The sequence below is a fragment of the Glycine soja genome, chromosome 10 (genome assembly GCF_004193775.1).
Source record: "Glycine soja cultivar W05 chromosome 10, ASM419377v2, whole genome shotgun sequence".
NCBI classification, from domain to species: Eukaryota; Viridiplantae; Streptophyta; class Magnoliopsida; order Fabales; family Fabaceae; genus Glycine; species Glycine soja.
This window is the reverse complement of record NC_041011.1, coordinates 2,069,340-2,334,355: the sequence shown is the minus strand read 5'-3', so window position 1 is coordinate 2,334,355 and position 265,016 is coordinate 2,069,340. Positions and strand designations below refer to the sequence as shown.

The 265,016-nt window shown below is 31.9% G+C and overlaps 26 protein-coding genes, 1 non-coding gene and 1 pseudogene across 35 annotated transcripts; 16 read left to right on the top strand and 12 right to left on the bottom strand.

Moving 5' to 3' along the window:
• Positions 1–18,452: 18,452 nt before the first annotated feature.
• On the top strand, positions 18,453–20,841 carry LOC114370175 (aluminum-activated malate transporter 13-like). Its single transcript, XM_028327464.1, has 4 exons — positions 18,453–18,777; positions 18,898–19,023; positions 19,868–20,146; positions 20,816–20,841. The coding sequence occupies exons 1-4, from the start codon at positions 18,453–18,455 to the stop codon at positions 20,839–20,841; spliced, it is 756 nt and encodes a 251-aa protein (XP_028183265.1).
• A 395-nt stretch (positions 20,842–21,236) lies between these two features.
• On the top strand, positions 21,237–22,830 carry LOC114369622 (aluminum-activated malate transporter 7-like). Its single transcript, XM_028326849.1, has 3 exons — positions 21,237–21,377; positions 21,592–21,735; positions 22,227–22,830. Exons 1-3 carry the CDS (start codon positions 21,372–21,374, stop codon positions 22,575–22,577), a joined length of 501 nt encoding a protein of 166 aa, XP_028182650.1. The 5' UTR covers positions 21,237–21,371; the 3' UTR covers positions 22,578–22,830.
• Positions 22,831–23,869: 1,039 nt separating this feature from the next.
• Positions 23,870–24,274, top strand: LOC114370174 (antifungal protein ginkbilobin-like protein). Its single transcript, XM_028327463.1, has one exon. The coding sequence runs from the start codon at positions 23,870–23,872 to the stop codon at positions 24,272–24,274; it is 405 nt and encodes a 134-aa protein (XP_028183264.1).
• A 1,664-nt stretch (positions 24,275–25,938) lies between these two features.
• Positions 25,939–28,200, bottom strand: LOC114370510 (F-box protein At2g27310-like). The gene is made up of 2 exons (XM_028327870.1): positions 27,859–28,200; positions 25,939–27,193 (listed from the first exon to the last, which is right to left on the bottom strand). Exon 2 carries the CDS (start codon positions 27,175–27,177, stop codon positions 26,056–26,058), a length of 1,122 nt encoding a protein of 373 aa, XP_028183671.1. The 5' UTR covers positions 27,178–27,193; positions 27,859–28,200; the 3' UTR covers positions 25,939–26,055.
• Positions 28,201–36,210: 8,010 nt separating this feature from the next.
• Positions 36,211–48,672, bottom strand: LOC114372056 (uncharacterized isomerase BH0283-like). Of its 2 annotated transcripts, XM_028329445.1 has the most exons (11): positions 48,439–48,672; positions 48,201–48,268; positions 47,342–47,450; positions 46,877–46,959; positions 46,213–46,371; positions 45,996–46,097; positions 38,251–38,457; positions 37,675–37,968; positions 37,301–37,462; positions 36,579–36,662; positions 36,211–36,499 (listed from the first exon to the last, which is right to left on the bottom strand). In XM_028329445.1, the coding sequence occupies exons 1-11, from the start codon at positions 48,497–48,499 to the stop codon at positions 36,392–36,394; spliced, it is 1,437 nt and encodes a 478-aa protein (XP_028185246.1). In that variant the 5' UTR covers positions 48,500–48,672; the 3' UTR covers positions 36,211–36,391. The 2 variants fall into 2 exon arrangements, with proteins under 2 accessions (XP_028185246.1, XP_028185245.1); XM_028329444.1 differs by lacking the exons at positions 36,211–36,499; positions 36,579–36,662; positions 37,301–37,462; positions 37,675–37,968; positions 38,251–38,457 and adding an exon at positions 45,083–45,481 and having other exon boundaries at positions 48,439–48,667.
• Positions 48,673–56,638: 7,966 nt separating this feature from the next.
• LOC114370753 (adenylate isopentenyltransferase 3, chloroplastic-like) lies at positions 56,639–58,019 on the top strand. Its single transcript, XM_028328148.1, has one exon. It carries the CDS (start codon positions 56,841–56,843, stop codon positions 57,831–57,833), a length of 993 nt encoding a protein of 330 aa, XP_028183949.1. The 5' UTR covers positions 56,639–56,840; the 3' UTR covers positions 57,834–58,019.
• A 5,545-nt stretch (positions 58,020–63,564) lies between these two features.
• Positions 63,565–66,358, bottom strand: LOC114369163 (protein WHAT'S THIS FACTOR 1 homolog, chloroplastic). Its single transcript, XM_028326350.1, has one exon. It carries the CDS (start codon positions 65,948–65,950, stop codon positions 64,799–64,801), a length of 1,152 nt encoding a protein of 383 aa, XP_028182151.1. The 5' UTR covers positions 65,951–66,358; the 3' UTR covers positions 63,565–64,798.
• Positions 66,359–67,329: 971 nt separating this feature from the next.
• LOC114371113 (stress response protein NST1) lies at positions 67,330–72,310 on the top strand. 3 transcript variants are annotated; one of them, XR_003658011.1, is made up of 10 exons: positions 67,330–67,409; positions 67,837–67,900; positions 69,032–69,194; positions 69,295–69,875; positions 70,089–70,262; positions 70,372–70,488; positions 70,738–70,917; positions 71,174–71,220; positions 71,642–72,032; positions 72,146–72,310. XR_003658011.1 is itself a non-coding variant. In XM_028328531.1 (9 exons), the coding sequence occupies exons 2-9, from the start codon at positions 67,853–67,855 to the stop codon at positions 71,970–71,972; spliced, it is 1,641 nt and encodes a 546-aa protein (XP_028184332.1). In that variant the 5' UTR covers positions 67,330–67,409; positions 67,837–67,852; the 3' UTR covers positions 71,973–72,308. The 3 variants fall into 3 exon arrangements, 2 of the variants coding, with proteins under 2 accessions (XP_028184332.1, XP_028184333.1); XM_028328531.1 differs by having other exon boundaries at positions 71,642–72,308; XM_028328532.1 differs by having other exon boundaries at positions 67,395–67,511; positions 71,642–72,302.
• A 6,747-nt stretch (positions 72,311–79,057) lies between these two features.
• On the bottom strand, positions 79,058–96,836 carry LOC114370172 (protein HUA2-LIKE 2-like). Its single transcript, XM_028327461.1, has 16 exons — positions 96,399–96,836; positions 95,511–95,587; positions 89,138–91,162; positions 88,368–88,824; positions 87,453–87,561; positions 87,229–87,341; positions 86,954–87,135; positions 86,405–86,867; positions 85,864–86,308; positions 85,582–85,749; positions 81,992–82,065; positions 81,713–81,789; positions 81,510–81,571; positions 81,297–81,415; positions 79,730–79,897; positions 79,058–79,261 (listed from the first exon to the last, which is right to left on the bottom strand). The coding sequence occupies exons 1-16, from the start codon at positions 96,519–96,521 to the stop codon at positions 79,229–79,231; spliced, it is 4,695 nt and encodes a 1,564-aa protein (XP_028183262.1). The 5' UTR covers positions 96,522–96,836; the 3' UTR covers positions 79,058–79,228.
• Positions 96,837–97,686: 850 nt separating this feature from the next.
• On the top strand, positions 97,687–99,942 carry LOC114370169 (annotated as a pseudogene).
• Positions 99,943–100,691: 749 nt separating this feature from the next.
• LOC114369462 (protein PALE CRESS, chloroplastic-like) lies at positions 100,692–105,964 on the bottom strand. The gene is made up of 7 exons (XM_028326693.1): positions 105,666–105,964; positions 105,481–105,557; positions 104,486–104,680; positions 103,662–103,748; positions 102,479–102,529; positions 101,733–101,921; positions 100,692–101,267 (listed from the first exon to the last, which is right to left on the bottom strand). The coding sequence occupies exons 1-7, from the start codon at positions 105,769–105,771 to the stop codon at positions 101,034–101,036; spliced, it is 939 nt and encodes a 312-aa protein (XP_028182494.1). The 5' UTR covers positions 105,772–105,964; the 3' UTR covers positions 100,692–101,033.
• A 987-nt stretch (positions 105,965–106,951) lies between these two features.
• LOC114370791 (BTB/POZ and MATH domain-containing protein 2-like) lies at positions 106,952–111,128 on the bottom strand. Its single transcript, XM_028328176.1, has 4 exons — positions 110,434–111,128; positions 109,343–109,691; positions 108,393–108,669; positions 106,952–107,394 (listed from the first exon to the last, which is right to left on the bottom strand). The coding sequence occupies exons 1-4, from the start codon at positions 110,868–110,870 to the stop codon at positions 107,216–107,218; spliced, it is 1,242 nt and encodes a 413-aa protein (XP_028183977.1). The 5' UTR covers positions 110,871–111,128; the 3' UTR covers positions 106,952–107,215.
• A 3,364-nt stretch (positions 111,129–114,492) lies between these two features.
• Positions 114,493–119,758, top strand: LOC114369819. Its single transcript, XM_028327074.1, has 5 exons — positions 114,493–114,930; positions 115,442–115,613; positions 116,715–117,117; positions 118,250–118,330; positions 118,814–119,758. Exons 1-5 carry the CDS (start codon positions 114,835–114,837, stop codon positions 119,310–119,312), a joined length of 1,251 nt encoding a protein of 416 aa, XP_028182875.1. The 5' UTR covers positions 114,493–114,834; the 3' UTR covers positions 119,313–119,758.
• A 1,476-nt stretch (positions 119,759–121,234) lies between these two features.
• Positions 121,235–127,418, top strand: LOC114372379 (E3 ubiquitin-protein ligase SP1). Its single transcript, XM_028329895.1, has 11 exons — positions 121,235–121,589; positions 121,688–121,740; positions 122,760–122,878; positions 122,983–123,078; positions 123,629–123,766; positions 123,887–123,952; positions 125,617–125,729; positions 125,807–125,917; positions 126,083–126,126; positions 126,207–126,309; positions 126,909–127,418. Exons 1-11 carry the CDS (start codon positions 121,516–121,518, stop codon positions 127,009–127,011), a joined length of 1,020 nt encoding a protein of 339 aa, XP_028185696.1. The 5' UTR covers positions 121,235–121,515; the 3' UTR covers positions 127,012–127,418.
• A 3,025-nt stretch (positions 127,419–130,443) lies between these two features.
• Positions 130,444–131,348, top strand: LOC114370401. The gene has a single exon (XM_028327746.1). The coding sequence runs from the start codon at positions 130,539–130,541 to the stop codon at positions 131,118–131,120; it is 582 nt and encodes a 193-aa protein (XP_028183547.1). The 5' UTR covers positions 130,444–130,538; the 3' UTR covers positions 131,121–131,348.
• An 18,603-nt stretch (positions 131,349–149,951) lies between these two features.
• Positions 149,952–155,492, top strand: LOC114372206 (RNA demethylase ALKBH10B-like). The gene is made up of 7 exons (XM_028329662.1): positions 149,952–150,583; positions 152,475–152,605; positions 152,741–152,858; positions 153,056–153,157; positions 153,301–153,416; positions 153,554–153,708; positions 154,632–155,492. Exons 1-7 carry the CDS (start codon positions 150,136–150,138, stop codon positions 155,095–155,097), a joined length of 1,536 nt encoding a protein of 511 aa, XP_028185463.1. The 5' UTR covers positions 149,952–150,135; the 3' UTR covers positions 155,098–155,492.
• A 537-nt stretch (positions 155,493–156,029) lies between these two features.
• Positions 156,030–157,680, bottom strand: LOC114372207 (spore wall protein 2-like). Its single transcript, XM_028329663.1, has one exon. The coding sequence runs from the start codon at positions 157,599–157,601 to the stop codon at positions 156,207–156,209; it is 1,395 nt and encodes a 464-aa protein (XP_028185464.1). The 5' UTR covers positions 157,602–157,680; the 3' UTR covers positions 156,030–156,206.
• Positions 157,681–159,357: 1,677 nt separating this feature from the next.
• On the top strand, positions 159,358–185,271 carry LOC114372410 (piezo-type mechanosensitive ion channel homolog). The gene is made up of 21 exons (XM_028329944.1): positions 159,358–159,764; positions 160,251–160,331; positions 161,031–161,190; positions 161,277–161,434; positions 162,338–162,494; positions 162,600–162,786; positions 165,946–166,061; positions 166,347–166,431; positions 168,688–168,903; positions 168,984–169,161; positions 173,795–173,923; positions 174,361–174,534; positions 174,660–174,893; positions 175,282–176,826; positions 177,291–179,782; positions 180,712–181,107; positions 182,217–182,375; positions 183,132–183,638; positions 184,139–184,286; positions 184,384–184,528; positions 184,712–185,271. The coding sequence occupies exons 1-21, from the start codon at positions 159,716–159,718 to the stop codon at positions 184,845–184,847; spliced, it is 7,452 nt and encodes a 2,483-aa protein (XP_028185745.1). The 5' UTR covers positions 159,358–159,715; the 3' UTR covers positions 184,848–185,271.
• Positions 185,272–186,114: 843 nt separating this feature from the next.
• On the bottom strand, positions 186,115–188,710 carry LOC114369575 (methyl-CpG-binding domain-containing protein 4-like). 3 transcript variants are annotated; one of them, XM_028326812.1, is made up of 3 exons: positions 188,610–188,661; positions 188,411–188,459; positions 186,115–186,877 (listed from the first exon to the last, which is right to left on the bottom strand). In XM_028326812.1, exons 2-3 carry the CDS (start codon positions 188,429–188,431, stop codon positions 186,389–186,391), a joined length of 510 nt encoding a protein of 169 aa, XP_028182613.1. In that variant the 5' UTR covers positions 188,432–188,459; positions 188,610–188,661; the 3' UTR covers positions 186,115–186,388. The 3 variants fall into 3 exon arrangements, with proteins under 3 accessions (XP_028182613.1, XP_028182611.1, XP_028182612.1); XM_028326810.1 differs by lacking the exon at positions 188,411–188,459 and having other exon boundaries at positions 188,610–188,710; XM_028326811.1 differs by lacking the exons at positions 188,411–188,459; positions 188,610–188,661 and adding an exon at positions 187,466–188,382.
• A 1,753-nt stretch (positions 188,711–190,463) lies between these two features.
• TRNAS-UGA lies at positions 190,464–190,545 on the top strand. Its single transcript has one exon. It is a non-coding gene; the product is annotated as a tRNA-Ser (tRNA).
• Positions 190,546–199,127: 8,582 nt separating this feature from the next.
• LOC114369245 lies at positions 199,128–203,453 on the top strand. Its single transcript, XM_028326435.1, has 4 exons — positions 199,128–200,161; positions 202,435–202,642; positions 202,755–202,884; positions 202,967–203,453. Exons 1-4 carry the CDS (start codon positions 199,344–199,346, stop codon positions 203,230–203,232), a joined length of 1,422 nt encoding a protein of 473 aa, XP_028182236.1. The 5' UTR covers positions 199,128–199,343; the 3' UTR covers positions 203,233–203,453.
• A 3,928-nt stretch (positions 203,454–207,381) lies between these two features.
• LOC114369175 (probable LRR receptor-like serine/threonine-protein kinase RKF3) lies at positions 207,382–210,167 on the bottom strand. The gene is made up of 2 exons (XM_028326367.1): positions 209,221–210,167; positions 207,382–208,907 (listed from the first exon to the last, which is right to left on the bottom strand). The coding sequence occupies exons 1-2, from the start codon at positions 209,860–209,862 to the stop codon at positions 207,660–207,662; spliced, it is 1,890 nt and encodes a 629-aa protein (XP_028182168.1). The 5' UTR covers positions 209,863–210,167; the 3' UTR covers positions 207,382–207,659.
• A 6,780-nt stretch (positions 210,168–216,947) lies between these two features.
• Positions 216,948–220,702, top strand: LOC114372523 (receptor-like cytosolic serine/threonine-protein kinase RBK2). Of its 2 annotated transcripts, none has more exons than XR_003658219.1 (7): positions 216,948–218,087; positions 218,491–218,742; positions 218,844–218,998; positions 219,266–219,345; positions 219,435–219,566; positions 219,676–219,825; positions 220,354–220,702. XR_003658219.1 is itself a non-coding variant. In XM_028330121.1 (7 exons), the coding sequence occupies exons 1-7, from the start codon at positions 217,733–217,735 to the stop codon at positions 220,459–220,461; spliced, it is 1,236 nt and encodes a 411-aa protein (XP_028185922.1). In that variant the 5' UTR covers positions 216,948–217,732; the 3' UTR covers positions 220,462–220,702. The 2 variants fall into 2 exon arrangements, 1 of the variants encoding a protein (XP_028185922.1); XM_028330121.1 differs by having other exon boundaries at positions 219,435–219,570.
• A 3,469-nt stretch (positions 220,703–224,171) lies between these two features.
• Positions 224,172–227,697, top strand: LOC114370146 (histidine-containing phosphotransfer protein 1-like). The gene is made up of 6 exons (XM_028327431.1): positions 224,172–224,437; positions 224,800–224,930; positions 225,035–225,103; positions 225,380–225,451; positions 227,151–227,223; positions 227,343–227,697. Exons 1-6 carry the CDS (start codon positions 224,372–224,374, stop codon positions 227,388–227,390), a joined length of 459 nt encoding a protein of 152 aa, XP_028183232.1. The 5' UTR covers positions 224,172–224,371; the 3' UTR covers positions 227,391–227,697.
• Positions 227,698–233,142: 5,445 nt separating this feature from the next.
• LOC114369979 (LRR receptor-like serine/threonine-protein kinase GSO2) lies at positions 233,143–234,748 on the top strand. Its single transcript, XM_028327259.1, has one exon. The coding sequence runs from the start codon at positions 233,207–233,209 to the stop codon at positions 234,410–234,412; it is 1,206 nt and encodes a 401-aa protein (XP_028183060.1). The 5' UTR covers positions 233,143–233,206; the 3' UTR covers positions 234,413–234,748.
• Positions 234,749–236,958: 2,210 nt separating this feature from the next.
• LOC114371984 (LEC14B protein-like) lies at positions 236,959–243,027 on the bottom strand. Its single transcript, XM_028329342.1, has 10 exons — positions 242,893–243,027; positions 241,381–241,897; positions 241,193–241,312; positions 240,990–241,067; positions 240,603–240,779; positions 239,668–239,745; positions 239,176–239,351; positions 238,108–238,266; positions 237,823–237,883; positions 236,959–237,374 (listed from the first exon to the last, which is right to left on the bottom strand). Exons 2-10 carry the CDS (start codon positions 241,807–241,809, stop codon positions 237,171–237,173), a joined length of 1,482 nt encoding a protein of 493 aa, XP_028185143.1. The 5' UTR covers positions 241,810–241,897; positions 242,893–243,027; the 3' UTR covers positions 236,959–237,170.
• A 3,347-nt stretch (positions 243,028–246,374) lies between these two features.
• LOC114371206 (gibberellin receptor GID1B-like) lies at positions 246,375–249,140 on the bottom strand. Its single transcript, XM_028328652.1, has 2 exons — positions 248,645–249,140; positions 246,375–247,964 (listed from the first exon to the last, which is right to left on the bottom strand). The coding sequence occupies exons 1-2, from the start codon at positions 248,684–248,686 to the stop codon at positions 246,975–246,977; spliced, it is 1,032 nt and encodes a 343-aa protein (XP_028184453.1). The 5' UTR covers positions 248,687–249,140; the 3' UTR covers positions 246,375–246,974.
• Positions 249,141–258,970: 9,830 nt separating this feature from the next.
• LOC114372686 lies at positions 258,971–261,807 on the bottom strand. Of its 3 annotated transcripts, none has more exons than XM_028330373.1 (2): positions 260,524–261,807; positions 258,971–260,385 (listed from the first exon to the last, which is right to left on the bottom strand). In XM_028330373.1, the coding sequence occupies exon 1, from the start codon at positions 261,592–261,594 to the stop codon at positions 261,001–261,003; it is 594 nt and encodes a 197-aa protein (XP_028186174.1). In that variant the 5' UTR covers positions 261,595–261,807; the 3' UTR covers positions 258,971–260,385; positions 260,524–261,000. The 3 variants fall into 3 exon arrangements, with proteins under 3 accessions (XP_028186174.1, XP_028186175.1, XP_028186176.1); XM_028330374.1 differs by having other exon boundaries at positions 258,971–259,612; XM_028330375.1 differs by having other exon boundaries at positions 258,971–259,601.
• Positions 261,808–265,016: the final 3,209 nt, after the last annotated feature.

Here is a 265,016-nt window from a genome sequence, read left to right as displayed (position 1 = left end):
GTATTTTTATGTAGTTCCTAATTTGTCTCAAGAGCAAATCTTGCTTGTATTAGTTTTCTTAGAGACTTCTAGCTTTTGTAAAATTTTAATTCAACAAACAAAAAATCCATTTTTAAGGGTGGATCAACTGTTTTTATAAATTTTCTTATACCGTCTTTGATTTCTATAAATAAAAATAAAATAAAAATAGGTCAACTCGTGAGTCTCATTTTAGAGATTGGTGATAGGTTTCCATTTTATTATTTTTTTTTTCAATCACACGTGTATTAGATTTACACATATATTATAAATAAGAAACTTCATCTTTGAATGTAATTCCTCTCAAACAAAAAATCTTTGAATTGAAGTTATTTTAAATTATTCTTAAATGAAAGCATTTTTAAGGGGTTTTCTTGAATGAATGTATTTTTAGGAGTTATAATCACACTCTTTTAAATGCGAGTCTTATTGTAATTCTAGCTTTTAATTTTTTTGATTTTTAATAAAAAAAAATATGTAAACCACATGTATTTTTTATTAAAGACAATTTTATTTGAACCAAATAGAACCATTACGTGCAAGTATATTTAGTTCAAAGAATACATTTTCTTGAACATATATCTTCTTTATTATTGATTTAAATTTATTTAGAATCACATAATTTTATAGATCACATTACATATTTAATATTATTCATAATTTTATAACTTTCAATAAAATTTAATAATATATATATATATATATATAAATGTGTTACTATTACTCTTCCAAATTAAACGATATCTATAGTCACAATAGAGTTTCCATGGTTAGGAAATCACCGGGGACTAATTTTATGTGACTAAAAATAAAATCGTATTTGTAATCCCTGAGAAAATTAAGAGAAAAAAAAGTTATGCACTGACACGTTTTTCTTCATTTTAAATATATATATCATAATGTATGAAAAATATATTAATTTTTATAATAATTATCTTAAAATTTATATTAATAATAATTTATGAATAAAAGATAATATACAAATATTTTATATTATAAGTGTAGGACGATTAAATTCTTAATGTAATCTTAATAAAAAGCATTTTTAACTTTTTACCGTTATCTCTCAAATACTTCATAATAGTATTACCTTATTATTATATATGCACTTTTATATGTCGGTTACTATTAGGATGAGAAAATGGATCATATTTAAAAATATTTGTCAGTAGAAAGGATAATTATCCATTTTTTTAACTTAAAATGGATGCAGATATAAGTAATATAATATCAATCCCGCCCCGCACATGATATGGGTGTCATTGAGATAAATAATTTATATTATACATATTTTTTTATAAAAAAAAATAAATATATTTTTCTAATTTTACGACTAACCGTAACAATCTAATAAAAAAAAATATATTTTTCTAATTTTACGACTAACCGTAACAATCTAATAAAGAGTAGTGAACTCCAATTCAACATAACTTATATTAAATTTGTTTCAAATTTTATTTAAGAATACTAAATTATTATTTTTTTTATATAAATTTATGAATTTCTTGACAAATCTTTTTAAATATTAATTTTTAATTATGAACTAATATTTCATGTTGTTTACTATTTTAAATTAGTAATGTAAATTGATAGCTTATATTTATAATATTAGATGATCATATTTAGAATGTTGTTTATTTATGACTTAAGTTTAAATAAATCAATGTTATATTTACTGATTTTAATGTTATGGGTAAATATCTTTAGTGTTATGTTTAAATTTTTTAAGAGTAAATTTTTAATTTATTTGTAATACTTTTTTATTAATTTACTAACTTTATATATATATATATAAAGTACAGGTTGTGTGGCATGGGTAGGAATTGATATTTAGATATCAAAGATAGAGATTAAAATTGTTATGCACAAATATGACCGATATCTTTATTAGACACAAATATCAATACTAATATATAAAAAGGATATAATTTTTTGTAACTATCTTTGGTCTCCACAATTTTTAGACCATTTTATTTGTATTCTTAATAATATTAAATTAGTAACAATAATTAATTATTTTTAATTATGCAGATTAAAATTAATCCACTAATCAAAATAAGGTAACCATCCACTAACTACTATGCACTTTCATTAATTGGATAATTTTACCTTTAAATTATTTTTTAAATCTTAAATTTTTCTTTTAACCCACTTTAACTTTCCCCTATTTTTATATTATTAGTTTTTTTTATTCTATCATTTTTTATTAATTATATTTAACTTTTATTTTTTTATTATTTAAAAAATTTAAAGTACCTCTCTTCCCCTCATAAAAATAAATACAATAACACCTTACCCAAACCCTAACCAAGTATCCCTAGTTACAATCTAAAACATCTATATACTATTTATAAAAGAGAATCCTCTGGAAATTTTTAAAATATTTCTACCTAAAATTGTGACAGTTGTTCATTTCCTTGGTTTTTTGGTCATTTTATAGCCCTTCAGCTTTGGCTTAGTTTAGTTTTGTGTCACGTGTTCCTTTGTATTTTTTGTTTTTGCTTCTCTTCTCATCTTCATTCTATTTTTTGTTTTTACGATTTTGGTTTGGCTTTGAGTGTCATCATTTTCCTCTGCAGGAAAGAGATTCGTGAAGCCATCAAAGGTTACAAAGGATATACATACTGATCGTGTAAGCCCCTTTTGCTTATCACTAATCTTCAATCGTTAATCTATCACTGTTTTTTGTCTGATTTTTTGTGTTTTTTTTTATGCTTCGTTGTTGTTTTTCCCTAAAACTCATATTTTTTATTTTGTTCAGACTTTTACGAGAAAGTCTATGAGTTTTTATGCATTTTCCTCAGTCGTTAATTATCTGGATTTGCATGCAAGCTCTGCACCTCACAGTATCTGTTTGTGTTTTTTGCGATTTTTATTTGGATCAGGATGTCTGTGGCTCAATGGTATTTCACGTTCAATCGCTTACAATTGGTCTCGACCCAACATGAAAATCGGTGTTAGGATCATTCACGCAACTTCCTCTTACCGAAACCTTCCTATTTCTCGCAAAGGTTTTTTCTTTTCCACTTTTTTTCCCTTCCTTCTATCTTTTTCAATAATCTGTCATCGTTTTCCTCTTTTTGTTCCTTTTAATTTTCTCGGGCTATCAATGAAGAAGCATCCAACATGAAAGTTTTTTCCCTTTTTACTGTTATGCATGTTTGTTTCATTGATATTTGCTTCTATTTGGAAGGTTTTAATTTTATTTGTTGTTATGCATGTTTTCTTACTGATTTTTCAATTTTGTTTTTGGTTCCTTTTTATTTTGCAAGGCTATCGACGAAGGCATGTTTTGTCCTCTTTTGCTGTTATGCATGTTTGTTTCATTATTATTTGTTTTTATTTGCAAGGTTCTAATTTTGTTTGTTGTTATGCATGTTTGCTTCTTAATAATAGTTATTTTTTCTTATTGATTTTTCAACTCTGTTTTTAGTTTCTTTTTTATTTTCTCGGGCTAATTTTTTCGTCATCTTCCCCATATGGTGATATGAAATGTCCTCATCATATGGGTTGTAAGTTATGTGTTTGATGAAATGCCTAAATGAAGTTTTAGTTTTTAATCTTAAAAATTCATGTGCATCAGTGCGCATCCTACAAATTCCACGCTAGGTGTCTAGTGAATGATACATGCAAGATTTTGATGATAATCATTGTAACAATTGGTTGGTATTGATATCATTTATATTCTTTAATTATTTTAATCTATTGTTCAACAGGAAGAAGTTCAGGTTTTTTGTTCAATAGGAAGAAGCGCAGGTTTTTTTCTTGCTCTCTCTTAGTTTGTGTTATTTTTTTATTTTCTTTAATTATTATTATTATTATTATTATGTAGTTGGGTGTCCTTTTTTATGTTATAATGACCGAGTGAACTTTGAAATTTTTCTTTGAGGTTCCTGGTGTAGGTAGATGGTGATAACAAAGAAAACCAAAAAAGGTCTTAAAGATTAAAAAGGTACTCCCTTGACTTGGTTCCATTGTTTGTGCTTAAAGTCTTTATAACTATTGTTAGTCAAAAGCTTTAAAAAAAGTGATTTTAAGATTATGGAAAATGTGAGTTTTTGTAGAGAGTGTTTTAGAAGCTATTATTATTATTATTATTATTATTATTATTATTATTATGTGTTGTTGATTTAACTTTAGCAAGTGTGTTTATTTTTTTATTTTATTAACTTTTCAACTTATTATATATCCTTTTTTATCTTGCTGATTGCTTCCTTTAGGATATATCTTAGCTTCCACCGCCACATTTATCTCTTCTTCTTTAGGATTCGCATTTCTCTTTCTCCGCCGCAACACATTCACCTTCAGGTATTTCCTTCTTCCTTTTTGCATTTCTCTGTCTCCACTGCAACACACTCACCTTCAGGTATTTTCTTCTTCCTTTTTGTTTTTCTTTTTCGTTCGCTGCTTTGTCAGTTAATAGAACATGAACATGGATTTGAAATTGTAAATTTTTTTCTATTATTGCAGGTAATTAGAGTAAATAGTGTGGTCACTGTTGAGGTGCTTCAAATTCAAATATTTAAGTGTAAATTAACAATTGTTAAGTGACCCGACGAATGTAAATATGGAGTAATTTATATTATAATTGACATGCTGTCATATATTTATAAAAAAACTATTTTACTTATTTGAAATTTCAATTCTTAATTTAATTACATTTTTTTTATACTTTTTAACCCTTTTAGTTTTAAACATTTATTTTGTTTATTATGTTTAAGCCTTATGAGATTCATCTTAATATAGTTTGTTAATTTTGTGATCTGAAACAATGCGTATACACAGGTTTTAAATTCGCATAAACATCAACCTTTGAAGTATGCACGGGTTTCAAATTCACATGAAAATCAACCTTTGAAGTTTGGTTAATCAAGTGACTCAAACAATTTGACAATTGATCAACTCTACTATTTAAAACTATTTAATATGAATGTTAGTTTTTTTTATCTTTTTACAATCTCTTTCTTTTTATTCTTCAATCGAAAATCATGCATAGGCATCGGTTACCTACTCGTTCTAATTAAATTCGACCCCACCACTTCCATAGTTTTGGGTTGTCCCCTAACCCATTTACAATTTTGAAAGCCCTCCGGCCATACCAATTAATCTCTTTATAATTTATATTACTCTCTTTGTACAATTGTACCCGCCACCATGTCAATCTTTGATTTGAGGTGATCTTTTTAACTGCTGTGATTGTGAAGTTTGTTACTTGTTAGAGGCGGTTGATTTGGGGTATATGTTTGGATTAAAAGTTTAAAATTTAAGTTTGAAAATTTTCATTTTGTAAACTGAATTTGTAAAAATATTTTTTTATTTAAAATTGAGTTTCAGGATAAAATTGAAGCGAAGCTTAATTTACAATTAGTTCCAATTGAAAATCAAACAAAAGACTTTTCCGGTCTTACTTTTTGAATGTATGTTGCTAGACCTCCCAATTGAAAATTAAATACACCCTTATTTTTCTATTGTTTTTACTCCATGTTATTTTAATAGTTTTTTTTTTCATTTGGGATCGATAAACACTGATATTATAAGTTTTTTTATCACAAAATATCACATCTGATACAGAAAATGGACTTACTATATATTAATTAATTTTAGTTACAACGACTGAGGTAGAAAATGAGCTTTCCACCAATTCTATCTATAATCGATATAAAAAGACATTTTTATATTCTAAAACCGATTTAGAAGGAATAAAGAAATTAACTGATTTTAAAAATACCGACTTTCTGTATTGACTAATTTTACATCCACTTACATAACGAATCTAACATATTAAGAACAAGTAATATAAGTCTTTTTGTACTAGTATTTTCTGTTATTTCTTTTAAAACCAATATTTTAAAAACAAATTTCAGGGACAATTTTTTTATGAACTAGGATAAAATTTAAAACCAGTTTTGGGGTTCAAAATCAATTTTGAAATCGATTACTAAGCTATTTTTTTTATTTGATTTACTTAAAAAAAATCATGCTCAGCTTTATAGGAGATACTAAAACATGCCAATGAGATTAAATCCAATCACAATATAATGTTGGGAGATACTAAGAGATGCTAATAATTAGAACTATAAGTAGCCAAAGAACATGTGCCATATGCAGAAGTAAAAAAAAAAAAAAAAAGATATGCAGAAGTAAAAAACACTCATCTATTTGTCTCTGATGAATATTCAAAGTCATCAATAAAAAAAACCTGCAATCACCATATTTGTTGTAGACGAGTTAGAGGAATATATTAGTGTCCAAATAGTTAAAAAAAAAGTGCATATGCACAGATTTTGCAAGGCTGCCACTGCCAACATATTTTTTTTTTGCTGATTTTTTTTTTCTGAATTTCAACAGCCAACAGATGAACTAAGGGTAGGTTTGATTGCATGAAACATAAAAAATAATAAAAAATATTTAAATTAAAATTGAAAAAAAGATGTGACATCACACTATTTAAAAAAAAAAATCCCCTTAAATAATAACTTCTCTCCCACAACCAAACCACCCTGAGGGCTAGCTGCATGAGACGAAGGTATAAATCTCATGAGCAAACTAGAATACAAACTACATATTGGCTTGAATTTCCCATTTGATTAATAAAAAAATTAATTACATCGAATAAAGTGCAAAAGTAATGCTTAATTGCATCTTTCGTCTTCATACTTTAGTTTATGTGCAAGTTTATCCTCGTTTAACTGTTTGCATTTTGTTCTCCTAATTTCTCAATTAAATTAAATATCTTACTTCAAAATTTCATCCAATAATTAACAAAAAAATATAAGAGGTATGGTATATCATTCATTTGTATAAATTAGACAGTAAAGAAAAATATGTAAATTCTTAAATAAAATTTAAAATACTTCTCATACACGTATTTTTTTTATACTCTATCCGGTCCTTAATATTATAATGCACCATCCCAAAGGAATTAGCAATCATTTTTATAAGACATTTTACAAGTCTTATGATATCTTTATTTATTATATATTTAATTACAAAATTTACCATTTAATTTTCATGATTTCTTAAATTTTACCAACCAATTTTTCTTTTCACAAATTTTTTCACCTATTTTTCTATTTTTTTGCACACATCACTGCTCACTTATTTAAAAAAAATATTAAAGAAAAAAATAAAACGACTTAGTTTTGTTACAAGTGTAATGGTAAAATTACAACAACCAAAAAGTTGAATGATAAATTTTGTAGATGGTAAAAGTTGGATTGAAAATTAGCGATAAGAAAAATTGAGTGATAAAATTTATAAAATAATAAAAGTTAAATATAAAATTTATGAAAAGAAAAGTTGAATGATAAAATTTATGAAATCATTTTCCTTTAAAAAAAGATATTTATGTTTTTTTATTGACACTGGTGCATAAAGTTCTAAAACTTTAATGTTTTAATCACTCATTGAGCTACGTTTTTGGTTTCAAACTAAGTGTTGTTGTATATTATTTTACATAAATCAAGAATAACTCAAAAATAGATGAAATGAAATATTAATTTTATAAAATTAACCTTATTATTAATATTATAATAAAAATTAAAGAGACATTTATTAGATATATTAGTGAAGAAAAATAATTAATATATATTGAAAAATTAACATGATATTTATTTTGAAACAAATTTTATTTTTTAAAAAAAATAATTTTGAGATGCAGAAAATAATGATTATATAACGGGTAAAATTGATATAATAGTAATGTTTTTTTAGGAAACAAATAAAATCAATTAACTTATATAATTTTTTTTGGTTTGTGTAATCCTGTTATAAGTGTCTTATATTAAGGACAATAGAGAGTAATTTTTAGAAACAAAAGTGAATTAAAAAATAAAGAATTAATGATAGAATAAATAACGTGGTAAAAAATAAAAGAAAGGGTAGTTATAAAAAGTGGTCTAAAAACATTAGCTAAAATTGTATAATTCAAGAGAAAAAAAAAAGGCACTATCTGAGTAGTCTTCCCTAATAGCTCGTGTGTGTGTGTCCATGAAATTCAATTCACCACCCTGCATTTTAGACTTTAGAGAGATATTTGATAATTAGTTCAAAATTCAAAATGATAATGAAAATTGCTAATCAATGAAAATAATATATTAATAACTATTTAATATAATAATGAAAATATGCATTACTAACCAATCATTTGGTCTCCTCATCAACTGACATGACAAATGATGTCAATAATTGCTACCCTACCATTAATGATATTTATAATCAATAAGTAAAAATAATTATTCAAGATTTTATAGTTTATTTGATAATAATTAAATAACGAGTTTGATAATTTATACCCACTTATTTTTTTTAAAAAAATAAGCTAACAAATTATAAATATTTTTTTTCTTAAAATACACTTGGTATTTCTTCTAAAAAAATAAGTAAATGTAAATTAACCGATCTCATTAAATAATAATTGAGTTTTTAATATAATATGTGAAGCAATATGTTAATTTCCTAATGTAGTTATTACATTACAATAGTTTCATAAACTGTTGAGCAATATTTAATTTTTTAATTAATATTCTAAACACATGGCATTATTTTTCTTACATCACTTTTTTGCATAAATATTAATTCTTGGCTTCTTGCACATGACCCACACCACACATGCGAAGTTCGTGTATAGAAACTAGAAAGAATGAAAGATAGACCAAATCCTATGTAGGACGTACACCGTGCTTGACTTATTTTTTAAAAGATTTTTTTCTCAGAAAAAAAATTAACTTATTCAATTCTTTGCACAGATCACAATCCTCTACAGTTGTTTAACAACTACACAAAATCTGGACCATAAAAATTGTTTCTCGTATAACTATAATATAAAAATACATTTAAATGCAGGAGACAGCGCAGTTACTGCAGCTGATCCTAATCCGTCATTAACTCATTATACATCCTTGGAAGAAAAAAAATATAACTATATATAGTGTTGGATATCTTTATGCCCCCTCTAATTTTATAATTTGAACTTATTGATTTCAATTTTTTAAGTGTTGATATTTTTTTTTTCTTTTATTGGTTAGTTTTTCGTTTACATTTTGTTATCTTTTCAGTTCATTAGATGCTTTTACGCTTTATTCAACTAGATATTTTATTTTTATCTCATGTTTTATTTTCATATCATTGATAATAATTATTATAAAAAAAAATGCTTGCACTGATTAAACGTTGGAGCTCGATCGCCAGAAAGTAGCTAAGGTTAGAAAAATTGCACTTGAAAGGCATAACAAGTAGGGATGAAATTAAGTTGGCTGCTGCACAGAAATTGGGCCGCTTCGCAGGGGTTTATATCATGTTTAGATTAGGTTAGATTTTTTAGAATATAGTATAGTATAAGCATGGTTGTGAAAATCAAATGGAATTGATCCCTTTTATTTCTCGGAGTGTCATCACAGAAATAAAAAAGGACCATGATTTTTTTTATCCCCTATTAGTATTGAATTTGATTCTTCTCTCTCTCTCTCTCTCTCTCTCTATATATATATATATATATGTATGTATATATATATCATTGTCAAATATAATTTCATAATTGCTAAGCAATGATTTAAATTGTATATTAATTAATACTAATCTAATCCTTGTAATTAAATTCAACATTTAATTTTTTATTGAGTAGTGTGAGGAATTATTGTAAATCCTCTCTCGATTCTTTAGTTCCGTTAACTGGCCAAAAGGCAAACAAGCAAAGGGGTGTGTTTGATTTCTACTTTCACAACACAGTTTTTAGTTTTCAAATTGTAACTAATGTTATTCAGACAATTCTTAGAGGATGGTGCAGAGTGAAGAATTGAGAGAAGTTGGACAAAATGAAAACAAAGGAAAAGATAAAAAATATTTCTCAGTTATTTCTCTTTTTTCATATATAAAATACTTAATTATTTTATAAATGATTTTCTAAATTGCATAAATAAAATTTGGATGAAAAAAATATTGGTAATTAATAAGAATTCTTTCATAAAACAATAAAAAAGTAAGAAGGAAAAAATATAGGACTTTAATCTTTTTTTTTTCTAAATCATCAGAATATCAATATTAGGATTTGAACCCAAAACTACTTTTATAAGATGAAACAATACGGTTCCAATTGATCCACACCTGGTTGAAGCCCTTAATCTTTGTTTTCAATATATCAAACCGCACTTAAAATTGCTCCTTATTAAAGTTTGCAATATAGAGTATTCTCAAAGAATCAATGAAGCATATATCAGATTTGAGTTTTGAATTGGATCCCTCTCCCTCTACTTATCAATGAAGCATTTCTACCTACATTGTTGGAAAATAATTTCTTATAATTTAAAATTTAAAGTAAATATATTTTCTTTTTCTCAATTAGTTTTTTTAAAGATAAAAACTATTTCTTATTTATTTATTTTTATCTCTTAGAAATCGTGTTTGATTAAGTCTTTAGTCTTTTTATTGGTTGGAAGCCTTTAAGATTTGTTGTTATGTTTTTTAGTTGTGATACTTGGTCTGCATATTTGGTAGTTTTTTTTATTTTTTTTGCTTATGTATAACTTTCTCCTACAGAAAAATATAAGGAAAACTTAGAGGCACACACCTACATCAAAATAACATTTGTCTATTTCTTCTTTTTATAAAATTATTTTTTATTATTACAACTATATGTATTGAAGCATGATCCTCCAGGATCTTTTAGCTGAACTCGATTAGATTAACGAGTTATGTATTTTGATTAAGGATCGCAGTGGAAGCATTTCTCTCTAAAGATAAGATATAGTGCGCTTCAACCTCAACCTTTTTCTAAACTTTCATTTGTTATTATATTTATTTATTTTTATTAAGTGTTGTAAAAATTATTTGTGTATTAATTATATGTGAAATTCACTGCTATGTTTATAATTTTGGTTTCCTAATTACTTTTTCTAACCTAGTCAATTAGTAATACACAGCAACAGCACTGATTTGAACTGTTCAAGGGAGGCGAACCCATCCTATATTTTTCATCGTTGTCACAGAAGCGAAAGCCAAAACCGAACAGGGTAGCTAGTTTTGAAGAGACAGAGGAAAAAGAGATTAAAAAAAAAACATAAGACTTGTCACCGGCATTGGTGTTGGCCCCATGCTCTCTCTTTCACTTACCTCGCTGGGAGTTTGCAGGGACCAAGCTGTTACATGTTACATGGTCTACCTGGTCCCCCCCTCCCCATTAAAACTCTGGAAAACGAGCTTCTTCTCTTTAATCAAGTCATGTTGGTCAACTCTTTAAATGAATTTCAATATTTTAGATGATTAGTTTTTAACTTTTGAGCGAGAGAATACTCTTGATTAAAAAAAAGAAGACCTATTGATCAATGGTTCTTTCAAGAGAGAAGAAGATGGATGATCATTGATCATATTCATCGATCATAGAACTCAGCTTCCATGTTGCCCACTAGAAATTGTCTTTTGTGGCTAGTTCCTGCTGGCCAATTAATTCGACATGGCTGCATGCATGCATGGAAGCAGGAGAAAATGGTTCACTCAATGCCTAGTGGGGGCCACCACTCTCTACTAGTATCGTATCCATCTGCCACCACTCTTTTGCACCATGCCTCTTCTGCATAGGACGTTTTACCCTGCCTTTGATTGAGACTGCAATGGTAAATAGAAATTAGAAAAATAAACAGTGCCATGACAATTGCGTTGCAATTTGTCCTAACTCATTTATGACAAGCACATTGTGCATTAATTAAGAAATGTGCCAAACTCATATGATGCAATCCTGTCTGGTCTTTCTCCAGCACCAGTACCCGCAACAATCTTTTTTGCTCGTAATTATTGGATTGACTTCAATTTCAGTCTTCAACTTTAACCGTGGATCTATAACTCCAGTGTAAAACCTTTCAGTATTACTACTTCTTTAGTAGTAATATTGAATATTAGCTCTAATATTAAAATGTGCAGAGCTTCTATTTGCTTTAAACTTCTTTTTTTTTCTTCTACAATCAAAATCATAAATGTAGAGATTGCAAAATGGGTCAACCCAATGTTTATAAGCATGTTATATTGGGCTCAAACTGTATGAGTGGGTTGGAAACCCAGCCCAACTTAATCTTAATCTTAAGTTATGGATTCAATTGAATTGATTGCATAATTTTAAAAAAATGTTATAAATATTTTTTTATTAGAGTTTGATGTTGAACCGAATGTTAATTTTATATTTGATTTATCACTTTTCTTCTAAATATCGAATCAAACCGCATTGTAGACACCTTACTTACAAGTAACGAAAACCTTTTCTTCCTTAGAGATCACGGTTGAATTTTTAACTTTGTATTCCTTATGGTCTCTGAAGACATTATTTGCTATTAAAACCTTTTTGAATTGGCCTTCACGAGGATGCTGCCCATATTTATTTATTATAGCATACCTCAATAATATGCTTATTTTTCCAATATATATGCGTACAAACTCTTTGAATAAAGATACCACTGCCTAGGATTGTTCATGTTTGAGTTATTTCATATTGTTGGACACATATGGTTGTTTTGAAAATGAATGCTCTCTTTATAGGTCTTGCCCAAGCATGGTGATTGTTGCTTTGAGAGGTGGATTCACAGATTGACGTAGGACTCTTTTCTCGGATGAACATAATATGGACTGAGTGGATTCTAAGAAGTATTAACTTGAATATGTGAGTTATCATTTGATGCCCTACAAAACTAGGGTTTGAGTGAGCATTGTGGGCACAAACCATGAGAAAAAGTTGTGCAATAGGGCTCCAATATGGTGCTCTTGTACGTTCAAATAAAAAGGAATATACTAAATTTTAATTTTGGTTCCTCTTTAATGTTTTATATGTGATTTTAATACTTTTATTTTTTTCGATTTTGATCCCTTTAATTTATAAAATGTAATTACATTTTATTTTGGTCCAATAACCTAAACCTAACTTAAGGTATTGTAAAAAATAATTTAATAAATTAAAATATAAAATAAAATATGTGTCGCACAAAGTCCTTGCTACTAAAAATCACTCTTGACGGTGCCACAGGATGGAGAGAGGTTGTGGAGGGAGTTGGAAAGCCACCTAATATATGTAAGATATAGGATAAACTTATACACGTTATATCAATCCAAAGAGTATAAATGATGATGCATGGTGGACCATCCTAAAATCCACAAATTAATTAATTATTTTATCATTAATTTGTAAATCATGTCTAAATTTCAATAATGAAATTAAATCTATTTAACTTCATAATCATAAAAAAAATATTACTTATTGTTATTCTTTATTTATTTTTATTATTTATCTTAAATACTAAAATTTGTGACTTTTATAGTAAATACAATAATGAGCATTGAGCACCATCAACGTTTGTGGCATTAGATGTCCAATGGATGCAAAAGTAGGTGACCTATAATAGAAACATAAAACAAAAGTGATCTCTAATTAATTTAATGGTCAAATCAAAAAGCATATTTATTTTTTAAAATAGTATTCCTCTTGTAACATTTAAAAATGAACGAGCGTAAGTTAAGAATATATTTAGAACTCATTCTCTTTCAAGCATCAGATCAATTTTATAATTTCTAAAGTTTTTTTCCCTTTAATTCGTATAATTTTTTATTATATGCAAATAAGTAATAAAATTAAATAATAACATGATAATATTTTTAATTCATTAATTTATTACATCATTAAAGAGTCTAAATCACTTATCACATGTATGTTTTTTTTATTAACTATATCTTTAAATTTCTCCTAAACTAATTTGATCAAATAAAGATTTGAAAGCATATTTTACTTTAAAAAATGATTACACGTGATTTGTCGATCTATTTTACAACCTAATAAATTAATAAGCAATGGATGTGATTGGTTCAATTTGGTATCAATTAACGCCTTTACTTGATAATAAGAATTAAAATAATTTTCTATAAAAATTAAAATCAAAACATTTTTTCAAAGACTATAATAATAAAAAACCTTCTATTTTAAAGGAACTAAATTATATTTAAGTTTTTCATTTATTAATAAAAATATATTTAAAGGAATTCATTAATGATTAAAGTCTTGTTTTTTACTATGTGTTTATACCACTTTCCGGAAAAGAAATCATGCAAGTCAGCGGAGGTACGAAGTTCCGTGGCACGGACTCCAAATAGATCACCAAAAGCGTGAAAGTTTAAACTTAACAATTCCAGGAAATCTTCTAAAAAAAAAAACAATTCCAAGAAATCTCACCTAATAAAGAAAGAATCCCATCAATGGGTCCAGTCAAATGGGAAAAAAATATAGTAGTAAAAAAATAATAAAATTCCATCTATCTCAAATAATACTTCCCAACTTTAATTGGGTACGTTCAGGAGAATGGAAAGAGAAATGTTAATTATATATTAATTTTGTATAGTGTTCTATATAAAAATTGATAAAGAAATAAAGAAAAAAGTTTAATAACCATACCATAGTAGTATAAAACAATTTTATGTTCTCATTTAATTATAAATAATTATTAGGATAAATATGTTTTAAGTCCCTTGTAATTTTGTCTTTTATGTTTCTAATTTTTGAAGTTTTATATCTTTTAATTCAGTTTATGTATTTTATTGAAAATGTATTTTTAGTTTCTTCATACATATTATTTATTTAGGATTTGATGTGTTTGGAAAGACATTTTAAAATTATTTTTTTTTATAAAAAAGTATCATGTCATTGTAATTAATTTTTTAAAAAAACCCTCACACTCAATTCTAAGAGACAAAATTAAGGTTCTGAAAAATATGTTTGGAGAGACCAAAGACACATTTTTAATAAAATATAAAAATTAAATTGAATGATATGATATTTTGGAAATTAAAAAAAGGGTAAAAGTATAAAAATTAAAAATATATTTTCCCTATAATTATTTATATAACTTTTAAGATAGTTATATAAAAATTATAAAATAAAATAATTAATATAAAAATTAACAAACTTATTTTATATGATAATTATTATTAAATGATTATATAAAATTATTTTATACGGTAAACGCATATTAGAAAAAAAGCTGTATATCTATATATGTTTCTTAGTTTCTCTTGACCAAAAAAAAGTGAAGGATTACTAATTTTTTTTAAATTAAAAAAAATTAAATATATATCATATAAAAAATAATAGTAATTTAAGACTACGTACTAATTTTTCATTCACTAAACACTGCCATTAAACACATAAAACAATAGTTTCATTCTCTCTTTTTCTCCTAAACTAGCCTAAATATTGTATGTGTAGATATTAGATATTAGATTGGGGCGACTTTGTTTTCTTTTTCCTTTTTATGTTTCAATAAACATACTGTATTTTTTTTAGAACGAATTTTGTTGTTTATAAAAAACATTACAAAATAATTTAAGAACTGTTATATTAGGTACCAACAATGACAACACGTGGTACGTACTCATTCGTGTGTCCAGTTATACATGGAGGCACAGAGTTAACACATTTAAAGCTAGTCTACCGTACTATTTTTATCTTGATTATTCCAGCTGTTAATTATCAGTGCCAAGAGGATTTGCAAAAAAGATTATCAAATTCGAAATTTTATATACATATTCATTAGAATTTCATAAATTCAATTTGTAGACTCAATTTATTTATATAAAAGTAATAATAAAATATTTATAAATAATATATTAATTAAATATTTCAATAATATAATAAAGCAAAACAGTAAATAAAGTTTAGAATATTTAAATAATCAAGTCTAATAATAATACATCAATAATAACTTGTATAAGTTATAATATTAATAGACCATTCTTATCGAGGATTTAATGTTATTAGAGAACTAAAGTTTGATATTATTAAAGGTAAAAATTTTGTATTTGAAAATAACACACTAAATAAAGTTATATTGAATGTTAAACAGATAAAAAACAATAAAAAAAATAAATTACATTTTAATTTAATTTTTTTAACTTGCTAACTTGTTGACTTGGTTGGTAAACTCAAGAGTTTATCAAGTTTAATTAGAGTTTATAGAGTTTGTCCAAAGTTTATCAAAAAAGAGTTTAATCAAGAGTCAATCACTAGAAAACAAGTGGACTCGTAATGGTTGCAAGAAAGGAGTACAAAAACTAATGATGTCAAATATGAAGTAACGACTTTATTTTCATACCGGTGAAAAATAAAAAATCACCTTTATATATATTTATAAAATATTTAAGGAAGACAACTCGATTAATCCATTTTCTTTTTAATATATTTGAATTTTTTATAAATTCGTTCAGCCCTACCACCGCCACTCTTCTGTCGCACTCAGGATCATCCCCTTCTAAATCCATCACTTTCAAGATTTACAATCACGATAAAAAAAAAGATTTTTTTCATTTTATTGGAAAAGGACTTTCTCAATGAAGTAGCAAGTGCCATGGCTTGCAATTGAAAATTAAATTCCAATTACTTTCCATAATTGAAGCATATGCTTTGAGAGATGGAATGCTTTTGTAAGATATGACCGGGCTCTAATATGCATAGAGGGATAAACCATTTAGAAAGATACTAGTGTCCATTGAACCGTTCTCGAATGTGATATAAATTTAAGAAGTTTTGATACTGATATTTTCAATTTCATTTCAAATTCCGAATCTCATCTCAAATTCTTAATCCATTTCGAATTACAATATTGAATCCTTTTCGAATTTAAATCCGCAAAACCCCAAATATAAGAATTATGATTAATAACATAAAATCAACAAATCTAGAAACTAAAACAAATAATTTTGTCCATGTGTAAATACTAAGACATAGATATTGTGAAAATTCAGGGCAAATGAATAATTAAATCTAGTATTATTTTATCTAATTATTGACTTATAATTATATTTTAGTTTTTGAATGTTAAGTATTTTTTTAATATTCCTAATAATGAATTATTTTTATTGACAAGAAACAAATATATTATCTTAATTATTTATGTTAAAATTTGTTTAAATTGAAAACTACAAGTATACAATTTAGAAAAATCTTATTTTTCTATGTTTTAAAAACATATATCACGTTAATTTTAATATATAATAATTGAGAATTAAATAATTTTATATTTATATAGATTTGGATATATGATAAAAAAAATTCAATTTAACAGTAGGTTTTGAGATGAAATTATACACTAAAAAGTTATTTGAATAATGTAAGAGTTGATGATAAAAAAAATTAATAACACACATTGTTATAATTATTAAAATTTATTAAAAAAATATAAAATAAAGAGAAAGATTCATTAAGAGCATGCCAGTATTGTGGAAATAGAAGGGAGAGAGAGCAAGGGAAAAAAGTGGAAGTGAGTCATTTAATTGGTAGAACTGAATTTTTTTTTCTTTTCAAAAAATAAGCGGGACCTAAAAAAAAATTTCCACTCTAAAAAAAATAGGACTACCAACGTGCCATAATCACTATATGGCAATTCCAAAATCGATTATGCACTGCAATGCCATCTTTTTTTGTTACACGCATGTTTATTAATAATATTTTTTTTATAAAACCAAGTTATCACAATTTTACTCTATTTCTCTTCAATCAAACAACTTAAATTTCCACATATTTTTCTAATTTTATATTTTTTTTTCACTTATTCACTTTCATTCCTCACAATCAAACAGTATAAATAAAAGGTCAAACTCACAAAATTTTATGAATTTCAATAAATTATTTCATCTAATAATAAAAAATGTCTTAAAAATATGTTTTTAATATTGCTCAACTTATAATTATTTATATTATAAGCTAAGTTAATATCTCTTCCCACTAGACATAGACTTGACCGATAAAAGTTGAACTCCCATTTGTTTTAACCTCAACTTTTACGAGGAAAACACACCTTTTTAATTAAATATAACTTAATTAAAAATTAAAAGTACAATCATAGATGTTCATATATAATAAACTACGTAATCATAAGATCAATTACTATTTTTAATTTCAAAGCTATCCCTCTACTCTCTAAAATAAATGTTCTGATTTTTTGACACTGCACAATGCCAAGACTCTCTTGACCCTCTCTTCATTTCTTATGAACATTTTCCAGAAAAAAAAAAAAAATATTTAGCGAGGGATTAGGAAAGAACATTCCACATGTCTGTGTAATAAGGTACATTCTCCAGTGTGCAAGCCGTGTTCCACTAAGGTTTAGTGCACTATGTTTATTAAAAGAAAAAAGGTTTAGTGCACTAATTAATTAAGGTCTTGGTGGTACTTGCTTCAATTTTTTTCTTAGTCATGTGTATGTGAGAATGCAATTGGGCCAGCACATATATCCATTAATAATTTGGTACTTTACCAACCGTACTTGAATACTTCATACTTGATCCTCCATATTGCTCGTTGCATGCTATAAATATGATAAGTTGTAGACCCTTTTCGACTAGCTATAGCTGAATAATCAAATTCCAACACAAAAACGAAAACAGAACAGAAGGGAGTTGTAATAAAGACGACAACAATGGAATCAACGCATGTAATATCCATTTTGAATGGAGAAGAGAATGTTGTTCCAAGGAAGAATGATAACACATTCCAATTTTCACTTCCACTCGTTTTTTCCCGTCTTAGAGAAAACAAAATAATCCATCAGTTCTCTCTTTGCCCAATCACTTCCTATCTGAGGCAAAAGAAAGACACTAAAAAAATTATCCACAGCATCAAAGTTGGAATCTCCCTTGTATTGATTTCACTTCTGTACTTCGTGGATCCTCTCTATGAGCAAGTTGGAGATAATGCTATATGGGCTATCATGACTGTTGTGGTCACCTTTGAATTTTTCGCAGGTACTTTCATTAATTAGTAACACAAATCTAGATATATAGTTTAATTTACCTCTTACTTCTTATTGTCATGCATGGCTCTGAAGCAATGTATATCGACTATCTAGTTTGATTAACATGCAGGAGCTACGCTAGGAAAAGGTTTAAATCGTGGAATAGGAACTGTATTAGGAGGTGGACTGGGTTGCATAGCCGCAGTTTTGGCGCAAAACGTTGGTAATGGTGGAGTTGCCAACTCGATTATCATTGGTACTTTTGTATTTATCTTTGGTAAGTTTCTAATTAACCTCTTAACCATGTTGGTTTAATTATTACAAATTATAGAGTTACACAGTTTGTGTTTCATCAAAATTGTAAAGAATTTCGGACAAATGCATTGCAATTGCAGTTTTAGAAACCTTTAAAATTGTAATATCGAGAGCATGGCCACGTTAACACTTGTAATATCCAATATTTCATCAATAGTACTAGTTAGTTTTTTATTTTATCATATCATGTATCTATTATACTATTTATATATTTTTTTTGTCTCTAGGTGCCATTTAACTATCAAAGCAACTACATTGGAAGTGCTTATCTGGTTCTAATCTTATTAAGTATAAATTCTTATCAAGAGATGTCTCTTGGAGCAAGTATTTAATAAGGTTACAAGTGATTATTTAAACACCCATGCTTTAAAATTTTTTTAGATCTTGTGTGCATGTATATTTATGGAATACGAATGAATATATATAAGGATGTGATGTTATTCATAAAAGCTATATAGTAAACTTTTTAAATTTATTGAATTGCAAAAGAAAAATTGTTACAAATTACAAAAATTAAAATAAGTAATATGTAGTTATTTAGACTTATTTAAAGTATATAAAAACTAAAAATAAGAAATATTAGGTCAGAGAGGCTCTTAAGTGCATATGGATTATTTTTCCAATGTGAAAACTGTGTTGTTCTACTAATATTCTCTGTGTATGATGATTGAAGTTGATTTGGGCATATATATATATATATATATATATATATATATATATATATTTAATTAAAGTGCTTATTAGCTTTAAGAGCAGTTAGTGACAAGCTTTTAATTTAATTTCAGGAACATTTGCGACATATTGTCGCCTATTCCCTAGTGTGAAGAAGAGGTACGATTACGGAGTGATGATCTTTATCCTCACTTTTAATTTGGTTGTGGTGTCTGGTGTGCGCATTCAAGATCAGAAAGTTTGGGAAATAGCACGTGAACGTCTTTTAACAATTGTCATGGATTTCGTTGTGTGCATTTGTGTTAGCTTGTTGGTTTTCCCCTACTGGGCCAGCGATGAACTTCATGATTCTACTGTCTATAGATTTCAACACCTTGCCAATGCATTACAAGGTATATATATATATATATATCGCTGATATACGTACAGAACTTTAGTTTCTTCCTTTTATACTATTTTTCGTAGTCAACTTGAGTATTTGTCATACTAACTCATAATCAAATATGTGAATGTATTTAGTTCAACTAATTTTTTTTTAAAAGTTGTAATTTATTTTTACTAACTTTCTGATGGATTTTTTTCATAACCGAAAAAAGATTTTTTTTTTTTTTTGCAGTAAGTGTGACATGAATTTTAATGATAAAAAATATTAAAAGAGGATCAATGTACGTATATCAATATAAAATTAGTCACTCTTATACTGTTTATTAATTTATATAAAACTGTAATTTCTATCAACCCATTAGTTAAAAGTTATTAAAGAATATAAAATAATTTTGGTTTATATCGGTTTAAAAGAATCCTTCCTCGTATTAAAAGATGTTAGAAAACTGTATCAAAAGTGGTCTCTTAATGTTATTGCTGATTTTCATTTATATACTCAAGCTCTGACTATGTCCTTTTTAATTATTCTTTTCATATGAGAAGAAGATCTTTGCATTCCACTATAAACAATATACATCCAAAAGGTACTTTCGAGAATATTACTACTCTCGATCCAGATACACATATTCGCTTTCTAATGCATAAAGTCGTGATCAACTTTGCATTCTATATCCTAGTGGATGGCAAGAATGGGTTTTGTTGAAGAGTTTAATTTCAATGTATTAGCATTTGTATTATATTGATATAAAATCATAATTAATTTCTTTAGTATAGGGCCATGAGATACTGTCTTTCTTTCTCTAGCTTTCATAAAAAAAATCATAACTCTTTTATATGTGCATGGGTACGACTTATGGCCCACCCTATCAAAATAATGATCATCTTAATAAATTTACATTTTCTTTAATTTCATTTTTATTATATTTTTTATCTCTCTCATTTTTTTTCATATATATCATTTATTATATTTATATATAATTTTTTCTTTAATTTTTTTTCTTCTTATTTTAATCACTTTCTACCTTCCTTCATATAATTTTGGAGTATAGACGTTTATCATCACCCCTTTAATATTCCCTCATAGTTCTACAAAAGTAATAAAGTTTTTTGTCTTTCGTACTATATATAGGGTGCTTGGAGGAATATGTCAAATGTGCTACTCAAAAAGAAAATAAGCCTGGTTCTAGCTTCACTGTTTGCAAGTCGCTGTTGGACTCTAAATCAAAGAATGAGATGCTGGTACGTATTCGCATGTCTGTGCGCGTGTTTGTTTTGTGTCATTATGTGGTAGAAGTAGAATCATATGTTGTTGAATACTTATGAAAGCTTTTACGTAAAACTGAGACATCTTTAATTTCATGTTTATTTTAACTTAGTGGTTGTAATAGTATAATTTTTATCGAGAGAAAGAAAGGATACAGGTGAATAATAAAAAATATATCCTGTGTTTCAGGAAAATTTCGCAAAATGGGGACCATGGCATGGAAAATTTGGATTTTTCTATCCATGGGAGGAGTACCTAAAGATTGGAGAGGTTCTTCGAGAACTTGCTGCAATTATTCTTGCTCTGGGAGGTTGCCTCCAAGCCTCAACTACGGTATGTAATTAAATAATACATTTAGGACTAGCCAATATCCTTACCTTAGTGTGAATTACTTTTGTTGGCATATTGATGCAAGATGAAAAAAGATATAAGGTTAAATATGTTTTTTATATTTGTAATATATATATTTTTAGTTTGTTATCTAATTTTTTTTATTTTACTATCTGATATTTTTTATTTTTTAATTTTAATACTTATCTATCTGAATATGTTAAATAATGACATAAAATTCTATTAATTTACAATATCATTACTTAATTAATGATGCGATAAGTTTATTATATTATCATTTAATATATCAATCCTAACAACAAGTATAAAAGCAAAAGTTTTAAAATGTTCGATAGAAAAATAAAAAAATAATTAATAAACTAAAAAAAATATATTACAAATATAAAAAAAAAAAACATTTAAGCCGAAGATATATAATAGGCCTTTCTTTTGGTCCATGACTTATTTTGGATTTAAATGGTCATTGTGGTTAGCACATGGAATTGGCATCGGTGAGTCAAACAGTACAATTGGAATCATGTGAAGCAATTGGGTCACGGATTGTGTGGACTCTGCGAGAACTTGGAGACAGCATGAAGCAAATGAGGAAATGTGAGGCTCTGCCTCACACATCAGCAAAGTTGAAGGCAGCGAGAGCAGAGCTAAGTTTGGTGATTTCCACGTCCAAGATAGCAGCAATTGAGAACATTGATGCACTAGCAGTAGCAAGCTTCGTGTTCTTGCTCAAGAAAGTTTTGGATAAAGTAGAAGAACTGGCCAAAGAGGTGGAGCAAGTTGGAGACATTGCCGGTTTTCGTGCTCATTCAACTATTGCCTCTAAGTAGATGCCTATCTCTGAAGTGTTCAGCCGTTTGATCTTTCATCCATTCATTGAACCATTGATTTGTTATTCAAATATGTGTTTGATATTTATGTATATATTAATAATGTACTCCAAAATATCGGTCGCTAAATCAATTAGTGACCGAATTAAAAATGGTTTTATGATTTCATCTGTTGCTAAGCTGCTAATTGTAAGACCGATGTATATAACATGATTATGTATTTGATGGTTAAATAGTATACTTTTTAATCCTATCACTAGCATCATTAACCGTTAAATCAGTAGCTAAAACCTTTTCTGCGATAGTGACACATTCTTCCTATAAATCCATACAAGGATTAAGAAGGTATATTTACTCTTTGGTCTTTAGACCGGATGAAGTGAGATATTTAATTAACTAGCTGCTTAGAGGCATACGTGAAATTTTAAACAATTCGTGAGCAAAATAACCAGTATCCATAATGATCAAAATCAAACAAGAGATAATCACATCATTACTTTTCGAGAGTGGAAGATATACATAATGATGTGATGCATGCATGATTAGTTTCATGATATGAAATAACAAGTTACATATAATTTCATTGCTATGAGTTGATCGATGCTAGTATTTTGTTTCAGTTGCATTTTAGGTGTAAGCATTAGGCGGGATGAAAGAAATGAAGAGGAAAAGTATGAGTTCTTGGTGTGGGGAGAATTACCTGTCAAACATTTTAGTTTTAATTTCATTAACTAATATTTTATAACCACCCCTAAAATTTTAGTTGAATGCCAAATGACTAGACATCCACGTACAATTGAGTTTAAATAAATGGCCGGCAAAAAGCAGAGCGCGGTTCTCTGTTATATTCGGCAAAAGATCAACACTAATATTATTCACACACCATTTGTGTCACTTCTCTTACATTATTTTTACGTTAATTAATGATATAATTCCCTATTAACCGATAGAAAAAAGTATAAGAAAAGGAGGGTAAGAAATCATTTTCCAACAAAGGACAAGTGCTTACTATTGAATATTGGAACGTGGATGAAGACAAAACATGCCAATTGCAACTTGATAAGAAAAAGACAATAAATAAATAAAACTCTGAAGAAGATTCAAACCTGCCCACTATATATATATAAATGAGAATTGTTAATTATTAAATTTTTTTTTGAAAAAATTAAATTCATAATTTTTTTTCCTTTTTTCTCCTTTTACTATCCAACCAACATTATAACTCCCAAACCCACAAAATATAAAAGTGTTCTGTTATAGAAATTGATCAAAGAGACAAAGACCATAAGAAGATGGGTATTCCTTCAGAAATTGCAGCAGTTGGGGTTGTTTTGTTGTGGCTGTGGAGTGTTGCCGTGGACAGTGTTCCCAACACCAACATCACTGCCATTCTGTGCAACGTTGGGGCGTACAGCTCAGGTGATCCTTTTGCTGTGAGTTTATCCTATGTTGTTGGAGAATTGGAGACAGAGACTCCAACCAGGAAAAACTACGATTACTACAACATTTCTCCTTATCCTAATGCATTTGCCTATGGACATGCTGCTTGCAACATTAATCTGACTGCCACTGACTGCAAAACCTGTCTCGGTGTTGCTAAAACATCCGTGTTCAACGGGTGTCCGAAGCGTGTAGGAGCTCGTTCGGTGCTGCATGATTGTACAATCAGGTATGAGCAGTACCCATTTGATGATTGAGATACACAATTATTGGAGCTTTGTTTTTCATGTTTCCACCAAAAGGCTTTGTAAGCAATAAATTAATTTGTTTCTGTCCCTCAAATATATATGGGTTATCACTTATGAAGTCAAAAACACTGGTACTACCTATTCGCTCATCAAGTCTCATTTTGATTTCAAATTGCTTAATATGATTTTCGGTTATGATTCCTTTACATATTGAACAGGATAAACTTACTAGCCTTAATGTAAAGCTTCTCAATAATAAAATTAGTAAATGCGTGATCAAATTAACATATTTTGACATGAAAAAAAAAAATATATGTCCAGGAAAGGTCATACCGGTTTATATGCTTGCTACAGTAAGCTAGAAGATTATACATGTGAATAAGTGTTAAATAACATATTTAAATTAAGGGTGTTGCTAGGTGTACCTAGTATTATTGCTGCTGTATCCAGCACTCTACGTGAAAAGGTAAAAATATCCCCCGGGTATATCTAAAGTAGTTTTTGTGCATCCAGCTCATTCTACTTGATCCGCATATGTTATGATGTGATCCGCATATGATTTTGTTGATCCGTAGTTGACAAAGTTGATTTGCAAGTTTGTTACGGATCAACTTGATCTGCAAGTTTCTTACAGATGAAGTTGATCCGCAAGTTGCTTACGGATCAACTTGATCCACATGATTTGCGGTACCTCGTATGTCACCAACGACCACCGCAACACTGAACACGCTTCACCGAACCTAACCTTTGCCAACGAACCGAACAAAATGCAGCAACGACGAGAGAAATGGGAGAAGAAGACTGCACAAAAAAATATCTGTTGCGGATGTTTAGAATAGAAACAGTTTTTAAAGGGAAAAAGAAGTCAGGGATATTTTTGACATTTACAAAGAAGGCTGGGTGCACTTAACGACACTCTTAAATTAATTAGGAAAGTTAAATAAGAAAGCAACTAACTAGTTAAGACAAGTGATTTATTTCGGAAAAATTTATTTGTAAGTAGTTATAACTTACAAGAAAAGAAAAAAAAAAGAAGTAAAGTGAATCAAATTTTTATGTAATTCAAATTGTGAACAACATAGATGAAAGTTCCAAACATGATAACTACATTGATTTAAACTTATTATAAAAGTTTGGATTTGATAAATTATTTCCTTAACACCCCAAGTATTGATTATAAGTTATATATTGAGATATGAGTTTATCCCAACTCAATTAAAGTGCTATCACTTACTAATAAAATTGCCAACTCGGAAGACTAAAAGGTGACAAACAACAAACATTCACGAATTTTTTAAAGGAGGTAAGATTAATTAAGCATATTACCAACCAAACCAATATTTACAGACATTAAAAGATAGGGTTCATTTTGTGTTTTAATGTCTAAAAAAATTGCATATATACATGAAAAATTGGATGAATGTAGTTTAATTTTTCAGATGCAAGTTTGGATATTCATATGCAGCCGTAAAAGTTAGAATGGAAGGATTTATTTCTATTTTTCAAAAACATATATTCAGCAAATCATTTAGTGAAAACAAGTGCAAAATTAAATGATATTTATAGCTCACAAACTGAGGGATGAAACTATTCGTAATACCAGCTCCTGCTGATACTGTCGATTTGCAAAAGTTTCATATTGATGGAATTTCAAATTTCAAACCAAACGAACCTTTCATCAATTAGTTACTTTATTAGGAATCTTATGTTACAGAAGGGGAGTGCCAAATTTGATCATCTGCTAGATCAACATTAGCTTATTCCAGTAAAACGAACAACGCCATACCATATCAGAAAACATAGTACCAGAATGTCATTACAGCAACAATGCCACTTAATATACAAAGTGTGTCCAACCTACTTTCGTTTTTAATCTTCTCCTCTTTCAACTTATTTTGCACTTTTGAGAAAATAAGACAGGATTCAAGTACTTCACTATAGTTTTTGCTCCTTCGGCAGCTAAGTGCTTCCTTAAGAATAAGCAAACTGTTCCTCCCATTAACATGAGCACCTTCCATGTCTTCCAACTGCATACTCAACTCTGTTGTTTTAAGAGTTGTTTGAACCCCCTCTTCTTCAGTGTGAACCACTCTAAACTTCATAATAAGGATGCACTGCACTACTTGAGAAGGAAAAATGTCCTTGGCAGAGAGAACAGATCCGAAACGAAAGACGAAATCCTTATCTGTTGGCCAATGTCTTTGTCCATCTAAGGAGATCCAACTTGCAAGATTAGCAGATTGCTTTATTTTCTTGTTTACTATGATCCAACTAAGCAAGAGACCATCACGAAGCTCCTGCCATAGTTTCCCATCTTTCTTTTCCCTTTCCATGGATGTTATTGGTGGCAATCCATCAGATACAGAAAGGGTAACCACACCATCATTGTTATCATCTCTATCCGCACAACTCAGAAGATCAATCCGAAAAGGACAGTTGTAGAACCACTCATCATAGCCATTTGCGTTTGGAATTCCGCATAGAACTTTGGAGCAGATTGGTTTCTCCTTAAACCTGATATCCACAATGGAAACAAAATCTGATGGAGAGATGCTTTCAAATTCAATCATGTCCCCATAATATTTGGCCTCAGTCCAATCATCAGGGTACTCAAGATAGCTGCTCCATTGATACTCTCCTACCTCCTTGTTTATAATAAGAGGAAAGCAATCTGCATAGAATTTTCTGAATCCACCGGTAGAAGATATTAAACTTTTGACATCTTCCCTATTGGTTGAAGGCCACACAGAAGAACATACATTTTCCCATAAACTCTCTTCTTTTGAGATGGAAGAAAATGATGCACAAGTGCAAGCTGCACTAGCCAACGTAGGGCCATCAAGGCGTCGTAATATGTCATAGAGGAGATCAATATTCAATGAGGCAATACTCTCAACAGGTACGACTGCCATAGCAATAACCCTATGACTGTCAAAGAATATAATTCAAATCACAAAACAGAACACACAAATGTAATTTTTTTTAACACAAGAAAACAGATTGAATTAGTCTTTTTAATAGATTTATTAGAATTTGGGTTTGAGCCTAACTCGACTTTAAAAGCTAGCTCATAGAATCAGGATTATCCCTCATTTATATACTTTATCTTGGTACTATCTTTGGCCGATATAAAACTTAGATTTTTCCCGAAAACATTAGCCAATAATGGGGTGTACAATACTTTAGTAACATAACACAATTCTGTAAAGACTAGAGCCAGTGCTCTCGAGGACTAACGAGGACCAAGTAGCCTTAACCATTATCGAAACTCGCACTTAATAAATAACCTGCAACCCTTAATTTATATGATTGCAGCAGAATGCCCTTTAACTTCAACTGTTCAACATTACAAATTGATCAACAACAGGTGAACTAGATTCCCTTCTATTAAACTCAAACATAAAACAAAAACAATCAATAGCAGATTAAAAAAAAAAATCAATAAAGGTAAACAAACTTGACAATGCCCCCCTCGTAAATGGGAAATGAATAGAAATGCTGTCAAATTCAGCAGGTCAAAATGAACATAGATGCTGTCTAATTCAGCTTATAAAAAAATACTACGAGGGAAAGACAGGGTTGTCAGTAGTTACCTTAAATATCGGACATGATTAATGATCAACAAGAGAAAGCTGCTTAAAACAGAAGAACCAAACCAAGAAGGACAGAGGAAGAGAAGAAAGAAAAATAAAATAAAATAAAAACTGATTTTGAAGGAAACCCAGATGAAAATACGAAGTTTTCAAACGACCATTATGTAAGAAGATTGGTTTAAAGGTCACAATCCATTCGCTTTTGGAAGAAAGTCATTTCAGTGGGGGGTACTGTGCTTGTGTCGTTCTGGTTCTTGGTTGCTCTCAACCTTGAGAAGACTCGAACTTGACTTGAAGCGGGTTTTGAGATAAACATTTGAGGTGGGCGCCTTGCACTGCCCGCTCCATGCACCACACAGATTTTGCCACGACCGCAAAACCACTTTTAGCAAAAAGAATCTTGAGTAAACGCCACTTGTCAGATAGTTTATTTTAGGTATTCACGAAATCATTAGAAAGAGACCAACTATCTGATTCATTAAATTTGGATTTTAATAAGCCGTTTTTATCAAAATATAATAGTAATTTTGTGTTTAGTAGTACTGCTACAAAGTTATTTAAATACAAAATTTATATGTTAAATATTTTAATTTTTATAATACGTATTTAAAAGTTACTATATATTATTATTTTTAATAATAAGTTAAATTACTTCTTTTATAACACTTTTCTATTCTTAAAATATTTTTATAATTATTTTGAAAAGGAAAAATAAATTTATTAACTATATAAAAACAAATAACTAATATGGATTATTTATTACTAGTATATTCTAACTTATACCTAAACTTTACAGTAATATATATAACATGCGTTGATACAAGTGATCAAGAATCTAATATGAATTATCATCTTCTTCATGAGTGATAATTTGGGATACCTCTACTTTACTACCACATTTGCTTTCCAAAACAAAAGTTACATGTTTAACACACATCGTTTCACATTGATGTGATCATAATATTGCATTAATATAAAATGACAAACTCATGGTATAAGTAAAAATCTTTACTTCCGTAAAAAAAAAAAATCTTGACCAAACTAGTTTATTGAAATAATTAAAATTATAGTAGTAATATGAATAAAAAAATATACTATTGCATGTTTTTGAAAACATTACTCAATTTTATATAAGATTAGCCGTGAGGAGACAAAACCTAAATAAATGCAAAGGGTGACAGCTTCAACTTCAAGGCACCAACTGAATAAGGAAGAACAATTGCTCGTGTGAAATGTCAATGACTGTACCTGTTTCGTATTTATGACCAAACCAAACGCCCAAATTTTTACCATTCTCAAACAAATCTTAAAACTTCATAGAAAAAAAATCTGAAGAAACCTTGTTAGTTTCTGGTGGTCGGATGTGATGTTTAAACAGTTTGTACGAGGAAAGAAATTAAAAAAGAAAAGCAAAAGAGAAAAATTAAATAGAAAAGCTTACACTTCAATTGTCACTGCAAAGGAGTTGATATGCAGCAACTGCTAGAGGCGTTTTATAATGGTTGTAAGGTTGCTAATTTAAGCCAAATTTACAAAAATTAATTTCTAATTATGCCAGACCAGCGATTAATTCTATTAAGATTGGCTCTATTAGAATGTACATAGTGTCCTAAAATTTTATGAAGCATAAAAGGTAGAGTCAACGTTGGGACGAGTTTTATTTGGACAATATATATACAACAAGGAATGATAAGGTTAGAGAGAGCCAGAATTATGAACAGATAATGGGGAGTTTGCACGAAGTGTTAGATTTAAATCTCGTTACCACTTATTGTAAAAACAATAATATAACCAAAGAGGTACTAATTAAAAGGAAGATTTGTTGGATTAATGACTTGAGATGTCATAGGCTTTACCTCCATAGTCGTTATATATCAGTTCAAATAGAGTCATTAAAATGGGTTAATTAAACCTATAGCTTATAACTACTGATAATCAATAAGTTAATAAATTTTAAAGTGTTTTGTAAAATTATAAGCTGAATTAGTTGTAAATGTAAAATGATAAAAAAAAAATTACAGATGACAAATGGATCGAACTTAGTAGGCTAGGCTAAGCTCAAAAAATATAAATCTATTTTTTTTTAAAAAAAATATTCTTTAATTCATACAAATTTAGAAATAAAGAAAAAGTAAAATCGACCAATTTGATCCCACCCACCGGACAGGCCACCACCCGCTGTGCGGCTTGCCTCGACCACAAAAAATTTTAGAATTTGGCTCAGGCAAACCCGTTTTATATATACTTAAAAAGATAAAGATGGTTAGTATAATTTTTTTAATTTACATTAATAATTTATGATAGAGTTGTTTAATCCCAGTATAATTACGTAGAGAATCCAATAAACTCACTATAATTAAGTTAACGTTTAGCTTGCCAAATACTAGAAACTAAATTTAACTCGAAGAGCGTAGGGCCTTGGTCTTAGGTGAACTAGTGAGGTGTTGGAGCTATGGCGATGAAGTCATGCCAAGTTGGGGTTGGGTAAGGTTGAATTGACTCCGATGAAGTCATAAGTGACGTATCTTCCATCGGTGTGGTCAACATTGACCGAAGCGCTGCAATGGGAAAACATATCTTAAGAAAACTATTGCTAGTATTTCAATTACTGAAAAGAGATGGATTCAATTAAAATCCATTTATATACATCCAAATCAATCTTTTGTAAAAGCTAATTATTAACATGCATTATCAAATAGTAAAAAAAATCTATATATATGATGCAACCCGATAAGCAGACAAAGAGCTATAAACTTTGTCTATGATAAAGTATTGCATGAACCAAACTCGAAGATGCCAAGCTCAACACTTAAATTCTACAGTAGAAGTTAGAACACGTAGTTCGGCTTCCATAGAGCAAAGAGCTGAATCCCAATCTGGAAGTAGCCATGCAAAAGATTGTCTTCCAATTACAATCCAAGTCCTCGGCTTCTCACCACCATTCACAAACCCAAGGCACAGCACCTTATCATCACTCACACTCACCATCGACTTTGCTCCAAATATATATCCTCCAAACCGTCTTCTGATTCTGCAGCACAAGCTCAATGGTAGGCACCGCCGCCCCCAAACGCGTGGCGACCACGTTCTCACTGCGGAAGCACACCTCAAATGGCGCCACAGAAGCCACCCTCGTTATGTTCCTAGCAGCAGAAGCTTTTACAAAAGCCTCAATCACCGCTTTGAAGATCGAAGCCTCCAAAACAGTGTAAGGGTTAACGGAACTGATCTTGGTTCCGCCAACGCCGCTGCGGACAACTCACATGTTAACGGAACTTATATATACGGATTGGAGTTGCCACCTTTGAACACTTGGTGTAGATATATGCTGAGGACTACTCACATGTTAACATAATCAAACAAGATTGCCACGTTGTGTCTAACTTTTTGGCAAAACTATGGATGTTGCTTATATTATTTGGACATTATGAGATTAATATTTCTTGAAATATTCTATATTTTCTTTTAATTTTCTCTTCGTACAAGTTTTTCTATTACCTTTTATGGAAAATATTAGATGAAAAGTAAATATGGTTAAATTATAAATATTTATTACAAAGAAGTAATAGAAAATGGAGTGAAACAATATAACATTTCTCTTTTTTTGTTTTTTCGTTAATGAAGGAGTAGCTCAAAGCCTCAAACCACACTACGCACGACATCTTCAAAGCACACTTCTTTATGTGGATCATTGGCCTCTTAACTTCTTTTTCACACTTCAAACCTTTGTCGCTACGTACTTAATTTTTAGGATGAAATTTCTATGTTCGTCTCGCTAATTATGTTAAATTTTTATAAGAACACAATTAATGTTTTTCATATTCTGTAGGAATTTCAAACATATTTTATCTTAATTTTCTCATTTACTTATAATTATACATTAGCTAATAATATTATCTTCATTTAAAATTTTTTTATTTATAAAAAAATCGAGGAAAGAAAAAAAAAATATGAATGATGTGTTGAAAAAATATGTAAAAATATTATACCTTTTTGTCGAGAGATTTATTAAAATTTAACTTTTAATATTAAAAGAATCAGACGACAAAATCCAAATAACGAGACGTTTTTATACCGTGTTATATGAATTAAACACTACAAAATTATAAGCAAGTAAAAATACATGAACAATTTTATATTTATTTATTTTAATTAAATACAGATTTAAAGAGAGATAGTTATGACTTAATTGTAAAATTCATTACTTTATTTTATCTATTTTACCACATCGATCTTTCTATTTTTTTAAATTTATTATATGAGTTTTTTTTATATTTTAAAATATCTGAGTTTCAAAAATTAATTTTAATCGTTGACCGTTAAATTTTAACTGGTAGATAGATTTTGCAATTAAGTTTTTTTATAAAAGATAAAGTTATAATTTATTAACATAGTTATACATATTAAATTGGTTTATTTTTAATCTCTCTTAATACTTTTTTATTTCTCACCTATCTCTAACATGCCTGCAATAAAATTGGAATTAATCCATACTGACAATCCTGCATAAAACTCAATTAGCCAGCTGTTTATACGTTATAGGTCGCAGTTTTAACATTGTATCTAACAAAACTGGATTTGTCTAGAAATGGAATACGCGTACCTTTCAGTTTGATTTGTTGACTTTGTGACGTATCTTTATGGTCTCAAATCTCAATCTTATCTTCTTATCGATAAATGAATCTATACCCTTAAAGTATAATACACGTTAATTATTAACTCCTTGTTCAATAATATATCAAAGGTCGCAATTGCAAGATTTTTTTTTGTTTGAATTTTCAACATTGTTTACACTCATAAATCATTGCCTGAAAGGTTACTTCAGGGTAGCTGAAAAATCAATTTTCTCTGTTTGCATGCACGTCATATTATTCTAAGTGAGATTTAAACACAAATTTCGAGAGAGATTTTTTTACTGCAAATAAAAGAGTTATATATTGCTAATATTTGTGGAACTTTCCTTTATAAAAATCAAAAGCAAATAACTTTTGGTTAGACAAGTTAAATTTTAATAATTTTATTCTTCACACGACTTGAGTGCATGCATTAAGCCTCCTTTTATTATTTTAAAAAAGTAATTTCACAATTATTATAAAAATAAATAACACAGGCAGGTTGAATAGTAAATTTAATTTTTTTTAAGACTGTCAATGTTTTTTTGCTTAAAAGAATCTCTTACATAAAATATTAAATGTTATGTCGGATTTTTTTATATCGTCTAAAAATATAAACTTAGAGATACAGAACATGATCTAATAGCATATGAGAGATAATTTTTATTATTTATATTTATTTGTATCTAATTAAAATAAAATTTAATTATTCATTTAATCTCTATAATTTTTAAAATTATCTTTTTTAGTTCTTATGGTTAATAAGTAAATTTTTTAGTCACAAAGTTTATATTTTAATTTTCAAAAAGGTCTTTGTCATTAAAATTTTTAATTCCGTTAGTTAAAATTTTTTAATGAGAGAGATCTTATGAAAATTAAAATATAAACTTTGAAAACTAAAAAATTCACTTATTAACTATAGAAACTAAAAAAAATAACTTTAATAATTATATAAATAGAACGAGTAATTGAACTTTAAAATAATTAAGAGTTATGATTGATGTTTAACACATAAATATTTTTTACATAACAACTATTTTTTTTGGTAAGTACTATATTAAAAACACATTAGTACTATATATATATATATATATATATATATATATATATATATATATATATATATATTACTAGTAATATTTATTCATTTATTTGGCATGACCATGCAATGATATATAAGCGGAACATAAAACCTCAACATGGTAAACTATGTAAAATAATAACTTCAGTCCGAAGGAAATCACCAACTTAATTATTGTGGTGCATGGGACAATTTATGACCTCACATTATGATGCATTTTGACGAACTACTGACAGGAATGGTCTCTGATGGTGATGGTGATGACGATGAGTGATTATGTCCACCTTGTCTTTGTGATTGTGGAGTAGTACTATCAACGGGATCACCATTTTCAGAACCCTTACCACTATCAATTGGGTCAGGGACTGGGTGTGGTTGTGATGCGTGCTCTGGTGGTGGGGTTCCCTTTTGGGAAGCTTCACCATTATCGTCGTTGAATTTGATTGTTAGATTTTGCACAAGTTCCAGTTGTTTTATCCTATTGTTTTTAGTCATTCCTTGCAGGTTTATGGTTCCTTGATGACCTTTGAATTTGTTCTGACCATATGACACCTCAATATTATTGTTCTCTTCCTGGTTTGCATTTGATGCTTGTGCCTTGTCTTTATGTGAATTTTCCTTCGCGGTTTTTCCAAGTATTGCATCAAGCTGCATATCAGGACTAGTAGTACTCGTGATTTTATGCGAATTTTCTTTCGTAATATTTGCAATTATGGCAGCAAACACATCAGGACTCATTGTACTCGTCACAGTCAGTTTTACCCCAACATCTCCTTCACCTTCAACCTTGACGGAGGTAACACCTACAAAATTGCATTACTTAAATACTTAGCCTGTGTGCAAAGCTCCTGTATATGCAATTAAAATTAGCTTGGTAATGAGGTAGTTTGTTTAAATTTGATTTTTAAAAAGTGTTTCTTTTTATAAAAAAAACAAGTATTTTTATGATTTTCTGATGTATTTGTCTAAATTGTTTATATTTTAAGGAAATCATTTTTTGTTTTTTTAAGAAGTAAATCTTATCTATTCTTTAAATAAGTGTTTATATAAAAAATTATATATTTAAATTTAAATAAACTCGTCCAATATTTTTTTATATTTAGAGAATAATAAAGAAGAGGATTTCACCCAAAAATAAATACATAAAGAAGAGGACAAATATCATCACCGTACTTCCCATCATTGTTGAGAACACGGTCTTCACTATCTTTTTACATTTGGAGCAATTTGGTTTGAATTCGAAATTCTGCAACGGAATAATTAATTTGAGGATAACAGAAACAAAATGTTTGGTAAACACAAAATTAATTAGGAAGATAAAATATTGCCCTTTTAATTTGGAGGTGTACTATACTTAAAAATAAATGTAAATGAGAAAATGAAAGAAAACAATGGAAAAAGATGAGTACATATAATATCACATACAATCTAAACTTTATTTATGTTCAAGTGATAAAACTCCTGAAAATTAGAATCATAATGTTGAAAGAATGTACCCGTGGAAAAGTAATTTTGGATTGCTCCATTGGAGTATATGTTGCAGGAATGTTAGGATGTAAGTAAACAAATAAGTAAGTGAAATAACTGCCCTATACGTATAGATGAATATTCCTTCCTATTTATATATGCGTAATATATTCGATCATATATATATATATATATATATATATATATATATATATATATGTTGCGTAATTTGTAACCAAAAAAATATTCAGGTCATAAATTCTTGATTTTATGTTATTATTGCATATAACAGAGCATGCTTTCTTTTAAATAGACTGGTTATTATGGTCGTGCTTTGCTCGGATTTTATGAATAAAAATAAAGATCATTTAAAATCAAATACCGTGGATATTATTCATTAATTTATTCTTCATCATTTTCATAATACTTTTAATTATTTGGACAATATTTTTTAATAGAATTTTACTAATATTAATGTGTTGTGGGCTCAGCCGCTTCAGTCCTATCCCCAGCTCCAATATTAAGTGTGTACTAACTAGTGACTACTGAGTCAGAAAAAAAAAGGGCTATTATTATGATAGTGAGATGGACTTTTTTATTGAATGGAAGGGGCTTTGCCCCAGAGATGGATTAGCCCATGAGCTTATAGCTAATTTGACAACTCTAAATATTGTTTCATGCTAAAAATCATGTAAAAGTATGAAAATTAATTAATTAAATTTTGAAACAAAGTATGCATACTACCTTCCTAAACACAACATATCTTGTAGTATTTTTTTTAGCATATTGTCCTTATTGTCCTTATATATCATTTGTTCCACTAAAATGTATTTGATGCGCTTAAATGAGCTCCCTTTATTTATAAAAAGAAAATAAAAATAATGAGCTCCTTTTATTGCTGTGAACTTAAAATCTGCCCTATCTTTCTCTTTCAGTTAAATCTGAAGTACGGCCTCCGTTGAGTCAAACTTAATTATCAATTGAGTCACGGTATTTTTTATATTGATTAATAAAGATTATTTTAAAGTTTGTTCGTTAAACGATAATTCACACATTGATTTCAGGTCACAAAATTACATTTTACCACCAAAAATTTATCCTAGAAAAATATAGGATGAAAAAATTAAAATACATTTAGACATACTAAAATTAATTTATCACATTTGCATAAGGCAATGCCACAAACTTAACTTACATGAAAAGCACAAATGTATTGTGACTATATACTTTATTGATATCAAATATGGAAAATAACATAAGTATTGTCAATCACCAACTTGAGATTAGAATTCAGGTATCGAAATCCAATTCCTGGCGATTAATCCAATTTCAGGTTTTGAGTCTATCAATATTTGCAATGTTATACACGAGTTCAAATCATAACACACCCATTCATGACAGTTACAGCCTTTCCACGCATCAATATCCTTTTGCTCTGATCATCAAAATGAACATGGACAACTCCACCTCTAGGTGATGCCTGCTTAAAATTAACCCATAAATTTAGAATGAAAATTAAAAAAAAAAAAAAATCTCATTAAGTGAAGAGAAAAGAGTACCGCATAAACACTGAGATCCCACTTCCCCATCTTTTTGGCCCAGTAAGGTGCCAAGGCACATTGTGCACTTCCAGTGATAGGATCCTGAAGCAAATCAACAAGTGATTCAAATTTTTCCCTAATTCTTTACAATAGAATAATACATTGGAAGAAACCTTTCTTATACACATAAAACAGATATCCTGATGACAGAAAAAGAGAATTAGGCATAGCAGTCCTCAACTATTGGTTTCTCAGTAATATGACTGTAGTAGTCTTACTAGATGTATTTGTGTGTGTTTAGTTTCATGTTGAAGAATTGATTTTAGATTTGAAATTGATTTTAGATCAATTTTCATATGTTTAGTTTCATGTTACCTACGATTTCAAAATTGATTATCAAAATTAATTCTGAATTAGAAGTAATTTTGAGTTGCTTTTCCATTGGATAAAAAAAACTTTATACTCAATTTTACTCCTAACTTAATTTTATAATGAAAACATTTAAACATAAAACACTTCTTTTCAAAATCAATTTTGTCAATGCTCTTCAAACACACACTTGATTTAATGCATTAGAGAATTGTGAAATGCTTATTAATTTGATTTTAAAATGCAATCCATACCTAGTCATATGAGTCTTTTGTCGTGATTTATTACCAAATTAGGGACACGTTAGTGGTTGTTTATTATTTCAGCCACTTGACAACACAAAATAGCTTGTACTAAGCATGCTACATTACCTCATTGATTCCAACTTTTGGAAAGAAGGTTCGACAATAATAATCAAATCCAGACTCTGGAGGAGCAGTTCCAGAAACCAGGATGCCCCCGCCAGGGCATTTTGCTATTGCACCAATATCTGGCTGTAGTTCTACAACATCTTTTCCTGAAGCAAGTTCAACCTAGAAAACATCATTTAGCTTCATCATTCACACAATACACAATTTTCACTATTCGACTCCAACATGCCATTTCCCAATAAACATCATATCTTTCAACAGAATATAGTAGTATTACACTAGAAAAGAGCTTAGCAGACATAAACCAATGAGCGTGTTTGATGGTGCCAGAAAACAAAACCAAAATTAGAAACAGATACAATACAAGTAATTACCAAGAGGTGATCTCCAACGGTTGTCCTTTTTATATCAATAATAGGAGCATCATTCAAAGCCGCCGAAATTTGTGAAATGTCAGCAGAATTGAATTCAGTAACTGTATCAGCAGGGAATTCCAATTCAATGAAAAGCCCATCCTCTGAGGCACCTTCTCCATCATTGATTCCTGAGACCTTTTTGGCAGTTAGAACTCCAGACAGAGTCACAAATTCAATAATATCGGATTTCACCAAACCGGATGAGAAAAGAACGTGTGCAGATGCTAACGTGGCATGGCCACAAAGTTCAACCTACAAAGATACTAAACAATGTTAACAGTATCTCTCAATCAAGCATTTGACAAGGGAGCAGTACACTACACAAAAAACAATGCTTCTTTATTACTAACTGATGGTACTTAGGCATGATATATTTTAACATAATTTACAGAGTCTTTTTTATCCGATACAATCGAAGATAATGTCACGAAATTTACAATAACTCATACTTTATTCAATCCACTGAACTGGACTCCCTTAACAACTTAATTTACACATAAGAAAAGGGCACTGAGTAAGGAATACAAAATTCACCTCTGTAGCAGGAGTGAACCATCTGAGGCGGAAACGGTTGAGCGAAATATCAGATCTCTCCGACTCAGCTATGGGAGTCAAGTAGCATGTCTCAGAGAGATTGAACTCGGTCGCTACCCCTTGCATCCATGAGTCCTCCTTCTCTTCCTCTAGCAAACACACTGCTGCAGGGTTCCCCTTGAACGCTGACTCAGTGAATGCATCTACCTTCATGTCAACTCGAAATTGAATAACACAGTAATAACAAGCAAAATAGAATCAGACAGATCAAGCTCAAACATACCACAAAATATTTCACAGGTTTCTTTGCCATAGTAGAACACACACAGCACAGAACAACTTGACAGATCCCAACGTGTGTCTGTTTGGTTTTATTTATATTTTGCTAAAAAAGTTATTTAAGCTGACTCAGTGGAGTCCAATAGCTGATAAAAAAAACTGTGCTTTACTAGCCTGAGTAATATATATATATAAGGGTACATCATGATTGTCTTGTCTATGATCAATCACAGAACTTGGATTGGGTGCTTGAGAATAGAGATAGAGAATTCAACGTTGGCGGGCTCTGGCCGCTGACAACATGTTCCACATGCTACCAACACAAATAGTAAAAATTCTATAAATTAGCCATAGTAAGTACAAAAGACACACACGACCCAAATTTTTTTGGTGACGAGGCTATGATAATAGTGAGGACAACAATACAAATAAAATAAAATAAAGACTTAAATGATAATTTAATATTATAATAATATTGAACAAATTTGAAATTGAGTAGGGACATATACTCTTATATTGCCCAATTTTTGTCCATGTTAGTGATTATGATGATGTACAATGGGGATGCGTTGGAGTTGGAAAATGGGTCTTACATTGGTTGAAAATAAGAAGTAAATAGGATACGAGTAAGGGCTGTACAAGTTGAAATTGGCTTAGGCATTTTGGACAAAGAAATAACCCCAAGTTCAATCCCATAACAAAAAGACTAATAACTTCAAAACATTGCGGGACTTGGATTGGGCCTATTTACAAAATTCAATATATTAACATGCATATAATGCTGTTTCTTTCTTCTTGTTTTTTCGATACTTATATTGTTGTTTCTTTCTGAAATTTACAACATAGAAATTCATTTCATAAAGATTGTTGCGAAGTTTTTCCTCATCATGTGCTCAATGTGCAACATAGTCCCTAGGCACGGCTAGCTGCAATGAAAAGCGTTTATCAGTAGTTTCTTTTTCTTCATAGGGGACCGGTGGAAGATCCGGTAGCTAAAGCAATGATTGACCAATTTATTGAACCCAGCAAATGTGATTATTATACTGCAGAACCATGTTTTTGTGTATCAAATACAGATTTGCTGAGATAAAGCATAATCACAATTCAGGACTCCAATTCCAGTTCTGGCTACATAATCTGATGCGAGGAACAGAACTAGACCAGAAGAACACACCCTTCCATCACCGTAACAGCTTTCCCACGCAAAAACACTTGTTGAAGATTAGATAAAAAAATAGAGAAGAGCATATATATTTTCGAAAAAATGCATAGCTGTTATTCATTTGCTCTTTAAATAGAGCTAGAGTCAAATATACAAAACAGAAAATCTCTTATTTTTAGATATGATTAAAACAGTTTCTAGTATGATAAAAAAACAGATTCATAACTCCTAAAGATACTAAGCAACAGACAATTTTAAATTTTAAAAATTAGCTAAAATATCTACGTATGCAGTTATTGTAGGTACAGTTTCAACATATCTCCTCCTTGCCTCAATGGTTACATACACCTAGTTTATTTCTTAAAGTTTCAAATCTAGCTTCTGGAAGAGCTTTTGTTAAGACATTTGCACTTTGATTTTCAGTTCTACAATAAATTAGTTTGACTTCACCTTTTCTCTGTGCTTTCCTTAAAAAAAACAACTTGATCTTAAAATGCTTAGTCGTGCCATGAAAAACATGATTATTTGAAATGGAAATAACTGCTTGATTATCAACAAGAATTTGTGTAGGCTCCTTTTGTTCCATATGTAAATCAGCAAGTATACGCCTTAGCCAAATAGCTTGATTCACAACTGCAGTGGCTGTCACATATTCTGCCTCAGCTGTGCTTTGAGCCACTATGTCTTGCTATTTTGAACTCCAAGAAAAAATACTCGAACCAAAGTTGAAACAATAACCTGTTGTACTTTTCATATCATCAATTGAACCACCCCAATCACTGTCAGAATAAACATGAAACTGAAAATTCTGAGAGTGAGTGTACTTGACACCATAGTCTACAGTCCCCTTGACATATCTTACAATCCGTTTGACAGCTTGAAGGTGCACTTCACTAGCACAATGCATAAATCTTGAGAGCATACTTACTGCAAAGATGATGTCGGGTCTGGTTGCAGTAAGATACATTAAACAACAAAAAATTTTCAGATTCTGCAAATCTGGTTTGTAACCAAACCAGCCTTCAAATGAGGTTTTTTTATTCAGCACAGCACTCTGGATGGTAACCTATTAAGCAAAAATACTGCAGTGCTTGCAGCCTCTGCCCACAGATTCTTTGGCAACTCCTTTTCATACAACATACATCTTGTCATCTCCATGATACTTCTATTTTTTTCTCTCACTTACACCGTTCTATTGTAGGGTATACGGTACAGTGAGTTGATGCTCTATGCCAGCTTCTTCACAAAATTTGTGAAAGGTTTCATTTGCATATTCCTTTCCATTATTTGATCTTATTGTGCGTAACCTACAACCACTTTGATTCTCCACCAATGCTTTATGTTTCCCGAATATGTTAGCTACCTCAATCTTGGATTTAAATAAATAAATCCAACAAAATCTGGAATAGTCATTAATAAATGTAATATAATATCTATTACCATTCAAAGATGTTATTCTCTAAGGTCCTCCGACATCTGTATGTACTAACTGCAATTTTTGTGTTGCCCCCCACGTTGTTTGGGAAAATGGTAATCTAATTTGCTTGCCATATTGACAAGCTACACAATCAGACAGTTTGTCTTCAAGCAATGACACACCTTTCACTAAGGCATGTTTCTGCATGTATAGAAGTCTTGCAAGGTGGAAATGTCCAAGCCTTTTGTGCCATAATTCAATGTTGTTGCAGGTGCATGAAAAAGCTATTTGCTCCTCCTCCATTAGATTTAGAGCATAGTTTTTGGCCCTCATTTTCACCTTAAACACATTTTTTCCTTCTGCATCCTTAATCAAGCATCATTTGCCTTCAAATATAACTTTGAAGCCCTTTTCAACTAGTTGCGCCACACTAAGCAAATTCTGGTGAATGTCAGGCACATGTAAGACATCAGAGATATGTTTCAAACCTGTTAAACTTTCTATGGTAACAGTTCCTTTTCCTTTGACTGAGATGAAATCACCATTTCCAATTTTTACTTTGGAAACAATGGTTTTGTCAAGTTTTTTAAAAAGCGTTTGGTCGTTCATCATATGATTTGTACAACCAGTGTCTATTAACCATGGATCACTGGAACTATTGCTTGTAGCAAAACATGTTGCAACAAAGAGTTGTTGTTCTTCTTGTTGCTCCATGGACACCTTTGCCTCCTCCGATGACTTGTAAATTTGCTCTACATGCCTCAGCTTACCATATTTTCTGCACTTGATGTTAGGTCTCTACCAACAGTTTTTTTAGAGTGATTTGTTTTTTTGCAGTGTGGACAAGGCGGAAAAGTATAATTTTGTTGCTTGTTGGAGCTTTCAGCTGGTTTCTTGTTCTTCCATTTGTTGTTCTTCTTATCTTTGTCTCATCTTAAGTTTTGTGCTTTTATATGAAAAACACCTTGTACTACCTCCTCATGTCTCATCATTCTCCTCTGTTCGTGTGCCTGCAAGGCATTTACCAATTCTCCAAGGGTGATATTTGACAAGTCTTTTGACTCCTCTAATATTGATATTTTAGATTCATATTTTTCAGGTACAGTAACAAGTATTTTTTGCACTATCCTTTCGTCAGGAAAATCCTTACCGAGGAGACATACCTTGTTTGCAATGCTCAACAATTTGTCAGCATAACTTTTGATAGTTTTTGTCTCCTTCATGCTCTGCATCTCAAATTCTCTAGCCAAGTTAAGTGCCTTCATACCTTTGGTTCGCTCACTACCTTCCTTGATACTCTAATTTGAGGTAGTCCCAAATGTCCTTCGCAGAATTCAAATTCATAATACTTGTAAATATGACTTTTGAAACTGAAGAGAAAAGACAAGCTTTGGCCTTGGCCTTTCTTGTCTTCTTCTCTTTGTGATTCTTCAACTGAGCCACTGTAGGATTTTTAGGCAGTGGCCAAACTACATAGTCTTCTTCTATCGGTTCCCAAAGATCTAGTGCTTCAAAATGAGTAGACATCCTTGCAGCCCATAGGTCGTACTCCTCACCATCAAAAACTGGTGGTGGTATTATGTGTGTTGTGTTTGCTTCCATTATGGTTTCTCTCAACTCACAGATCCCTCAAGATAATGGCTCTGATACCAATTTGTTGAAGATTAGATAAAAAAATAGAGAAGAGCAGATATATTTTCGAAGGATGCATAATTGTTATTCATTTACTCTTTAAATAGAGTTAGAGTCAAATATACAAAACAAAAAATCCCATATTTTTAGGTATGACTAAAACAATTTCTAGTATGATGAAAAACAGAATCATAACTCCTAAAGAATAGATCCTAAGCAACAGACAATTTTAAATTTTAAAAATTAGCTAAAACATCCACGTATGCAGTTATTGTAGGCACAGTTTCAACAACACTCTATTGCTCTGCTCATCAAGATGTATGTTGAAAACCCCTCCTCTGGCTGATGCTTGCTCAGAGTGTCTGATCTACAGATTAGTCATCATTAGTCTAACAACGAGTGAAAGCCTGAAAGGACAATACATGATAAGCATTCAAATCACATTTCCCCAACTTCTTGCTCCAGTAGGATGCTAAAGCACAATGTGCAGTCCCACAAGCAGGATCCTGGATGGAAATACGAGTAATTTAACATTATCTCATTTATTCTAGTTTGATAAAAGGAAGTTTAATGAAGATTGCATTTGCTTTTGATATCCTTCTCATTCCACTAAATGATTTAACTGTGGACCTTGTAAAAATATTTAGCACAAAAAATATTATGCATCTTGATCCAAAGTTCTTTTGTTTAACTAAGAAGTATGAACTGTTGTTAATCATGAGTTTGAGGATTGTTGTGATTGCGTTCAAAAAAATAAAATTAAAGACAGACAACAACTTTAACAAAGAGATATGCATGAGAGGTGAAGACTTGGATTATCATTTTTCATATACCATTTTTTCCTAATTCCTAATTCAATTCAAACATCTCAGTTATCAAATAATTGTCCAATCTCTTAATTTAATTTTCAGTCTATGGTCAAGATATGAGATTACTTTCCCTTAAATTAATCTCGCATTAATCATTTAGGATTCAATTTTAGGTTAAGGATGAACATCAGAGAAATTTGTATAAAAGAAGTTTATGCTACCAATTTAGTCATGTAAGTTTTATGAGCCAATATAAAATAGAAAGCACTTGAAAGACACAATCATCGAAATAACATAAAAGAACTTTCATTAAAAAAAGGAATTAGAGTTCACAATATAACTACATCACAGTCCTAGGCCTAAAATGTTTAACCAACCATGGTTATAGAAAAGTCAACTAACATATAATAATACATTGAAAGTAAAAGAATACATTGAAAGTAAAAGAGATTGAAATCCTTACAAATTAGGATGCCAATTGTTATGACTGCAATTCTCTGGCTCCAAAGCTCTTGGAATTCGTAAAATAAAACAAAAAGTATATTAACAGTACTTCTCAAAAACTATTTATAATAATAAAGATGCAGCAACGAAATTTATGAATTAAAAAATATTTAATATATAAATATTTTTTTAATTTCATTTTAAATCATGTTATATGCTTATATTTTAAATAGTTTACATATTTTATTTTTTTATTTTACCAATTTATGACTAAATTTTATAAATTAATATCTAAACTATTTATATATTTTTTTTATAAACTGATTTTAATATGCAGATTATTTTTATTATAATTATTTATGTAAAATTTAAAAAATATATTAAATATTTTTAATTTATAAATTGGATAAATTAAAAAAATTAGTAATTCTTTACTAATGATACATAAATAGTATTAATATACTTAACTAAACAAAACAAGTATTTTCTTATATTATCTATGAATAATTTTACTTAAATAATTAAAGTAAAAATAATTTATATATTAAAATCAATTTTAAAAATATAAAAATAATTTCAATATTAATTTATGAAATTTAATTATAAATTGATAAAATAAAAATATGTAAATTATTCAAAATAAAAACATATAAAATGATATCAAATAAAATTAAAAAGATTTATATATTAAATATTTTTAAATTTATAAATTTTAAAAAAATTCAATAACTCTTGACTAATGATATAAAAAATAATATTAATATAATTAATTAAACAAAACTACTATTTTAATAATTTATTATTTTATCTATGAATAAAAAATTATGAGTTCAATTTCTATTAAAATATTTTATTTTTCACTTCATTACTTGGTGTATGATTGATCAATAACACTATCTCTCTTAAGCATATAATTATGGGTCCAATTTCTGACTCAGATTATGAAAAAATATATGTTGAAAATTGAACCAATACACAATGAAAAGATATGACCGACCTATCTATACTAATCTCATCGTGTTGAGAAACTACTCTCAGAATTTGAATTTGGCCCCTGATCCATATGTACTGATTTACTATACCACTTTATCTGTATAGATCTTCTGAAAATTCAACCTTAAGATATAGTATTTGTTAAAATCAGAATAATCAGCTACAACAATGTAAACCAACAATCAACAACTTGCGTAGACCGATGGTATAAACCAATTAAAATACAGGTCATCGAACTAATTTACAGTGATATTCTGAATAAATACGAAATATTGCACATTGTTCACCCTGGGACAACACTAAGGTTCAGTTTTATTGTATGAACAACACTGCCTGAAGAAACTACCAACTTCCTTCCTTGGACATCTTCAGAAAATGGGACAGGGTGATATTTGGGAGCACAGGAGAACCCTTTTTCTTCCTCTTTATCTTTGTAATCTTTGACGACTCCACGCCATTATAACCTGACACTGTATCCGACGCCAGATTGTAGAACTGTTTCACAGAATATTCCACAAAATTAAAATTTGATATACAGGTTAGCATACTAGAGTAAAAGTAGTCTGGATGTTGATTCGTCCAAAGGAAATTAAAAAACCATCTACCTGAAACACAGGTACTAGTTTGTCTGATGGTAAACATTATCTGATTTTTAGTGTGTAAGCATTTTCTATTGTTGGTGTTAATATATATATATATATATATATATATATATATATATATATATATATATATATATATATATATGTATGTATGTATAAAATAAAATAAAAAATCATCTGATGTTTTGGAAAACACTCAAAAGAAGAAGAAAAATTCCAGGTCACAGCACATCAATGAAGGCTTTCCCTGAACAGAGTGTTTCTGTTTTATACAATATCAGGAATAATATCAAGACATAATCTCAGTGTTATTAGTATTTTCAACTCTTACTTTTCTGGGCATTAACAAAGTTAATAGCACATCAAGTTTTCACCATTAACACAGGGAGCAGCATATGTTATATTACCTCACAAACTCCATGCAGTAACAATCTATGAAAAGGATCCTGAATTTGTAGTTCAAGAATATCTCCATCTGTGCTTTCTGTTATGAAAGCTCGTACACATTCCTAAAACAAAATGTTTTGAGTAAATTCCAAATTGCATATCTGTAATTAGTTACAGCAAATGAAAAGCATATAAGCACCAATAGTTTAGCCCCTTTCCGGCACAACAGATGTATACCTCATAACCCTCAATGAGCTCAGAAAGACAACTACGGCGAAGCGCATCTCTTGTTCTACAATCGATTCTATGCCAACCATTCAACACAGCCATCTTGTCAGCATCAATGTGACCTTTCCTCTTTTCTATAGAGTTTTCCAGGGAATGGATTATATTAACCTACCAAACAAACAAAACCTATTATGAGATGCTTGTCATTTGTCACCACACCACATGAAGATATAAATAAAACGCAATTATCATATGTCAACCCAGCAATCGGCAATAAGCCTTGAGGTTATACTTTCGCCTTGACCTTAATTAATCTCAATCCTCAAGCATACACACAATCACAAAGCTTCACATGAACACGACAACCACAGAAACCGCTAAAATATACATGTCACACATACCAATGGTATGATATCATGGTTGCAGTACCAGGCTCTTAAGCCCTATTACACCATAAACACAAATCACAACATGAATGACACAGACCCAATGATAAAGAAAAGTGGGAAAACATTAAGTTATAACTGGTGATCACAGACAAATCAAAAGCCAAAAAGTAATATTATTAATGCATGTTTGATCCAATTGCAGTTGCTGGTTCACCAACTTGCTTTCTTAAACAGTTAAAAATTTCAAAGATAGCGTCTACAAATAAGAGAATTATAAATATAACCTCTTTATCCATGTCAATATTCCTGAATCTGTCCCACTCCTCCATGTTCGTCATGGAAAATGTTGAAGGTGGAACTTCATCACCTGTAAAACGAATCCAATCATTATTAACATACACAAAGGGAAAGATCAGTTACTAGATAGAAAGAAGGAAACAAAGAATAGGTCAGAAAATGACTAAGAAATCATAATAAAATATCACTGGAAGTTCAAAGTCAGTTCACTTTAAAGTGTCCTACAGATTTGATGTAAATTTTGAATGTGACCACTTTGATTTCCATGCACTTGTAATAAATCATTTGCTCAAAAAGAAACCCTATAATTTTAGTAAAATCTCTTACATGGAAGAATTCAATCCTGGTTTGCCTAAATGCAATCATACTCTTAGCCAAAAAGAAACAAGGCAGCCATGAAAATGTCATGAATTCAATGAATAACACATACAGCAGATGACTCAGATAAATACCCCAAGGTGGTGGAGCAAACAAGCCTCTAATTTCCTCTGCATTTAAACGCGGTACTAGTTCCATCAAGAGACGATCATTTAACCACCTCCGAGACCTCCGATTAGTGACCTGAAACAGGTAACATTTGTCTCAAGTTAATTCATAACTTAATAGTTAAATCAGAAAACTCATCATATCTTGTGATTGTTATCACTGAGTGGGTAAAACTATGAACTCACAACAATTAGCAAACATCAGCCTCATAGGAGATCCACATACATTATAAAGAAGAAAAAAAATGAAACTCTGCAGTATATCATTGACCAAGTGCTGTGAAAATTCTCAAAAGGAAGTGGGATTCACATAACAATCATTTCATACAAACTATTACCCACCTGCAGCTGCTAGCCAATGCTTCCTTATCCTCCATTTTAAAATACAAGAATACAAGCGAGTTCATTTGGTAAAAAAAAAAAAATTGAATAGGAAAGTCATTAAACCATTTAAAATTCAAAATATTCAAAGAGACAACATTTGCAATTAGAGTTGTTTAATTTAAACCACCACCCATGCAAAATGAATCACACAAGCATAAAACACCATGCCACTAATGAATCCAGCATTAACTCACTGGTTACATAATGCGTGATTGCCAAAAGTAATAAAATTTTGCAAGTCCATAAACATAGACAGGTATTTAGCCGGAGACCAAAAAAACATCAACCAGATTCTCAAATGCACTCATCAAATTTTCATACCAAATAGCAATGGCAACCCCAACACTCACTAATATTCACAGTTAACAGAGACAGCATCATTAGAAACTAAGACACAACTGCAAATAAGTGTAATTGTAAATGGAATATACCAATTACCAACCTTTCCAGTCAAACTCTCGAGGAACTCAATCTTCTTTTCAATTGACATGCCACTGGATTTCGCATCATCTAATCATTTTCAACAAAATTACAAATAATAAATGTAATAAAACGAGGAACAGGGATCTGGGCACGCAAAATTCAATTATTAAAATTAAATCAACTTAATAACAACTCCAGAAGCACGCAATTTTGAAAATAACAGCTGCATTTTTTCTTCTAAAACATAAAAGAGTTACCTTTGGGAGGGTCAACGAAAGGGGATGAAAAGAGATGATCGAGTTCTCTGTGAAGAACCATGATTAGTTGATGATGGAAGAAACAAGCAGATCAAGGAAATGGGGTCGAAGAGAAGATTGAAAAGAAACGGATTGGGATTAGGTAGACACAAATCAGAAACACAAATGCAAAACCTGCAGATAATAAAAAGTTTTATTTTTTATTTTGAGGAAACAAAAAAGAAAGGAATATTCTTATTATGTTTCTGGGATTCTAAGTTATATGCCTCCCTCATATGATGGCGGTGTTCGTGGAGTGCAAGTAATGGACCGGGCCAGCTACGTCAACCTTCTGACTTTTTTTTCAATAGGCTTGGGCTGAATTTTAGACCGGTAGGTTTTTGTTTTTGTTATGATCTTGTTTCGGCTTCCAAAGTCAAGCTCAAGAACAAATATGACGAATATCAAAGAATTAAAAAAAAAAAGAGTTTTAAGGTATGAAATAAAAAAAAAAAAAAGCCTAGAGAAGTCCACTCGGTCTAGTTTTATTTATTTGCTAGGTTGTTATTAATAAATACTCTTATGACACTGACTTAAAAATTAAAAAATATATATTTATTGTAAAAATTATAGAAGAACACGAAAATGTTATAAAAAAATTATTTTTTAACCAATATTTTAAGGATAGTAGTTAAATTTTGTTTTTTTAGGTAATTTATGAATTTTATAGTCATTTTTATATATTTAAAATCAGTTGTATAATCAATTTTAGCCATGACCGGTTATATAACCGATTTAATTTGTTTATACAACTAGTTTTTTTAAAAATTAAAATATATTTTACCAAACCAAATCTATTATAAATTGATTATAATAATCACTTATCACATGTGGTTATTAATGATTATGATTAAGTTAGTCAAATAATAACCTGATCATAAGCAATCTAGTTGGTTGTAGATTTTTTTTTTAGAGGAGTTGGTTGTAGATAGAAAGAAGAAAAAATGAAACAGACAAAATGTTAACACCCATGAATAAGAGAGGTTAGTGAAAAAGAGAAGTTCCTTAAGCTATAAAAAATTGCTTTAGACATCTTATTCCAAAAGTTTCTTTTTTTTTTTTTCTCTAAAAGTAAGTTAATTGTTTTTTAAGAGCTCCTCAAAACAGAAAGCACGTATCACTGATCGTGTAAGTAAAACTTGTCATTGGCCACACTTATGGCAATTTTGCTTTGAAAATCTTACTTTGTCATTTGGTTCCTTACAATGTGCTTTTCAATTAATATAGCAACGCAGGCAACGTATCGCTGATAACCTCAAAGCCTTGCATGAATTGCTTCCAAATCCAGTAGAGGTAATCTGTTGTTTATGAATAAACATTATTACATTAGTCAACCAAAAAAGAAGGTTCCTTTACTATTTTGTCATTTTATCATTAAATAGTGTGATACTGTGATCACCTACTCAAACAGAATCACCAGAAATGGTAATAAACTTTTTCTGTGTTTAAACTTTGAAAATGACGAGACCGTCTCATTATGATAACTCTTGCATAAGTGTAAGCGTGTGTTTGGATACAAGGCAACGGTGAAGCAAAATCGATTTTTTTTTTTCACAATCACACTGAAGCAACCTTTTGTTGCTTCTGATTTTTCACGGTCACACCACGATTTTGGCTGCCAGAATCGATTCTGAAGAGTATCCCAACACGTACTAAACAAAACATTGTCCAAAAGTTTCACTTTCTGTACAGTTTGGAGTAATACTTGTGAACTGAATTTTACATTTACTTGTGAACTGAATTCACATAGACTGAATCTTACATTTTACTTATGAACTGAATTTGAATTTGTAGGGAAGCTAAGCGTACACACTTGACGCGGCATAATTGACTGTGTCAGATATTTGCAGCTTCAAATAAAGGTACCTTTTAACTCCTAATATTCTTATCAATTGCAACTATACTATGTACATGCTCAGGATTCAGGAATCCTATGCATACAATACTGGGGTATGCTTCTGATTATTATTGTCACTTTGTCATATTCCTTGTGTATTAAATGGCAACATGGGCTAGATAGACGTTCTACAATAAGTTAGGATAAGATGAGGATCTGCCATAACTAAAGAAATTGTTCCTTCCAGGAACAAAGTGGAAGCAGATTATTGCAAGAGGACTCAACTGCTATACCACTATTTTTTCGTTAGGTACACACATTTATACTTAATTTCAGTAGATACACAGAACCACTATGAATTCATGAAGTGCTGCAAGCAAATAGTTCCCCACATTACAGTGTCAAATCATTGAGTGCATGGCCTTATATTGCCGGGTTACGGCCATTATATATATTAACCAAAAGATGCTGAATGAACCCCTTGAGGAGATAATGGGGAAACTACTTGAAGATGATTCAGCAGCATCTGTTCAGCTACAAGAAAGTAAGGATCTTTTCCTGCTGCCTATGGATTTGGTTGATGAGTTGAATGAGGCTGTGCAAATGTTTGGTGGGAGTGCACTTGTCTGACAAAAGCTTTCTTTTATTTATTTGAAATTCTTCGTTATGGATCATTTCTAGACAGTGACAGTAATATGGTTATTATTTATGTTTTTGGCGTTACAGCAATAACATTTATGACTTATTCCAAACTATCAAAATCTCTGCTAATTACTCAATCCCATTAGCTTAGTATAATAGTATGATTATTGATTGAAAAGCCCTACTATGTTTAATGATTGGAGGCAACTGCTTTCATGTCCCGCATAAATCTATTTTAAGTCACCAAGTGTAACAATTTCAAGCAGTAAAGACATTGTTGCTTACCCTTCAATTTAGTGTAATTTGATTGACTAGGTGCTGCCTATGTTCGCGGATTGAACTTATACGTCTGCATACCGAAACAAGTGAATAGAGATGGGTTATGGATGATTTTTAAAATAATTATTACAAAAAGTTAACAATGGTATTATATACAGTAGATGATAGTATAAAAACAAGATATGTAAATAATATACCAATATACTTGTATCATTTGGTCACCTTTTTACAACACACCTCAAATTGGTTCCTAAGTGGCAATGACTGTCAGCAGCTTGGTCCACTAAATGATCAATTCAGTGAAACTTGAAAGATTATAGAATATGTCAAAACCTTGTGAAATGTTGTTTTTGTTTTATTACTATTTTTAATTAATAATAATACTCTTTACTTTTTATGATAATTTGTGAGCAAAATGATTGTCTATAAATAGTACCCGTGGATATTTGTGTTTATAATAATTATGTCTATTGATAAAACTTTAGTGATTGATAGGAAATGATTATTTCTTATACCTATGTGTTTATCTTTTGAAAATTTTCTTAAAAATTGTTAAAAATAAGAGTTTTTTTTTCTCAAAATAAGTTAAAATACTATTAACCGATTATAATTGATGTTCTGGGGTGACTTTTAAGATAATTAAGATAAAGACTAAGATGATAAAATTTATGATGAATTGTTCATTTTTTTTTAAAAGATAAATATTATTAATTAGTATGTTATGTTAATAGACAGATTCTAACAATGACTTCTTTATCGCTAACCCTTATGTCTCTCTCCCGAACCACAAAGTCACTTTTATTGATTCAAGGTGTAAAAAATCTTTACAGAATACCAATTAAACTCATAAATTAAACCAAACATGCATTAGGGCAGCAAATCCCTAAAAAAGAACATGTATTTCATATCATTTTAAAATAACCATCATTTAAGGTTTTACACAGCAACTAAATCGTCAAGTACTTTCAGTTGCACAATGATAGAACATAAGTTCATTAACTATTTTGAAGTGGGAAGTGGTATACTTTTTATTTCCTCAGTCCCTCTATTTTTAAATGATGGTCACTTTAAAAAAAATTATTTTAAATTATTTTTTACTTTGGAAGAAATTTGTTTTTACTCTCACCATTGCATTTTAAATTTCAATTAAGATCATTATAAAAGTTAAAAAAATATAATTAATGTTAATCTTATTATTTATATTAAATTTATTTTTTATCTTTCAATACATTTTTTTATATGTAATTCATATACATTATTTTCAATTTGTATGTCTTGTCACTTGTCAACAATTGTTATTAATGGTGTGTTGAAATATCCAAAGCATGTGAAATTAAACGCTTGAGAATAAATGGAAGAGTGACTTGTATCAAATTTCCTTTTGATTTTGGGTTTTTAACAATTTATCACCTGATTTTATAAATTTGTAACTAATTATTAAGAATTAACTCTACATTTTTTTAAATAAACTTCACATGAAATTAATCTAACAATAAAAGTAGTTTTAGTAATTATTGCCCTTGCGACAATAACAATTAAGTAATCAAAAGTAGAATGTTTTATTTAAAGTTATAGTATTTAATATTTTAAATACACTCTACGTAATATTTAGTAAAAGTTTTGTATTTTATTTTTTAACCGTCAAAAATAAAAAATAAAATTATTGAAAAAATATAATATTTAATACTATTAATACGTCTACAGTAATTTTTATAATTAAATTATTTATATATTTATTTACTATTGAAGACAATGTCAATGAATATATACTTACATTCAATATTGACAATTTGAGGATGGAATATGTACTATTCTAATAATAATGTACCGCACTAATAGGGAAGAACATCAACAACATACATCAAAGGTACGTCCATAAGAAGCTAAACCACACTCAGTGGAAGAACTAACTCATTTCCTGAAATTAGTAGAAATTTTGGAGTTTCATTTGAACCCGTATTCTAGTTTTGTTTGAGAATATCAGTTGCTTTTAAATATTGTTTTTGTTATGAAGTGTTTTCATTATTATATATTGTGAGAATAATATTGGTTCGGAGTATTTAGAATATTATTTTTTATATACCCAAATACTTTCTCCTGATTATTGTTTAATTTTTGTAAATATTAATATTTGAGACAAACTAATAATCTGTACATATAATTTGACCTTAAACCCACTTGGGCGTAAGGGAACAGGAATCCATTATTGGATAGGGGAAAGTACCTTTTTTAACCGAGTCTTATAAATTAGCAAAACGATCTCCTGCACAATTGTTGCCAGAATCTCAAGCTATGTTGTCAAAATTTTGTAGATTCGATTGTGTTGGAGATCACTCTATCATTGTATTTGTATAGGACAAAATAAGTGGATTTATGTGATCATTAATTCGCAAATTATATAGGTCGGTTGGCCTAGCAAAATTGAAGTGCTCATTGAAATGGAAGTTGAATTTTTGGAGAATAAAATAGTGTTTGGCGGGGAAAATGACGCTTCATTGAAATTGAAGGATCCATTCAATTATCGTGTGCGAATCTCAAGCCATATTGCCATGGCCAACTTTCGTTGTCATGCATAAAATTAAGAACATAGTCACTCTCAATCCTTGAAAGTAAGCCAGTACTTTCCTTACAATTTCATCGGAACAAATGCAGTTTGCTTAGGTGGTTCGATTTCACATCGTGATCAATTCTATGCTTATGCATGGAAGATTGCAATATAAATATGGGGCACTAATCAATTTGTTGGTCACTATGAGAAACACGTGCGTATGAATGACGGAGGACATTTTTAGTGTTTGAGTTTCTATATCCAAATTGCCTCAGATAATTTTGAAAAATCTAGCTAACTTTTTTTTGTTTCTTTTTGTTTAAATTATAAATAAATTACCCATTTTAACTTTGATCCTCTCACAAATAATTCCTTTTTTTCACGTGTGAAATATTTATCAATTTTGTTAATAAATAATTGATGTAATGTAACCTGTTATTTATAGTTAATGAAGTTTTATTTTCTAATGATAATTTTTATCCAATCATAAGATTCAAACTTGATTTTTTTTTTTACTTAAAAATTTAAACTCAAACTAACAAATAGATACGTTATGCAATTAATCACTGTTGTTTTTTTATTCTTCAAATTTAAATTTGATTTTCTAGTTCTCAATTTTAATAAACGTTTCTTCTAGTTCCTCGATCGTGATTGATTTTTGAGAATTTGAATGCATAATTTTTTGTATTTTTTATTGAAAGAACTAAAAAGAGTTTTTTTTCTTCAAAATTAAGGACTAAAAAATCAATAAATTTGAGTGACCATAAAAAAACAAAAAATGACCTAATTTGAGGGACAAAATATATTTAAGTCTTATACAAAATTATGAGAATAGTTTGTACATACATACACATATAGAAATATTAAGCAAATTATTTATAAAAAATTACTTAGAGATTATGTTAAATACATTATATTATAGATGAAATTTATTATAAAAACTTATAATTTTGTGAGTTTTATTATTTTTTTTTTAAGGAAGTTTTAGTTAAAAAGTAAAACTCTTAAATTAAAGTAATCAAGAGTTTTACTTTTTATTTAATGAACTCCATCCATAATTTTGTTATTTCCTATTCGTTTTAACAAAAAGAGAGAGTATATTAGAAGAAATATATTATGTTACTAGCACAGTAGCTCTCTACTTATCTAATACTGAAATTTTAAGCAGGCTAATTAGGGGGAGGAGCCAAACAGGAATATTCACAAAGAAAACAAATTAAAGTTGAAGTGAATAATACATTTTTTTTATCATTGAAATTTTTTATACATTTTGAATCTTGTATTCTTTACTTAAATTCTCACGCACAATGGCATTTTAAAATATTGATTCCAACACAAACGTTTGAAAAGGGTGGAAAGGTTGTCCCGTCCAACATGAATGAGTATTAAACTCAGTATTTTTGGGTCGTACTATTTGATTTACAAGTTAAGCGAACATTGGTACTAAGTATAGTTAGCCTAGTTATTTGTATATAGGGCTAGCAAAAAAGGAATATTCACAAAGTAAACAAAGTTGAAGCGAATAAGTATACTTTTTTAATATTGATTTTTATATATATATTTTAAACCTTGTGACCATATCTCTAGTTGAATTCTTACACACCTTAACATTTTTAAAATGCATTTTTTTACACGAATGTTTGAATGCAGAAAAGGTTATCGCATCCAACATGAATGAAACTCGAACCTTTTTTTTATCTTACTCTTTGATTTATTAATTAAGAGCATCTACGGCATAGCTGCTCATGCTAGTTCTTTAAATATAAGATGTGTTGCTTAACAAAAACTATCATGCACGGAAGCATTTGACATGATATTTTTTTTATACAAACATAGTTTCTTATATAATCAATTTGCTTAATTTTTTTTATCAATAAGAAAGGTTTTTAGGCTAAGAGTTAGTAGAAACTTGAAAAGAAAAAATTAAACATTTACTTCAACAACCTTAATGTTGATTTCTTTATAGACTTTTTAAATCTATATATCTAGCGTTGCAAGGCTTATAAATTTAAGATGAAAATCATATATTATAAATGCTCTACATAAAATACATGCTAAGTCAAATTGGCCCAGATATTATTTGTATGAATACATAACATATGTTTTTATTACAAACAAATAGTCCATTTTTAGCTACATATTTTTTTTAAAAAATAATTTTTATAGGATATTATCTTAAAAATCTGATAAAAAAAATTTATTTCATCAAAAGAAACTAATCCAAATTCGCATAATTAAGAATATAGTCAACCTTGCAAAAAAAAAAAAAGATAATCAACCTAGAGTTGTATATAATTAAATTCACTTGTAAAAAGAACTTTATTTTAATCTTATGATGTTTTGTGCCCATGAAAATATGAGACTAATTTAAAGATGTCTAAAACAAAATTTGGGTACAAATTTAAATATTTTTCTCTTTATTGTAAAGTAAGAGAATATTTAACCCTATTATGTGAGACAAGATAAGTGGAAAAGCTGCTCCAACCACTAAACGCTAGCTACCCTCTTAGCAGAAAACACCACAAACACATGTATAGACAAAATCCAAAACAAACAAAAATTAGGGAATAATAAGAAAGACCTTATCATACATATATTCTTTATGCAATTTGCCGCTCCTTGCCATATAACCCACTAAAGATAGAACTACCGTGCCCACTGATTTTCAGAAACAAGATGGCTTTCAAGAGCTTTCGTTGAGCCTTTCAGTGGACCATTAACATTTTTCTATATGGCATAAAGTTTATATAAAAATATTGGCAAAATATTTGACGACACCAAGTTCACAATCAATAGTTTATATTCACGAACAGAGCAGCAAATAAGAGTGACAGTTTTGACCTCTTCCCATTTTGTCTACGCTATATATATATATATACTCCACACTCACACCTCTCTCATTCTCAATTTACTACTCCACTTCTTGTGTGCGAGCTTCATTCAACAAACCCTTCTCAATTGACCTTAGCTAGCTCCACTTTTTGTGTCAAAAAAAAGAAATCCCACCACACCACTTGATTCTAATTTTTCTTAGTCTTGGTGTTTTTTTAGGTCATTATGACCATCTCAATGTTTATGTGCAGACTAACACAATCCATAATAAACGTTCCTTGTAGTGGGAAAAAACTGAACATGAGGCAAATTGAGAAAGAGAAAATAGTGGTTGTAATGGGAGCCACTGGAGCAGGGAAGTCAAGGCTATCCATTGACCTAGCCACATGTTTTCCATCAGAAATCATAAACTCCGACAAAATCCAAGTCTACGAAGGCCTCGACATAGTTACAAACAAAATCTCCAAGGAAGACCAACGCGGTGTTCCGCACCACTTACTAGGAATAATAAACCCCAACATGGATTTCAGCGCCAACGATTTCTGTGACACGTCATCAGAAATTATTGCCTCAATCACGAGAAGCGAACGCCTTCCAATCATCGTTGGAGGCTCCAACTCGTATCTCGAGGCCCTGATCGATGACGATGATTACAAGTGTCGCTCGCGGTTCGATTTTCTGTGTCTCTGGGTTGACGTGGCAATGCCAGATCTGCAATCCTACGTGGCGGAGCGTGTCGACGACATGTTGTATAACGGAATGGTGGATGAGCTGAGACCGTTTTATAGTCCCAACGGGGATTACTCGCGAGGGGTAAGAAGGGCAATTGGGGTGCCAGAGTTCGACGAGTATTTTCGGAGGGAAGAAGAGGTTGTTGACGAGGAAACGAGGACGAGGTTGTTGGAAGAAGCGGTTAAGGAAATGAAACTGAACACGTGCAAGCTAGCCATGAAACAGTTGGGGAAGATTCGTAGGCTGAGGAACGTTAAGAGATGGGAGATTCATCGATTGGATGCCACGCCCGTGTTTCGGAGGCGTGGTGAAGAAGCGAACGAGGCGTGGAAGAAGCTGGTGGCAGAGCCTAGTGCTATGATCGTTGCTCGCTTTCTCTATAATAGTAACTCCAAAAATAATGCTACTAACGTTGTTTCTGGTTCTGGGCTTCGAGTGAAACCAGCTACTTCATCAGAGACTGTTCTGGCTGCGGCAACGTGCTAGCTAGTTTTTTAGGTGTCGTTTTGGTGGGGAAGGACTTGTAATCACTGCGGATGAAAAGTTTTATGAAAGTAAGTTGTCTGCTACTAATTGATACTAGTACAAGTCAAACATCTGGTCTCCTTCAATTTTTATGGGAGTGTGTGTGTAACTCTATTTTTGACATGTTATATAATGAGTTTTTGTTAACCTTTGACTTTGTTCACGTTTAATATTTTAACGATTTAGGTGAGGTTAAAAACCGGGGAAAATAACTCTTACGGATGCAAGGGAAGTGAGAATAGGTCTTTGGTTTCTCCCTCAATTTTCTTATTTTCAAAAGTGTGTATATATATGATCAATATGTTGGTCGATTTGGAGAGGTTTAGATTCCTCTCTTTTTTTTTTTTCTTTTTCATGAAAACAAATTCATATTATTTCATTCAAAATACGATTGACAATACAAGAAGGAGCCTCGTCATAGTAACAAGAACTAACTTGAAATTCAGTCACTCTAACTAGGCAATGGGACAGTCGAATTCACTTGTCTCTTAACAAAATATACTTTAAAGTTTAGTAAGCCAATAAACAATCTCCTACATTAAGATATGATAATTCCGAATTAAGTCGCATAAAGAGCTTACTACAGATGCATTCTCTCTCCCTCACATGTACACTCACGTTAGGTTTTTTTAGTCACAGAAAGCATACATATATACCATCAACTAACTAATTTTTTCCCTTTATATGTTTATCAAAACTAAATGAGGGTTATTAAATGTCCTTTTACCAAACAAATAAGTAATTTTATTCATTGAAAAAGATATAAAATTTTAAAAAAAATAAGTTATACACTAAAAGTGTAAAATAATTTTATACTGATATTATGATAATTTATGATTATATAATTGCTTAAAATTATTTTAGGTTATCAATTTATAATCATTAAACTCTTAAGAATTTGTGTAGTGTTTATTTCAAGGTATAATTTATTTTGCATTTTAAGAATGTCATTCTCAAGAGTACTATAATTAGGAATATTGTTTGTGAGTAAATTGAAAAACACATTTGATTAGTTAGATTTTAATATTTATTCAAATAAAAGTTATAAGGGTGTTAAAACTTAAAAAATACATTATCAATAAAATATCACTTTCTCATTTTCATCATGCATGAGAATAAAAATAAAGTGAAACTCGATATTATCTCTTTCCCAAAAATCAACAATATTAAAAAATATTTTTTCAAAAATTGTAAGAAAATAGAAAGTAGTATATTTTTAAATTTATATTCCCGAAAATACATCTGCAATCAAACGAACACATTCTTAAATCTTCTGATGGAATTATTATTATTTAATTTGTCCTCCCCTATTAGAAAAAAGGTTAGAAAAAAATGATTCGACCGTCCCTGGCTTTGGTAAGCAAGACGCATACGAATTATTCGAGATTTCTAATGCAATTTCATCTATGCACTGTTAAGAACGAAGAATGGTGCACACCCTTGAATAGATTCCATTAAAAAGTGCTTCTTCTCCAATCATATCGCGTCCGTACAGTTGCCTAGCATCTTGGATTTCAGTGTCCTTCAAATCACACGAATCGCCGCTCTTCTCTTTCATTCCGTACCATTTATCACACATGTCATGTGTGCCCCTTCCTGCAAATAACACCATGAATATGGATAAAATTTAAATATTTATTTTTCAATTAAACGGAAGTGTTTGGTTCAAAGTTTGAGATTATCAAACTGTTTTTTCGATTTTTTAAGAGAACATCATGAATTAGTCCAACCTAATATATATAAATGTGCATGTGTGATGAGATATGAGATATGATTTCTGTTAGCTTTAATGGAACAAAAGGACCATGATATGATTTTCTTTTCCAAGCGAAAATGGTCCAGACAGTTCATCTTTTCCAACAATGCATAAACGCCTTTATGTTGTTCCTCTAAGATATTGTCTTTTCTTTCCCCGTTGGGTTGGATTCTCTCATGCGTCTTTAGCTCAGCTTTTGGTCAACGCAGTTGTCCCACTGACTACCATTCCAAAACCATATATTAGTTTTGCAAATGAATATTGAATGAAAATACTGTCCCAAAATATATAATATACAGTATTTAATGATATGTATCTTTAACTATATTACTGCGATCGATGATGCATATTTCAAAGCATTTGATATGCCTCTTGTCAATATTTTGCTCCTTAAATATGCGATCGAGTTCATTTCTCAAACTTGTGTGTGTAAAAGAACATTATTAGTTAAGAGAGATACTTTTTAACAAATTTCAATACTTGAAAATATATTAGTCACTGATTTACTGTCAAGAGATATCTTGAATTAAAAAAAAGCCTATAGACTTAAAAAGCTTATAGACTTTTTTTTTTTTGAGAAAAAAGCTTATAGACTTAAAAAGAAACTAAATTCAAAAACAAATTATATGTATAATTAACCAATTCTCTTATAATTTAAGAGTGAGAATTTTAAACATTTTCGCATACTCTCTCAAATTTATGCATATTCTCTCAAATTATAATTATCATATAAGAGAAAAAAATTATCCTAAAATATAATTATCATTTTAGTTTTCAATATAATATTAATTACTTTTTTCATCTATATTTCTTATAATATTAATGATATATAAAAAAATTTATAAATAAATTAATGATGATATATACAAAATTAATTTTATAAAATTATTATTGTCATTTATCTATTTATTATTTTTCTTGATCGGTGTAAAACAATGATAATTATATTGGGATGAAGGAAGTAATAAAATATAATCATTATTGACAATGAAAAAATCTCTTATTTACTTTTTTTTCTTAAGATACATAATTTTCCCATTATTTAATAAAAATATTTGATCACATTTTCCAAAGATCAATCAAGTTTTTTTTTAATTTTATTAATGTATATAATAATATAATTTTTTTTAAAAATAATAAATAATGACATGGTCACCTCTGCCTATATATAATAATAAGGCTTGATGACATAACAGTGTAACGTCATCATTTAAATAAAAGGAGACTAATCACAAGTATTACATTAAAATTTTTTTTAGGTATTTAATTAAAAAACAAATATTAACCAAAGGAAACTTATTTTTCAAGTATGAAAAATTTAATTAATTTTTTTTTATTATTTATCTCCAGACAGCTACCAAGTAGGTGTCGCACTATTTGGGGTCTTAACAAATTATCACTCCTAAAGTTTAATCATCTTATTAAAAAAATAAAAATATATTCACTTTTTCTTCTCAATTTTACCCTTTTTTTTTGTCTCACAACTTGATACAATTATCATCACTCAAAAAATATGCTTACTCATTCTATCACTATCTCCTTGTTTGTTGGCACGACTACCTCAAAGCCACCAATACCATATCAACAAAACCATCACCATTACTTAATAATTAGTATTGCACTTATCTTATAGTATCAAAACTATACAAGTATACAAGCAATTTGCATTGTTTTTTTCAAATAACTATATGTTCATCACTCGGGCAGAGGATAACTGGATAAGAAAAGAGGTCTCCGGCCATAGTGAAAAACTCCAACACCACGTATGCTATATCTCGATTCCCGAATACCCTTATTGTTAGACCAACAGTCAGAACCTCGAATTATCTTTCATCATATCTTCGGCATTCATGTATCTTACATGCTTATAATAAAGCTTAATATATATTTTGAATTTACACTTCACCTTTGCACCTAGTTTGGCTTTGATTCGACCAAGACCATGTGTGGTGGTACTCATACTTTTTTTTGTTATTAATCCGAGGACTACAAAAGAGGAAAGTGTCCACTCACAATGGATCAAGGTGAACACCGAACTTAGGTTACGAGTATCCGTCTAGCCATGAGCACTGTCATCATAATAGAATAAACACGATATCCTATAAATATAATTTTGAAAGCACTTCGCAATTCGCATTGTCTCAGTCACTCTTCGCCGATTGCCGCTACAAAGCTTTCTAAATAAGGATTTATCCAATAGCCTCAAACTTTAGTTTAAAGCACAACCTAAATTTATCCTCGCCGTTTGGCCTATATAGTATGCCCACTCTTATGAGAGATTGAAAGTAGAGATGGACACGTGGATTTCAAAAGGGTTGTCGATACTTTATTTTGTTATTTCCTTTCCACTATTAGGAAGGGTTATTATTTGCATTATTACTGTCCTTTTACTGATTTGTTTTCACGAAACAATGTAGGTAAATACACCAACCTAGCTCGCTATAAAAGAAAGAGTGAAAGAACAGTTCCTTAAGTTCTTCCACCAGTTGCGTTTGATTTTGTCTTCTCTAATGGATTTACAAGTAGAAAGGGAACTTTTCATAATATTATAATAGTACTTATATATCTAAGTTATTTCAACTTTATAAAGACTGAATCTGATGTATTAGAACTTTTCCATTCACATTAAATATAAATTCAGGTAAATATAATTATATGAATACTTTCTGTTTTCACCGTGCTACAAGCCTACAATTCGCTTTTTTCTTTTTCGACTTTTTTTTTAGAGTGCTACGGCACACTTTGTTTCTAACACCCGATGGCACAACGAATCAGAAACGATAACCATAACTTCAACCTTAAAACCGAACACAAGATTGGATTCTTTTCCACTACCAAACTTTCATGGCATCAAAACGTAAGTTTGTCAATCATATTGGCCCACCGCACGAGTAAGTGACATTACACGATTCTCCAATGCTGATTGAGTACTGATGCAAAGGTCTAGTAAGGAAGGGAGGCAATAGAAGTAGGAATTCACACACACATTGGTTGTCCATTTCCCTAGCCCACCGGCAACAGTTTTCTTCTTGAGAAGTTTGGTGGTGACCCTGGCTTTGGTCATTCCCGTGTCCCTCATCATCACCAGGGGATGAAGGAGAGGGTGGTGGTGTGAGTGGTGAAGGTGGTAGTGTTGTGGTTGGAGGCAACATTGCACAAGCATAGCTTACTAGTGCTAGTTGGGATAAACAAAGTGGATGAAGAGATGGTGGTGGAAAAGGAATAAGTGGTGGCATGATCTGGCTCTCTATCTTTGGCACAAATGCCACAAATGTCAGAGCTAGAGTTATTAAAATGAAAATCTTGACTCTCTTCATTTTGTATCTCTTCTTTCTCTTCAGTTCAGTTAATACATAGGAACCCAAAAGCGTGTTAATTTTCATATGGCCCCTTGGAAGTATAACTGCTTAAATACTTGCAGATTCGTAAGATTGTTCCAAGTAGGTGGTTAATAAGATGAATTGCGATAATATAAAATGAGAATGTGTGGAGGTCCTGCATGATTAGTTGCTATTTCAGTATTTGTCATCCATTTAGTGTGATGACTTAGTAGGTGACAACAAACTATTGTAAATGGGGGTTTAGAATCACCAACCTTGTTCCTGAAAAATGTTTAGAATAACTCATCTCGCAAAGGTGAGAAGTGTGGGCAAGGGGTGTATTTGTTAATGCGCAAATTAATAACATGCAGAACAAACGAGTGAGAGACCAACTGGTGGACTTTTCTAGCAGAAGGTCCTATAAATTAGAAGATATTTAATGTGAGAAACAAACATCTAATGAACATCATTTTCTGCTCCCACCAGCACACTCCTTGTTGATGATCGAAGATCTTCATCCAACAACTTCCAGTGTGTCTGTTAAAGTACAAAGTACTTCAACATAATCTGATAACCATAACTTTCACAAAGATAAAGCAAAAGAAAGACGAGAAGATTTCTAACTGATTCCTTTTGAAAGAAAAATTGTTAATACTTAATACACACAACCTCCTTAACAAAAGAATTGTTATTGTAGAGCCTTCAAATAGAAGTTGACTGTTGGAAACAACCTTTCTTTAAGTAACATATAGTAGGGCAATCCAAAGCCTTATCCCAGCAATCGAAAAAACTATTTCTAGAATTTGAACTTATAACCTCCAAGCTACGAGGAAAAATAACTTTACCATTGCGTAACATACATGATAGAATGACAAATTTAATTTCTTTACACTTTCCTTAATAGGTTTCCAGCTGTTCCTTGAAACATGAAAAGCAAATACTTCATTGCTGCTCAAGGTAATTTGGTAGCAGAATTTGGTCATCATCCAAAAATGGAACTCATTTTTTCCATCCTTAGCAGATATACAATGTGTATTCTTCCTCTTTGAATTATCAGAGGAACATCCTGCGGAAATTCAGCATTTTCCGCATTTTGTGGCCTCCAACAATGTACTGCCGGCTTGATCTGATACCAGAAGCATTATTTGGAGCACTGTAATTCTTAAATTTCAAAGCACAATGAGTTAGATAAGGGTAAACACAGGTTCATTCACAGCCTCCTTCTAGCAAGTCCAACTTAGATATTTTATCATGCATCTCAAAGATGGGTTCGAATCCCTCTCTTTCGGAATCTTTACCAAATTCATCAATATTACTCATCACAATGCATACCATTATTTCAAATTTTTTTGAATAAAGTTGGTTGTCAAATAGCTCAAGCACTATCGGCAAGTTTACAACTAAGTGCATTTTAACAAGATGGATTGAAAAACACTCAGCTTCCAACATTTTCAAGATGAAATAAAAAATATTTCAAAGAATACAATGCAGTACTTTGATTTCTGATTCTGACATTTTGACATTACGTTAATTGTTAACCACTATCACAAGTAAAAGGAAACATTATATGAACAACAATCCCTCCCTACCCTCCATATTTAAAATTGGTTTCAACAATGCAAACATGGGGGGGAAAATGGTCCGTAGACATATTACTAAGCCAAAAACTTGTTACTGAAACATTCTTCAATAACAGAGTCCTAAGAGGAAACCATTCAATTTTTCTGCAGCAATTCATGCATCTTAAGACTAACAATCATACAAAGTGAGAAAGAATGTACTCGCCAGGAATGGTCAAGCTTTTATACCACAAAAATCCTCCAAATCAAAAGCTCTTCATATCCATATTTTCATTCACTAACTTTAGTAGCCAATAACTCCATATCTTCCTTAACCTTCTCTTGCTTCAACCTCAACTGCTCTGCTCTTTGCCGCCACCCATCCTCCAACAACTCAACAAACATATCCTTTATCCGGAGCAGAGGATCGCGGTCAATCAACTCATCGCCTCTGTACGCTTCTCTCAACACCGCCGTCTCAATCCCTCCTTTCAAAGACAGATAGAATATCCCCGAATGCCTAGTAAAAGTGGTGGAAAACGCATTCGAAAACCTATACTCGTCGCAAAACTTTCCGAGAATCGGCACAGGAATCCTCTTGTGCAAGGAAAGTGAGAGCAGTTCATGGAACACTCCAACGGACCTCTTCTCCATCTCTCTAGAAGCCTGATCCAAATGAGACACATCCTCATAAGGGGACACGTAATCAAGCTCCATCCAATCCCTAATCCACTCCCTCATCTCCTTCTTCAACACAAACCCTCGTGGAAGCTGCACATTGAAACTGGGCCTAACCCTAATCCCCAAACGCTCACTCTCCTCTTCAGCCCTTCGCTCAATTACAGATTTTGCAAACTCGGGGTTCCAATTAACCAACTCCAGAAACGATTTCCCCTCCCCAGGAGAACCGGTTAACCTAAAATATTCCGGATACCTAGGAACCAAATCAACCAAGAAATCGTTGGGGAAGCCGAACTCCCTCTTCACGTGAAGTAGCTTGTCAGCACTGACAACCTTGTTCTTCGACATCATTAACAGTTTACACAACTTGGACACGATGAAGGGCTCGTTGTCGAGGAAAACGCGTCGCTCCTGGTGGAGGAATCGGCGGAGGCGGTCGGTGGGGCGGAGGAAGCGGACCGGTTCGGTTTTGGGTTTGATGCGGTCGTAGTAGACGTCGAAGAGGCCGGGGTTTTGGTTGAGAAAGGTTTCGGCTTTGAGCTTGAGGCGCATCCTTTCGCGGCGCTTTTCGAGGTAGCGGAGAGGGATGACCTGGCCTGGTTCGTTGAGGACTTCTTTGACGACGCGGGCGCATTGCTTGTATCGCTTGTCCAACTCTATGGCTCGGTCGAGTTCTGGGTCCTTGCGCCACACTACTTTCAGGCTTGATATGGATCTCGCCTTGAGGTGGGAGAGGGTGTGGCTTTTGCTTCTGGAGAACATACCTTAAAGCTTCAACTTCAACTAGCCGCACAGCCACCAGCACCACCAAGCATACCTTAATCAGAGAGGTTTTCACTTCGAATCATGGATATAACAAAATTGGCTTCTTTAGTAAAAGATAAATGTCATTTGTACGAGAAAAAAAAAAAAAAACTCAAATGGACTTGAATGGGCCTGTTACACTCAAAAGCTTGAGAGTCCAATGTATCTTTTTTTCTTGCTGCCCAATGCATCTAGTAGTCGCTATTTCAGCTGAAAATGGAAAAAGCAACGCCGTACTGGGAAAAATGTATATGTTCGCGAATGAGGACGACGGAGACACTGTCTCGTCCTGTGTTCAGAAACTTCCCTTGCTGTTGGCATCCTCAGAGACTGTCTCCGTCTGTCACACTCGACTCACACCACACCAATTGTGATAAACGCGCTGCTGTAATATAATTAGGGTTGCTTTAATATTTTTTTTATTAATATGATTGAACCAACAACTCACATATACTACCTAACTGAGAGAATTTTGATTTTGAATTTGAATTTCAACACATAATTAGTTGAATTTTAATTAGATAATATATTATTAGATCTGTTTATGTTAGTTCACTATTGATCGGGTAATACCTTATTAGATCTAATTAGATTAAAATAGTTCAAATTTAATGAAAACAATAATTTGATTTGTTATATATCAAAATTTATAATAAAAAAATTGACAAATATCCCTTTTTTCCATTCTCAAACAAATCTTGTAAGAGTGTATTTAAAAAGAATAAAATCAAATGCTCTTGCTAGTAGAATAATATGATCTCAAAGAGTTGACATAAGGATGTAAATTTTGATTGCATTCGTATAGTAGAAACAATTTATTTAATGGAATAATTCATGTTCGATCTCATGCAAAAAATTTCCTTAGTATCACGAACCAAATAAATATTTAACCTAATGGGTTTGAGAACATGAGTAATCCCGCCTTAAACCACAAAGAATAATATGCATAATTCAATAAAAGTGATAATAATTCCTTAAAACATTTTCATTTAAGAAAAACTTCTTAAAAATGATTTCATATAAAGAAAAATGACTTTGTAAACACATTCATTCAATACAAAATCTCAGATTTATTATAATAATAATAATATAAAAATAAATTCAATATCATTATAGCCTATAGGCTTTAAATAAAAAATAAAATATATTTTAAATAAAAGACAAAAGAATCTCTCTCTTTTTGTTTTTTAATCAAAAAGATAAAATATCTCTATATCATATTTTAAATAATCAAAATAAAATAAGCGTGTTTTGATTTGATCCCGTATTTTTTGGCCATGCAAAAATATTTTGGACTGAAATTTCACATTAAATATCCAATACCTTAGCTTGGTAACTTTCCATATTTCCACAGAATAGGAAATAGCGTAATTTACGTGTGCTCCTTTATTCAGTTCCTCTTCTCACACTGGTCAAGGTCACTCGTCTCTTCTCCTTCTCCCCCTCTCTATTTCTGTTTCTCTCCCGATTTTCGCTTCCCAATTTCTTCCCTCTCATATCATCTTAGCTAGAAATTAAGGTATCTGATTCTGAGGGTTTTCATTTTTTCTTTCTTACGTGAGTCACAGGGTTTTTCACTTTAGCATTAGCAAGCGATTTTTGTTTGCCAACGGGTTTAGCTTAACAAAATAAAGGAGAACCGATTTGGGGGAGAGTGAAAAAAGAACTTTTCATTTTGCATATTCGATCAGTTGTCGTTTTTTTAAATGAATTCATCAACCCTAATTTTTCATCACTTTTAGGTTTTATTAATCGTTTTACGTTTTCCTAAACATGAACCCTAATTCTATTCATAAGTCATGAACCCTAATTAAAAAATTCTCTTTATTTTGGGTGCTTTGCAGATAGTCTATCTTGATCATGGGTTTCAATTCTGTCTATAGAAACTTGCAGGAGATATTTCCGCAGGTATAACTCTTTCCTTCTTTTTCCCCCGAAAATGTGATTGCAGATTATTCTATTATTATTTTGTTTGAACTATAATTATTGGTTGCTCTGCCATCTAGTGTTTTTGTGTAATTGTTATGAATTGTGAAGTTGATTGGAATTCAAATATAAATTAGTCAAATAAATTAAAGATTATGAATTGGACTCTCTAGCTGAGCATTATGTGCATGAACAGTTATATTTTGGATGAATGGGTATTGTTTCTATTGTAACTATTACTTCCTCTGTTTTTGGTGTGAAGGACTGGTAATTGGTTGCATCACATAACGTGATCAGCAAAAAAGTATGTTATGAATGAGTTTACTGATGCCAACAATTATCTAAATCATCGAACTTTCTGAAATCTAGAGTATTTATAAAGATGTACTAATCTCATGGTAGTAAAAATCATGTTTCAAGACATAGAGTCGTATGATTTGACTTTCTTGGACTCCCTTTCCATGTGCATCCCTTTGCAAACTTGTCGGAGAGCAGAATTGCTGGACTTACCACGCTGGATCGCAAGATCGTGAAGTTGAGCGCATTTCCAAGTTTGCCAGCATGTTATTTTGGGCCAAACAGGGTGTCTTTTTTGTTTTTTATTCTGTTTTGGGCTTTTAAACCCTAAGTCCAAAATGCCCAATTGCTTTCAGTGTACACAACCTGACTATTACTTTGTTTTCAACTCTAATTATTACCTTGAAGCCTAATAACAGAATGAAGTTACCGCCTCCTCCTCTGCCCACACTTCTCATTGGTGCAAGTCCCATCCTCACGAACCACCTCGAATGCCGCAAACACTGTCTGAATTTAAGCTTATTTAATGTGTGGTATATATAAGTGTTTCTTTATCATAATTTACTATGTACTATGTATGTTAGATATATATATATATATATATAAGAATTTATATGCATATTTATTTTAATTTTACAAGTCTTGTAGAATATATGTTTCGAGTTATGATTTCATGATTTATGATTCTATGACCCCTTTCCGAGTTGGGGTAGAATCTCGAGTTTGACTACCATGACTAATCTGTGAATGTGACTGACTTGATATCAATGCCTCATCCTAAATGATGCATGTGCCTTATCATTTTGCACTGAACAGGTTGATCCCAGGCTACTGAGGGCTGTAGCTATTGAACACCCAAAGGATGCTGATCTAGCAGCTGGAATAGTTCTTGCGGAAGTCATCCCGTTCATGTCCAAAAAATTACCTGCTGCAATTCCTCCACAGCACAATGACCATGGAGCCCCACTAGATGTTGAAGGTGCAGATGCTTATTATGTACATTCATTTCTATGTAACTGTACCTTGTTTGCATTGAACTTGTTTACTAATATATTTCTCATGACTTGTTCAATCTGTAGTTGAAAGTGAGGAAGAAGGCAATAGGTTGAGGCACTGTCAGCGTGTTGATGACGTAAATGTGGGGCCTTCCTCTACTTTGTCAAATGGCTGTAATTCAAAAGATGATACTGAAAAATTTCTTGGAATGGATGATATTAAGGAGCTAGATATTTTTCAGAATGCTGAAGATAACTTCATTGGGGAAACCTTGAACGAGATTGCTCAGGAGATGTCAAATGGCTTTATTCAGGAGGAAGATAATGAAAATTTTGAGAGACAACCTGTGGATTTTGATTGTGAAAATTTGATATCTTCAGCTGATGATTATGATGTCACCCCAAGTCACAGATTGGAAGAATGCGAAACTTACTTGATTGAGTTAGAAAGTTCTGAAGCTCAAGAAGTTTGTCATGTTCAAGGCGATACATTAAATTCTAAAGATAGTCTTCAATCAGAATTGGATGCTGGTTCTTCTACTGCTGGTGGCAATACTAGTGATGTTGAAAATGATAATGGTGCAAAGAGTGCAGGTAGCCAATATAGTCAAGTATCCAGGATTGATCTGCTTGAGGAAATCATTGATGAGGCAAAAACCAACAAGGTATTATTATTTATTAGTCCTACATTCTTATATTTGGATGTTATTTATAATGATATATCATATGTGGGAGAAATTGTGAAAGTGACATTAAAATCATTCCTATATTGAATGATGACTTGACATATTATCGATGATTAGACAATACAGTAGATAGGATATCAATGTGTGTCTTATTAATACTTCTGCCATTAAGATTTTTTGACACTGATGCAGAAAACGTTGTTTTCATCAATGGAATCTCTTATCAACTTAATGAGAGAAGTGGAAGTTCAGGAGAAAGCTGCAGAGCAGGCTAATATGGAAGCTGCTACTGGAGGGTCTAATATTCTGGCCAGGATAGAAGAATACAAAACAATGCTGGTGCAAGCTAAAGAAGCAAATGACATGGTTTGCATATATTAACAAAATTTATAAATCTAAAAGTTACAAAAATCTTTGGTGTTATTATTTTTTATGTGAAGAACAAGAAATATTTATCCTCAACATTTTCTTACAGCATGCAGGAGAAGTTTATGGGGAAAAAGCAATTCTTGCAACTGAACTGAAGGAACTTCAATCACGCTTGCTCGGCTTGTCTGATGAAAGGGACAAGTCTCTTGCAATTCTCGATGAGGTGCTTTACAATTTAGTGTGTCATTAGAAATTTAATCAAATACTTTGCTGCACATATTCCCACATTTCAGAATACCTTGAACACCTTACTCACTATTGTAATAATCGGAATCATCTCTGTTAGAAAGCATGTGATTTTAAAATATTGGTTATGCATTGAAGCCTATTTCGTTGTGCAATTGAATTTCTTAATTTGATGTTAAAGGAATAAAATTACTAGCAACTTATTTGGTTCATCTCCTGATTCCAGATGCGCCACATTCTTGAAGAACGACTAGCTGCAGCAGAAGAATCAAGGAAAGCAGCTGAGCAACAAAAGCTGGAAAAGGAGGAATCTGCACGAAAGGCTCTTGTTGAACAGGAGAGACTGGTGGAGATGGTAGTACATGAATCACAAAGACTACAGCAGGAGGCAGAAGAGAATTCAAAGGTTAGTAGTGTTTCTCTTGTTTCTAAACCTTTTTTTAAAGTAATATTTTGGACAAAGCTCCTTTAATGTGAGCTTGTTTTTTTAAAGTGAAGAAGGGTATATCCATCCACCACTAAATCTTTAGTGGGTTAAGAACTTAAGATCATAATTCACTTTAAAATAAATTTAAGGAATGGTAAACCCTTATTTATTCACTTCAGAGGCAAACTGAATTTAGAGTTGTTTTTTGATTATTGCCTCCTTTTCATCTCCACAGTTACAGGAATTCCTAATTGATCGTGGGCGGGTTGTTGATATGTTGCAGTAAGTTGTTTTCTGTTTAAAATGAAGTTGCATTTTTCTGCCTTTTCTGGTATTAATATTGTCTTAATCCAATTGTGTTTGCTGTTAATTGTTAAATCTTTTGTGAAACTTACTGTTGGTTTCAGATTATTAGGAATGTTTGTCATCCTTTTTTATGTAAGATTAATCTTGATTATGGTGGTGAAGTTCATTTTATATGGTCATTTTGTTGTACTGGAAGGCATTTTGTTGTACTGGAAGGCATTTTGTTTGACATCATTTTCCTGAATTTGTTGTTTCAGCCTAACTAGGACTTAAAGATTCTTTCCTTTCTTCCCTCAACATGCATATTTTTGTAACTATATTATGAAATTTACGGTTTTGTAGTTGTGATATTTTTGTACTTTCCAATCTAATGCTTACTTTTCATTTAACTTTGCAGAGGGGAAATCTCTGTTATTTGTCAGGATATTAAGCTTCTAAAAGAGAAATTTGATGCTAATCTTCCGTTGAGTAAATCCTTCACCTCAAGCCAGACTAGTTGCAAGTTAGCTTCATCAGGTTCTTCCCACAAAACATTGGCATCTGATGCGGGTTCTGACCATAGTGAGTCATCTGGAATACGTAAGACAAGCTGGACAACCTCAATTGAAAGCCTTTCTTCCAAGATTGGGCATGACGAGGAAAAATCCAAAGCTGATCACAATGCTCTTCTTGATGATGGGTGGGATATTTTTGAGAAAGATGCAGAACTGAATTCCGGAGTTTGCTGACTTTTTATTCTGCTGAGAGGGGGAAACATGGGGAGTTAATGCTAATGTTTATACAACAAAATAAACCTTAGAATCCTTCGATGATTTTTCTTTATGTTTCAGTAGCATACTAGCATGCATACAATTTTTATGTAGTCCTCTTGGGGAGTTAATGCTAATGTTTATACAACAAAATAAACCTTAGAATCCTTCGATGATTTTTCTTTATGTTTCAGTAGCATACTAGCATGCATACAATTTTTATGTAGTCCTCTTGAGTTTGGGTTCTCATTGTTTTCCAGATTTTGTATAGAAAACGTCACAGCAAATTACTTGATTTCTTCTTTCTCATCTGTAAATGGTGATTCATTTATCTTTATCTTTATTTAATTACTGAGATGGCTGTACAGGCGAACGACGTGAAGGGATCCTGGTTTTGTGAGCTGCTAAGCACTAGGCAGTAAGATCTATTCAGAAAACTTGGGTGATGTGAATGAACGTTGTGGAATAATTGATGACCCAATTGTACCTACAAAACGTCGTGATAAACCAAATAAGATCTTGATCATGGGTCTGAAACAACCCGAGATTCTGATGGATCCAAACCACCAATTCAAAAAGAAATATTCGGATTGATTTTCAGTTAGAGTCTCCGGTTTAAATTTTAAAGAATCTAATCGATATACTCGATTAAATGATTATATATAAAACAATTTTTCTTCACTTGTTTATCTGATTGAACTTGAAATCTGCTTTCTTCAAACTTGATATGTTGGCATCTCAAATTTCTCTCTTTTATTTTTTACTTGTAAAATTGTACAAATAACATTTTTCCGTGTAACAAAAAGAAAATAGCATTTCTCTTTACGTAGATTGGAGGTCTTGACCATATTTTTTCTTTATTTATATTATTTTTAGACAGTCTTTTAACTATCTTCATTTCATAAGTTCAACTATTTTTTTTCTCACAAATTTGATCCTCTGTGATTTTTGTTCGTGTTTTAACTTGATATCTAATTATTTGATGAAAATGTTGGAGGGCCATATTGAACCCTCGGGTAAGTATAGCAAGACTAATGTGATACTTTACTGTATATCAAGAATAACGTTGCCAAGTTAACAGATAAATTGAAATTGAGAATGATAAGGAGAACAAAATTGTAATCAGGCCAATCTTTGACAAACATGGAGTGGAATTTAGTTGCAAACTCTGACAAAGTAAGTACTCATATCCATTTGATTGTGTTGTGAAATAACATAAGAAAAAGACAGAAGAGAATTACAGATTGTTGCAGGTCAGGTAATTTTGTGTGTGGAATAGGTTGTTCTGTTCCACTACCGGTTTGTGTGTGACCAAATTGCAGGTTTTCTTTTTATAGACATTCGTGTTTTTCATGCCTTCTACTATTCGGCTATTTGCTACTTATGTTTTGGATGCAATCATATTCCATTGCAACACCAAGTAATTTGGTACATATTTCGTTACAAAGCTTTTAAAGTTACATTGGCTGCTCGTGAAAAATGACGGAAAATCCTTATGATCATGCTTTCAACAGTTCTAGATTTTTAACTTCCCCATCCCTCCCTACGCTAGAAAAAGGGATGGTTAGTTTTTAGGTCTTATTTATATAAACATCTTAATAATGATTTATCAGAAACCAAATTAAGAAAATAAAACAAATTAATTTTTTTAATAAGTTAAGTTTAACTTATATAAATTAAAATTAATTTTTAGAAAAGCTAAATAAAACTTTATATATGTTAGTTCTTTTAGTGCACAAACGGTGGCAATAAGATTTAATTTGAATATATGACTTTGTGTAAACTATCCAAATTTTCATCACTGGCCGGCTTTAGTGAATTTCTATAAATTAATTTGTGGTTAAGTTGATTTTAATTTATAAGAAAAAATATTTATTTTATTTTATTCTCTTATAAATATTTATTGAAAAATTTATCCAAACAGATTTAATCGGGTTAAAACTTATGTTTATTAGCTTTCTTCCTTCCTAGTAAGTTCAGTAACACTTTTCACTTTACAAAATAAATTTGAATATCAAAACTGAAGGTAAAATGCAATTGCAAATTAATCCATTATATTTGACTTTTAGGGTCATTGGATTAATGTTGGTGTTCCAAACCTGACCCAGTACACATCCAACTTGACTCAATAAGTTCAAGTCGCCTGAGACCAGAAACCAAGCAACACAAGGTGAACTGCCCTCAAACAACCTAGGAATAACTCAAACCCTTCTACCTTCTCACTTAAGGGTAAATTTTCTAACAGACAGTAACTATTATATTATCAACATAAGGAAAAAGACCAATAAAAGTGACCTAACAACACATACGAGATATTATTTGAACCCTTACTACCTCTTAGACTTTCACTCTCACTTTTTTTTTTAAATCGGAAAATGTTAGCTGTTAGTTTTGTAAATGAGATCCTTTTTTCTTCAACCACCAAATCAACTTTAATTTCACCCTCAGTGACTTGAGCATTGAAATCTTTGTAGGTAACAACTTACTTTTTGCATCCCACTTGAAGACTCATTAGAGAACTTTGAAGTCTTTGAGCATTCGCATTTTGGCCTATATAGTGAATCGTAAGTGGTACGCGATCCCTAGTCATGGGTTGGTAAGGAACTATTGCCAATTCATTGACTTCCAAACAGTTGCACATAATAATAGACAACTGGTTTATGGATTGATTTATTATTTATTTCAGCAAGAAACTTCACTGAATAAGTCCACAAGTTTCAAAGTGACATTAAAGGGATTGTAATTAAGCCTGGGACATATGATGCTTTCGCCCTATCATCTGGCACAAAAGCGATAAAACTAAAAGGCAAATTAAGGTCGTGTTTGTGTGTCATTGTGTGTGTGTGTGATATCAAAAAGAAATTAGACATGAGGCTCAGTTGTATCTTCAACTTGAATTATATATAAAAAAGGCTAGTTTGTGTTAATATACATGTTCAGCAGGAACACCTGCTTCATATAGCCCCTTTAATTACCTACCTACCCTACCCCCTAACATAAACTATGTCACTTTTGACTCTTTTATAGTACAGACACCCCAAAAGTTTCCTGAGGGTACAATACAAAGTCTCACTTCTCTCAGTATGGTTTTCAGCAAAAACGAACCCCAAATTCTGCTTGAACATAGGTCAAGCCATTTCTTCAACTACTGGACCAAGCTCTGATTGATGATACTTTCTTTACTCGTGCCAGCACAAGAGTAACACAGTGCATCTCCAAATTATGTAAAGCCTTGTCCTCTGCTGCCGAACTTGTTTGGAACACCTCTCCCATGACCGAACCTTAGAACCTCTAACTGAGAATACATTAGCTGCCATTTGCTTTTGTTAATTTGTGTGAAGTTATTTTCAGGACTTGTTTTAAACCTGTTGTGCGTATGTGGTATATATATATATAGTGGAAGAATTTGAAGATATGAAGGAAGAAAATTTGTGGTCGATGGCATGGTTTCAGCATTGGGACATGTCCCACTAATCCACCAAAGATGACAAAAGGGACTACTCATCCACTATTACTAACCCTAGGGTCATCCTTTGCCCCCCCCCCCCCCCCCCCCCCCCCCCCCATCGTTAATGCATATCTCTTTTGTGGGATGTGTCTGCATCATCTACTTTGCTACATTGTATGTTATCTTCTTTTTTGTTTTATTTTCTTTTTGCGTATTTAAATAAGACATCAATGGGAACCCCTTGTATGATTGTATCTATAAAATAAGGATGACCAATGAATGGTGATAATGTAAAATAATATGAATACATTGAGTGTGGTAAGTTGGTTGCAATTAAATATAAAGACATTCTTAATGACAGTTATACAATAGGTTATAGGTCTAACCATCATTCTTAATCTGCCCATTTATAGGTCAAATAAAATATTAAACCAGTCGGTGGATGAAGTATTATGGATATCATCAATCATCATGACTAAATAATGACATTATCTAACTACAAAAATGTTCAAAGGCATATGACTCGTATATGCAAAAGAAATATTTTATGATCGTTAAATGGCGCTGCCACTAGTACCATGCATGTGGCACAAGAGGTCCAGGAGTAGGAAATATCTTCCTCTATGAAACATCTAAGCCGTTAATTTTAAGGTTGGAAAAGAAACAATAAGAAAAACTAAAGGTGGAAACTGGAAAATTCTCGCTAGAGTAGGATATAACAATTTTTCCAAGATGATGAATTGATGTGCTACGTACGTACAGTGTATAAGTCCAAGTCATGGTTGACATGATTCTCAATTTCTCGTGACAAACCGCAATTATTCTGCATGAGCAAGCTGACTCATGTACACGATGCTTGTAGAATATAATACGGACGACATTGTCTTTTGTCCCTTGTGCCAATGTTAAAATATTATTCCTTTCCTTCTCTCGGAAGAGTTAAAATTAATGACCTCAAATTCCATATGATATTTAATATATATCATTTTTTTCATATACTAGTAATTAACACTGTCATCATTAAGATTTCATAACCCCAGCAAAAGACTGAAAGACACAACCAAAACACAAAAACACTAGCTTTTATTAGCATAGCACATTACCCCCCGGTCAGAAAAAGAAAAAAAGTAATTAAGGAAAAGAAGAGAACTTGAGAGAGATTTCACATAAAAATTTGGTTGGGGTGAATGGCATTCATACACTTGGATACTACTGGTGGTGACACAATTAATGTATTAGTCCTCAGTCCTCACATTGATGTTGAATACACCTAAAATAGAACATGCTTTTTCCCCCACGAGGCCATAAAACATAATCATGTGTTCTCAAAGAACATTTTTGTTGAAGGCAAATCCTGTGCCCTCTAGTAGTGGCCATGATCACGTGTACTGTGTTGGCTCAAAGCAGAACCAAGTCGTTGTTGTTGTCGACCTGACATGCCTTGCGCTTATCATTGCCGGCACCTATGAACCACGTTAAATTCCTTAATGTTGTTGAAGGAGGAGGAGCTTCTTCGTGGTGAATTTCATTTCGTCTTCTAAAAACGTGCTCTCGCTCTCACTCTCACATTTAAAAAAGATTAGTCCCACATCGCTCTGTGAGTCTGCTATTCCAAAAGTAGACAACGTGAACGTTATTGAGCTATTGGGTTATGTCGTACACGTGTGTCTCTGGCTATGAGCTTTCTGTCACGGGACCCGGCCCACGTGCAACACTCTTTTCTGATTTTTCGCGTGGGGAACAAACTCGAAACTTGAATAGGTTTTCTTGTTCTTGGCCTAAAAGATAAGAAGATTTCATTCAAAATAAAAATAGCTATTAATCATTCATTACTTACATTGTCATGCATTAGTTTTCTTTTTTGCTAATACCTTAAGGGTTAGTACTATTATACATGTATTTTATTTCATGTCTCATTTTCGTCTTATTTTTTTTCTATTTTAATTTTTCATTACATCATTTATTAGATCTATTTTTTTTTCCCTCTTCTTTCCTTCCATTTACTATAAAAATAGTGTACAAATGTACATGCATGCAACATTTTCCATATTTGAATGATTACTTCTAATCTTATATATACAATCATTTTAACTACTTTGGACTGAGAAATTTAGTTAATGAGTTGGTAACATAAAAAATTTCAACAATTTATATTTTTTTTTTCAGAATTATCTTCAAAAAATAAAACTATTGAGATTCCATTATCTTATTTCTTTCCACTTAATTATTGATGCATCTCTACTTAAGAATATTTTTGTAAAAAAAAAAAAAGAAGCCAATTAATGTAGTAGATAATTTGGACAGGTCATATGAAAATAAAAAAACAAGTTTTGAAAAAAATTATAAAATGGACCAAAGTAGTAATGTAAAGAGAGAAAAAAAAATAGTAAGAGAAGTTGTGCAAACAAAGCTTACATGTCCTTGAGTGGATGAGTAAAACAAATTGAAAGGATAAGATATTGGTGGTGCAGCCGTGTGATTGTGTACCCCATTTGCTGGTCTAAAGTTTGAAATATGATCACTCACCTCTCACAAGTCACAATTAGATTGTCTTGATACAGAGACTAAAAGATTCTCTCTAGACTCAAGAAAAGAAAAGAAAATTATTGCAGATACCCATCCCTTCACAGCTTAATTTTTGGCCGTAGCTAGATTTCAAGGGAATTTTCATTTTCGGCTAAGATGCTATCCGTCTCTTGAAAATAAAACAAAATTAAATAAGGGAGAAGGAATATTATCTCGTAAAGATAACGATATGTTGCAGCATGTATGCTTGAATGATTACATGCAATAGTAATTCTACATTGGTTTCATGAGAATTGCTGACAAAGAAATCGTACCTACGCCTCATAAGTATTTCAATCATTACGAGAATCATGTCTTTGACTCCATCTCACTCTCTAAAAATAATTACTCCATTATATGTAAGGGTATAATTGAAAACAAAATATAGAAATTAACTTAAATTTACTCTTCCCATCTCAAATCGACTTTTTAATATAATATTAATTATTTTTTAACAAATACTCATAATAATTAATGTCATTTTAATTTTTAATCTAATATTAATATTATATTTTTTAACTATTTAATAAAGTTTGTTATATAAAATTACTATTTTTTTATATATATTTATTAGTTTTTGTTGATTGTGTAAAATAATGGAAGGATATAAAATATCCTAAGTTTTTTATTAAAAAAAATACTAAAACAAATACATGAATGGATAAACAAGTAAACTAAGCTTGATGTGGGCATACTATACTAGCGGTATAATAGTTCAGAATTCAATAAAAATACCACGCGGTTAAAGTTAAGTAATTTCACACCAAAAAAAGAGAAAGATATATACCCCACAATCTTGATAAAAAAAAATACTGCATTCTTCAGTCAAAATAACTCATATTTCGACTATGATGTGATTAGAATAAAAAATTATTTTTTTAAAAAAAAGTAAAAATGAAGCACTTTTTTTCCAAAGTTTTTGTTGACATGCAACTACTAAGAGATAGCACCTCCCCAACAAAACATGCCCATGGTGACATACGTTTACTTGACAAAAACAAATTGAATAATCAATTTCCTTGGTATCAACTTTAACAGAATAATTGATATCGAGAGGCTGAAAATAAATTTCATACAACATCACAAATAAAACCATGGACATAAATATGCGTTAAATAATCAATAGAATAAACATCAATCACATAATCTTTTCTTTTACTTCTTTTTGGTTTCAGATATCTTCAACACGAACAATGGCTTGAAGTAATTGTACAGTCGATTTTCAAGCCACCTGCAATGCCTTCTTGATGTCACTCTGTCAAAGACGACAACACAACAACTTGTGAATAATTAATTTCAAAGTCTCTAGGGTTTTTTTTTATACATTCAAGTCTCAAGGATATTAAGCACATTTTGTTATGACAAATGTTTTATTGATAATAAAGAACTAGTAAAAAAATAGAGTTTAATTTTTATGTATTTATATGAAAAAATTTACACATCAATCAATTAAAAATCATAATTGATATTACTCTTGAGATAATTATTATAACAATGAACAGATTCTTATTCAACAATCAATATATTTAATATACATAATAATTTATAATTAGATGACAACATAAATTTTTTTTTGTCAGCCAAATTTTTTTACATCATCCGTACATAAATTATTTATCCAAAAAATTATTAAAAGTAATGATAAGGTATATTAATAATTTTGCATATTATATATATTTTTTATTTTCTTAATCAATTTCTCCTAGAGAGGGAGAGAGAGTACTTCAATGGCTAATGGCTTGGTGGTTGGACTATAACGCTGGATGACACGGCCTTCCTCATCGACTAAAAACTTTGTGAAATTCCATTTGATTCTTGACCCCATAACTCCAGATTTCTGCGTTTTCAGGAATTTGAAGACTGGTGCAGTATCTGATCCATTCACACGTATCTACATATAATTAAAAATAAATATAAAGGGTAAGGTATGGTTAATAATTGACCCAATGTTTGATAGATATTAGAAAGTAAGTGATAATTAACAGTATCAAAAAATAGATAGGTGATTAAAAAGTTACGGGTAAAACTGCTGCCCCACGTGCTACTTGTACGTATCATAATGTGATATAAATTATATTCTCTCCCACACTTTTTTAACATGATATTAACATTCCTCATAGTAAAACTATTAAGCTACAAAATGTTTTCATCAATTATTTGATGGTGCAATTGGAATGTTATTGTGTCAATGGTGTTTTATTAGGGAGATATGATTATGATTACCCATAACAAGCATTATAAAAAATCACAAAAAAAAATGCTAAATTCAGTGGAGTACTGTTCACATTGTTTAGTGTTCACAGACAAAAAACTACTATTTGTTTACCCTCTGTTCAGTTTAAACGGGAAAGATAATGAACGATGTTCTTTTTTTCTTTTTTCATAATTGTCATTCGTTACTGTCACACGGACGATATCTTCTAATCTTCCGACAAACATCGAACATTATTGGCTCATGTGTGCGTGTCGGTCGGTTCAATTTCGAATACAATTGCAGGGTTGGATCAAACAGGTGAGCATAAGACATTCAACAGAATGTTTAATGTTATAATCAGATATCCTTAGAATAAGATATTTCTCTAATTGTGTAGTGTACCACTCAATTTGAAGTTGGAACTTGTCACATGTTAATATGTTATTTGAGAAATTATTAGGTAATTTGAAATTATTATAATATCAATTAATTTTATGTGACATATAATCAAATGCCGTCAACTCTCTCTTATAAATTAAAAATTGTGAATACACAATATATAAAAAGATTAGTCAGGACTATAAGTATTTAGAGTACGTTTGCGTAGGAGTTCGACCAAATGCAATTTGATCTATATGGAAAAACTTTTCTCATATTACTTTGGTATTTTGTGTCTGAAAAAGTCAAAATTTTCCGTTAAACAGGTTTCAAACACACTTTTAGTGGTGCAAGAATACCTAAATATCTATTATTTCTTTCTGTTAATTTTGGATAATTAATTGGATATATATCCTAATTATGGTTTGAATAACTTCCCATAATACTTTTTTTTTAAAAAAAATCCTATAATATAGTGTTGTCCAGCAGAGATATCACTAATTTATCCTTTCGCGGTATAACATCCCCATCCTCTTAAATATCTGGATTCTGGACCAAGTTGCATTCAATGAGAAAAATTAAACCAAGAAATCACTGTTATTTCCTTTCATTCATTTTTCTATAAAATACCCACTAATGTAAATCTCACGGAAAAATAGAAGTACTACATATCATAAAGTCAGTCAGGGATCCAACACAAACAAAAAAAGCAACATACCTTCCCAAAAATGGGATACTCAGCCTTATATCTTGTACATGCAAATTCTTGTGCCTCCTGGCTAGTCCCTGGCTCTTTCTTCAAAAATTGGTTGCATGGAAATGCCAATATCTCAAGTCCTAACATCACCAAAAAAAAAAAGATATTTTTTCAACTATGATCAATTTCCTTTTTGGCCCACCAATCTAATTAAGTTCAAAATGAATACCATACCCCTGCTCTTGTATGTGGAGTAAATCTGAGTTAACTGGCTGTAATTGGCATCCGCAAATCCACTGTTTTTTTTCAAGTGCATGAATTCAGTTAGCCTCAGAAGGAGAATGGAAGACATTTTTTTTTCTCTTCCCTTTCTTTTGGTCATTAAGAAAGGAATTAGGAAACTCTAGAAGCAAGTTGAGTTAGAAAATGAAAACTACCATTTTGAAGCGACATTGATCACAAGAAGAACTTTCCCCCTGTAGGCATTCAGGTTCACATCTTTGCCTCTGGCATCCTGTGCCAACCACATTCAATAAGTATGTTAACATATTTTTCAGATAATAATGATAAGAGAAATGCTATCAATATAATTTCTAACACACTTTCTACTTTTTACTATTAAAAACTATACAATTTTGTCAATTTTATTTCTTATTTGATGAGTTTCACTAGTGATTTTAGATTTTTATTCACGTTGAGACTGTAACTATCTGTACCTTGACTGTGAATTCATGGATGGAATTTTCTGAGATTGATTGTGAAGCACCCATTTCCTGTCTGCGTTCAAGATGTCAAGACTCTTCCTACCACTTTTGCTCTTCTCTTTTTTCCTGATCTACACGCAAGTCTGTTTTATGTTTATGCATTGCACATTTAAGAGTTGAAGCATTTATAGTGTTCTCATTCTCGATTCTGATTCAACAACTTGTTGGCACGAAATCTTGTCTCTTTGATAATGAAGTGAACAAAAATTCCATTTCAATATTTTTTATTCAATTGATTAACATAACTCCAGATACTAAATCTACACGTACCAATATTTTAATAGTGCGTCCTTTTCCTAGCACGGTTACAACCAATACGTTCATCTCGTCAATGAATCAATGTTGCGCACTTCAATGTTTTTAAGCCATTGACTGATCAGCTTACACCCTGGAATCATAACATGGCTTGCATGACCTTGTATTATGAACTGGGAAGAAAGAAATTTAGTTCAAAAATACTAAACAAGATAATAGGACTTTATTTACACTACAAAATAAAAAAAAAACTAAAGACCACTATATAAGCTATAATATTACCAACTTATCTAAGTGTTAACTTAAGAGTATATTTAAATTTAGGTAAAATAAAAGTTATTTTAAAAAATTAAGAAAAATATTAAAAATCATAAATAGGATATGCATAATTTAATATAAACTAAAAGTAAGGATTAGAAGAGAAAAAAATATTTGAAATTATGTATATCATCAAAATTTTCTAATTTATGATGGTTTATTAGCTAAATGTTCCAAGCAAAAAAAAATACGATAGAGCTAATTAGTCTCCATTATTAATTTTCCTAAATCTTCTTATAATATATAAAAGTTGTGATATGAACTATGTTGATTTCAACTATCCAATAATTTAATTGTTTGGCCTCATCAATCTTAATAGCTGGCAATTTATATTATTAATCTGGAAAAAAAAATACTCACACCATCTTAACAATATAATTCAATGTATCATTAATAATAAATATAAATTAATAAAAAAATCACATTTTTACATATTTAAATCATATTTTTTATATTCAATTAAGCCAATGCAACATTCTGCATTCCATATAGCTTTTATTACATCCACTCTCACTTTTCATCTCATGTCATTTTTTCTCTGGAAATTTTGTAATTGACTTACAAATAGAACCACAAAACATCTTTCTCTTACATAAATTTGGCACTTTATACCTCAGGCCTTTTATAATTAAGCTATCAATCAAACTACAAATATTCGTCTTCTTCTCTTTATTGTTATCAATAAATAATTAAAATAGTTTTAGTTCTCTAAGAATTCACATTCTCTTTCCTTTGAAAAAAAAATCACATTCTCTAATCAATGTTGATTAGTGTCTTCATTGGTATAGTAAATGTTATTGAGATATATCTGTACGTAGCTCCAAAAAAATCAACGTTTTCTTCCCCTTTTTATTTATTAATTTGGCATTGAAGAGACAATTATCCAAAATACAAAGCAACATCAGTGGTATTACACGTTATAACAGGAAATTCAGAATTAAGACAGCCAGCCATACACCCTTCATGATTCTCAACGCTGGCATCACGGTTGATCACGCCAACTCTCCCTACAAACTCCAACAAACCACTACCATAGGCCAGCACGTTTTTATGCATGGGCCCCCAAGCAACCCAATAGTTAATGGCCACTGAGACCTTGCACTCGGCGTGGAAACAATGCATTTAAACAATGAATCAGAGTTGACAAAGAAAATGCTAGAGGGAAGTTTTTCCATATATCAAGAGAACAATTTCAAGAAACATCCCCTGAAAATTTGTGTATATATATATTCATCTAACTTCTATAAGGGCTTCCATGAAATAAATTATAAAATTTGGAGCAAAAAAATTTAACACATGACAACCTAAATAGGTTACCCCTTTTCAACAACTCTACAATTACAATTCCTGCCCTGCATTCTGCAGAAGAGGCTAAAATACATATGTACAAAACCTAGCAGATCATTCACATGTCCTGTGCAGATTCCGCCGAACCCCCTCCAAAGATTCTTGCATGTACAGAATGAAGGACCATAAATCACATTTTCCTAAACAAGGCCAGAGCCCAGCCCAAAAAGTGGGCTATACCTAGCAATGCACAAGGGAAACATGAGTACCAACTTCAATGCTAATAGTTGAAGGACAACTACTAGAGTCTAGAGGAAAAGCGGAAGTACCAGCCATGGTTTCTGGGTATTTTCTGATCACCTAGGCCGCCAAAAGCTCGGACCTGAAATATAAATATTTGGAGAATTCAATGGGGGCAAAAACAGATTTTTTCCATAAATACACCTCTCCTACTTTTTTTCAATCTATACTCTTTTACAATTTAATTTCCAATATACACTACTTAGGGCTTTCTCTCTCCTTTTTGCTTTTTCTAATTTAAAATATTATAAAATATAAATATTATATTACAATTTTTTTAATTGATTTTAAAATTACTTATTTATTAAATTAAATTTTATAATTTTGTTTTTTTTTAAGAAAATGATTATTAAATAGACAAAAAAAAATTTAGTTAGTAGTATTAAAATAAACTAAAAGACACAGTAAAAAATAATTAATACATCTATCGTATACAATAGACAAAATTTCAAAGAATAGTAAATGCTATATTGAAAATATCTTTAAAAATATTTATTTAACCGTTATTTTTGGCTTAAGTGATAAGAATTGATATTTTATTATTTATGATCTGGAGATATGAAAAAAAAAAAAAAAGATTACAATATCCAAAAGATACGACTAAATATGAACTATTTTTTATAATAAAAATATATTGAAAATATCTTTAAAAATATCTAATTAGCAATTATTTTTTGCTACCACCCAAATCAATGTGACAAGAATATGAACGAGATCAGTAGGATCATGATCCAAGGAGAAAGAGCACGACAAAGAATAAATTTGCCGACAACATGATCATAACAGAAATAATTATCCTAACATATCTCCATCTTAAGTTTTTTCCTTAGCCAAGTGTAATTGTTTGAGTATTTTATTGATAATGCAATATAATATTCTTCTATAAATAAATTGTTAAACAAAAAGTCTTATCATTTTTAATTAAATCTAATGATATAAACAAACTAATTATACTTAATAATATAATTATATTAAAAATAATTATATTTAAAAATTCAGATTTTAAATAAAAATATTCACCTAAAAAATATGTTAAGTAAATTAAATAATAAAACAAAAATAATTATATTTAATAATATCATTTTCTTTAAAAAAATTTAAAAAAATTATAAAATTTAATTTAATAAATAAGTAATTTTAAAACCAATTAAAAAAATTATATAATATAATATTTATATTTTATAATATTTTAAATTAAAAAAAACAAAAAGGAGAGAGAAAGTCCCAAATAGTGTATATTGAAAATTAAATCGTAAAGTAGTGTAAATTGAGAAAAAACAGGAGAGAGAAGGTGTATTTACCAAAAAAAACACGACAAAAACATCATCCAACTAAAAACTTCTCACAATAGAAGAAAAAATGTGGGGTAAGAGGGAAAGCACCTCTGTTTGAAACTGGAATTGCATCTTCAAATGGTGGTCTAAATGGCATTGAGTTCCTCTGATTCATAGACTGAGGAGGAAATCTCCACCCATGATCTGGAATTCTACTTGATTCACATGGATGACAACCATAAGGGGGAGGCACACCTTTTTCCTGATACCAAGGACCTACCAAAGAAAGAAAATTGATTTCACACTACACAACGGCAAACCAGGGCATGGTTGATTAATATGAATACACATGACTAATATCACAAGAATATCCAGCTACGCTAATCCTACCGGGATAAGGTGCAGGACCATTCCATCTCTCTTGGTAATCATAAGGAGGTGGTCTTAATCTCTCATGATTATTATAGAAGTTCTCTCTCTCTATGTTCTGCACAAAGTGTTGTCTACTGGAGTAAGGAAGGGGTGGTGGAACCTCCCTTCGATGTTTCACATGCTGTTCCCCATTAACAAAAGAAAACTGATTGCAAGGCACATGTTGAGGTGGTCGTATAGAGTATCCTTTATTATGTGTAGTAACACCATCAGTATGTCGAAAATTCTCTGGAGGTGGTACATGAAAACTGTTGAAAGAGCAAGTAGATTCTGGCATGTGCATCTGCATTTCTCTGTATTCAGGGACTTGATGGTGCACTGCATCACAGATAGGTTGGCTATGCCTTGGTGCAGCCATGGGCTGAGCCACAGAGTGAAGTGGGTGGTGGTTTTCTTTCAGAGTCTGCAAATGAGCTCGAGTAGAAAGGAAGGACAAAGTAAACCATGAGTTATTTGCTACTTGGTGCTGAAAATCATAAACAAAAGTTGTGAAACATACCTGTGAAACAGTACAACCTTTTGAATTAAATACGGTGTTATATGGATCAGAGGTAGATGGCATGTGGTGTGGAATAGAAGGTGGGGGTGGAGGAGGAGGTGGTGGTGGAGGAGGAAGGAATGATAGTGGGGGTGGGGAAGATGACCGCATATCCTGATGTAGAGGAGCAAAGAACAGAGGCAGATTCTTCTCACACTGCTTAGCATTTTCTCTATCAACATTACAAATTGAATTCATTTCAACTTCATTGGAGGGAGCCACATCTTCCATTTCAAGTTCACCATCAACATCTTCCAAGATATGTCTGTGCTTTTCAATTGCAGAAGTTATTTCATATATTTCAGAAGTATGCTCCGGTGTGACAGCCTCAAAGTTCCCGCCATCAGAATCACTCCCTTCACCATCATCTTCATCTTTAAGCATTTGGGGCATGCAGAATCCAGGCAGCTGAAAAGTTGAGTTGCTACAAAATCAAATAAACAATAAGTAAACACAGACCAGAAGTGCGCAAATAAATAAGTCAAACATTCTGTATGAACGAATTCAAACCTTCCATATTCATCAACAAGCATGCCCTCCATTTCTCTAACAGGGTCATCCAAAGCCCTCTCTGTTCTCATAGATCGCCGCAAGTAGATACCACCTGAACTGCTATATAAATCCAGTTCCCGGATATGTCGCCGAATAATGGATTCTGGTAGGATTCTTCTCTCCAACCACAGCCTTAAAACCTATACAAATTCAAAGCATAAGGTTAACAAAATATTGATGATCCAAAACAGAAATCTAAGAAAAGAGCACTTGGTATAACTTCATTAACTTGCCTTGAGACACTGCCTACGGTTTTCTTGGCCAGTATTTCCAGGAGGAGCAGCAGCAGATAATAGTCGTGGAAGGACAGCTTGGATAGCAAATGAATATACTCCACATACATCGCCTGCAAAATCAGACAATTTTATTTTCAAATTAATTATCAACTGTCCAGCTTGGCATTTTCTTTCTTCTCTCTTAGTAAGATTCAAGTGTAACAAAGCAATAAACATGTCACCTTTTAAACCACGAGAAAACTGTGCAATAGAGTCAACAAGAAAAAACAAATCCACCCTCCGATGCACGCTAGACTCCATTTCAAGACAATGGGCAAGAATTTCCATGACCTGGAACACAGCCCAAGACCCCAAAAATTGCAAATGGCATCAACAATAGATATTTTGTAAGTAAAATTCAACAATTTTGCGTAGGGGATAACTGCAAAGTCAATTAAAGGAATTTAAGTCCCATAAATGTCCAGAAGTATTATAGCACAAAGCATATAAACAATAATTGTTTTTATAGCAGGTTTGAATCTGTATTTTTTCTTCTTGGCAATAATACATGAACTTGACAGATTCATATTGCATTAGCTCAGTGGTCCAAAAAACTTGAAAAATAAAATCCTAAGTTGTTAGGACCCAAAATGAGAATATAGGTTTAAATGGATAGTTAGCACATCAGCTGCCCAAGCCCGTGGCCTGGAGAAAGTGAATGTTTAAAAAAAATAAGAATGGGCAGGGAAACAATGGTTATGCGGCAGAGAGAGAGGATAGAGTCAATTGTGAGATGGGTTTCTGTTATATTGGGATGTAGATGGAGAAGGAAGGTAGGGAAGAGAATCATTAAGTTTGTTATGGTCCTTATGGACAAAGAGCATTAGAACTCAGTATGAGTTTAACTTCATGACGGTAGGAATATTCAATCCACTGTAATCCCTTCATTTCAGAAATAATACACATCTTATTTTCCATTGCTAAGTTGTTTTCTCTATTGATTGATACTGTGTTAGTCCGATTCGTATCATAAATAGATAGGTGCAATTAGCAGGATACAAGTAGAAGTGTAGAACTAATCTAAATCAAAGAGTATTTACAACAAACATTTTCAGAATAGAGGATGCGGGCTTTTTTATTTTAAAAAATCACGTTACCTTATCTGCAATACCAAACTTTGCACAGTCAATAGCTATGCGTGTTGCTCGACCAATACTTTCCTTTGTCCTTGTCAATGTCCCAAGCATCGCTTCAAAGTACAACAAAGCAGCACGTCCTGCTTCAGTTGACTTACCCATACATATTGATTGTTGAATTGCCACATCCCCATCTTTACTACCATCGACAGGACCACATACAATTTGTTTCTGGTGTAAATGTACATCAGGGCTACAACTTCCATTGTGAAGGATATTACTACTGTCTGATGTCGAAACATTGCAAACAGATGTAGTAGGAGGCGAACTTTGTGGAACGCAATCTCCCCCGTCTGACAAGGATGGACTTGACCGAATGTCCAAAATTCCCTTTTCACCCAAACAGTCATCAGATGTTGAGACAGAATTCATATCCTGCTCTGGACCTTTACATTTTACCTCTTTCACAATATCACGCCTGAAATTAAAGAATAGGCATAAACTTTCTTGAGTTGAAAGAAATGAAGAATAACTAACATTTATTTGACAATTGATCTCTTTCATATTCACTATCATTAGTTTACAACAAAAAATAAAAAACTACTTACACAATGTATCATCCTACCAAATTAGCAAATTCAATAACAAGATGTCACAACAAAACAGAAAACAAGCTTTAGTGGTACTAGACTATAAATAGTTTCCTTAATTCTTTTTTCTTTTTTGCTTTAAGGATTTGAATAGGAGAGTCAAAAGGCTAAGAACTATAACATGCTATAACTAAAGCTTACATATCATTTGAGGTGCCAATCTCAACAACTGCTGGCTTCAAGCACTCTGCATCCTCACATACAGCACCCTCATTCTGAAGCACATCGACATTATGAGGTGAAAAGGCATCATTTTTGTCCACACAAATTACAGGGTCAAGGCTTATTCCATTATGTTCTGATGCATCAGATGCTGTATTGGAATCATTCACAGTTCTAATGTTGTCTTCACTATTTGCTGGTAATGATGGATCTGGTGAATCTTGAATGCTTCCAACATAACAACATTTTGAACCAAGATTAGAAGAAATTTGTCCATTTGACTGAATTTTTAAATCTACTTTAGCTGTCTGACAAATCGTATGATCACTAAGCTCTTCACCAACTTGATCTGTAGCACCTGGGAGAACATCCTTGTCACTTTCATGTTGTATCTTGGTCAATTGCTTACCCACTTGGATAGGTGATTTATTCTCTGTAAAAATCATTGGATTTGAACTGATTGAGAAACCATACACTTTGATATGAGAAGAATCATTGTTGTAAGTATCCGACTTTTGCAGTTCTAAGCAATTACCTTGTTGATTAGTAATAGCCATACTCGGACATCTCTTGACATCAGATATACAGCACATGCCACTTGATGAGATCATGGAGGATGATGCTTCCAAATGGGCTTGACCTTCAGCAGCATTAGCTGACATGGCTTCTAAAGCACGATGGAGGCGTTTAGATGGAGGTAAAGCAGCTTCAACATCCACAGAGCTGAAGGTTTGATCTTTCTTAGTATTACAAATCTGAGTGTTGGAACATGGAACTGAAATTTTTGGAGAAACATCATCTAAAGCTCCATTCAGCACAGATGAGTCTCCATCAGCAGGGCTATTATTCTCACAATTTGAGGGTGTGATCATCTGCTGCACGGAGTTAGTATTTTCCTTACAATTTTTTCCTAGACATTGGAGAGTGCTATGAAGTTCTGCCTCAACGGATGATTTACCCATCCTGACTCTTGCTCGTTTCACAAGGGGCAAGTGTTCATCTCCATCTTGTTCAAAGCATCTTTCTTTTGAATTTCCACACATATTTTGTGAGCTTTGACTGGCATTCTGCACACCAGTCTCTTCCTCTGGCCTACTGATTGGCTTAGAAGCATCATTAGCTGCCCTCTTTCTATTGGGTTTTCTTTTTTTCTTATTAACTACAGGTTTTATTTCAAGATTAAGCCCTTTGTTCAACTCAACTTCTGGACATTCAATAGCTTCAGATAGTTCAAGTTTAAAATTTGAATCCATTGTACTACCCTCATTCAAGCTAAATGTATCAGAATCAGTTGTGATAATTTCAGAACTGTTGTCATCAATGCTACCATTCGAGACAAAAGTGGATGACTCAAAATTATCACAGCCAGAAAGATCAGGTGATTTCCTGACATTTCTATTCCTTTGTGCACATACACTCTGAGCTGCAGTGGTTGATGGGTTACCAGCACTCTTTCCACTATCATTACAAGGCAACACACAGTTTTGAGCACGTGATGAATTTCTAGACCTCCGTACTGAGGTATGTCTATGTGTTACACAGCCCTGCAGACACAAGTCACCCATAGATCTTTTTCGAGAAGAGTAAGTAACTGGCTTGGGAGATTTTACCACAGCCATCTTATCAGCAGGCTTCCCTAACAATGCCTCCTTATTATGAGATTCATCTTTAAGTACAGTGGCTGAGTCATCCTCAGCTGCACATACCACCTCATGTTTGTTGATAATAGAATTTAAAGAATTCATTGGTAATGTGTGTGCCAACTCAGGAGCATTCGTCTGATACTTGGCAGATGAGTTAACAGGATTTGAAACATCTGCATTAGCAACATCACCACCAGAGCCAGTTTCATCAAGCTGAGTCTCTTTTTTTAATTTCTCAAAAACTTCAATTATCTCCTTAACAGCACGACCAAATTCAGCACCCTTCCCATGATGTTTTCCAAGAATAGACTGTTTTTTCTCCTCAGTAAATGCTTCCACATCAGCAGGATTGCAGAAAGCTCTACAAAACAAAATGTCATTTCAAAACTAACACAACTGGTAAGCTAAATAGATATAAGATGTCATGTACAAGGGAACCAAAAAAATGCCAAGAGGGAGTACAAAAGCTTCAAAATAAAGCCACAATTCATATTTATCCAAAAAAAAAGTCATATTTCATTAGTGCTCAAACTACCAAACATTCCACATTGCAACACAAGTCTTGCATAGGGCCATCAATTCAAAAAAGTAGGTTAAGCTTAGGAAAAAATTAAATTCAAATCAAGAATGTATGCATCCTTACTCATCCATACCTTCTCACTTAAGAGGAGCTAAATCCAAGGCCAAGAATGAGATCAACAGAAAACAACTAAAAAAATCTAGAGGCCACCTTTTGCAACAGCAGAAAAGCAATTTTAGATAAAAAAGAAGCAATAGACAAACTAGATACCAAAATATTTGGGGCATTTAAAATACTTGCACTCTGGCATAGGATCCAATATGTTAGCAGTTTAGCATTATTTCAGATCACAAGTCACACAAACTAGTATTTATATTTTCTTCAGTCTTCTTGCGGGAAAGTGACAATATACATGCAAAGCTAAATTTTGAGATTTCAGACTTAAAAGTCAAATACTTTATTCAATAATTCATTTTCATATCATTGTTATGTTTGGAACTGTCATCTGCAAACTCATGAGGACCTAAGAGTGAAATAGTACTTAATTGGGTAGTATTAGGAACAAACCATTTTTAGTGTAGTATTCTTTGAAACTAGTAAACATCGTAAGCAGGTGATTGAACAGGTCAAGGGTGTACTGCAGGTTATATATATATATATATATATATATGAGGAGGGATCAAATTACACCAATGTAACTTTGATCAACTATCACACCATTCAATAACTTTCAATTCAATAATATTTTCTTAAAACCCATACTTGGATTGAAAGTTCATTTCACATAGATCATATATACAAAATTTCATATGAATCCAAAATTATGTGCTACCTCACTCATATAGATTAAAATCGACCTAATATAAATTTTTCAAAATATACTAATATATGTACACACACACAACAACAACAGTCTCATCCCGCTAGGATATACACAAACAGACATTCATATTATGGGTTTGATTGCATCATACACTACGGCTCATTTCAAAGATCCCACATTTGGTCCAGGAAAGAATTTAATCCCACTCCAATACCACATCTGTTTACAAGTCCCACATCACAGACTTGGTAAGTTTTGCAAGCATATATCAGGTATAGGAAGCTATGATATGGACCATCAATAAGTTACAAGACACTTGACCTTGAATGGCAACTGTTTGTTGCTGTTATGAGAGAGCGAGAGAGAGAGAGAGAGAGAGAGAGAGAGAGAGAGAGGTGCTTAAATAGGCCATTTTAGACAAAGCATGAAAGATTGGAAGTTACAGATAAAGATAGGATTGTTCTAACTTTTTCATTGGTCAAGGTTGACAAGTTTTCTTGGTTAAATAATGGTTTGCCAATTTTTGACCAATTTCTTACCAAAGCAGAGAGATAGAACTGGTTCAGAATCTAAAGCAAACAAAGAAATTTTATGGATAACCCTAAATCCCAATTGTTATGCCAATGTGGTAGTAGTCTTAGGCTAGGGTAGAAGATACAAAATGAGTGATTTGCCGAGATATTCCAGGACTCTCCCCACTCCCCAAGAGTATCAACTTTTCTCAAATGATGAGACGGTTTCTCCCTCAACCTCCCCTCATATGCTTTATTTCTTCTACAGTCTCAGCCTGCCCAACTAACCTAACTCCCTCAATAAAAGAGACCTAACCAACAACTAATAGATATCAATCAAGAAGTTTAAATAAGGAGAGTGATTTTTGGTTTAACCAGCTAGTATGGTTTTCCGAACTATGATCTAAAACACTACTATCTAAAGTCATAGCTTAAAGAAACAATCATCATTAACTTAAATCATAAATAATAACATGAAGTCAATAACAGTGATGATGACATGGTTATTTTGGGTGGCTGCATTGCATTTCTTTTTGCCATTACCTACCTTGGTCTAACCCCTGCTATTAAGTAATGGCAAATTTACTACTCTTGTATTCTTGGGTTCTTATCTCAGTTGTTCTTCATTGTTAGGTGTTTATTTGTTAGGAAAAAATATGTTTTTAGTCCCTATAATTTCACTTTTTCTTGTTTTTAGTCCTTGAAGTTTCATGTCATCCAATTTAGTCCACGTACTTCATTAAAAAAGTGTTTTTAGTCCCTACACATACTCTATTCTTGTCTTTGTTTCCAACTTCACTCTTCAACAGTACATGTTGCAGATCTATGAATTTGCACGGTTCCTGATCGATACCTGTATGTAGGGGTTGTGGTTCGAAATCCACAGTTTGTTCTTCACAACCAGGACGAAAGGAATGTGCATGTGGGGAAAAATTGTTTCTGAAAGTGAGAACCAACAATAACTCATTCCCCAAGAATTAACGCCGTTTGTGAAGAATATGTGTGAAGGGACTAAAAACATGTTTTTAATAAAGTACAGGGACTAAATTAAACAATATGAAACTTTAGGGACTAAAAACAAGAAAAAGCGAAAGTATAGGGACTAAAATCATATTTATCTCTTTTGTTATTTCCAAAAAGATGGGCATTCACATAAGTTAATGTGGCATGGCAGAAGGCAAAGGCACATCAAAATAGCATACATCATATATAAACTTCATGAATTTGTAACATACATAACTGATACTTAAAACTCAAATTACTCAAAACAATAACACGTTCATCATTAACAAATAACTAGAGGAAATAGAGGGATGAAGCTATGTCAAAATTGCAAACCAAAGGTTGGTTGGCGCTTGTGGTGCAGTGAATGTCCATCTTTTTGGAAATAACAAATAAACACCTAACAATGAAGAACAACTGAGATAAGAACTCCCTTAACCTTCATATTTTATCACTTTAATGCATATAAATACAACGACAATTAATAAAATAAAATGGAGATTGAAGAAATCACACATGTATGTAAATACCATGTCCTAGTAATATTTGCAACTCTAGTCTCACACTGACTCTCGTATAACATCAAGCAAGCTGAAAGTAAACATCTCAACAGTGTTATCCTTATAAGTGGCGTACAATGATTGTAAATCATCTGCTCTTACCTTCCTAAAACAATATTTAAATAGACAATATACTCTCAAATAATCAAATAGTGGATAAAAGAAAGGAAGTTAGAGTTAGATATAAATACCATAATATATAACACCTGCCTAGTTCTAGGGAACAATGTTGGTAATGAAGGGAAACTATTAAATAACAACTATCTGGAAAATATCATTCATTGAGATATGAACCAGAAGACCACAATCAAACCTTAGCATGATATCCATAGGCCATCATGAATATTGTGGATATCTTACATGCAACACAAACAAAGGGCCCATTTGGTGGTTACATAAAGATGATGCGACGGGACAAGCTATCATATCATACTTTAATCAATTATATGGTGAGTTGATCATACGTTAAGTTTGTCCAGTTTGATAATCACATCCTATTCATAGTTCGTAAGTTACAATGACAGGAGCTAGGTTAAGAACAAACAGGACAGGAGAGAGAAAATCTTCCCCTTTCCCTCACCTCATGCTTACACAACTTCTTTATTCCACCACCACCAACACTACCGTAATTGTTGTTGTGGCTGCAACCATCACCATCATTGCCATTTGCCACTACTGCTACAACCATTGCCGCCACTATCACCACTACAATCACCATTGCCACCACATTACCATTGCTACCATTCACCATTGCTAATAGACTAATAGAGCCACCGTCTACACATGCCACAATCACTACCATTACTACCACCACCACCACTGTCACCGCTAGCATCACTACAGTTACCAATATTGTTATTGTCATCACCATTGCTGCAACTATTGTCATTGCCACCAATATTGTTGATAATTGCCACCATCACTGGAACAACCATCATCATTACCATTGCTGCCACCCCCGGCCCACTACTGTCACCACCTCCATTATCACTATCCCCACCGCAACCATCACTTTTCATAAAACTTTTCATTTGCATAAAATTTATATTGCTATCTATTGGATTATTTGGAGTGCAGTGTGTACAAATCATAGCATATTATTCTGTCTTCTTATCTTATCCATCCTTTCCTATCCCAATCAGCAAACGAGAGCTAAGATTCAATTACCTTGATTATGAAATTTGAACGTGTAGTTGATTTCTAAAGTTGTGTTGTGCTATACAAATCAATTGACACAACAAGCAACTACCAGCATTCGAGCAATCAAATGAAACATTACTTTGAATACTTACATTTGTTGGGTTCCAAAGAAGTGAACATGCACTTTCTTGCGATCAGTAGAGTAGCCCCACTTCTCCGGCTCACTTACCTGCCACCAGCAAAGAACTTGAAAAATCATTAAATAACTAGTTCATTACTACAAACAAGAAGGGGAACAAACATAAAGAAACTTAATGTTTCTGTCTCTCAGGAGACTGGGTTGCAGAAAGGAGATCTTCTGTCTCAGGAACAACGACTTCATTCAGATTCTATACATACGTGACAAATGGAGAGGAAAAAAGGAAAAACAAGGTGAAAATGGCATAAAAATCACGTCATTCAAACCCAATGAAAAAAATATTTTTTCCCTTAAATTATTATGCACCAAACAGAGCGACAAACTATTCAACAGTTTTTTTTCCTACGAGGAGGAGGGAGAGGAAAGTCAAAGCTCCAGATGGTTTCAGATATGCCTGTGGTCACTAGTTTCTATCTTCTGCCCCCCACCGACCAGAGAAATAAAAACTCACCTTCTCCATCAGAAGTAATACAGAATTAAGAATTCACAATTAAATTCTGAAAAGCTGTAAAACCCATTCCAGTTATGCACTAAACACATCTACAACAAGCTCATCGGAGCAAGATAAGTCAAGAAGCGTGTAAAATTCATGTATAAAAAAGCAAGTTTAAGACTTTAAGGTCAGAAAGCCAGGCACATCCATCTTCTAGAACCATCACCCAGGAAAAACGTAACAGGCATGAAATTCAAGTACGGATCCACAACAATCCCAGAAAATTGCCACACTAAACCCCACCCAACATGCAACCCAGATACGCATCAAAAGCACAATTTAAACAGCACAATCAAGAGAAAAACACAAACTTCCACAAGAATTTGTAAAATAGAAAAAAGCACATACCGTGGCAGGCCATGCAGGGAACCCCTTTACTTTGGCAAGCACAAGATCGCCGACTTGGAACTGGCGGCAAGCGGCGGCCGCCGCTGCCGCCTTACTGACGCCCCTTCTGCGGCTCGGCGCCATGGGAGGAGCCCTATAGTAAAATAAGGGGAAGAAGTGATATGAACTGAACCGAACGCCGAATTCGCTTGAAAATAGAACGGCTTGGCACTGTTTGGAATTTGGAGACGGATTTGGCAGGCATTGAAACGCGAGAGAGAGAGGAGTGTGTGGGAGAGAGTGTGAAAACGCAAACCCTAATTGAGAGAGAGAAGAAGGGATTTTGGGGACGGCAAGTATTCTTTTGGTTTTGTTTTCGGACAGATAGAAACGTAAAAGAGTTTGGCTAGGTGGAAGCTAGATACAAGGTATGGGGTGAAGTGGGCTAACGTGCGCTCCATGTTAAGTGTTTTTTTTTCATAAACAGAAGTTTTGATCAGTTGGATCTACAGGATTCACCAAAGTTAAAACATATATAAACCAAAGTAAGTTAAAACATATATAAAGGTTTAATGAGTGTTTATAAAGATATTTATATATTATTCACTAATAAATCTTCACGGTGGAAATTAAACTTAATTTTTTTTAAAATATCAGTTCTTTTCTTATCAACTAAACTTGTTGTGGGTTGAAAAATTGGAAATAATGAGATGGCAAGAAGAGATATGCTATGTGATCATTATTTTTTAGATATACTTCCGTGCACGTGACTTCAGCATTCCAAAATATTCCATGCCGCGGCCCGTTCTCCCTCGATTGAAAATTTGCTTTGGGCTTTCTTGGGCTTTGTGAACTTTCAACAAGATTGGACGGATGTGTTTGAAGGCTCTTGCTATTTAAATCTTCCCTTTTTGTTAAGAACTACCCCCTTTCTACCTCCCAACTATTCATTATACCATTTTCTCTTAAAGATGTACATCCTTTTTGCTTTCCAAAAATGTATTTCTGAAATTAAATATACTTATTCTAAAAATATATCTCTAGAACTATAATTTGTAGTTCCAAAGATACATTTCTGGAATGGTATACGTTATTCCAGAAAGACATTTTCGATAATAACAAATCATACCTTAGTCAAAGTACTTAAGAGTCGTTGAGGGTTGAGGCTCGAATCGATGATGTAGACTTGAATTAGAAAATAAATGATTGCACTTAAAGAAAAAAAAAACATCATCAAAAGTTTTGCTTTACAATTAAGGTGTATAATAAATGAAGTTAGTCATGAACAAACCTTGAAACATAGTACCACATGGAGGAAAATACAAAATATTGTATGTTGTTGATGAAGCGCGGTATTATATAATGAACATATGGTGAAGATGGTTTTAAATTAGGGTTTAAAGAATAATAAAGATAAAATGAAAATAATATTTTAGATAGGATTTAAAGAATCCAATGATAGGATAAAAATAAGACTAACAAGCATGTGTGTAAGATAAATGTTTATCTTATTAATGATTTTTTTTTGTTTTTCTCATCAACGATATTAATTTTTAAGTGATATTTTATTAAAAAAAACATATTTATTCCATAAGTATATCTCTGGATCAAACGTGATTTGGTATCACACGCTAGACACGGCCAAATTTGTTATCAAATTAAACGTGTTTTGGTATCACATGCTACACACCATTGGCAAAGGTGTTGCTATTGTCACTACCAGAATAGTAATCAAATTAAAACCTCGTTAATAAGGTTTTTGTTAAGTGTTATAAGAAGGCTTTCGCTAATGCACACTAATAAGAGTCCTACACAATTACATAACTTTTTCCACAAAGAAAATAGTTGGATATGGCTGATAATTCAACTCATCTACTCTTAAACCTTATTTCATCTTATCCAATCGTTCATCATCAAGATTATGATGATCACAACCTTTCATCTCTTAGCTCCACAATAGACAAATGCATAGGAGATAAACTTGATTGGACTTAATTCATATAAGCTCTTCTAATATCGTTTTCATGGTTATTTGATAGTCAACAAACAATCATCACTATCTTCACAAATGCACACCCATCTTGACACTATACCAACAATCCATGCAACTCAACAACCACCAACATGTGCACCCTTCCCAAAGACTCATGGGTTGGGATAGGCCCATGCAAGCCTCCATAATCTCAAAATTCAGGCTAAAGTGTTCGAGCTCCTTCGTCATGGGTCTTCTAGCCTTCATGTTCTTTGCAGGTACTTAATTGGTGGTAAGACTGTCAAAATGGGTTAGTCCGACTCACACGGGTTGATAGATAAACAGGTCGAGCTAGCCCGACTCATCTTTAAGTGAGTCACAAAATATCGACCCGACCCGACCCACCATGGGTTGGTGGGTTGACTCACCAAATTGATAAAAAAAAATAAAAAAATTCAAAAAATATATTTTTTTTAAAAAATAAAAAAACATTTTTTTCATCAAAAACATTCAAACAATTGAAATACAATTATACAAATACAACTATCAGGCAAAATGACAAATGTCTCAAATAAAATAACCATTCAAGCATCTAAATATAATATTATCATTAAAGTAATCATTCAAATGTCTCAAATGCATAAATATCATTCAAAAATCTTAATAAATCGTAGTCTTAAAAAAAAGTAATCATCCAAACATTAGTCATGATTCAACAACATTAAAGTCTTAAAAATAAAAAATAGAAAATTGTCTAGCTAGCATACATAATTGAAATTACTAATTAGTAATTACTAAACAAATAGAACATTTAATACTAAATTCCATCATCCAAATTCCTAAATGACAAAATGAAATTGTAGTTATCTTAATCCTTAAGTAAATAATAATATTTTCCTTAAAAAAGTAAATAATAATATTATATTTTTAGTGGGTTAAGTGAATTAGATGGATCGTCAACTTAGTTCGAACTCGTTTAACACACAAATTAAGTGAGCTAGGTTAAATTTTTGTCATTATTATGAAACTCTTGCTTTTTTTAGTTCAGTCCGACCCGATCGGACCCGTGGTGAGCTGGGTTGGCTCATTAGGTTTGAGCTCAGTTTGACAGGTCTAGTTGGTGGCCTTGTTTTGGTAACTATGGTTGACTCTTCATTCAGTCGCAAAAACATGCTCTTCTTTTCATGCCTCATTGTGTCCATATCTTCCTTCCTTGCCACCTTCTCAGCCAACGTTTGGATTTACTCAGTGCTCAAATTCCTCAATAGATTTGGTCGTGGTAATGTTGGAACTGCTGCACTTGTGTTGGTTGCTGAACTTTTCACTAAAGGGTGGCGAGGCAAGCTTAGTGTTGCGGGTTTCTTCTTTTTCAGTATAGGATTTTTTACCCTCTCACCCTTGGCTTACATAAACCAAGAATTTTCATGGAGAAAACTATACCTATGGACTTCCCTTCCATCTATTATATACTGCAGATTGGTATATTTTTTTGTTCTCGAGTCTCCAAGGTGGCTTCTCATAAGGGGCAACAAAGAAGAAGCACTGAAAATAAATATTGATGGAGGCTTGCGTGGGTCCTTCCCAGGCTCATGAGTCATTGGGAAGGGTGCACAAGTTTGTTTGTTGAGTTGCATGCATCGTCGGTGCAGTGCCAAGATGGTTGTGCGTCTGTGAAGATAGTAATGAATGTTTGTTGACCATTAGAGAACCAAGAAAAGGAGATGAGAAGAGCATGAAGGAATTGGGTCCAGTTGAGTTGATATCCTATGCACTTGTCTATTTTGGGGCTAAGAGATGAAAGGTTGTGTTCATCATAATCTTGATGATGAACGATTGGATTGGATGAGTTAGGACGAGAGAGTAGATGGGTTGAATCGACCGTTTCCAACTCTATGTTTAGTGAAAAAGTTGTGTTGTGTAAGACTCTTATTAGTGTGCATTAACCAAAGCCTTCTTCGTTCTTATAACAATTAGCAAGAAACTTATTAACGGGGGTTAAATTTATTAATTATTAGTTATTACCGTGAAAATGAAAAAACTCTGCCTTCAAATATTGATTCATGGATAGGTGAACGAAAGGGAATTGAATGATACCTTTAATAAAAGAAAAGAGGAAATCATATCATTATCTTAACATTGATCAAGTGGGGTTCAGATTTTATTTCACGCACTTGCCTTTTAAAGCACGATCATCACGTAATTAATGATGTTACTTTTATATCTATATACTTTCTTTCTAAAAATAAATATCCTTGATTTTTCATTATATTCAACATTTACAGTTTTTCATTGTAGTTCAGTTTTCAAAGAAAAAAGAAAGTAAATCCTTGATGTTCTATATATATTTGAAATTTTAACTTCGAAGTCTTTGATTTATGAAGTACGGGATCAGCAAATGTACATTAAGGTTGTGATATGGAAACACAAAAGCTTAATTTCTAACACGCCTGTAGTCCTGTACCTTCACAATAAGATCACCAAAAATTGCCATGCCTACATTGTATGTTCTGGTTTTTCTTGTTTTGGTTGGTACTATAATTTTACGTACTTCAGAAGGTAAAAGGATACCATAAAATGAAGCTAATTTGGATTGCAATTGTAGTGCTTGCCAATTCCTATTCGCAACCATGTACTGTCAGATGACTCAATCAATATGAATCAAAGTGCAAGCTAGGACAAAATAGTTACCATTTCAAACCAATGGCTAAATCCAGCAGAGCTTCTACTTGGCGTATTGTTTGTTGCTTCTCCTGTTGTTTCAATCTATTTGCAACAGATTCAGGATCAAACCCTGGTTCATTCTGTACTTCACTCTCTTCAGAATGAACCTCTTGCAGCAATTCATCCACCTCTCTTACAAAGTCCACCCTCAAAAGAGTATCATCGACTTCAAGTGATGGTCGCAATGGCCCGTGATGCTGATACCTCACAAGATTGTAAACGAAAAATTGTTAGGGGATTCCAACATAGGTGATTTCCAACTTATAAAATATAGTTTAGATGGAATCTGCACCATCTCACTTTTAGTTTTAACCGAACTTATGTATAAGCAAATAAACTTGGATCAATCTTAACCAATTTATATCAATGGTTAATTTCAATTGTTATTGTGAACATAATTTTGTTAATCATTTATAAATCGAATAAACTACCTATTTTTAACATGGTGAAATGGACTAACATCTAGTTATTTAAATACAGATTCAGTTAAGCGCTAAGTGGTATGATGGTATTGATACTTCCAACCGCATAATCACATATTTATATAGGAATTACAGCTTCAGTTATTATCATGAGAGGGAGGGGGGAAACTCAAACTTAAAGGAGCTAGAAGACATCACTTGACTAAGGTCTAAGCCCTGTAATCTATAGGTGTAGCTTACCTTATCTATGTCGAATGACTCAAATCCTGGTGGAACAAGGATACTGAATGGATCCTCCCGAGGAAACGTATCAATCATGACCTTTTTACATTTCTTTAGCCACTCTTCAAAATTATAGCCGTCGTACATAATCAAAAGATCATTGAGCAATCTCATCGCAGGGGTAGCCTCTCGTTTCAAAATCTCAGTCTATAATCAAGAACAGAAAATTAGAAGAAAAGAAAATAAAAAGAAAAAATTCTGAAAAGGAGTAGTAAGGTTAAGTTAAACTGTGCAGAGAGTAATATGCTAGAATTGTTCTAAACAGAAATGCTAGGAACATACTTTCTCTATTGGTTGAAACTTATTGAAAATCACAAAATTTTGTGAGTCCTATATCTTATTTAATACACCTCTCTTGTGATTTTGTAATTTTTAATAAATTTTAACCAATAGAAGTGAGTGTTTTAATTCCTAACGCTCCTCTTGTTCTAAATAGTAGTCAATATGAAAGTTTATGTGAATGTAATATGGAAAGGAAAAGGTCTAAAGTATCCAAGGTATTTTAAAAAAATGGAATACAAACAATAATCATATAGTTATGCATTAAATTCAACAAAGAATTTTAAGAATCACATTAGTTTTTAGAATAACTGATAACCCAGGTCCTAAAAAAAGCAACGAAACCTTTCAAATGGTGGTGCACATGACAGCAGAATGGCCACAGCAAAATAATTAAAGAAAGGAAAAACTGGGCGAGTTTTTACCTCAACCCTTCTGTATAACAGATCCAGACTTCTAATGGCATCCTTTTCTTCCTGTAAAGAGGTGATAAAATAATGTATAAAACTAGATAGTAAGAGTCAGAGGATGAAAAAAAATTTATACCAAGTTCTTTCAGAAAAAGACATTGAATTAACTCTAATATTCACTTATCATAATCTCCTTCAAATTATCATAATGATCCAGCACAGAACAATACAGAGCAGCCAACATAAATAAATTACACTTTGCTTAATATGTCTATCAAGATAATAATTTATTTGGATTAAAAATGTCTTAATCCCAATATTGGTACAGAGCCTCAGCCTCCCAAGCCCCAAATGATAAAGGAAGGCTCTGAGTTTACAACTTAAATGAAACTGCAAATCTAATGAAAAGTAATAGTTGCCTAGTTGGACAGAAATCCACTGGGTCCAAAACACCAATTAGGTTATATATATCCACTCTTTCAAGTTTCACCTACCAAACTAAAGGATTGTGATACTTAAAAAAACCTTTGATTCCTTCGGGTTAACTGACTACTACATTGTTCAGTTATATTTCTAAAACAATAACGAAATTTCCTAAGAAAATTATAATTTTGTCAAGTGTCATTTCATTTCAAAAAATTGAGGCACAATATAAGTTCCTAGTCAAGAACAATGCCGAGCCCATCACTAGTTGGCTAACAACCTTCTGTATCACAAACTTCCAGTTTTTAAAAGAGTACCTCACTCACTGCCTACAATAAATTTTCTTTTGTGACGTGGAAGAAGTAAATATTATTCAAACACAATAAAAAATTTAACTAGTAATTTTTAGTTATAATTTTAACCTTACAAAAATTGGTAGTATTTTCAAAATGTTTGTATATTTAACTATAAAAATGGTGCCCCCCCGTCCCCTCTGAACTTCGTCTGTGTTAATTATGGTTCTAATTCACAAAGACAACACTTTGTATATGCTGTAAAAAATCTGATAATTTGAAACTTAAAATCCTCCACAATGCAAATGATTACCTAAAAGATCCTTGTGATGAAAGATTTGCGATCTAATAGTTAGCTCATGGAAAAAGAGTAGGAAATATATGCTACTTGCCTACTTCTTTTTCATCACAAAATGAAACCCTATGCACAGCTAATTGAAACATATACCTAGAATACTTCAGATGCTAAAATAACAACTTACATCACGCCGAGCAAGATCAAGGCGATTCCATATGACCATTAAAACAAGTTCAGTCAGTTCTCCTTTCTCGGCAGCTTCCTCAATTCTCTATCACAAAAAAGTCAATCAGCATCTTTGAATACACACAATCACGTGTGCAAAAATATACAAACCAGTCAAATGAAGAAAATAAAAGGCTTAAGCCATCTAGAATTAAATTATCTTCTGTATAATATTATTATTTTCTTAGTTATATGCATAAATGATACACAAGCTATCAGTAAATAAACTTAGACACTATACACAGTGAACGAAAGGAAAACTTTATGCAAGAAAAGAACACTATACACAAGCTATCAGTTTCCTTTCATTTTCGTCTTTCTTTTCCTTAGATTTTTTTTAATGTGAACTATATCACAATTTCCTTCAGATAAAACTGCAGATTTTTTATTGTTCTATACATGTCAAATTTCCCAGTCCAGGTATAAAATTTATAATGCTAAGAACAACCATGTGTTCTGTAGTTTTAAGTTTGTATAGTCACTTCTCCCTTGGATTCCAAATTATAGATAGTGACCAAGTATGCTGATTGCAGTACAATTAGTTTCTAGATGCTCACTGGAAGAGAAAGATGATCCCTATATGGTCAAGAAAAAAGCACTCTAAGCTCCAGCTTGGTCACCCAACATATAATCGAGGTGATCCATCGTACAACATGCAGATCACTTATGTGAGAAACTGAGATATAATCAGGTGTAAATTTAGAAATTGAAAATACAAACAAGCTCACGAGGACATATTTTTATTTGAACGACATTTAGTATATTGCTGCACCAAGAAATTACCTCTTCTACTTCTTCAGCAGCTCTGAGAAAGCTCGAAACCAATTTCCTTGCTTTTATGACGTCATCTTCTGGGTATTCCTTCAACCGCATGCCAATTTCACGATACTCTCCAATCTTTCTTTCCTCTTCCTCTTCCTCCTGTATCCGTAGCCGATGCAACTCCTTGGTCTTCTCACGTTGTTGGGCTTGCCATTCCTATCCTAGAGAAGGTTAATAAAAAATGCCCAAATAAAACCTTCCAACAATTTTGGTTTTACAAGATAACATACATACAAGCCAAGATACACACTCATTCCACACCACAACACCTTTTATGGTTCCATATTCATCAACCAAGAAGAAAACTGTGCACTCATCATTTCGGTATTATAGTTATCAAACAAAAAAGGGGTAACGCATCATTTGGGTCCGTGAAAGTATATAACTTTGTCACATTAGTCACTGAAAGTAAGAAAATTCAAAAAAAGACTCTAAAAGTGCAATCTGCCAATCACTTTAGTCCAAAACCTAAAAGGTTGTGTGATTCAAGTGATAATATTAATATATGTTTAAGGACTAAAGTGTCAACAAGGCGTTTAATTTTGGGACTTAATTTACCTCCCAGGACTTATTTATTTTAAATTTCTTTAGTTTTTAGGGACTTAATTTACCTCCTAGGACTTATTTATTTTAAATTTCTTTAGTTTCAAGGATTAATGTGACAACAATTTATATTTTCAGGGAGCAAAATAGTGTTTTACCCAACAAAAAACAAACATGAAAATCAGAATCGCATCAGGCATTAAAAAAGTGAAGGTATATTTTCCATTTTTCCCTAAACATATGCTGCCACTGCCAAGGTTGTTACTATTAGGGAATGAAGCAACAGCATTTATTTATTTATTTATTCCCTTCAAAATCTAATCAATCAGGGGCATGCAAGTAAAATTGAATACGAAATAGTAAGAAATTCACAATAAAAAAAATGAAATTCCCAGATAAAGGTGCATACATACATCGTCATAGTACTCCTTTGGCATCCCTTCTAGAAGCTGCTCCTCTTCCTTTTCCTCTTTGACACATCTCCTTAAAACTGTGAGCAAAAGCCACAAACACGAGAAAGGAAAAAAAAATAAAAATTTGAGAGCTGATAAGGGAGTGAGCAATAGCATGATATGAAATATGTGGTGGCAATGCTAACCTGCGCCGGATGTGCACTTGTATGAAGAGGGAAATGAGGGAAGTCTCGTTAAAGAAAGAGATGAACAAAAAAGGGGAAGTGGCAAGGTTAGAGAGAGAAGGTTCATTCCCAACGAGAGAGAATTGGGATTCTTCTTCCTTTGAAACGAAAGTGGAAGAGTGACTAGCTACCTCCAAGAGAGCGTGAAGTGAAGATGAACGAAGGTATGCTATTGCTATCTGTTGCCTCTCGAAAGCGGGGTTTTGATTGAAAGGATTTAAAGCATACACTTACACACAATCTAGAAAAAGGGGCCTTCGCCTAAGTTATCTATATTGCGAATTTATAACATAATGATTTACTACCGCCAATGAAAAATCGGATTCATAACTTTTACAGTTATATCAATTTTTTAGTTCTAGATTTTTTGTTTTGTTTTTATCTTTATATGAAAAAAAAAATTATATAATTTATTCCCGATATAAAAATATTTATCAATCAATCTACATGGTTTTGAAACTATAACAATGTTGACGTTTTTTTTTTATGTAAAGACGAACAAATTTTTTTTGTCAAGAATAGTGTTTAAAATGCAGAACTTTTCGTACAAGAACCAAAATGAAGTAAATGTTATTAAGTATGTGAATCAAATTTAATAGCATTATAACGTCGAAAAATGTAAGTGTTTCTCGTCAACAAGATTAAAATTGTAAGAATTTTTTAGACATGGATCAAAATGATAAGTGTTGTCACGTATGTTTTAATTGACACTATTTTCTTTTATCATATCAATTTGATATAGGTATTTTTTTATAAATCTTATGGTATAAATAGCTTTTTTTACTGAAAGATATAATATAGTTATTGTTTAGAATATTTTCATTTTAACTTTTTTCCTAATTAATGTCAAATCAGTATGGTGATGAAGAAATTTAACAAGTTTTATAACGATTTCAGTAACAAGTAAAACTGTTTTTATTTTTTATTTGAAGGTGTAATTGGCAGAATTTACTCTATATTTTGAAGGTGAAATTTTTTACTTTAAGTTGATGACATCGATCATATAGAATGTTGAGCTTATCACTCGTTTATCAATGACATCCCTTAATTTTATCAAAAAACTACAATTGAACGCGTTCCTTCATCCATTTTATCACAAGGGTATTCCCAGATAATATTTCATATAGAAACCAATCCAACCAGATACATTGCCATCTGTGTTTCACTTTCACGACCCAAACCTCAGCTTTGTGGGGGTAATCACCTCGTACGGGGAATATGTAGTGTAGTGAGAAAAAAAGAAGACATAGCAGTGGTCAATACTTTCTTTTTTAAGACAAATGTTTTAAGAGCAAAGTTATCACAGAAACCTACGCCAGACAGACCTGCAACAGCATAAAAAACAAACTACATTTACATCTCCTAGACATGAAGCTAAAAAAAATTAGAAATTGCCACTAATCCTATAAATGCTTATCATCTCCCTCTATCTGTGGCTCTCACGGAAATTTTTAAATGCAACAAGGAGTAGAGGGTTGTACAGAGAACTTGTCAGTGTTTGCACTTTAGCACTATAGCCTTTGCTTCACCCGCCTTCCATTTACGTCGCTGCCATCAAGTATCAATTCATTCCTATGCTTGCACAAGAAGTCCGAATGCTCAGTAAATCTAGCCACATACTCCAAAAGCTCAGTCAAAACAGATGGGCAACTTTCCTTCAAGTACTCAAAACCATCAGTTTGCATCACAGCTGAAGAAACAAAGGGAGCAAAATACTTCAGTCGGAGTTTAGGACATCAAAAGTATACATGACTATGAATTATCAATAATGCACTTTTTTTAATAAGAGGTTTGCAGCAATGTATAGTCTTTTATTACTCCGTTACTTAAAGTTTATGTAAATCTCATTTTCAAGGGTTATGGTGACTCAATTGGTTATTAAATATTGCTATATTTTGTTAGTTGTCATATTAAAAACAATATTGAAAGTCATATAAAAATGGATTTTTATTTTAAAATGCCAACCCAACCCAACCAAAGAATATTGCATTCAAAATGAACCAAACCGAACAACAAACACTCCTACGTGTCAGCAATGAATTTAACATTCAATGATAACTACATACTAAATTTAAGAGTGTGTTTGATTAGAAGGAAAAAAAAATAGTTGAGAACAAGGGAAGATGGAAATAGATGAGAAACAGAATGGATTTAGGGGTGCTTGTTTTAGGAGAAATAAGGAATAAAGAAATAGAAAAAAGAATAAAAATTTCTTTGTAGATTGTTTTTTTTATTCATATTCTATCATGATTAGTGAAAATCAATTATGCCTTTTTATACAATTTTTAAACCATGATGTATAAGACTGCCAGTTAATGCTCAATTTGTGGCGGTTTCAAACAGCCAGGAAAATAAAGGCCAGAAATTCAAACCGCCAAGGGAAAAAAAAACAAATTTGTGCAGCATGTGTCTCCACCCCTTGCATTTCCACACACCGCACAATTCAGTGAGGAAATAAAAAGGTGTGAGCCCCACACCTTTTTATTTCAGTCTTCTCCCATTTCTACCCTACCAAACAAGAGAAATTCCCCATTTATTTGCCTATTTCCTCTACATTCTTTCTATTTCTTACCCATTCCTCTTTACCAAACAGAGTGAAAGACCTTTCAATGTCCTAATTACCCCCTAATATTGCACCTTTTCTTTAATGTGTGTTCATGAAAATAGAGTTCAAATAACGAAACACACCTCTGAGATTTTCAGGCCTTGCAACAAATTTCAGACAGACTGCTTTCAGTTGGAAACAATGGTGCTGTTCTGCCAAGGCTAGAGTCGTAGCAACGGTGTTTATTGCAACATCTTCACAGAGACTTGTTTCACACATAAGCCTAAGTCTCTCTAAGCCATACCGATCAGCTGCTGCTAGCAGATGCTGAGCCATCAAGGTAGTAGCCCATTTTGAGCTCAACCCAGTAAGCTCTTGCATGTCAGGTAGTGAGTCCCAATATATAACATGAAGCAATGCCTGCAAAATAGAGAAATATGGTATAACAAAGCAGATAAAGTTGCACATTCTTTTGGTATAATGTTAAGCTTCATTTATCAAGGTAAACAATACCACAATTTCATCACACATAAGAGATGCATGTAAACTGTTATAGTTCTTTACGGTTTAAAGAACTCATGGCAGCTTTAGTGGAGCTCATAGCTGCAGTCAACTTATAAAGACCTAGCTTCATTGTTAACTGTCATAATGCTCGATTTAATGAGTATAGCAGTTTTAGTGGAACTCATAGCTGCAGTCAATTTATAAAGAACTAGTCTCAGTTCTTTTTTCCTACTTTTCTGTGTTCTTTCAAGAAGGTTATATGATTTCTGCCAAATCTCACTTCTCAGTGCAATGGAATGCCATCCAAAAAGGTACCAATGTATGCATCATTTGCAGCATAAATGAAGGCATGAGGCGAGAAAAAAGTTGGCAAAACAAAAGAGGTATAACTTTCCACATCAACATATAGCTCAGTTGCAACATTGTGCTTAACAATGATAATATGGGGAAAAGCAAGGAAAATATCTTCAAAAATCATAAACGACAATGTGCATATCAGGGCATGAACAGAGAGGGTAACCAAAACATTTTCCAACTGCATCACAAGCATAAATCCAAAAATTAAAGCACAAAGAGCACTCATTCAAACCTTAAAAACTGGAGCCTCCATGTCTTCAACTTTTATACAATGGGTATTCTGATTTTTCATCGGACCGAAAAGTTGAGCCCTGAAAACAGGTGAGCGAGCTGCTAGAACCAATTTATGAGCAGCGAAAATTTCTCCATTCACTTCAAAACTGACATCACTGTCTTTCCCACTTTCTAGTAGCTTCCCAAATTGCTGACCCATGTTAGAAGACGGAATAGGGATTTTATATATTTTAGGGCCCTCTGTGTGTGACTTCACAACACCAACACTACAATTAACACTAAGGCAATCATCTTTAAGGTAATCTGATGTCTCTAGTGCTGTTCTCTTAAAAAACCGCTTGTAACCCCTGAAACACCCAATTTTAACAATTAGACTTTTGACCAAACTGTTCAGCTTTCTTACCACAAAATCTCCATGTACTTATCAAGGAGTATTTGGCCAAACCAAAATCATACATTAGCATCACTGTATATTCAAAAATACATCAGTTAATTTCAATGTGCATACACATATACTCCTAGAGCGTATTGAGAGAGTGAAATGAGCTAATATTGACCAATCTAATCTTTACACAAATGATCGAGATTAGGTTTGAGTTTTTTACCATCCATGTATGGTTGTGTGGTCAAGATTAGCTCTTATCACCTCATGCTCTGATTTGATAGGCATGATTCACTTCATGTCGTTTAAGGGAAGGATTCTAAAGCAACCCCCACCCACAAGTAATCTGAAGAATTAATAACTAAGCTTCAGTTTAGCTAGCAAGACATAAAATCTTTGAAAACATACTTATTGAACAACTTGAACCCTCCCCACTGCCAAAAACAACAAAAACCCAACCCCCTTCCCTTAAAAAAAAATATCATGCATTTAATCCTTCCATTCCCCTCTTTTTTCCAACTACATCGAAAACACACATCTAAGTAAATTCCCATCAGCCACTCTCCAATTTCCCTCAGACAAACCCAATACCCAACAAAATATTACAATCAGAACCAAGCCAAGTAAATCAAAAACAAAATTCAAATCAAAGAAAACTAAATAAAAATTATAAAAAAAAAAACACGCAGCATGTCCAATTCGCTCACCACATGCTACCACGGTATTTTAACGTGTAGGGTCCACTCTCGAGGGTCCTCTCAAAATGGCTATGCACCTTGTGTCTCTCCTTCCCACTCTGATCCAAAAGCGTCAACTCAAAAAGCGCCCTAACGTCGGTCCCTTCGCTAGCAAGCGCGATGAAGAGCGAAACGTACGTAGCATTGTCCTCCACGCTCTTCCCGTCGGGGTAAAAATAGATCGCCCAATCGTACCCTCCCACCGAGAATATATCAGAAGCTATGTACTTCCCAATCCCAATCCCCTTCGACAGCGAATACCCCGTGATCTTGAACCGGTGCGACCCCCTCACCGTGTCCGTCAACGACGTCGACGACGTCGTTGCCGGCGGCGCCGACAACGGAGACGCCGACGACGACGAACAATTCGAGAACGGCCTCGCGGTTTCTCTCAGAATCTTACCCATGCGCAACGCGAGCCTCGACAGCAGCAATTGTCTCGAATTTGTGCGGAATTGAACTTTCTTCAGAATCCAAACCCGATCGGGGGATGCGGAAAAAAAATTGAACGGGATCTGCGATCTGGACGCCGAATCCCGAGAATGGGGAAGCTGAGAGAGATTTGTGAGAGGAAATCTAGGGTTTCGTCTGAAGGGGAAATTTCCTAGGGTTTGGATTCTGAGAGAGAGAGAGAAATGAAATGAATGGTGACGACGAGACGATGATGGCTTTTATTTATGTGTTTAATTTCCGACAATTGAAATGGGAAAGTGGTGCGGTGACGCGCCTAGCGCGTGGTTTTCAGCGATGCCTTAGCCGACTCGCTTTGCTTCCGAGACACGTGTGCGCCAACGGTACGCAAAATCTCGGAAGCGAACGAAGTAACGACGACAGCGTGAGTGACACAGTAAAATTTAGTCAGGTATGGCGGCGCCTCAATTTCCCCTCGAGTGGAAAAGCACGCTGCTCTAGGATTTTTTTTTTTAACGGTTCTCTAACAAATTGGTTAAGGGATTTTTTATATATTAATTTTAATTAATAATATTACAAATTTAAATTTTATCCCAAAAATTCTCATAAAATCAAATAATTTAAATAGTGATTGAATTAAATAACACTACCCGTTTTTTTTAAGAAATACTCCTCTGTTCCAAAATAATATTATCTCTGCTTTATATATAAAAGATAATTGCATAATTCATCATCATCAATACAAAAATTAGATTAGTTAGTTTGCCATAAATTTTAATTTTATTTCAAGCTACCAATGACATTAAATTATTTAAGATATGATTATTTTTTAAAATATATTTTTTAATCAATGAGTGTGTTTTGTTTTGTTGATAGCACAATAAATATACCAAATTTTATAAAGAAAAAAATAATCATTAATAGACCCCACAATTGAGTAGAGATTTAAAAAATTAACAATAAAGTATAATAATCCTGTATTTTTTATAATTAGGAAAAAAATATTAATTTTTATTTCTTATATATAAGACCAGAAATAATAATTGTTCTAGATTGTTTTACCCAAATCAAGAATAAGACAATAAATAAATGAAATAGAGTACTAATTTTATAAAACTAATTTTACATCGTTATTAATTTATTTATAAATTTTATTGTTCACCATTAATATTATAAGGGATATAAATAAAATAAAAGTAATTAATGTTATATTGCAAAATTAAAATGACAATTATTTTAAAATATTTTTTCTCTTATATGACAATTATTTTAGAATATTTTTTTTCTTATATGACAATTATAATAAATTTGAGGGAATAATATTTTCAAGAGAAATGCTTGTTGGCTATTCATTGTAAGGCCCTAATTCCCATGAGGAAATACTAAAGGCATCAGTATTTCCATCCCTTGGATAGATAAAGAGGAGGAACAAAATTCTTGGTTTTTTAATGTTATCAAAGAATTTAATACTCAAATAGATAATCAGTATCTAATCAAATTCATCATATCATATAAAAACAAGATTCAAGTTTACCGAGATGATAAAATGTTTCAGTTCCATATATCAATGTACTTTCATTTGACACTTGTCATTAATTGAAACAATTTGTCTCAGTATGATTTTCTCTTAATTTTTAAAAATTATTTTCGTAGGAGAATTCATGGTTGTCTCGGTTGTGCTACTAGGTACTATGGAAAAATCAGAATAGGAGAGCACTCATAATAGTTACAAATAAAATTTCGTAAAATCTGCACCAACCATAATTTCTGCAAATCTCACCTTACATATATTTTAAAATTTTGTAATCAATAAAAGTTGAAAAAAATGCTATCCGTCCATGGTTAGGTTCATGCAATTCGTGTAGGATTTTTTTCGTAACATAGCAATGCTCTTTTTTTCAATCAATGAGTATATAGGAATAGAGAGAGGTAGTATCATCGCATATAACTGAAAATAATTATCATTGGTTGAGAAATTACATATTGTTTCCATGGCGGAAATCAAACTCAAGTGGTGGAGTAGGCGGCAGAACATAGCGTCAATGGTAATCACAAATATATTTTGATGGCATGAATCAACTTCAAGTGGTGGAGTAGGTCGCAACTCGCAACACATAGCGACAGTGATGGTACTTACAGAAATTAATTTCAACAACCAGGTCAATATGGGATTTAGGAAATATGAATTTTGTTTAAATACCTTGAGTTTTGGCGGAAAAATTAATGAGGTGACAATCAAAGGTTGAAAGAACAATATCACAGGGAATAACTAATAAATTCGATTAAGGAGAGGATATCATAGGTTAAGGCCAAGTTATTCAATAACGTTTAAATATTTTTTCTCTTCAATTTATATCACTTTTTCTTTTTCATATTTCAAATTTAAAATTGTTTTTTAGTTAATGACTTTTGAGAAATACTCTTTTTAGCCCCTCTTACAATATTTTTTCCCCCCAACAAATTATTAACTACATAATTAATATCAAGTGTGGTCCCAAATTATTTTATACTAACCAAAAAATTGATAATTTCATAAAACTAATCTTATTATTAATATTACAATTAAAAACTAAAGTGACACACTTATTAAGGATATTAGTAGAAAAAAAAACTAATATTAATTAAAAAGCTAACGTGAAACTTATTTTGAATTTTTTTTTTCAATACAACACTTATTTTTAGACACGATAAGTCCAAGACATGATTTAATTTTAACTTAAAATAAATCAGGTTTCATAATAGACCACTAGTTAAACAATAGTTTGAATATATTAAGTTATATACTATTATAATTACTCTTTGATTTTTTATTATTTTAATAATAAATATGATGATCTTATTATAATTAGATTAGATTGTAAATTTAAACTGGATAAAATTAGATTCAATTAAAACGGATCAAATTAAACATAAAAATATCATAAATCTAATCTAATTTGATCAATAACAATCCTATTATCAGCCCATGAAACAATAATACACTAGACAACTAGGAAAGACTCACTTAAAGGATTCTTACACATACTCAAACCACAAACAAATTTACTAAATTGTAATTATTGAATTAGTATGTAGAAGTTAAAAAAGATGATTGTCTACCAAACAAATAAAAATAAGGATAAAAGAATTTGAACACACATTCACAAAAAGATAAAGGTTTGATCTAAATCCTTAACCAGTTATACTAGCTGACATTGACAAGTAACCTATAGTCTCTTAATATACTTAGAATAAGTCTAACTTAGTTAGTTTAAGAATGCAATCTTGTGACATTAATTGTTTTTAATCAGTACTGACAATTTACTTTTTTTACTTACATCAATACTATTATTTTTAAAACATTTAATATTATAAAATGACTAATAGTATGGAAGTTTTTACATAAAATTAAATTACATAAATTCTCTCAATTAATTAGTATCAAGTTGCAAAAAAGAAGAGGAGGCGTACAAGAACGGGGTCCATGGAGGAGAGATTTTTCAAGGAAACAAATGGTGGACGTGCGCCGTCAGGAGCTGGTAGGGCATGTAAAATCATGACACGTGGACCACGGAACTGGCGTTGGAGATGCTCTTAACGATCCAGATATATAAGCGAAAAATAATGAACGATTGAGATGAGTCAGAAATGAAAGAGTAGGTGAGACTGAGGGCTCACGGGAACAAACCACCCAACAAGTCCAAGTCCGAGGCGAAGAAGACAACCTGGATTTTGTCATCCCCACCGTGCCGTTGATCCCTACAGTTTCGGAAGTTTGTGGGGTTAAACAAATGGATCACATAAAATCACTTTTTATTTTTATATTTTAAATTTTCTGGCACCACTCAAAGATTCAGATAGCGGAAAATCTTTCGGATTTGAGGACCATGTAGGGATAAGTCGATGGGGTTGTAACAGAGCCACGAAAGGAGAGGAGTTTTTGGTTTCCAAAACCTCGTTTCTTCTCAACACACAAAAAAAATGATGCAGAAACTGTGCTTGATTGCTTCCCATGGATGCCCTCCGGGGCTAACTTTGCAGCAAGAGCTGGCCATGGTTGGCTGCACCATTACCAAGGTAAAAAACTGTTTTTATTTTTTATTATTTGGTGGTAGCAACTTGTTTATGGTGTCAAAGGGTTTTTTTGATGCCAACGTGGATTGGCACAGGTGGTTAAGGATTTGGTACCAACTCTCACTTTCTTCATGGGTGTGTATTTGAATCCCGAGGGAGATCCCTTGGCACCTAGGGACTAATTGAATAGTTGTAATTGGTTAGAACTGTTTGGGGCCTATACAGTAATCTTTTAGGTGGGTCTCTGTTCGCACTCTTAACATGTCATTGATGCCCTACCTGATAGTATTGGGGTGCTGCCCTTCTACCCAATTCGGATTTTTTTTTATGTATTATCCATATTTCAACAGCTGAAATTTGGAGTTGACTATCTTTTCTTTCACAATTGATGTTTGTATTGCAATTCTAGAATCAAAATACTTTAGCATGCTTAATTGATTATGGTTTTCTGAGTAATTCATCATTTTATAAATACCTTACTTTGTTTTTGTCCTTGAATTTTTGTTTGAGACAGGGTTGTCAACCATTATTGCCTTCATCTGTACTGAAACCTGAAATTATCAGATACGGATCCCCACTAAATCCATTTGAGGAGTCAAGCAAGTCCCGAAAAGAGTGGTTCAATTCTAATCAGATTGTCAACGTGAACTTGTCGACTCAAAGGCCTATGCTTATTGATGTCCAAGGTGTGCAGGAAGCTCACTAGTTGTATTTGATCCAACCATTTGATTGTTAACTCTTTCTTCAATGTTACATGATTGGTTGCTCGACTCCAATTTGTATAGCTTGTAGCTACATCACTTAAGTTTTATTTGCCAGTGATGTAATAACTAATAAGCATGCAAATACTCTTTCAGTTTTGTTATAAAAGGCTTGTATATAAGTATGGCTGTCTTGGGCATACACTTGAAGCAATCATGCGGTGCAATCAGTCAAGGAATTTTCGAGGCACTCCCTGCAGTATGGACCAGCACATATGTTGTAATTAGTAGTTAGATTAGATCATAGATTGTACTAAACCTTGGCAACTATGAGGATTTGGTTGTATTGGGTGAGGTTTGAGAGCTGAGAGATTACTCCTTGTAATTTTCATTGATCATGGTGAATTATCACTGTTTTATCGGTGGATGTAAACCTATAGTTTGCTGTAGGTTGAACAGTACTAATGTATTATTTTCTTAGTGCTATGGTAGTAAGGACAAGGTATTCCAAGAATGGAAATCAAGTTGCCGGTGACATACTTGATATCTAAGAGTGGCAAGCAGAGAATTTACCTCCAAGGACTTTTTTCACCGTACCTAAAAAGGATGCTATTCAACTAGTCTCTAAGTGACAATGTATCTCCTTGGAAAGAGATGGCTGCCAAGCAAGGCTACAAGTCAAGGGAGGGATTGGAACCCATCCACATGGATCACTGAATGTGAACCCGATTACAATAATTTCTTCATCATGTGTCATTTCTCTCAACTTATGCTGTTATGGACCATTTGTGTGTGTCTCTTTTGTATTGAATATGCCTCTTTATTTCACATGTTAATGTAGTGGTCAAATGTTAAATCCAATGACCAAAAAGACTATGGTAATGCCTAATCAGTGAGGTTGGTTTTGTTTCTCAGATATGATGCATTGCTAGTTTCTAGAATGATGTAAGTAATTGGTGAGCAGATGGTAGATTTGATTATTGAGCCTTTATTTACTTCTCTGATGAATGTTTAATGACTCAATGCTATTAAATTTGTGTAATCTGCTGTGTCTTACTAAGTAATTTCATTTATTTTTTGTGACAGAAACATATCCAAGCCCAGTAGATTTTGGCTTTGGCATCGTTGAACAATGCAGTGAGCATGATAAAATTTTGCAGTGTATCATGTCTGAGAGTGCTGAAGCTGGGATAGGTGGAGTACATATATCTTTGTTGTCTGACTTGATGGATTTGCAATTGTCAAGCATTGATGAACCTCAAAAACCATTGACACCTCTTATCCCAAAAAGCAAATTCTTCATCCCGAAGCTTTTGCTTGATATTTTTCAAGATTCGCCCATTAGTTCAAAGATTACAGTTCATCCAGATGGTCAAGTCACTTTTATGGACACTGCAATTGAGATAAAAGATCTTCTTTCTGTAGTTGCTGACTCATACTTATTACGTAAGGGTGAAAAACAATCTATGCTTGTTCCACACTTCAGCAGGTATAAATTTGTGGATTTGTTTAAGAGTCAATTGATCACATGAAATTGTAAACTGTTTCAGAAGGTCACTTAGAATTACATTTTCAGAGTAGAATAAAATTTAATCAACATTTTTGTGTGTGTAAAGACTGTTGATCTATGAATTAAGTTAGATTTAATTAGATTTTCAATGTCAAATTTAAAAGCTTGGAAAATATATGTTTTCAAATGTGTTTCTTCTCTAATGCATTGGCAGATACTGGAGTCTTTGCGATCTGCATGATTTAGCTTTAGCATTGTCAACTCTGTTATTTTACACTCATGACAACTAGTTGAAGAATTGTATTCACAAATGTGCAAAATTGATAATGGATTACCTTGTGTACCTGGCATAGTTAATTTATGAACTAAACTTATGTGTAGTTCATTAGGTACTTATGATATTGTTCTCTAATTAAAATTGGAGTTTCAAGCTGGTAATCCATGTAATAATGGTTGACATTGGTTACCAAGGTGAAATTTGAATTTGATTGGAAAACAAAACACAAAAGCACTTAAATGAAATATACCATAAGATCAAATAAAAATTAAGTACATATTTCTGTCACTCTGAAGAATTACTTACCTCTTGTTACATTTGTATTGGAGGGACTGCTTTTAGTTTGGGATAATTTCTTTAAGATAGCTTAAAATTTGGTCAATGGGAAAACAAACTTCCGTTTTCACTTGTTCCCTCCACATGTGTGTGAGTGTATATTTTTTACAAAATGGGTTTATTGATACTAATTTCATAAAGGCACATGTGACATCTGTTAATTTTGAGAAATAGTCCTTTTTATTTCAAATTCTCTCTTAGGAAACTAATAAAAGAAAAAAGAATTATTCCTCTAAAATAAGCTCTTCCAAATGCACATATGGAATTGTCTTCTAATTCTGCGATAAATACCAAAAAATAATACAAGTTACACTAGTTAAATCAGTTGCTTTACTAGTTTGTGCATAGTGATTCCTTGTTTCAACTGTTTTTTTCAATAAACTTTGATGTTGCTATTATATACTTCAGTAATAAACTTTTAAATCCATATATTTAACAATCTATTTTTGTTTGTTATACATCAAGCAACTGACTTTTGCTGAAAATCTCTATGGACAGGATGAGTATCAACGAAGTAGAAGTCAGAAGTCTTTCCTCCACATTGGATATTCATTCTACATTGACTGTTCCTTTAAAGAGGTATGCAAAATATGTTCTCCCTGAAAACTGATCTAATTCCTGACTTTGGGGTATGCAAAAGATGCTTGTCTAGGAAGTTACTTATTTTTATGCAAATAATAGTTCATAATGATTCTGTTCTCTATAAAAAAATGCAACTTTGGTCTGAGGGCTTTTCATCTCTGATATGCATTTTGTTTCTCCCATGCCATGGCCTATGTGGATAATCCATCTACTAACTGATTTTTTTAATAGGCGTCTGATGAGGGAGAATTATCTTCTTGTAAAATTTCTTTTAATGCAATATTAAATATATATATTTTTCAACATCATGAAATAGAAGAGTTAGGTTTTATAGTTGGGCTGCATTATTGCTTTCATTTATGCTGACCGTTTCTCTCTCTCTGGTTGTGGATAGTCTCATCTACTAAGCATACAATGACCATATTAATTTCTTGCTCAATAAACATATTATGTTGCTGCTGCTTTTTTTTTGCTTAACAGTCCTGAGAAAGTGAAAGTCAAGCCATCACAAAAGAAGAACAAGAAAGTAGCCAGAGAGAGGGATCTCTTCAAGAAGAACTACTTACATGCATGTGAGAGCCTTCTGTCCCTAATGGTTGACAAGAGGCGACACCGGAAAACAGCAATTCTCTCCCTGAAGAAATCTGGTCCCGAGCTTCCTGAGCTCCTCACACAATTTTCTGCCAGCATTGCCGGTACTGGCCTTGCTGTCCTGCTATCTGTGATCTGTAAGCTAGCTTGTGGAAGGGGGGTTCCCTTTTGTGCTTATAAGCTCCTCAACACTGGGTTTGGATTTGGGCTGGTTTGGCTTTCTTGGGCAGTTAATAAGCTAAGGGATACAATTGTCTGCATGAACAAGAATGCAGGAAAGCTTGGACTGAAAGATGAGGAAATGATTCAAAAGGTCGACAAGAGCCTAAGAGAAGTTTACTTCAGAGCCGCCGCATTGCTAGCAGTGGCAGTGCTAAGGCTTGCTTGAGTACTACCTCTGAAGACATGATCGCTTGAGTTTGAAGAGCGGTAAGCGTTGCAAGGCCACACATTGGAACATCCATTGTACCTGATCAGTTGGATGTCCGTTGCCATGGGTATTGAGGATGTGATAGCAAAGCAATCTTGGTTTCAAACCAAATGAACCTTTGCTTGATCTTGGAAGCACAAGATTGTGGATGATTGGCTTGATCAGCACTTGGGTGGTGTACTTACGGTATGGTTAGTACCTCATTTCAATAATCAAAGCAAAGAACATACTCGTTTGCTTGGTACTAGGGCGGTAAGACAAATTGTAAAGAGTAATGTAAAATTTTGCAATGAAATACTGTTTTGGTGAAATTGTTGTTTGGTGTCATCGCTACCAAATGATGCAATATCTTTGCATGGATTATCTCTGCAAAAATATTAACGCGTGCTGTAATGCTAGTGTCACTAATGTTCATCACATATAGCAGTAATCTTCGATCTAATATATGAAACTAAAACATGAAATTTTTTATTCTTTTTAATAGCTAAAATCTAGAATTTACGAGAGTGACAGAAGTCAGTGGAGGTGAACTTTGGTAATACTGGTTCTGAAAGAATTGATGTTAAAGAGAAATTAATTTCTGTCTGCAAATTACGGAGTATTCTATGAATTTCATTTTGACTGGATAGCAAAGTAGCATCATGTTTTAAGAGAAAATGTTGTATGTTTTGTGAATTTCTTTTAATTGTAGTTCAGTTAATTAATTTTATTTCAGTTGATTGAGCAGAATATATCAATTGTTATAAATCCTTTTGTAGTGTTTTTGATTCCTTGGATATTTTTTTAAGGTGTTTTTGTAAAAAAAAAAAAAAAAAGAAAAAAAAAGAGGTCAGTTGATTGAGCAGAATATATCAATTGTTATAAATCCTTTTGTAGTGTTTTTGATTCCTTGGATATTTTTTTAAGGTGTTTTTGTAAAAAAAAAAAGAAAAAAAAAAAGAGGAAGGTGTATATAGTTGCGTATGTTCATATGTTGATGTGTATGGATAAGCACAGATTTTGTGAAACATTGTACCGACAATACCGTACAACCACATGTATTCTGTAACATTATTCACTCATGCATTTGTGTTTGTGGCACTATATTTCTCCATACATTTCCGACAAGGAAATAAAACAACTATGCATGAAATTTCAGGTACCAGCCAAAAGACGAGGGGAAAATGCTATGTCCCTTTTATTGTGTTGGAAAATGTTCATATCGCATTATTTTTTTGTTAGTACAAAATTATACAATTATACAATTTACTGCAACTAGTTACTTCAAAATTTAATTACTATATTTTATTTTTATCATAAATTGATTATTATCTTTTACTTAAAAAGTCAATAAGTATGTCCCAACATAAAAAATTTACCTTTTATATCATTGCCTTAATTTTTTTTTTATAGAAAACAAATACTTAGTTAATTGATATAAAACAGTTAAATCAATTAATTTTATTAAATAATAAATTTCAATTTCAATTAAGAATATTCAAAATTAAACGTTAGCAATTATATTTAATGATACCATTTATGATTTAATGTATAATTTTTCTCACTAATACATATGACTTATTAGTTGGCTTATAAATATATCAACTTACATGAGAAATAAATAAATAAATATACCTTTTACTTTTCTTCAAAAACAAAATACACTTGTTTATATCTTATTAAAAGCACAAGAGATAATATAACTAATTTATTTATTTTTCTTTCAAAAAGTTGATTGTTTTATCGTATCCAAATGAAATTATTTTAACATCATTTTTTTAATAAACTTATCTAAACAAAAACTAATCTGATTATAATTATAATTAATTATTGAAAAAATCTTTTATATTGATAGCACAAAAGTTAATATACTAATAGAGAACCAAAAGAATTAGAGGGAAGGGAATGTTAATGATTTTGTGAGGTAGGAAAGAAAGGAAAGACCCCATAGCAAGCACGACACACTATCCTGTTCTTTTCTATTGCCCTTTTCCTTCACTTTACTCCTTGCATCCAATTCTCTCGCGAAATTAATAAAGGAACTTTAACTTTCGCGAGCGACACAAACGCAATCAAATCAAATCATAGATTGATTTGGCAACCCCAATTCCCTTTTGATTATTTTTTTTATGAATTAAAGCAATGGGTTTGGTTGCTTAGTGTTTTTTTGGACGCACGAAAGATGATTCCTTGGGGTGGCCTCAGTTGCTGTTTGAGTGCTGCTGCTCTTTACCTTCTCGGCAGAAGCAGTGGCAGGTATTCATCCATCGCTTCCACTTGAAATGATTGAATCACGTTTGTGCCAGTCGAGAACATTATATATGTATTAAAAGTTCCTTTTCTTATGGGTACAGGGATGCGGAAATTCTTAAATCCGTTACAAGGGTCAATCAGCTGAAGGAACTAGGTCTGTGTCTTTTTTCTCGAGCTCAAGCCTCTACTGTTCCCACATTTGGTTTATGCTTCCAGAGTTTTGTATTCTATACTTGTGCAAGTTTGAATTGCATTATTGTTGCTTTGAGTAACATGATTTGAGTCACTGATCTTCAAATGCTGCTTGTGATTTCATATATAACCGGGGGATATAATTGTATCTAGTTTGTTGGAAATCCTACATGGACTAGTGATATGGCTAAAATAGTATATGCATATATGTATATGCTAGCCGGTTGTTATTAAACCTATCAGGCCACCCGCTATTGGACTATTATCGAACCACATGCTTGTTGGGCCTATCCTAGCCAGTCCTTGGCTGTTGGAGATCCCAATTGACTAGTGATATAGTTAAAATACTGTACATAAGTGAGATACAACTCTTACCCCAATGAACTAGCTTTTAAGGGTTTAGTTTGGCTTAAACCGAAATTCTAATAGAGTTGTTTCAGCTGTCTCGTGGGGCTATTTACAAGAAAAATTGGTGGTTGAAGAAAGTTATAGATCACGCATTACAATTTTTAGCTGAATTCCATGCAACCTATTGGTATTGTAGCATTTTATTAATTGTGTTTGATATTTTAATGGTAGCTTCCAGGGGCCAAATGTTGGTGGTATCTGGCTGGAAAGTGTTAGTTGCCCAAGATTGGCCTTATTTGGCTCGCTGATAATCATTTGTCATGATATATTCACCCTTCTTGCTGCCTGTTTGTTGAAAGATACTTTTTAGTTATCATTTTAGTAACAACGAGTTTCACATTTCACATTCATTTTAAGCTTAGACATGATCCATATGATACTGGCCTGATTGATATGTAATTATGTATTTCAATCAGTAGTACTTGCTATTAAAGCAAAATTGATTTACATTTCTGCGATGCTGAATAGACAAATTTAGATGTGCTTTCATTGCATTAGAGTCTACTACTTGATAATTTGTGATACAGTATATGTTATGGTTTCTGATCATGCTTGGGATTCCTCACTTTTCAGCTCAACTGTTAGATGCAGAAATATTACCCTTGATTGTTACAATTTCTGGAAGAGTTAGCTCTGAAACCCCAATTAACTGCGAGTTCAGTGGTTTAAGAGGTGTAATAGTTGAAGAAACAGTACGTAGACATAAAGCACTAATATCTCCATTTTACGAGGATGTTGCTTATGTCATCTTACCGTTGTGATTAATATTGAACCTCATCTATAATTTTCCTTTTAGGCAGAGCAACATTTTCTTAAACACAATGATGCTGGTTCCTGGATACAAGATTCCGCTTTGATGCTATCAATGAGTAAAGAGGTTCCTTGGTATCTGGTGTGCAGTTTGCCTCTGTTCCTCTAATAGATTTTTTTTAAAATTATAATTATTATTGATTACTCCCTTCGTCCCTAATTATAAGATCATTTTCAGAAATTTCTTTTTCCCTTCTTATAAGATTTTTTTCTAATTTCTAGATGCATTATTTTTTTTTCCTACATATCCTTACTAAATTATTCTCTCTCCAAACATTAATGAGAAGCAATTAAATGAATAGAGAGATAAGAAAAGGATAATTTTGGAATGCTAGTACAATTAATTTACAGATTTAATGTGATTAACTAAACTAACTACTTTTCTTAAGGGGCGTGAATTAGTTGAAAGAGTCTTATAATTAGGAACCCAGGGAGTATCTATTATCAGACTGAGGGGATATTTGCTTTTTAGAGTCAATATTTAAGCTTATTAAGTGAACACTCCCCTCCCACTGCCAAATATTATTATTATTATTATTGTTGTTGTTGATAAATACATGTTCTCTGCATGAATACCAAATTCACTTGAAGTAAATATTAGGACCATGGTGCCTTTGTCTTTTATATATTAGGATGATGGGACTGATCGTGTGCATGTGGTTGGAGCTCGAGGTGCTTCTGGTTTTGCATTACCTGTTGGAATTGAGGCATTTGAAGAGTCGGGTCGGTCACTTGTACGTGGAACTTTGGATTATCTGCAAGGTCTCAAGGTGCGAGTGTTCGCATCCATCCAATCCTTTCTACTCTCCTCTCCCTGCAAAAATAAAAGCAAAATAGAAGCATTAAGCTGCTTATTTTGTAAACTGGCATAATTGAGACCATGCTTTCAGATGCTTGGAGTCAAGAGAATTGAACGGGTACTTCCAGTTGGAACTTCCTTGACTGTTGTTGGTGAGGTAATGTAATTAATTTCAAGAATATGCCTAGTTACTTTCTCAATAGTGTCGTATACTACTGAATTTCATTATAATTGGTATTAGCAGGGTTGCAGAGTATATATAGGTAATGTTACAAGATATAACAAGAGTAATACTTCCCCTGCTACTAGCTGGTGTTAGACAAGTGGTCTCAGTATCTTAAGAAGGGGGGGTTGAATTAAGATACAAAACTTTGCCTAATTAAAATTTAATTTTCTTTTTGGATAACAATGCACCCTTAATATGAATTACTCAAAGAACAATTCAAAAATAAACTTCTTTAAGTAAAAGATAAACTGCAATAATTAAAAGAAGTTTAAGGGAAGAGAGAATGCAAACTCAGTTTTTACACTGGTTCGGCCACGTCCTATGCCTACGTTCAGTCCCCAAGCAACCCGTTTGAGATTTTCACTATCTTGTAAAATGTCTTTTACAAAGTCTGAATCACACAGGGACAACCCTTCCCTTGTGTTCAGAAATCCTTACATCTTAAGAGACTCTCGGTCTTTTAAACAACTTTCTTTGAATAAGAAGAGGAAAAATTTTCTCTCTTTAAGAGAAGAATATTACAATTGAAGATCAATCAAGATTCCTTATTGAATATGCAAGTATTTGACCAAGGAATGTTTTCGAGAGGATAAAACATTTTGGTTCAGAAAGACTCTCTTAGGAATTTCGTGTCCCAAGTCACCTATTTATAGGCCTTTGATGGCCATTCAAAAATGTCTTGAACAAATGTTACTCTTGAGAGTTATTTTCTGAAGAGTTGTGACTCTTGGAAGTTATTTTCTGAAGAGTTGTGACTTTTGGGAGTTATTTTCTGAGGAGTTGTGACTCTTAGGAGTTATTTGAAGAGTTGTGACTCTTGGGAGTTATTTTCTGAAGAGTTGTGACTCTTCACATTTGAAAGTAATCGATTACATACACTCTATAGTCGATTAAAGACTTTGAAATTTAAATTCAAATTTCTAAAGACTGTTTTAAAACGTTCAAAACTTCTGATAATCGATTACAAACCTTGTGTAATCGATTACAAGCTTTCAAAAATATTTAAAAACATTTTAAAAACATTTCAGAAAGCATTTTGGTCACTGGTGATCGATTACCAGAGAGTAAATACCACTTTCATGAATTCCTAAAAACTTTTTTAAAAAAAATCCTTTGGCCATAACTTGTGCATCATCAATTTAGAAACTCTTTCTAAGACTCTAGAGATTAGATTCATCATTTATCTTGGATTTCTTGGAGTCTTGTCTTGGATCAAACATGAGAAGCGCGTTTTTTTGACATCATCAAAACTTCATGACATATTTGCTTCTACAGCTGGAACAATCATTTCATTAAACACATGCTTCTGTGATTTTTATCTGATGACTTGAATACTCATGATGTAAATTTTCGATTGGAAAAGCTTCTTGTAGATTTGATTATTTGATACATTTGAAGTGAGATACATTACAGCATATATTAAAAATAAAAAACTATGTTTCAAAGCAAAAACGATTGCAATTTCTATTTTTATTCAAATTGTTCCTTTCTATTTTCAATTATCAACTCTGGTGCCATTTTTGTGTCAATTAAATATTAATCCTTTACTGTTTTCAACTTTTTTTTTTAATTTCATTTTTAAAATGTATCATCAGGCTGCTAAAGATGATGTTGGCGCTATTCGAATTCAGCGACCCCACAAAGGGCCATTTTATGTCTCTCCCAAAACAATTGATCAACTAATTGCAAATCTGGGGAAATGGGCAAGGTTACTTTTCAAATGTTTGGATGACTATTGAGTGTTTGGTGTATCCAATGTTTTTTTTTACTAAATTTTCTTATTAGGTGGTATAAGTATGCTTCTGTGGGCTTGACGGTGTTTGGTGCTTATCTGATAGCCAAGCATGCTATTCGGTACATATTGGAAAGACGGCGCCGCAGCGAACTTCAAAGAAGGTACTGTTGAAAGTTTTTTAGTTAGGAAAAGAGTGATATAACTTTGTTTTAATGAAAAAAGAGTTCACCTCTCAAGTTTAATTGGAAGTATGGCCTATATTAATCCACTCGTCCATATTCGCCTGCACCTGTCTTTTTTTAATCAGTCTGAACAATTTTATTCAGGGTTCTTGCTGCAGCTGCTAAGAAGTCGGGACAAAATAATGATGGTAAATTGTTTATGGCTCAATTATATTTGTTTTTGCAATGCCTGTTTCAATAGTTACCAAAATTTGTGGTTCTTTCTCAGTTGAAAAGGCCGACAGCTTATCAGATGGTGCTAAAAAGGATCGCTTAATGCCAGATTTGTGTGTAATATGCCTTGAGCAGGAATATAATGCTGTTTTTGTTCCGTAAGCTATCAATCCCATCCTCTTTCTTGCTTGACATAAAATATTCTGTTGTCAATGCTTAGTCTGTTATATGTTTCTCTGCATACAACTGGCTGTTATAAAAGCAGTAGCACTGAGAATTATGAGAAAACTTCCACAATTTTGTTATTTTTCCCATCAATATAAATTATCTCAGCCATTTCTTCGTTATGATCTTTATTAACTATATTAAACATGAAGAGAAAATGCTTATTCATCCCAAATGATTCAAAACAATGTTTGGTGGCCAAAATTATTTCTGTTAACTATATTTTGATATTAAATTCAATCTGAGTTTTACAGGCAAATAAAAGCAGGAATCTGGCATTGCAGGAAACATTTCCCTTGAGTTAAACCCCACCCTCCCCGTATTGAGTTAATGTTCTTTGTTATTTGTATTATATGCTATGCTTTACCCCAACCCACCCAAAATTACTCTTTTTATTATATACACACTATCTATATATGCCTGCTAGTGCTACAACCACCCAGACTAAGATGTTCAAGGCCACTAAAGTAGAGTTATCTATTTAATTCCACACTCTATTTAAAAGCCCCTAAGGTCTGTGCTATGTTGTCAGGTGTGGGCATATGTGCTGCTGTACAGCTTGTTCTTCACACTTGACCAATTGTCCTCTCTGCCGGCGACAGATAGAGAAGGTTGTGAAGACTTTCCGTCATTGAGTGTTGAGCATACATGGTAATCCAACAAAAAAAAAGTCACATGCAATGAGGAATTGTGCTTAAGAATCCAGGAGCAACAAATTGGTGAATTAGATATTTTTTGCATGCTTTGTCTGTGAGCAATTCTAAAAACCAACGGCCTTTACAGACATATCAAGACAGCGATGCTTTTAGCATCAAAACCTGTACATATTTATCAGAAGAAGTTATGTTGCTTCTATCTGCTGCGAAATTTTATATTCTTACAGGATGTATTCTACTTTTTATTGACTGTTTCTCTTCTGATATACTCTTACTTACCCTGTGGAATTCTTTTTAAAGTGAAAACACTTTGTTAATCGTACCAGGAGCTACTTATTGTATACTCGAGTCCTTAACGTGCGTATGAACTATTTTATAGATTAGTATATTCCTCAGAAATGGAGTATTTATATTTGTCTTTGTATATTAGTCCTTTAGGCTGCTGCATGTTGAATTGTGTTAAAGTCATTGATTTGCGGTGTGAAAGTTAAAGTAGTTTATAAATTGTACATTTCCATTGTGGTGGTCATGTAAATCTGCCGTGTGTCTAAGTTTGATCACGACGTCACTTTAGTTTGTGTGCTTTGTCTTCTAGCTGGGGAGGGTTAAAAATGGGTTGAAAAAAGGGGCCCTTAAGCGCTGTTCAATGGAACTAAATTGTTCGTAGTACCGTGAACAGTCTTTTTTTTTTTAATTTGATGAAGAGTGATCATTGATAAAATATAATACATCAATGGAGTATTCACTGGTCTTACCGATGACTAATCTTTATTAAGAAATTTGATTAGTCATCTTTAGTGACTTTTTTTCCTTTTAATTATATTTTTTTTATTCATAAGATTTGAATATAAAATTTTATTTAAGGAGATTGAATCTAATATCACTTGAAATAACTACATGTGTAATGTGAACAATTTGAAATATATCTTTGGCTTTCTGAAGGATGGTAAGAAACGTTCACCAATGACATGATGAAAAGAATGAACGGTGAAATAGGGAATCCTTTCTTTTTTGTGAGTGGAAAACTAGGAAGGCTTTGGGTTGAGAATAAAGGAGTAAAACTATATTTTAGATCAATAAGTTGGGGTGCTTTGCTTTAGAATTAGAACTCTAATAGCGAGTGGCTTTTTTCTTTATTGAAGGGCTTGAAAAGTTGAAATTCTCAAATTCCTTTCTGCCTTGGCCCGACCTAACCGAGGGATTATATCCGAGCTATGGGCTATGGCATGTTACACATGTTGGCTAGTGGCTAGAAATGGTGTAATATTAAATGAGCGACATTAAAATTACATAAATTACTGATTAATTTTGTTTATCTATCCATCCTATATGTAAAATTAGAGAATACTTATTTTTTAATATTCTATTTTAAATTTGGTACAAGAAATATTCTGTATTAACTAATTGCATCTTTTTTTAATTTAAATTCTTTAAATCAATTGCATATTATTTTTTCTATAATTTTAAAGAAATTTACCTTTAATTTATATGCTTCACATTTTACCTTATGTGTGTGTATATATATATATATATATTTCTTTAAATGATTTTTATTTGAATTTTACCAAAATTTTAAAATATACATGTAATAAACTGATATATTAAATAACATTTGTCTCTTCGAGCTTGCGCCATTCAGATCAAACTATCCAATTTCTAGAGTTGACATAATTAGCAATTTTAGCATGACTAGAGTAGAGTCTTCCTTAAGTATAACCAATAAAAAAAATTAAATACATTAAACAACATTAAAAAAAGATAATAAAACTTTTGATGAAATTATTCTAATATTAAGCTTTTTTATTCATGTCATAGAGATTCGACAAAGTTTAACGTTGGCTGTCGAAAGCCTAACACAACCCTCTCCTTTTATCCGGGCTTGGGACCGGCTAGGAATAGCAAAGCGGAGATGAGGATGTTGCGGTGGATGTGTGGTAAGACCCGACAGGATAAAATTAGAAACGAAGCTATTAGAGAGAGGGTTGGAGTAGCGCCTATTGTAGAGAAGATGGTGGAAAATAGACTTAGGTGGTTTGGGCATGTAGAGAGAAGACCGGTAGACTCTGTAGTGAGGAGAGTAGACCAGATGGAGAGAAAACAAACAATTCGAGGCAGAGGAAGACCCAAAAAGACTATAAGAGAGGTTATAAAAAAGGATCTCGAAATTAATGGTCTGGATAGAAGTATGGTACTTGATAGAACATTATGGCGAAAGTTGATCCATGTAGCCGACTCCACCTAGTGGGATAAGGCGTTGTTGTTGTTGTTGTTGTTGTATTAAGCTTTTTTATTAATTGTTTTGGATGAACCCCGTGTTCATGCAAAGAATTGATCCATCACAGTATCCATGTAAAGTTGTAGGCGCAGCCTAATCATTAAGCCAGATATTTAGAAAACTTAGATGATGCACAAGCACTTAAGACAAACTATTAAAGAGTTTCCGCGTGCTCTCTTCACATTCTTTTCTTTTCATACAAAAATTACGAATAGGATTCTGGTTGGTTCAAGAAACAATAATAAATATATTATGGATTTCTTTTATTTAGGTTAATATTATGGATCCTCTTTCTTTCTATTTTGGGTGTTGCGGTACGCAAACACACTGGGTGTAATTTGATTATTAGACGTTGTTTTTCACCAAAAAGCCAGTATTATCTTCACATTCACACGGACCAGTAGAATCACGTTTCCTGTGAGGGAAGCTAACGTGATTCTTTCTTTCAACTAGGCTTTGGTTTTTTTGTCCTTTCTACTACCTGGACACAACTGAACCCTATCCAGGTTTGAAAACCCTCATGTCAGTAATCAAATTTCAATTTTCTCCCTTCTTTTTCCCCCTACCCCAAGCTGTCAAATATGCTAAGGACATACAAATGCCTGTGCATTGAGTGCTTTTTTCTTTTTCTACCACAAGTATTTTTCATCCAAAGCCATTATGTTTAAGTCGAATTTTATTATTATTATGAATGACAAAACTTTCCTAAATAGTACCACCTCTAATCCTATATATATAAAAAACAATTAGTAATTTTATACTATAACTTATTTCTTATATATAGAATCACAAATAATAGTAATTACTCACTGATTGACAATCAACAATTGATCCAAACATTCACTGTTCATGGTGGGCTAGTTTTAGTTTACTTGTTTGTTTGATGTCTAGCTAGGTGGATATATAATAATAGGGCGACAAGAAAGTGGGAATTGATTCCTGCCATGGAAATTAAGAAAAAGCAACCTCATTAGTGGTTAGGCTAGCTGTTACGAATCTTATCCGAATGGTTTCTTCAATTACAATTGGTTCATCACACTTCAAAAGGCAGATACATTTGTATATTTATTTTTCAAATTAATATCCTTGCCTTTTCATCTTTTCTTTCCACACTCAAGATAAAAACTCTATAAAAACATTAACATAAATATCTTGCAGTGTTGCACCACCCCACATTAATACTGAGTTCAACCCCATTTGAGCACATATCACACACCCTTGATCAGTTTCCATGGACAAAAACAATAGCAATAATTCAAGCTCTTCTAGTGTGTGCACGAAAATCCGTCAAGCACTTACAAGCAATCCTGCTTTTCGAGCCGTTCAACGCATCACTAGCTTTAACCAACAAGAACCTACTAATAAACCCTTCACCAAAGGTCCAAATTCTCAATCATCCATCACTAATATTATTATCCAAAACAAACCACATCATCCACATCATAAGGCTCACACAGAAGGATCAGGATCAGGATCAATCCCCATAAAGTTTGATAATGGAAACTACTCAGCAGTCTCAAGTACTGTAGCAAATGGTAAACAACATGTTCCCATGCAGCAAGGGAAACAACAAGAAGGTAATAATAAGAAACAAATGGATATCAATGACCATTTCAAAGATTTCATTCAAAATACAAGGGAGAAGATGATGAGAAGCGTCACAAACATTGGTTGGACTCATCAGAGCAACCATGCGGCTGCACCTGAACATGGTGAGGCTCAGAACAAGAACGAAAGCCATTTTTCTGAGTTTATTCAGCGTGCTAGGAAGAAGCTCAGAACTACAACAACTGTTAGAAAGAATAATAATTAGTCCAAGAAAGAGTAAGACTCGCCACAAATTAAGAAAGGTTAATTATTAGTATTGATGTTTGTTGGTTTGGTGTTGGAAAAGTGTTGTGCATCTAATCTAGGTTATTGTTCAGTGGGGATAAAAATAAAGGCCATATCCCTTACCAGGGTATGCAGCCATAATATTTCTTATATTTCTACCTAATATTATATGTTGATGTCTTAATATTGATCTATATTTCGGTTTTCATTCCCCCTTCTCTTTTACTTGAATTATTATCTGTGTTTAAGGCAATCAAGGTGGCTTATGCTTATGTAATTAATTTTGAATTTTCTAGTATATATATATATATATATATATATATATATATATATATATAACTCATCTGAAAAAATTAAAGGAGTGACATGAAGAAATGCAAATACCCTTTCTAATCCACTTTCTACTGTTAATTAGTTAAAATTGATTAAAAATCGAATAAAATACAGAATTTTGTAAACATCCAAAAATTAATTTCTGAAATTTAGTTTTATTATAAAAAACTAAAAACTAAATTTTTAAATGTTATGAAATCGATTGCATTTCAAAATTTATATAGTTCCTAGAATAATTAATATTTTATTATATTGTGAAAATTAATTTCTGAAATATTAAAAATTTAACCATTCTAGAAGTTAAATTTCGAAATTATTTAAGAAAAAAAAAACTGTTGTTGGATGTTATGCAATTAAAACTAATTTTGGGTTATCTATTAAAATAACTTGATAAATAAAAAATAGGACACGTCTCCAACCCTTCCATGGCTAATATAGGAAGTTGTTGGCCATGTCTACGGAATTTACCTATTTTTTACAGATGGATTAGCCTATCATCGCCAGTCAAGTGCATTTTGGAAACTAGTTTCGAGAATGTATAACAAACATTATGGAAACTAGTAATAGTGTAATACAACTTGATGTCTTTCGAAAATTAGTTTCCAAAAGACAATCAAGTGCATTTTTGGAAACTATTTTTCTGAATCTACGAAACACCAGAAAATAACACTTGACTAGCAGCTACACGTCACTCAAATGGGCTCAACGTGCACACTCACCCTATGGCCCAACAACTACTCAAACAAACAAAAAACATGAAATCAGGTGGTGCTCACATATGGATAGAGTACTCTTAGCGCAATGTATATTAAGCATTTGATCCTTTAAACAATTAATTACCATATCATATCATTTTTTTCTTTATATATAAATATAATTCATTCACAGCTGACAGCCACCATAAATCCATAATGGTCTTAGCAATGGCAACAATCTTGTATGTTGTAGGCTTCTTATCTATTAAAAATTGAGACCTATCTAATATTTCATCTCAACTAAGCTCAAGTGACTTGTTCTATAGAGAGAGAGAGGGGAAACAAAAATCAAGTGATATCAATAATTTCAGCTGTTCAAAGTAGGGCTGTAACTATAATAATTTATTGTTGTCTGCATTGTTTTGTATTATTGATCACACGGTCTTGGATCCAATTAGATGATATTTCAATTCATTAGGGAGAAATTATTTTTAAAGTATATCAATAAAAATTTGTCTTTAAAACTAAATTAAAATTTAAAAATGACTTATTTTAAAAATAATCTCACCTTAAAAAGAAATGTTCATTGGAATCCTTTGGATTGGTACATAACCTGACTATGATTGTTCTGATCTAATTGCATATATTCACCAACCCTCTCCTCCCATATCACTACATCTTTTAATTTTTTGTCGATGTATATGTCTTAAGATAATAGAAATAAAAAAGAAATGCTTGAAGCTAGGTGTAGCCGCGAGGATAGCTATTATAAAGTAATATTTGACAATCATAATTAATTCAATTAATAATATCAAACAACAGTGACAAAAAATCATTGTATATTAAAATCCTGTATGATATTTTTTGTTTCTGAGTCTTTATTATATTTCATTGATACTCATTTATAAATATCACTGTAATAGATGGAATCTACAAGGCTTTGAAAATTATGAAAACAATATCATTATATGTTTGCATGCGTATCAACATATAGTCATATTCGTGTATAGAAGTGGACCTAATTGCCAGCGTTTTTTTATTAGATGTTTTTCTACTATACTAATAAACGAGGCCCAAAACTGAATAATTTTGAGGCTGCATTGGGTCAAACTGTATAATAATCCATATGTTTTATTTATTTCATGCTTTAGTTTACTCTTTCCTTTTCAATCTAATCAATAGTTACGGTGTCATACTTCCTCACTTCCTTTTTTAAATCAACTTCTATCCCATAAAGTACTTTTGGAAATAAATATTTTTCTAGTTGAAAAAATAAATAATACTTACTCGACAAACTTGAGAATAATTATTTTTAATTTGAGTAAAATAAATAATAGTACAAGGGCGTGGGATAGAAGTTCATACTTATAATTTAAAGCTTAACTACAACTTATGACAATTCACAAAAAATTAAAATTAGTACACACACAAGACAAGAGAGAGGGATTGAGAGTTGAGACAGACAACTTTTTTTATTTATTCATTTCATTGCTTTATAATTATAATACTAATTTAATGTGGTAGAAAAGAAATAATATTATAAAAATAGTGTCAAAAGTAATATTTAAATAATATAATTATACTTTCAAAGGTGAAAAATGTATGCAAAATTCTGTCAAAATAAATAACTCTAAGATTGATTTGGTGGTAAATAAAAAACATGTCATGAGTTTAAATTTTTTACTAACAAAAATAAATAAACTAATAACTAACATAAAAAAATGTTTTCCTCTTCTATATAATTTTGAATTCAAAATGCGACTCAAGGCATCTGCTTCACTGTCTACCAGACGTAGTACCCCACGCCAGGTGATATTTTAAAATAAAATATTAACATTCAACTAAGGAAAAAAAATAGCAATATGTATGGTCTAGAACTTATTATTAATATTTTGTTACGTTTTATATCATTTCTGTTAATTAAGTCAATGATTAGATTTGAATTTATAGTAAAAAATAATTTTTGAATTAATTAAATGATTTTATTAAAAGTTTAAGTTATAGTATAATAATATCGATTTAAATGATCAGACTATCAGAGTTTGTCGTCTTATTTTTTAATATTAATGGAGTTATATATATTTTTTGGTACAAATAATTGAGTTATATATTTGTTGACATCTCTTAAGTTTTCTTAATTGTAATGTTTGAATAATAATGTAAATAATTTTACAGTATTAAGAAGTTAAAACTAAACTAATGAATAAAGATATTTAGAGATAATACAACCTTTTAAAAAGTTTACAAGAAATGTATTATAAAATTTAACTGTAATATATATATATATATATATATATATATATATATATATAATATTTTTAACCCATAATTATATTAGTCATAAGTAAATTTGAGAGATATTTTATATTGATCTCATGGTAAAAAAAAAATATTACATGTTTTTTATCGGTATGAATTAAATACAGTATTAATATTAGAGGGTTTATAACACTTATCTGCTCAACTAATTAAGTTTTCTCAATAATATATTATGTGTTTGATTTGACTTACTAAAAAAATTAATTGAAATTATCTCTATTAAATTTATAAAAAAATTAATGCAAAATGATTATTAAAAAAATTACAAACGGATACCCTTAAGTCCTAACTTGTTTAGAAATTGAGTAATTATTAAATTCAAGTACATCTTTTTTTAACAGCAAAATAATTAATATTAATAAGGAGCACAAGGTAGATGCATGTCACAAGACATGGCATCCACCGTGCAGATACATTACATGCAGCTTTCCCATGAGAGGAATTCGAATACCCCGTAACAGAATTTGTGAACGAAACAAAGATATCCCACAGAACACATAATTCAAGTACATCCTAATAAGTCTTCATAACGAAAATTGTTTAAAATATATTGCTTTGATGTATCATATATAATTTTTAGTTATTTAAAATTAGGGAGATTTTTTTTTACTGAAGAGAGTTACTATATAAGTAATATTGTTCATAAGTTTGTTTAACTTTATATTAAATATTAAAGAGAAAAAAATAAATATTTATGAGTTAAGCAATTTAAAATTGAGATGATATAAACTCGATTGCTTATAATTGGAGATGTGTGTACGTCCAACCCTTGGTTTATATCAAATCTGAACTTTTAATTAATCTATGAGTAAAAACCTTATTTTAACTAGTTTATTTAACATTTCAAATCATCCCTTAAAAAATAAAAATATCAACATTAGTATCTAATTGGTTATTTTGTATTTAACATTATAAAAAATAATCCACAAAATTAATAATCATTTTAATTTTTGCCACTTAATTAAAACTTGATAATCTTATTTCTTATTTTTTATTATTATGTTATTAATACAAAGTATTTATTGATTTTATTTATGGTTAATCTTTTTTGTTTAATAGTATTTTTTTCATTCATAAGATTCAAACTTAAAAATCTTATTTAAAGTGAAATGAATATCACTCGTAACATTTATTATTCCATCAAAGTATATGCTTTAAGTAAAAAAAACTTAACATAGTCAAAGTGTAATTAGTTATCTTAACTCAAAGGTTAAGTGAAAAGAAAGAGAATCTGACTTGGAATTAAATTTATTTACTTTTAATATGTGGATCAAATTCAGCCGGTGGTATTAATTATTTTTAGAACTAAATTAATGTTTTTAGATAAAATAAAATAAAATAAAATAATGGTGAAACCTTTGTCATACTTATCTTTTCATTAGAAGAGGGTTGCAAGAGTGATATTCACATGTTTCTTTCTCTTTTTTTATTTTTTTATCATAAAATGTTAATTTATTAGTTTTTTAAAAAATATTGATCAGAGGAATTTGAACATGTGACATTTTCTTTCCTATTTTTTCTTCACTATTAAGCTCTCATTTCTTAATTATCAAGTTAATCTTATATTTTAAATTTCATGTTTTCTCTTATGAAGTCTGAATGCTGAAATCAATTGTCTGACTCCATAGCTTTCTCTACTACCCATTTAGTTTCTTAAAAGATACATAACAATATTAATTCTTTTACAAATTATGGTGTTCAGCATTTTCATAAATTTAATTGTGATAGTACTAATATTCCAGAGAATCTAATCTTGCATAACTTAAGTAATTTCTTTAATTTACTTGGGTTGTCTAGAAAAATATAAAGATTTTTACTAATTTAACACTATATCTGGACATCGATATAATTACAACTTTAACTCATTTAATACTATCAAGTCATATAACACATTACTTCTAGATAACAACCTAGTCTTAACATACAACATTTGTAGTAAGTGACCGATGTTTAATATATGGATAAATTTTACGTTAGTTAATGACTTTTTTTTTTTTTACAAAAGTTGTTAATGACTTAATACTCTCCATCTTGGTTCATATATGAGTAAAATTAACTTGTGGTTAAAATATATATTCTTGATCACTCTAAACTTTTTTGTCTGTTCTTATGTCATTCTAAATTTGAAATGTCCATTTTGCATCCTTTAAATATGAAGGTCATCACTTTTGGTCTTTCATAGTGCTTTAGATAGGACTTGAGGGATGAAAAATGATTTAAATAGCTCTTAAAATGAAAAATGGACACTTTAAATTAGATGGACAAAAAATTGACAAATTTTTTTAGAAACTAAAACTTAAATTTGAAAATTTCAAACAGAGCAAAAATATATTTTACCTGAAATAATTTTTTCAATAATTAAAACAGACACTAAATCATCGCTTTTAAAAAAAATTACTACCTCCAATTCTTTATACAAGAAACAAATGAAAAAAATTTATGTCTTTCTTATTTCTTTTATAATTTTAAGGTAAAATTATCATAAAGTCACCTTTCATGTGTTAACTTAACAAATTCAGTAAAAAAATGTTAACTTAACAAAATCACTCATTGAACGAGCTAAAGGGTGCACCCCTTTATACATGTTAAAATGTTGTATTTACTATAATTAATTTTTTTTTACATAAACTTTGAATTACATAGTATTTTTTTTTACATATTGGCCTTTTGAATTACTTGAATAATTAAATAAAATAGGGAAAACACTTTCTTAACCATGGGACATTTTTATCTCGTGTAACAATTGAGACAATTTTTTTAGTTTTTATATTGATTTTTTAAAGTAATCATTTCATACAAGTGACTAAACATTAAGTTGATCTGAATTTATCTGGGATCAGATCCCTTAAACAATATTTTATGTTCAAGTAGATGAAAAAAAAGTTATTAAAAAAAATTCTACTAAAAATCAACTAAATCTTTCAACAAAGATTAATTATTTATAAAATCAATAAATACTTCATATTTATAACTATTATATATATATATATATATATATATATATATATATATATATATATATATATATATATAGTAACAAAATTATATTAGTGAATAATAATATTTAAATATAAAAAAAATTACTCAATTAATTCTTATAATTACATAAATTTTACATTTTAATTTCTACACCTAAAAGTCATCTATTTTAATTTCTGCGCAAACACTTTCATATCCTTTTGGTCTATGCCGTTATGCAAACTTTACACAATCAACTGGGTAGTGTGAGGGGAGATGGAGCACATGGCATAATCAGTTATATAATTAGAAAATACTGTTCATTTCTTTGCTTTTCTTCATAAAAGAAGAAATTAAAATGTGTGCGACCCATGTTTTTCATTATACCAAACATACTTAAATAGTGTTATATTCATATTGCAATAAGTTGTTTGAATATTATATTTCCTTAATTTCCTAAATGTTATATTAAAATATAAATCAAACTAATTAACCATAAAATGTTTGTGAGAATTCACTATATACAATAATTTGATTACTAGCCTTGCTTTACAAATAAAAATTCTTTACGATGGTTCAATAATTTTGTTATTGGATAAAAATATTTTTTATTGAATATCTTTGTGTAAATATTATAATTTAGATTGAAATACAAATTTATTTTTCATTATCATCCAAAAATTAGATTTCCATATAATAATAACCAACATTCAAATTTATCCTTAACAAAAGTATACAGTGGCTTTTATCTCACAACAGTAAGAAGGAATGATCCTCCTCAAAATTAGTTCTTACTTTTCGTTGCACATTGTCTTTTTTTTGTTTGTTTGTTTCTTTCCCTCTGCTTTCTTGGCTACCATGCAGTTAAGGGAAAATTCCCTACAAATAAGTATCTTCCAAAGTTTCCCACTTAATAAATGAATGGTTGTGATTAACCATTAAGTCATCTTCTGATGCATTTGCAATGTTCATCCCTGAAAGTATGAATGGTTGTTTCTATACCTTTTTATTCTTCGGGCTACAAACTACCTATTTTATATGGTCCTCGTAGAATTTTGATCCATGCATTAGTTCTTTATGGGTTGTCTACGTGATTCTCTATCCCATTGCAAAGTTCCCAAAAAAGTTGGCACAAGCATATTAAAAGTGAGTGCATGCGTGGATGTGAGTGATTCGTGCAGGGGAGATATTTAATCTTATAAAATTTGTAAATGCCTTCTTGGTAAAGTTCTCATTTGGGAATTTATGCTTTGGTTGGTGGTATTCATGAAAAAGAAAAGTAAAACACAGTTAGGATTTAGGATGGAAAGAGAGCGGGATTCCTTTTAAATTACTTATTAAATATACAAATAAAATAAAAATATATTATTTTAATTTGAAAATTTGATATTTTGGTTATGAAAAATATAATATGTTTATTACGATGAGATCCATTACACCTTACAATGGTAGTTGCTATTTCACATTTTCACTCCCAGTCTAGAGGATGAGTGGCACAAGTAAAACTACGGTGCTATGCATTTGTGATCAGCATCAACTTTGTTTCATTCTTTTAAGGGTAAATACGATAATTTGGAGAAAAATGAATGAGAGAGATAACTTTATTTTTTTTTTAAAAAAAACAACATTTTTTTAGTAATTGTTTCAGGAAGCCATTTTCCGTGTTTGAAAATGTTTAAGTTAAACAATTATCGTAGAATATGTATTGATATGGGTATTAATTTCTTGTACCCATTTTGTTTAATAAAAATTTTTTTGGCTGATAAAAACAACAATTATCGTAGAATATCTTCGTCACTTCTTATTTATTTATGCCCATTTCTCTTAATTGTTTAAACTTCTCAAAATTTCAAATATACCTTATATGCGAATCAATCAGTGAGTGGATCTGTATTATCCTTAAATATGTTTTTATTTGTTATTAGTATTTTTATTTGTATCCTGAAAATTCATTTTTACAATCGGTAAGTTAACACTTTTCTAATTTAGGTTCTTATAAGTTTTTATGTTTATTTTTAATCCTTGTAAATTTATATTTTTTAATTTTAATCTCTTTAAAATTTTGATTTTATTATTTATAATTCTCATAAATTTATGCTTATATGAATTAAAATTGTAAAAAATATAAACTTACAAGACTAAAAATAAGTAAAATGTCTTACAAATATAAAAATTAAAAAGACACAAATTTACATAAATTTAAATTAGAAAAATAAACTTACAGAAATAAAAAAATAAAAAACATGAACTTATATAAACGAAAAACATATTTAATTCTCTTATAAAAGTCAAGTTCAAGGTTTATCAATTGCTAATTTTAGATGTTGAAAAATAGTTTAACTTCATTATATATTTATTTAATTATCAAGGAGTTTAGTTCAAGTAAGGTAGGTGAGTGTTACGAATTCCAGTATTCAATTTCTATATATATATATATCACTTTACCTAAATCATAAAAGTGGTGTACGTTAATAAATCCATTTAATTGTGGAAACAATTTATAATCACAGTCTATATTTCGTTAAGAAGAGCTTTAAAGTTAGTGAGGGCATTGAGACAATTGTCTTAAAACTCACAACGTAGATTACTCACTAACTATAATTGAATGCAATCAAAAAAATTCAACCAAACTCAATGACCCAAATCCAACCAGCTGAAATGGATTGGGTTAGGCAGCTTCACACGTCAAATATGACCGGCTTATATTCTTACATAAAAAAATTGGTGAGTGTTTATAATATATTTTTTAACACACTTTTTTTTAATACTTACTTTATCATTGGTTTGGTTGAAATTTATTAAAAACTAAAAAATTAGGAAAAAATTCATTAAAGGTTGAAATATTTTTTGGTTTCTTTAAAATTTCAAAAATTCATTTATAGTCCTTCTAAAAATAATTTATTTGTTTTTAGTCCCTCTAATTTTAAAATATTTGTTTTTCATCCTTTTAAAATTAAAATGTATCACTTTTTTTTATTTTTAAAGTGCTTTAAATAATTTTTTCAAATGGTTTAGAAAGTGGTTATAAGATGAAAACAAATATTTCAAAATTAGAAAGACTATAAAAGGACAAAAATAAACTTTTGTAATTTTAGAAGGATTAAAAGTATATTTTATCTTTCAACAAGTTAGACCCACAAAAAATTGTGATTCTCAATAAATTTAAACTAATATAAAAAGTATGTTAAAAAATGTATCAAATATTGCTAACATTAATTTCTCTCACAATTTTTGCCCAAATCACTGTAAAAAAATAATTTATGTTTAGTTCAAAATGGTTAAATGGCATCAAAGTGCACCATAATATAATCTTAAAACTTAAAATTGGATACATTTCCGGTCCAAAGAAAATTGACAATGAAATCAACAGCATCACGGATCCATGAAAGGATACGATTGAGTATGAAATTACGATGAAAACCTATGTCACAATGTTTAGTAATGGTTAACAAAAATGAATTTGCCTTTGGAATTAGCATTGAATCCATAGTTTTAAAAATTGGATCGACCTATCTAGTTGAAATTAATGGTTTAATTAGATTGAATTTCTTACTCGATTAGGTATTTTATCAACCTAGAAAGATCTAATTCAATTCAATTTGGCCTAATATATTGAATTGATAATTCAATCAGATCGATTTAGTAAATCGATTCAGATGAAACAATTAATTCAATATTAATTTTTTTATAATAATATAAAATTAGATAAATCAATGATTTCAAAATTATCGCTTAAGAATTGAATCAATGACTTAAAAATTATTTAATGAATCATCTTACTACTAAATTATCATGATTAATTATTAACTTATAACACAATTAATATAAATTTTATATTTTATATTAATTATACCAATTCATTCATGTAATTCAACTATTGATCCACTGATTTGACGAATAATTTACGAATGCTTCGATCGAGTCCATCATGGATTCGACTTCTAAAACATTGATTGAATCTATAATAATTGCAGCAATTTATGTTATGATATAATTCGTAGGGTTTTGTAATTGTTTGTGGCATCTGTATGGGATAACGAAGAATTAGAGATATGGCGGTGGCCTCTGTCCTATCAATCCTAAGGGGGACACTTTTCTAAAGGGTACTTTTAACATGAACCTCTCGTGTGTGACCCAAACTCTTCACTTTTGACTTCAAGAAGGGTCACCCCTCTCTCATTATGTCTTATTTTTTAATGTCAAGAGCCACAAGAGATCAAGAAGACTATAGTCACGAGGGAGCAATTACTTTTTAATCTTATTCTTTTCTCTAGTTTTATTTTTTTAATACACATTTCACTTCTGTTTATCACCTACGAATAAAGAATCTAGTAAAAAAATGTTCTTCAAATTATCGATAGAAAAAGAATATAACAAAGAGTATAAAGTCAGCGATGGACAAATATAAAGAACTAAAAAGTGAGCAGGTCTACTTCGTGTATTTCAAGAATAAAAATTATTTTCCATTCTTTTTTATATTAAATAAATTGTAATTTCTTATTGCTTATGTTGTCAACATTGAGTTTTCATCCTTGTTAGAAAAATTAAGAGTTTCTTTGGTTCAGGAAAAACTTTATTTATAAAAAAATTATGTTACTTTATTTTTAAAATTGTATAAAAATAATGAAAATAATAATATTTTTGATTGGAATATCTGTCCAGAGGTCTAATTCATTTAGTTGAATAAATAACATGAATTATTATAATTCTCATGACATTGTATTCAATTGGTATAAATAAAAAAATAAGAATCTTTAAAAATAGGCAACAAAATAAATTAATTGGACAACTTTTTTTTATGATCTTGTACCGTACCTGTCAAAGTAGGGGGGAAAGGAAAAATTAAACAAATTGTCTCTTAGTTGAGGTTACTCTATGTATAAATTTTGTAGAAGTTGATTGGGACTAGGACTCTTTTGGTTGGTTCAAATGTGCTATGATCACGAGAATAAAGAAAACGTATCTATTTGTTATTGGTTGGTAGTTTGTCTTTCGTAATTATTTCCCTCCTTTCAATTTAACCTCCTTCAGAATGCAATGTTCCTTTTTGCCTATTGGCAAGCCATGTCAATTTTGAATAGACAAGTGATAAATTTATCCAGATGGTAATTAAAGTGGCATCAAATACATAATGAATAAAATATGTAATAAAGGATAAAGTTACGTATATTTTGTTTTTAAATTATAAAAGTTCCAATAATGTATATTGCACCTACGACGGGAGTTGGCTGCTAAAGTTAATGTCAACTAAATAATTATGCATTTGTGTGACCAAATTTAAAAATGTTAGTGGACCTCAAAAACTTGGCATCGGTATGTACGTTGTATTTCATGCTTACAATAGACATTTTTTAGTTACATATATTTTTATACAATCCTTTTCGTATCAAATAGGATTAAGAAGAACAACACTTCATTTCAAAATTTGAATTCGGAACTATATATTAATTAAATTAAAACAACTTTTTATTATATTAGTGATTCATATAATTTTTGTGATACTTATAATTAATAGACATTTGCATTCACAATATAAAATGATTTTTTAAGAAATTAGAATAAAAGAAGGTTGGAAAAAAATTTCTTTTTTTTAGAGGAATTTTTTTTTCTTATTCGTTTATAGTCACAATTATTTATTTATTACTTATTAGCTAACATTACATAGCAATGCTCGATCAGTATTATTAATGTTTATTACGTCTATATTGTCAAACTCATTTAATTATCATATTACAGAAAAGGGAGGGAATCTTCCATCTTTCCGCAACAAATATTTGTTTGATTTTTGCTGATAAAAAAATTGTTTGATTTTATATTAAACTTCCTTTTAACATGGTCCACGAAGAAAAGCTTCTTGTTGGTTCTGTTTCTATTTCTATACTCGTATTGCAGTGAGATTTCAATTAAAAAATACCATAGTGGGAGAGAACGCTTCCGAGCCCTTGGGTTTCATGAAGCATTTGGGTAACCTATGCCTTTCGGGAAAGCTTGAATCGAAAATTCTCAAACTTTATTTACAAGAAAGAATCCCTTCTTAATTGGGGTAAAATGATATAAAAAAACTAATTTACAAATTTTTAGGATATAGGTTAAAATGTTTTTTTTTTCATTTTTCTTATTAAAATTCATTTTATTTTTTTATCTTTTAAAATATTTATTTTGATCTTTATCTCTAAAATTTGATTTAATGTTATCCTTTCAGAATAGTGATTCTTTAAATTTTATTTTTGAAGCACAATATTAATTTTTTTTTTTACAAATTTATGATATGAAATTTGTTCCATTAAAATAACTTTTATAAAAATTACGAAACCTAATTAATGTTTGAACTAGAAAGGAATCATAAATATGATAAAAAAAAATTATGTGAAATTATTGAGTCTTACTATAAGATTATTTATCAATTGTTCCTTGGACTTTTTTTGCCGCAATTTTTTTTTTTTGAAACATTAGTTGAATTTTGTAATTTTAATTTAGATAAATATAATTGGATCGATTTCACATCTTTTAAAAAAGGATGTAAATCATACAAAAAAATATCACTATAAAAGGACAACATTAACTCAAATTTTAGAGTTAAAGAATTAAATAAATTTTTAAAAAGATAAACTATGAAAACAATAATAAAAAGATGAAGGAGCAAAATTATATTTGAGCTTAAAATCTAGGAAAATTTTTTAGAGATGAAGGAGCAAAATTTTAGAAACAAATTTGAGTTTAGTTTTTTTACTTTTAAATCAATTATTTTGGTTCTTAAACTTTAAAAAACAAGTAGATTTAGTATTTTTTTTTAATATAATGATCGATTTTAAGGACTAAATATGTTTTAACGTGATTTTTTAAAAAAATTTTGAGAACCAAAATAGTTTATTAAAAATATAGGGATTAAAATAAAATTTATCTAAAAATACTGAGATTAAAAATAAATTTTATCTTAAATTTAAATATATATTTTTCCATAGAATTTAGTATTTTTTAATTTTTGTTATTTTGTTTTTTTAGTTTTAATTTTTGTATAATGTTTTTATTTTTCGTCCGAAAAATAAAACAAAAAAAAAAGCAGGTGAGGCTACAACCACCACCATGGCACACCGCAACAACAATACTGTCTGACACTAACATCACATGTAATGCGAGGATGTTGACATGTTCAAATAAAATCCTCAAGTCAAGGTGACTTTACCTTAGTATCTGTGACCCACACACACCTTCCCTTCCTCCTCTGCTAATAAGTTCCATCCAACAATAGAGCCTCTCACTGGCCCCCCCCACCACCTCCTTCATTCCTGCTGGCCCCAATTAATGGTTCTATGCCCTAAGGGCCCCACACTCAGGGGACATGCCTTTCACTTATTCCACCATGTCATTTATTTCCCTCCTCTCAACTTGTTCATCATACTCAATGTTAAATTTTTCATCACACTCTCAAGTCTTAACCCTTTGATCCTTTATTATACTGTTTAATAATTACAAATGGTCCAGCAGGTTGATTCTAAAGTTGAGTATTCAAGTTCAATTTTTTTTTAAAAAAAAAATTAACTCTATTGTGATCTTTAAGTATGCTCTGTGGAATATCAATTTGATGCATAGCATACATGCATTCATACATTTCTTACAAAATTATTAAAGGCAATTATCATAATTGAAAATATATCATGATGTCTTAACAAAGTATTGCGAAGGACATGCATATTTTTTACGTTCAGATTTAACTTCAAGCCATGTCTGTGTCGAGAAGCATAAAACTACAAGCTATGATCACATTTCTCCTTCTTTAATTTGGAATGATGATAATGCACTTCACTGATTATCAAAAACAACATGTTTCTTACCATATGTCGCCATTTTACGTGTCAGCACTGTCGCGTGAGATTTTTATGAAGCCATTCTACAAATGAAAGGGACAAATAAAAAATAAAAAACAGTTATAAGTACGATTTAAAGAATAATCAAAATGGTTAATTGGTTGATAAATGCAATTACTTAATTAATGTTTATTTATGTTACTTAACGAACGATCTAAGATTCGAATATTCTGAGACCCAAGCTAGCCACCGGAAGGGCAATAGTGTGATATGTCATACGTGTACCCCTCTTGCTCAGTCGATTTAAATGGTCATCTGGTCACAATGACCTATGATGGTGTAATGCATCGTTAATTGATTGACTTATGATTACCATTGTTGTAAATTTTGCAGACTGTGTCTTTTATACAATTCCTAATTGGGGATCAGATCTGCTGCAATTATTGTTATTTTAAATAAACAAAACAGAATATATTAATGACCTAGTTGAGTATAAGAGGTACTCAACTGAAAAAAAAAAAAAAAAGAGTTTACAAAAAGAACATAACATATCAAAGGCATGCAGCTCCCACAAAAGGCTCACTAGTTGCAATTATTTTTCTATGCGTGAACACCCGACATTAGTTAAAAATGTATAGTCAGTTTGGCTTATTAAACTTAAACTTTATTTAAAGATTTGGTCTAACCTACGTACACACGTGTTTAAAGATCTCCTTAATACCAAAATGAAAGTAAAAATATATTTGTTGAACTTCATAAAAGTTAAGTGTAACTTGTTTACTTACTAGAAACATTTTTAAGGCCTAATATAATTAACATTCACAGTAAAATTTAAAAACTCTTGGTAATAACAATTAACAAATCTAAATAAGACATAATTTTATCTATAATAAACTTATAAGTTTAAGTTTAACTTTTTATGTAGATTATAGCATGCTTAACATTTTCAAAAATAAATAAATGTTAGATTTTAATACATTAAAACAAACTTAATATAACAACAATAATAATATTAACAACAATACTTATGTTTATTAAAACAAATTGATCTGTTAGGTCTAAAGGAATTTTTGAATGACCTAAAATTCAAATTTTTAACTTAACATGTCTTAATAAAAACCTTAACTTAATTTATTTCTTAAAAGAAGTATATATGACCTAACTCGGACATGATGTAAGTTACATATATTCATGTCAAACAATTTAACCTATTTTCACTCCTTAATCCTTAAAGATTTAAAATTATCCGACGACCTATATTATTTTAAACAAGTTTGTAAAATCTAGTGCACTTTTTCTGAATATATTCAACCCCAAAAAAATATTAAATACATAAGGATATGTCATTCAAACAAAATCATTTTTTTTTCTTTTTTTGCTCATTTGTTGTTTGGGATATACATAGATGATGTATCTGAAATGGATCATTGATATGTTTCAAGGTGGACTGATGATGTGTTCAAGATGGATCAAAATTTAAGTTTCGCTGCTGTGGTGATGTTTGTCCAAGTTGACATATAATTCGGAGCCCAAAACCTCTTAAAAATAATGACATTCTATTTAATGCAACAACACGATAAATTTTGTTCCAAGTTGAAGTATAACTGTATCCCTGAGTGTATCATATATATGCATTTGTCGTCTGAGTATTTACTTTAATCAATATTTATAATTTGGAGCTTAAAACAGCTTAAACCGATAACCGAATTTTCAAGTTGAAATTACAGCCCAATCCGAAACAGTTTGAATTCAGAAATGTTAAGCATAGCAAGGGAGGAGGGGGAAGAAAATAGGACTTGTACTTTTCGTTCCAGAACAAACAAAACGATGATTGAATTTGATTCTTTACGTCACAAAATTACAAAAATTGCACCATTAAAACAAAAAGTTTTGGTTATTTTAATAAATTCCTTTTTCTATTTCTCCTTCGTATCGAATAGTTTATTGCCAGTGCCACATAAGCGTGACATAACATAGCATGATTTAATAAAATAACATTAAAGTTAAAATATCAAAATATCAACACATATAATTAATAAAAATAATTAATAAACTGATGGTTTTCAGTGGTAGTATCGAAATTAATATTACATTCATTTAAATTATTTTAAGATAATTATTTTAAAAATTAATAAACTTATCATAATAAATTATGATTGGATGAGTGTGTAAAGGGTATAATTCTTTTTCTCTAATAATAATAATAATAAATAAAATCAGTTTCACAAGCTGCACTCTCTCTCCCTCGTAAAATATTTATGGTTAGTTAGGTCCAGAACAGATGCAGTGAGATCAGCCAGACGAAAACGATCTTACTCGAGACATTAATGTGTGTGGATTTTTTTATCTTAAAGAGGAAATGCTAAATTTACCAATCTGTTTTTCCGAGGATGACACACAGAAAAAAGAACAACGCAGAAATAGAATTATTTCACTTGTGCTGTGTGAACTGGTAATGGAATTGTGGTTGTGCAAACTAACTAACCTATTTTGTTTTTTTGTTATATAAGGGGCCTGGACCTTGACCAACTAGCAAATTTTATTTCTTAGCCTTTTAGCATGCTTCGTGCAAGCTTTTGCCAAAAAAAAAAAACAAAAGAAGCTTTTAGTAATATATTAATTTAACAATTCCAATCATTCAAACAAAAAGCTTACCTTATATTATAACCAAATTAATCATATATAATAACTAGGTCACAAAAACTACGCAAGTGGTAACAACTCAATCAACTTAGAACATGTTTGAAAATCAAGTGGAAAACAACTTTTGAGACAAAAATATTTTTGCAAAAGAATAAATGCATGTTTGGACCCAAGTTAGAAATGATGTACACATGTTCCAATGCAAATCCAATAGATAAAAACAAAAACAACAATCTTGATCTTTTAGTAAAAAATACTTTTTCTTTAAAAGTATTTTTTCACCTCATTTTCAAACATGTACTTAGAATCTTTGTTTTTTCTTTCATTTTGGTTTTACCTATTTCGATATGCACTAAAGCACACTTGTTGTAACAATTTTAAGTACAAATCAAACACACATTTAGAAGTCTATACGACATGATTTTTTGATCAGGTCATGAACCTCTAAGTTAATTGTGTAGTCAGAAAATAATAAAACCTTAGTCGTGAATATCTCGTTAAATTTGATCACTCATTTATCCAAAAATAAATAAATATTCAATTTCCTAAGTATCTTTGATAAAAAGTATATGAGTTTTGAGTATGAAAAAAAACATAATATAAGCCTTTTCCTCAATCACTCCTCTTGGTATACATTGATGTTTTTAATCACCAAACATGACATTGCTTACAAATATAGCAACAATTCCCTTCTTTAGATATGTTACTCTAATTAATATAAGAGTTTTGTTAACGGGTATTTTTAGGATACTAGTTAAAAAATTATAAGGAAAAAATATTTATTGTAAAAATTATGAGAATAAAAAAATTATGAATATCACAATTTTAATTTTACGCTTCCTAATAAAAATATTTCTAATTTAGTTCCTTCTCAAGAATACTAATTATCATTTATCTTAATATAATTAGTTGTTACTTTGCTCAAAACTTACTTGAGTGTCAAATTTTTTATAGATACCATTACTCCTTTTTCGACAACATTTACGAGGTTTAAGTAGCCATAGAGCGAAACGACAACAAATAACACTTGTGTTCAAAAACAATTTTTTAACTAAAAATACTCGCACGCATTAAGTTTTTCAAAGACAATTGGTTGAACCAAAACTAATATATTCAACATTAATTTTTTTTATATAAATTGGAATGCTATTAAGAAGCATTTAAAACATATTAAGTGCATTTAATTATTTAATAAAATTTATAACAATACATTTTTTTACTTAAATAATGTGTTATAAATGTAGAAAGTAGTTATTTAAATTTAGTTATCATATGTTCTTTTGGCCAGACAATTAAATCATCATATTAAACCATATAGTAAATTATATTAAGAATATGAAAAATATTAATTATATACTTTAAATACAATTAATCTATATTTTAATAAACATTAATTTCTACATGTATAACGCTGGTTAATATTTGCCAAACTATTACTAGCTGCGGTATCTTTTATTGATTCATTTGATTGTATATTCTAGTAGCTAGTAATGGTGAACACTTAAATAAGATCAAATGCATAAAACAACATCTATATAATAACTCTTAATCTCTGTTAAACTGACGCTAATCATAAGATATTTTCAACTTTTACATTAACAAATATATTTTAAAAATAAATTAATGATTAAATTTTATTCATTTTATAAAAACCATGTGTCTTCTTAAATTTGTGAACCTTGGTTAATCTAACAAGAATAATTAATTTTTTGTAAAAATTTGACTGATATTTTTAGATTAATTTTTTTTCTAATCACATTTTCTTTCAAACACAAGATTAATATCAGTTTGTTAACAGTTTGTTGATATTTAAATTTTTATTTTATTTTTTATAATAAATAACTAATTAAGTTAAATATTTAAATAATTTAGTTTTGGTTTAATTTTGTTGTAATATGTTAAGGCAAGCACGTGAAATGGTGTGAGATGGTGCCACGTTAAGTGCAAACGTACGGAACCTGAGGAGTGAGGACTAGGAGTTTTCCTTTGGGAGGTTCATATATATATATATATATATATATATATATATATATATATATAACATAACTACACATACATGCATTGCATATACATAAGAGGATCGAGTATTTAAGCTCACACACTAACACAATAATTCATAAACCCCTTTCTCACAGGCATAGCTATATACCTTGTTCTTCTTCAACCTTTTTCTTTTTTCCTTCGATTTGGGCCCAACACAAACGCACCATTGGCTCCGATCACTGCGTATCATCACAATTCCATGGCGGCTGGCCCTACATCACTCTCCGATCGATCCACGATGGTCCCTCCCCCAATGCTCGTCTCCGACTCCTTCGCCAAGGACGCAATCCTCGCCTGGTTCCGCGGCGAGTTCGCCGCCGCCAACGCCATCATCGACGCCCTCTGCGCCCACCTCTCCTCCGCCGCTGCATCCTCCGCCCACGACTACGACGCCGTCTTCGCCGCCATCCACCGCCGCAGGCTCAACTGGATCCCCGTCCTCCAGATGCAGAAGTACCACTCCATCGCCGACGTCACGCTCGAGCTCGCCAGACTCGCCGATAGAAACCACTACGCTGCCGCCGAAGACGACGACGCCAAACACGAAACCGACGAGAAAACGACGCCGTCGGAGAGTGTCGGAGATGGTGGTGGCGGTGATGAACACGAGGAGTATGAGTCACCCGAGAGCGAGATTACTGATTCAGGTAAATAAAATAATTATACTCTTTTCTTTCTTTTTATTTTTATTTTCTAAATCAATGGAAATGAAAATTTAATTAACATCACAAGGTAAACACTTGGTGTTGGTTTCTCAACTCTTTCACGGGATCCTTTTCTTTCATTCAAAATCGGAACGCGGAATCTTCAGAAACGGTCGGGGGAAAATTGAAGGAGCATTTTGTTTGGATCATTTATTAATCACTGATGAAAATTGAATAGTTTTTCTCCGGGGATCTTTTTGACTGGAATAAAGCATGAGACTTTATGTCTCTCTTGAAAAGAGCGATTATTATTATTATTATTGCTTCAAGTTTTGGAGAAGAAAAATAATTGTATCTTCTGCCAGGCGATCTGTGGCCAACAAATCCGATGTAGCAAAAATTTGTTTTGTGTACTGTTTCATTTTGTTCAAGTCAAAATTCTGTTGCGCAATAGTAGGTTCAACATTTTTTTTTTTGCTATTTAATTTTGATGACGTTAAATTCCATGATTTTGAAGCAAAAGAAAACCAAATGTTAAAATTTTGGCTTGTACTGATTTTTGTTTTTGGGTTACAAAATACAAATATAGATGTATTAAAGTAAAGGAAAGTAGTTACAGACGCAGGGCATGTGGTTGATAATTTTTGTGATTACTTAAATGGGGTTTACAGGTATGAGAACAACGAGGCATAAGAAAAGAAAAGGTTCGGGTGCGTACGGTGTTACGGTTAAATTGGGGTAGTATTAAATAGCACAACTAGGTTAAGGTTGGAATTGGAACTAAGTATAGATCTAGAAGTGTTTGCAATGATTTTTATTACAGGCTACGGGACCACCCAAGGCGAGTGCATGATGGTGTCGTTGACGTCACTCGTGTTCGGATTCGGATTCGGATTCGGGTTTGGGTTTTTGGGTCTTGGCATCTTGGGTCCCTATCACCCCTCTGAGTTAGTGACCTGCCCCAGTTTACGGGTCAACTTTGTCTTGCTTGCTCTTGGCTTAGGGATCCAAATCCAATGAATGATACATGATTTATATATGTTACCAACCACGCTCTAGCCATCGGGTCTAAAATCGTTGCATGGGGTATTAGGATAGTGAGTTAGGCTACATAATCACACTACACCGTACGTACAGTTAATAAAAAAAGTAAATTTTAATTTTTATAAACTAATAATATAAAATAATTTTTTTATATTATCTTTTCATCACAAATCATCATTTTAATTATTTTAAGATAATTATTTTAAAATTTAACAAATTTATCATACATGATAATTTATAATTAAATAATTATAAAATAATTATTTTCAAATTTAATAAATTTATCATACTTGATAATTTTATGATTAAATGATTATATAAATTTTTTTTGATAATTCCACGAAAAGAAATACAAAGTTAAAAAGAGAGAGAATATGCTAAGTAAGCATGATGTATTTTTTGGAAAAGAGACATCTAGTTAATGCTTGCATTGGCCTGCCCCTTTTGGCACTATATATGTAATGTGCTAGTGGACTCACATTGGTGGTGGACGCCAACCAATAACGATTTTTATGGACGACGACAAATGTTTCTTGACAAGTGTTGCATCATGATTTTTATGTTAGACATACTGTACGTGTTTAATTGTTATGTCACAAGACTGTAAACAATGACAACAAGGGTTGACTAAATCATAATTCATAAATGAAAGGATAGTAAAGTAAATGGTGAAGTTGAACATATATGCAGAGACAGTTAGTCGAAGATTGGTGATCATTCATTTAACTTATTTGGGTAAACGCAGCCTATGTATGCAGTGTTGTCAACTGTATTAATGCTTAGGATGGAAATGTTTTTGCCCTATTCTTAGTGTTGAAATATGCATGGAATTTTTTGGGTTCATGTGCAGGATCTCAAGAAATGCAGGCTAGTCCAACGAACGTTAATATATGTTCCAATCATGAAGAGTGTGAAGGGCGTTCTTCACAGTTTAAGTTGACAAAAGGTTTCACAGCAAAAGAGTCAGTGAAGGGACATATGGCAAGTTCTTTTTTTCCAAAAACTAAATTTACATTCTTTTTTTTAAAAAAGAAGAATGGAAACAGAGTTTTCATAATTAACCCCACTAGTTTATGCAAATAAGAAGCTGATTAAACAGCTGATTGATATTGACAGGAGAATGTAGTAAAAGGATTGAAGTTATATGAGGACATTTTCACTGATTCAGAACTGTGCAAGCTGACAGATTTTGTCAATGAGATCCATGCTGCTGGCCAAAATGGGGAACTGTCAGGTAAACCACCCACTACTGATCTTTGTGTGTGTCTATGTATTCTCATTTTTTATTTCTTCCTTGTATTTGTTTTTCTTCTTTTTGTCGTCAATCACATTACATGTTTATATTAAACACAGATAATCACCTAATGCAAGCTGTTTTTGTTGCTGTCTGCATTCTTAAAAATACTAACCAATATTCTTGTATACATGTAGGTGAAACTTTTATATTATTCAACAAGCAGATGAAAGGGAACAAGAGAGAGCTGATTCAACTGGGTGTTCCAATATTTGGACAGATAAAGGAGGATGCAAAAAGTAAGACTATTAAAGAGTTTGTGATAACATATAACTGTTTTACTTTACCACAACTGTTTGGTTCTTCTAATTTTAGATATTGCATAAATGAATCTAGTGATTCTCTTTTAATTCTGTTTTTCATTTTCGACTTTTGCTTAAAGGCAATATAGAACCAATTCCAGCACTTCTCCAAGGTGTCATTGATCATCTTATTCAGTGGCAATTACTTCCCGAGTACAAAAGACCAAATGGTTGTATCATCAACTTCTTTGAAGAGGTCAATATCACATACTTGATACTTTCCCGCTTACTCTTTAACTTCTACCTGGTATTAGTCAAATAGGTACCATAATCATTTACATTGAGCAATGAAATGACCATTTAGCAATGTCTATATAATTTCACTATTTTTAGGGGGAGTTTTCTCAGCCATTTCTGAAACCACCACATTTGGATCAACCTGTGTCGACTCTTCTTCTCTCTGAATCAACTATGGCTTTTGGGCGTATACTTATGAGTGAAAATGATGGGAACTACAAGGGGCCACTCACGCTCTCATTGAAGCAGGGGTACATATTAAAGAACTTATACTCTTTGCAGTCCTAATCTTCCATTTATTAATTAAGATTCTAGTCACAATGCTGGATACAAAGGAAGAAGTACCTTCAACATTTATAGGACAGAATGTAAGTGAATAAGGTGAAGTGCTAGTTTTTTAGAGGATGCAACTATGTCTGCATATAATACACATATCATCGAGTTAGATTGCTTCTCTGCTTTTCTTTTTCTCTTGAATAACAAACAAACTTGCGGACACTCAAGGGAAGGACAAAAATGGATTGTTTGTGTCATAGAGATATCAATTGCTAGCTTGTAGTTAAAGTGACACCTAGTGTACATTTTCAGTGTTGTCATAAGGGTCCAATCAGACCCTGAAAAGCTTACTTTTCCTTACATAATATGTATGTCACTCATGTAGTAATTATATATATTGTGTATTGATGTGGAAACTTGCATTATGCAGCAGGTAGTAACTTTCATTAGCAAAGTCCGATTCTTGTTCTAAGTTTAAGCATCAAGTTCTTAAATTCTAAATGTCTGATTAGCTGCTGAAATATTTTTAAGGAATGCTAATTATGACTATCATTTGACAGTGAGTCCATGGCCTCACGCCATTGTAGTTGTGTTTGCATTTGACTCCAAACTTTCCCTGGTGGGATAAGACTTTTGTTGTTATTGTTGTAGCACTCAGTTCTAACATTCAATTAAGGGCAGCATCCAGAATCCAGATGTGTACTGATAGGATTGGCACATGAGGCATATAACTTCTTTGTTCTATTATGATAATTAATATTGTAAGCATCACTAGAAAAGTTGCAGGATGTGCCTCTTGGGCAAGGAAATTGAACTTATCATACACAATACCACTTGTATTTTTTAAACTGATGAGTAACATGTAAATGACTTGGACAAAACACCTTTGATTTTGCAGGTCTCTTTTAGTGATGAGAGGAAACAGTGCCGACATGGCGAGGCACGTAATGTGTCCATCCCCTAACAGAAGGGTTAGCATCACCTTCTTCAGAGTGAGGCCAGACTCCAACCAATGCCAATCTCCAACTCCTACTACGATGACAAGTGCGATGACTGTGTGGCAACCTGGCATTGCCGCTAGTCCATATGCTTTGCCAAATGGTGCTCTAACTAGCTATGAGGGTATGGACATGAACATGATGCCCAAATGGGGAATGCTTCGCGCCCCAATGGTGATGCTTACTCCTATGCGTCCTGTGGCGCTGAACCCTCACAAACTTTCTGGTGGTGGGACTGGAGTGTTCTTGCCCTGGAATGTGCCATCTAGAAAACCTGCTAAGCATCTTCCCCCACGTGCACAAAAAGGAAGGCTTCTCACATTACCTTCCCCTGTTGAACCTCAAATGGGAGAGTCCACTTCTTAACCAAGCATTTGTATTGAAGGATGATAAGCACATGTTTAGTTCTGAAAGCAGCCTTGGGTTTGAAGAAATGTGAATCAAGAAAGGTGGCTTCCACTACTCAGCTATTTGCTCTACACTGTGGAGCATTTTATTTAGTTGTACAAACACGGCCCCACCCCAGGTGCTGCAAGAGCAGTTTGGTTCATTCTTTTTCTTTTTCCCTTTGGATAGAGTAGAGTCTAGTGGTGTTCACAACGGTTTTCTATGTTTGCCAATCACGGCAAGAGCTTTAGTAGAGTAGTCAAGCTTTCAAATTTGAAGAGTGTGAATTATATCTGACGGTAGCATTTTGTAAGAATGATATTTTAAGTTAATCATCTACTTAACACGCTGCTGTTATTTGTGGATTGTTTTAATTATTCTTTTATCGGTTAAATAAGTAGCTATCTTTGGTCTCAAAAGTACACACTTAACACAATTTCAGTCAAATATTTTCCACGATTTATATTATTCATACAATACTCTTTAAAACATTTATTTTCCTTTTTTTATTATCTTTATTGCATCGCTATCTTCTCATCTCTCTTTTCTTTTATACAGAAATTTTACAAAAACAAACTACGGTTTCTCATTTTCAGCATATCCGTGTTACCGTGGTGCGATGCAACTGCGGCTTACTACCTTTTCCTTTTATATAATTCATACTAATGTGAATTATTGACTTTATCTATAGGAATATCATGAAAAGCATTATAACTGCCTTGAATAGTATCAAGACTTAGCAAGACTTTTTGGTTTAGGAATGTCAGTGATGTACTCTATATCTGACTTTCTCTAATTTGATTTTAGTCATTTCTTGATTTTTAAAAGAACTGCGGGAAACTCGTTCGTTTCCTCTGCTTTGATTTTGATTTGATTACTTATGTTTCCAGATAAAATGAGCATAACCAGAGTTTCTTAAAGGAATATATTACTGGTAATGAAAATAAAAGGCAGAGGCAGACTTTTAGAAACAATAACATAGAAACAGTTTCTGAAAATATAAAAACACTGACAAATTTCTTTGCGTGAAAATGACACTTACACCATACACTTCCATTGAGAAATCAGAACAGAAAGCATCAAACATTTCAAGCCTTAGCAGGCTCATCATCATCATCTTCAATGTCCCAACTCAAGTCTTCCTCTTGTTCCGTAGAGCTAAGCCGCTTCCGCAAATCAACTTTGCTTGCGCCACCACCACTCTGCTGCGTTGTTTTCTTCTCATCAATACTACTAAGATCCTCAATGTCATCCCACCCAAGGTCCTCCTCCTCCTGCTCGTTTGCCGAATGCTGAATTTCAACCACCGAAGACTCGTTTCTTTTACTGGAAGTTTTCTCATCACCACCCTCCCTTTCCTTTACCACCTTCTCATCAGATTCACCCGCCAAATCATTCTTGCTCAAACCATCATCATCCGCTTTTGACTTCGATGCCTCATCGACACCACCCTTGTCACCAACAAATTCAGATTTCTCAACTTGTGATTCTTCAACAAACTTAGTATCCACCTTGTTGCCAACTTCCTCACTTTGCAGTAAATCGTCTTTCTTTTGTTCCTTAGACTCCTCTTCCACATCCAATCTCTTTGTTCCCCCTTCACTGCCACCAACATGTAACCGGGAATTATCCACATTTTCACTACCAACCTCTTTATTCATAACCACAGGTTTAACTTCACCTCTATTTTTACCATCACCATCCTTATCATCATCATCTTCAACATCCCAACTCAAATCCTCATCTTCCCCAGATATTCCACTCACAAACCTAGCCCTAACATCTTCAGCTTTCTTGAGCTTATAGACCTTATAATAATACCTATACCAGAAAGTTTCATTATCAACGGTGTTTGGAACAACCTTTTTGTAAACACTCTCCATAGCATCATTCTCTCTAAAAAGCCCCTCCATTTCCTCACCCTTCCCCTCCAACGAAAACCCTAATTTCCACTCATTGAACTCATTCAAATCTTCGGGCTCCTCGGAGTAAGTGCTAACGTCACCCTGAATGGCACGAACGTGAGCGTTGAACCTACTGTACCGAGCCGAATCAAGGCTCTTCATATTGCTGCTGTTATTATCGGAATCGGAATCGAGATCGACGGCGAGGATTGCGTCCTTACCTTGAGATATGATCTGAGCCGTTCCTTTCACGACGGTGTTTCCGAACTCGTCGATGACGTGGCCCACGGTCCCAAGAGAACCCTGCGCTACCTCGATCTCTTTCTTCAAACCGGTGCCGAATTCCTGCAGATCGCGACGGTAGGTCTCGATTATGGATTCCGATTTCGTTGTCAGGGTCTTGATGAGGCCGCCGAAGTTCCAACCGTCGCCGCCTACTCCGGCGGCGGCGGAATCGATGGCGCTGGATCGGGGCGGGGAATCGGGATCCCGGGATTTGTCTCGCGGTGCATTGTTGGATCCGGATTCGGGTCTTGGAGGGTCCGGGTCATCTGAGAAAACGGATTTGAAGAGATTCATTAGCAGTGGGGAGAATGGTGATGAGAAGAGGGATTGGAATTGGAATGAGTGGTAAGTAAGAAGTCCAAGTATAACTAATTTATGGCATTCAACTATAAAAGAAATATAAAGCAGTTAACTTTCTATAAATTACAAATGTTTTTTTTATGCATTTTTAAACTTTGAAAATATTTTATCATTTTTTTATTATTAATATAATAAAAATATTTTTGTCTATATATAACCAAATATATGTGATAAAGTTATTAATTTAGTTTGTGTGAAATAATGTGTTTTATGCAGGGTGTGTGGTGTGCTTATTTTTTGTGTGTTATTGTAATCAGAATTGAATTATATCATTTGGATTTCAGCATGTAATTTTTATATTAAATGTCTTATATTTTTTGTTTGTGTTTTGGGTTAAAAAAATCGAATGAAGATGATATATAACTTTTATGGGGGAAAATTTATTTTTTATATGCATTAACAAATAAAAAAAAATTGGTGAGAAGGATGAGTGGCCCATGCAGAGAAAAAGGGAAGGAAGAAGATAGTATCATGATCTATATTTAGTATTTCTTTTAACTAAAATTCATGTAAATTTTATTTGAATACAAATTATGCTGGTGTTAAGGTATCTATAATTTATGAATGTTACTCGGTCTTCTTAAATAAGTTTTTAAATTTAAATTTTGTATATGAAAAAAATATAATTTAAAAAAATCCACAAAAGATAATCAATCAATAATAAAAAAACAATCATTAATAAAATTAATATATGTACAAATATCATGTACACAAAAAAATGTACTATTTGGATTGATTTTTGTGTGATAAAGTATATATAAAAATCTGAAGTGAACATCCTATATTTTTGACACAATCTGAAGTGAACATCCTATCTTTTTGACACGTTGCTTGAATACGGATAAAATGAGAAAGAGAAAGAATAATAGGAAAAAAATACATGAGACGGACACATAATGCACGGGTAGCAATATACTTTATAATCTAAGCATAATTTCAAAAGAAAGCAGCACAAGAGATACATGAGATGGACCCATAGCGCCTTCGAGTAGCATTATACTTTTTAATCTTTATGAAATGTTACTCGATCTTCTTAAATAAGTTTTTAAATTTAAATTTTATAGATGAAAAAAATATAATTAAAAAAAATCCACAAAAGATAATCAATTGGTAATAAAAAATAATCATTAATGAAATTAATACTTGTAGTAATATCACGGGAAAAAAAATACTATTTGGATTGATTCTTGACTGATAAAGTATATATAAAAGTTCAAAATTTACGTCCTATATTTTGACATACCGCTTGAACATGAATAAAATGGGAAAGAGAAAGAGTATAGTAGGAGAAATACATGTGAGGAACCTATATTTTGACATTAATAATTGATCATACTTTTATCCATTATTACTCAATCAAACTTTATAATTTGTACTTGGTAGACTGGTAGGTTAGCAATAGAATATTGGGTATTCATGTCATGTGTTGCGTTGAGAACGTTAAGATTTTGTTGAGACTTGAGCGCCACGAGTCTGGTTTTAAAAGGGGAAGGGGATGGCACCAAAATCAAAACGTCTCAAAAGACCATCTTACCCCGCTACTTACCTTGCCATATGAGCCGGCTTCAGGCACAAGCGACGTGATTCCAAAGCCCGAGAATGTAAAAACAACTCAATTTTCATTTTACTTTAAAAAAGAAAATCCCCCATTGGACAAACGCAGCATCGAGAGTCGCATAAATATCTGCTTCTCGTGGTTGCGCGATTTCAGTTAATTTTTTCTCTCAAATAATATCTGAATTTCGATTATCACTTTCCGTAAACGTTTTATTTATTTTAATTTTGCTGGACTTTACAAGATTCTCGATCAGCGGAAATCTCAATACTGTTTTGTTTTATTAGAGCGTCCAACTGAAACTGTAGAGCGAAGAAAAGAAACGCTGCGAAATTAACATTTCCGACTTTCCGGCGAGTTATTTTCTGCGCGCCGGAAAGTGCTTTCTTCGCGATTCGGAAAAAAACTCATTTCACGAAAATAACGATTGAATCTCGTACCGGCTGATTCATTTGAATCTCGATGTGATCGCCGTGAGTTGCGTCCGAATCCAATGGGGAAATTTCTCGCCGGTTTCGTGCTGCCTTCGCTGCTTCTGTCAGGTACCGTACCATCCATGCATTGCAATTTGTTTATTCTCAACTAAGTGAAAGCGGGCTTCTAAGCTGTCATTAATCGTTTAATGTTGCTGCATAAGTTGTTCGTCATTACTGATTGATTCCAACCTACTGAAATTCATGTCGTCATAAAGTCTATACTTATATTGCATTTGAAGATTTGGGACTAACTAGATTAGAATCACTGTAAAATCGTTAATAATCATTATCATTATTTGCTGTTATAGTTGAATAATTTGTGATTGATTTTGAAGTGAGAGTGAGTAGGCACTAGGCAGTAGCTATTATTGAGAATCCACATATATACTGTCTGATTTTATTTCTTAGAGTCTTAACATTTAGAAGGAAGATTATTATTGGACCGAGTAAACAAGTAAAGGAAGAATATTAGACACATATGTATGGGATAATGGGATATGTACTCCACTGTTGAAGTCTGTGCTGATTTTTATATGCTCGTCTTTCTTGCAGCTGCTTTAATCAACTGGAGTTTGATCTCTCTCGTTGATTTGATAGCATTTCTTCTCATTCTGTACAATGTATCACAAATAGGTAAGCTGCTTAGTTCTTTTTTGTTTGGTTTCCAAATTATTGTTGCTTATAGCACAGGACTATAATTTTGATATCTTACCACAATGGCAAATAACCTTACCATGAGAATTCCACATAGAATAGAACTCTTCTCTGCTATTTTATTGCTGGATAGTTGACAGATTCTAGCTGTCATTTGCAGATTAACAGTGAATTTACGTCTTATATAGTAATTTTTTTAATACTTATAATTGTTATTTGTTAGGCTATCCTCTTACCCAGATTATCTTTAGACTGAGTTCCTCCCAACATTTTATGCCTTATATTCAGTTAGGAATGTAGTCCATCTATGATTCCAAGAGTTTTGAATGTGAACCAAAGAAAAGAAAGAATAAGGAACAAATGAACAATCAATGATCTAATTGTGTCAATCTAATGAATCACACCCCTTTAATTTGTATTTAAACATAAAATTCATTCTGCCAGAGTTGGAGTTGCTTCTATTTGAAGAAAGACTTGGTAGATCTCCTTTTGAATGTTTATGTTTATTATGTGCTTGACTGTTAAAACTTGGTCCTTGTGATAACAATTTTACAGAATTATTCAAATGGGTTCTTGATTCTTGATACTGCCTATTGGTATGCTGGATACTATTAACTCATTTGTGTTATCTTTAACAGTTATATTTAATTACCACTATTGCTGTTTTTCTTGTTGTAGGATTTCAAATCCGCAGGAGTTTTTTGTTACTGTGGCCGATTGTTATCTTTTCTGTAGTTGCAATACTTTCTCAAGTAACTTATCTGGTAATATGGGCTGTTAAGCCAATGTCATGGAGTATACCAGATGCTTCGTGGGCAAAGTTGATTGGGTTTATGATGTGAGATTGATTTCCTTTTCATCTATTCCTGATTTGCCCTTTTCTAAAATATACTGATTTGTTGTTTCTGGGGTGTGCTCTTGCAGAGTTCAGTCTTGGAAATCTCCTTATGTAATTTATTTCCTGGTTATACAACTACTAGCTCTTCTTGTTGCTTTGGTTGATATATACGGGAAGAGTCATTTTCTGAAAACATGGCAAGATCCATCTTGGGGTCATTTCTTATCACTTATAGAACATTTAGGTAAGTAGTTTCTTTCACCCTTTTGTTTCTTTTTCTGCAGTCTTTTCATTGCTATGTGTGTTTATTTCCTATGCACCAGTTGTAGACATACAATATGAAACGTCCACTGTTGGCCTATGAATGTCATCTCATGTGTTCTAATGCAACTAACACTGCAATCTTCTTTGAATTGCTATTTGTGAAAGAAAAATATCTTGGTTGATTGACATAAAGGTGGACTTTATTTGAAGTATGCTTTGCATTCTAATGGATGAGATGCTAATCTTGTGGTCAATGCTTTGCATGCTAGGCCATGGAACTTTATATCACAGGACTACACTTCTTTAGTTCTTTTACTTCTCTCATCTCATTGGATTTGGGTAATGGCTCTCATATTAAATTTTGGGTGGATAATATACTAATATCCCTCTTTCTCATGCTTTTTCTAGATTCATCTCTCTTCGTTGTCCAATGCCCCTGTTATTCAGTTTTATTCTTTATCCCGCTCTACTGTTTCCTGTAATTTTTACTTCTTTAGAATTTAAATGACCGGGGATTCTCTGAATTTCAGTTTCTTTTGGTGTTGTTGAACTCTATTTATCTCTTTTAATCCAAATAAGAGGATTTGGTCCCTAGACACTGGGGGTGTATTTTCTTGCAAATCCTGCTTCCAATTTCTCCCATTAATGCTTCCTTTCCTCTGGATAACTGTATTTTATGCTCTTTCCAAAGTCAAATCCTTTGTTGGAGTGCTGTCACTAATAATATTGATAAGGCTTTATGTTGTACCTTTTTCATCCCTCATACTATTTCCTCAGCTATATGTTTATTTATAATTTATTTATAATTGCCATTCTTTTGTTCTGACACCTGTATCTTGATGCAAATAATGCCATTGGATTCTCCTGTTTTTGTATATTGAAGGTTCTCATCTTCGGGTGGCATCTTGCTTGCTATTGCCTGCTATTCAACTAGTTGTTGGAATTAGCCATCCTTCATGGGCATCACTACCTTTTTTCATTGGTAGTTGTGTTGGTCTTGTGGATTGGTCTTTGACAAGCAACTTTCTTGGGCTTTTTAGGTGATTTTTATTGGATGTTTCCTATATGCTCTTTCATAATCTCTTTAGAACTGTTTGACACTTTCCGTGTCCTATGGGCTTATGTCTGTGCATGTGATTCTAAAGGTGGTGGAGGCTTCTTCAGCTGTATGCAGGTTTTAATATATTCCTTCTATACATATATCAACTTCCCATGGAACTTCCAAGTATGATTCGTTGGATGGCTGATTTAATTGGTCTTTACAAAATATCTGCCAATTCTGAGTGGCCTAAAATTTGTTCCAGCATTTCTCTCATGTTTTACTATATAATGGTACGTATCTGTTTTATAATTTTTTTGTTAATACTGAATATGGTAGGAAAAGCCTAGTTAAGCACATTTGGGCTTTTTCACATTTTGATATTTAGGCACTGGTGTACTGCAGGTCCACTCTCACTTAAACCATTTTACTTTTGATATATTTTATTCTTAATGTAGTAGAGCCTGACATGTCGAATGTACCTTGACAAATTGTCTATGTTGTTGAGAATTTTAAATTTCTAATGGACTTTTTTTTCTACTTTGTAGTCCTGTAAATTTCTTTTTGCACATTGATAGGCTTGTTATGGCCCTAAAGGTTTTTAGGTGCCATTTCACCCCTTAATATTTAACCAGTGCAAAATTAAAATGGTGCCGACACTACGAAGTTGTAGTATTTGACATGAGTTTGCCCAATGGACAGGCTACTTGTGCAAATTATATGTCTCCTTTTGAAATTGGTTATAGTTTCACCCCCCTGCTCCCCAATTTGTTTGTTAGAGGTGGCTAGTAAATAACTAAATATCTTAGACTTATATTGTAGGTTTATTGTGGAATGCCTTGAACCAATCCATCCAAATTTTCCTAAAACTTTTCTCATACAAAGTTACAAATGTTTCTGATCGTACTTGTGGGGCATAACTACTAATTACATTGCAGGTCTCCTATTTCAACCTTTAATTTAAAGGCTAAAATTTTGTCCTCACTTGAATCACACTTTCTTTCCAATCCTTGTCCACACTACTCTTTTCTCTAACTTTCCTGTGTACCAAAGTTTAAATTCTATAGTGTCTTGCTTTGGTTTTTCTGGAAACCATTTGGAGCATGTTTGGAAAACTTTTTTCCCCCAATTTCAACTGTTTTTGTCTCATTTCCGCTATTTATAACAAAAAGCTTGATTTTTGGGAATCTTAGCTTGAAAGCCCAGATGTTAGATTATTGTTAAACAGCTTATTTCAATTTTAAAATTGTATTCCCAAAATTATCCTCGACAATTTGTGTTATTTAAATTTGTGCCACCTGCAAATTAGGCAGGTGTGAGCGAGGGGGAGGGTAACAGGATGAAGAACGTGGATGCAAAAACATATTTATTTATTTATTTATTATTATTTTTGTCTCTTTTATTATTCATATTTATTTTATTTATAAAAATACAAAAAATGATGACAAAATATGAAAGAAATAAACATTTAATTAATATTATTATTATTAATACAAATAAATAACTACATCCCTTTTTTTCCCCTTAATTTACTATGTAAAACCTGATTTTTTTTGGGGTATCCCAACGAAATTAATTATCTTATTATAATCAATTATAACAATAACAATAATCGATTATTGAAATAATTTAATTTTTGCAGCTATCACACACACACCCTTGGTTTCTTACAGGCACATAATAATAATCCTTCTTTGAATCATGGTGTTCACCACCTCCATAGACTTACCTATCAAAGTACCAATATCTCAAGTAGCAAACCTAATAATATACTTCTGAACTAGCTTCTTTACCCACATTCATTCAAAAAAATGTGAGGATACTTGCTCATTAACACTTCATTTGGGTTTTGATGCAGTGGCTCACACTGTCCTTGAGCTATATACACTGTGTTACTTCTGAATAATGACCTAACATTAGCACACAAAAACTATGGTGAGTGATTCATATTAGGTATAACAACTGTTGGATAAGTGGTCTCAATAACTTAAGAAGGGGAGGTGAATTAAGTTTCAAAATTTTTCCACTAACAAACTTAAACCCCCTTTTAAATGATAGGCTTAGAATGCAGAAAAAGAAGAAACAATCAATTTAACAATATTCTTTTAAATGCGCAAGACAAAGTAAACTGCAATAAAATAACTGAGATAAGGGAAAAGAGAAATGCAAACTTGATTTATACTGGTTCGGCCACTTCCCGTGCATACGTCCAGTCCTCAAGCAACCCACTTGAGATTTTCACTAACTTTGTAAAAAAACCTTTTTACAACTTCTGAACACCCAAGGAATCCTTTTCCCTTGTGTTCAGGAAACTCACAATTCAAGAGACAATCAGTCTTGATTACAAATTACTTTCTGAGATGAACAGAAAGATTTCTTTCCTTTAGAGTGGATAATACAATTTGATGTTTCTGGATGAACTCTCAATAGATTTGCAGGTGTTTGTCTAAGAGTTGTTGAGAGAGCATTTGACAATGAAGTTCTCTTAGAATATCTCTCTCTATCTTTTCGAAGTCAAATACACATATATATAGGCCCTTCGTGCCTTTTCAAAATGGTTTGAAGAGCTGTGTCTTTTCAAAAAGTTCTTTCTGTAATTCTTCACTCTTGTAATCGATTACATAGTTATATTTTGAAGGTTCATGACTTTTCAAATTGAATTTCAAGAGTTTCGTTGCTGGTAATCGATTACACATTAATGGTAATCGATTATAGCTTTTAAATTCAAATTTCAAAACCCTTCTTAAAAGTTGTTTTTTCAAAATTATCTTCTACTGCCTGGTGATTACCACAGCCTTGGATGTCTTGGAAACACTTTGTTTTGAGGTAAAGCTTGATCTTGAACTAATTTTGAAGCAATGCTTGTTTGTTGAAGTAACCTTGTATTAATCTTGAAGCAATGCTTAACCTTTGAATGTTTGTTGAAGTAATTTTGAACGCAACCTTGTTTTATTATTCTTTGACATCATCAAAATCATGTATTCATACATTCACATAACGAGTTTTACGTTGGCTGCCAAAGGCTCAGCACAACCCTCTTCATTTACTTGGGCTTGGAACCAGCTATGATACCATAAACTTCGTACCCCATTGCTCAGAGGCTCTTCGCTATGCGAAGGTATGGGGGAGGGATATTGTACGCAACCTTACCCTTGCATATGCAAAGAGGCTGTTTCCGGAACCAGCTATGATACCATATGTAGAGTTTTTTTGAAATGAAACAACTGTCAGCCAATAATCCAATAGAAACCATGCTTCTAAAAGATATCCGTTTGAATTATTGCCATTCTTTTTCAACATAGAGAACAACTAACTAATATCTATTGTATACGAAATAAAATGATATATGACTGTGAAGTTGTTTTTCCCTTATTATTTGTGTTCGCTGATGCACTTTACTCTTGCTGACTGATAATGTTTTGACTTATAATTATTCCTTTCTTGTGATGCAGCTGTCTTTTATTAAATCTGATTTGGAGGAGATGAGTTTTATTATTTCTAGGACAGATTGTAGCTTGACTGAGCAACTTCTTCCCTCTAAGCATTCATTTTTCATTCGTGAATCAAGGTAATCAAATGAAAATCTACTTTTCTGATTTGCTTTATGTGATATTGTTCAAGAATATGTTCAAGCACCTATAAATAAAATAATCAGGGTATTTATGATTGAATGGAGGAAAATTTCCACTCCATTGTTTGATTTCTACTAGGAAGTTTTTCTTTGAGAATAACATTATGAGAATTGAGTTTGAAAGAAATATGGTTACTGATAATTAATGTGTCAATTTTGCTTATTTTAATTGGAATGTATTTTTACTTTACATTCTGCTGAGTGCCTTAATTAAATGTGCAGATCTGGTGTGAGGCACACAAATGTTTTACTCAGAGGGGCTGTTTTTCGGACTTTTGGTATCAACTTTTTCACGTATGGTTTCCCGGTATATATTCTTAAAACATGTTATAATCTGCTTTCTGCTATCAATGGTGAACGATCCCAGAGCCCTGACCCTGTTTGTTATATTCTCTCCTTCATTGGTATACATTGATAGCTTGTTTGAACTAAATTAACTTTTAGGATATATATTATATGTACACCTTACTCCCTCCTCGCTTTAGATTTGGTATATAATATTTTTTTATGGGATTGGGGATGACAATTGGTAGGATTTAGGCTTATCGGCATTGGTAACATTTTTTAATCCTCATTCTCATACCTAGATTCCCATACCTGTCTTCATTACTTGCATTTTGGTTAATTGAAATATGATTTCCCTTGATACCTTTTTTCATGAACTAATAAAACATAAGTATCATACTATTCATTATAAAATAAAGAGCATTAACTAAAAATACATCAAACAAGGTATGAAATTACAGAATCATTCATCTAAAGTTAAACACAATACAATGAGGTACCAAATAACATCATATTTATATGTGTGTGTTTGAGGAGGGATCAAATTACACTATTCAACCATTACAAGTTACACCAACTATTACACATCAATATATATAGAATGTGTTTTCTATTTTTTTTGTGAAAAACAATAAATTTTATTGATAGCACTTAGTTTACACAAGTAGTGCCCAACCAAGCTGAGAACACCTTACAATAGAATAAGCAAGAGGAGCAACATTGATCAAAAAAGAAAAAAACACACCAACTCATCTAACATTCTCATGTCTGAGCAAAGCTAATAACTACCCATTACATAAGAAGAATAGAATGTATTTTTTATTGATCCAACCATTGAATTATAATTATATATTACCTTTTTTTTTATCAGCCAAAATAATATATATGTATTAAATGAGTACCAAAGGTACTAATAGGTACAAGTTTCAGATTACATTTCTGCTTCATACAAATCAGCCAATTGTTGATCCATAGCAGAATGTAAACACACAAAAAACTGTACATATATATTACCTTTTTTGTTTGTGTAAAATCCTAATGAAATTGAATAACTATAAGTATATACTCAAAGATTTTGTTTTAATATATTTTAAAAGTATATATCACGTTAATTTTGATGCATATAAATAAAGTATTAAACAATTTTAGATTAGTATATATTAGGAAAAACTCAAGTCCCACATCGGATAAGAATAAAGCCAAGATAGAGTATATAAGTGAGGGACAACCCTCACTCCATGAGCTAGCTTTTGGAGTTGAGTTAGGCCTAAACTCACATTCCAAGAATCTAAGATGGTATCACAGCATATCTGAGATTAGTGCTGGGCGTGTATTAGAAAAAACCTAAGTTCCACATCGGCTAAAAATAAAGCCAAGTTAGAGTATATAAGTGATGGACAACCCTCACCCCTTGAAGCTAGCTTTTGGGGTTGAGTTAGACCTAAACTTATCTTCTAAGATGGTATCAAAGCATATTCAAGATTAATCCAAAGGGTCACCCACCATTGTTATCCACGCACCAAGCGTGATGGGCGTGAGGGGATATGTTGGGAAAAACCCAAGTCCCACATTAACTAAAAATAAAGCCAAGATAGAGTATATAAGTGAGGGACAACCCTCAAAACATATTCAAGATTAATCCAAAGGGCCACCCACCATTGTTATCCACGCACCAAGCCCAAGAAATATGGGGCGCGAGGGGATATGTTGAAAACCCAAGTCCCACATCTGCTAAAAATAAAACCAAGTTAGAATATATAAGTGAGGGGTAACCCTCACCCCTTGAATTAACTTTTGGGGTTGAGTTAGGCCAAAACTCACAGGAGTATAATATTTGGTAAATATGATCTATATGATTAGATTTTTCAATCCAGTCATAGATTTTCCGATAAAATTTGAAGTTGATTGGTGTAATACAACTTATAGCTGTGTCATTTGATCCAATTTCTCTCTATGTGTGTATCAAGTGAGAGGTGAAAGCATGAGAGTAACGAATCTCAACCATATAATTCTAATAGATGGCTACAATTAAAACTAATCAAAACAATCCTGACCATAAAATTTTCAGTTATTTATCCAAACTAAACCCATCCGATAGGTATTTACTCTACTCTACTCATTGCAAGTACCCAATGGGTATAAGACCCATTGTCATCTCTATTTAGGATATATATTGTTGATGCATTTGCAGCTACTTATGTCAAGTGTCATTTGCCTTTAATTCACTTGATACCAAATGATTTGTTTATTGATTTCTCATATTAATTTTATTTTGCAGGTCTCCTTGTTTGCCCTTTCATTTTGGAGCTTCCATTTTGCAAGCTTATGTGCATTTGGGCTACTTGCTTATGTCGGCTACATTGCCTATGCCTTTCCTTCGTTATTTCGTATGCACAGATTGAATGGGCTGCTTCTTGTCTTCATTCTCTTGTGGGCTGTTAGCACCTATATATTTAATGTGGCATTTACATTTCTGAATTGGAAACTTGGACGGGTAATCTTTCAGGGTGACAATCGTTATAACTGATAAGCGTACATTCCACTAATTGTAAATTTTTTCATTCCTCTTTACAGGACATGAAAATCTGGGAGATGGTGGGACTGTGGCACTATCCAATACCTGGATTTTTTTTGCTCGCACAATTTTGTCTTGGAATTTTGGTTGCATTAGGTAATCTTGTGAACAATTCAGTTTTCCTCTGCTTGTCTGATGAGGGTGGGCAATCTTCAAATGACCATTCCTCAGTAAAAGGTATTTATTACAATCTTGTCATACGTGTTACATAAAAACTTAACAAACATCTTTTATTTAGAGTTATATACAGCCACATACAGTCATACCCTTTTTATTTATGACTATATATGGCCATATACAATGGATTATGTGTGTATATATGTATGCATGTTCATTTTATTTTTTCAAATTTAACTCCTCATAACAATTTTGGATGGACCAATTTTTGCTTATAATAAATTTTAAAAAAGTTATTGTAATTAAATCCTTAATGCATTTATAAACCTTCTGTGCTGAGTTCAATTCACTCAAGTAATTCATCTTAAAAACATAATTCTTGTAAGTAGCAGATTGTTATTCATTCCTTAATGCATTTATAAACTTAATGTGATGAGTTCAATTCACTCAAGTAATTCATCTTAAAAACATAATTCTTATACATAGCAGATTGTAGTTATTTCCTTAATGCATTTATAAACCTAATGTGCTGTGTTCAATTCTTGTTTCTAGTATTATTATTGTTGTCGTCATTATTATGTGGTCGTCGTCATTATTATTATTATTATTATTTATTATTATTATTATTTCATACTCTTGAATTTGGGTTTAAGTTTAAATCAACTCTAAAAGCTTGCTTATTAGGTGAGGATTATCCAAGCCTTTTATAAGTTCTACTTTAGCTATATCTATAGTTGATGTGAGATCTCAACACACCATACCTTGAATTTATGTTGGACTTAACTCAACCCAAAAAGTTAACTCATAAGATGAGAATTGCGTAAGCCTTTATAAGCTTTACTTCAGCTATATGTTTAGTAAATGTGGGATCAGAAATGCAAGTGGCCCGGTTTGGCCTGGCTGAGTTTAGTCAAACCTGGTTACTCGGACCGAGTTGGCCCGGTTTAACCCGATTGAAACGTTTTTTTCCCCATATCCTAAAAAATGTTAAGTTGTTAATAGCTAATTATTGAGTAACATATAATATGCTCCTATAATATTATTTTTTATCTTGATAACAATATATAATAACTAATTATTATTATATTGATCATGTAATATACAATAAAATGACCTTAAAAATTCAGGATTTCTAGTTTTCTACTTCCTATTTAAATATATTTTTGAAATGATTTGTTCTAGTGAGTGATTTTATTGAAATCAGTAAATTAATTTCAGCACTGGAACTAGAGAGTAAAGGCAAGCCAAAGGACCTATAAGACTTGAATGAGACTGTGAATCTGTGATGCATAGTTTTGAAGGACTAATTAAGCTAAATGCATATTTCTTTTAGGAACTAAATTCTTTTAGAGACTAATTTGTCAATATAATTAAATATGACTGGCAAAAAGACTAACATGTCCAATGAAGAAAACTCTTAAAAGCTCTTTTGCCTCTAAAAATAATCTTTAGAGACCAAGTGTCCATGCTTATATATTTCGGGGATGAAAATGCGAGTTTACTCAATTAATCATTACTAATTTTGTTTGTGATGTGGTAAATTTTTGCCCTGATGACAATGGATTTAATTTTGGAGTAAATAAATATGGATTGATCACATTTTGTTAGGTATGTTAAAAGTATATCTTTTTAATTTTTTTAATATATATACTAGTTCAATTGGGTTAATAAGTGACTCATTGGCTCAGTACCTTGTCTGGGCTGGTTTTGATAACACTTATCTTAGCATATACTGTCTTTATGAATGCTTAGTCTCACTAGGGTTGACTACATGTTTCTTTGAATGAGCTTGTCATCAAGATTTTGTATAGCTTTTAGGGTCCGTTTGATTCGTTAAAAATTATGATACTGGACAAGACAAGAAGAGCAGCACAGGACAAAGACACAAGTTACATGACAATTTTTTATCATGTACATCATTTGACGAATAATGAAAAATACAAGTAAAATAATATGAAATTTACTAAAATACCTAATATTAATTATCTTAATATAATTTATATCAAATTTAATGTGTTTACCAAAATAAAAAGAGAGAGAGATTAGAATAAAAAAATCCGGAGACCTAAACCCACATTCTAAGATGGTATCAGAGCCTATCCTTTTTTTTTTTTTTGCTCAGCAAAAATAGATATATATTATTATGAAAAAGTACTAGAGGTACTAGAGATACAACTATTGATAGAAAATAAGCATGTGGATCTTGTGAATACAGAGACCCAAGCTATTACCCCTATGACTGTTACATGTATATAAACCACCCCACCCTACCTAGCTATTAAAAGCTTCCTTTAGGTTTGAAGACCACTGATTGAGGTGTACAGCAAAATCCTTCTCCATAGATTTAATCCACGACCAGAGGACAAAAACTGCTTCATCCATTAATCTACTCCCATTAAACGTGTGGTTTTGGAAGACTATCTTATTTCTGTGATTCCAGATTGACCATGTCAAAGCCACCCACCAGCATTTCCACCTTGTATGGTTCCTTACTCCAGCTGCCCCAAGTGTGTGCTGCAGGAAATGATCTCTTGGATTAATTGGCAGTGCTGTTGCTAAATTAGCCCAAGATATAGACTCCCACCACAGGGGTAAGGTACAGCTGCAGCTAAAAAATAAATGCTCTGCCTCCTCATCTTTAAGTCCACAGAATGGACATAACCTATCATTTACCACCACCTGACGCCTTATAAGATTCATTTTTGTTGGTAACCTGTCTTTGATCAATCTCCATGCGAAGATAGCTGATTTGGCTGGGATTTTTAATTTCCATAGGTCCACAAAATCAGAATTCTGGATTGACCCCCTTATCTCTCTCCATATAAGGTCATACCCGCTTTTAGATGAGTAATGTCCACTGTGGTCATGCTTCCATATCCATTTGTCTTCCCTATGAGGCTGAATTTGCTGCTGAGCTAAGTCCCCAATAAAAGAATCTGCCAACAGTAACTCTGATTCAAAAAGGTCCCTTCTCCAATTGAGATTCCATTCCCATCCAGTGCTGTTGCTGGTTCCCATGCACGAAATAGTTGTCTGTTTTTGAGAGGATATGTTGTATAATCTTGGGTATTTCTCCCTTAAAGGCATGCCAGTATCTAACCACGGATCCTCCCAAAATCTGAATTTGTCACCGCCCCCCACTATCCAACCAGTTTCATTTCTTATTGCAGAATTCTGCTGCTGGTGCAGAATTGAAATTATATCCTTCCACCAGATGGAATCTTGATTTGCTGTTGTACCCTCCTCCAAAGCCCTCCAACCACCATACTTGGAATCTAGCAATTTTGCCCATGGCTCCTCGTGCTTGTGAAAAAGATCCCATCGCCACTTTCCCAATAGGGCTGCGTTAAAAGTCCGAAGATCTTTGACTCCAGAGCCTATCCTAGATCCATTAAAAACACATCCTACCATATTATTTACGCACCAAGCCCAAAAGTGCTCTGAGTGTGAGGGGTGTATTGGAAAAAACTGTAGTCCCATATCGGCTAGAGATAATGCCAAGATATAGTATATTAGTAGGGGCAATCCTCACCTTATGCGCTAGCTTTTGGTTTGAGTTAGGCCCAAACCCACATTCTAAGAAAAAGATTATGTTGGTTAGTTACTATTTTTTCGGTTATTAAAGAGATAGAAACATGGATATATGTGCCTTTTTAATACTTTGTACTTGGGAGTTGGGACAAAATGTTGTCCCATGGTTTTCTAAGTAACAAAAATTAGAGATTTTGTCGTGTCATTATCTACTTGATTTGTGTTATCCCCTAATCCTTTTTCAAATCAAACGTTAAACAAAAATATTTGTCCTGTCCAGTACCAAAATTGTTAACGAATCATGGGACTAAAAGGGAATTTTTTTGTAATTATAAAGAAAAAATGAGTAATTAGACCTAAATAAAAAAGAATAAGTAATATCTTATAAATCATACAAGAATACAGTAAAGCTCCCTGAAAACACTTTGGCGTGGGATCACTAGGATCTGGCTGTGCATCAGCCACTCCTGAGTTCAAGCCCAACTGGTTCAACCACCTCACACACAGACATGCATGCACACATGCATGGTTATAAACCCTGAAAATTGTTGACTGAACAGCAAATGGAAGCCAAGTAAACAGCCCTATCCATAAGCTAGTTTAGGGAAAGGAACTTTTTCCTTATCAGTTGTTGTTTATGTATTGATTTAACATTCTTGTTTGTATCAGTGCTAATTTTAGATTTATTTGCCTGGACTTTATTTGACCCTCCCATCGTTCGCTTAGGGTATCATATTTTCTTCTTTTTCACCCAATATTTTGGACATGATATTGGGGGAAGGGGATTGGGTACATAGAATAACCTGACTTCAATATGTTGTGGTTTGTGGAACCCTTAATATGATTTGCTTCCACCTACCAAAATTTGAAAGTTTTATGTTTGTCTGCATAATTTTTTAATTCATGTGTTGCTCTTTGCAGAGCTCTTATGGAACTACGCTGAAATTTGTGTATTTACCTTTTTGGTGCTTATTATGAACGTGGACTTGATTTCTTAATTTATGATTGGAGCTTTTTTGCTTTTTATTATCTAGAAAATTTTTAGATGTTTTCACTCTGGATTGACCATCATAATAGTACTGAGTTACTTGTTCCATATTCTTTTTTTCTGACTTCAGATATTTCCCCCCTCTTTATGTCATCATATTTTTCTTATCTACAGTGGAGGGAGAGACCAAGGTATTGATTGTGGCAACAGTAGCATGGGGACTGCGCAAATGCTCTCGGGCTATCATGCTGACATTGATCTTTTTCATTGCTATTAAACCTGGTTTCATCCATGCTGTATATAGTATGTTTTATCAAATCCTTACATGTTCATGTTGCATTTAATCCATTTAAATGATTCATGGTCTTTTATCTTGTTTCTTGTTAGCCATTAATGTTTGGGTAAGCTTCTTTAGAAACACTAATAAGAGAAGAAAATAAGAAGAAAAAAAAGAAATGAGCTTCTCCATGAGCTAAAATTAGCTCTCAATTAGCTAATTTGTAGAAGCTCTCTCATATAGCTTCTCTAAAAGATGAGAGGGAATCTACAAATTAACTAATGGGAAGCTAATTTTAGCTTATGGAGAAGCTTATTTCATTTTCTTCTTATTTTCATCTCTTAGAAGTGCTTCTGGAGAAGCTTACTCAAACAGGCGTTGATTAAGTTGTAGAATGCAGTTTATTGTGTGATGTATCCTATGCTACTTTATTGATTAGCTTCTATTATGTCTTTTTTTCCAGTGATATTCTTCCTGGTGTACCTTTTGAGTCACAATGTCAGTAGAAAGATGAGACAGGCTTTGATTCTCCTATGCGAGATTCATTTTTCACTATTGTATGTTCTTCAAATTAATTTGATCTCAACTGCACTGGAGAAAAAAGGCTCTTTAAGCATGGAAATTGTAATGCAATTAGGTATTAATGGATTTTAGTTTGTTTAATCTTTTTCAATTTATATCAATTCCATATCCATATGCTTTCCCGCTTATTAAGTGACAAGGAAATGGGAGATTCACCACATGTTTTATGAATTGTTGCAGGTCTCCGTAACGAAGATAGTGCCTGGGATTTCTTGGAAGTAGCTTTACTTGCTTGCTTCTGTGCAATTCATAACCATGGTTTTGAGATGTTATTTTCATTTTCAGCGATCATACAGCATGCCCCTAGCCCTCCTATTGGATTTGGCATCTTGAAAGCTGGTCTTAACAAATCTGTTCTATTGTCTGTATATTCTTCCTCCTCTGTGAGAAACAGTGATGAAAGTTTGTCTTATGGTACGTTTCAAAAACATTTATAGTGCTTCTGAATTACATTTTATAGTGTATAATTATAATATATGTATGTGTAAAGATATTAATTTGGTGTTAGTTCAAGGTGGATGATATACTAATATCTTGAGCATTGTTTCTGGAAATGAATAGCAAATAATTGTTAAGCATAGAAGTGATATCAGTTATTCTCTAGGACTCACATGCAGTATCACAGGCTCTGCTTGGATGATGAAAAATAATAAGTCAACTCTGGTTATGATGCTTTAAACGTAAAACATCTATACTCCTACTATTTGTTGAAAACCAAGTCTTTTGTACTGCAATTATTTTTGCAGCTTCTGTCTTATTGATTGTGATCCATGTGTTCACATTTAATATTTTATTTTTACAGAAAGAAGAATAGCATCATACCTGAGTGCCATTGGGCAGAAATTCCTATCTATATACCGATCATGTGGCTCCCACGTTGCTTTTGTGACTATTCTTCTCACTGTATACATGGTGAGACCTAATTACATATCATTTGGTTACATATTCCTTCTCCTTCTTTGGATTATTGGAAGACAACTTGTTGAGAGAACAAAAAGACAGCTTTGGCTTCCATTGAAAGTGTATGCAATTTTGGTGTTTATCTTCATATATAGCTTGAGCAGCTTCTCAAGCCTAGAGATGTGGTTGTCCAAATTAATAGATCTCTACCTTTATCTGGGGTATGACTCAAAAGCATCTTCTTTTGACAATGTTTGGGAATCTCTGGCAGTCTTAATTGTTATGCAACTTTATAGCTATGAGAGGAGGAAGAACAAGCAGAACAGGCAGGATCACTTGGATCAGTTAGAACCAGGGGCTCTTGGGTTTATCAGGCGATTTATTATCTGGCACAGCCAGAAGATTTTGTTCATTGCTCTGTTTTATGCATCTTTAAACTCAATTAGTGCATTTGGTTTCTTGTATCTTATAGGCCTCATCTTCTGCTCCATTTTACCAAAAACTTCTAGTATCCCATCCAAATCATTCTTAGCATACACAGGTTTTTTGGTGACAGCCGAGTATCTTTTTCAGATGTGGGGTAAGCAGGCTAAAATGTTTCCCGGGCAAAAGTATTCTGATATCTCTCTCTTTTTGGGTTTCCACGTATTCCAGCCTGGCTTTTGGGGTCTAGAATCTGGGTTGAGGGGAAAAGTGCTAGTGATTGTAGCTTGTACTCTTCAATACAATGTCTTCCATTGGCTGGAGAGGATGCCAAATACGGTTCTAAGCAAAGGACAGTGGGAAGAACCTTGTCCTTTGTTTGTTCCCACAGAAGATGCATTCATTGATGATGCTAAGTGTAATGAGGAAAGTAAATCATCATATAATTCACAGCTGCCGTCTGCAATAAAAGAAGGGGTGTCAGGCAATTCACTGCAAATTATTACCTCTGGTCTTTCCCAAGCACCTGATACTCCATCCTCTAAAACAGAAGGTTCTTCTGACAGTAGCAGTAAAAAGTACTCATTCGGGTTTATTTGGGGAAGTTCCAAGGAGAGTCACAAGTGGAACAAAAAGCGGATTGTTGCTTTGAGAAAGGAGCGATTTGAAACGCAGAAAACTGTCTTAAAAGTATATTTGAAATTTTGGATGGAGAATACATTTAATTTATTTGGACTTGAGATAAACATGATATCATTACTACTGGTAAGCTTTGCCTTGTTGAATGCATTATCCATGCTGTATATTGCACTGCTTGCTGCTTGTGTTCTTCTGAATCGGCATATTATACGCAAAGTCTGGCCTATATTTGTCTTTTTGTTTGCTTCCATTCTCATCCTGGAATACTTAGCCATCTGGAAGGATATGTTACCTTTGAATTCTCATGCTTCAAGTGAGATTCGTTGCCGTGACTGCTGGAAAACTTCAACTCTGCATTTCAGTTATTGCAAAAAGTGTTGGCTCGGTAGGACTCTTTTATCCTTCTCTGAATTGCAGTCTATGGAAGAATTCCTTGATCATGCTGTTAATACTTAATATTTGGTTCAAATGCTTTAAGTGTGAGGGCATTAGACAGTTTTCTTTCAGCCTATATATATGGTTTCGTTGATTCTTTTCTTTTAATTAGATACTTGAGATACTTAGTCATTTTCTTCCTATCTGGAGCATCTCCCTCTGGCAAAGATGGAAACTAAGGAGTAATGACAACAGCTCTTTAAATTCTTAGGGGCTTTCCACCACTATTTAATATGCATGTATTATTCTAAGGGAATGCTAAAATTGTTGTTTTAAATAATTTGAAGTGTACAAAATAATGCATTAAATACTCCTTAACCAGAGTCCTTAGGGCACTCATTGAGACTGTAATATATTATTTTTCACATTGAGACCTCTAATAACCTGTTCATTTCATTGTCTTTTCTGCTGTAGGACTTATTGTTGATGATCCCAGGATGTTGATTAGCTACTTTGTGGTATTTATGCTGGCTTGCTTCAAACTTCGTGCAGATCGCCTGCCTAGCTTTTCAGGATCATCGACATATCGTCAGATTATGTCTCAACGTAGGAACACATTTGTTTGGCGAGATCTATCTTTTGAAACTAAAAGCATGTGGACCTTTGTTGACTATTTGAGGCTTTACTGTTATTGCCATCTGCTAGATCTTGTGCTGATATTAATATTGATTACTGGAACACTTGAGTATGATATTTTGCATCTTGGTTATCTAGCCTTTGCTCTGATATTCTTTCGCATGAGACTTGAAATACTGAAGAAGAAGAACAAAATATTCAAGTTCTTGCGCATATACAACTTTGCTGTTATTATTACTTCTCTTGCTTATCAGTCTCCTTTTATTGGGGGACTTAGTGCTGGGAAGTGTGAGACAGTAAATGACATTTATGAAATGATTGGTTTTTATAAATATGATTATGGTTTTCGGATTACAGCAAGATCTGCAATTGTAGAGATCATCATTTTTGTGCTCGTATCACTTCAGTCATATATGTTTTCCTCGCAAGAGTTTGATTATGTATGTCGCTACCTGGAAGCCGAGCAAATTGGTGCTATTGTGCGTGAGCAAGAGAAAAAGGCTGCATGGAAAACTGCACAATTGCAACAAATTCGTGAAAGTGAGGAGAAAAAACAACAGCGTAATATGCAGGTGGAGAAGATGAAATCTGAAATGCTTAACCTGCAAATACAACTCCTTGGCATGAACACATCCACTAATTGTATTGATGGATTTTCCCACAGCAATGAGGGTCTGAGAAGGAGAAGGAGTGTTTCTCTCGCATCAAATAATGACATTGGAATCCCTGATAAAGAAGATCAGGTTCTGGGGAGACTAGATCATACAATAAGAGAGGATTCTGTTTATCCTATTAATCTTCATGAACCATCTGCTTGTACAAATGTGGAAAGTCCACTAACAGAGGATTATATGAAGCATTCAGTGGATTCTCCTTTTTGTGAAATTACTGAAATAGATATTGATACTTCTTCTAGTGATTCAGGAAAAAAGGAAAAATTTAAAGGGCAAGCAAAAGAAAACCCTCTCAAGTCTGCTGTACAATTAATCGGCGATGGTGTTTCCCAGGTACAGTTCATTGGAAATCAGGCAGTCAATAACCTAGTGAGCTTCCTGAATATTTCACAAGAAGATTCTGATTCAAATGAACACACAAACATTGAGGATAGGATATATGACGAGATGGAGAGTCAGAAAACTCGGCATATATATATGGATCGTTCTTCATCTGTGCAGTCAGATAAGAGTTCTGATGCTGCAAGTCTGCAGTTGGGAAGGATCTTTCGTTATATATGGCACCAGATGCGTTCCAATAATGATGTTGTATGTTACTTTTGCTTTGTTCTTGTGTTCTTATGGAATTTCAGTTTGCTATCAATGGTGTATCTTGGGGCTCTCTTCTTGTATGCTTTATGTGTAAATACTGGTCCAAGTTACATCTTCTGGATTATCATGCTGATCTATACAGAACTTTATATTTTACTTCAGTACCTGTACCAAATTGTCATCCAGCACTGTGGGTTGAGTATCAATCCTCACCTATTACGAGAATTAGGTTTTCCAACACACAAAATCACATCTTCATTTGTTGTCAGTTCATTACCTCTCTTTCTTGTCTATTTATTTACCCTCATTCAAAGCTCCATAACACCCAAAGATGGTGAATGGATGTCTTCTACTGACTTCAAGTTTAAGAGGAATGATCTCCATGCAAAAGATGATCACACTAGTTATAACTGGCAAGGTAGAGCACGGGATCTGCTAAATCAGATGATTATCATGGTAAAACTGATAATCATAAGCTTTTTTAGGTATTGGAAATCACTCACACAAGGAGCAGAATCTCCTCCTTATTTTGTTCAGGTGTCTATGGATGTCAACTTCTGGCCAGAGGATGGGATTCAACCTGAGAGAATTGAATCTGGAATTAATCAGGTGCTCAGAATTGTTCATAATGATAAGTGCAAGGCAAAGAACCCAAATCTTTGCTCTTTTGCTAGCAGGGTTAATGTTCAAAGCATTGAAAGAAGTCAAGAGAAACCCAATGTTGCCTTGGTTGTTTTCGAGGTTGTGTATGCTTCACCTGTAATTGACTGCTCTTCCACAGAATGGAATAAGTCTTTAACTCCAGCATCTGATGTGGCCAAGGAAATCCTCAAAGCTCAGCGTGCTGGATTTGTGGAAGAAATGGGATTCCCTTATCGTATTCTTTCTGTAATTGGTGGAGGCAAGAGAGAAATCGATCTGTATGCCTACATATTTTGTGCAGATCTGATTGTATTCTTTCTTGTTGCCATCTTCTACCAGTCTGTCATAAAAAATAAAAGTGAGTTTCTTGAAGTGTATCAGCTTGAAGACCAGTTTCCAAAAGAATATGTCTTTATGTTGATGGTATGTCTGTACTTTTTACTTTTTATTTATCCTTCTGTTATTTTAATAGGGAAGGAAGAGTTTTTGCATAATATATAAATATATAATGATCTTGTTTGAATAAACTTCTCTATAAGAACTTATAAGTGAAGAAAATAAGAAGATAAACTGAATTAAATTCTCCCATAAGTTAAAATCATGTACTTAGAACTTTTATAGAAGCTGTCATATACTCCAAACTGAATAAAATTTTCCCTAAAGTTTATTTCATTTTGCCTTCTTATTTTCTTCTTCCATAAGTGCTTATGGAAACAGGGCCTAAAAAGAATTTAACTCATTCAGACAAATTTGACATTTTATTGGGTAAACAAAGCAGGTCAAGTGTGCCAATTGTTAGAGACGTAGTGTAAAACTATTCATATCTCTTCATCTAACAGCTTAAGCTTATGGAGTTGTTGGTTCCTGATGTGGTATTAGAGGTTCTTTGACCAAGTATGTAGTCTAGAGTTTGATCCTTGTTGTCTGTCATTCTTAAAAAATGTTGAATTTCAGCACATGGTAGGTCAGCATATTCCCTTTTTCAAACCCAAAGGGCCTGTACAGGGGGGATGTTAGAGATCTAATATAAAATTCATGTTGTTTATAATGCCAAGAAATTGTCCAGAACCTTTGAAATGATTTCATTTATGATACATTTTGTTTTCCAAATGGAATGAAACATTAAGATTTTGTTTTCCTTTTCATAATTTGGAGGTTAAAATTTGTAGCACTTCGAAAGAGAATGACTGTAATTCATCATTGACATGTTTAGGAAACATTTCTTATCCACGTTTCTTTGTTGAATACATATGTTAGAGTGACGCAATGATTTATTGCATGTTTCATTTATAAGTGTGGCTAGAGTTGTCATGTCATATACACTCCTAATAAGAGTTACTTCTTCTGTTCAGGCTATCTTCTTCTTGATTGTGCTTGATCGAATACTATACCTCTGCTCATTTGCCACGTGGAAAGTGGTTTTCTATATTTTCAACCTCGTTCTCTTCACATATTCAGTTACAGAGTATGATTGGCAATTGGAGCCATCCCAACAACATACAGCTCAGTTTGCTCTCCGTGCCATATTTCTTGCTAAGGCAGTTTCTCTAGGACTGCAGGCTATACAAATCCAATATGGCATTCCTCACAAGAGCACATTGTATCGGCAATTTTTGACAAGTGAAGTTTCAAGAATCAATTATTTAGGATATAGACTTTATCGTGCTCTGCCATTCCTTTATGAATTAAGATGTGTTCTTGACTGGTCATGTACAACTACATCCCTCACCATGTATGACTGGCTAAAGGTATATGCAAATATTTATTTATAAAATCACAATCTTTAATCAAAAAGTAAAATTTCCCTCATTTGATTCTTTTTTTTGGCTACAACTTTGATAAACTCTCTTTTTTATTAATTTATCTTTAGTACTACCCTATTATTGTGAATACTGTACTCCAATAGTTTTGATTCATTAAATAAAAATTCTCTTTTAATTTGGTTGCTGTTGAATGATGGTGAGTACAACAACCCAAACATCATAAATTTTAGTCTGAAAATCCCGAGAAAAGTTTCACTTTATTATTTGTAGTACCCAAAATTAAGAAAATAGTTTTTAGAGGACCCAAGCAAAAAAATGCATATTTTATAGGGTCTAATAACTTATTTAAGCCTTTTGGTGATGTTTGTTGTGACCTTTCTGCCCTTGAAGAATTTCACATGACCTCATTTGTTTTTCTTGCATGACAACCAGCGGGAAAATAAAAACTGAAACTTTGTAAAATCAATGAAAAGTGTATTGTTTTATGTGCATGTTAATCAAAGTTCTTTTGTCACTGATAACTCGATTTACAAATGGCTACTGCTTGAGAATTTCATGATATGACAATACTCACAATAGATATCACTATATATGTTTAGTAACACCAACCTATTCCAAATGGAAGGACAAAAAGAAAAACTACAAATGGCGGTTAACCAAATTTCCTGTCTTTAGAATAAAAATGGCAATAGTTTGTTGAGTATAATCTGTATTGTTTATTTAGAAAAGTCATATAATTTAAGATGGCTGTCACTGTTCCTAAATTGTTTTTTAAAACAAAAGCGTAAACTTTTATTTTATTATAATTTCATACTCCGTATTGTTTGATGGGAAATCAAGACTTGTTTTCATTATTCTGCATTTGAATGTCTTTTAGGAGATTAGTAACGCATCTGTTAGATCTGATTTTTGGGGTTAACGGCAATTTTCAGTTTTTAGATTAGTTTTTTTTTCTTTCTGTATAAGCACCTGTGAAAATTCAGTTGGAAGAGCTTATGTTTCTAGTTTCATGAGTTTTTTTTTTTGTTGGTGTTGCTTCTAAATTTAGCCTTGTTTAGAAACTAACACCACCATCTTTTCCCCCGTTTTGTTAGCTGGAGGACATAAATGCAAGTTTGTACCTTGTCAAATGTGATTCTGTCTTGAATAGAGGTACACACAAACAGGGGGAGAAGCAAACAAAAATGACCAAATGCTGCAATGGGATATGCCTTTTCTTTGTATTAATCTGTGTTATATGGGCTCCAATGTTGGTAAGTACTACGGTATATGTAAACATCCAAAATCATATCTTAGATTACTCTCTAGGATTAGTTTCTCTATTTAGGATTTGTTACTATATTTTCTTATCATGATTTGTTTCCCTATTTAGTTAGATTATAATTAGTATAGACAAGGGTTTCTTATCATGTATGTGTAAGTGAACATTTCAGTGTGTGATAAACATGATGGTTTCTCTCAGATACTCTGCATGCTTGCAAAGCCTGTGTATTGATGTACTCTTTAGTTTCTTTTTCTTATGTCACCTACTTTTAATAGAAATAGAAATTCTTATACCAGAAGATCCAGAAGTGTAAAAAATGTGCTAGAATAAAACTGAAGGAGTGTGAGAAATTTGTGAAAAAGTGGTTGGTAATCGATTTGTAACTAGAATATCTCTATAGTAATCTCATATGTCCATGATTACAAGCTAATATGCATATTCTGAGGAACCTGCAAACCATCAAGTTTGGTAAAAGCATAATAATAATTTTGAATGATTGTCAAAAAATATTAATGAATGCTTTTATTAATTTTAATTGATGTTTGTTTTTTTCAAATCTAATATAATTTAATAATAATGAAATTTTCAACAACTTTGTCTGGGAATACTGTTGTTGGGTTGTGATATTATTAGGAAACTTGTGTTAATATTAAACTTATGTTCATGTGTTTGACCATTGCAATTTTTCAATCATCTCTAGTAGCATATAACATTATTCATACATCTTTCTATTTTTTCCGTATAGATGTATAGCAGTGGTAACCCAACGAACATTGCAAACCCCATAAAAGATGCTAGCTTTCAGGTTGATATCAAGACAGCAAGTGGAAGGTTGAATTTGTATCAAACTACTCTGTGCGAAAGACTCCAGTGGGATTTACTAAATTCAAATATCAATCCCGATCCCTATGGCTATTTGGGTGCATATAATAAGAATGATATCCAGTTGATATGCTGTCAAGCTGATGCTAGTACATTGTGGCTTGTTCCACTTGTTGTTCGGACCAGATTGATTCAGTCCCTTGAATGGAATATCGACATGGAAATTTTTTCCACCTGGATACTCTCAAGGGACAGGCCAAAAGGGAAAGAAATTGTGAAATATGAAAAAGCTGTTGATCCTCAATATCTTCCAACACGGTCTGATGTTCAGAAGGTTCTTAATGGCTCTATGAACAGCTTTAGTATTTATAATGTTTATCCAAGATATTTCCGTGTCACTGGTTCAGGCGATGTTAGACCTTTGGAAGAGGTAATCTGATTCCGAGTACATATTTTCAGTTCGGAAATGCCAACACACTTTTTATTATTAGTTTAATTTTATTGAAAATCACAATATTTTGTGGATTACACTTCTTATTTAATAAGTTTCATTCATGATTTTGTAGTTTTCAATAAATTTAAACATTAAAAAAATGTGTTAAAGGGTGCTGCTAGCACTGTTTCCATGTGTTTATTCCTTCAATTATTGGTTGCATGAATATTTGAGAAAATAACTGCATATTGGCATTCCATAGGTGACCGCTAGAAACTAACCATCTTTTGCTCCTACTGATGTAGTTTTTCCAGTAAAATTGGAACTTTTCCTTCTGACTATAGTTGGTTATAGATTAGAAACTACGAGATTTCTTAAAATTGGAGTGATAGTCACGAAGAGAGAGGAGAGCTGGTGTTCATTTCTCTGATAATTGTACCATGGTTTGTCTAAAATGCTCCCAAATAACTATTAGAAAATTCAATTCAATCTTTCAGGATAATGCTGTTAGTGCTGATCTCATTATAAATCGTGAGCAACTTGAGTGGTGGGCCTTCCGAGATACTAATCCATCAAATTTGAGTAGACTTTGTGGAGGTTTGACGGGACCTATGGCAATCATAGTATCTGAGGAGACACCACCGCGTAAGTTGATCTTGGCATTATTTATGTGTGTCCGTGGTTCATTTTATTTCCTGATAATAATGCCTTGTACAATATTTTTAATATTGTAACACTACAGAGGGAATTCTTGGCGACACACTCAGCAAGTTCAGCATATGGGGGCTTTACATAACCTTTGTTCTCGCTGTTGGACGTTTTATCAGACTCCAATGTGCTGACTTAAGGATGAGAATTCCCTATGAGAATCTACCTTCCTGTGACAGGTACTGCAGATTTATTTTCTGAAAATGGCAGTACCAATGATATCTTTTTCCCCATTGAGAATGTCTAGCCATTTAAACGTGACCGATGTCACTGAACATGCGATATTCTACTATAAGATTGTTGGTAACCCTATTTATGATACGTCCCGGTTACTTACATCTTGTTTCATGCTTCTCGTGTAGATTGATAGCGATCTGCGAGGATATATATGCTGCTAGAGCTGAGGGTGAGCTTGGAATTGAAGAGGTCCTTTACTGGACTCTAGTGAAGATATACCGGTCCCCGCACATGCTGCTTGAGTACACAAAACCTGATTAAAATTCAGTGTACCATTTTCTGGTCACTAACAGCTAACCAGGTCCAATGCTCACATGGTTTGACTGACATTGAACGATGTCAGAGTCAGGAGCAATACGATGCAGGTTGATGCCTGCATGATAAGATTGATATTGCAAACATGTTTGGTGTAGTATTCATTGTGCGTTATGAAAATTTCTCTGAACAGATTGGGGAGCACGGCATCGTGATTCTTGACTGTTATCATACATAACATTGATGCTAATGATTATTTTGGTGGAAATCATGTATACAATGTACAATAGTCAATGCCAGGATTATAGCAAAGCAAATTTGTATAGTTAACCAAAAAGAATGATGTTTTTTTGTCTACCCCTTCTCTCACCTTAAAATCACTTTCTTTATTGACAAATGTTAGTTTTGTTAGCAGAAAAGATCAAATTCACCACTTTTCTCCTCTGGCTTTCTCCCTTAACCATTTAACTCTACTTATATCAGCCGAAAGTTAAATTATAAATGGGTGCTCAACACAATTTCATGCCTTATATTTTCAATATCATACCGCCTATAAAAAAAAACAACTATCTAGTTTGAATTCGGAAGATTAATTCAGTGGTTCACAATTTTAGTAGTGAACATTTTTTACGTTTTCATTGTTAGCATTAATAGAAGTTGCATATAAGTTAACAATTAACAATAATGATTATAGTTATCTGCCAATTTTATTTATTTTATTTTATTTTTCATCTTCACGGTTGAATTCAAAGTAGGTGAAGACAATATCGTTCTCAAGTAATCAGTCTTGATCATTTGATGGTAAATCATATACCAATTGATACAATTAAACAATAACAGTTTTGTTTGGAAAAGATATTGCAAATAATTTTCTTTAAATTTAATCATTCCTTATTTAGCTTCAATGAATGAGTTAGATTTTTTTGTGATAAGCTCTAGTTATGCCATAGGTTGTAAAACAAGTTTTATCATCCTACAGATTTGTGCTACACGCTAATTGAATCAACCTCCAACAAAATCCATCTCATAATCATTTCCCAGGTCTAAATATTATGTTTGCATATAAAGGAAGGTTTGCTGAAGTGAAAAAAATCTTAACTGCTTCATGAAATAAATGGGAAGATTTTAGAGTATTTAGCTATTCCCCTCACAATGAGAACCCTAGATCACAAGGAAAGGTCACACGAAGAAAACGAAGGTTAATAAATAAAAAAGAACAGGAAAAAAGTAAACAAAAGACAAAGAAGCCTGGTGCGAGACAAGGCAATAAGGGTGCATCGAAAAACAGTGATATCTTTTTGGGTGTTCCGTTTACGTTTGAATTTTGAACCACACAAACCGCAGTAAATATCTGTTTAGGTGCGTGAATTGCGATTACATTTAAACATGGTAATAACATATTTAAATATAATACAAAAACATGAGAACAAAATTTGTTTTGATGCCGCCATGTTTGGTTTTACCGCAAAAACAGTCTCTGAAGTAACATCCAAAAAACCAACCAGAATGACTATCTTTCACAGCATGCAAACTAGAGATGATATTTCTCAAACCTCATCTTTGGCTATCTTAACTTTCTTGTTAGCAGAATCCTTCTGCTCAACAACCTCAGGGATGGTGTCTTGCATTATCTTTGGGGAAGAAAAATCAAAATCTGAAGCAGACACACCTTTGAATTCTGGATTATCTTTTAGAAACGCAGCAATCTCATTGCGGGTTCTCAGTTTTTTGCCTGCAGGTGTGATGTAGTAAGCGTCCAATTTGGAGTAATCTTTTCTAAGCACCAAGCTCCTCTTAAAACCTTGTGGAGTCTTTGGGAGGTTAGGCTTGTCAATCACCCATGTCCGAGAGGAATCATATTTAATATCACCAGGTTCATCACAGGAACTATTAGCCTTTCTGCTGCAAAGAAAAGGTTCCTCAGCAACTTTACTTCTAATCTCTTCAAACTCTTCCTGTGTATCAATCTCTCTCCATTTCAAGCAATTTTTGCACTGAGCAGCATATATATCAACTGAACCCTGACTTAGTGTTCTCTGTCACAATAATTTGGCAGCAGTTTAGAAAGCAGCACACATTTAATTCTTTGATTAAACCCAATAACAATCAACTATTCCAGACTTCAGAAATATGTAAACTTTCATTACAATTTTCAATCTTTTAAGTCTGCCTATGTGTGTGTGTGTGTGTAGTGAATCTATTAGTTTCCTTCCTTTTAACAGATAGCAACCACTTCACATTTAACAGCAGCAAAACAATTTAAACATCAAGCATTCATTGGTAATGCAAATTCTAGTGTATCCAAGTTTATCAAGCAAATATTAATTCCTAACTAAACCCTCCGGTCTGTTGCACAAGCCAACCTCAACAAGCTTCATGCCTTTCAGACTCAATGCTTGAGGGTTGTGAACTGTACGGCCAAACAATTTGATCTCAACAGGCGCTTAGGGAAGCCTCGCCCCATTTGGTCAATACAACTGGCCGATGATCCCCAGGTCAGGTCACCACACGGGGAATAACTTGAGGAACATGAGCAACATAACCACTATCTTATCACCTAAATGGACTGCTAAAATCATGGGCTCAAGAGATTCAAGCCCAATGAAGGAAGTTCTACAACTCACCAGTGCTTTTTGACAAAAGGCATGGATGGGAATGACAATGCCAAGGGACACACCATCTTCTGACATGTCAGATACACGAGAACCACCACAAATAAGCACAACAGCAGAGCAGCAGCACACCACCTTCTAAAATGTCACACAGGACGACTGCCACTACCATATCAGGAATTCACTAGAGAACATTAGTATTGTACCCTCTGGTCATCGTTGGGCTGAGCCCAATGATAAATTGGAGACCCTTCTACTTTTTAGCTTCTACGTGCTATCACACTTGAGGCTGGGGGCTATGTACCCTCTAGTCATTATTGGGCAGAGCCCAATATACCGAACCCAATAACTTGCCTATCAGGTTGGATGTCAACTAACCGACCCGACCCACTATACAAGATACACCGCCTTGCACCATCATCACCCTACTTATACCCAGATATCAAAGGGATTAAGCTTAATCATAGCTTATCTCTGAGATTGACGAAGATAAGATATGATTAGATTCTACATTTTGAAATTAGTATATAATCCATGCTAGGTCTAGGGGGGCAAGGGAGATTACACACTTTGATTCTCTGGGTAGGCAACCTCTAACCCTAGCCGAGGAAGCCCATCTTGGAACAAGTACAAATAGGTGTGGTACCCCTGTCACACCCAGGTTAGCACATTAGAGTGTTAGACTAAAACTCACCGAGGTTTCTAGAGTCCCATCACACCTCTCGCGCATTTGAACACCTAACTATTCTACAATTACCAACAAACCCAATCAACACAGCACATTAACATTTTTTCAATTTCCTTGGGACAAGTCAATTGTGATTTTTTTTTCATAGACACTAATTACAGAATCAAACACAACACTACATGTATAAGGGATCCGAACCTTCCTCGCTCAACCAACACGCACTGGCAAATCAAAAAACAACTTAACCATGGCAAAGTAAAAAAGGATACCCATTGCACGACAGACAACATAATACGATTAACCTGCAATACAATTGACCTAGAAACAAGCAATCATTTTCGGTGAATCCATGAAAACTGAAGAGAAATGAATCAAAAGCAGGGGATCTCGTACACGGAAAACCCTAACTGCAAAATTATTGAAAACAGAAAAGAAAAAGAGGAATTGGGTTCGGAAAAGAGACTATACCTTAGAAGAGGACGGTGTTTTTGAGATTTCTTGACCGCCCTTCATATTATTCACATAAGTTACTTCCCTTTTCTCTCTACCATATTTCACCATCCATACCTTCTGAATATATATATATATATATATATATATATTAAGGGTAAGTATAGTTAGACTAAATTACATTTTTTGTCTTTTATATTTTAATTTTTGTTTAGATGAATCATTTATGTTTTAGAAATTTTAATCTAGTTTTTTCATGTTTTTAAAATAGTCAAAATAATTTTTTAAAAATAATGGTTTATTTATTTATTTTGGGATGTAATTTTGAACTTATTTTTAGATTAATTCGAGACTGGAAAATATTTTATTAGATATATTTACATAAAAATTATAGTACTAATTGATGTTTAAATAAAAATAATAATAAAGATAGTTAAATTGTGTGAAAATTGAATTCATCGAGCAACCGAAAAAAAATTAATGTTAAAGTTTGATTTTTTTTATTAGTACATTAGTTGATTATTTGTACATCTTGTTTAATCATAAAAACTAAAAAAATATTTTTTTTATATAAGTAAATCAAAATGCAACGAGCAAAAGTAAAAAAAAATGTTAAATTGTAATAACTAAAAAAATATTTAAACTTGCAAAAAAAATGTCAGACATAATTCGAAGAATTTGTTTAAAACATAATATGCTTATATTTTTGTTTAAAAATTATTTGCAAACAGGATCAAACATTAGAATAATATAATCATTTACTTTTTAAAATAGTATTTTAGAAAGTTGTATTTTATATATTTAAAAAAGAGAGAAATAATTATATATTGAAAATATAAAAAAATTACACAATGTATTAGTTGGGATGGAGCTATACTATTTCTTTTGAGGTGTCAAATTTGAAAATTAAAATTAAATTATAATCTTAAAATTAATATATTAAATTTAATCAATAAATAAATAATTTATAATAATTAATCACATATTATGAAAATTACATTTATATAAAAGATATTCAATTTTTAAAATCAATATATATATATAACTCTGTATTTTAAGATGTATAATATGTATTATGAATATAATATTTTTCATAAGTATTAATTAATAATTATTTTTTATTATATTATGTATTGTTATAAATTATGAATAAATAATTATTCAATTATAGAATACTAATAAAATAAACTATACGATATTCAAATTCTAAATATTTGATTTTAATTATTGTAATTAAAAATATTTTTTGCTTACTATAACCTCGTGATTGTTTTTATGGTTATCATTATTATTTGAATTATTATAAAAGTGAAACGTAAATCAAGATATGCCCACAATTTCAAAACAGTTATGAATTTTTAACATAAAATTATATTCTTTTAATTTTATTATTTTTCATTAAGTCATTCTCTTTGTATTATTCCCCTCATAAATTTATATTAATATTGACTATCTTTTTTTGACAGGAAGATTAGTATTGACTATCAATTAATTTTAACATTGCAAATAAATTAATATGAACTCAAACATACAGAAATAAATAAACTATAGCCTAAAAAAAAATTAATGGGCTAGACCCAGTTCAAAAAAAACCTAATGCAGATTGAAAGGAAATAAAGGGGTTTTGTTGCTTGTGCTGTGCAATATTATGAAAATCTAATTTACTCACACTTTGGATGGAAAAGTTTGTGGCATGACCAAAAAAAAATCTAGAATTACTTACTTTTAAGATATTAAGATAAGATAATGGAGATAAATGGAGTTATCTAAAAAAAAAAGATAAGATGATGGAGTTGTCGTAAATATGAAAAACCAGGATCATGTATAACAGTTTTTATTAAATATATTAAAGTAACTAGATTGTAACAATCAGTCGATATGTCCGAGTGGTTAAGGAGACAGACTTGAAATCTGTTGGGCTTCGCCCGCGCAGGTTCGAACCCTGCTGTCGACGCAGCTTTTTTGTTGTGTATTGCGTTAATCGTTTGGATTGAGTTTTGAAAATGGTTACATATTCCAAGCAAATGCGCATTCTATATTCAGTATTAATCCTTTGTGTGCTTAAGCATTCAGAAAGTAAACTTCAACACACTGCTTGGAAGGTTCAAAAAGGTCCCTCCCCTCCCTTTTTCCCGTTAATTCCAATAATGGGAGATTAATCCTTTCCATTGGGTGCACTGATCTATATATCTAAATCCCTTCGATCTAACGCCGATGACATTGATGCCGACGACACGTGCTGCTTGTCGCGGATCTAGGTTTTTCCTGAATGGAAGTGTTTTTGGTACAATTGATTTTGAGGCTTAGTTCCCATTTTAGATCTCACTTCGGATCTGCACACACTGGTCAAAGAAGGAGATCAAAAAAGGAAAGTAGGAAAAAAAACGACGTTGCCGGAAATAAAATGGTTTCTAATTATTAGCAAAGAAGGAGAGTGTTGTAAAACTTCTAATTATTAGCTTTCTAATTAATGGTTTTATGACCTAAAGAGCATTTTGCACTCCACACACTTAAGTCAAATTCCATACACAAATAAAATACAATTAGAGAAGGATCAGATTTATTAGGATTTTTCTTGTGCATAAAATATATCTAATTCTTAACCGGCTTAATTTATTAAAAAAATTTATAAATTAATAAAAGAGAGTAAAATTATATATTTTTTAAAAGTGAAAGATGAAATATCTCAATTAGAAAATAAAAAGATTAAATATTTTAAAAAATAAGTGTAAATTATAATATATTATTCAACCTAATGAAAACTAAAGTATATTATATATATATATATATATAAATCAAGCTTTTAAAAATAATAGCACCTCTATTGGAAGAATGTAGAAGCAGTTAGAAATTTCACTTTTAAGATTTTTCTCCACCTTGCCTAGAAAAGAACATGTAGAGATTTCTAGTAGTCAATTGGATTGTATCGCCATTTACTTGCCTATAAAAGATCACCATCATGTAACATTTTGAGTATGAGTGAAATGAATTTTAGTTTGTGAAATTCAAGTCTCTTCTTGCCTTGTGTGTAAGTGAGTTTGTAGAATTTATTTACTCTCATTTTATCTTCAGCTGCGCAAGTGAGTGTGTTTCTGAGTTTAATTTTGTGTCCAAGTATCAACATTACTTAGGGAGTAGGGACACGTTTTTACACTAGTAGTGTCGAGTATCAGGTTTCTGCATCAATGACCCTCTTTAACGACATGGAAATCAAACATAGATATATCATATGTAGAACCATCTTCATACAACAGAAATTCTGGACATGATTCAGACAGGTTTAGCTAAGCTCGTGAATTCTATCATCAACTTTGGGTGCTCAATTATCCTTCTTTGGGTTGCAGCACGAGAAAATGTGACAATTTGAGTCGTTGGCAAGGTATTCCCTTTCAGAACAGTCTCTGGGGTGATGAATAATGAATTCTATCTGTCCAATTAATTGAATGTAGTACATTCATATTAATGTTTATCTGTGCATTCCTTGAGGAGTTGATATAATGATATAGGAACTTGTTTTAAAAATTTGGAACTGCCACTTCAAAAGTTTGCATTCAATATTAATATATTGTTGTATGTAGGCGGTACCTATTGACTATTGAGCCATACTCTAATAATGCATTTTTATATATCCTATACAGAGTTGGCTAAAACTGATAAATTAAAGGATGCATGCATTATTAATTATGTGAAATATCCGTGTATAGTATTAAGATTTTATTTATGGAATGCAGACGTGTGTTAAACTGGATTATCTGAGTCCTTTGACTTCTGTTAAGAGACCCTTTTTCTTTGCAAAACCGTTCTGAAAACTAACTTGGTTGTTTCAAGGAACCGAAGAGAAGTGTCAACTAACTCATTTAATTTCATGTTTCCTGATATATATCTATATATATATATATATATATATATATATATATATATATATATATATATATATATATAAGTGACCACATTCTAAATGGATCATGTTGTCACCTAGAACATCAGAAGCACAGGTCCTTGTCTAAAAAACTGTACGTTTCCTTAATTGGATCTAATTAGAGGAAGGGGAAAGATGAACCAGAGTATTGAAATTTGATGGAGAAAGCAGAATTTAAATACTTTTCGACAATTTTTTGGAGTCACTAGATTACTAGATTAATTATTTAATTACAGACCTGAATTTTGTTACAAACGTTTGATATGAATAAATAGTCTATATCGTAAATTGTCAAATGACGGTGACCTTCTTATACCAAATCCATGTATTTGATATTTGACACACAAAAGTGTGGTGCAGTTTGCGAATTGTGATGCATCAAGCCCTCAAGGTCAAATGATCATATGCACACGCGAAGTCTTAGCCTCTCTTACTGGTTTGTCTGAAAGTTTTTAAAACAATTAAATTGATGTTATCTATAAACATTTAAAATAATGCTAGACCAAGCAATGTCGGACATGTAGCTTTTTAATACCCCAAAAAATACAACGTGTGGATACCATTTGTCTATATTTTACAAAATCATTGTTACACTATTATGCAAGCCCGGGCCTAGACTAGCTCAAATTTTGAAGAGGCCACTCTTCATGCCTTCCTCTTTCACACTTGTTATTATCGTGCTTCTTTTCCTACAGAAAGTGACTATACGTGATGATTAGTTTTACATTATTATATGGCAAACATATATATTCCTGCGCCAGTGTGACTGTTGTGCATTAAGCGTGTAGGGTACATTTTGAAACAGACCTTCCTGTTTTACTATGTTATTTTTTATTCCTTATATTTAGGGATACAGGTCTAATTGTTGAGCTAGAAAATCTATTTGAATCTACTATTGCTTTTACATATGACATGTTCGACTATAAGGATAAGTTGAAATCCCAACAAAATTAGAAAATTAAACATTACATAGTGAAAATAAAATTTATAAATCTAAATATTAAGATTTTGAGTTAAAATATAATATAAAGTTCATTTTTATCTGGATATTAATTATGTCTCTCTCTATAAAATTATGCACAATTTATTGGTATAATTTTTTTTATGTAATTTAAGATTATTTGTTGATGATATTAATTATACCAATGAAATTATTTAATTCCACTTTTACTTTCGATAAGGTAGACAACTCCAACCACTTCTATTCTATTTTTCTCCATGTCTCTTTATTTTTCATCACATTATTTCTCACAAAATTTCTTCTTATATTTTCACTTCTATCCTCACTTTTTTATTTTTGGTGAACCTATAGTATCCCTTGACCGAGAGCGCACACAGACCAAGAATCAAATTGAACCCGAACAAGATTATTTATCAACTATGTCACATTATATTAGTTTCTCATTTAGTCATTTATTCTATTCCTCCACTTCTTTGGTCTAAAAATCAATTTTTGGAAATTGTTTTATAAATCAATTTTTTGAAAAAACGAAAACATATAAAATGCGGAATCTAATTAAAATCAATTTTGTTCAATAAAATCGTAAGTAAATCCATATGGGTAAAAGGTCCACATTTGTTTCACTGATACCAAATAAAATTTGTCAGAAACATTTTCAGGTCACAACAAGGTCATTCAAGTTTACAAAAGAACTCAAGTTAAACAATAGAATGAAATGAAGTAAAATAACATGTTCAGAACATCATGCAATTAAAACAGAAACACATGCCCCCAATGTCACATCCTATCAAAGCATTGTGCCATGACGTTCAGTAGCACGAGGTTCCTTAAAGCAACCTACCTAGTCATCTGCTCCCATAAACACAATGTTCAAGATCATCATAGAATTCAAGCATAAACAACACACGAAAAGTGAGTCATCACATTCCTCCACGAATAGAGATAAACGAAAGCATACATGTATGACATAAATATAAGAATAATATAATTATTACAACAATATAGGTATAACAAGGTTCAACTTTGACATAACTCGCATCATTTCAACACTCATCACGTAACATCACTTGTCCTAAAATTTAATCACAAATCACATTCTATGCCTTCATGATTAATCACATTTCAAGACAACACATTTCAAATATAATACCGCATCTCACACTTACATAATTCATTACACACCATCACATAACAAGTCATAATGATCACTACACAGGTGTTATGCAATAAATATATTAAGACTCAATCTTATATGCAATATGGTATCATGTCAGTAAAAAACTTCGTGAGACGCCTAGGAATACATGACAAGACGGACCACACACTGAAATTCAGGTTACTCTTACTAGGTGAAATCATAGGGAGACCAATTAAGGTCACTACATTTTGCGAGAATGTTCCAACCATATGGGATCAACATAGGTTTAAAGGAGCACTCAAACTAAGTGTATTTACCCCCAAAGCCTAGACTCCGAAAAGTTCGTTAGGGTCTCTCCCTCCTAATTCAGGTCCAACCCAAAAAACATTTTAATACAGACTCATCTACGAACTATACAAAACACACGACTTCTCAATTGTTCTCAAAATAATTTTAACTCATTGTGCCTCAAAGTGATTAAACTCATTGGGTTCTCACAGTAGATTTCATCAAAATACTCATCACGCATTAAAGAGTTTTACAATTGTGTGATTGTACAATTCAGAGCTCACAACTCATTGCGTACAATATCTCAATATGCATGTATCTTACAATTCAACATATACTTAATTTATCACATACACACAATCTCAATCATAATGTTATTATTTCAATATAACAATTTATCACGTCTCATGAATCATATATACTTCACACAATAATAATATTTGCATGACACAATATATATATATATATATATATATATATATATATATATATATATATATATAAAATCAAACTATATTATTTTCAATTAAAAAGAATTTCTACAACAATTAAATTAAAATTGTATCAAAAGAAATTATTACTAAGCATTAACTTTATAACTTTCTTTAATTTATTATTTTTATTATTACAATGTATATAATAATTTGTATAAAATAAGCAACTAAAGAAAAGATTATTTAGAGTACAATTCACGTTCATTAATAAAGTACAATTGATATGTCTGGTGTCAAATATCAAAAGTGCGCTGGTACAGAAAATAAAAATTTGTGTACGATTTCGGTTTGATATGAAAGTTTATTTTAATATAGCATTACACTACCTTTTTTAATCTACCACAATATGCTAAACAAACACAAAGGGATTTTTTCTTTTGATCATATATTCTTTATCATAGTATGCTAGATTCAAATATAAACTCATAATGCAAATTAACTAGTAAAGACATCATACTAATCATTCAGTTTCATCAGCGTACGCTAATTAGAAAAAAAATCCAATTTTTAGGATTCACACTCAACACAAGAACATATCAATTTTATAGCAATTTTGCATCAGGACATCAATTGGTGTGTCAAACATATATAATTCGTAGTTATAATTATAAAGATAGAATTAAAATTGCAAAAATATCCCAAAACGCATCCCAATTGAATAACTCATCTCTTACCTCCCTCTAAGTGGACTCATGTGTATAGTCTAGCAACGATAACAGCATCTCTGGCCATTCCCTAAGATTCTTTAAGTTTTTGGTTGCTCTATTAGGGTTTTCAAGTGTTAGAGAGAAGAAAAAGTGATTGAAGCCTTAATTTCACTGTCTATGTGCAAGAGGCATTTTTATCTCTACAAATATTATTTTGTAAATCACAACATTGGGAATGTGCAAAAATGAGCTCCGAGTGTGGTGTCCAAATTCCAAGGCGCTTCAATAATTAACGAGTTTGGAATCATTATTTTACTGGAACAAGTTTGAGTGTATGTGAAAAAAATAGAGGATTTTGGGAGAGGAAAAAGGGAAAACGTATTTAAAAGAAAAAGAGAGCGTAAAAATATCGTAGATATAAAACTTGACGTAATATGTCTTTATTTATAACTAGAGTACTTTTGACTTATTATTTATTCTATTTTTCTTTATTTTATTATTTTGTAAAAAAGAAACTTTATTTTACTCTTTCATTAAATAAATAACCAATTAAAAGTATCTCTTTTATTTTCTAAAATATCATTTTATTCGATTTATTTTCTAATACTATAAAATACTTATTTTAATCAACAAAAATTCTTTTCTCCTATTTATTTAATTTCTAAAAATTATTAATTTTTAAATAAATTTTTTTTATTTTACGAAAAAATGAGGTGTTACAATTTTCATTTCTCATCATGATTTTAAATTGCATTTATATTTTTTATTATAATAAGTCAAAAAAAAATTACATTACTAACAATCGCAGAAAAATGTGACCGATTTAATTTGGAATTGCAATTGTTATGCAACATCACAGTAAGTCAAAATTCATGTTATCTTTAATTAAAAAAAAAAAAGCAAATCACATTAAATTTGTAAGTAACTACGTAATCTAAATAATAATTTTATTTTAATGATTATATTTAAATATTATCATTTTTCAAATAATAAAGAGTTATCACTTATACTCTCTTAAAAAATTACAAATTATTATTCTAAAAGTACAAAAATTACAGATATAAAAACAAAAAATATAAAAATATTAATGTTGATACTGCTTAGAATCAAATATATTGATGATGAACACCAAAGCTATCTCACTTAACTAGAGTGTTGAGTTATTGGAAATTCCCCAATACCTATTTTTACATATAAAAAAACAATAATTCATTAATGATCATATAATCATTAAAAAAACCACTTACATTTATTTTTCAATTTCGACTTTTTATAAAAAAATATTTATTTATTTATTTATTATTCTCATCCCTTACCATAATTAATTAAGAGTTTCACTAAAATAGCTGCATAAATGCCCAAACACGATGTCACTATAGGAAATAAAGCTAAATTATCCTCTCTTTTTTTCTTTCTAAAATGGTGGAACCTAAGAGCAGTATATAAAGGTGCGTGGCCATTTTCCCTTGCAATATTCCACCTTTATTTTCGCTTTACAAGGTGTTTGGATCCATTCCAACCTTCCTAAGTTGATGAAATGAGGTCCCCATTTTCCAACTCAAATTGGATGGGATTGTGATTTTTATCACACACAAGAGAAGTTCTCACGTCTCAGCCTCACTCAGTCAACAGTCATAATAACTCTTTTTTAGTCTTAAGAGATTAATTTGGTAAAGTGATAATGGTAGGTTAGGTTCATGGGAGATGGGTACGCCGGGTTTCCTGGGACGTGGAGTTCCAAATAAGAATCATCACACTTGCATGCTCAGGAGGACCTGGAGTCGTTGGCTAATTTAATTTATTGTCATTACCATTCATATTTTCTTTCTTCATTCGCTTAATTGGCTTACTTATGTGTCTTGGTCAAACAAGAAAAACAATAAACAATAACAAGGGCATACATGCCTTGTAACAATGATAGTATCATGATTATCAAACTCTCGAGTTAACTCGTTTTTATTTGTTTATAAGTTCACTTATCTTTTACGAGTTGACTCTTGAGTAAACTCTTTTTTAGTAAATTCTGATCAAACTTTATAAACTCTAAGTAAACTTTATAGACTCTCGATATCGAATCAACGAGTTAGCAAGTTAAAAAAATTAGATCAAAATGTAAGTCATTTTTTTTAATTTTTTTGTCTTTATAGCCTTCATCATACCTTGATTTAGTGTATTATTCTCAAATATAAAATTCTCACCTTTAATAATATCAAACATTTATTCTCTAATAACATCAAACTTTCGATCAGAATGATCTATCACTACTATGATCTCGGTAAGTTATTATCTGGTAGTAATGTATTATTACTAGATTTGGTTATTTAACTATTCTAAACATTATGATTTATTATTTTGTTTTATTATATTGTTAAAATATTTAATTAGTATGTTATTTATAAATATTTTGTTATTATTTTTATATGAAATAGACTTTTACGAATTTATGAGTTAAATCATAAATCAAATTTATGAAACTTTTACAAATTTAAGTAAACTGTTGAATTTAATAATCTTGACTAATATGAACTTTGCATAATTCACGTGTGCTTGCAAACACAGTGTATTCAATCGATTAATTTTTCTCTATTGAATATGATTTATAAAAACTACACCAGCAAGTTATACATGTGTTTAATAACCTTATTAGTGCCGGTAAAGACCATAAAAGACATTGGCCTTGTGTGTAGTGTCCACTAAACACCTAAAAGCAAACCAATCATCTTTTTCTTTTTTTATATTTTGGTAGCAGTTGGGAATGAGCGTGACAGTTGACACAAGCATCTCCCTTCCCTCTTTTTCCTTGTCTGTGCTATATTATGGTATCGTCCTCAAAATCTAAACAACTATTAACTATTCTATTTCCCTATAGGATTTCATTCGGAAATGCCAATTATGCCAAATGCTACCAACTCATTTCCTAGAAGCTCCCATCCCCTTTTCTACTCACTCTGAAGACAAAGCAAGCCTTCAACTAGTCCCTAATCTAATCCATCTCAATTTTTTTTTAAATATTATTGATATAAAATATTTATCAAATTTATTCATAATGAATTTTTAATGAAAATCTGACTCATCATTTTTAAAGAAATTCTCTTTTAATTGTTTTTATCCACAAAAACTCAAATTGATACCTTCCTTTCTGCCTTTTTTATATCACTCAAACTAGTAACTTATTTATTTAGTTACTTGATTTTCCTTCGAAGCCACTATTCTCCTTCTTAGTCTTTCTTCCACTCACAAAATCCATGCCTTCCCAAACGTAACACCAGAGTTAAAAACAACTCTGCAATTAAACTTCACATCTTATGATCTCCCCAAGGCAAGACCCTCTGTTGCCCCACACCCACTTCTCTACCATGTTCAAGCTCCTCAACAAGAACCTCCGCCGCCTCCTCCGCCGTCTCCGGTGGCCAATTCGCCGCCGCTCAAAGCCCAAAGTAGTAGTGATCAACAAGCTCGGAAAGAACGCCCCAAAAGCCCAAACCGAAGCAAGCACAAATTTTTCCGCCGCGGTTCATCCGAACGCGCAATTGGGTACTCCGAAACCCATTCGGGTCGCGACCTTCAACGCCGCCCTGTTCTCCATGGCACCGGCGCTCCCAAAACCCACGTTCGAGGACCAAAACGGCATCGCTTCGAAGAACCCCGAAAACCTGAATTCGCGATCCAGGTCGACGAAGGAGCGTCCCAGAAGCATACTGAAACAATCGCAGTCAGTGAAGAACAGAGTAAATGACAGCGACAACGTGACGAGGTTGGCGAAATCGAAGATGAGGGTTTCCATAAATTTACCAGACAACGAGATATCGCTGCTGCGAAGCCGACAATCGAGCTTCTCGGAACACGACAAGGCCTCCTCGTGGTGGGGAGGGGGTGGGGTCCACGTGAGCAACAGAACAGTTGTTGAGGTTCTGAAGGAAGTGGACGCTGATGTTTTGGGGCTGCAAGATGTGAAGGCGGAGGAAGAGAACGGGATGAAGCCATTGTCGGATTTGGCGGCGGCGCTGGGAATGAATTATGTGTTCGCGGAAAGCTGGGCACCCGAGTACGGCAACGCTGTCTTGTCCAAATGGCCCATCAAACGCTGGAACTCTCACAAAATCTTCGATCACACTGATTTCAGGTCAGTTTTTAACCACACTTTTCATAATGCTAAGTACACTATACACATTTATTTCTGTGCAGTTTGTTAGTTTGTCTTAACGTTGAATTTGGGTCAGTCATCAGTGGAATCGAATACGACTGAACAGCAAAATGAAACATGGTAGTTTTCGTTCTTCAGAGAAAACCAACCAATATTATTTTTTATTCTAATTTAATGCTTTCATTTTTTTTAATCTTTGAGATAGAAATAATTTATTATTTAATTTAATAATTACTTTATTATTTTGACTTTTTAAACAATGTAATAGAAATAAAGAAATTAGTCTATTAACTGATATATATGTTATTGTTTAATCACACACCATTATTATATGATTAATTTTATTTTAAGAAGAAAGACTTTCTATTTAGAAATTAAAACAGTTTAATCAATCTATTTTTTTTAATCATTTTGTCTTTTTTTTATTTGTTTTAAGACTATTAATTAATTATTTTAAAACTGTTAATAAATAATTAAATAAAAAATATTCTCATTATTGAAAAAATAAAATAATAATATTAAAAAAATGATTTTTTTAATGTGAAAGTAATATTTAAAAAAACAAGGGAATTATTTTTTAATTTTTTTTAAAAAAATGAATAAAAAACTAAATTTTTATTTTAAATTAAAAAAAGAGACCAAATAGAAGTCGGGTTTTCCCACTCCAACCTCCCTTGCAAACTCAAAATAAGTGTAATTTAGGAAATATTTTTTCATGTAGGTGAATTTTGAAAATAAGTAGAGAGGGAAAAAAAACCTCATCTCATCATATAATCATTAAATTCATTCATTTTTTTTACTTTTACAAAATAATTTTAAAAGTCATATGAACTTTTATTTTTTATTTGTTGATAATGAAAAGTTTGTTACATTAATAGAAATTAAACTCATTAAAATATTCTTCTTTCATTATACTACATTTTATCTGCTATTAAATATTTAAACATTTTATTACCAACAAAAAAATAAACATTTGTATAATTTAAAATCAAAATTTATATAGTTGACGGGGTTTTAAAATAATTGATTTCTACAGTTAATTTAAACCGTACATTTCCAGCAGTTTGACTCGCTTATAAAAATGCGATTACTTTACTATTATATATAAATACATTATACATGTAGCAGGTATTTTCCTTTCATTTTTTTATGTCGTAATGTACCACACGAAAACATTTTTTAAAAGAAAAAGAAATAAAGTTGTAGCTCCTTTTGGTTTACTGCTCTTGTATGCATTTCGTAGAAGCTTCTTCGTGCTTTTGTCATTGCAAAGAAAAATGAAAAAAAAATCACTTTTCTGCTCATAAAGTGACCAATTATTCCATAACTTTTCAACGAGAAAATCATTCTTGAACTAACACATGGGAAGTTTCGAAAAGCCACACAGAAGATTTTTCATTCACTAACTACGCGTCCAAACCAATGCTTAAGCAATGATCGACCTCCCACTTAGCTTTACGCAAAAAGTTTAGTGTTAACTTAACATCAATCTTCCTGAAACTGCTATTCACGTCTTTTATTCTTTCTTTCCTTGTTTTTTCTTCTATGTGCCAACGGCAATGATAGATGCACGGCATGCCAACTGTAATAGCTGTACGCAGCGAAGCAGGATTGATCCCCACCTACTCCTCAAGGATTCTATGTTGTCATAACTCATCAATGTTCCCTTTAGCTCATTTTATAATCAGAATCTTTTTAGAATTTTATAGATGCATAATTTAGTACTATTCATTAAAATATCCGAATGAAGGAACACCAATTTCACTGGCTTTAAATAAAATTTTCTTTAGCAGCCTTCAGCATTTTCTTCTTGTTTTATATAAAGTTTTAGATTCTCCAAGTACAAATATGGTGGTTTATTTCCTAGAATACTATAAGAACTCTTCTAAAATACAATTTTACTCTGTTTGTGTTTTTGAAAAACGAAACAATGCACTATTGGAGCATAAAATAATTGAAGTTTGGTGTCGAGTAAATTTGTCTTTTGCTATTGAGGTACAGTTTGTCTGGTCTCGAAGAATAGTCAGAATACTGTTCTCGCTCAAGTCAAGTTCATCATAATTATATTAAGAAATTTGTTACTTTCCTCCAAAGGCATATTTTCTTGCTAATGAGTAATTGATTATGGAAATAGTAGATGAAATCCAAACCGTGAAAGCAACCAAGACTTATGGGATGAGAGTTAGAGAATGACTAAACAACAAAAGATGAATATGACATGCCAAAAATTGTAATTAATTTCTTGGCCACAGGAATGTTCTGAAGGCCACTATCGACGTACCACTAGCAGGTGAACTTAACTTCTACTGCACCAACCTTGATCTTCTTGATGAGAATTGGCGAATGAAGCAGGTAAATGCAATAATCCAATCTAGTGATGAGCCTCACATCTTAGCTGGAGGACTTAATTCACTTGATGAATCGGATTACTCCCAAGAAAGATGGACAGATATTGTGAAGGTATGTGTCAGTACAGTGTAGGACCTCAATTATTTGTTGCCTTTTGGTCTTACTCTAAAAAATAACAAAAATAGAAATCACATTTTTTAACTGGGTTCATTTGGGTCCCCAGTACTATGAAGAGATGGGAAAGCCAACACCAAAGGTTGAAGTGATGAAATATCTCAAGAGTAAAGACTACACTGATGCTAAGGACTATGCAGGGGAATGCGAGTCAGTTGTCATGATTGCCAAGGGCCAAAGTACAAACTCAATTTTTAACCTCTTAATGGTTATTAATTTTTAATACTATGATATCTTAAAATTGTAAGTATCATTATGCAGGTGTCCAGGGAACATGTAAGTATGGAACTCGGGTAGATTACATATTATCATCATCAAATTCTCCATACAAGTTTGTTCCCGGTTCCTATTTAGTCCTTTCTTCCAAAGGGACATCAGATCATCACATAGTGAAAGTTGATGTGGTGATGGCAAATAACAATCCTGAAGAAAATAATGTGACAAAGAATCCTCAACAACGAAGACAGAGATTTGTAAGAATAACACATTCCAATCCGTCAAAAGGTGTCTGGAAACCATACAATTGACTTGAGACATAAAATGAGTTCCCTTGGTTTAGATTAGTATGATGATAATATTTTGGAAATGGAGCATTTTGTTTTGTTCCTGCTTCGTCATCTTACCTTCTGTATACAGCTTTCTTCAAATAGATTTAGAAGAATATGACAAAAAAAAGAGTGATGTGATCATGTATGGAAATTTTTTCATAAAAAATAATTCTATAGATTTTGGTCAGGAATTTTAAAAATCTACGAAGTGATTGCTTGCTTGTCATTCCTTGACAATGTTCGTAAAATTCAGGATTATGAGACCCTGTTTTGAATTGAAAGTAAAATTAGTTCATTTTACTTCTAGGTACGGAGAAGCACTGTTTGATTCGAAGAAAAAAAATATTCTTTTAATTTTTAATTATAAAAATAACTTTTTTTTTTACTTTATTTGTTATTTTTTTAAAATTGTATAAGAAATAGTGAAAGGGAGGACATGTTACAAGGGAAGCATCAAACAGGTTTTATAAATATCCAAGAATGTTATGGTGTATGTGTATATGTGAAAGGGTGGAATATATTTGAGCCACCATTTGTAATATTACCATGATTCCAGATCGTTAAACTTGATCTTGAGAATTTAAAGGCATTCATGCGGATAGGGAGGGGAACAACTATTCTATCACTACTCCTAAATCTACAACTAAAAGAGATAAAAAATAACCTTTTTTATTCTTCATTCCTTTTAATAGAGGGATACAATATCTTTATAACAAGCATATTTAAATAAATTCCTAACAAACTCTATTGTAGAACCTCTAGATGAGATATTATTTGTATTTATCTATTATTATTAAAAAAACAAATAAAGAACATTAATACTAATAATGAACCTAAAAAGGTATAACACTATTAATATTCTTCTGGGCCTCAGAATAATATATCATTCGTAGCACAATCCTCATTTTAGTGATTTCTATTTTAAATCTACAATCGATTCTCACCTTCACTAGGTCAAAAGAAACAATATTATATTATTTAGAATAGATTACACTAACTGTCCTAAAGTTTTGTAAAATAAAAAGTGAATTACACTTTCTTCCTTGGAAATATATTTAAATTATATTGTTCCTCTCTCTTATTTTTAAAAACTACAGTCCAATCTTTTGAGAGATTAATAATGTCAATTTAATTTATTTTAATATGGGTGGACCTTTTTTTTGACAAATAATAAGAATGAACCTATCAAGGTTAAATGTTCTCTTTTTGTGACACTTTTAGTTCACTAAAGATAAAATCCAATCCAAGTGGTTTGCGTTTGATTTTAGCACTGTGGAAGATAAAAAAAAATTAAAAGAATAGTATGAGTATATTAAAAAATCTAAATCATATAATAAAAAACTAAAAATATAATTAAATCTGACATTTTCTTCCCATAGAATAAATTAATCTACATTCTAGCCCAATACTTTCTTTATTTTTCCTCCAAACTAGGCCAATCCTTCATGTACATATAAAAGAAACTTACTTAAGCCCAATGTGCAGCGCACGACTGGTTGTTGTTTCCTACGCCTTTAAGTTGTTTGGTTTATTCGTTTTTTTTCTTTGGAATGACTGATTCGAAATGTAAAATAATATTCCAGATTGATTAGAGACTTCGGATTCCAGAATGATAAACTCAAAAAATAAAAATATCATTCCGAAAAGGATGCAGGAATCAACTTAAAGGCACAATGACAAGGGAAGGGATATTTTCTTTTGTTTACATATAGGATAGGATTATATGACCCGGGTTTTATTCATGCTATGGCTAATTTTTTTTTTTGTTTAAAATTTAAATGTTGTTTATTCTTAAAATATGATGATATGTTTTTGTCTTAATTATTTTTTTAATTTTTATTTTCAACAAATATGATATATTTGTAGTCTTATAACTGAATAAAAGCACATTGATCTTATAACTTTTAAGGATCTCATAACAGATATGTATAATTATATTTTGAAATTAAATTATATAGGAATGGGTAATTTTTTTCCTTTATTTCTTTTTGTAAATAATTGAAATTTTAACATCACTTCAGTTTTTGTGCAGAAAATGTTAAAAGTTGATGAATTTATGATACTAAGTAAATAATTGGAAGAGAACAAACAAAGTAAAACCCAAGAAGCCATTCGCTAAGCGCGCATCCGGCGCTAAGCGCGATGCACAGGCTCGGTGGGCAACTCATGCTTAGCACGAGACATGCGTTGATCGCGAATACCGCCATACTCATTAAATGCGCAAGCATGATTAACACGAAGGTTGCGTGAAAACTAAATTGATCTGCGAAGGAGAGAAGAAGGAAAAAAAACACATAGAACATTCAAGAGAATACAATTTCTTATAGAAGACAAAGATTAGAAGAAGGAGAAACAAACATTAGAAGATATTCCTTCCCTATATTCCCTTACTCAATTACCCCCTTTACTAAATATTTTCTTTTTGCAATTATAAAGTCTCCTATGATAATGAAAGACTAAATCCCTTGGGAACTTAGCAACCAACCGTTGTTGATGTAATTTCTCTTCCTATCTATTATGAATGTTACTCTTGCATTATTTTTTCTTGTGTTTAATTTTATTGTTTATGGTTTGATCACCCTTTTGCATGATAAGTTTTAAGGGTAGCATTGGGAAGCGTTATTTTCTAATAGAACTGAAAAATCGTATCTAAATAACTTCATCACTAGGGATATGTTTGATTTTATTTAACTTGTTGTACATTTCTATTCTTAATGCAATTGAACTATTTTATCTCTGCAAAGAAATTTGTGAGAGAAGATAAATAAGTTAGGCTCTTTCACTTGAGTAATCTTGATTAGAATATATAAGTAGATGCAAGTGTAAAATTGGAATAAACATAATTAGAGAAAAATCATTAATATTATAAAGAGTAGTTATGATAGAATAAGTTTTCAACATTCTCATATTCTAAATTTAACTTCTATAATATTGACTTTTCTTATCTTTTCTATTTTCAATTAATTTACTTTTTTATTTATCTTTCTCTCTTGTTTATTTTAATTTAATTTTATGTCAATTTATTTTACTTTTTTCTTCACAAGATTTTAAACCAATTTAATTATTGCTTTAAAAATTATATATTTACCTACTTAAGTACAAACAAAGTATATGTGAATTCGATACTTAGATTTCCCTTTTAATTTTACTTGTGACAATTTGGATTATTTATGAATCATTTAACAGGATTCAAAATAAATAAAAATTAGAAAGGATTAATTCTAAAAATGAGCAAAACTAGATTTAAGCCAATTTTATTTAGAGAAACACTTGGGTGTACACTTATCCAACTTTTTATACCAAATAGCTCGATCTTTCATGAACAACCGTGAGTTGCATTTCTTTGCAGGTGAATGAACCGCATGCAGTCGTACTTGAATCTTTGGCTTTGAGTAAGGTGGTTAAATTTCAACCATCAGATTATCTCATTGGTACCTGGCTGTGGTAGAGCTCAAGTGGTGAGCTTGTAGTTCAAAATTCAAATCTGCATCCCAAGATCTAATTCCCAATTCCCTCACCAGCTTCTCCCACGACCGAAGGAGAAAAAAAAAAGCAATGAAGATCTCATTTGAAAAACAAAAAAAGTACTACTACATTACTTTAATAAATAAAAAATGATGCTCTTCGTCAGTTTCATATATTTCAATAATAAGGTATTTTGACCCTCTAGAATTTGGAAATTTGAGAATAAATTCGGCCACAACATTAGAGGTTTTGTACTTTTGTTATTGTCAATTATTCGAGAATAATACACCACCCCGTCAAAAAAAGGAAAAAGAGAATAATACACCTAAAAAGAGAATGCATGTATTATGCAAACCCTGTGCGTTTACAACCCAACTAACATTTAAGTTATCTGTACATTTGTCTGATATATTAATAACTGCCAACTCCTTTATGGTAATCATTGAAGTTCTGGCAAATAAAAGTCAAACCAATAAGCAGAAGCAACCTGGTTAACCCACAACACAAGGAAACATGTGCACTTTGCTTCTTTTTTGGCTTACGATCCATGCTTGTTTCACTCTTACAACATCTTTTCGGTATCCTCTAATGAGCCACTAAGTTGACAAAACCAATAGTACTCCTCTACTTCAACATTTAGTATTAAGTTGTGACACAAGGAGAGAGATATAAGGGCCAATGGAGCTCAGAGCTAAAAATAGCATCACTTCTTGCAAAAGAAGATTCTTAAAATGAATTGGAAAATTGCTTCTGATACAACAGTACTGTGACACTTAATTCAGCAAAACTTGATCATACTCTCTTGCTTGCCATCATATAAACTCTAGCAAGAATCAAAATTTGTACATCCAATTTGGATTTAGTAACGGAAAACACTACAAGAAAAAAACAGCATTCTATAAACTAAATGTACAAACAAATTACTTTCCTGACACTCAATCTCAATCTGTACTCAAAATCCTAGAGCTTGAGCTTCTTTCATCCCTAGAATTAGAAGATTGGCGATCACTTTCTATAGTATATGATCGATAACCCGTTGGACTAGAGAGCTGACCAGAGCCACTACTACTCACAGATCTCTCAATATCAAGCCTTCCAGCAACAAGAGGGATTGGCCTTTCAGGTATTGAAGGAACCGATTCATCAGTCTCCATCATTTTAACAACCTGATCCATTGTTGGCCTAGCATACAACTGCGGATGAGAACAAAGCACAGCAATCAACACATACTTCTCAAGAACATGTTCTGAACCCGATTGTGGCATGCCATCTTCAATAACATCCAAGGCCTTCCCCGTTCTAACCAACGACCAAGCCCAATCAGTCAAAGAAGAGGGTTGACCATCATTGTTCATCTGAAGAGCCTTCCTCCCACTCAAAAGCTCAAGAAGCACAACCCCAAAACTGAACACATCGCTTCTCTCTGTCAATTGTCCATACAAAGCATATTCAGGAGCAACATACCCCATTGTTCCAGCCACCCTTGTGCTCATATGTGTCATCCCCTCAGGGTTAAACTTGGCTAGTCCAAAATCCGCAACTTTAGCTTCAAACTTATCATCCAAAAGTATGTTACTTGCTTTAATATCTCTATGAATGATTGCAGGTTGAGCCCCATAATGCAAATAAGCCAACCCTCTAGCCGTGCCTAGAGCAATCTTCTGACGAATTGGCCAACTTAATTTCACACCATTAGAACCAAACAAATGGTCATGGAGACTCCCGTTTTTCACCATATCGCAAACAATAATCCTCTGGTAACCTTCCAAACGAGTAGTAACAGAACAATAGCCTCTTAAGGCAACAAGGTTAACATGTCTGACACTAGCAATAACCTCAACTTCGTGAGTGAAGCTTGCATCACCGGAAGCTGAACAATTCTTGAACCTCTTAAACGCAACCTCGCTTCCATCAGGAAGCAAGCCTTTGTACACATTCCCGTAACCACCTCTTCCAACTATGTTATCTCTGGAGAAATTCTTGGTTGCTTTCTTAATATCATCAAAAGTAAACCTGATTAAAGTAGTGCTCTGCTCCATGGAATCCAATCCAGAAACCAGACCGATTTCCGCTACACGAACGTCCTTGTCCCCCGCAACCTTGTCTTCCAGCTTGCAATAAACCCAAACCCCGAGAACAAGCAGTAACACGACCAAGACACCGACAACAGAAACAACAGCAATAACAACCTGGAGATATATAAGATTGGTTGGGTGTTTAAAAAAAAACAATAAAGGATGAAAATGTAATGTGTTTGATCTTACCTGCTCATAAAAATTATAAAATTAACAAAAGTGTTACTAACCAATATCTTTAGGAAATTGATTAAGGAACTAAAAAGAAAAAATACATTGTAAGGATCATAAGAAAGCTTTAAAAAAAGTTATAAATAATGTAATTTTAAACATTCCAATAAAAAAAATTCTCATATTTTTAGTTACTTAACCATCCTAAGGGTTGTTGTGGTTAAATTAACAAGAAAAAAAAACCAGCGATAACAACCTTTTTTCTCTTGGAGGAGGAGGAGGAGTTGTTGTTGTTGTTGGAGGAGAATTGAAGGGAGAACAAGCACTTGGCGGTGCCGGGGTCGGAGGGGCCGAAGCGGTTGGCGAAGGCGGCGGCGTAGATAGAAGCGTACTTGGTGCAGTCGGTGAGATTTCCGACGGAGTCTCCCAGTGGCGGGAGAGTGGAGAACGAAGTGGTGCAGAGGGCGCAAGGGGAGTTGTTCTCGAGCGACTGGTTGCAGTTGTTGCGCATGTTTTGTAGGGCGGATTGAGGGACTAAGGATTCGAAGTCTTGTTTGGTGGTGACGTTGTTGCAGCCTTGGGAGATCCAGGAGGTTTTGAAGCCGCAGGAGGTGGTGATGTTGTAGGTTTGGTCGAAGTTGTTAACGTAGGACTGGAAGTGGGTCCAGCATGTGTCGGAGGCGTTGAGGGGAGGGAGGAAGAAGCCGCTGCGGCGGAGGTAGTCGGACTGGACGAGGCGGAGGGCTTGGCTGATGACCTGGCAGCGGGAGGTGTCGAAGGATGTGGGTTTGGTTCTGCCCAGGATGGTGAAGTTCAGGGGACACGTGTCACATAGAGAAGAGTGAGAGAGACAGAGGAAGAAGAAGAAAAAGAGAAAAAGGTGGATGAGGGAACTCATGGGGGTTATGGAAATGAAACAGGAGTGAGTGGAGGGGTTGAAGAAGAAGGTTATTATTAATTGTTAGATTAACATGGGACGTAAGAGGTATTGGTATTTTGATATTTTTGACCATGGTAGATGAATGATTAAACTCATTTTCTTAGAACAGTAGTAGCAGATACGCAGAGAGGATGCTTCCTCGAACTAGATCAACTTTCTCGTTCTGGTGTGTGTAATAATAATACCCACAATCATGGATCACTCCTTCTTTTTCTCTCATCTGTATCTATCGCAATCCAATCTTCACCTACCCTTTTTCCTCATCTCTTTCAACTCTATTTTCAACATCTAGAAGCCACTAACCAAAATTTTAATTGGCTACTCCTCCTGCAACAAATATACACGCCACAAAATACTTCATGTTGTTTTTCTTACGTCATCTTTACGGGTTAATGATCTATAAATTTGTGGTGTGATGATTAAAAATGTGTATGCTTAATTAACAAATTATGAGGCAATTATTATCATTATATGACCAGTCGTACTAATTTAGAGCATGTAAGTTAAAGTGGCCTAATTTTTAATGTGTTCCAGTCGTATTCGTACTTGCCTGAATTTTCATAAGAAAAAATAGATTGACATAAAGAGATTTATTGATCTCTTAAGGAAATAGGCTTTCTATTGACACATTTTTCTTACACAAAGACATAATGTATAACAAGGTGGTCGCTAAAAATATATACAATTAAAATGATGAATATTGGTTAATTCAAAGTTGTCTTTTTTGTTCCTTTCCTCGTATGTCAAAGAATTTTTGCTTGAATTGAGACCGTTACATATAGGGTGAACTCAAACTCGATACAATCAAGACTTTAAATATGAGATGGGATCCGGTTTAACCCGATGTTTTAATTTATCAATATTCGCATTATGTATAATTAAATCATAAAATAAAAGAAGGATAGAACTTAAATTAAAGTATATTTTACTATAAATATTTTAATATAATTATAAATATAATATCATGCTATAAAAAATTCTATATTAAATAAAAAAGTTTATTATTAATAAACAATTGTTATAAAAATGTGTACTTTCTAAAAGACTGTAGGACACTAATAAGGTTTAGACAATATGAAACAAAACTCAAATTCGTTATAAAAAATGTATCAAGCCTAATTTCAAAATTAAAATCCATCTAAATTAATCTCATACTAGATTGGATTGGATTGAGTTCATACTAGATTGGATTGGATTGAGTTAGTAGACAAGTTAAATCTTACTTACATTGTGGGTAATTATTTCTAATAATAAATTCAACTGTTAAGTTGTGTTTTAATCGAGCATGATGAGATCGACTACACAACCTTAGTCGATTCCAAACTTGAATTCTTAAATGCATTATAGAGTAAACCTTCAGGTCAGTGTAACTTTAAAATGATATATAATCTTTCAATCTTTATCATAAGAACATTTTTAGTAACTAAAACTCAAGTTGAGCTTTAGGTTCACTAAAAAAAATGTTTATTTTTAATTTTTTTAAAACAAAAAAAAAACAACATTCATTAGAAAATATCACATATATTATCAAAAATTAAAGGCCCAATATATAGTTATCTTATTTAAAATAAAAATATTTTTTCTTAAAATTTATTTTAAATTTTACTTATTATTAAGCCGATCCTGTTTTGTGATAAAATTCAATTTAGGTTGTTAACCACTTTAAATAGGCCCTTTAGTTAGAGGTGGGTATTTTTCTACTGTAGAACTAAATTTTAAGTTCTTAAGTTAATTCTAAAGGTTCCACCATATTTTTTACTTCTATTTTCTCTTTCTCCTTTCTGATCAGTGCCTACTCCACTCGTTTGCTTTTTTTTTTTTTTTTATTTCTCTTTTCCCTGCCACACCCTTCTACCTCTCTTTCATTCCCCCTTCTTGTTGCCCACGCTGGCCACAAAACTCCACCGCACCACTCCAACTCCTTCGCACGTACTAGTGATTGGTTTAGATCTGCAACAACAGACAGGGCCATGGAGACCTTAAAGGCCAATGAAGCTTTTGCCCTAGGCCTACAAGGATTCCATTTTTTTTTTTACATTTTTAATATTTTTTGTCAATTTAAATTATTAAGTGATAAATTTTATTAAAATACAACCTATTATTTGTAAAAAAAATTATTAATAAAATCACCTAATCTTAAGTTATAAAAGTAATGATTATCATAAATCATTTAAATAAAATGTTAATTTTATTTTAAAAAGTTAAACAAAATTATTTTATATTTATTTTAGATTTAATCTCTCCTTTAACTAAAAAAATCTATTAAAATAAATATAAAATTTAAATTTAACCCGTCAGTGTATAGTTAATATATAAAAAAAGATATTTTAAAGAAAAATATTGATCATAAAATTACACATTTAATTAAATTTTCATTTTGTGTTAATATTTTATATACATAATTGGAAGGAATCATAAATACGAGACAAAAAGTAAAAAAAAAAAAAAAAAACCTTAATTGGTAGTGGTTCCAGATATTATTTGGAATAGTTTGACGAAGGAATGAATGAAGAACCGCGCGCATGAGTTTTTAACCTAAAATGTAGGTTCCATCCAATTATAGAAAAGAAAAAGTGAGGAATTTTTTTTTATATAAAGATAAAAAAAATATTTATACTATATCTATTTTTATTTAGGCTATTTATATTATTATTATTATTAATCTTTTTCTTTTATTTTTTACATAACTAAATAAAAGAAAACAAAAAAATATTTTTATTTCCTTTTATTTTCTCTCGCATCAAATCTTTTTAGAAACGAATTCATTTTCTACTATCTCTCTCCTTCCTTTCTTTTTCTTTTATTTTTTACATAACTAAATAAAAGAAAACAAAAAAAAAATTATTTCCTTTCATTTTCTCTCGCATCAAATCATTTTAAAAATGAATTCATTTTCTACTATCTCTCTCCTTCCTTTCTTTTGTTTTGACTTTCTTCCTTAAACTAGTTATATATACCCAAAACTTGAATTGACATAAGACGTGAGTTCGAAGTTGCAAAGTCACGGTATTCTTTTTAAATTTTATTTATCAGCTGGATCTTCCCAAATCTATCACATATTTGATTAAAGTAAGATAATAAGAATCTCCCACACGTGGTTGTCAGTATTAGAATAGATTTATATATATTGATGCGCTAAGTGAAGACTTCATTGTGCAAAGTCTCATAATGTGCAAGCGTGCCACCCGCATTCAGATCAAGATAAAATAAATAAATTTAATTATTGATGTATTCTCTATAGTTTACAAACTTATTTCTTTTCATTTATATAATTAATAATTAGATTTTTTGTATATGAAGTTTAATAAGTAAATATTTTAGTTTATATTTTAATTCTAAAAAAAGAAATTGGTCTTAAATTTTAATTAAAGAATTTTAACGGTACATACTTTCTAAAAATTAAAACATACAAAATTTACTTATTAACTATAGATATTAAAAGAGATAAGTTTGGAAATTATAGGAATTAAATAAGTAATTAAATTAAAAAAATAATTGAATTTAGGTCTAAGTTTTATGAAATCTGCACATTCCAAAGGATATTATTAGATATTTAAAATATTTACTTTAAGAATAATATGAAACTGATAATATGAGTTGTATCTGTGCATGTAAAATACAATTCCAAATCTTATGTTATATATATGCATGTAAAATACCATTCCAAATTAATGAAAAATTTATATAACTGGTAAGGCTACATACAGGTTGAGATTGGTCAAATTTGAGATGGAAAATTGCCTGTCATAATTAATTGAACTTAAATTGGGTTAGATTGGTATTATCACACGCACGGGAAGCAAATCCATTGACTTGCAATGTAAAAGGCCCACGGCCCAAAATCATGCACATGACTCAAGCCTACCATCTTCTATTGGACACTTAGAAAGTCATAAACACAATATATATATATAAAAAGAAACAAAGTCATTCTAGGCAGTATGTTGGACTCTTGTCTTTTGCTGGCAATAAAGTATTGCCATAGTCAAACGTTATCAAATTAATTTCTCGAGAAAATAAAGTATCGGTCAAGAAATGTTTTATCTCCCCAGTCCCCAAATGTGTTGATCTATTTACATGATTAGATTGAATTCAATATATAAAATATTTAATATATATGATATGTTGAACTAATCTTATTTATTTTTAATTGGTTTTGTTTGAATGGATCAAATTGATGTGACTCTTGATCACTCGTGTAATTGATTCTTCATTAATAATGGATAAAAAAAATTAATGTTGTTCACCCAATGCTGTGCAAGGAGCTACATTTGAAGTGTTTCACACTGAAGTGAGAAAATGAAAGTAACATAAAGGAGTCGGTGCAATAGCAAAATCCTGGGACTATTGTAAATTCTCTTTTGGGTGAGACCCTGAGAAACGCCAACCAGAACCAAGTCAATTTGGACACTGCTTAAACCTTAATCAGGAGTACGAAATAGACTCTCTCATTCATCTAAAAGATAAAAAACTGATACTTAGAAGATGGAAATACATAAAAATTATTTAATACGGGGGAATGATGAGCGTGGACCCTAGTAGATGATTTGCTGGAGAAGAATGTTGAGTAATAATAAGAGGATATTGAGTGTTGTAGTTCAGTTTCTTGGCTTTGTGTTAATTACGCTGAAATGATAGCGAATCGAGTATAATATACTATACTCTGCCGGAATCGGTAGGACGTTACGTTGTTTCGAGATTACATTTACATGAGCAAGCAAGTGACAATTGATTAGGAGATCCATTTATTTAATTAATTAATTAGCATCTTACTTAATTAGTGGGGGTTATAGTTTGTGTTTTTATTGGACAAAAAGAAAAATGGCAAACCTCTGTCTTGGCTTCTCTTAAATAATAAATGCAAAGCATAAACCTAGCAGTAGAAGACTTGTTCAGGTCCTGTCCATAATGTACGATAATTATTATGTGGGCACACATGTAACTAATTTCTTCTTTTTAATAATATAAAACAAAATAAAAACCTAGTTCTAGAAAAGTTCTATAGAACATTTTATTTTTATAAAGTTATTTGGATGAAACAGAATGGAATCTGAGAGAGTGTGGTGTATTTCATGTCAATCAGGATTGGTAGGGTTTTCTTCTTTTTGCTAAATAGATCGTTTGGATATATCTTCTTCGCAGCCACGCTGATATTACATGCTAGTAGTTTATAGTTTATTGATAACATAAGAGTAACCCACAAACATTAGAATCTCAATTAATCTCCTCCCGTTTTTTCTGTAACATATTTATTAAACAAAATTTTCTTTTAATTTTTTCAAACACGCTGTTACATAGTTCACTCACCGAGTGGAGTATGTGATTTTTGTATTATAACATACAGTTTCATCATTCAACAAAAAAACATAGTTTCATCCTCTCAAAAACATAAAAAATTATATTATTATTATTATTATTATTATTATTTATTATATATTAATAAAAGAGTGATCATATTCATTGCAGCATCTCCAATGCACTTGTTTAAAAATTAACTTTAGATTCTTAAATGGGTTTAAAATGGCCCTTATAATATCACATCACGTTGAAGCAACACTTACATTTTGTTCCAACGATGCAATCATAAAGTAACTCATTTTTTATAATTTTATTTTCACTTAACTTTGTTCCACCATTAAAATATAAATATTTTAAGTAATAAGTTAATTTTTTATGCAAAAGTCACTGTTTCCTATATAATAAATAATGCTTAAATTTAAGCATTTCACCTTGCAAATTATATCAACCTCAATAATATTGATAAGGAATAATTCTTTGGTTTAAACGACTCCGTTGGATGTTAAGTTAAATTGATTTTATTCATGCATGTGCATAGTGATGTAAACAAAATTTGTATTGTGGTTAAAAGAAAATCAACACCTATAAATTTACATTAGGTTTCATTGCATTCTCCTGCACCCTTTACATATTACAGTTTTTATTTTCTTACTTATAGAGAAGTTTATCTAATAACTACTAAGAGCTTTTATTACTTTTTTTTCCTTTTCTTTTTCTTTTCATATCTCTTTCCCCGTGTATATATTCTAAGGGTGTAAAAATTCTTTTTAATTTGCAAGCAGAATTTTTCGTACTTCAATATTTACGTACACCTACCATAGACTCTTCCTCTATCTCTTTTATTTATCTCTTTCTTCTCACGAAGGATGCGTAGACCTTTTAAGTACTATAGTCTATATATTGCCCAAAAACAAGTGCTTCGGATAAAACATTGCAAATATAAGATTTTTGTTTTTGTTTTTTGTAAAATTCTAGCAATATGAGAAAGTCAAATATACTGGAATCTATAACTTTTACGTAAATATTAATGCAATTATCTGATTAGATGAGTTTATAATACTCTATAATCCATATCCTAACTCTAAATCCCAACTTGTCTGGCCAATAAAGTCAAGTTTGAGGTTGGTTTGCTATGCAATAAAATAAACACCATTCTGTCAAAAAAAAAAAAAAACTAAATAAACACCATTTTGCACGTGCCGTATCCTAGAAGAGACCAAGGAGTGCGCACACAACATAGGCGTCTCTGACTCTCTGACCAACGACGCTGCCGTGACAAGGATAAGGACGATGTTTTTTTTTTTTAATAATCACCTTCTCATATCATTGATATAATATTGTTCGATAATGAAAATAATAAAACACTTTTTAATATTGTTTTCAAACTAAAAAGTTTAAATAAAAAGCATAAAAAATCATTTTGGCATGGGTAAAGCCATCTTTTCTTTGCCACCTCTTCAGTCTTCCTCAACAATCCAAACCCCAAATAGCATAATCATAATCCTCAACCTCAGTTTTCATTTCTTATTTAGTACGGCGCCCACTGAAATTTTACAACGTATAAAATATTAATTATTTATAGCCATAAAATCTACATAACTAAAATAACACTCCAAAATATTATTTAATTAACTACCATCTATTATTTTTTCAGTCCGAAAAATATTCACTATTTTTTTTAATATGCTAAGAAACATTATGACAAGTAGCGGGACAACATTGAAAAGGACAATGATGGTTGTTTTGTTGAAGCGGGGAGGCCAAGTAAAACAACCTCTTATGCTTGCGTCTCTGTTCTCTCCTCTCCACTGTCTTTTCCTCTGCTTTCCTCTGTTTTTCTCTGTTCCATCTTTGAGTTGAAAACGATATTATCAGATATTTCTCTCCGTGTTACTCAGCAACACAACTTTTGTTTTACTCTTCCCCTTTGATTGAATTGTATCATCAAAGTTTCTGTGCTTATCACTTTGAGAGTTTCATAGACGCTGTATCGCTATATGGATGCTGAGTACTCTTTCTTCTGTTTCTGATACGTGTGTTTTGGGTCTCTTCAAATTTTGGTTTTCTCTGTCACTTTGGCTTATCCCTCGGGCTTCTTGGATTCTTACCCTTCAGGAAGCTTTTCCTTGTCTTTCCCTTTTTTCACCTAATTGATTTTTTTTAAGGTAGAAATTCCGAATTCCAATATTTCATTTCTAGGATACAATTGTTTTGGGCAATGTCCTTCAATTTAATATTTTTCAATCCACTCTTATTCTCCTTGCTTTGGTTACCTGGATATTCCTAACTAGGCTAATTTTATGTTTCATGTGTTGCTCTTAATTTAACACCTTTTAATTTATATTTACTTGGTAGAAGAAGAAAAAAAAAAGGAAAGAAATATTTTGTTACCAGAGAAAGAAAAAAAAAATCCATTTTTGTCTTCCTTAAGTTATCCTTCACCATGAAATTTCTCACTTTCCCGGTGGATTTGTGATATCTGTTCTTTTACTTGAGGGTTTCTGTGTTTGCGGGTCACAAGAAAAAAAAAATGAAGGAAAAGTTGGATTCCCCAGTTACAGTGCTTGAGGACTATTTCAGGAGCTCAGATTCAGAATCAAGTTCTTCCAAAGAGCCTTCAGCGGATTCTGAGTCTCAAGAGCTTTCAAAACCTGCTTCTAGGTGGCATTCATTTATTCAATTGTTGAGGAGCGGATCGAAGAAACAGATGAACAACACATTGCATCCTCTCAGTGTTCTCAAGCTCTCCAAAAGAATGAGCACTAGCATGAGGGAGTCCATTCTCCCAATTTGTCTCTTAGATGCAACTGCTTCCCCTTGCAGGTCACCTTGGAAGATCTTTACTCATCATGAGATTCAGGTTGCAACCAATTCTTTTAGCCAAGGTATGCAGAGAGCCTCAGAATTAGATTTCTCATTAAGGAACATTGAATTACTTTGCTTGGTCTAAATTTTGAGTTTAATTTGTATGCAGCTCTCAACTAAATAGAAATCATGATGACTTTTAAGTTGGCTATTACAAAAATCAGAAATCTTACCATGATAGTCTTTAATTATAGACTCACAGTATGTTTGGTTTTGAGTTAGTTTTGGGAAAATTGTGTCAAATTTCCATATAACATTGAAGCAACCTCATATAACTTTCAGCATTCCTTTTTATTTTTATTTTCTTACATGCATTGTGTTTTCAAAGCGAAACCAAACAAACTATTAGATGACGGTGTAAAAAGGTTATATATTGCGAGTGTATTTAAATTAAATTCTTAAACGTTAAGTTGGTGGGTGCAGAAAATTTGATTGGGAAGGGTGGTTATGCTGAAGTTTACAAAGGGTGTTTGCCAAATCGTCAATTAGTGGCAATTAAACGTTTAACAAGAGGAACAGCTGATGAAATCATAGGGGATTTCTTATCAGAACTTGGCGTAATGGCGCATGTAAACCATACAAATACTGCTAAGCTGGTTGGTTATGGAGTGGATGGTGGAATGTATCTGGTTCTTGAATTGTCTGAAAAAGGGAGCCTTGCTTCAGTTCTTTATGGTAATGGTTAATGGCTTGCTAAATTTTTTTCCTTTTTATTATTTATTGAGCCAATTGTTAGTGTTTTGTTCAAAATTTTCATTTCTTTGATTCCACATTAGGTTCGAAGGAAAAACTACCGTGGTGTATTAGACACAAAATTGCATTAGGAACAGCAAAGGGTATATTATATCTTCACGAGGGATGTCAAAGAAGAATTATCCACAGGGATATAAAAGCTGCCAATATATTGCTCACGAAGGACTTTGAACCTCAGGTATGATGAATGAATACATTGGATTCCCTTCTATAAGTCTGATTCCATAATTATCACCACAGATTCCTTATGTTTTTCGCACTTTGTATTTACCCCATAGACAAACAATTTTTGGAAGATTCTTCATTTTGTGATGGACGAAACTTCCCTTATTTCAGTCACATCATTAACTCCTCTAGTCCCCTCATTTTTAAAATGCACTATTTGTACGTAAGTGGACTTGGATATTTTAGTCATGAATTGTAACGTTGCGAATTTTTTTTGCAGATTTGTGATTTCGGGCTAGCAAAATGGCTACCAGAAAATTGGACTCATCACACCGTTTCAAAATTTGAAGGAACTTTCGGGTTTGTGTCCTTCTGAATTAGTTTCCGTTAAAACTTTTTGTGGTTTCCTATTAAGTATTAACTATGGTTTCATTTTATGACTGCCACAGTTACCTAGCTCCTGAATACTTGCTGCATGGCATAGTAGACGAGAAAACGGACGTATTTGCATTTGGTGTATTGCTATTAGAATTAGTGAGTGGGCGAAGAGCACTTGATTATTCACAGCAAAGCCTTGTGTTGTGGGTATAGTATCTTAATACATTTACACGCAAATTTCATCCTAGTGCCTATGGCTTAAATCTTGTCACACTACATTTTTTAACTTTTTTTCTCCCAACAAAATTTCAGGCAAAACCATTGCTGAAAAAAAATGATATTATGGAGCTGGTTGATCCTTCACTAGCAGGTGATTTCGACTCTAGGCAAATGAATCTTATGCTCTTGGCTGCTTCACTATGCATACAACAGTCTTCAATTCGTCGTCCCTCTATAAGACAGGCACGTTCTACATTTTTTTTTTCCAAAATTTCAACTTGGATTTTTTTTCTGTCGTGAATTAGGGATTCCTGAATTAGAGATTACAGGTATCCCCCAATCTGATCAGAAACTAATCTTGTTTTCTTGTTAAATAGATCGTTTATATTCATGTGAACACTAAAAATTATATTTTTTAATTCAACTATTTGTTTATAAAACAACACTAAATTAAAGTTAATAGTAAGATTAGAAATCAAATAACTGACTATACAATATTTATTAATTAAATTGAGGTTCACTCTTAGATGTGAATATGTAACCCTAATAAGGAATGAGGTGTGGTTGTTTATGAAATATAATGTTGTCTAGTACTCATATCTTCCATATGTATTGTGGTCCACTTTTCTAGTGGCAGAAAATATGCGACTCAACTGTCTCAACCCACTAACCGTTCTGTCTCTGTGTACCTTAATGTGTTATGACAAAGTCCATTATGAAGCATGTGACTATGACAAACACCATTATTAAGCATGTGACCCTTTGGTGCAGGTTGTACAGCTTCTGAATGGGAACCTTAGCTGCTTCAAGGGCATGAAGAAAACTCGAATGCCATTCTTCAGAAGAGTGTTCAGGGAAGAACTACATGATTCTGATTAGTTTGAAAGGAACAGGAGGCACATGATCACTGAATGGTGAAGGTGATCCCTTCTTTCTGGGGGGAGTTTCAGCAGCTAGAAATTGCCTCATCAAACTGAAAATTTTGCACTTTGTTGAGCCCAAAATATGAAGCATTTTAAACTATTCAACTTTTGTACATAATAGTTTTTCTTTTATATATATATAAAATGTTAATTGTTAGATTTTTGTGGGACAGATCAAACTTATCACTTTTCTCTCATTCCTTCTTTTCTTTCTTATTCACCAAACCAACTTTATATATACTTAAAGTCAAATAATTAGTTAGTAGCAAGGAGTAAACTTTGTATTACTCACAACAACGCATCTAATTTCTCGTTCCCTCCTAATATGATCTACCTAAATTTTATAAAGAAAAAACATACCTTCTTTCCCCTTTCTCTCTCCCTTACTTTGCATAATCACAAATGTTTTTTTTAGGCGAAAAAAGGTCTTACGTGGAAAGCACAAAAATGAAAGCCACTAGAGACTTGTGCATAAAAAATTATGTTTTAAGATTTGATATCTTACTTGGAAGCAGATAATTGCAAATATTTGCTTTGTGTTACACACAAGTGCAAGTGCATGTGTGTGTGTTAATGCATTGAGGGAGCACAATTCAATTAAATGGTCATATCACAATTCACAAATATGATTGCGTTTTTAACATTTTTTTTCATTATTTATCAAAATACACACCGCTAGGCGAGTGGCTAATCAAAATAAGAAACTGAAATTGAGTAATCTTATCTATATACACATATTTTTGTCGTAATTTTATAATTTTTGTAATATATTTATAATTGATTTTACTTTATTTTTATGAGCATTTTCAATTCATTTTATCCATTCATATTAATACTAAACGTTCTTAAAAAAATATAATGATTATTGTAATTAAATAATTATAGAAATTTCCTAACATGAAAAGAAACCAAATGTGTTTAAAAACTAAAAATATTGTAAACAGAAGTTTTTTATATTTAGAAATAAAGAAAAAAGAATCGAGCATCGCTAAAACAGGATATTAGTTCTAAAATAACCAGATTTTTAAAATAAAAGTAAAATGACAAAACAAAAGAAAGAACAGAAATGGAGATAGTAGTATAAATTTGACCATGTAAATACCCAACAACCAACCTAAGTATTATATTTGGACCCGGTTCAAGATCAAAAAGTGCTGAGGACAGGATCGAATGTCCATTGTGCAAGGTGGTTGTAGGATTGAAACAGAAAATCATATGGATCCACCAGCACGTGTGGCTGGTAGGATTGGTCGGTCCAGATATTATATCTTCTTCTTCTTTTTTCTTAATAAAAAATATATTTAAATTCATCAACTGAAAACTAGAACCTAAATCCTAATTAATAATGGTCATCTACAATTCTACATTTATTTTAAAATATTAAAAATTGAATTAAATTTTAGCATATGTAGTTTTTACTAGTATTGATTTAGTTTTATTTTTTATAAATTTATTCATTTGTTTTTCATTTTTTACTGCTATGTATTAATTTTTTTATTTTAATTTATTACGTTCATATAGATATTCTTGGTCCAAAGTAATTAGAGAGATTTTTTTTATCAAAAATGTTTTTTAATTTTAAAAACTATTTTAAAATTACATTGAATCCAACACAATAAAGTTAGTAATTTTAAATTTAGTTATAAATTATTAACGAAAAATATTAAATAAAAAATTGGTGAAATAAGTTTTCCATCAATATATTACGTGATATATTTTAATTAAAAAATTAAATTATATTAATTTTTTAAAATTATCATCTAAGAAAATTCTTCCTCTTCTTATTACTTTCATACAAGGTGTATATTTTAAAAAATTATCATCTAAAGAAAATTCTTCCTCCTCTTATTGCTTCACAGACAACTAATCTCACTCCAAAGAGAGAACTTGATTACTTAGTCTCTCTTCTTAATCATATTTATATTTATAAAATTTGAATTTAATATCTCTTTAAGTGTATAAATTAATATTAGAATCATAATTTCTAATTAATAAAATCTTGTATATATAATTAAAAGATAATTAGCTTTTGAAATATGTTAATTAAGAATAAATTTTAGATTTTGTTTATTAAAAAGCCTCTTGGAGGAGGAAAAACGCATTTCACTTATCTTAATATATATATTTTTTTAAAAGGAATTAGTTACTGATTAATTTTTAACTAAGAACAACAGTCTTGAACACTACCAACAAAAGAATACTAATTTCCAATCTATTTGTTTAAAATTGAAATACAATATATTTATATTATATTTAATATTCATGTTTAATTTATATGTAAAAATGAAATGAAATCATACATTTGCTAACGAAACTTAGTTTAGTTAATTGAATAGTATATGTAAGTTGTTGGAAATTTCTTATATATATAGTATCTAAGTTTGATTTCTGTGTGAATAAAAAAAAATAAAAACACATATTTCATCCTTTTTAAATCTTGTGAAATCAAGATATATAGATATAGATTGTTTGACACACAAAATTAGTTAAACAATAGTATAAGCAAACTAAGCAACACAAGGTTGTTTATATTAATTCATCTCTACCTATGAAATTATGTCATTGTGTCAGTTTTTCATAAACTATCAAGTTTACTAACTTCACAAAATTATAACTATTATTTATGAAGCTACTGACTCAACCCTAAGTATTCTTTACACTTACCTTTTGAAGCAAACAACCCACCGCATCTCTTCAGACTTTCAACAAAAAAAAATACAAAATATTTGGTTAAGGGTAAAGGTCCACTCACTATCTATCATCTTATAATATAGACTTACAAATATAAGTCCCGGTCTTTGTACTCAAAGTTTTACTGATTCACACAAGTGAAGTTCACAAAGTTTAGAGCTTAATAGAATGGCCATTAACATCTTTTAAAATTAGTCTTTTATGTTTTGTACAAGTACTCTCTGATATTAATTTTAGAAACTTCTTGAAATGTAATGTTATATTTCTTTATTAAATGTAATATTTAATTTTTTTTACCAACTAATCACTCTCATAAGATAAAACATCTTACTTATCTCTCTTTTCTTGTCCTCAAAATCTTGCAGCAATTAACATATTTTTCTTGTTAGAAAGTACATTATCATTCTCTTTCTTCCTCATAGCACAACTTTTGACATTCGTAGTAAGTAGAACTTTTTATTGACATTCATTTTGCACTTTCATGGATGATTCTGAGAATGCAATAGATTGTTTGCTTCGCAAATAATGTTCTTGCATTTAAGACATCATAAGACGATGTTTTAGTCTGATGTGCGTTTGACTTCAAAACTCCACATAAAAATTGTTTTGGTAGAATAGAGAACTTAGCATGTAGAGTAAGACTCTTTATGACATCAAAATAATTGAGACTACATTATTCATATTTTGTCCTAACAAAAATGAAATAAATAGAAATTTTGTATATTTCCTGTCATCTAAAGATAAAGGCTATACATGTGCCAAAAGTGACAAACTTTTTTTTTTCCTCCAATTATCAGGGGAAATAGAAGTATCTTTTAGGTCACTTCTTAATAATGATACAAAACATTCACCAACTTTATTAATAATTAATATAGGTCACAAATTAATAAGAGAAATTTAAAAGAATTAAAACAGATTTTAAGTGCATTGATTAACGTTAAAAACACACACACTATACACGTTATTTAATACTCACTAATAAAAAGCGAAGGGGTTTCCGAGTTTTGAAGGAGAGAGAGAGAGACATTTGTAACGACAAGAAGCAGAAGGTATAGAGGGAGTGGTCAAATTACGGATCAGGATTCAGGAATTTCCATTCTGAGACACACAGAAGCACAGAAAGAAACTCCTTTTAATTTTTCAATTTTCAAGTCAAGATCTGACATCATAGAAAAATGACCATGGATGTCGTTCAGCTGCAGAGGAAGCTGCGCGAACACCAAGCCGCTATGTTTCAACAGGTTCTCTTCTTTTCTCTCTTACACTTCGATATTTTGTATGTTTCTACGCGCTTTGATTGCTACTGTTACTGTTCTACCCTCTTTTTTTGTTATTTACGTTCAAATATTTTATCACAATACGACGTCGCCGTTGGTCCCCATGTTTGTTTCATTCATTGGAGACCTCTTGGACTGCAAGGTCATTTTCCGGAAACTAAACTTAACCCCCCTCTTTTTTTTTCTCCTTTTTGATAAAACGATTAAAGTTGTAATTTTTATTTTCTTTAAGAAATAAGGTCAAAACCCTCATGATTACTTCTATTTTCAAGTTGTAATATTTGGTGGCGATTTTGGATGGGTTGTTTTTTGTTGGCGGGGAGAAGGGTTTTTTGGATGATCAGTTCAGCCAGCTTCAGAAACTGCAAGATGAGAGCACTCCAGATTTTGTGATTGAGGTTATCACTATGTTCTTTGATGATTCTGAGAATCTCCTCAAAAACATGGCACGTTGTCTGTAAGTTATTCTTCTCTCTGTCTTACTCTCTTATGGGATTGTTCAATTTTAGATTAATTATGAATAATATGATTGATGCTTTGGTTTTTTGACTTGTTGTGCAGAGAACAAGTGCCAGTTGATTTCAAACAAATAGATGCTCATGCTCATCAGTACAAGGGAAGCAGTGCCAGGTTACTATATTAGATTTTTTTTTTCTAGACTAAATTATACGAAAATTCCTGAGATTTCGTGAGATTACATAAAAATTTCCTGTTTATTTTTAATGTTAAAATCAACGTTCTTTACAGAGGGACGTAATATTTTTCAAATAATTACGAAAATCAGTGTGTTATCTCACGAAACCTCGTTGGATATCAGTAATCAGTGTAATTTACTTTTTATTTTTATGTATCGAGAAAGGTTTTAAAAATCTGCTTATATGTGATATTGTTTAATTTGTTCCACAGTATTGGTGCTGCCAGAGTTAAAAATGTGTGTGCCACCTTCAGAGCTTTTTGTGAGGCTAAGAACCTGGAAGGGTGAGTGAATTCTAGCATAACATATTCCTCCCCATTTCCCTGTTTTGAATCTTTGAACGTGCACTTTACGCTATTTGCTCCAACATTCATATTTCTTCATATCATGTGAATTATTTTGGTTTTGCATTGATTCGTTTCTCCCCAAGTTTTGTTCGGTGGTCAAGTCAAATATAGGACTTAGCATGTGATCTCTCTGAAACTTCAACAAACTTCCAGAAATCTAAAAATAGAATACTAGTACATCTTAAATTGGGTTGGTGGTGGTTTTTTAAAATTCCTCTAAAATATAAATCACAGAATTATTTGATATGCATTGTAAGATTGTGTAACACATCGTTTCTTCGACCTATTTTGATTTGGTGATCTTTACTGCGTTTCTCTGAGGCTACTGATTTTAGCTTTAATTTGGGGGAAGAATTTTCCTCTTTTTTTTGTTTAATCATTTTTTATGAATTTTATAATACGCTTTGTAAACTTATAGATGTGTAGATTGTTGTATAGGAAAACTAAGTTCTATCATTCCGTCATTAGAGAAAATGTAAAAAAAAAAAAAGGAAAGTAAAATGCATTTGGAAGTTTCCTTATTTCGTGATATTCTCCCCAAATAAGTTACTCTTAACATTCTTCAATTTTGCATTTAATGACATAAATTCCACTCTTGAAGATGTATGGAAAGTGTGGGAAAAAATTAAGGGAGGATTTGTTGAGATTCTTCAAGACATAATTTTAAAATTTAATCGTGCTTGTCTAAATTTGTAAATAAAGAGGTCTTTGTATTAAGAGAAAAAATCAATCGTGATTTGCCTACATTTGTAAATAAAGAAAAGATCTTTGTATTAAGAGAAAAATTTAATCGTGATTTCCCTAAATTTGTATTAATAATGAAAAAAGCATTGTTTTAAGAAGGACAAGTAAATAACTTTCTTTTTTATCTTTTCCTTATATGTTTTTTCTTTACTTTTCCGAGGGAAATAATGTGATTTTTGTTTGGTTTGAAATCATATGTTCCTTGTAGTCTTCTGTATTTTGTTGAGAGGAACAAGATAATTTGCTCCTAGTCACCTTCTTCAAATACCTTTTCCACTAGAATCAAATTAAGCTGGAGCTAATGTCACTGAAAATTTGTTTTCCCAATAAAAAAAACTAAGACATTATGATTGCTGTGGAGTAATAATTGAAATTTATAATCACCTATTGAATTATGAAGATTGAAAGATTTGAGCATATTTTCATCTATGTTCTTATTCGTTCTCATATGTGATGTGATTGAGGGCCTAAGTTTATGTCGGCATGATTATAATGAAAAGCCTGTAATTGAACTGCATCAGATAGATGATGCAGCTGCTGTCACAGTTCATAGACCTTCTCTTATTTGTGTGAATGACTAGTATTGGTAAAACAGATTTCCTCATAAATCTTTTGACTTCTTAGTGATTAAATTGATTCTTTAAAGTGAATGTGAGCTGTATTCACATGTGTTCATCTTTCAGGAGATATGCTTCCATTCACAAGTCTATTAATTTATCTATATAGGAAAATAAAATTGAAATGTTGACAGCGGGTGGGTTATAAAATATACCTTTTTCATTGAGCCTTAAAATGATAGCGAATACATAATATATATACTGCATGCTTCTTCATGAGCACTTCACAATAAATGTTGGACGAATTACTAAGAAAACAAGTGTTGTTGGTGCAGATGTATGAGATGTCTATCACAGTTACAACAGGAGTACTCTCTACTGAAGAACGCTCTACAGTACTTATTCAATGTAATTACCTTCATGTCTTGCTTTAGTTGTATCTTATTGCATGACTTGTGTTCTGGATGCTGTTTGAATCCTAATATATGGTGCTCAACTTTGTTCCTTGTATTGATTGATTGTTGCAGCTGCAGCAACAAATCAAGGCTGCTGGTGGTTCCATTCCCACACAATAGAGTAGATGAATGATAAAAAAAAAAGTGAAACTTTTGATGGAGCAGCTGATTTTGTTCTTTTTTATCCTTTTCTGGATTTTTCGTTCAGAATTACGTCAAAGGTTTGAACAATGGGATTATAGTGCTGATATGATGAATAAGCATTTCTTGCCTGGTTTGTCACATACATAAATTATATGATTCTTTTCCAATAAACTGTTGTTAAGTTTAAGGTTTCCCATGTTTACTCGTTAGGGAGATAATGTTTATCATTTCAATCATTTGTTAAAAGAAAGTGCGTATATTATAATTATAGTGTTTAGCTCTTGAACTCTTCTGTTCAGTTTAAAGAATTATTTGGAAAGTGTGGAATTCTTAGCTCTTGAACTGTAAGAGATGTGTTTTTAAGGTTATTACTTGTTAGTTTGAAAACAGCAGTACGCGATTGTTGTACTAAAATTATTGTTTAGCATAAATTACAATGATGAATCGCTATATTATCTAAACAATTTTTTGCCTACAAACCAAAAATATTTTCTAAAAAAATTAGAAGGCATGTCATTATAAATTTATAACAACTAATTTTGTTTAATAAGTTAACTCAATAAGTTTTAGCTAATTTTTTAAAACTTTTAATTAACTTGCCAAATTTTTTGGTCAAATAGATCATAGAGCTTTTAGTTTCCTTAGTGAATTATATTTTATTTTTACTTAAGCTACTAAATGTCTACAAAATATGCTCTAGTCATATATCCCTCTTTAAAAAAATTCTTCTAAATATGAAAGTAAATATACTAAAAAAATCCATTATTTTCTCTAATAAAAAGTAAATGTGAATATAGCAATGATACCGTAAATAGTAACAGTAAGGAATAAGGATAACCCTTTTTGTTTTGGTTAAATCGGTAAAGATAAACCCAGTAAAGAATAGACAGAAATTGGTTGGCCCAAATAAAAAAGGGGCTGACAAATTACTGAGTAAAAAAATAAAGTCTGAAAGAATAACTGGCCCCAAAAGGTTTTTGTTTTGTTCATACAAAGAATTGAGTAAAAAATGTTTAGATTTTAAATGATAAATATTGTCTACGCATTATTAAAGTTATTTACCAAATATTTTACATGATAATGTTTTTAATTTTTACTTGTTAAATTCTTCTAATTTTTACATGATAATATATTTCGTGATTTACTTTTAAATAACTTTTCATTATTTCACGTACATGTGATGTTAAGTCCTTCAAAAATTAAAAGACAAAAACAAAATTATTTTTATTTTTAATAAAATGATAAAATCACCCTTTTCTGTTGTGATTTAAGATACTTATTTCATAATATCATAGCTAAATTAACATTCATGAAAGTTTAAGGTAATCAATAAATAGTTAAATTTTTTAAGTAAATTATAATAATCCATTTATTAAAATGTATACTAATTATGAATAATTAATAATATGAAAATAAAATATATATTTAATAAAGTGGGGAGTTACTCGATTACAAAATCTAATACACAAGAAGGGAATAGTCGAGGTGGGATTTAATCTCAAGTCCTAACAATTACTAAAACAAAGGTTGGGGAAACTGTATTTAGAGTTTCAATAATTTGGTTAGCAATGTTTATAGTTAAGCCACAATGTATATCAATAAACAAGTAGTTAGACATGCTATATCAGTTTGAGGTAACTTGTCTAGAGAAAAGAAAGTAAAAGAAAAGAAAATTAAAAATTTACTCCTCTTAATTACAGCTAAGAAAGTTTGTTTATTTTTACTCAGAATATATTTATTTTCACGGATAATAATTATTTTTGAATCTGATAGAATTATTATTTGAGATTTTAGGGATTCATTTTTTTTCTTATTTAAATGAGTCTTTTGTCAATGTGTTTTTACATGACAATTCTTTACAAGTGAATAAATTTCAATGGAATTTCTTACTTCCCAATCAAATTTTCCTACATTTATATATAAACACTCGTTTATCAAGTTCTCCAATTTTTTTTTCCTTTTTGGATGCTAAATATTTTTTTTATAAAACTTTATTTTCATGTATTCAACACAATCCTATATTTAGGATTTAAATTCAAAATCTTTAGTCTATTAATCTATGAACTTGGTGGTATAAAAAAGTTTATTTAATGAAATTAAAAATTTAATAAATCTAAAAATAACAAATTGTCAAATTGGTAAATAGTTGAAATCTTTTGAGTATGCTGATTAATAGAGATGTAATTCTTGTGTATCGAAAAAAAAAACAGATGTAATTCTTGGCTATATATATCATATCATAAACACTTTGTTGATAGAGACAAATCATTTTAGTGATTTCTATGTTTTAAAATGATTAATTAATCTCTAACCGTTAGTTTGAAAATATTAGTAAGCATTTGTTTCAAGTTATAAAATTGTATTTCTGGGAATTATTTTCCTAAGAATGTTATGACTGAAAATAATATTCCTATATATGTTTGGCTGCCATTAGGAATTTTAGAAAATAAAATTTATATAAGAAATGTGTAGAAAAAGTGGGGCCGGATAGTTATTGTAGAGAATAACTATAATTCTCATGGAAATTCAACATACCCACCTCTTAGTGTAAAAGAATAAGAAGTAACAAAAACTTGTGTATTCCATATTTCTGGGAATCCTGTGGGTATTTTCACAAAACTTATAGCAAAGAATGTGATATTTTCAAGTTAACATTTCCAAGAATCTTCCTTGATAACTTGAAACAAACTTCTCTTTAATGTTGACAAAAGAAAAAAAAGGTATTAAATAAATTATCATATGTATAATTGCTAGTTTGCTACCATTCTTATATTAGGTCTAGAAATAATTCCATCTTCATACTACATTTCTCACACACACGTAACAACATTTGAGTTACCTTAGCAAGATTCGTTCAAGCTCTCTTAATCTTGTATATATATTCATCTGAACTTAATTACATTTTCCGCATAAGATTTTTGTTAATTGTTATCTATGCATTGTTGGAAAATGAAACTACTCATTGGAAATTAAAAATGTTGTGGAAAAATAACCTTGTGGGATCATAGCATTAGCAGAAAGCTGGATGAAAAAGACAGTACAACGAAGTTACATTAATACGCATGCGGGATGAATACACTATAGAGTAATCACCACGCAAGGCTCAAAAACTCCATAAATTGAAGACTATATGTACCAGAATAAGTAGTTGTTTTGGTTGTTGTGGTTGGTGTATGCAACTTCTAACTGGACCATTTGGGGATCATGTGGATTTTTTTTTTCTCTCTGAACTGCCTCCCACGATTCATAGTAAATAATTGATGTGGGGTTGTTTTAATTGGATAGCTATAGTATATAAAATGTAGCACTATATGTGGTTGCTCGCTTTTGTATGTATTGGGACCAAACTCATCAGAGACAACATCATTCTTTTACATTCATTAAAAAAAAATGCTTTCTATCTTTGTCTCTATGTTGCTTGGCTGGATTTGAGTCTGAGGTGCACACATTTCTATCTAGCCAGGTTGTGTTTTGTTACATTTATGTTTATGTCTGAGCTAACTCGCAAGTCGCAATTACCTCTGCTGCCATATTGTCTCCAATTCCTACTAGAGGTCATGCTCATGAATTTAACCAAATCACAATTAGGCATAAAGTTAGAGATCAATAAATTATAGAACATGAATTGTCCTGCGGGGTTGTGACAAAACTTGCTCTTGACGTAATTGCTTATTGTAGAAAATAAATCACATCAGAATATTTATTGACTAATTTTTGTCAAAAAATTTGATTTAACCAAACTTACATAGTATCAACTTCAAATTATATTTCATAAGATTTAAATCTGAAAAATTACTTAAGAAGATTAAGTTAAATATCATTCGAATCATGATTTATTGATTTTTTTAATTGAGTATAGTTATTATTAAACTAACTCTCCATCTGTGGGTCAGTCAGTGGGTGATGGTGTAGATAGAAATCATAGAATCATATATTTACTTTTACAGCAACCTCACATAGGCCTATTTGTGATTTGTTTGAAAATATTTTGGGGGGTTGAAAATATAAATTGATTTTACTGGCCTATAACTTTTGACCCAAGCAAAAGAAAAGGGGTAATTAAACAAGGGATGGAAATAGACTACAGGTAGAAAAGGTGGACATTTTAGGAAAACGATACTAACTTTCCCCATGTACGTAGCGGAGCACATGATAGCTGATTTTATTCTGCTCTATGTTGACTTTCATTCTGTATCCAAGAAAAAAGAAGAAGCATGAACTCTTTGTTACACACGGTATTTGGTGAAAGCTTAGAGCAGAATATGAATTGCGAAACAAGCTTTGGAGCATGCATATATCTTTGACCAAAAAATGCATTTGACTCAGCTTACTTCAGCTTCATTCAAGAGATATTAGTGTACGTTTATTTTCTTATAAGCAAAAGATAAAAAAGGTAAAAAGTATTTATTGGTTTGGTTTATTCCCACACTGTAAACATGCTGGCAATTACAAAAGTAAAAAAAAGAAAAGAAAGATAGAGAGAATATTTCTAGTTATGGTTATTTGCGATATTAGGTTGATTTTTAATGTTAAAAAGAAGATTGGGGGAGGGGTGGGTGACTTATAATGGTCAGGGTAGTAGTTATTTGAGTCTCGAATTAATGACATTTATGCTATGAGATTGCGTGAGGGGCCTGAAGTCCAAGCAAGAATGGATCACAATCAATTACGTTAATAATGGAACTGATGCATCAAGTAGTAGTATCAAACTTCTGATGTTTTGAACCGTAATCTTTGAAACAGAGATGGAAGCAAAAGAAAAAGAAAAAGAAAAAGGAATACACATTTATTATTTATGATTTATGATCTATTTTGCTATATAGTAATGATATAGGGCTGGCATCATACCATAGGAGAGATAAATATAACCATTAACAAACCTCTCTTGAAGAAGCTTTGAACAAGAAATGGTGAAATTAGATAACCCAAATTTTACGTCATAGGCGCATTTGATAATCCACTGCATAACTTAGCTGGCACTCACTCACTCACTCACTCAAAAGCCCCCACACCACACTTGCCCCCTGACAATGTTTGTACATAGGCTAATTATTTCAGTATAAATAATAGAGTAGACACTAGACACCAAGGAAATGAGAAAAGGAGATAAGAAAAATAATACAGTAATAAATTTTTAATTTTACTAAAATAAAGATACAACATTACTACTATCCCACTAGTTTATTAAAAATTAAATATTTTTTATAGCATAAAAATAGTAATAATAATTTTATGCTAAGAAAAAAAATAACAGAGAACAATATGAATTTTTTAAAAAAATTAATTTTTAATTAATATAAAATATTTTTACATAACTTATTTTTATTCTACACACTTACTATAAGTATCTAAAATAAATTATCTAATTTTTTATTTTTATTTATATTTGCCTAAATAATATATATTCTATTTCTTTCTTTTTTTTTATCTTGATTTCTATTCAACCATAAGATTAGGCGTCCTCAGATCAGTAAATAACTAATGCCTTTGCATTGATATTAATATTAATAATTTAATAGGCATGGAAAAAATATCGTATTAAAAAATTGAAGAGTTATTTTAATATTTAACGAAAAGAATTCCTGTGTCCCTTCTCACATACTAAAGCTTTGGTTGGAGTTGGACACGTGTGGTTCCGAGGGTGATGACGTGGCTTTCGAGGCTGAGGCATGGAGGCCAAATAGGCTCGGAGAACCGTTTGATGTAACTGTTCCCGAGGAAGTAAAAAGAATAAAAAAATGAGTCTCTCTGACTTATAAAATCTTATTTTGTTTTTCTGGTTCTTCATTTCAATGGCCAAGTGCAGGAGTTCTACTTCTCCCTATGCATTGTTTGTGTTCTTCTTCTGCTTTCTACAAGTCCAGGCGATTCTGGACCCTGCCGATTTCCTCGCTCTGCAAAACATTCGTAAGGCTCTGGAAGACATGCCAGGTTCCGATTTCTTTTCCACTTGGGATTTCACCGCAGACCCATGCAACTTCGCCGGCGTTTACTGCGACTCCGACAAGATCATTGCGCTCAACCTCGGCGACCCCCGGGCGGGCTCTCCCGGCCTCACCGGCCGCCTCGACCCCGCCGTCGGCAAGCTCTCCGCGCTCGCCGAGTTCACCGTCGTCCCTGGCCGAATATACGGTCCTCTCCCCGAAACGCTCTCCGATTTGAAGAACCTCAGGTTCCTCGGCGTCAACCGCAACTTCATCTCCGGCCAAATTCCGACCAAATTAGGTGATCTCCGCAACCTCCGAACTATCGATCTCAGCTACAACCAGCTCAGCGGACGCATTCCTCCAACGGTAGGAACCTTGCCGGAGCTAACAAACCTAATCCTCTGCCATAACCGTCTCTCCGGTTCGGTCCCCCGGTTCGAGTCGCACACACTAACCCGGCTCGATCTGAAGCACAACGGTCTCTCCGGTTCGCTTCCTCCTGATTGCCTCCCTCCTTCCCTCCAGTACCTCTCTCTTTCCTGGAACCAGCTCACCGGCCCAATGGACCGCCACCTGGCCCGTCTCGACCAGCTCAACTATTTGGACCTAAGCCTGAACCAATTCACGGGCCCAATCCCGGGCCGAATATTTTCTTTCCCACTGACAAATCTTCAGTTAGAGAGGAACCAGTTCTCGGGCATGGTTCAGCCCGTGGACCAGGTTTCGATCCCGACCGTTGATCTGAGTTACAACCGGCTGTACGGTCAGATATCGCCGATGCTGGCGACAGTGCAGAATCTTTACCTGAACAACAACCGGTTCACGGGTCGGGTACCGGCTAGCTTCGTGGAGCGGTTGCTGGACGCGAGCATTCAGATACTTTACTTGCAGCATAACTATCTGACGGGGATTGAGATAAGCCCTACGGCGGTGATTCCCGAGAGAAGCTCGCTGTGTCTGCAGTATAACTGCATGGTCCCGCCCGTAGAGACTCCCTGCCCACTTAGGGCTGGTAAGGAGAAAACCAGGCCCACTGCGCAGTGCAATCAGTTGAAGGATTTGAAGGACTAATTCTCATCCGGCCCGGCCCAGCCCAGCCCATTAAGTCAACGTCATATACCTTTCCTTCTCTTTCTTGCCCTTTTGATTCATTATTATTTAATTTTGTGATAACTATGGGGGGATGAATAAGATGATTGTGAATATTTTTGGATTAGATTTAGATAGATACCCTAGCTATTTTGATCCAAGAGCTTCTCTCAAGTCTGATGCTCTCGCTCTACATATTATGATTATGGTTATTATTTATATTACTAATGTAATATGATTAGTCCATTAGGAAATCAAAACAAAAAGTTATTGGTCGTTATTATCATGCTATATTGCTATCTGTTCAAACTATTGTCATCTCTTGTAAATAAATCTTTTCATTCTCTTTCTTATTTTTATTATCATTGTTGTCTTGGTGTGAGAAATGCTAACAGCACACTTTACTTTTTTATTATTGATTCAATATTTTTTTTTTCTAAATTACAAATATTTAGTTGGTCATATTTCTTATTTGATGAGTTTTTCTCTTGAGAAAATTAATCAATAGTAGGGAGCATTTTATTTAGTGTGGCACTTCTCATATTGGCATTGGGAATCTTTTTGTTTTGTTTTCTATTTTTCTCATTTAAAATGCTTCTAGCTAGGGTCATGGTAGAAGCTCCAAATGTGATTATATAGTGGTATGGCACCCCGCGCGTTCATAACTTTGGTACAATCTGTAAAATTGGCAGTGATGTATTTATCAATGCCAATTGGTGATTGTTCCATCATTTCAATTTTTACTTATTTTTAGGAGAATTGTGTGACACATGATTACAAATTTTCAGATTTATCCTTTTGTGGGAAGTGGAGTGGTGGCCATTATATGCAATTACCGTTTCTTCAGCTAAGCTTTCCATAAGCACGAGTAGGTGCTCCCTGCAATGGAAAATGGTTGCAAGTGGGACAACCATTTGGGTATCCCTTTTTGCATTGCAATTGTAAGCCTTTCGAGTCTTGGGTCTGGAACTCTGTTTTTCCGCCCTCTGTGGCGACAAGGAATCATCATGGTAAAAAGCAAATGTGAAAAAAACAAGAAAAAAGAACTGAGATTAGGTAAAGTTGCATTAAATTTACTGAAGAGCCACGAAGCAGCTAATGTGAAAGCATCATAGAAAAAAGTAAATGTGAGTAGAAAACAAGAAGAAAGAACCGAGTTTAGGTATGGTTGAATTAAACTTACTAAATAAAGGGCACATGAAGCAGCTAGACAACCTAACACACATTAGCAACCATCCACTGCCCTATATCTAACTCTTTGTCTGTCTCGGGTTGTTGCTGCCTTGTTAAATAAAATGTTCTAAGATCAGATTACACGTTAAAAGTTTTGGCATAATGCATGTCTATATCTGCTAATATATGATTAAACCCATCATCATCATAAAGTTTAACTCCTATTTATTTTTTAATTTTTTTAGCCAATCCACAAGGAAATTTTCGTTACCCCTAATCTTCACATAGAAAATCTTCTGGGACATTGTAAATAGCAATCTTTTGCAATTTGCCTTTAAATAAATTAAATATTTCTTAAAATTAAAACAGACCGTTGACGCCAAAAAAATATAAAACGAATAGCCTTTTTCTGTTGGAGGCCCCAACCCAACCCCTCCATGTTTTGCTGTCTGCATAGTACTGACTGTACTTAATTTACTCGACATTTCAGTCATTTTGGTCATGGAATCTCACGTTTTATCATCTCATAATTTGTTTGTAGCTTAGAATAACATCTTTGCTTTCATTACCAATATCCAGACGGCAGAGAGAAGGGTCCCCCATAGTTTTACAATTTGTTAAGATAACACCTTCAGAAGTGTGGCCCTTTACGAGAAATAACTATCTCACACGCCATTAATGTGAGAAATTTCTCCACTCTTTAAAAGGTAAAACTCATAATATTTTGGAACACTTTTTCTTTTTATAAATCAGCCTGCTCTTCTATAACATTATTATGAGGTCTATCAAAATCAAGGAACTAAGGTATCATGACAAAGAAAACAATACGATAAATCACCAAAACAAAGACAGCAAAGGATGAGACTATGAATTAAGATTCTCATGACACCCACAACGGCACAACCACAGTAATATAGGCATCTTGGCAGTGGTGTTTTGGCAAATATATGCTATCACTGCTTTTTCTATGCTTTACAGCTATATAGAAGAACAACGTAACTTCTTTTTTTTTATAAAATGTTATTAGTACAAAATATTCCCCAATTTCATCCACAATTAATTTTTATTAGAAAATCTGATTGATTACATTTAACGGAATTCTTCCCTCTTATCCACATTTTTTTCATCAACAAGACTCAAATCTGAAACCTTACTTAAATGAGTCGATAGTACCACTCATATCAACAACTTGTAGAACAACCTAACTTTGAAGAAACTAGAAAGCATTATTAGCTTTTTTTCTGATTTCTACAAAAGGTGCTCCACAATAATTAGGGGTACATTGTACGTGTAAATGTTTCAGCGAAAGCACCATGCAGCAGCCTAGTTTCACCACAAGAAGGCCGCACCAATTAATGACGAATTGGTACAATATAAAATAATTTATTATAGGCACAGCGTACTAATGAATCAATTCCAATCTCAATTTACATGGTTATTTATGTACCAAGATTTTGTGGCAGTTCATGTCATGCCTTATTATGTCAAAACATCCTATACAACTTCATTAACAACAGGGTATGGATCTCCCAAGATCATTTTCATAACTGATTTTTTGACTGACATATCATAGGTAATGTTCATAAAAATGTCTTGTCCATACCCTCTTCTTAGTTGAAGAGCCTGGTGTATCACCACTCCCAGCAAATTCCCATTTCACAACATCTCCATCCCAAGAAGAGCTAACAAGTGTAGTGTGGAAGGGGTGCCAGCTACAATCTCTTACAGGTGATTTATGGTGCTTCAGCGTTGCGACTTGAGCTCCACTTACCTGTAGTGAGTTATCAAAGTTACCATCAAAAGAGAACCAACTTGAACTTTTTATTGTTTTTTTTTCAAATAAACAAATCTAACTGCAAAATTTCCTGATTAGAATGAAGTAAGTTCATGCATAGTGGCTAAGAGGATATTCATCACGTTCCAACATTCTTCCTCTACAATTTTATTCACAGCAGCTACATCGTGGAATTTTATGTAGAGTCAGCAAAGGTGTTCATCTCAGTGTGATAAGTGTTTCCTTTTAAGCAAGCCATTGTATGGGTAATGAAGACAGAAAACTGTAGTCTTATTACCCATGCTTGAAATATATCATAATCCACAACTTTACCTCAAAAGATGAAACATGGATAGAGATAAAAAGGTGGATTTTGCCTAAATAATGTTTTCCCAATTATACAGCATGGATACAATGCTAGAGCAGTAGTAACTAAAATACATACCAAATCATATATATAAACACATGCGTTGTGTGATCCAGTATAGATGTACTTCTGGCCCGTGCTGTAAATTTGAAGATTAACATTAGGCAAGCAAAATTAATCAAATTCGAAACAATTCAAAAGTCAAAATTTTGTTGGAAAAAAACAGTTTAAAAATATGCTAAGCAAGCTGCATGCTGGTCCAAATAGGCAAACAATTGCAGCTTTAAGGAAGAAGAAGATCAAAAGAGGACCATGACAAGAAAAGGAACAATAATTACATAGCAATGCAGGCTTAGTGCTCACCTAAACGCTGGGGAGAAATAGCAGCGGATGAGAGTGCGTAAGACCGAATGGCCTCTATAAGTAGCTACTGACTGATCACAAGGGTGAGTCAAGTCTTTTGCTTGGGGTGGATAATCCATCCACCTGTAATCCCATTCGTAACTCCTATACCCAGGATTGCTGGAATAGAGAGAAAATTATGTTATAGTATGTCGTTGCATTGACAACAATTTCATCTAGAAATATCATAATCCTGGAAAGGAATGGACATGATTAGCTAGGTTAAAAATCTATAAATATCACATGCTAGACTGAATTCTGAAAATCACTCTAAGATCTTCAATTTCCCACAGTCATGTAAACACAAATAGAGAACGAATCATGAGTCCAACATGACACCTCATTCTTTAAACAGAATTATATGAAATTCCCAGTATTTTGCATTTTTTGCAATGGAATGTAGTGAGAATGCTTCGTAGATAATTGAAAAATAATCAGCCTCATAATCTGATATATATAATTTCACAAGCATAATTAACTGATAGATTCATTCAAGAATTAAGATAAATTCAAATTCCATCATCATACCTTATGGAAATGTGGGCATAACTGAATCTGTATCTTGTTATATATCAGCAGCATAATACTCATCAGCTATATATTACCCTAATACAACCTTCATTCGTCTTATTTATTCCAGACATGTGTTAAGAATATTGAGTCATGAACAATATATCTTCTCACTGGTAGTCTACAAGCATTTTTTTTTTCCTTATTAAATTTCACATGTCCATATCTTTCACATTACTCCATTTGATGACATTAGCATAAGTAAACACTATCACCATGAGTATTTCTTTTATCAAAATTTTATTTTAATTTTAAAAATTTCCAAATCAGCAAATGTATAAAATATTTATCTCTCTATAGCTTTATTCAGACTTTTTAAACTACAAGGTGGCAAAGTAAAATCAGGCAAAAATACGGCCCAAAGTTTAATTTACCCATTATTTATTTCCTTTTGTCAAAACATATAAGCTTACAATTCAAGAACTGTGGAAATCAGAATATTCCTGGTAAAAAAAATACCTGGTAACATTGGATGACATTTTGCGTATGTCCCAAAGTTTAATGGTTTGATCTTTACCATTTGAAATGAAATAGCGTCCATCTCCTCGAGTATCAATAAATGTAATGCCCTCAAGGTGTCCCATTAAAACCCCTGCTGGCTTGCCTTTAGCAATCAAGCAACGCCGATCCCAGACCTAATCAAACTTGTGTTTTAGAATTTATCCTTCACCAAAAATTGGGGGAAAGGACGAAAAAACCCTAATTATTAGATATGGAATTTCTGCAATAAGTGACTGACCAAAGCAAAGAACTCTCACATTTATCTCTCAACTAATAACAACTTTCAGGTTCAATATATATTTATTTAACTTCGTACGACGGATATTGACTTCCTATGTAAAAGGTGGCCACCACTTCCCATGTATAAAATCAAAGGCTGTGATACTCAAAGGGAAAAAGAACATAATATCTTGACAGAAAAGAAAATCCATCTTATGGTGTAGAACAAACCTTGCAGAAACTATCATCACTCCCAGAGTAAATAAGATGGCTAGTTTCATCAGCAAAACATACAGTGTTCACATCACACTGCGACATAGAATGAAAACCAAATGTTAGAACCTCTATGGATTAATATTTTGAACCATCCGAAGTTAGCACAATAGGAAAATAACTTCTGCACAAAAATGAAAAAGGACTTAAGTCCAATCCAAATCATATTTTTTGGCTTGGACATTTTATTTTTTAATTTCTTTCGGTAGCTTGGGGTGAGGTAGGGGTACTAAGAAGCAGTGTGATTCTCCAACAAGGTTATTCATACCATCTCTGGATTATCTATTTCTTCTACACCAATATAGTGAATCATATTTGTTAGCCTTACAGATATTTCAAAGACAAATAATGGATTAGACCTTCAATGTACCCCTCAGCCAAAAAGATAGTGCAGAAAACCTGTTCATTACAAGTAGTAACTCCATATTTCATAACCAAAGTTATTCTCTCTCTCAAATGATCTTGATTTTGCACTTAAGCAAACATAGAATTAGCATCGTAAGCTCAAAGAGAATCTAGGAATAAAATCAAGATTCCTCCTTAGGATACGAAAATCTACCCATGCTCTCCAAATTTATTGTACATTTTAACTTCTATTTCCAATATATCAATGAAACACAATCTCAACTAAAATTTCACATGCACTGGTGTAAAGGCACAGCCAATACATAGAGTGGTTCATATTCAGTTGAGCAATCTATCACAGAATATAAAACTGCCCCTTCATGTTGTGCACAATCAATTCTATATAGCTTGTAGAGACTGCAATTATATTATGAAATCATGAAACTTAAAATATTCTGCAACAAAAATACATAAACCAATAGATATCAAACAATAGCCTAAAGCATATGAAGCTAAATAAATGTAGTATTTATGCCTAGTAACAATACCGTGTGAGCTAAAATTCGAAGTGAGAGCTTATTTGCTTCAAGATCGTATACATATATAGAATCACCACTACTTCCTGCAACTAATTCTTTCCCATCTTTTGAGAATTTCACACAGAAAATTCCAAAGGAGTATCCTCCATCATCATTTGATGAAAAATCCAAACCATCATGTATCTCCTGTGTATTTGAAGAAATATATTACAAACAAGAAAAGAATACAATTAAATTGAAAAAATCCATAAACCAAATCTACCAGAAATGATTGACACGTATCATGAAAATCCATTTTTTTAATATCTATTGCTCTGTAATATTTGGTAGCATTTAAAGCAATTGCAATATTTATGGAATTAGGAAGGGGAAAAAAGTAGCATTAGTTGTGATTACTGTAACATTTGCTAGGGACTCCGTTTCAGCAGATCCGGCATTTACAATGTGTACAATAGGTGACATACTGGCATAAACCTGAAATTGAAGAGTACAAATGCCATAAGAAAAAGCCTGAGTTTGCCTGACAATAGTAGAACTATACAACAGAACCTTCACAGAAAAAGAAAAGGATTAAACGGATGTCAAACACAGTAAATTACTAGATAGCGTTGATCAGGTGAAAGAGATGTATCAGTGATTGTCCATCTCAAATTTTTAGCTAGAATGTTCTTCTGAACTTTCCAACCTCTGTCCACGTTGTATATTCTTATGTGACTTCCCTGCAAAGTAATTTAATTGGAATCAAAACTATAGCAAGCATATCAGGTTGAAGCTGAAAACATTTTACCTGGAACCCAGCAATAAAAAGAGAGCCATCAGCTGAAAACTGGGAGACATAAGCCCTACTAGACATTTGGTCAATAAGCCAGGGACCATTTACAGGCAAATATCTGCTCAAAAGATGACAACGATCGGCTGAAGAAAACCTTCCCCGTCCCGAGTAATTAGACTCTCGACCTGCCAGCATCTTCACAGGAGAAACTGGCAATTCTGGCCTTCCAGTTCCAACTTGGACTAATTGTTGATGGGGTGTTGACTTCAACTTTGTTATCTGAGCAATTTCATTGTCTAAATTTTTTAATGGCCTTTTAGTTTCTCCACTACTAGAATCTTCTTGGATGGCATCTCCATCTTCAGAGAGACCGGATTCTATCTCTAGTCTACTCATAGCATAACCCATTTCGTCAATGTAAAGTGCACTGGCTGTGGCATACATAACTATTCACAAAAACACACAAAATTTTGTAACACTGGTTCATCTTATCCCCTGCGAAATCTTCATAAAATCCCTGTGTTTGTCAATCCTACAAACAAAGAGGATAGTATAGCCACAAAAATGAGTAAATTTTCAGATTTCATTTTTCATATAAATAATTAGAAACCATTGTTAGCAAAGGGAAAAAAAATGAAACAATGATCAGTCAAAGATAAATCTATTTCATTTCTCACGTAGAAAGTTAATACACTGCAGTTGACTCAAGCTAAGCTCTTTACTTGAGAAAAATATCAGCATATTAGTATTGATTTGGAAGAGCTTTCTAGGCTAAGACCTGGTTTGGATAAAAGTTTTCAACAAATACTTTAAGAAGATAAAATGAATTAAACTCCTCTCGTAAGTTAAACTTAGCTTATGCAAAAGCTAAAATCGCTTTTTGGAGAAGCTAAATGAGATAACTTTTATAAACTTGCTTATGCATAAGCTAATTTTAACTTACCGTAGAAGTTTAATTCATTTTACCTTCTTATTTTTTTTAATAAAAGTATTTATCGAGAAATTTATTCAAACAGGGCCTTAATCTGGTTTTCACCTTAAAACGGGGTTAGTTTGTTTGTTGAGGCACTAAATTTAAAGAAATTCAACAACCTTCCGACAACAAATATAAGGTTCGAGGGCAAGAGAATTTGGCAAACATCATAATTCATAGCATTCTTAATTCTGAAGAGTATTAGCGAAACTAAAACCACCCAACCTCGCTGCACTCAAAACCCTTTTCCGTGTTCCAGAAACATCATTGTCATAGTTAAAAACTAAAATTTTACGAGAAAGAAAGCAAAAGCAGGAATGAATTAGGGATTATGGCACCCAGTTCCCCCTTATCCCTAACAAATAATTTCCCACCGTGAACAAGCAAAATCATCATTAGAACAACAAAGTGAAAGTCAACAGAAACAGTCAAACCAAGGAATTCTCGAGTCAAGCAAATTATATGAAGGAAAATGAATAAAAAGAGGAAACATCTACGGTTTAATTAAGTAAAGCTTTGGGATAATAAATAGTTTAGTGATTAGTGAATGGTACCTCTTAAAGAGCTTTGGCTGAGGAGTGATTCTGAGCTAATATATGTGCTAATGTAACCAAAAGGGTAACAACATTCGACGGATTTTTCTGCTTTTGGCACACAATCAATCATCCAAGGATCTATTATATGTATGATGTTACTATTATTACCATTAAATATTGGATAAAGCTGGTGGGTGAAGGTGAACAAGATTCTCTACTCTGCATGTGCACGGAGAACCAGCCTCTCTTTTTATTTAATTTTCTTCTTTATTTGTTATTCCTATTTTCAGTAGCTTTGAGACTTATTACACATTTTATCAATTAAATTCTGCTCAATGTTTATTGAAAGATACATTTATACTAAAAATAAATAATTTTAAAATATATGTTTAAGGAGTAGTAAAAATAAAATACAATAATTAACTTACTGTGTTTATAATCAGGATATTTAGTAATTTTAAATGTACTATGCCAGCAACTACAAGTATCTTACTATTTATTAAGAGTGTTTAAAACAAAACTAAATAGCACATGGTACTTTTATTGATTCTAAATATAAAATCTCATTATCCTATCTAAATTATAACTCATTTTTTATAATAATAATATATGATTCTATTTGTGTTGGGAGATTTTTTAGTTACATTAAATGAGATTATAACATTCACAATGCATGACTAATTAGTTATGAATGATTTAAAATGTATTTCTTTTTATAAAAAAAAATTGTAACTTAATTAACTTCATACGTGTGCGCTCGCGCGTTTTTGCTTCATTGTTTATAGTTATGTAAAAGTCATTTTTAAGAGGTTGATAATTACTCATTTTTAAGTTTTTAATATTCCAAAATTTATCATTGTTTCCTCTTTTGTATGGGGGCATTTTAATTTGTTCATATTTTGAGGCATTCAGTTTTTTTTTTTTTTTTTGCAACGACCTTTATTTGGTTTAGTAAACAATTAAAATTGAGCAAAGGCTCAGAGAAAATAAAAAGCCTCACAAAATATGTCCATTTAAAGACAAACATAATTAAACTCCGACAATATACAGAACCACATTTTATAAATTAGGGTCATAGTTAAATGAACCTCACTGTATGTTGAAATAGGTTACACATTAAAAGACAAAATACAAATAATCAATGACAAAATAATGATAAAAAAAAAAGGAAGTAGTGATATCATTTGCAGATGATAGATAATTGACATAAGATCATGTTTGTTCAAGTCAAGACATTATATTTTTTAAATATTAATTTATCATAAAATCATTAACTTACTATCACTGATAAGGATGTACCAAATACTAATTAGGTATCTTCTACTTCAGGTCAACATTAATGGTTTATTAGTAACTAATTTGCTTGTGCATGTATTTCTCTCGACAAGAAAGAAGTGAAACTGTATGAGGGGATATTGTGATTCTAGGGGTCTTGTCTATATCTTTTTTATAGTCAAACGTGTTTGAGCTTTGAAGAACAAAAGAAGAACTATATTACTCAATTAAATTTTGACTTGAAAACAAATATTTAATTAATAAAAATATTTAATAATATTAATAGATAATTAAGTTTGTCAAGAAAAAAATTGATATGTCGAACAATCGGGTGTCTGTTTTTTGTTTTTGTTTTTTTAATCTTTTTTGTCCGAGTGATTGAGTCACAACAATAAACTGTTTCGAGAATTTACCAATTGAGCTAGCTTATTAGGTAGATCAAATAATAAAGTTAATCACACCTTAAAAATCAACTTATTTCAATAGCTCGAAAGAATTACTTACCAAGGAGGGAAACGTTCAAAAGAATTTTATAAAAATATTTAAAATTTAAAATATAGAGCAAGTCTCTTGATATACTGTATTTTAAGTTAATGTCCCACAAGTCCTTGTTGCATTTTGATCAAACGTAAAATAACCCTTCATCTGCCTTCTCAAATCGGTAAAAGGATGTCTGACCAATTGGCAATGACATTATGAATCACACGAAAGTGTTACAACTTGTATTCAAACACAACTAATACTAGTTGCATGTCAGCTCAGCAGATTCCAACCCCCACCGGTTGCCAAATGAAAAATCCTTAGATACACTAGAGATGTATAGTATTTAAGTCCCAATTCATAGAAGTTTCACATGTTGGTTCCTAATCACGACCTTCTCTATTTACGTTTAAACTAAATATATTTTTAATTTTTGGATTATCAATCTACGAAGAATTATCTTCCTTTAAACTCTAGGTGTTTTTAATTAACGCTTTGTAATAAAAGAAGGCAAAATCGAATTGAAAATGACAACTTACATACTCTTAGATCTTGAAATGAAAAACTTGTCTCGCAGTTCATAATTATAGGTATCTTTTCTTAATTAAGTGTTGCCCCTTTTACATTGAGTCTGATATCTATAGACGAGAGATAATAATTGTCTAAGAATTGTAACAAATTTAAAAATTTAAATTCCTTCAACTGCATAAAACAATTGCTATCCAACTTGAACTCGATTTTTATCTTCTACTTCTACAACATCAATCTTCCTGCCTCAAGTAAAGGTCCTTCCCAACCTTATTTCTATTGGCCATAAGGATGTAGTTAAATACTTGATTTGTTACTCCAGGTTTTGTACACTTTTGTGGCTGAATTATGGATACTGTTTTTAGCTATATATGCAGATATTGCTTGGTCAAGGAACTTTAACTACATTTGGTTTGAGACAGTGTGACTCACTTGTGGCTATCAATTTGATCATGCAAGGTTGCCACACTAACCTTCCTTTTTTGAGTATGATTGAATCAATTAAGAGGTGGAGTAGGAACTAGAAAGCACTGGACTATAAAAAATTATCATGCATACCATGAGGAAAATGCAGATATGGCACATAACTCTCTTATTGGCCTCAACGTACATAGCAATATCATTGATATTCCCTATGATTGTTCCACAGTTTTTGTGGAAGTTTTTCATGTCTTTTTGGTGGATGGGATTTGCTTAAGGCAATCAAGGACTGAAGATGGTCCTCCTCTCCCACCCACCTCGTTTCTATTATATATTTTTCATTATTCCTTATGATATAAGCACACGCATGACGCCAAACTCTTTTCTCCTTTTTGCATCTTGGATTTTGGTATCAACTTTTTGAGGCGAATCTTGTGTTCAACCCCTAACTGATATGCAAAGAGTTTGGTATAAAAACCACATAATAATTCAAACGCTTCATCTTTTTAACCACTTGTGCATATTACTGCTTTTATCTTCCACTCTACACCGTTGATGGTGATGATTGGGGTGCTAACAAGGCCTAAACAGCAAGGATAAATGGTTGCCATATTCAGACATTACCATAATCCTTCCATATCCTTATTCTTTTGTCATAAAAATAGTCCTTGCATCAGGAAAGACAAATAACTACGCAACCTAAGTTTTTTTAAGCACACTTGCAGATATGAACATTCCTTTGAATACCACAATAAAAGCAAAAAAAAAAAAAAAAAAACATTTGTGACATTCATGTCTAGAAGATGAAACTGCTTAATTTAATTTAACAGGATGAAAATATATTACAACCTTAGCTTCTTCCTGATGAAAATTCTAACTGAAAAGTAAACAAACAAGACATTTATATATAGACATAAAAGTTCATAACAGGATGGCATTTGCTCCAGTTCCCAGTCAATAATATATGTTATACAACATAAATGCATTCACTGAACCAAAGCGATAAGCCAAGCCATATCTTGTATCTCCCCTCCTCCTACTATTGAGGTTGAAAAAGTTAAATAGGGCAAGCTTCATTTACGTTGCTTCAGCCAAACCCCACTAAAGAACTGAACTCTGGCACTTCAAACTGCTGAAACTGGTGCTACCCTTCAAAAAGATATGAACACAGCACAGGAAGCAGTAGTCCACACCGATCACAGAAAGCTCCAGATTTACCACCATAGATGTTATCACAGTAAGTAGCACTACACATTTATATAACTACACACCACCCCTATAAAGTTGGGAAAAGAAAAGAAAAAAAGATACAAAAATAAAAAAAAGAAACATTACCCAGGTGAAATGTCAGGCTTTTAGTTATGTATGGGATCCTTTAAGTAAGGTTAAATAGTATATTAACAGTTAGGGTTGACGAAGTTCTTTATCTCCTCCATGAGGGTATAGAAATGATCATTATTAGGCAAGAAGTAGAAACCAATAGTTGCCTCCTTTAGGTATAGAAGTTTGACATCTTGGCCACAATTCTTGAGACCTTCCACATATTCCAGTTGCCAATCTTGGAGAAGATCCAAACCAGCCACACAAACAAGACTTTTGGGCAACTTGAGTCCTTGAAGATTTTTACCCTTGGGGCCGAACGGGTTACAAGCCGGGTGATCTCGATCCGCCCCTTCGGGAAGAAAAGCTCTCCAATACCAATCACGGTCCTGCAGCCTCACAAAGTACTTCCCATCCAGTTTCATCTCTGACTCGGTTCGTTTCTCCCCACCAAACAGTGGGTGGAGAAGAATATTACCTAGCACCTCAATATCTTCCTCAGCAGCCCTCACAGCAACATGATGAGCAATGTTACCACCTGAACTATCCCCAGCCAAGTACACATGAACCTTGGAATCCTTTCCACTCTGAAGCCATGTCCTTGATTTAACCCAGTTAAGTGCAGACCAGCCATCATCATAGGCACAAGGATACCGATATTCCGGTGATCGCCTGTAATTCACAGAAACCACCACAGCCTTGCAATTGCTTACAAGGCGGCGGCAGAAGATGTCATATATAGCACTGTTCGCAGATGAATGAGAGAAGCTTCCACCATGGAAGAAAATTATAACAGGAACAATCTTTGTGGTGCTCAAGGGCTTCTCCAACTCTATGAACCTTCCCATGTTTTCAGGAGCTACTTGATACACCCTATTGAAGAGCCCGGTGCTTCGTTCGACATGATCAAAAGAGAATACCCCGTCAACAGGAATGGTATTAGCCGGGACCTTGCGGTCCAGGAATTCCGCTAACTCTCGATTGAACGTTCCATCAGCACGCCTTAGTAGATTGTAAGCCAGCTTGAAATTGGAGATAAGCACCCAAGTGTTGAGTGGAACAACACTCTACAAAAGATTGAAGATATTATTACAAGTTATAACCTTATCCATATGAACAATTCATTCCATCTAATCTAACACTGTAGTACTTATAAGAAAAACTGCATATTGATTCCTCTAATAAGAAAACTAGGGCACTACTAAGCTGAGAGTATTAGAGATAGCACTATTAGCAGATTAATAAAAGATTTTTTTTAAAAAAGCAACTAATTTATCAAAGGAAAAAGTTGACAAATTAGAGCAAAACCAAGGAATATAAATCTTCATGAGAAGAGAGGAACTTTCAACTTGTGTCACCAAATCAAACTGGAATTTTCCAACTTACCAGAAAAAGAAACCAGAGACCTACATGGGAAGAAATACAAAGTACAAGAAAAAGTAAACAAACCCCAAAAAAGAGCATCATCCAATAGGTGCCGCCATTATTAACTAAACCCAGAAAGGTAATAAAAAAAAATAGATAGAGACAACTCTCTGAAATTCAGATATGTTTTCCGTCCTTAGCCTTGCAATTGATTTACCCCCTTTCATCCCCGCAACCCCCCTTCATCAACAAGACCCCACATAAAAGAAACAGAAGAAACAAACCAAGGAAGACACAGAAACACATATACAACCAGGTTTCAGATTAAAAAAAAATAGAAAGTGAAAAACAAAAACCCAGATGGATTTTAGTAATTTTTTACCTTAGATTCACTGAGGTTGACTTCATTATTACTTTCAGTCATGTTTGTTCTTCCTCTCTTATTCTGTATAGCAAAATACACAAGACCGAATCCACAGAAAACACGCTCAAAAAGTGATCCTCACACTCACAATAACCAACCCTTTAAGCCGCCTCATAATATATGGAAAATAGAGATATGAAGAGAAAGAAAAAAAAAAAGAAAAAAGCTCTTATCTTTAGAGAGGGTGGGTAATGGGCATCTCTCTCCCTTTGGATTGATTTGTCTCGGCTAAAGAAAGGAGAAAACTTCTATGTATGTGTTTCAGAAAGGGAACTAACTGAGAGAGATCACAATATTATGAGGAAGAGAGTGATAAGAAGGAGTGGTGGAGAGAGAAACACAACAACAGAGAGAGAGAGAGAGAGAGAGAGAGAGGTGTAGAGAGAGAAAGAGAATGAGAGTCAAACGCAAAGGAACGACGGGGATGGACGGAGACGAAAGAGACGACAAAGCTGGCGGCCGAATTAAACTGTATATAAAGGGTCCCACCGCTTAAATAATAAATATTGAGAAATCAGGAAATTAAATTAGGGGCGGTTTTTATTTTTTCTAATTGGATGTGTGGTATTGGTATTTCATTTCGGTCGCTATTTTTTTTTTTATTTCCTTGTTTTGTATGCTTGTGTGTGTATTGAGATAGAGGCAGGGAGAAATGACTTGTGACGTACAAGCTTGTGTACAGAACCTTTCTTGATGGCTATTGACAACCCCGTTTTGGCCTTGTTTAGGATATGGGTTGGGTTGGGTTAAAGTTTTCTGTGTGTCTTCCAAATTAGATAAAGAAAAAGAAAAGTTAATGCAAGCGGTGAGTACGTTACTAGTTCTAGAAGGGGAACTCTTTGCTATAAACAATAGAACAATACCATTTTTTTTTTCCTTCACACTATACCATGTCACTCATGCCAAAATTTCAGTTTACTGGTTTGGTTTTATTAAACTTAATAGGTATCTTTTTTCTTTTTGATCATAAATGCTAGCGGTGCATACGTTACTTGCTCTAGAAGGGGAACGCTTTGCTATATACAATAAAAATGATATTGTACCATTTTTTTTGTTCACACTATACCAAATGTCACCCATGCTAAAATTTCAGCTTACCTGTTTGGATTTAAAGTTTTTTAGTATATTTTTTATTTATTGAATTTGTATATTTACTGTTTCAAGTTCGTTTCATCAATTTGATATTGCATGGTATTTTTAGATGTATTTCTAAGTTTTAATTACAAAAAACCCTACCTGACGCGTCTCCCTTGCGAGGTCTCTTCCAGATTCGCTCTTTTCCTGTTTTGTGGTGTAGCTTTTGTTTTGTAGGGCTTTTAGCCACGTCTTTAATAAAATAAATAAATAATAGTAAATGATAAGATTTATTAATTTGATTAGTATTTATATATGATATATTAATACTTTTATATGAAAAAATATTCTCTCTAGTACTAGAGAGATATAGAAGAGGAAAAAAATCATGGAGTTTGTAAGATCCACAATTAACATGGGTGTCACAAAACTAACTTATATAGTCAAACGTCTTGTATTTGTAATTATACAGCTTAATTAAACATCATTTCCAAGTCCATGTATTTATCCAAAATTCATTGCGACTTTTTTCTAACCTTTCATTATTTCGATGGTAATTAGTTCAAATCCAAATTCAAAAGTTAAGGCCAGTTTAGGTTAGGGTGGTAGTAAGATTTTTTTTTTCAAATTTAAAATTGAAAACAACCACGTATGGGTAAAACTTAAAAGAGGATTGAATTAGTTTAAAAATTTTAAATTATCTTAACTCATTATTAGGAAAAACACATATAGTTATAGTTTTAAGTTATCTAGAAAAGTTTCATCCATTTTGATTCTTATGTCTATCTTAACTTTCCTTATTTTTGATCGAGTTTTTTTTTTCATTTATTTTTTCACTACCTGTTTAGTGACAATTAAAAGTAAAAACTGGGTTGAGACCATCCGTCTAAACTCATCCAATGAAATATAAAACTTCAACTTTAAATCTTTAACACATTAAATCTAAGTCTTTAGCCTTATTTGATTATTGTCTAAGGTGAGCTTTACTTACAAAGAAGTTTGAATAAGTATGGCATTTACCGAGTTTTGACTCATTTTAAAAGTTCAAATTAAATGTAGGTTTTTTTTTACTCAACTCATTATAGAAGAATTTATTGTAACAAAGTTTGATATTTAATTATTACAAAGAAGTTTTACTTATTATTTAATGATTATTTTTTCTTGGTTTAGACGTGAAAATCATTATTTTTAATATTTTTTAATAAATTTTAATCAATTAAAAAAAGATTAGACAAAGAGTGTTAGTGAGAAGGTAGTTGTTACCATTATTCTTTTAGATATATATTTGGTCTCACCTGAAAGAATCTATATTAGGTTTAAAAATTATTTTAAATTAAAGTAGATTTAGGTAATTTTGTATTGGAAAAATAATTTACTGTTTTTTTACTATTAACTTGTTTTTAAGATAAAATTAAAAAAATAAAATACTTCAATTTAAAATTAATTTTAATTACAATTAATTTTGAAAATGTTCATTAACACACACTACAGAAGTGAAGAATTCTATATGTACTTGCATTATTTTTGTCCAAAAAATTATTGAGTATTGATTCAAAATGATCCAAGAGAAGTCTAATTTTAAGGAAGTGAATGCTCAAAATCGCAAGTTACTACCTTGACACAACAAGTGATTGGTAATGTACTTGGCTAATATTTTACAACAATTGGCATCATTTTTGCATCGTGATCATAATTGAGAGGCTCTAACTCATCTAAAGTCCTTCGGAGCACTTGACCTTAATTTAAGATGTTTCATATAGTTTTGACTCATAAGTAACCCTTTAAGAGAATCACACATCTCAACATTAGTTTAATCATCTATGCAGGTGGCTAATATATCTTGTAATGCATCATCATCCCCAGTAATATATTTATATTCGCCATTACATCATTCAGCTTGAGAAGGGATAGAATCAACTTTAGTCAAATATATGTTTTTTTAGGTTATATCACAAAATGACAAAATCCATGCTGTCCTATGGCATAATTGATTATATGCCTTTCAACCAGAAGTAATTTCTCTTTAACTTTAACAAAAAAATATGTTTAACAGATGCATATAATAATATGTCACTAATAATTCCCTTTGAAGCATATTATATGTCACTAATAACTCTCGTTGCATTTTAACAATTGTACATAGTCTCTTTGAAAAATTGATACGAAATTCGTTGAAGAAAAGAGAAAGAAGGAGAGTAGCAACAGAAGCTCAGTATTAGGATACTTTGGTAAAGTGTAAGTTTCATTAATACTTTATTCTTATTTCTTCGTATGTTAGAACGAAACCTTCGCGAAGTGGGTTCCACGGATTTTTTAAGAAATTTATTTCCTTTTCCACTTAATGAAACACAGTGTAAAAGTATGAATGTGAACTCATATTTGTTCCACTTCAAAGTATATGTTTAGATCTGTGTTAGTTTTCATTGGACGTGCATTAATATTGGTCAAACATGAATATTAATGTTAACCAAGATGTTTAGATTCTGCATCGTATTTGATTATGTTCGGGAGACGTGCGTCTATGTTAAAACTGTTCAAAGTAACTTATGAATCCAACAAAATCAATTTTTGTGAATATTTTTTATTATTTCCGATTTTATCCTTCTTTCTTTTGAATGGTTAACAACACTAATATATTTTCATTCTAACATTTATATCCTTTCTCACCAACCTATCCATGCACTAAATATTTTTTCACTAATAAATATAAAAATAAGTTATATATATATATATATATATATATATATATATATATATGGTGTTTAATTTTTATGTATCTAATACAAAATATCTCCAATTATGTTTTTATTTTTAGTTATTTAAAATATGTTTGATACAAAATACTTTATCAAACAATTAATGTCCATTTTAATAATTTACACATTTAAAATTGATTTTGAAAACAAGTTTCCAAATAATATTAAATGTGGGAATCAATTTTCAGATACAAGTATCCAAACAAAAATCACATTTCTTTAACATCAATCTTATAGAATCACATTAATTTAGAATCAATTCTACAAAATTCTACTAATAACATTAAACAAATAAGTCTTTAAACTCATAGTAAATAAACAGTTTAATATGAATAATTAAATGAAGTATTATTTTATTATTTTTTTTCTTTCTAAAATTAAGACATCCTCACATCAAAAGTCATAAGATTAATTCTAAAAAAATAGAATTTAATTAAGGAACAACTCTCATTTTTGCAAACATTATTCTATTCATAGAGTGGAATCGGAACTTTCTTATAGATTTAAAGAACATAAACTACCAATCACTTGATCTACACAATGTGGATGAACAAAAATGTAAATTGCATTTAAACAAAACGGATGAAACATATTATTTTTTCAGGGAAATACCAATTGTTTTAACGAATTGAACCAGTGGCCTAAAAACTAAAAAGGGTAACAATTTTTTTTATAGGGACAGTAGATCTGGATGTAGTGAAAAAACATGGTAGGGAAACAGTTGTACCTAAATGGAAAGTCATGAAGCTACAAGGAAGCAGACAAATGAGTTTCCAGCGTGCGGCCGACGCCAAGGCACGTGGCGACAAAGGGTTCCATCTCCATGCTTTTACGTTTTGCCAAACGCGCCCTCCGTTTGAATTCCCCAAACTACCCCCTGGCTCCCACAAATACTCCCGAAATGCCACTGAGATGACAGGTGTTTTTGTCCACTACCCTATAGCGCGTGACGGCATGTTTTTTGTCAGAGCCCGAAAGATATGAAAATTGAAAAGGAAGCTTTTCTGTTCTTAATTAATTTTTATTATTTTCGAAATTACTACTACAATTAATAATAGAGTAAAGAAAATCACCAAACGCCTGATGAGAGATGGTTCATATTTAATAAAAAGGTTTTGAATTCGAATTTTAAATATATAATGATATTAAATCTTTCATAATAATATTACATCATGAACATGAAGGTCTTTCCATGGTGATAGTCTTTAAAAAAAAAAAAAAAAAACAACGTGAGAGGGGTTTTGGATTTTGTCGTATTGGATGGAACCGGTTGCGTTGTATATGTCTCTCTTTCATCGTGCGCTACGAACAGATGGCGTACTTACGGAACTCTAGTTCCCGGAGGTGGGTCCCGCAGGCCCAAGTCTTATTCACAAAACGAGCTTTGTACGATGATCGAGGGACCCACCCGGTGTGGGACCCGAGGGGAGTATCAAGTGTGTGTGCGCTGCAACCATTGATCACGGCCGTTGGTTTTTGCTTCATCATAATAATGCCATGGTTGTGTGTTTCAGACATAAATAAATAAGTTAAATTAAATTAATGAAAGAGCTATGCTAGTGAGAGAGAGAGAGAGAGAGAGAGATTTATCCTATTGCAACTCCTTCCAATAATAGCTTCATAGATTTGGACCCTTGTGTCATTCAGTTCATGGAGACGTGTATTGTTTTTTTCCTTCTCATTTTTTTATGTTATTTAAAAATGAAGAGAAAAAAAAAACATTTGATTGATTATATCTTACTCAAATTGTGGAGTCCGACTATGCTTTTCCAACCCTTATCGCCAAAAGATGGGGTTTTCTTTTTGTTGCTTTTTCATTCTTCCTTTCCTTTTTTGCTTGGTTCTATTCTATCTTTTGCGCATGTGCAATATTATTATAGTGGCAATCCGTCCTAGTCTTTTTTCTGCAAGGGCCTATCATTTCATCTCTTCTCCATTGGAACAGTGAAATTCTACTCCTATAATAATTTGTGGCATATTCACTTCTTCAAAAAAATACCAATTTCATTGTATTCATTCATATAAAGATCTTTACGTAAAAAAAAAATCATATAAATATATGTAGAGTTAGTTAGAGATGTTAATAATCTTAACATCATCTCTAATATTGCTTAATTTTTAATAATATTTTTTTTACCAGAACAAATGACACATAGGTGCTTTATTAATAAGATTATATCATAATAAATAATATATTTTTTAAGCATGGTAGGATCAACAAAATTAATTTAAGTATTCATTTTAGTTATCTTATCATTGGAATGAATTTTTGTATAGTATTTAAATTTATATGAAATTGTAAGATTTATAAATTTAGATAAATAATTCATTTAAGTAATTATAGATAATCTAATATGTCTAGAAAAAGAAAAGCCCAACAAATATGCAGGAAAATATCTAGAGGGGGCGAGTAGGGCTTGAACCCTTCCTCTCAAACTTTTTATCTATATACATATATATTTTTTAGCTAATCATTATAAATTAATTTTGCATGTTGTTATTATAATAATAATTAAGGTTATCCTCAATTAATATAAAAATTAGTTTCAATTTTATGTATAAAATAGTATTTTTTAAAAAAATATTAAAAAAATATTATTTATTAAATGTTAGACATTTAAATAATTATAAAAGAAGAGGAAAAATCAGAAAGGTTTCTGTATCCGTTCCAGCATATATACGAAAGGGTTTAACTATTGATGCTTCGTGGTTTATTTCATTGTTTGATTTAGAGTTTAATATAACTTTTTTTAATCGAAATTATTTTAAAATTGTTAAATATAATTAAAATATTGTTTAAATTAATCTTGGTTATATATTTTATATTGAAACGTGTGATACAGTAAAAAAAATATTTTAGTAATCTAACAAAGAGACACTAAATAATTGGATAGAGTGAAGGGGAAATTGGATAGAGTGAAGGGGAAATGTTGACCACCAATTGAAAAAAAGAAAACTGTGGAAATAAAATAAAAAACAATCATTCAAATGCGAAATATCTAACTGCCCGAAGAAAACATAAACCATATACTAATTCAATATATAAAAAAAAAAAAGGACACTTGCATGAATACAAATTTTGCGCCATAATTCAATTATATTAATAAGTGATTAATTCAGGTGGTATATTTTTATTTTTCTTTGGAAAAGTTTTGGGTTTAAGTCTTAATATATGAAAAATAAAATATCCTGAAGAAAATTATTTTTACCATACTATAAATGTCTCAATTTAAATATAATTATAATTATTAAAGAGTTTAGCTCAAAGCATGTTATATTAGTTATTATAAAATTTTATACTTTTTATTTATTCTTATGGATAAAAAATTAAATATAATTACTTTCTATAAAATATATATGTAATCCTAATAAAAAAAATCATTATTCAACAACATATCATTTCTCGTAAGAATATGTTTAGGAGTGAGATTTGCAGAAAAAGAAATGAAAAATATTTTCTAATTTGATGTTGTTTTAAATAAAGTAACTAAAATGATATTTTAGTATCAATTAAATTCCATAATATTTTTTTTATAAATATTGCATAAATATCTTTATTAAAATAAAAAATACTCCTATTCTTTTCTCTTCTTAGTGTTGGTAAGATGAATGTGAAAATCGATGAAGAAAATATTAAAAAAGTAAAAAAATAATATTAAAATAGGATAATAAATCAAGGACTAAAATTAAACATTAAATTTTATAGAGACTAAAATCATATTAATGAATTTGATGAAGACTATAACCAAAATTTAAATTTTATAGGAATGAAAATTAAACTTAAAATTTTATAGAAACTAAAAAATATTCAAAAAAAAATTCTAGGGGTGAAAAGAAAACCATTTGTCATGTGGCAATCACAGGGATGCAATGTCACCCAAAATGTTCATGTATAAGGTTAATTAAGCATCATTAGCAGTGACGGAGTTAGTGACCGGGATTTAGTGTAACACATTTTTCAAACAGAGAACTAAAATGTTGATGATCCTAAACAAAACTAAAGGTAAACATTTGCATATTTATAGGAATAAAAAATATTTAACTTAAACAAAAAAAATATTTTTAAGAAGACAAAAACAAGGAAGAAAAGTCAAAAACAATTATTCAAATTAATTTGGTCTTTAAGTTGAAAGTCAAATTTGATTTGAATTCTAGGAATGTAAAAGTGTATTTTTATGGTGAGTAAAAATCAAATTTATATGTAGATTTTTCAAATTAAAAAAAATTAATCTAAAAAAGTAAAATTTGTAATTTTCATATTGATTATATATCTATAAATGGGTTGAATAAATTTTGATATATTCTAAAATTAATGACGACGGAAGGTTTTACTTGCTTTGTAATGATTATAGATGTAATGTCATTACAATTGACACTGGTATTAGCACTTCCTATTTAATTCTTTTACAGACGGATCTCTGGGAACAAATACACCTTACATGTAATGGAGAAGGCACATTTATTTCCACAAAATTTAGTAGAGGGTTTAGCATTATGGATGTTGATAATGACTTCTACATGTTCAAGATGGATCTACTTGAAGATAAGGGAAAGATTACTTCAAGTGGACCAGGGGAGATATTTAATCATTAATTGATAATAACATAATGGGATTTGAGTTTTTCATCTTCCCATGTAAAAGTGGCAAAAACCATGATATGATTAAGGTTTACTAGTTTAAATTTGGTTTAGCATGACAAGAGTTTTTTTTTCATTTTATTAACAATGGTTTTTAGAGTGAATAGACTTGTCAAATTTGATATCAGTACTATAAGAGTTAAGAAAAGCCATTTTGTAAGTATATGTGTTGAAATTTATCTTATTTAATATATAGCGAGTAAAATTTGGCTTAAGAATTATTGGTATAAAGTTGAATATTATTTATGTTGAATGTGGATATTATGGCCATCTCTCAATATTATAATTTCTAGCTAATGACCTTAAAATTTGATGGTGGAGTAAAAATAAATACAAACTATGTTCCTAGTAGAGACACTACACTATACTTAATACACATTAAATTCAACAAAATCAAATCCATGCCAAGATAAATAGTTATCCCCAACGTCTCTGAAACCAAAAAATGATGGAGTGGGATATGCATGGGGATTGGATAATTGTCAAGATGAAAAAACACAATATATTTTGCAAATGATATGGGTGAAAAAAGGGTAAGAAAATAATGATCTATAATAACTTTAAAGTTATTTACGTGTTGAATTAAAAAAATGATACAATAGGCCGCAAAGCAAATCAAGGACGTGCAATGACATTAAATTCAAATGAATCCACACAAAGATCACCACTAGATGATGGACAAGAGATAAAAGCATACACAGCTTTGAAAAATATATGTCATGGGTGGTCCACTCCAATGCATCTCTTCAAGTAAGAAGCCAATAGTTGAATCTCGTGCAATGGTTACTAATGAACAAATAAATAAAAAAAAACTTTAAAATGGTTGTTACCACCAATAACTTTTCACAACCAAGATTGAATAAAGACTTGCATCACCTTTATTGAGATTTGTGTTAGGTGATATTATATCCTTGTATCTTTTCTTCACATGAATAAAAAAAACTATCCCTTAAAATTTAAAAAGAAGACTGCAATGAAAATTGTTTTGTCTATTTGAGTGTCTATAAATGAACTTCCTATTTCTCACTAGGACATTGCTAACGATGACTTGCTTTTCACTAAAGCAAAAGCTTCACATGGCTCTTTGTTACGTTTACTTGAAAATTTAGTTTGCAAAATCTAGAGACCTTTTGCCAACAGAAGTTCCTAGAGTTAAGGTGAAAAATACTTTTCCATTTGCAACACATGCTCCATAGAGAGATATTTCGGCTTCTTTATATTAAAAGGTAGGCTTAAGAAGTTTTATTTTGATTTCTTAATTGTGAATATGCAAAAAAAGCTTGGCTTCCTAGAAGAAGAAGAAATCCTAAATAAGGCTGGCAAACTTCCATTAGTATTGCCATTGTCAGCTTTATCTTCCATTCCGACATGTTATATGGAATTATTTTGGCTTATGCAAAACACTTGCTTTATCATTGACTGCATCACTGGAGATTTTATCTAGAAAATAAGTCTTAAAGAGGTATACATTTGGTTGGGTGGCATCTAATAACTTTTCCCCAAAAGCTATGGTTGCCTCAATGTTTTTACTTTGGGAAATGAATATTGCAATGCAAGGCAAGCTCATTTGGAATTGCAACACAATTTATCAAAACTCTAGGTCCAAATTCTTCTTAAGAAATATGGCGAAGCCTTCCTTTGAGTCATACTAGAAAAGGATCGACAATTTGGAATGATATTAGCAAAATGACATCAATTTTGAAATTGGGAGTATGTCATGCAAATTGGTGAAGGATCACTTGTTTTGATCCTTTTTTTATTATCATGATTGTTGCTATTGTCGTTGTCATATTATTATTGTTGTTCAATACCAGTCTATAAAAGGAATACTCGAATGGAATTTTATTTATTTGGTTGGAGCCAACCTACAAGAACTCTCACGCTTAAGTCGATATCTAAATAAAAATAGTGTAAAAGTGGGAAGGAATACATGAATCCTTGATGGCCTATTTATATTTTTCTCTTCTAGCCTAAGGTGATGATCCATACGTGATGAGGCCAGGGTTATAATCACGGGGCGAATTCCACAAAATCTATTGCATTGGAATTGGGCTTTAGCATCAAATCTGGTACATCATGAATACATAAGGGTTGGTGAATCTGAGTGTCAAAAAGTTTTCAATGTTGAGGCTCGTGGATTAGCTACTGAGTTGAGTCAAATGCCAAGAGTGTATTTTTTTAATACATTCAAGTAGTGACTCTCAGTAATTCAGTCTATTATTTGCTGAATATGCTTCGTGCCATGAACCATGATAGTGGATGAACCAGGGAGAGCTAGTCAATGCTGTAAGCAATGTGATGATCCAAATATAATCACTAGCTGCAGAAAAGATAACATGGCTGCCAAGTCCTTGAGTTCCATGCTCTAGTCTCTGTCAGTTCCAGTGGCTGAATTTACTAGTATCCGATCCCCACTCTTGGATAAGTAGACAATGTTCAACATTAATCTGGAAAAAAACTTACGCAATAGAAAATAGTGCTAAAGTAAGGAACTCCACCATCCACAAGACCAAAACGAGTGACAACTAAAGAAATGATTTCCTGTGTGGGGCAGTATATAAGCAGATCATCATGAAACCCAAGGTTAAACTCGGCCACAATTTGTCCGAATTTAAGGGAATCAAAATCAAAATGTGAGAATAAATAAAGATCTCTGAGCTTTTGAGCATTTCCAATATTATATTTAATCAACAGAAAGAAAGGATTAATAAGAGGTCACCAAAATAAATAAATAAATAAATATAGAAACTATGTGCATTCAAGTAAGATTATGCTGGGTCAACTGCTTAAAAGAGATGCCTTGTATAACCTAGCAATTTTTCCAGACCCAATTTTCGTATCTCAGCATGCATTTTCTGAGCAGGTGGCAATAAGAAGTCTTACATCACGTTGGAGGAAATTCTCGCATTTTCCATTGGCACTGATTTTTTATATTCTTATTCATAAAATAACATAAAGAATTGACGTATGGCTGCTGAGAATGACGTCATCATATTAAAAAGAAAAAAGAACCTTGAGGTTTCAACCACTGCATTATTCTATTAACCACTAATCAATTTGCTAATCGCCTTCAGATACAGCCAAAAAGTGTATGTGGAGAGTATATCATTTGAGGGTTACACGGGATGCCATGTTTTCCCTTTCAGAGGGCATAGTAGTATGACAAATTGACAATCCAACCAGCCTGGGAGGTTTTACTTTTTGAAAAATTGAATGAAAAACATTTCCAACCTTCACATTTATATGTTGAAATTGAATTGGTCAGTAAAAAGTGAATGAAACTTGCAACCAGAATGGTAGGTCTTACTAGAAAATCAGTCAGCAAAAACAAATCCTTTTGGAATAAGGCAACTCTTACACCTTCTTTACCTTGTCCGAGTCCTGTGCAATTGACTAGTAGTAATAGCATTCTTGAGTCTCGAGTCTTCGCTGAAAATGCTTCATCAAATTCAAAAGCGACTGTTTCATATCCTTCTCCATTCTTTCAAGGAGGAGTCATGGTCAATGTCTCCCACCTTCCCTGTCACAGTCACACCCCAACCAACAAGCATGCTACACATAGTATTAATTAATCACACAAGTCTACTAATAAATTAAAAAAAAAAACATAAACTAAACAAACAAACAGCCAAAGAATCAATCATCCTCCTTCAAGTAATCAAGCACCCTTTAAAGTTCAAAGTCAGAATCAATCAATCAATAATCAAAGAATCAATCAGGTTGATCATGGACAGGTTAGTGAAAGCAGAAACAAAGGAAGTTGAGTTGATATTCCAAAAGGGCCAAAAGTGCAGCTCCTCCTTCAAGCTCACCAGCCTCATGCACACCATGTCAGTGGCAGTGTCTTTAACCACCACAAACCCTTCTCCACAATTCCCCCACTCTCTTCTGTTTCTTACACACTACAACTCTCTCAGCCCTCTGATCAACCCCCTCTCTCCGACCCTCCCGACGCCATAACCGACCGAGCCACCATGCTCCCCACCCGAAAGGCCACCGTCGAACACCTCCGCCAACTATTCTCCAAACCCGGCCCCCAGGTCTTCCGCGACGCCGTCTTAAACGTCTCCCTCGTCGGCCCCCACGTCGCCATGGAATGCGGCAGCGCCGACGTCGTCGCGGATTTGCTGCGCGACGGCGGAATCCCTCATGCCGCTCGCAATTAGGGTTGGGAGCCTCCAAGCGGTGAAGCTTCTGGAAGCCTCCGGCTGCAAAATCGACGAATCGGTTCTTCACGAGGCCGCGGCAATGGACCGAATCGACACGATGAAGTTTCTGTTGGAGCGCTACGGCAACGACGGCGAGGAGTTGGACGTGGATGCGGTGGACTCCGAGGGGAGGACGGCGATCCACGTGGCGGCGAGGGAGGGGCACGTGAGGGTTATCAAGTTCGATGGGAGGAAACCCTAATCGCTTGAACACGGTGCGGAGGCAGGGCATAAATGTGTCCTTTCCCAATCATCTTCACTTATCTAAGATCATAAATCAAATGTGTCCTCTGTGCATATAATAATATATACTAATTCACATTATATCCCTTTTCCCATTCATATTTTGGTGTTCAACATGAAAACATACAATATTGCCTGCTTTAAACATATTCATATCATTATCTATCCTAACTACCATTCAAAACAAAGTATCCGACACATGGAATGAAGAACAAGACAAGTAATCTAAGATCTCTGGATGTATGATGAAAATAGGAGAAATTGCAAAAAAAATGTTTGAAAATACTATTTTTTTTTAAATGAAAATGGAAATAATAACTAAGCACGTTGTTGTCAACTTTATTTTCAAATTTTGTTAAAAATAAAATGAGTGAGGCATATGTACTCAGCCTCTTAAATAATGCTCTCAGGTTTAACCCTCCATTTGATAAACTCTATGCCAAAATGATCATCAAATACTATAGGATTAATGCCACAATATTGTTTCTCGCAATGCAAAACACCTTTTTTTTTTATCATATTATTCGCGAATGAGTTTTTAGTTCCTCCCCCTTAAATAAAAAATTTTTACAATAAGATTTTCTAGAAATATAATGCCACCAAACAGCTCACAACGTCACTCTTACCCTGACTAAGAAACAAGCAGCCTAAATGACAGGCCCCCTTTGTATTGATTTTCCTCTGATGAAAGAGACAGATTGGTATATTAATCATTAATTTTGACGTGGGGTTCTTATTACTTGATTTCCAAAAAGCACCTTTTAAATTTTTTTATTTCATCAAATTTTAATTCAACTTTATATTATCGAGGGTGAACCATAGCCCAAAAGATTGTAAAAAAAAATCGTGGGAAGAAAAGAAAAAGGTACTTAATTTTGGTTTCTCCCGATTCAAATGACAAACTAAAAAAATATGACCTATTCAAGAAGTTTTCAATTTGTCATTTTTCAATATTAGTTTCAAAACGACACACACACAAATAAGTGTTCTGTTAAAAAAATTATTTTAATATTTAATGATTAATTAAATTAGAGAATTTAATATGATCAAATGATTAATTAATTTAAAAAAGTAGAATATTATTATATTTTGTCTAGCATTGAAAATATAAATAATATGAAAGATTTGGTGAAAGAAGAGAAACAAACATGTATGATTTTGTATTTGAAATTTGGGTTGAAAAGGCGATTACATACAAATTTGACTTGGTCAATTATTATTTCAATTTTAATTGTTAAATGGTTAGTAATAAGAGGTAACAAGAAATAATATAGCTTAAAAAAGGATACCATCAATAATGATTTTGATTTGATAAAAAATTTGGTATCCTTAACGTTGAAAGAATTTCAATATCATTTATCTATTCTTATCTTTTCACTTGTCAAAGCTATTGATTAATAGAGTCAGTCTAGATGTAGATACGATACATGTAACGTATTCACACCATTGAAGAATTTTTATATTGCAAGAACTCAACAACATATACATTTTTTAATATGCCATTTGTTTATAATATAATTTAAATATAAAATAGATTTTGTTATTCGGTAATGTGTGTTTTTACACACTTTTTTTCCTTCGTGCCATGCAATGCGAGCATTCCCAAAACTTATGATGGAAATCGAGTACATGTTCATAACTTTGTACCCCCTCTTATCTTAAATATAAGAAGGAGAAAAAAAATATTTTTTTAATCTTAAATATAAAAATAATAATTAACAACATCTAATTTATTATTATTATTTTTAAAATATTCTTCATTTATTCAAAGTGCTAGTTTTAATGACTATTTCTTAATTTTTATCATTGATATCAAATTTCAATAAATGATAAGTTAAAAAAATATTTTTTAATTAAAATTGATACAATTAAATATGATTAAATAGTTTTTTTAATTCAGTGTAACATATTTTTTAAAAAATTTCTTATATTTAACATCAGAAAAAATATATAATTTGCAGAGTCTAGCTGAAGACAATCGATTCACATATCATATAACATCATTTTTCTTTTTTTTATGGGATCCTAATAAATTATCATGATAACATTTTACCATCAATTTTGACAATAATAAATACTTATTACTAATTGAGGAAGATCCACGATTTAAGAAACCCATATGGTATATTAAGTGTTTACTTAATATTAATTTCAAGAAGCATATTAATAAAGAAGTTTTCAATCTGACCTATTCAAGAAGTTTTCAATTTGTCATTTTTCAATATTAGTTTCAAAACAACACGTGCTCAATTAAAATAGAAGTAAATTAACTTTTAACTCACTTTGACACATATTAACTGAGGCTCTCACTTTGACACTTCAATTTGCAATGCTGGATAACGTAAAACTAGACAAAATACTAGCAACTTTTAAGAAGGTTAACACAAGATAAAATCAACATAACATCATCAATATACATGCCAATACATAGGGTAAACAGATACTGATATACATGTAATCATCCATTCAAAATAAAACCGCTTAGACACCTACAATAAAGTAAGGTAACCACCGAAAGCTGGACATGAGAATTATACTATATACAAATACAAATATGCAAAACCAAACCAAGCATCCTCAATATTACTCTTAAGCTCTCTCAAAACTAAACATTGCTACTTTTAGGGGCCACTCTAAAGGTGAAGTAATCTCTAAACGACAAACTCTACTGTAATAGGCCTATATCTATTGTAATGGGTGCTTCGAATATAGAACATCAAAGTGTCTCTGAATGAGTGAATGTAATAGATTGACAGTGAAAGCTCACATGTCTCTAACAGACACACATGTATATTAACAAAGAACGGATCATATATATCCACAACTAGGGTGTATAAAATGCAAGAACTTTATGTTATAATTTCCAACTACTGCCATGCAATGCGAGCATTCCCAAAACTTATGATGGAAATCGAGTACATGCATGTTCATGAGTACATGTTCATAACTTTGTACCCCCTCTTATCTTAAATATAAGAAGGAGAAAAAAAAATACTTTTTTTTATCTTAAATATAATAAAATTAATTAACATCACCTTATTTATTATTGTTATTAAAAATATTTTTTAATTAAAATTGATACAATTAAATATGATTAAATAGTTTTTTTATTTAGTGTGACATATATTTTTTTTAATTTCTTATATTTAACATCAGGAAAAATATATAATTTGCAGAGTCTAGATTAAGACAATCGATTCACATATCATATAACATCATTTTCCATTTTTTTATGGGATCCTAATAAATTATCATGATAACATTTTACCATCAATTTTAACAATAATAAATACTTATTACTAATTGAGGAATGTCCACAATTTAAGAAACTCATATTGTATATTAAGTGTTTACTTATCGACAACAACTTGTTTTTAATGCATGTTTGACATATGTAATTGTAGGATTTTT

Coding starts and splice junctions, on each gene's coding strand:
- LOC114370172 (XM_028327461.1), bottom strand. CDS start 96,521: ATGGCGCCGAGCCGCAGAAGGGGCGTCAGTAAGGCGGCAGCGGCGGCC. Junction 95,588..96,398: donor TCCCTGCATGGCCTGCCACG/GTATGTGCTTTT, acceptor TGCTGGTGGCAG/GTAAGTGAGCCGGAGAAGTG. Junction 88,825..89,137: donor ATTGGCACCTCAAATGATAT/GTAAGCTTTAGT, acceptor CTTTAATTTCAG/GCGTGATATTGTGAAAGAGG.
- LOC114371984 (XM_028329342.1), bottom strand. CDS start 241,809: ATGTATGCCACAGCCAGTGCACTTTACATTGACGAAATGGGTTATGCT. Junction 239,352..239,667: donor GTGATGATAGTTTCTGCAAG/GTTTGTTCTACA, acceptor AAGTTTGATTAG/GTCTGGGATCGGCGTTGCTT. Junction 238,267..239,175: donor ATGTCATCCAATGTTACCAG/GTATTTTTTTTA, acceptor TCTCTATTCCAG/CAATCCTGGGTATAGGAGTT.
- LOC114369245 (XM_028326435.1), top strand. CDS start 199,344: ATGATCTCCCCAAGGCAAGACCCTCTGTTGCCCCACACCCACTTCTCT. Junction 200,162..202,434: donor TTCGATCACACTGATTTCAG/GTCAGTTTTTAA, acceptor TCTTGGCCACAG/GAATGTTCTGAAGGCCACTA. Junction 202,643..202,754: donor GATGGACAGATATTGTGAAG/GTATGTGTCAGT, acceptor TTGGGTCCCCAG/TACTATGAAGAGATGGGAAA.
- LOC114369622 (XM_028326849.1), top strand. Junction 21,736..22,226: donor GCCTCCAAGCCTCAACTACG/GTATGTAATTAA, acceptor CATTGTGGTTAG/CACATGGAATTGGCATCGGT.
- LOC114372207 (XM_028329663.1), bottom strand. CDS start 157,601: ATGAATCTCTTCAAATCCGTTTTCTCAGATGACCCGGACCCTCCAAGA.
- LOC114372410 (XM_028329944.1), top strand. CDS start 159,716: ATGGGGAAATTTCTCGCCGGTTTCGTGCTGCCTTCGCTGCTTCTGTCA. Junction 160,332..161,030: donor GTACAATGTATCACAAATAG/GTAAGCTGCTTA, acceptor TTCTTGTTGTAG/GATTTCAAATCCGCAGGAGT. Junction 162,495..162,599: donor AACTTTCTTGGGCTTTTTAG/GTGATTTTTATT, acceptor GTGATTCTAAAG/GTGGTGGAGGCTTCTTCAGC.
- LOC114369163 (XM_028326350.1), bottom strand. CDS start 65,950: ATGTTCTCCAGAAGCAAAAGCCACACCCTCTCCCACCTCAAGGCGAGA.
- LOC114372686 (XM_028330373.1), bottom strand. CDS start 261,594: ATGCCCTGCCTCCGCACCGTGTTCAAGCGATTAGGGTTTCCTCCCATC.
- LOC114372379 (XM_028329895.1), top strand. CDS start 121,516: ATGATTCCTTGGGGTGGCCTCAGTTGCTGTTTGAGTGCTGCTGCTCTT. Junction 121,741..122,759: donor CAATCAGCTGAAGGAACTAG/GTCTGTGTCTTT, acceptor CTCACTTTTCAG/CTCAACTGTTAGATGCAGAA. Junction 126,127..126,206: donor GTCGGGACAAAATAATGATG/GTAAATTGTTTA, acceptor GTTCTTTCTCAG/TTGAAAAGGCCGACAGCTTA.
- LOC114370401 (XM_028327746.1), top strand. CDS start 130,539: ATGGACAAAAACAATAGCAATAATTCAAGCTCTTCTAGTGTGTGCACG.
- LOC114369575 (XM_028326810.1), bottom strand. CDS start 188,702: ATGGTGAAATATGGTAGAGAGAAAAGGGAAGTAACTTATGTGAATAAT. Junction 186,878..188,609: donor AAACACCGTCCTCTTCTAAG/GTATAGTCTCTT, acceptor TTATTGTGACAG/AGAACACTAAGTCAGGGTTC.
- LOC114369175 (XM_028326367.1), bottom strand. CDS start 209,862: ATGAGTTCCCTCATCCACCTTTTTCTCTTTTTCTTCTTCTTCCTCTGT. Junction 208,908..209,220: donor CCTCCTCCAAGAGAAAAAAG/GTTGTTATCGCT, acceptor ATATATCTCCAG/GTTGTTATTGCTGTTGTTTC.
- LOC114370753 (XM_028328148.1), top strand. CDS start 56,841: ATGACCATCTCAATGTTTATGTGCAGACTAACACAATCCATAATAAAC.
- LOC114370510 (XM_028327870.1), bottom strand. CDS start 27,177: ATGGCAGTCGTACCTGTTGAGAGTATTGCCTCATTGAATATTGATCTC.
- LOC114372056 (XM_028329445.1), bottom strand. CDS start 48,499: ATGGTTCTTCACAGAGAACTCGATCATCTCTTTTCATCCCCTTTCGTT. Junction 38,458..45,995: donor TACTGCATGGAGTTTGTGAG/GTAATATAACAT, acceptor GTTGACATGAAG/GTAGATGCATTCACTGAGTC. Junction 37,463..37,674: donor CCGTTGGAGATCACCTCTTG/GTAATTACTTGT, acceptor GATGTTTTCTAG/GTTGAACTTGCTTCAGGAAA.
- LOC114370146 (XM_028327431.1), top strand. CDS start 224,372: ATGACCATGGATGTCGTTCAGCTGCAGAGGAAGCTGCGCGAACACCAA. Junction 224,438..224,799: donor AAGCCGCTATGTTTCAACAG/GTTCTCTTCTTT, acceptor GGCGGGGAGAAG/GGTTTTTTGGATGATCAGTT. Junction 225,452..227,150: donor GAGGCTAAGAACCTGGAAGG/GTGAGTGAATTC, acceptor TTGTTGGTGCAG/ATGTATGAGATGTCTATCAC.
- LOC114370175 (XM_028327464.1), top strand. CDS start 18,453: ATGGAATCAACGCATGTAATATCCATTTTGAATGGAGAAGAGAATGTT. Junction 18,778..18,897: donor CACCTTTGAATTTTTCGCAG/GTACTTTCATTA, acceptor ATTAACATGCAG/GAGCTACGCTAGGAAAAGGT. Junction 20,147..20,815: donor CCTTGCCAATGCATTACAAG/GTATATATATAT, acceptor TCTATATCCTAG/TGGATGGCAAGAATGGGTTT.
- LOC114369819 (XM_028327074.1), top strand. CDS start 114,835: ATGATGCAGAAACTGTGCTTGATTGCTTCCCATGGATGCCCTCCGGGG. Junction 114,931..115,441: donor TTGGCTGCACCATTACCAAG/GTAAAAAACTGT, acceptor TGTTTGAGACAG/GGTTGTCAACCATTATTGCC. Junction 115,614..116,714: donor TATGCTTATTGATGTCCAAG/GTGTGCAGGAAG, acceptor TTTTTGTGACAG/AAACATATCCAAGCCCAGTA.
- LOC114370174 (XM_028327463.1), top strand. CDS start 23,870: ATGGGTATTCCTTCAGAAATTGCAGCAGTTGGGGTTGTTTTGTTGTGG.
- LOC114372523 (XM_028330121.1), top strand. CDS start 217,733: ATGAAGGAAAAGTTGGATTCCCCAGTTACAGTGCTTGAGGACTATTTC. Junction 218,088..218,490: donor AACCAATTCTTTTAGCCAAG/GTATGCAGAGAG, acceptor TGGTGGGTGCAG/AAAATTTGATTGGGAAGGGT. Junction 219,826..220,353: donor GTCGTCCCTCTATAAGACAG/GCACGTTCTACA, acceptor CCTTTGGTGCAG/GTTGTACAGCTTCTGAATGG.
- LOC114371206 (XM_028328652.1), bottom strand. CDS start 248,686: ATGACTGAAAGTAATAATGAAGTCAACCTCAGTGAATCTAAG. Junction 247,965..248,644: donor TCAACCTCAGTGAATCTAAG/GTAAAAAATTAC, acceptor AATCTTTTGTAG/AGTGTTGTTCCACTCAACAC.
- LOC114369979 (XM_028327259.1), top strand. CDS start 233,207: ATGGCCAAGTGCAGGAGTTCTACTTCTCCCTATGCATTGTTTGTGTTC.
- LOC114369462 (XM_028326693.1), bottom strand. CDS start 105,771: ATGAACCTTCTCTCTCTAACCTTGCCACTTCCCCTTTTTTGTTCATCT. Junction 104,681..105,480: donor CAAAGGAGTACTATGACGAT/GTATGTATGCAC, acceptor TCTCTAGGATAG/GAATGGCAAGCCCAACAACG. Junction 101,922..102,478: donor TGTTATACAGAAGGGTTGAG/GTAAAAACTCGC, acceptor TCTTGATTATAG/ACTGAGATTTTGAAACGAGA.
- LOC114371113 (XM_028328531.1), top strand. CDS start 67,853: ATGGGTTTCAATTCTGTCTATAGAAACTTGCAGGAGATATTTCCGCAG. Junction 69,876..70,088: donor ATGAGGCAAAAACCAACAAG/GTATTATTATTT, acceptor ACACTGATGCAG/AAAACGTTGTTTTCATCAAT. Junction 71,221..71,641: donor CGGGTTGTTGATATGTTGCA/GTAAGTTGTTTT, acceptor TTAACTTTGCAG/AGGGGAAATCTCTGTTATTT.
- LOC114372206 (XM_028329662.1), top strand. CDS start 150,136: ATGGCGGCTGGCCCTACATCACTCTCCGATCGATCCACGATGGTCCCT. Junction 150,584..152,474: donor GAGCGAGATTACTGATTCAG/GTAAATAAAATA, acceptor GTTCATGTGCAG/GATCTCAAGAAATGCAGGCT. Junction 153,158..153,300: donor GATAAAGGAGGATGCAAAAA/GTAAGACTATTA, acceptor TTTTGCTTAAAG/GCAATATAGAACCAATTCCA.
- LOC114370791 (XM_028328176.1), bottom strand. CDS start 110,870: ATGGGTAAGATTCTGAGAGAAACCGCGAGGCCGTTCTCGAATTGTTCG. Junction 109,692..110,433: donor AAATACCGTGGTAGCATGTG/GTGAGCGAATTG, acceptor TGGGTGTTTCAG/GGGTTACAAGCGGTTTTTTA. Junction 108,670..109,342: donor TGGAGGCTCCAGTTTTTAAG/GTTTGAATGAGT, acceptor TCTATTTTGCAG/GCATTGCTTCATGTTATATA.